Raw genomic sequence first — 288,358 nt, 5'->3', positions numbered from 1 at the left:
AGGTTGTTGCACTTTCAACCACTGAAGCTGAGTATGTTGCTGCTACAGAAGCCAACAAGGAGATGATTTGGTTACAATGTTTTCTGGAGGAATTGGGTCAGACACAGGAGGGTCACCCATTGTATACTGATAGCCAAAGTGTCATTCATCTTGCAAAGAACTCTACTTTTCATTCAAGGACAAAGCACTTTCAGCTTAGGTACCACTTCATCCGGACTGTTTTGAAGGAGGGTCAGTTATGGCTTGAGAAGATTTGCACAAGTGAGAATCCTACCGATATGTTCATGAAGGTAGTTCCATAGGAGAAGTTGATTTCTTCATCAATTTCTGTTAGTCTTCTTGATTGATAATTGTGGAATTTATACCAGTCGAGTCCTAGTGTTTTTATCTAGCGGATGTTGCATGTACAGTGGTGTTGTGTAGTATCAGTCTCCAAGTGGGAGATTGTTCGGTGTGGACCCTGATCAGTCTCCAAGTGGGAGATTGTTGAAATGTGGTGACTGATCAGCAAAGTATTGTACACTCAACACGTATCCTTGTCGGGGTTCGGGGCCGGGCCAACAGCCCCCAAGAAAAGCGAGGGTTCGGGGGCGGGAGCCCTCGAGAAAAAAAAAATTGGGTTTTTTTTTTTTTTTTTGTTGATGAAAACCAACATTGTAATAAAACCCTAAAAAGGCCGACTTTGTTTTTGTGCTAAAAACGCATGTTATAAGCGGCTGGGATGCTTAAGGCATTGTAAGGTTGATGTACTGTTTTTGCTGGATAATAAGAAAGATTGGACGACTGTGTATGGTGGACGTAACCCATTCTGGGTGAACCACATTAAATCTTTGTGTTATCTGTGTCCTGTTTTATTTCTTTATCTTTTGTATTTAAATCTGCATATAATTGTTAGTTCATATTTGCTTTGGATCTGCTTGAAACCCTAACAAGTTTTAACAGTGACAGTGACATTTTCAGTTGTTTGCCAAGTGTTTGGCATTATGTTTGCAGGGCAGTAGCAGGGGAAGGTTTCATTTTGGTGTGGCAAAAGTTCTAAGCCAGTTTGGAGGCTTGATGAGTGGAGTTGGAAATACTTTTCAATGTTCTTTGGTTTAAAACCTTACCAAATCCTACAAAAGTGCCTTAAATGGTGGGCAGTCCTCACTTTACACTAACAGTGGCCTAGACCATGAAAATACACTAGCATATACCTCAAAAATACCATCCAAATCAAGTTTGAGGGAGGAAATACCCATCGTAGAGTAGGATAAGCAAAAAAGTGCCAATTAGGCCTCCACGGGCTAGTAGCCCTTTTGACTGCATAACACACATTTGACTGTTTTTGTCAAAATACATAAACCCAATTATAAGGAGGAGTTTTGGGGATTATGAAACCTTAGGAGAACAATCCAAAATAGTGAGATAAGTTTCAGATGGAACCTTGGACAATGCATAGTCTCAGTTGGAGATTTTGACCTTTTGGTTGGTGCATTGAGCAAGCCAAAGGCTATGGGCCTTAAACTAAGTTTGATTACCAAAACCTTGAGAAAATCTTGTTACCCCACATGTCCATGTTGAAGACTCCTAATGCACTCTAAAACAGAGGGTTGAATGCCAAAATAACAAGGTTTGATAATGTGTCTATGGGTGGAGTGAGCAATTGGAGTAGGTTTGAACATGGGTGTGAGTTATCACCAAAAAGGGAGGTTGTTGGTGAAGACTTGTAGAGAGACCTATCAAGTGTAACTAAACTTATTATTGCAAATATCAGGAGCCACACAAACAATATCTCTTGTTTCCTTTTATGACCTTTTGACTCGAATTGGCCTTTTGAGCATATACCTAGCAACCTCCCTATCATAGCAAGAAAAGTCAAAAAATGACAACTTTTACAAGCCCAATGACAACATTTCTTGCTCCAAAAGACATTTTTGACAATATAACATTAGAAACTTGTCTAAACACCTTAGACATGCTTAAAAACACTTATCAAACATGTTTCAATGCTTTGGAAAGCATTAGAAGACCTTTTTGGCAATTTTGCACATTTTTGCCAAAAATTGTCAACTCAAAGCCTGAAAGGCAAAACTTGACCTCTTGAGCCTAAAATAAGATCAAGACCACTAAACAAGACACACAACAACCTAAAACAGCATTATAAACTTGACACAAGACATTACAAACATGAAATCACAAATTACTCAAAAAGGAGAGTTTTGCTCAACTAGGTGCTCCTGCACCATACAGGTTTTATATCTTTCAATGGTAAGCATAATACTGATTATGTCTTGTATATTGAAGGTTTGAAGCATAATCTATTGAGTGTTGGACAAATGGTTGACAAGGGATATGATTTGCAATTCAAGAATGGTAAATGTAAGATCCTAAATGCCTCTAGTATAAAGATTGCATCTGGAACTAAGACTAAAGGTAATATCTTTCACTTAAATGTTGGTGAGAAAAGTTGTTTGATTGCTCAGATTGATGAAAGTTGGTTGCAGCATAGGATAATGTGTCATGTTAATTTTGATTGCATGTTAAGGATAAGTTCTACTCAAGTTGTTAGATATTTGCCTAAAATTGTGAAGCTTGCTAATCTGGTATGTAAGGAGTTTCATATGGGAAAGCAAACAAGAACTCCATTTAAGAGTAAGTTGTATTCATCTAATGGATTGCTAGATCTTGTTCATGCTGAATTATGTGGTCCCACTAGAGTAAGAAGCATGCAGGGTGATAGATATTTCATGTTGCTTATTGATGACTATTCAAGGATGATGTGGGTTACTTTTCTAAGGGAGAAATCAGAAGCATTGGAGAAATTCAAGATATTCAAAGCTAGAGTGGAGACCAAGACAAGATTGAACTTGAAGTGCCTGAGATCTGACAGAGGAGGAGAATTTAAATTAGGAGAATTTGATACATTTTGTGAGAGGAATGGAATTAGAAGATAGTTATCTGCTCCTAGAACCCCTCAGCGGAATGGAGTTGTTGAAAGGAAGAACATAACTATCTTGGATGCTATGAGGACTATCCTGATAGAAGGAAATGTTGCACAGACCTTTTGGAGAGAAGTTGTTAGCACTGTTGTTTACACATTCAAATGGGTGCATATTAAAGGTGACTCTGGTTAGACTCCTTATGAGCTATGGTTTGGTCATGTTCCTACAATTAGATATTTCAGAGTTTTTGGAAGTAAATGTTATATCAAGAGAGATGAGGATATAGGAAAGTTTGATGCAAGATGTGATGGAGGAATCTTTTTGGGATATTCTACTAAGAGAAAGGCCTATCGGTGCTATAATAAGAGATTGAAGAAGATAGTTGAGAGTGCAAATGTGAAGGTGGATGAATGTCTTGGAAAACATATCACAACATGCAGATATGATTTTCATGATGAAGATGTTGTTCCTAAGCTTGTGCAGACAAAGATCCTAAAGTAGAATAATCTGGTGGAGACAGTCAATCTGGATATTGTTGTTGTCGGTGAAGAAGTGCAAGAGCCTGAAAATTATAATAATCAGAAGACTTTGAGGTATGTAAGATTGAATCATTCAAAAAATAAGATTATTGGTGACAAGAATAAAGGTGTGATGATTAGGAGAAAAATTGTTGTTGAAGAGATGTTTGATTTCAAAGATTGAACCTAAAGATGTGGCATAAGCATGTAAGGATTAAAATTGAACAAAAGCAATAGAAGAAGAGTTGAATCAGATTGAAAAGAATAACACTTGGAAGCTTGTTCTGAGACCTAAAGACAAGAATGTGATTGGTACTAAATGGGTGTTCCAGAATAAATAGAATGAAGTCGGTGAAGTTGTCAGAAACAACGCAAGATTGGTATGCAAAGGGTGTTCTCAAATGGAAGGTGTTGACTATAAGGAGACTTTTGCCCCTATAACTAGAATTAAATCTATTAGATTATTACTTGCATATGCTGCTTACAAGAATTTCAAGGTATATCATATGGATTTCAAGTCAGCCTTTTTGAATGATGATCTTGAAGAGTAAGCCTACATTGAGAAACCAAATGGATTTTCTTTATCAGGTGAAGGAGATATGGTATGTAAATTAAAGAAAGCTATGTATGGACTAAAACAAGCCCCTAGAGCCTGATATGCAAGACCAGATAAGTATTTGTTGAAGCTGAGATTTTGTAAAGATACTACTAATAGTAATTTATATTTCAAAGTTGAGAATGATAACATTTTAATTGTTGAAGTCTTTGTTGATGATATCATCTTTGGTGGTGATGATGATTTGATTATGAAGTTTCCTAATTATGTGCAAAAGTAATTTTAGATGTCTATGATAGGTGAGATGAAATTCTTCTTAGGATTGCAGATTACTCAGACTAGTGAAGGTATTTTCATTTCTCAATCTAAGTATGTGAAGGAATTGTTGAAAAAGTTTGGATTAATTGATTCTAAACCTATTGGAACCCTTATGGTGACTGGATACAAGTTGTCTAAGAATGATGAATCCCAAAAAGTTAATCAGACCTTGTATAGATATATGGTTGGTGGATTGTTGTACCTAACTTAGACTAGACTGGATATTATGCATGTTGTTTGTCTTTGTGCAAGATTTCAAGCAGATTCTAAAGAGACTCATGTTACCGCTATAAAAAGGATTTTCAGATAGTTGAAAGGGATTGTTGGCTATGGCTTATGGTATTCAAAGAATGATGATTTCTTGCTATGTAACTATACTGATGTTGATTGGGCTGGTGATGTTGACGACTGGAAGAGCACTATCGGTGGATCATTATTTTTGGGAAAGAAGTTGATTTCATGGTCCAGTAAAAAACAAGATGTCGTATCTTTATCTACTACTGAAGTTCAATACATTGTGTTGCTAGTAACTGTACTCAGGTAGTTTGGATGAAATAGATGTTGAAGGGCATTAGGGTGATTTATGATGAACCTATTATTATATATTGTGATAATTCAAGTGTTATCAATATTTCAAAGAATCCAGTGTTGCATTCTAAACAAAGCATGTATCAATAAAATATCATTTCTTGAGGGAGAAAGTCAGTGATGAGGAGGTCATATTGGAATATGTATCTACTAAGAATTAGATTGCAGATAATTTCACTAAGCCTTTGCCTGTAGATACATTTGTCTATTTGAGAGACAAGCTAGGGGTCTTTGGCCCTCCTGCTAAGAACTAGATGCATGGAGTTGCATCAATCCAGTGGATTTCAGAGCCTTATCCTTTTTGTCTGGGTTGATGAGTTGGTGTTGCTACTCAAATGAAGTAGTCAGTTGATCAGTGGATTCAATTGTGACTTTATCCTAAGGAGGAGCATTTTTTCTTCTTTGAGGATGAGTTATTGGGGGAGAGAACATAATCTATATTATGTCTTTGGCATTGTTGTCAAAGGGGGAGAGAGGTATGCGAAAAACTGCTTTATCTTTGGATCTTTGTGTGCATAATCTTAAGGGGAGTTTATTGCAAGATTGTTGGTGTTGATCTATTTCGTTTTCATTGATTGTTTTTCACATTCATATGTTGCCATGAATTCCAAAGGGGGAGATTGTTGGATATTGTTGTTGATAGGATATGTTGTTGTCATTGATGTCAACATATTCTTGTGTTTTGGTGTTGCATAGAGTTGCTTGGTGTTATGGTGATTGAATTGAGTTGATATGGTTGGTTTATCTATTTGGGATATTGGAATACTTCATTCCTTATTGGTTTCAGTGATCCAAAAGTTTACTTGATCGTATTATTCGATCCAGTTTGTAGTTCACTCTTTATGCTTAGTGGTTGGTAGAGTTTGGTATTTGATCTGGTGAGCTCCGGTATGATCATATCTTTGGTTGCGGATTTGGGAGAATGTTTTGGATATTCATGTGTATCTTCATTTCAGATGGTTTGTGATATGGTGCCCCGCAAGTTATCTTTCTAGTCCGAATTGTTGTTGTTTGGTGTTCCTGAGAGTTAGTGTGTTGATCGATGAAGATTTGAATAAGTGGTGTTGGTGCCGCTATTGTGGGTGGTTCTAATGTTCTTGTTGGTGTTTCCTGATCGTGTCCCATTTGTTTTGGTTGTCCACATTGATCCTTGTGCGCGTTCTTAGTGATTCTACTGATCCTGTGATATTCTTCGTGTTATGCAGTATTCGTGGTGGGGTAGCGTGTTGTAGTTGATCTTGGCAAGATTTCCGGTGGTGATGCATGTTTGCAGATTTGATTTACGTCCATGATATGTCATCTATGACCTTATATTGGTCCAGTGGTTTATTTATGTATTGTGAGATGTAATTTTATAATTGAGGGTTGAGGGTTTGGCTGACCTTGTAGTCAAGGTTGATGATTTGTATAAATAGGTGGTATAGTCATGTAATTTGGATGTCAATGGTGTGTATGCATTATCAGAGAATGGTGTATGTGTGCATAAGAGAATTTATCCTTCAGTGTGGTGTATTGAGAAGACATTGTTGTAGGGCAGACAAATGTGCTTAACCAAAACTGTCATCGGGCATTATCAGATGCTATATTTGTAGTTCATGTAATCTAGATTGTAGTTTGACCATTATTGTAAGGTAGTGATACTTCTCTGAGGGTTGGAGCCTTCTAGGTCATCCTATTTTTAGCAATGAGCTCTAAGCAGTGTGCCTGAATGCATGTTCTGTCCCCATTGTAACATTTACACATACTAATGCAGAGTATCATCTTATTGTGGGTAGGTTCCTACCATGGATTTTCCCTTAACAGAGTTTTCCACATCAAAAATATTGGTGTTATGTGTTGTTTTGTTATTTTCTTTATCTTTACTCTTGCTACAATTGTTTAGATCTGAGATTGTGCTTAAATTGTTTTATCTGGTGAAAACTAATTCACCCCCCTCTCAGTTTTCCTTATTTGTTTCTGCTAACAGAAAGTGGTCCTATCCAAGAGATAGAGAGGACCTAAAATATCTTAGAGCATCATCCAATGTAGTTCCAATCATCTCACACATTGGCACACATCCTCCAAGGTCAACCAAAGGGCAATATGTAGGCAAAACGTGTAACCCATAACCAGTCAACCTCAAAACACTTCCTCCAATTGAATTCTCAAAAAAAGGATCATCACAATCCATAGTAGGACCAATTCACAATTCAACATACCTTCCAATGTAGGTGAGGACCCCCAAATATACTCCTCAAGAAAGAGAGAAACCCCTATCAACCAAATAACTTCAAATCACATTGAATACTAACATCAAACCAAATTATGCAGCACCAAAAAGATCATCCAACATCATATGGATCACATAGAGGCATTCCATGAACCCTCAACAAAATCCTCATATACATCTTCCATTTTGTTAATCCAAAATAAACTGGCAAAGCCAAATTGACATAGAATTCTTCAATACCATAATGTCAGGAAGCACAATCGAAAGATAGGACATCAACAAACACAATTCCAGATAAATTCATCACTAGAAATTTGAACTGAGACATTGCGCAAGCATTATAAGCATACCCTCCAAGATGTAGCAATATAAACCTAATGCAAAGCATTCTCTAGACCAGTCCTAACTAGTCAACACATCATTAACATACAACCATCACAAGAGACATTAGTTGGAGCACAAGGGACTTGAAAAAGATAGGAGTGCAATATCAACAGGTAATAGACATTATATCCAAAACTGCAAGATTATATCTACAAATGCAGAATAATTCATAGCATTCTTCCAGACTACAATCAACACACCTTCCTACAAATCTCAATTTTCATTAACTTCTAGATATTAATTGTATATGGTGAAAATGGATAACAATAATAACGATATTGAAAGGTTAAATGAATTCAACCACAAAACCCTAGCCTAACAATCAACAAAGATCCACCATAACATATGAAGATTACCTAAGACAATGCAAATCACATGAAATCACAAAGATTATACCATCACATGTCCAATAGGGTTTTGATCTCCATTCTTCCTATCTCCATTGATCTTGCTTGGTATATTTGCTCTCAGATTTTATATGCACAAGAGCTCAACAAAGAACGGAATGTGGCTGCAAGTAGGATCGTAGTGTAGTCAATTGATCAAGTAGTTAGCTCATTAGGGTTTGATAATGAAGGAAGCATCTCCTTATATAGAAGACACTATATGAAATGGAGGGATAAGATTGAGAGGTGTAAAAGGAGGTCGGCAATGATTAGAGGGTAGGTAAAAGAAATAATAAAATAATGAGAGGGGTAGGTAGTGTATGAATTAAGAGATGAATGACATGTGTCATAGGTAGAAAAGGCTAATGAATTAATTAAATAAATAAAGATTTATTTAATTAATAGAGGAAGTGGGATAATTAAATAAATAAGAATATTTATTTAATTTAGGAAAAGGATAATTTAAATAAATAAATGTATTTATTTAAATGAGAAATAAGGCTAGAAGAGGATAAATGAATTAATTAAATAAATAAGGATTTATTTAATTAATAGAAGAATTAGGCTTAGATAATTAAATAAATAAAATATTTATTTAATTAGACTGGACAATTTTAGGTGTCTACATTTTGCCCCTCTTTGAGACAATGCAACTTGTCGCGTTGTTTCAAAGAAGATAAGATGAACTGATACAGAGTTGCCCCAGAATGGGAATGATATGCCCCCTCGAGAGATTGGATGAAAATGTTTGAAAAGATTGCAGACAATCTCTCGATAAGAAAGAAAGGCTAGAATGGATTGATCGGATAAAGTGACAGAGTCACGGGATAATGAAGACTGACTCGGAAAATGAAGGCGAGGGCTAGGGGTAGTCTATAAGATAGACCACGGGGGAAAATATATCCTCATTATCATCTACACATCCACGAGAGCATATTGCAGAGTGAAAATAGAGTAGGAGCAGTCAGCAGCGATGGCTTTCACTCACAAATTCGACCGCGTTCGCTGATTTCAGAGGCCAGCAGAGGCAGGAGAGCCCGTAAGTACCACCAAACCTCCTCGTACTTTGATGCATTTATTGTTGTCATTAATGCATGCTAGGTAAAGTAATAAATGCGCGTTTATGTCAGGAAAGTGCGTTTGCATTTGAAAAGTATGAATTTGCATCTTCTAGGTCAAATCGGCAATTCTGTGATGAACATACGTTGTCGATTGGATAAGCTGCTGAGAGGATACACTCAAGCAGGTCCTCTAGGAAGACTAGGATAGATCAAGGCACTTTGTGATGAACAGTGAGTACCAAGATAGAGTACTTTGTGATGAACAGGGAGTACTGAAATATGAGCAGCACTTTGTGATGAACAGGGAGTGCAAATGTGAGTAACACTTTGTGATGAACAGGGAGTGTCACACACGTAGTACTTTGTGATGAACAGTGAGTACCACTAGGATAAATAGAAACACTTTGTGATGAACAGTGAGTGTCACTAGGGTAAATAGCAACACTTTGTGATGAACAGTGAGTGTCACTAGGGTAGATAGCCATATGCATTTAGATAGCGAGTAGCATTTTGTGATAAACAGTGAATTCCACTATAACTGACATGATTGAGTTGTTTGACTGCAGGAGTATTTGCCGATGCTGGAGTCACGGGAGAGATTCCCGTCTACTCAGAGGTTGCGACCTGAGTTGACAGCCGAGGACAGAGCCGCTATCGAGGAGATGGGTTTGAGACATGTGTTGTATGTGCCTGAGTTTCGGGCAAACATGGGTTTGCTGACTGCGCTAGCTGAGAGATGGCACTCTGAGACGTGCACATTCCATTTGCCTATGGGTGAGATGACAGTCACCCTGGAGGATGTATACAGGATTCTGCGAGTGCCGGTCGATGGGGAGCTAATCCCATACGATCGAGATGGAGATAGGGAGGCATTGAGACGGGTATTTCAGGACCTTGGATTGGAGATGAGGGCAGGACACGTGGCATGGGACACCATGACAGCCACAGGGTTAGCATTGTCGGCAGTGATCGGAGGAGCTATCAGTGGGTTCCTATGTCCGGATAGGGCGACACAGGGGTTGGCTGTGGGCTGGGGGGAGCACTGGAGATGCTGGTGACACAGCATACTAGATATGCCTGGGGACCATGTGTGTTGGCCCACCTGTATTATGAGCTTCATCAGTTTGTTTATCATGGGTCAGTGGGATTGGGCTGTGGAGTTACCTTGCTGCAGGTATGGGCTTACGAGCATCTGCCGGTTACCCGATCGATACGCTTCAGGGGCAGAGGTTATGGACGCAGCTTTGTGCATTTATATGATATGATCACATCGCAGCCACAGATTGGCAGACTAGAGCATTGGCGACGGGTGATTGATGACATTGATGAGGTCATATGGCGACCATATCTGGGTTGTGAGCAGTGGGAGGATGACACAGTTGAGCTTCCCTACACCTTTCAGAGCAGGTATTTGATTGGGCGGACGCCCTATGTGCTGGAGAGGCAGCTGGTAGACAGGATTGGCCGACAGTTTGGCCGGATTCAGAGGATGCCCCGGGGATCAGGCATGTATGCCCGCACAGTCAGAGATAAGGCACAGTTTGGGTCGTTGCTGTCGTATGATCAGGCAGTGACACAGTTGGTGGAGATGATACCTCTACCCTAGGACATGTGGCCAGAGATCGAGGACGTCGGCATGGATGCCGAGTATACAGCTTATTGGGCAAAGCATCCGTTCCCACGGTTGACAGATCCAGGAGAGGCACTAGAGGGAGATGGGGGGGGAGATGATGATGATGGTGGAGGTGATGGGGGTCGAGGCCGATGGAGGAGGAGGGGAGTAGTTGGAGAGAGGAGGGTGGCAGCTCGGAGGGAGGGTGGTGAGGAGAGGCAGGCTCGGGTGGTGAGGGGTCGCGGTGGATTGCCGCTACAGGTACCAGCAGCACAGGGTCCTGGACAGGTACAGGCACAGGGACAGAGACAGAGACAGGTACCAGTACAGGCACCAGTACAAGTATAGGTACAGGCACAGGGGCAAGCACCTGGACAGGGGGAGCCACAGGCAGAGGCAGAGGGGGATGACCCGGTGGAGGCCGAGCTGCTAGATCTGAGAGAGATCTGCCAGGGCCAGGCAGATGAGATCCAGGAGCTGGAGAGGGAGAGGGATCAGCTCAGGATGAGGCTCAGGGATACTGAGCGAGAGGGAGATCAGGCTATTCGACGCTACACAGAGGCCGAGACAGCACTGAGGGCAAGGAGACAGGCAGCTGAGGATACAGGGGCAGGATATGCTTATGTCCTGTGGGCAGGAGAGGAGATAGCCTACTGGAGAGACCTCTACTACAGTGCAGTGCTAGCAGATCAGCAGGCGAGGAGCTTCCATAGACCGTCGCGTACAGCGACAGCTACGGGAGGGAGCCGGAGGAGACAGGCATCGAGTGGTGGGGTTATGGGTCCTCCACCACCACCAGATAGAGGAGACGGGAGGGATGATCCTGGGGTGGGTCATTCAAGGGCTCAGATTCCACCGAGGCCAGGCAGCTCCGAGGGAGGGAGTTCATCATAGCCTTAGAGGGCTCCCTATGTATCAGTTTTGTACCATTTTTGTATTATAGACACCTGCGGGTGCTTTTGTAGCCATATGATTTTGACATCATTGTATCATGATACTTTTGATTATATATATGAGATGATTCATCTTTGCGGCAGCTATATGCATGTGTACCTATGTGATGAGATGTTCTTATGTGATGTTTGTTTATGAGATGGATGCAAATATGTATGTAATGCAATATTTTTGTTCTTTTATGTTTTATATGTTATGCATTATGCAAATGTGAATGTATGAAATGTGGATGAATATAATAATGCAGATGCGAAATGTAATTTATGCTAACAGGTGTTGTGTGTAGGATGTGATGTAGTTGTGATATCTATATGTATGTATGAAATGCTTATATGTGGTAATGTAGGTGCAGCTACATGAAATGCAAATGTTTTTGGTGTGTCATTATACTCAGTCATGTGATAGCAGGCTACGCGGACTCGAGAAGGACGATTGAAGTCAATCAAGAAAGGGGGGATGAAAGACAGAAGATATGAAAGTGAAAGAGCTTCTTGTGTGTTATCATCATTGAGCTTTATTATGGCAAGTAGGTTATGACAATCGAGGCATATGTTCAACCCAGAAAGTCATTGTACCTGTTTGCATGGAGATAAGACAGTCACAAACAAGGAATGCCCCAATTCATACTAGACTCACAGTGTCCTCATATACTTGGACAAGTCATAGCATTACTAAGAGACAATCCACAGACAGAAAATACAAATAGGTGACGATACCCCATCCTCGCCTTTCTAGTCAAAGACATCCTGGAGATAGAATCTCTAGTCAAAGACATCCTGGAAAAGCTAAAAGACATGTCACCAGAAAGATAAAATCAAAAGAAAACCAAGACTCGACACCAACACCCACTGTAGTCCTCAATTTTAGTGTCTCTTGTCACTTGTATAAGTCTTATTTGATTGTGGTCACAATGTTTACTTTCACAGAAAGGATAGATAGCACTGAACCATAATGTCGTCGGAGTCTGTTGAAAGATTTGATTTGTTGAAGCCCATTGTTGCTGCTGTGTCTCATCTAAAACTGACTGAATCCATGAAACTGATACTTTATTGTGGAGAAGATGAAACTTTATTGTGGATTTGTGATGCAAATGCTGCTTTATTGCAGATTGTGCACGGATAAACTGAAGAAAGATGGAAGAAACTGTACTCCTCGAAACATGTGATGTTCTCAGTTCCACACCCATTACTAGATGTAGGATTTGCCTTAGCCACAGATAGGATCTGATTTATTATGGATGGAAAGGGAGGTGAAAAGGGAGGTTTATTATGAATGGCTAACCAATCTTGGGTAGATCAATAACAAGCCATGATGGGAATGGGTAAGTTTATTATGAATGGATAGGTTGTGAGTGTGTGCAAAGTGAAGGATGAAAGAGAATCCTGAAGGAGGGAGGAGCAATGTCTCTACGCATGGCGCTGGTGACCCAGTTTTCACCATGGTACTTACCCAGAGCGCCACCGAAGTGATTTTCATCGTTGGACGAAATTATTTCTCTTTACTTTTTTCGATTTTTCAATGTTTTTTGTGTCACAAGGCGCCTGTTTGCCAAGTTTTCATAACGATTTTTTTTTTTGTTTTATAAATTTTTTTTTGTATTTTTGAATTAGGATATTCTGAAGAGCTATGTGTAGAACCTACGAAGGTGCATGCTATTGATAGGATCCTCCAAAGGTTCACCTTCTGTAGTTGAGAGCTGATATGCCCCAGATCCATATGTTGTTGTAATGATGTAAGGACCAAGCCAATTTGGTTTGAACTTGCCCTTCTTCTCTCTGTCTTGCTAATTTTTAGGATTTTCTCTGAGAACTAAGTCACCCACCTCAAATGTATGAGGCTTAACCTTGTGATTGTAACTGCATTGTTCCTTGATTGAATGATGTGTAGCTTGAGTGTCTGTCTTCCTTGATGAAGGAACTGAGATAGAATTACTAGTGTATGGACTACACAAGCTCGTATGCGTGTCACCTAAAGAAGCTTGGGCATCCCTGATAACAAAGTCCTTCGAGGAAGCTCCATTAAAGGTCCATGATGTATCGCCAGAAGGGAAATGATGTGTGGAACAAGTGGATGAGTTATGAAGGCTTATGACTGTGAAAAGAAGTGAAAGTAGGATAGCATGATGGAGACTTAGGATCAACAAGTATGCTTTTTGACTTAAAATTGTAGAACTTTTGCCCCCAGTTATTTTGGTGTTAGGGGAGATCATCTCTTGCTCTTTTTGCTTCATAGGAGTTTTATCCTTGACTTTGATTTTTGTAGAGTCCAATAGCTTTTGATTTTGATTTGGACTAAAGCACTTTTCTTTATTTTTGACTTTTAGATTTTTCTTTTCAAAGCTTGATTTTTCATCCCCAATGAGTAAGGGATTTTTTTATTCTTGTTGATCCAAGTCTAGGAGAGGAGTGGAAATGGAATGAGTGGATGAAATGGTAAGGCTATGTGAGTTATCAAGAGGGTTGGCGATATGCTCAATAGATTCTTCGCAGGAACCACTCTTAGGACTATTGATATCAAGAGATGCTTGCACCACTAGAGGAGATTTGCATTCGGACTTAGTAGCCACAACACTAGGTGGTTCACACCCAATTCCTTGGTCTTGCATATTGCTTGTAGATTGTTCTTGTCGACTGAATGGCTTAGGAGACAGTGGGAGTTGATCAACATGAAAGATATACTCACCACATCCCATGTCTTTAATCTTGAACTTGTCTTTTAGCTCTGCTTGTTTTGATGTAAAAGCTTTCAAGGATTCTGAATCCACATATGTTGATGAAGGAACAACTTCTCGATTGACTGGTATTGTTATTTCTGATCTAGGTTGCAGATTGTTGCAATATATGAATGATTTGGGTCAGCTTTGACGGTCACTTCAACTCCATTGTGAGGGAACTTGATACATCGATGATATGTAGATGGGACTGCTCCCATCTCATGAATCCATGGACGTCCTAACAATATGTTGTATGTGAGATCGAGGTCTAGGACTTGACAAACCACATCTTTTGTAACTGGCCCAACTCTGAGATGCAAGGTGACTGTACCCTTGGATGAACGCTCTTCATCATCATATGCTTTGATAGTAATTTTGTTTGTAGAATTCACAGCTTTGTCAGAATATCCCAATTGTTTAATAGTGCTCAATGTACAAATGTTTAGACCTGCTCCTCCATCTATTAGGACTCATTTTATTTGATGTTTGTGTATGAAGGCTTCAATGTGTAATGGCGCATTATGTGGCTGACTTACAAAGGCGTCATCGGCTTCTGTGAAAGTAAGTGAATGTGGAATGGAAAGGTATCCCACCATGGCTTGAAACTGATCCACATTTAGATCAGTAGGAACAACAGTATCTCTCAAGATTTTATCAAGAATGGCTTTATGTGCGGGGGATATGCGTAAAAGCTCAAGGATGGAGATGAGCGCGGGTGTCTTCCCTAACTGTTCTACAAGGTCATATTCAGGTTTGGTTGATAAAGAAGTGGTGTTTTTAGTTGGAGCACCTTGCAAAGTTATTTTACCTCGGCGGGTTGTAACATGACATTCAGAGGTAGGTTCAGAAGAAGATCCAACACCTTTTAGGACAATCTTGGGTCTCTAGGTAGAATTCTCAAACGCTTTGTCCTTGATGATAATAGTAGAGACGTAATTGTCCATCGATATGTGATTGATAGTTGAATCATAGTTATAGGATGCTCTGGTATAGTTGGTTTGATCCTCTGTGGCTTTAGCTTTTCCCTTGTCATGTTTTGGGAATGGTTCCTTAAACATCTCATGTTCTTGATTGGAGGAATGTCCCTCAATCTCAATGTCACCTCTATCAATGAGATCTTGTATGATGTTCTTCAATCGATGACAATTTCCTATCTTATGACCCTTGCTCTTATGAAATTCACAATACTCATCATCATTCCACCAATTTGGTTTGACCTTTGGTTCATATGGTGGGAAATCTGGAATTGTGATCACCTTGTTTGCCACTAACTTCTTGAAAACTGACTCAAGTGGTTCTCCCAACAGAGTGTACTTCCTTCATGATCTGGAAGTTGTTTGAGTATTCACTTGATTTTTTGTAGAACTTGATCCAGAAAAAATGAATTTGGGTCGCACTGTATTGGCATCAACAACACCATCATTGACTGTGTTCTTGTTTTTATTCCAAAATCTTGGCTTGTCTTTTCCTTTAAAGTCATCTTTGTTTTCCTTGAATATTTTAATGACTCCTTGTTCAATTAGGACCTTTTCTGTCGCTAAGCCTTTTTCAATGACGTCCTTGAAGGTGGACAAACAAGCTTTTCTTAAGTCATAACCAATGTCTTTGTTGACATTCTGGGTGAACATTTCTACCATTTATTTTTGTGGAATTTCACAAGAGCATCTGCTGGCTAGATTTCTCCATCTTTGTAAAAATGATGCAAAAGATTCTCCCTCTTTTTACTTAGTATTGCACAAAGTAGTGACTGATATGTCTGTCTCTATGTTGTAGGAGAAATGTTGAATAAATGCCTCTGCTAAGTCACCCCATGACTTAATTCTAGGTGGAAGTTGGGAGAACCATTCCATAGCTTGATCACCTAAGCTTTGTGGGAATAATCTCATCAAATATGTCTCTTCTGCTGCTACCTCAATGCAAGCTGTGAAAAATTGTCTTATGTGTGCCTTAGGATCCCCTTTTCCTCTATACTTATCAAATTTAGGCATCACAAAGTGTGTAGGAAAAGAAGGCATTGGAATGCTCTTGTCAAATGGATAGGGACATATGTCTCTCATTGTTTATGTTGGCTTTGGTGTATTTATGTCCTCCATTTTCTTTTGTAAGTCCCTGATTTGTTGCTCCAAATTGCTCTTAGGTGGAGATCGACTTCTTGGACCATATCCTATGTTTGAGGTACCAATTGGAGGAGGAGCATGTTGCATATATGGATGATATTGATCATACACATGTTCATATGGAGGAGGTCTGTAATGATGTTGCGTATATGGACCACTTGGTATAGCTTCATGTTGAGGAACCCCATATCTATTTTGCGCATGTATACCATATTCTACAGGCATGTCATGTTCCATTGTGTTGCCCCCAAATTTGACATGAGGTTTCCTTGTGTCCAAATTTTGAGCATGCCTTTGAACATCCAATTGTTTTGGTGGTTGATCCTTAGCATTAGTATGTGATTGAGCATATTTGTCTACATAAGACTTCCATAATGGTCTACGAAGGTAAGTATCATATGTTTGACCATGTGTATGTGGACCTCTAGTTTTTGAAGCAAAGCTGATGGTGATTCCGGTACCATGTGTGGTCCTCTATTTCCTCCACTATTAGGTCTCCTTTGATCCATATTGGAGTGAGGTTGTTGCAAAGGTCTATGTTCCATTATTTGAGACATGTCAAAATCATGAGGTATCTTGGCTCCACTTTGTGCCATCATTTGTAAGAAGTATTGTCTATCCCTCCTCATTATTTCCTCAACCAATCGATTGAAATGGGGATTCATAATGGATTCTTCCACATCTGCTGAATGTACTGAAAAGTTGTCCACATTGTCATTGTGTGTAGCATTGTTGTTTATAGTGTCCATGTTCTCAACATTTGGAATGTTTCTATAGACATCCATGTCAGGTAATGTAGTATGATCAGAATTGAAAAAGATATCATTGTCATACTCATAAGAACTCATGTTTGCGGACTCTTGAGCCTCTTTAGTTTCTCTCCTAGATTTTTGAAGACGGGTTTCAACCATGAACTAGGTATTGACCAAGATGTGAGAGACTAGATGAAAAATGGAAAGAGTATGGAAGACTAAGAGTTGAATGGAATGTAAATGAGTCTGAAGTGTACTTGCAATGTCCAAAGTGTAAGACCAAGTATGTATGTAGTAGAGTAGGTGTGACTTCCAAAGAGAGGATAGTTTCTCTTGATGAGGTAAGTTGACCTTGACTCTAAGTAAAACCAAATGAGACCTAAAGGTAAGAAACCTTGATGAGGGACCACTTAGCAAAGTGTTGTTGTATGTAGTGTGTTGACAAAGTATGATGAGGACAAGCAAGTGACCCTTTGACTCAAGTTTAGACAAATGTGAATGTAAAGTGAGATGTGAAGCAATGATGGACTTTGTGAGACCCAAGGACAGGTTGACTGCTAAATGAAACCCTGGAGAAATGACCTAGGAAGCTCAAGAATTTTGAAACTGACTGTGTTGTTTGCTGGACTGTAACAATTTTTCAATTCTGGACACAGACGCGCCTGTATACTTCACAAACGCGGTTTACCGACACAGGCGCTGCTCTGCTTAACACAGACGTGCTTCTGACATTTTTTGTTTGCCAAATGCAATGTTGACTGTTGGAACACAGACGCGATTCTGTTCTTCACAGACGCGGCTAGACAACACAGACGCTATTATGCCCGACACAGACACGTTTCTGCAAATTTTGTGCAATTTTTCCAAGCTGTGAAGTTGTTTTGTTGTGACCCAATCTGACTGTTTGACTGTTTTTCATGATAAGAGGACACAGTGTTGATGAAGACCTAATGTTTGCAAGTGTCTAGACTCAAAATGACTCCAAGAAAAGTGTGTTGTTTGATGTAAAAATGTTTTGCATACACTTGAAGACACAAAAGACACAATGTTTTTGTTGTTTGGTCTTGAATGTTTTGAATGTTTAAAATAAGTCAAGCACAATTCTTATGGCTGGCCAAGACAATAGTTGTTGATCCCACATGGGGTTTTACCCCCGAGGCTACGCTATTCAGAGCAGATACTTAGATGCTTGACCTCACTAGCTCCACCCTCGGCACTCACTTCTCGGGTCAGCCAAGCATCAGTCCCCACGAAAACTCCCCGTGGTGAACTTTGTATCTCTACTAAGAACCGTATATGTGTGGGCCGCTACCAGAGGTCCGACCTCCTGCCCCAACAACTAGAAGGATTTGGGCTTCTAAAACAAAAAGGTGCTAGTAAGGGCATCCGCTCATGTGGCCATACATGCGGCACTTTCAGCTCTGTAAATACAGAAGGCTCCCAACCGGTAGGGGTTACGCCCTACAAATCATCAAATAAATTTGATCAAACGGGTTTATGGGGAGACATAGTGTCGGTATGAACTAATCAGCACACGTTATTCATAGTTTTCACCATGAATACAGTTATTTATAGTGGTTTGGAAGAAGATGGCTTTTCTTTTGCTACCACTTGGTTCATTCTCTTCTCACTAGTAGTCCTAATGACCACACAAGAAGACAGACCCTCTAAAGATTAAACAAAAAGAGCCTATTGCTCAAGACACAAAAGACAATGATTCAATTTTAGTGCACCAATTGAAGTGTTTGCTAGTCTATGAAAACAAGGCACACAATAAAAATCCAAAAAAAACCCTTGCCAAGGACCTGCACCAAAGATTTGTTAGTAGTTTGGGTTGTTTCAAATGATCACCCCTTCCTGCAAGCACACAAGTTAGGTAAATTTTAAAACCCAAAAGACTTTGTGAAAATAGGGGCCTTCAACCAAATGATTTTGCTTTCAAGACAACCTGCACCAATTTTGTTAGCTAGATCTGAAAATGTTAGTCCAAAAATAAACCAGATCTGAAACCTTAAATGCAAAATCCAAAAACTAAATCAATAAAACTTCAAAATTTTGAAACAGGTGATACACAGACGCGATTACCCTCGACACAGACATGACTCTGCGACACAAACGCGGTTCTGTGAGACACAGACGCGGATAAAAACCACAGACGTGCTTCCCATACACAGACGTAGATAAAAATGACACAGACGCGTTTCCGTAACACAAACGCGCATTTCAGAAACCTGCAAAACAAAATTTTGTCAAAAACACGGACGTGATTCTAGATGTCGCAGACGCGCCAGAAAATCAAAAACGCGATCCAAAAGTATGCAGACGCGAAAATGTCGAAAATGTTGTTGGAAATGCCAGATCTGCAACTTCAAACACAAAATCTGCAACAAAAGGTTAAATGCAAAAGGGACAAGAGTCCCACCGGGCGTGCCAAAATATATATGGTGAAAATGGATAACAATAATAACGATATTGAAAGGCTAAATGAATTCAACCACAAAACCCTAGCCTAACAATCAACAAAGATCCACCATAACATATGAAGATTACCTAAGACAATGCAAATCACATGAAATCACAAAGATTATACCATCACATGTCCAATAGGGTTTTGATCTCCATTCTTCCTATCTCCATTGATCTTGCTTGGTATATTTGCTCTCAGATTTTATATGCACAAGAGCTCAACAAAGAACGGAATGTGGCTGCAAGTAGGATCGTAGTGTAGTCAATTGATCAAGTAGTTAGCTCATTAGGGTTTGATAATGAAGGAAGCATCTCCTTATATAGAAGACACTATATGAAATGGAGGGATAAGATTGAGAGGTGTAAAAGGAGGTCGGCAATGATTAAAGGGTAGGTAAAAGAAATAATAAAATAATGAGAGGGGTAGGTAGTGTATGAATTAAGAGATGAATGACATGTGTCATAGGTAGAAAAGGCTAATGAATTAATTAAATAAATAAAGATTTATTTAATTAATAGAGGAAGTAGGATAATTAAATAAATAAGAATATTTATTTAATTTAGGAAAAGGATAATTTAAATAAATAAATGTATTTATTTAAATGAGAAATAAGGCTAGAAGAGGATAAATGAATTAATTAAATAAATAAGGATTTATTTAATTAATAGAAGAATTAGGCTTAGATAATTAAATAAATAAAATATTTATTCAATTAGACTGGACAATTTTAGGTGTCTACACTAATACACCATTGGCTCTCTTAAGAGAAATAGAGAAGATACTACAACAACCTGTATTATGCTCATGACCATCCAAAAATTATTACTTAATCACCATGCTTCTAATCCTCATCTTAATACTTCAAATCCTCATCCCAATGCTTAAAATCCTCATCTTAATATTCCATAATCATGATATTATTTCCAAGGGCATCAACTTCATCACTATTTAGCAAAATCGCCACAACATTTTGAATGTAGACATCAACACCAAGAAGGTGGACATCCACAACAAAGAACCTTTATGCTTACTCAATTGAACTTCCAACAACTTTTTGTGTATTCATCTTCAACAATAAATCTCCAATAATCATGATGCATTGCACTAGCAACATTAGCAACATACACTTCATCAACAACAACCTCATCATAAAATATAGACATCAGCTAGGAAGATGAACTCTAATCAGGAGCATCTTCAAGATCATTAATGACAATACATAATTATCCTTCATCATCCAACTTCATAGTATATGTATCAACACTAAGAGGGTGGTTATAAATCATGAATCATATTTAGATCAATACTTGAGAGCAACATCATATCTTTAATAACAACACTTAGTCATCTCCAGCATAGCTCTGCACACAACTACACCATGTGACAACACTACCAATATTCTCCAATGGACACAACAATATATGCTCATGTCATCAAAAGATTGACACCAATGGAAAACAACAACCACATCTCAATACTATCTTCAACACAATCTAACAATCACATCTCAATATTGATTATCATCAACACACAAGTTGAGGGTTGACATCAATGACAACACCAAATTGTTAATGATAACATTTGTCAACACCTTGCAAGTCATGAGTTGAGTAATGAATGTAAAAAGATTGTAGTTGTGAAAAAACCTCTTTTCCTTCCAAAACTATAAAAGAATCCAACCTTCTCATGAAATATTGGTGCATAAACATGTGAATACTATGAGTTGTGCAGCCAAACACCTGAATTCTTGAAAACCTTATATGTCAAACAACAAGCATAAGTCTGAACACTTTTATGGTGCATCACCTCTTAGTTTAGGTTCTATTTTAGGCACTCTTTTCTCTTGTCCTAGCAAGCTATAGAAGTTAGGTAAAGAACCAAGAGGAATGAACCTCTTTGGAGATTCACTCCAACTTATGAGCAACCCATAGGCCCTGAAGTGTTTCCATGTCCCACTAGATAATTGAGTAGACAACTTAGTAAGGCTGCATATCCGTGAGATAACAATTTTTTGACACGCCCGGTGTGACAATTTGGACTGTTACAGTCCACAACTTTTTCATACATTATTGATATTTTGTGTGTGTATAAGTGATTTATTCCTTTGGAGGCAAATTTTGCACATACCTGGTGACTCTAGAAGGCTAGTCAACTCGTTTCAAGCGGACAAAGTGCTAGTATGTTAAAATCAAACTTGTTTTTTTTTCTAGTTTTGATAATATTTAATTAGTTTCCAACTTATATGAATGTCAAAACATATCAAAATTTCATGGAGAGATGGTTTTTTACCCCTCATATCATGAAAATGTTGTTCATATGCCTTCTTAATGCGATATAAAACTTAGCAAGCTATTGCCTCAATCTAAAACTGCCCATTAATATCAATCCATCAACATTCCCACTATGTTTGCCACCCACCTAAATCTACTCAAGCTTTGTGGCAGCATGCTTATGCTCATCAATAACCCCAAGAAGGCTATTTTATTCCCAACCAACAAAGTTACTCTTCTAATCAACCTCTGAATATTGACACATGGGCATAAAGTATATGGCATTATAGTTTAAGAGAAGTTGAAGGGTAGTGAGAAAGATTATGAGTATGGCTTACAGTAGGAGGAACTGGCTTACCAAGTGTTGGTTAAAAATTTTGCAAACTAGGGAAGTTCACAACATTGTGGTTTCAGCCATAGTGTGTGAGATTGAATCTTTCCTAATTTCTAAGTGAAAGCTTCCCCTTTAACTTACTACTCTATCTTCCTAAAACAAAATACAACTTTTGATTTCTAATCTAAACTTGGATGGTGCACCATCCTATCCTCTTTTTCAGAATAGATGTTATTCTCTCCTCTTTCTTCAAGAAAGAATTTACAATATAGAGCAGTGATAATTCTTACACTTTCAATGTTACAAATTAACCCAAAATGTAGGAATAATCAAATACAAATTAATTAAAGAAGCAAAGTCTCCATGAAGACACAAAGTCCCCCATTGCTTCTTTGAGATGGGAAAATAGTGCTCAAGCTCAAAGTCTTGTAGTCACTATAATCCTATCAACCTTTTACAAATAACTTTTTTAGCCCATAGTTGTGTACCAAGATAACAAACTAAACCACAAAGTCTTTATCTTGATATCCTATTACAACTTTTGATAATATTTTCTTGAAATAACAATATGAAGCTCAAAGTCTTCAAGTTATTATCTCTTTCTATTAATCCTAATAAACAAAAGCTAAAATATGACACAAAGTCCACAAACCAACAATTGTTTCTACTCGTTAACAATATTTCCTCAACAACACCTTTACTTAAGAAAAATAAGAATTTACAACAAGAATAGCATAAAAACACTCTCACCATAAACCACAAATGAATCCAACACAAAGTCTGGATGCCAAAGTTTTCTTCTTATTTGATCAAGTTTGTATAATAACAATAGGAACACAAAGGTTCAATTTTGCTCTTCACTTCAGCAGAGTTTTGACATATAGATTAAAGATTCTAGATCCAAAAAGATTAAGAAGATCATTAAATCCCTATTAAAATGAGAATCCTCATACATATAGAGGGGAGGTGCAAAATGAAACTAGGAAAGTTAGAACTAATTTGTGACGAAGTCAAAGATAGAGTTCGATTTGACTTAGGACACGTGCAAGTTCTAGATGCAAAAACATTAATACAAAATGACACTTGAAATGTCAATTGAGATTACAAAATGACACTAGGCTAGAGATGCATAAAAATGACTAAGTGTTTGGAGCCTCGTCTTGTTTCCAACATTATTCACCAATGGAGTCTTCATGTCCTCGCTTGGTAGCCTGTATTTCATAACCATTTGATCCCAATGTGCTGAATCTGGCATCTGGAGTGGAGTTATAGAAATGGATTTGAATAATTCCCGAAGTTGGAAAAAAATGACCAAAAGGGGTTTATAAGTCCGATTTGCACTTATGCAAAAACAAAGTAAAGAAAAATTGACTTTGGTGCGAATCAGGGTTATAACCCCGATTTACACCTAAGAAAGAATTGTGGTGTAGGTCATGGTTATAACCCCGATTTGCACCAAACCTTAGCCTTAGAAAAAATGCAAAATGGAAACGGTGTGGGTCGGGGTTATAACCCCAACATGCACCGTGATGGTGAGACTCAATGTAGATGAGGATTATACCCCCGATTTACACCATTAGGTGAGACCTCGATGTAGGTTGGGGTTATAGCCCTAACCAACACCATTTCAAGGGGACTCGGTGTAGGTCAGGATTACAGCCCTGATCTACACCAGGATTGGCGGACTTGGTGCAGGTGGAGGTTTTAACCTTGCCTTGCACTTGAAAGTAGGAACTTGGTGTAAGTCAAGGTTGTAACTCCCAACTTGCACAAAAATGAGAGGACTTGGTGTAGGTCGAGGCTATAACCCCAACTTACACTAGAAACAAGACTTTGTGATGAAATGGTGTAAATCGGGGTTACAAACCCAATTTGCACCAGACTAATTTCTTTGAAGAGAAGTGTAATTCGAGGTTGTAACCCCGATTTACACCAAAACACAAAACTAATATAAAAAGGCCTAAAAGGGGACCAGAACCTTCGAATCAAGAATTGAGGATCCTAAATCACATGTGAGGGGGAAAATGACTACCTCAAAAAGCATTCTTAGAGCACGTGGACTACAAATTGGACAAAATTTGTAGGGGTTGTCCTGTTTTTGTGACAACAAAAAATGATGACAACACCAAGCTCATCTTCATGAGAAGGAGTTGGAGAGATAAAGGAGGAAATATGAGGAGGGTCTTGCAAGGAACACAAAGAGGCATGTGGAAAAGGAGTTAATAGAAGGAGTTTGAGACAACAAGATGGGAAACAAGAAGAGGCATGTGAAAAAGAAGATTTTATAGAGACAAGAAGATGAGAAACAAGAAGAGGCATGTGAAAAAGAAGATGTTATAGAGACAACAAGATGAGAAACAAGAAGAGGCATGTGAAAAAGAAGATGTTATAGTTTGGTTCAACAAGTTATCTTCTTTTGTTGAATGTGATGGTAGTGATCACGCTAATAGCGGGTTTAGAGCAATAAGAAGATGTTAAATATTGTGATGAGTTGCTGGTTTATGAAAATCAAAGTGAGGATGAAGATTTGACTCATGAAGAAGACCTCTATGAAGTAAAAACAGTCCTTTTATGCAAAAAATCAAAGAAGAATTTGAAGAGGACACATTTTCAAATGATTTAGAGGCTTTTTGTTCAAATTTGGATGTTGTTTAGCAACACCTTTTGAAGAGGTAAATCATGAGCAACAAAAATAAAGTGTGGAAATATCTTTGCTTCTGAACGATCCACTAGAAATAAAGCAGTACAACCAACAAGATGATAAGATATTAGTCAACAAAAATGAGACCATCAAGAAACATTCTAAGCTTGCCCTTTCAAAGGGATGCCCTATAAGACATTCGGTTGGGATGGATGCTAGCAAGGCATCACAAATCATGTGTGCACCCAACCAAGAAATTACAGTTGAAGATGGAGTTGAGCATGACTTGAAACTAAAGAGAAATGCATTCAGCTTACATACCCACTTCAAAACAACAGTATGCATGGTCAACATGAGTGGGTCGGCACATTTTATTTCTTTTTTCAAGAAAAATTGCAACTATTCAATGAATTTCTACTCGTTCTTCATATCCTCTTGACTACTCAAAAAAATGTAAAGCATTAAAATTTGAGAAAAAAAAAGGCAATTATTTCAAGGTAACAGTTAATGGTTTTGTTTAGTTGGTTTTGTCACTTGATTAGTGTAGGCTAGGGTAGGTTTTAAGAGTTCAATATTTGCTTTTTCATAATATTGTATGTATCCTTTTCTCCAAGTATTGAAGCACATTAGCTCATTGTTGGTTTAGATGTATAGGTAATTGTTTAGAAGGTGCACACAGCCAGTCATCAAGTCTAATTTTCAGTCAGTTTTAAATATTTTGACTCTTTTTTCCCAATGGATAGGCTAAGGCTACTATTCTTAGACACTTAGAAAGAAAGCATCCGACAAAGATCGCCAATGATGCTAACATATTTTTCATTCTTGTCAAATATATCTTTTAGCCGATTTAAAAGTATAAAGTTTTAAAGTTTTATTCAATATTAATTCTTGGGCACCAAAAGTTTAAGGCAAAAAATAGGAGAAAGAAACTTCTACTTTTCTAAGTCTTCCCTATTGAACTTCCACATTTTATTTCCATGTTTTATTTTTCTTCTGGGATTTTAGGGTTGTATCATTGAGGAGTTGAGGATTCTATTTTGTTGCCTATGAATATGCATCCATTTTTGGGTGAGGAAATAATACTTGTTGCTATAACCTAATACATTGAAGCAGTATAGAGATGCCAAACACCATGTTGCTTAATCAAATAAGGCTTTAGGAGTTTGTTTGTGGTTTGATCCATGTTTCAAATTCTTGTATTTGCTACCATAATCTGTCAAGTATGTTATAAAATAGGCTAAACCTTTGTTGAATGCTCCTCATGAATTACAAGCCAAACTTATAACTATAAATTATTTCCATGTGTTGCCCAAACAATTTCATAACTCAAGTAAGTGGGAGTTGTATATACTTGAATCTGAACAAGTGCGTGAAAGTGAAGGTAAGAGCAAATTTGTAAAATGACAACAAACAATATGTTGCTAGATATGTCATGAAGGGTTTGACCAAGAAATCAAGGTTCAGGGGGAATATATTTGAATTCTTTGTTTGATGAGAATAAGATAGTGGTAGCCTTTCAAGGATGCAATCAATAAATGAATCCCTAAAGCCTAAGATGGATGGTAAGTAACAACATGGACTAAGTTTCATGACTGTAAAATAAAAGATAAATTTGTGCCAAAAAGAACAAATTAGTTGAAATGTCATATTTGTGGACAATGTAGTCTATAAGGAGATGATTTCCATTGGCATGATGAAAATTGTAGGTTCATTTACATCTTGATACATCATAATGGGTGCCTTTTCAAGGTTAGTTGTGAAATACAATGCTAGTTGCAAAAAATGGTATCAAATATTGTGATGGTCATTGTAGTGATGATAACTCTTTTGTTCTTTACTTCTTTTACTTCATTACATTCTCTTAGTAGTATTGTCATCCATTGTAATTTAGACCACACTAGCTCTAATCGACATCCCATTAACTTATCACATGAGACCCAACTAAGATGTTTTAGCTGAAGACAAACCAAAATAATAGACCCATGAATTACCTTAGGCATAGTTTGCATGCAGTAATGCATTCATGGTTTAAGTCATTTCATGTGGCATACAATAAACAATTTCAAACCTAGGGATTTTTTGTCAATAGTGAACAAGTTTAATAAAAATTGCAAGGTACCATATGGAGATGCATGACAATGACTTAGGCACAAGGAAGATGAATGATAATACACATTCAGAAGGACAAATAAAGAGACAATGTGAAGTTCATTTATAACAATTTAATAAAAAAGGATATATATGAAGTGGATAACGTATCTTCAAGACATATTGTATACTTCATAAAGGATAGTGCTTCAAGACAAAAGTGCATCAAGCAATGTTAATAGTGGTAGTATAGTACAAAGATACTACATAAAGGAAGACAAACATAATGCTAAAGAGAAGCAATGTATCATTCATAAAGAAAGATGACCATGAATAAAATAAACAAGATCATGTCATTTTTGTTCTCACAAAGATGCTAGTGTTTGAACAAGATAGGGGCTTGATTCTCATGCAAAAAAGCAAAGAAGCTTATGGTCATACCAAGAAGATATTCATGGAGGAAAACCCTCTTGTTCAAATAAGAAATGACAATAAAAAATAAAATAAAAAGTGCTTCGCTATTATGAATTCAAATATAAGAAAGATGTAGTCATTGGTTATTTTTGAGTGTTACATGGTAGTGGTAGAACCTAGAAGAGATGGCAAAGGAAACTTATGAAGAATCAAGAGTGGTAAAAAGAGCATTAAAATATGGTGACAAGGCTATAACAAGATTTTTCTCCTAAGTTGCAACTTACAAATAAAGACAACAATCTTGGTTGTAAAAGATAGTCATGTAAAAAAAGAAAGAGATAAAGTAAGTGTGGTGATTAAAGAGAAGACAGCCATACAAGGAAGAATTTGAGTAAGCAAAGAAGGCAAGGACAATACTTAAATGGATTGTGATGACAACAAGGAAAAATTTAGTGTAAGGTGCTCCATGATAATGGTTAAAGAAGACAATCTTCATAAAGAAAGGTGCAAAGGATACTAGGAATAACAACAATGTAGTGTCTTGACAACAGCACAATCATAGGGCATAGATGGAAATGAGAGAGTTGAAAAAAAAGTGCATAACAATCCTATGGAAAATAACAAGTAAGATTCCTTAAAGCATGTTAATAGTGAAACATATTAATAAGAAATCATGAAATAAGAGAAAATTGATGACAACCAACATACCTCTCAAAATAACAAGAAATGATAAGAGGACAAACATCAAAGAAGAAAAGATCAGTCTTTGTAAAATAGGAAATAGATGTGATAATATGATAATCTATGGAAGTAGAGGTCTATCATAGAGACAAGTCAAGAGAGTGAAACATTTAATAAGAAAGACTTGATAGAAAAGGCATAAGAAAGAAACAAAGTGACTCCATAAAAGGAAGGCAAGCTTATGATTATCATCATGTCCCAAAGAATGGCATATTACTATTTTTGTTAAGGATACTATACAAAGTGTGAGATTTTGCCAAGATCAAGAGCTCAATGAAATGTACAAAATAGAGACATAATATGGGACAAGAATAAACTGTATTCTCATCAATAGAAAATGATCAATAACATGATTCAATGGTTACATACAATGTAGATGAGCTTGCTTATATAGGCAAGACTAGGGATATGTGAGCACACAAACATGACATGTGGCTCAATAAGAAACAAGGGTAGGTAGGAAATAGGTGTGGGTAGGTAGGAGAAATAATATAATAGTCCACATGAGGTGGATCACCCACTGAATGTGGAGTGTAACATCAAGATCAACACCATAAAAGGTGGAATTTCTCCTACACACACTATCCCAATGTGGCACAAACACCCAAGTGTCTCATACCCAAACTACTATGAAATGCATTATCCTAAGTAAACTAAAGTAAGTGTAATAATATCCATGATGAATAATTATTTGCACCAACACCCCCCCTTAAATGCAACTTCGGGGAATGCACTTAAGTCTACAATGCAAATAAGCAATGCAAGATGAGTCCCGGCTACTAGGCCATGTTAGGTACCCATGTACAAATGCAAATGAATGCAAACCAATGCAATGAAATCTCTCACAAGTGGGGAAAGACAGAAAAACCCAATGGGAAAAAACCCTCCCCCAAAAGAGAGATGAAAACATACAAGAGAACTCTCATAGAAGAATGTGAAGAACAAAACCCCATGTGAGGAAAAGGTCCCCCCCATATGAGAGAAGAAGAGAAGCTAGGAAGCCCCCCCTCAATGTGGAATCTACACCAATGATAGAAGCTCGATGTATGAAGAAACTGCTCCACGAACGTAGAACAACATTCCTCCCCTTAGGAAGAAACAAAACCAAAGGTGTATCCATGAAGTCTCCCCAATCATGAAGGGAAGATGTATGAAGAAAACTCATGATGAAAGGAATCTCTGAAAACTGTTCAAGTGTCCCCATGTCGATGCTAAAAGATACCCCCTCCAAAGGTGGTAAATTGTGCCACACTGCTAAAAAAGGCACTCCAAGATCTAGTGGAGATGGATGTAGAACATGTCCCAAAGACTCACATGTCTCCTCAAAAAATAAAGAGACCTCCTCCAACTGTTGTACATAAGTATCCACAATCATGTCAACCTCAAAAGAATGATCATGTAGAGAATGAACAAGAGGGTCAGAGTGTGCCCTCGCAACAATCGAAGAAGGATCACCTTCATCAAAGAGAAGATGAATGTCATCAATGATGTCTCCCAAATCTGCAATGTAGGATTCCACAAATAAACCTGTAATATCTGTCAAGTAATCATCCCATGAATCTGAAGTTGGAAGACAAATGAATATCCTATTGCACCGAATCACATGAAGGCAAAACTGTCGCACTATCCACATCATCAGGTGCAATAGGTGATGTGATATCAATATGAGGAGATGAAATACAAGACTCAAGAATGGGGTCACATGTGAGAATCCCCATGTTCAAGTGTCCAAAGTTCTCCTCAAAATCTGAACCATCACAAGAAATGTGATCATCATGTGTAGAATCATCAAATGTGAAATCATCATCATCAACAAAATCTGAAAAGGAGTATAACCGTGATGCATGATCAACCACCCCAGTTGCAATGATAGCTCTAGTCTCCAATTCTCTAATGAAAACTGAGTCAGGTGTGAACTCCACAACTCTCTTAGTTGCGCCATGTGTGATTTGATAGATAGAAAGGAGATTGTTTGTCAAGTGGGGTACACACAACACATCATTGAAGGAGTTATCCCCAATGTCAATAGATCCTTTCCCAATCACATCCATGTATGTATGATTGCCCATCAAAATCTGTGGCATGGTGCAAGGCTCAAATGTAGAGAACATAGACTGCGAAGATGCCATATGATGAGAAGCCCCTGAATCTAGAAGCCATCTCTCTGAATCATGACTGATAGTAGCACATAGAGTTTTTCCTTTTCTTGTTCCAAAAGAGTGAGGCTTTCCACTTGTAGAAGCCATGAATGCTTGCCCTTTTCCTTTTGAATGTGAGAAAGTGGAAGTTGATGAATCATCCTTCTTGTAGACTTTAGGTAAATCAATGTTATGCTTTTTGATGATATGTGTGAGCTCATCAATCTTCTTAGAATGGCAATGATGCTCCTCATGACCAATCTTTTTACAATAAGCACAAGTAGGTCTCTCCCTCTTTGGTGAATTATCTCTCTTGGAAGAGGATGAATCTTCTTGTTGTGGAGAAGATGGTGCTTTGTCTTTAGGCTTTGATTGCCATTTCTTCTTGTTTGAGTTGTTCTTTCCTTGATTTCCTTTGTTCCCTTGATTTGCCACTAATGCTTGAGACTTAGAAGCCTTAAGAATGCCCATGCTTATCAACTTAGTTTGTTCCATCATCAACATTTCATTGAAAGCATCAAATGTAGGCATTTTGTAGCTTGAACCCATTGTCATCCTATGGGTTTGGAAACTAGAAACAAATGTTGCATATTCTTGTGGAAGCTTGCCTATCAAGTTGAATATCAATTGAGTATCCTTTTTATCAATGCCACAATCTTTGAGTTGTGCCCTCAACTCATTTGCCTTAGTGACATAATCTTGTATAGTATCAAAGTTCTTAGGATCTAACATGGTGAGATCACTATCAATTTGATATCCCCTAATCTCATCAACTTGACCAGACAAGTCTTGAAACTTTTGCCAAGCATCCTTGATTAGAGTACATTTCTCAATATGAAAAATGAGATCCTTTTATACATACTTTCTTAAGGTACCAATTGCCATGATATTTTTAGTGAGCCAATCCAAGTGACCAACTAGAGCAACCTTAGGATCAGCTGGAGCAACAATAGTTCCATCAATGTAATGAGTGAGTCCTTTTTCCATAAGTTTACTCCATGCATCAATTTTCCAAGTAGCATAGTTATGTGGAGTTAAGAGAGGAAACTTAGAAGAACCCATAGCAGCAAAAAGGAAGGAACACAAGAGCACAAAAGAACAAGAGACACCCCCCCAAATTCACTCAATCAAAGTACCCCCCCCCCAAAAAAATAATGATTTTGGCACTTTATATGTAGTGCGTGTACAATAGGCCACTTGCAAACAATGGCAAGGTGGACTTATGATGCAAATTTTACAACTTCCCAAATGAGATACAAGAGAGTTCAATCAATAGTGCAATGAATCTAACTGAGATTCAAGCAAATATACAAGTACCAAGAGAGCCAAAAATGGCCAAAATCTGAAAGTACAATTTCTACTTACAATGGCATCAATTTGATAGCATCATGTGAAAGTAGACGAAAAAATACGCACTTTAAAAAAAAACGGTACCTGAAAAGGAGGTCGTATGACCCCAAACGAAGCCTCTGAAGTTGCAAAAACTGGGATTACTCAGGTACAGTCACCAAAAACTGCATTTTATTAAAAATTAGTGCATCAAAATCAAAAAAATTCTTCACCGCTGCGGAGAGCACGAAATTCTAGCCCATTTCAAAAAAAATTGCACCCAAAAAGGAGCAAAAATGAGCAAGTTATGGCCATTTGAAGTTGAACTGCAAAATCAAAAATGCAAATGAGAGGGGCCTGCCAAATTTTTTTAAAATGCTGACGTGGCGCTCACGTCAGCAAGTCACTGGGTTAAATTTGATGGCCATATGACCGTCGCAAAAACTTCGCCTATATGCTGACTGGGTGTCCGTACTGTACGGACTGATGACGTGGCAGATGACGTGGCAGTTTGTACCGTACTGATTTGCTGACTGGGTGAGCCACGTGGCATCTGCATGGCGGCCATATGGATGATGTGGCACTATGTACTGAGGTGACGTGTCGGGTGACACGGTTGCCGTACTGATGGTTTTACCCGCGGGCCAGTGGCCGCCTGCCACGTGGTGGGCGCAGGTCCTCCGGTCTGGTGGTCGCCAGCGGAGGGAGCGGTCGGAGCTGAGGGCCGGCGGCAGAGGACTTGGGCACCGGCGGGGACCTGCGGGCTTCGACGACGGCGGGTCTCGGTAGCAACGACCGGCGGGGACCTGTGGCGGGAAGTAAGCTGTCGGGTACGGGCGCGGGCGGCGTGGCGAGGACGGGACGTGGCGGCGGCGTCAGTGGCGTACACAACGCGTAGACTTGCAACCTGCAACACGCAGGTACGGGGGGGGGTCTACGGACCCCCCAAAAACTTTTTTTTTTTTTTTTTAATTTTTTCAAAATTTTTCAATTTTTTTGATTTTTTAATTTTTTTTTCGAAAAATAACTTTCAGAAAATGAATTTTTTTTTTTTTTCGAAAAATATCTAAAAAAATTTCGAAATCCATACGATATTAGTAAAATTGGCGAAAAAAATTTTCTCACCAAAATAGGCCGACTTTATAACCAAAAGTCATGGAAATGGCCTTCTGGATGCAATGGCGGGGTCGGATCTGGTCTAGGACGCCTCCAAAAGATGTTGCTCCTCAGATCTGCCTCTTGACATCGCAATAATGCCTCTTCAAGACGAATCAATGAAGCCCCAATGGCTCTGATACCATGTGAGATTTTGCCAAGATCAAGAGCTCAATGAAATGTACAAAATAGAGACATAATATGGGACAAGAATAAACTGTATTCTCATCAATAGAAAATGATCAATAACATGATTCAATGGTTACATACAATGTAGATGAGCTTGCTTATATAGGCAAGACTAGGGATATGTGAGCACACAAACATGACATGTGGCTCAATAAGAAACAAGGGCAGGTAGGAAATAGGTGTGGGTAGGTAGGAGAAATAATATAATAGTCCACATGAGGTGGATCACCCACTGAATGTGGAGTGTAACAACAAGAGTGGAGTGTAACAACAAGATCAACACCATAAAAGGTGGAATTTCTCCTACACACACTATCCCAATGTGGCACAAACACCCAAGTGTCTCATACCCAAACTACTATGAAATGCATTATCCTAAGTAAACTTAAGTAAATGTAATAATATCCATGATGAATAATTATTTGCACCAACACAAAGTAATAGTGGAATTAGAAGATGGTATTGAAATTCTTATTAAAATAAAATATTATAAAAAAAATTTCTTTATGTCATTAAGATAATTGTCACTTCACAGTCTAAATTTCAAAGCCAAATGAACAAAGTAGCAACAAAAGATCATACTCAAGGAAAAATAATTGAGTAGGATTGTTTTGTGATAGTCCAAAGAGACCAAAGGGATATGCAAATATTGTTGTAAGGCGCAAAATATAATGACAGTTTTGAAGGAAAGCAGATTACAGTCCATTAAAGACAGTCATAGAGGACAATCGTTTGTAGGTTATAAGAAGACAAATAATAGTGCTAGAAGATCTATTAGTGTCAATACTAATGAAAATATAAAAGGGCATTGAAATGATAGTTTTGAGAGCCCATCTATCATAATAATGATTGCATTGTGTACCTAAATCTATTCAAATGAAGAAGGGAAGCATAGAAAATAGTCATAATATTGAAAGTATGAGAGGGACTGGCATCAGGGGAAAATCATGAATTAGTTTGAGGATAGTCATCAAATGATAATTCCAAAGGATTTAAAGATGTTATAATCTACAAATGTGGCAAACCCTACAAAGGCAATTTCCATTCCTTCTTGACTATCCTCTATGAACATTCAAATGTTAAGGTAATAGAGATAAATGTAGGAAGAATGTGACTATCTAACAAGACAATAAAGGGCAGTTAAGTAGAAAAAAGCATTTAAAAGGTCAAAGACACCTCTAGCTAGTAGTTGAAAACAATTTACAAACATTTAGGAGTAGAACAAGAATATTGTAGCTTTTGTAGCGGCCAAAAAAGAAAAAAGAGTTGGAAAAACTCCAAACCATCCTTCTCCAATGCCACTTTAGTGTTTTTCAATAGTCAAATAAGGAGGAGGCCTTTGCAATGAAAAGATGGATTCAAATCACTCGACATAGAACAAGGAAAAATAATTAATTTCTTTTAAAAGTCTTATTTTCTCTCCCACGTGAGGGAAAGTAAGGGACTTTAAGGCTCAATTAGAAGGTAGTTCTTAGTATTTTTGGTCGAGTAGTGTAGTTGTTTTGAAGCTCTTTCTCAGTAGAATACTGTTTTGTAACTCTCAACCAGTCATTTTGGGACTAAAATAGCATGTATTTTTGTATTATCAAAGTATTTTCAGATATGTATTGTTGATTATAGAATAATTTGATGAATACAATCTTATGATAGATATATATTCTTGTGATTTTTATTTAAATTATCTAATGTATGTCTCAATTTAACACATTTAGATAGAAAATTGCTTGATCCTTGTAGGTCATGAGTTGAGTAATGAATGTAAAAAGCTTGTAGTTGTAAAAAAGCTTCTTTTTCTTTCAAAATTGTTAAATCATTCAAGATTCTCATGAAATAATAATGCATAAACATGTGAAACCTATGAGTTATGTAACCAAACACCTAAATTCTTGAAAACCTTATGTGTTAAACAACAAGCATAAGTTTGAACACTTTTATGTTGCATCACCTCTTAGTTTTAGGTTCTATTTTAGGCACTCTTTTCTCTTTTTTCTAGAAAACTATAGAAGTTAGGTGAAGTACCAAGAAGAACTAGCATTTTTTGGAGATTCACTCCAATTTATGGGCAATTCATAGGCAATGGAGTGTTTCCATGTTTCACTAGATATTTGAGTAGAGAACTCAGTAACTATGCATATATGTGCGATAACAATTACCATATTTGTAGGGGGTTTTGATTGAATGTGATACACTTATATAACTGCCTCATGAATACAATCTTTGGAATCCACCTAACAATTATCCATTGCAAATTATTCTCCATCTTGCATATATTTGATATAAGTTGATTTCAAATCCAAATAAGCTTTCTAGGTGTCATCAATTGTACCCATTATTTTGGATACCATATAATATCAAATATGTGTCTTGTTTGCTAATTATCTTCATCTTATGCTCTTTGGCCCCTTTCATTTTTTCTTTCAATTTATTGATCTCTATAAGAAAGGATTTCCTATGTGATCCAAATATTTTTGTAGATCTAAAAGGTTTAGAAATGCTTGATACTAACATGCTTAGAGATGCAAGTGTTGGAATCCAAGAACACTGAGAGGGGGGGGGGGGTGAATCAGTGTTCTACCGGAGTAATCAATTTTAACCTTATTAAAACATGCATTCACCAACCGGTATATTGGTACATATAAGATTGAAAGAAGTAAAGAAACCAATAAGCCAATCACACAAATGAATACCATAACACATAAAAATTTATGTGGAAAACCTCAAAGAGGAAAAACCACGGTGGGATTTGTGACCCACAATATTAATCCACTGGCCATATGAAAAGATATTATAAAATATAGGGGCCTGCACTTGCAGGAAGGCTTACAACCTAGAGCACACTTCTCAATCACAAAAGGAGCCTCACTGACTACATACAAATCCAGACTACAATCCTGAGAAATAAGTGAACTACAAAGATAACATCTTTTATGCATGAATATAGTTCCGGTTAAGCTCTGTTTGTTCCGGTCTAAAACCCTAAACCCTTACTGGAATAACCTCTTACATAAACTTCACATTACAAAACATTATCACATTCTCTTATATCTCCACACTCTTACATACTACAAAATGATCTAATCAACTGACCTATATACCCTTACAATCCTTTATGCCTTATGTTGACTTACAAAGATAATTACAAAATGAATATACAAGTCAGCTCAATTACATGGATATCAAAATCAATTGCCAATGTTGGATCTCCCAAAAATGATGTCGGCCTTCAATACTGATAACCTAATGAAGTCATGTCAGGCTGCAATACCGGTACCCAAATAATTCCTTCCAACCAGTGAAGATACCTGTCGGTGCTGGTGCTAGTGTCGGCGAAGTGTCTATCGGTAAACAACCAAACCAAAATGTGAAAGTTGGAACATGTTGCCATCAATGACAACATATTGAAACCAATCAATTGAGTGTCAATTGCCAACAATCTCCCCCTTTTGCATTGATGACAACACTCATGTGAAAAATGATAATGGTTTCCATCTGCCGGTTCCAGTCTGAGACTGCTTCCCCTAAGCTGAATATCCATCTATGATCATGATCAATACAAAAATACTCCATACCTCCATATCTTCTGATGCCAAGGATATATTTTTCACCTATACTCCCCCTTTGACATCAATGCCAAAAATAACAAAAACCAGGACGAAGAATGAAAGTCTGTACAAAGAATGTCCCAAAATACCTTACCTGAGCTGAATATATTTAAATTTTTTTGGATAGGCTTTCTCCAAAAGCTCTAGATAGGTATCCAGAGGACTATTGTCCTCAACATTAGTAACCTATACATTCTCTGATTCTGCCAGTATCTCAACATTTGCCTGTACATTATTTTCTACCGAGGGCTCTATATCCAATATCTTAATATTTTTCAAAATTGTAGATGTGGTACCCATTATACCTTTACCTTTCCCTTCAACCGGGATGTCTGTAGTGTCAGTTTTAGCCTTTGGTGAAGTATAAAAACCAGGGTTTGCTGCAAATAATTGAACCCATGCCTTGTGGGTCTCCTACCTAACATAAAACTTACTATCCTGTGCTTGCTGTGAAAGATTTTCCTATCTGCAACCTCAAGAGTCATGTCCAACTCCTCTGGAGTAATAGTTGCACAAGTAGACAACAACTATTGAATCTTTATATGCTTGTCCTCCTTCATTGGTGATAATTTTCTCGCATCTAATTTGTCATATAACTATGCCGGTATTTGATTTTTAATTTCTAACAAGGCTTTCTTATATATATCCAAATATAACAAAGTTGCTTCCTCGACTTCTATTTGTTCATCTTTATCTAAATGCTCATAATAAAATTGTACATTCTTCAACATACCATCCTTAGTTATTTCATCAACCAATTTTGCACAAGTCTTGGGTGGAATAATAGTTACATTACCAGATACAAGTGCAAGATCGATGTCATCCATCTTCTTTCTTCTTCCAGTACCGAATGGGGCAGAAGGTGTTTCCTTTGGAGCTCATTTTTGTGTCGATACCCTGATTGTAACTTTCCTAACCGGTTTCTTCCTAGCTTCTACCTTTATCTCTTCAGTTTTCTTCCTCAATACCCTCTTAAATGCTAAGGGTGTGTCATCATCAAATCCAAATTCTAATGGAATAGGATCAATAAATATTTTAGGCTCTTTCCTCTTCCTTCCTTTTTTGGAACAACATCAATTAATGCCTTGATATCCTGTAAAACCTGTTCAACAAATTTACTTGCCTTGCCCTGCTGCTTCTCCCTCTTCTTCTGGTTAAACCCAGTTTCAGCCTCTTGCTTTTTCTGCTTAGCAGTACCGAAGGTTTTCTCAACTTCATCAATAGGTGCATCAATTAGCAACTGTGCATAAGCATCTAGAATCTGTGCATCAACTTCATAACCCATCTCTTCAATCCAAATCTTTCGGGGCTTGACAACTTGCATCAAAGTTTCATCTTTCTTAACCATGAAGCATATCTTAGTTGAGTATTTCTCAACAATTTTCTTTGGAACCCTCTCCCTAGAATTCATAGCCTTCCTGGAATGCCTTAAAGTAACCCCAAACTTTGTCATCTCGCTAACTACCCAAACTCACAATAGATTGTTTTAGTTATCTTCCTACCGGGATATCAAATGCCCATTGTCTCTTCCCAAAACTGAGAGTTTCATTGATGAAAAATAACATCAAACAGACAATAAGATTTCCATACCAAAATGTTCCTTCCTTCTCTCCTTTTATCTTTCCTAGGTTAATTAACAATTCATCTAACATCCATCCACAAAGATCTAACTTCTCATTTTCCCTCATCATCTTATGTGCTGCATAAATGCAGGAACTGGAAACAGAATTCAGACAGTTTGACTAAGTTACCTTGTAACCAATAATTGTGCTTCTGAATTTGATATCTCTGTTGGTGATAGTGCTAACCCTCATTGATCAGTTGTCTGATGTTGTGTCGATGATTTTGTTGACCTGATCATTAGAAACCTTATTCTCTAGACACTACCCAATATGCAACAAACCGGTGATTGCCCTGATGGCCTCCTTTGAGATATTATAAGGTTTTTACAACCAGATGAATTCTCCATGCACTCTTGTGAGAACATATCTAACAATCTCATCTTCAAATTTGAGAATATCCAGAATGTCGGTAAACCCTAGATCCTCAATATGCTGATACCCGGGCTTAATCTTTCCAGAATCTCACATTAACTCACTCATATGCATGCTCTTAATATCACTGGTTCCCAAATCCTTAATATGACAGTGAATGTAAGCTCTGACATCTTCAACATATACGACTCCTTCCGGGACACGAGAAAAAGTGCCAACTGAATCATCCAAGGTGGCTATATGCGAACATTGTTTGAAAATCGACCTAGGACGGTCCTTGGCCTCAACAACAGTATGATTTGCAATAAAAGTAGGTATAGAGGATGATCCTGCTTCCATGATGAAAGATAAATATCTGTGAATAGTTGTTGGTGAAAACCCAAAGATCTCTTCTGATCGCAAGTGAAATCACTCAAGAAGATATCGATCGCACTAAATTGCCTTGGACTCGCTCTGAATGCAAAGTGACCAAAAATGAAGTGGATTAAACCTTTATCCTCTAAGAAACCCTAATCTATCACTGATATGAATGACTTCTGGTGAAAGATACTGGATCTCGATCTAACATCTCCATGTCGGATAAGCATCTCCAATGTCTAGAACATCTTCCAGAACCTCTTCCCAGGGCATAAGTAGTATCTTCATGAATTTTGCCTACCCCTAAGGCATCTGCCTTAGTTACTGGATGAGCAACCTGTCGGTGTAGGAGCAACCTCCTCTGTCGGTTGAGTAACCAGAGCATTTCCATTTGCTGATTGATCTTTTGACTTCCTCGCCCATTTCTTGATATGATCTTGCCGGATTTCATTAACCTTCTATTTTCCTTTCTCATTTGATCCTTCATTGTTAACCGGTGGATTTTTGCTTCTACATAACTTAGCTATGTATCCAACCTCATTGTTGCATAACATGTAACATTGTTCTTTTGAATTCCTTTGCTAAAACTGATATAATTGGTTGACCTACACTGATTAGCCATATGTCCAAATTTTCCACATGCATAACATTTAACATTCATTCCTGTAATCTTCTATATTAAGACCATACTTATTGCATTTAGAACATTGACCGAGAGCATAATTCTAGTTTCGATTTGCTCGATTTCTAGATTGCCTAGCCATGTGACCAAATTTATTACAAACAAAGCATCTACCATTAAATTTATAAGCATTAAGCTGCCTTACCGGTGCCTTCTGGTTTTGATCCTCATTTGTAGTACCGGAGCTCTGAACTTGTTCAAATCCAAGTCCACTGCAATCTCCATTCTATCTTTGACTTTTCAATAACTCATCAAGTTGTGTTGAACTAACCTTGAATTTTTCTTTATACTCACTTGCAGTAGTCAAATCATCTCTCAGAATTATCATTTGTCTTTCAAGTTCTTGTTCATTACTCAGGGATTGTACTAAATCAGTTTTTAACATCTCATTCTCATGAACCAATCGGGTGCATTCTTCAAATTTGTCTTTCAGAGATATAACAAGATTTTCTTCCTTCTTCTTCCGGTCCTCAATCTCCTTTGACATCCTCATAGCTAAGACTTGCATTTCATTCCTCATGACCATGTTCTCCTAACTCAGTTTCTGACATTTCTTATTAAGGGCATCTTTCTCTTCATTATCCTTATTTTTGCAAAAGTTCCTTCCTCCTAGCTTGAACATATGATAGCCTCTCCTGTAGGATAAGAATGAATTCCTGAGTAGAACTTAATTTTTTTTTGTAACTTCAAGTTCTTCATCCTTTCAACATCATAATCTTTAAGTGCTACCTAAAGTTGCTTCTCCAAACTCATATCCATGGATTCCAGATACAGGATCTTCCTCAAGTTGTTAAACTTCCTCCAAGGCACAAGGCTATGATACCAATTGTTGGAATCCAAGGGGGGGGGTGGGTGGGTGAATCAGTGTTCTACCAAAATAATCAATTTTAACCTTATTAAAACATGTATTCACCAACCAGTATATCGATACATATAAGATTAAAAGAAGTAAAGCAACCAATAAGCCAATCACACAAATGAATACAATAACACAGAGAATTATACATGGAAAACCTCAAAAGAGGAAAAACCACAGTGGGATTTGTAACCCACAATATCAATCCACTGGCCATATGAAAAGATATTACAAAATATAGGGGCCTGCACTTGCAGGAAGGCTTCCAACCTAGAGAACATTTCTCAATCACAAAAGGAGCCTCACTGACTACATACAAATCCAAACTACAATCCGGAGAAATGAGTGAACTGCAAAGATAGCATCTTCTATGCCTGAATACAGTTTCAGTTAAGCTTTGTCTGTTCCAGTCTGAAACCCTAAACCCTTACTGGAATAACCTCTTACATAAACTTCGCATTACAAAACATTATCACATTCTCCTATATCTCCACACTCTTACATACTACAAAATTATCTAATCAACTGACCTATATACCCTTACAATCCTTTATGCCTTATGTCGGCTTACAAAGATAATTATAAAATGAATATACAAGCCGACTCAATTACATAAATACATGAATATCAAAATCAATTGCCAATGCCAGATCTCCCAAAAATTATGTCAACCTTCAATACCAATAACCTAATGAAGTCATATCGATACCCAAAGAATTCCTTCCAACTGTTGAAGATATCTATTAGTGCTGGTACCGTTGTCCGTGCCAGTGTTGGTGAAGTGTCTATCGGTAAACAACCAAACCAAAATGTGAAAGCCAGAACATGTTACCATCAATGACAACATATTGAAACCAATCAATTGAGTGTCAATTGCCAACAACAAGTTGAAGAGACATCAACTAATTTAATTCAACCACTACCTTCATCTACTATTCATGTAACTTATCAAAATTTGATTGCAACTATTTAACTAGCATCTCACTAAAAAGAGCTATATTTATTGCTAAGGATGCTTCTTGGGGGACAAGAGTATTAGATAATCTCTAAATAATTAAATTCTTTTTTAAATTAAATGAATGCTATTCACCACATTTGTCTTATTTTTGTTTGGGGTCATTGCCCATATTGTCAAGGTCTTAAATTTAAGACTAAAACCTGACCCAAATAAGGATTGATCTTCTCGATCATTTGTTGCAAAAACTTCATCATGCTTCTCTATTTTATCTAGAGAAAGTGTGGAGGATATATCGCAATCTAGAAGCAATAATAAACCACTATTTTGCACTAATTGCCTTCCTTCTTCTAGGGTAATCTTGTTGATAAAAACAAACCTCTTGCAACACCTTTTGAGAAACCTCATCATATTATGAAGGGTTTGCATATTATTCGTAGCTTTGTCAACCTTCTTTTGAGATTTGTTCTTTTTTAATCTCAATACAAAATAGGTGAACTCTTGTGTCTTGATAAATTCATCTGCAATCATGTATTGTGCACAAGCCAAGGCTCTTATGTCATTAGTATCATCGCTGGTGTATTTGAGATTTAACTCTGCTTTTTAGATTATAGTGGTCACCATGACCCTTGGGGGTGGACATAAGCTTATTTAGTTCTTGTTCTTCCCCAACATATAATGTTTTATGTCTCAACTACTTCCCCTTCACCTACTAGATCAATGATTTTACTCTTCTTTATAAGTTGCTCTTAAGGGAAAACAACAAATTGAGATTTCTTCTATTCAGTTGACTCACTTATTATAGGAATATAAAGTGAAATATGAGCATTGGGATACCTTTGATATGTTGGTCTTTCCTCTAACATGAGCTTTTCCGATTAATGTTTTTGTATTTTTCAACATTTGGGTGTTTTGCATAGGCATCACGTAATCTACGTGCAACTTTATCCCTTACTATTCTCCCTTCATGATGTCAATCCATTTTTCTTTAATCGATACCCAGGATAATATATTGCTTAAAAAAAAAAAGATTACATCCATAAAGTTGTCCAACAGCCTACCACTACATGGGGTCTCGCCCCTACAAAACCATCAGAACCCAAGAAAGACACTGGTCCTACAAGTCCTACCACTTCAAAAAACCACCATACAAACATACTTCCCCATCCAAAACCCGAAAAACCCAAGGGACCTACCTAACGAAACCAACCCAAGGTCTCTTCCCTTGAGAAATTCGGAATGCCCTGGATGGGGCCTGCCACATGAGTCTCCCTCCCACCACCTAGAAAGGTTCCCGACTTGCCATCTCGAAGCGAGCTGTGCTCCACAAGCTTCTGAGGAATCTGATGATGGATCAGTGGCCTCCCATCTTCATCCAATGGAGCCTCCGACCTGATTGGGGTCTTCTTACCATGTATTTTTGCTCTTTCTATCGGTCCCAATTCTCGCACAAAATTCACAACATCCCTCCACCCCTTTCTTGCGTCCTCTAGCTGGATTTTCACAGGTCGAGAAGCCAACCAGATCACGAATGGTTGCATGCCCCCCATCTCCACACCAATCCTCTGCCATGGTTCTTGCAACATCTTCAAACCTTTACCAATTTCTGCACGAGCCACCACATCTTCCAACCCACCCGACCATTTAGGTCGCAGCACCAAGGACGTTACTCGCTGCACCTCCTCCGTCGACCCACCCACCGTCAAGGCCAACGCGACGAACAATGATGAGATGTCCAGATTAGTTAGAGGGCGATAATCAGACACTAGAAATTCCTCCCCAACCATCCAACGCACTGCCCTCCAAAACACATCCCCATCAACCCTGAAAACATTCAACAACCTATTGCACAAAATTGGGCCACGGAATGCTGGCATCTGACCGTTAGTCGACAGAGAGAAATTAGCCTCCATCCTACCTCCCACCCTCGTCCAAAACCTACACACACTAACAAAGCCAATACCAAAAATTGTGAAGTGCCAGGAAACCAAGAGCCAAGTCCCTAAAATAGGTAGCGCCACCACAAGAAATAATAAATCCACGTGTAGTACCTCAAACCAAGCATCATCACCTGATCAGCCCACCAATAGCCTCCATCATCACTTCTACGCCGCCAATGCAACTTGCTACAATATCGTAGATCGTAATTCACGAGGGACATCACTTCCCACATATCCAGTGTCAAAATCAAACCACCCCAGGTTCAAAAACACAACTTGGGTTCTCTTCCTACATTTTAAGCAAATCAACCAAAATCATGAGGACATACATTTCGTAGGTCCTCAAATAAATTAAAGTTGTTATCCAAAGAACCATTTGCTCCCACATTCAAAAGCTTGTCAGCCTCTACATTTTCTTCCCTGAGAACATGTGACACCTTGAAATATTCAAACCCACAAAGAAGAAGATTCATTCTTCTAATGTGTTTGTCCAGTTGCCATGCCTCCATGCAACCCCTAGCTATCCCATTCACCACAATTTGAGAGTCCCTCTCCAGGTGAAGTTTCTTCACTCCCAACTTCTTAGCTAGAAGAATGGCTTCTATAGCTGCTTGACACTCCACTTCATTGTTCAAACCATCCACCAACCTTTTAACCCCAATGGCTAGAGTGTTTCCACAATCGTCCCGGGCTATGATCCCAACTCCTAAGACCCCAGGATTCCCCCTTGAAGCGCCATCAAAATTGATCTTAGTCCAACCCTTATCTAGCGGATCCCACTCTTGTCTTATTTCACCCTTCCTATGAGGATTAGCCCTCAAAAGCCCATTAGCGGGCTTGATGTCAATCCATTTTATTTGCATATCATTCACTTATTTAGTTGTCAAATAATTTCTTATAACATCTTCCTCATATAAAACTTCATCGATGAATGTAGGCCTCTTGATGCTCATCTTGACATGATAAATAAATCATTCAAGATCAAATATCCCTGTATGCTCCATGCTTATCTTATATTATTGTAGAATTGGATAGTTTTGATCCAACCCATATATGTTAGTAGCCACGAAATCATAAAAATTGGTAGAAGTAGGGAAGACAGATCCCTTCTTCTATCCCATCAAGTGAGCCTTAGTTGATTTTTTTAACTACCAAATTACCTCACAAAGGGGAGGTTTCCCTCTTATTTCTAACTATTTTTAGCTAGTATCTAAACTAAACTATACACACTAATCTATATTTGGGGTGTTACGCTCATCATATCCTCTTCTTTTAGTATTTTTTTTTCTGACAATAATGTTTACAACACAAACTTAAGATGATTACAGAGTATATGATTACAAGAGACATTAGCTAAATAAATAATAGTTGATATTAATTTAGGTTATACAAAATAAAAAATAAAAATGTACCAACAATTCTTAAGTAACAATGATGCAAGAGCATCCCTAGTTCTTGGCAATCTTGCATCAACCAAAAACATTTTCTTTTGTTTTACTTTTTGTTTCTAGTTTCAACATTTCTTTTCATTTGCACATCGAACCTTGCGAAGCTAGATTTTTCTTGTGGACATGTTCATCTACCTTACCCTAGGCTCACGGGATGTTTGGATCTTTTTCCGGCAAGTTATCACTTCCAGAATTTGAGATAGTTTTCTAGCCTAGAGCACTGGAACTGCTTGGACCTATTTGCTAATGGAGAATCTTACACATCTTTCCTATAGCTTGCAAAGCCTAAATTTATTTCTTCCAACATTCCTTGGCATGTGGCCAGCCTTCCCTTTGGGTCCACACATCATTCTATGTTGTTTCCAGAGGGATTCCTTTGGTAGAGGCCGACCTAGTTATTTTACACGTTTCATCTTCTTCATCGGCATTTGTTCCATCTTGGACCGATGTGAATCTTCCTTGAGCTATGAATGCCATATAAATCAATGTAATCAAGCATATATACATAAGTTTTAGGCAAGAAGATAGAGATAGGATTTCTGGAGTTGGCTCGCATTCTTGCTTGAGCCAAGATACTGAATTTGAGCATGTTTGTAATCAAGCCTGTGTGCCGAATCTTGTAAGCCCACATGTTGTCGGCTAGTTATAACTGAATTCGTGATAAATATAATTTAGATTCTACATTGCCTCCATCACATTGAGTTTTTTGTGTTGTGTTTTATTTGTTGCACGATCTGGACTGTTCTATTTGAGGACTTACTCCTATCGTGACGACACCAAACAAGGAGACTCACGTAAGAACAAAGTCTTGTGTAGCTTATCCAAATTGATCACAAGAATAAAGGTGTAATACATAAACAACTCAAAGTCTTTCGCATGTACCATAATTTAGCTACTCTAAAGTATAACATATCACAACACAAAAAGTCCAACCTATTATTGATTTACAGATATTAGGAACTTCAAATTCAGTGTTGCGGCACAAAGTCTACAAAATCATATTTGAATATCATTAAATAGATACTTTCTCCACAACGCACAATTCAATCAATATAACATAATGAAATGGGAAAGACATAATAACAAGCTCACTTCGTCCACACACTAGATCCAAAACAAAGGTTGGATGCCAATTTGCTTTCTATATTGACTAAAATCTTGATTTACAGCTTAAGCTCAAAGTCTCAAACTACTCTTCAAATCGACAATTTCCATGCATAAATTAAAGATAATTATTTACAATGAGGCTCTCTCCTTTATATAGAGAAGAGCCTTGAGCAAACATAGGAATTCTACAACTATTTTGATTTGTTCACCAGTACAATTTGATTTGATTTAGGACTTGTAATATCTTTACATGTAATTTCATATATACAAAAAGAAATGCAAAATGTCGATAACAAAATGCAAACTACAATCTAGGGAGCATAAAAATGACTAAATGTTCGAAGACGCGTCTTTTTCATCAGTGTTCTTCTTCAAGAACTCATTGAACTTTTGGATGGCAGTATATATCTTAGATTCACTGGGCCCCAGAGTATGACTTGAGATAGAAAGAACCTGTGATATTATATCCTCTATGCTAATATTTTTTTTTTATTCTTCTTTAGGATTGTTTCCAAATTATCTAACCTCACCTATAAATTCACTAACCTATCAATAAAAGATAATGTAAAAACACCTTCTCCAACCTCCTTTTGGATTAGTGCACTGAAATCTTGAACAATAGTGTCTATAGGAATAATCTTGTGATCCTCATCCAATAGCTTACAAAAGAGTTTTGAAGCCTTGTTGTTAAACTCAAGTGATTTGTCTTTACATTCTTCATGTGACTCATGTAGATCCTTTATCAATTGTTTAAGAATGTCTATGCGATGTATCATCTCCTGTATTTGTTGAATGTACATTTTTTTGGTGGGGATTACTTTGTTATCCATCGGGATTTTCAACTTAAAATCCTCAAGATTTGTACAAGCCTCAAGGTCTTTTACTTGTATTTGTTGCATGAGAAGATCAAGTGTTTGGCCCAATTCAGACTTCAGACTTTCCAATTTTTCTAGCAACTTGACTGAAGAGCTCAAGAGATGCATTCCTTGGGACATCAGCTTGTCAATCCATGCGTTGATAGCCCTCCCCTATCAACAAATCCATTCAACTTGTCTAATGACTTCCTCGTCAATTGACAACCCCACTAGTTCAATCACTTAAAAAGTTTGAGTGATTTCTATCAACGCAACAGTGATCTATTCCACCTAAAGCTTAAATTTATCTTTGATAGCCTTGTATATATTATACCTTTCAATCAATGCTTCAATTGCGGCTTGGGAATCCTCCTTAATGCTCTTATGGGTATTTTTGCATAGTTCAATCTTGCTCAATACATAATCAAAATCCTTGACTTCCTTGATTGTTTTGGTAGGTAGAGGTATGGGCACTTCTGCATACTTATTTCTTGCTTGGTCCACTTTAACCCTTGAGATAATTTTCACCCTTTTTTGTAGCTTTTGGCTTTGTAGGAATAAGTTGACAAAATCAAAGTCATCTAGGGAGATGGCTTGTTTCTTTCTTTTGGGTGTTGTGGACTATAGCCAAGGAGGAATAGTAGGATCTACTTCTACACTTACAATTGTTGTCTGAATATATGTTATTTGTTGTTATGCAATAGTTTTTACAATGGGTGTAGTGTGGGTCATAATTGCAGATGGAATTTCCATAATTGATGTACTAGGCAAAGCATTAGACATGAACTTGTCAAAATGAATGAAAGCAACATCAAGTATGGTGGTAGACACCTCTAACAAACTAGGAAATGAAGAAAGTGAACCAAAAACATTTCCTACATTATCTTGAGGGGTATCAAGGATTGATTCACTTGAAGCAAAAGAATGAACAAAGATTGTTGGAATGGCAATAGGGACTGTAGATACAATGAGTGTAGATGTAAAAATAGAAATAGTAGGTAAATATTGTATAGTAGATACAACAAAGACATAAGAGAGAGATTATTCACTAGTGACACGAGAAGTGACTATGGTAGAAATCGAGGTGGAGACCTTTAGAGGCACTTCTAGGTTAGAATCTGATTCTATTGTTGTTGGAGGGTCCAAAAGGTCCTCCTCTTAACATTCCTCTTCTTGTCCTTCTTACTCATCAACTTGTTCTAGAACCTTATCATCAACTTGTTTTTGAGCATGAGCATATGTTTCCCCTTTATCTTTCATCTTACCCTTCCCCACTATAAATTTATATTTAGTTTCTTTCTTTGGGGTAGAGGAATCCTCCTTATTATTTGTCCTCGGCTCTAGTTTATTTCTAGGGGGGCCTACAATGTCTCTTTTGATCTTGTTTTGAAGGAATTCAACTTGATCCCTTTTTTCCAGCAACCAAACATTGGTATTTGCACGAATAAACTAAAATGTTCCCCTTATGGAGGTTGAATCCTTTTAGGATCATCTAATAATTGGGAGAGGAGTGTCAACAATCTTGTTCTACACATACATAGGAACCGCAATGTATTCATTGTCTTCTGTGGTATTGGGAATATATGCAAGCTCAAGATTCTCAATCTACTCCAATGTGAGCCAACTATAATCTAGTCTTCTTACATCTTCATCAGTCCTACATTAAGCCCATATGTCCTCAATCCAATGCGCATATGTATAGCTCTTTTTGAGTTTACCTTTCATCCCTCTATAGTCAAAATATTCTCTTCTTTTGAACCTTTTCATGGTGACCTAATGCATTTCAGTTTCCATTTTTTTGGATTTATAAGATGTGGCAACTCAGTACCTACCAATAGATAAAGAAAATTTAAATTTGACTTTTTGTGCTTCTGATTGTTGACTATGCACAATCACTATTTGTTGGCTCAACTCCATAAGAACAATTTTATCACTCAATATCTTGGGAGCATGAAGGGAGATCCCTCATAACAACCAATCCTAATGTATTAGAATATGGGAAACTATAGGAACATACATGCATACTTCTTGACAATATTCTATGCATCTTCCGATACTCTTCTTTTCTCTAACCCTTTGTCAAGAGAACACATGAGTGTGCCAAAGAAAGAATCATTGACACTCCTAAAATGATTTATGCTTTTCTTCAAAGTCAATTGAGGATAGTATTTATAAATGGGAACAATCTTCCTGTCTCCTAATGTGAGATCTGGGAAACATATCATTGAGGTTGCAGCATATACCAAGTAAGAGGTCATACAGAACTTCAAGGTGGTTGTTACTAGAGACAATTGTTCACATATTGCATCACTAATAATATCTCCCCAATAAATCATGTTTCTGCCTTTCCTGATCACCTCGATGAACTAATACATCCATTCTTGAAAAATATTAAAAACTGGAAAACCTTTGACCTTACTAAGGAGAGTTATCATATCTCTGATTTATTCCTTGAAATTAGTTCTATAAAGAAACTCTGGCCACATTTTGATTTTTGGCCTAGATGTCTCAAGAAAATTATAACTTGTGCTCCACTTACATTTATTGATAGCTTTGTCATGGTGATATTGGGCTATATCTATGGTAATGTCTACATATTCCTTCAGCTCAGGACACTTACAGATTTTGTCAAAGAATTCTGCATCAAGCTTGACTATAACTTTCCCTATTGTGTCCTTGATACTCATTGTCTCTTTATCAAAGTGTGTAGCTACCACCAAGACAATTTTGGGATCTTAATCTCTAAGAAGGGTGCAACTAGATGGAAGCTATATTTACGATTGCTTGCATGTTGAAGCTCTGTGGTTGATTTTCTATCCTCTCAAGGAATTCAAACATATCAACATGTCTAATTTTTGTCTTATATTGATTACATTAGAAGACATCAAGCTCTCTGGAAACACATTCTGATACTTGTATTGCATTTTCTTACTTAGGGATGGTTCTGACAATTCAGAGGAAAACTGCAAGTTTACCTAACAAAACATCATAGAGTTAGAAAAATCAAGGGTTTTGACAAAAGTTGTAAATCGAGTTTTAAAACCTAATTTTCACAAAAGGTGATTCGAAACTTGCAAATCAGGTTTTAAAACCCAATTTGCAACTAGGAAAGGTACAAAGGAAAAATCATGCAAATTGGGTTTCAAAACTTGATTTGCACCTTGATTGGTCAATACTTGAAAGTCGGGTTTTGAAACCCAATTTGTGTGTTGGAAAAGGTGCAAAAGAAAATGTGTCAATTGGGTTTCAAAACCTGATTGATGTTTACGGAAGATCTTAAACATGTCAATTAAGTTTTGAAACTTGATTGACACACTATCAAAACAAAAGTGTACGCCAAGGTTTGTATCCCAACCTACACCCAAGGAAAAGCACCTTAAGTATGGTTTGGTATACAAAACCTAACCTACACTCAAGAGAGAGAGGGTAGGATAGGTGTTGGTCAAGGTTTAGAATTTGGCCAACACATAGAATCTGTTGATTGGATTCCATACCCCAACCAACACACAAATGTAGGTCGTGCCAAACAAGTGTTGGTCAAGTCATGAAACCCGACCAACACTCAAAGTGTTGTGCCTAAATTGAGTTTGACAACTGTGCAATGCAAAAAAAAATTATGGATGAGATCTGGGCTTAGAATCCCAAACTGCATCCTTACAAGGTGTAGTTTGGGATTCTTAACTTGAACCTCGCCCATGGTGGGTTTGATTAAAACGAAAAGGGAAGAGTTTGAATGGAAAATTTTACCCCACTCAAAAGAAACAAAATAAAAATTAACCAAACACAAAAATCTAAATAACAAAGTGATATGTGAAGAGAAAAGTGACATAGAAAACCCCCAAAAATTACCTACGAGAATGGTGGAGGAAGAAGATGAAAAAATATCTTTCATAGTCGATCCAAAAAAATACCAAATGCAAGCGAAAAGAGTAGAGGGAGACAAAAATTACTAAAATGAACAAAAGATGGGAGAAAAGAGAAATAAAAGAGTTTAAATCAACTCAAAAAACCTAACTCAAAGTTCATTTATTTCTATATGTGTGACGCTAGGAATGCATTTTGGGTTTTGAAACTCGAAATGCAATCAATTGCATTTCAGGTTTTAAAACCTAAAATGCACAAAAAGTGCTTGAGACTTGTATTTCAATTTTTGAAACCTAAAATACACGTGTATTTCGGGTTTCAAAACCTAAAATAAATGTGATTCAAACAAACAAGTTGCAAAATCAGGTTTTAACCTCAAATATATACAAAAGGAGAAAAATGACTAACTCCTAGAACTAAAGACTGACAAAAATGAAAAATTGATGTCTAATTCGATTGAGATGATTTTTGAGAGGATCAAACCACGTGTGAGAGAGACTAAAATCACCTCATAAAGTGTGCTTAGAGTTCATGGGCTACAAAATAGATAAGTTTTGTAGGCGTTATCCCACAATTTTAGTCAACTGCAAATCAAGGATAATAGCTCACTCTGACTGGGGAACTTGCTTCGATCATTCTTTGAACGTTCAATCAAAGGGAGTAGAACCCCAGAACTCTAAGTGCCTTCATATGTCCATTGCATACGGAGTCAGGCAACCAAAGATGCCAAAAGACTAAAATAAAAAGAGACAAAACTATACAAGTATGTATAAAATTGTTATGAAACTTCACCGAGTGAACAAATTTAGGTGTTGCTTGTTGTGAGGCAATGAAAAAGGAGTATCATCTTGGTATGCTAGGAGATAGTTGTTTTCACCACAAATTTGATGAATGGTGATGGACCTTTCCATAAGGAATCAAACTTTCATGCATTCCTTAGGTTCTCTTCTCTTGTCCCATAGTAGAACGAGATCCCCCACTTGAAAATCTCAAGATCGATCTTTTTTATCAAAGAGCCTCTTGACTTGGTTTTGGTGCTCCATAATGTGATCCACCACCTGCATATGTTTTTCCTTCAATTTTGAAAGGAACATATTGTGCTTACTAATGTAATCATTGAAAGTCTCATGTTCTATGGCCTCAGTCAATTTCAATGTGGGAAACTCCAAAGTGATTGGAATTTATATATTTAGACCATACGGAGATGGAATGGAGACATGCCAATTGCTCTTTTTTGGGTAATATGGTTTGCCTATAATACATCATACAATGCTTTATACCAAGACTATTGATTCTGATCCACCAACTTCTTGATTATAGTCACCAAGTTCTTATTGTTGGACTCAGTTGGACAATTCCCCTATGGGTAGTAGCTAGATGAGTGATCAAGGATGATCCTATACTAAAAAAAGAACAATATTATCTCATAGGATAAAAAATAAGTATATTTTTTTGCTAAGTATATATTGCCAAACTTGCAAATGATATTTTCCTTGATAAAATTTCACACCTCCTCTGAAGTGGCATACTTCACTAGTATGACATCCACCAACTTGGTGAAATAATTTGTTACAGTGAGGACATAATTATGCCCTGCACTAGATGATGGATTAATTGGACCAATAAAATCAAGACCCCACTACTAAAAGGGTTCCTCGATCAACACTAGCTTGAGGGGTAATGCTACTAGGCTGGGTTTTCCTACAAACTATTGACACAACTGGCACTTGTGTACCCAGTCATATTCATCTTGGAAAAGTGTGGGTCAATAGTATTTTGCTCACAATATCTGTGAGTAGTCACCGACGTTGAGAAATGTCCACCACAAGCTAAGTTGTGAATAGATTCCAACAACTTAGTTTGTTGAGATTTATCTACACACCTCAAAAAGGTATCGCCAATTCCCTGCTTGTACAAACCATTGTCCCATAGAGGACATAATTCATAGCTTTGAGCTTGAGCATTCTTTTCTCCTTATACGAAAGATGATTAGGGCATTCACCACATTTGAGGAAGTATGCAATATTAGAGTACCGCTCATTTGTTGTACTAACGAACAATACTGTAGGCACACTTTGGGAAACTTCTTCCTCACCTTTGGATGCACACTCACCTTAGCAATCTAGTTACCTTCTTGGTCCCAAAATCTTGCTATGTCAAGATGGATTTGAGTATTGTATCTGACAACAATGCAGTAACATGTGAGTTAAGAATGTAAAATCTAAAATTACTACTTTAACAATATCGTAAGCTTATTTCTCCATTAGAGAATACTTGAGCTCATGATCTTTTAGAGTATAGCTCATGAACGCTATAGGGGATTTAATCCCCTCATTGTTTTTCTGTACTATAATTATAGATACAGTTTGCTCTAAAGAATAACTATACATTATGAAATCCTTGATGTTATTTAGACAAACCAAGACCGAAGCGTGTGAAATGGCCCCCTTTGTTTCATTGAAGGAAGCTTTTCCTTTTATGCTCCAACAAAAAGTGGATTTACCTTTCATCATATCTACAATATGACGAGTTTTCTCAACAAAATTTGCGACAAATTTTCTCAAGAAGTTAACTTTACGAAAGAAAGAGTGAATCATTGTCTTTCTCAAGGGAAATGTAAGACTCTATATATATTTGACCCATTCTAGAATAATATTGATGCCCTCCTTAGATACCATATTCCCAAGAAGTTTACTTCATTCACCCCAAAAATTGACTTTTTTGGATTGAGAGAAATTTCATGTTGTCTACATCTTTCAAGCACTTGTTGGAGATGATGAAAATGATTTTGATGTTCCTTGGAGAAAACAATCAAATCATCAAGATACATTACAATTAACTTACAGAAAAAATCTTGAAAGGCTAAGTCCATTGCTCTTTGGAAGGTAGCACCAGCACTGATCAATCCAAAAGGTATCGTGTAGTATACAAGCATGCCCCAACGAGTAGTGAAGGTGGTCTTATACTGATCTTCCTCACACACCTCCACTTGGTTGTAACCAAAAAAACATCTAACATAGATAGCATCTAGGAACCTGTCACTATCTGTAAGACGATCCATTATTGAAAAAAGGATGATTATCTTTCAGTGACACCTGCTTCAGATTTTAGAAACCCACACAAATATGGATCTCCCCATTCTTCTTATGAACATAAATAATATTTGTTATACAAGTTGAATGATGAATGGGAAAAATTATTCTTACATTCAACATCTACTAGATTTCTGAAAGGATAGTACCTAAATTTTTTGGATTGTATTGCCTTTGCTTTTTCTTGTGAGGCACATACCCCATGTTGAGACAAATGTCATGGTGAACCTCCTTTTTACGAAAAAGACTTCAAATCATTGTAGGAGTAGGAAATACATCAATATTTTGTTGCAAAATCTTGACAAAGCTTTCCTTCTCTTCAGTTGAGTAACACTTTCTAATATTCACCACTTTTGGGTTAACTTCAGTTCCTAGGTTTACCTGCTCAATTTTCAAACTTGAGTTAGGCCTTGATTGTTGATGTTTCTTGACATATTGATCATTCTCATCAAAAATCCTTTCAAGGGAAATTAATCCTTTGGGAATTTATTCCCTTCCAATTGTAATATTTCTTCACCAATAACTAGATCCATTTCAGCAATTGACTCTCAAGGATGAGTATTTCTTAAGGTTATGTTCTAAGCATTATTGTAAGGAAAAGAAAATCTATCTTGAAAGAAGAGGATACAATGAACATAACACCCCAAATATATATTAGTGTATATAGTTTAGCTTAGAATTTAGTTGAAAATAGTTAACAATAAGAAGGTACACTCCCCTTTGTGAGAAGATATATAATCTCACTACAACTATGGTTGAATCTATCATTTTTTGATCAATAACATTGATTAAAAAATATTCACCCAACAGTTTTTTGGCAACTCTGCTAGGGATACGAGAACACAACCAAGAGCTCCTCACTTCGGTTGAAGTTTTCTTAGTTCTTTATTTATTGTTAATAATTTTTCGTTGTTCATCCATATTCCCTATGAAGTTTCTAACCTAGCAGAAAGAAGTTATACTCATGGACATAGAAGTCAGGGGATTATAGATCCTACATTCAAGTTGCTACATAAGCATAACTTTGATCATCTTCCTACAAGAGTCAGATCAACACTTCAACATACAAGGAGTTTCCCACTTATAAATACAAGATCTCATGTGCCTAGTGAAACTTTCAGTGTTATTAGACCTTTGGTTGTACCACAAGCACAAAGGTTTGTAATCCCACCTTTCAATCTAGTAAGAATGATCGATCAAGGTCCTTGGGGATAAAATTTTGGTCCCTTGAATTTGACTCTACCCCTTTTTCCACAAGGCTCGCAAAAGACTATTATGAATTTCTATGGAGATGGAAAGCAACACCCAGATGATCACATCACCCTTTTTTGTTAAGGAATCTGATCATAAATAGAGAAGATAACAGTCTTATTATATTTAATAAGAATGGAATTTAAATGAGATTTGATTTATATCTAAATATAAATCTGCAATAGTATTTTATAGTAATGTCAACGATTTTATTAGACTTGTGATTGCCACTGTAATTGATCGCATTGTTGAAGGTGATGATATTGTATATATATGGGAATGAAGAGTCATGCCCACGTAGGGGCATGACTTCTATGTGGCTTTATGCCACGTAGAGTCATGACCCTGCGGGGACATGACTATCTGTCTCCCCTCCATTGCATTTAACAATGACATCTTTAATTAATGCAACCGATAGTTATCAGAGTTGTTAGACTATGTCGATTTAATAAATATTATATTTGCATATATATTCGTCTTAACCACACTGCCTCATGAGCTCCCATGGAGGCAGCCATATATTCGAGTGGAGCTCTAAGCACCTGCTGACTGTTTTCTGCTGAACTAGGATATCATGGCTGATCCAGGACTAAAACAACACCTTGTTGTACTTTTATGATCAATGGAACTGCCTATCTAGTCAGAATCAGAATACCCTTGGAGTTGTATCTCAATATTTTATACTTCAGACCAAGTCCAAAAGTGCCACGCAAGTATCTTAGAATATGCTTATCCGCCATTAGGTGAATCTTCTTAGGTTCACACATGAAATGGCTTAACACATTAGTAGCATAACAAATATCAGGGCAAGTGTTTACTAGGTACATAAGAGATCCAATGATTTGTCTATAGTATGTAGGATCTGTAGGTTCTGAGTCTGCTACTTCACTTTTGAGCTTATGAAGATTTATTTCCATTAGAATGGAGAGAGGTTTACAATCTATCATACCAAATCTGGTTAGGATATCAGTGATGTATTTTCCTTGATTTAGGAAAATATAGTTCTCTTTTTGCCATACTTCTAGGCCCATAAAATAGTGTAGTAGACCTAGATCTTTCATATCGAATTCAGCCACAAGATCTTGTTTGCATTTTGCAATGAGGTGATCTTCTCCTATTATCAACAAGTCATCAACATAGAGAACAAGTATTAACATGTTACCATCCAATATTTTGAAATATATGTTAGAATATTCTTCATTTTTGAAATATCCTAGTTTGGAGAGATAACTGTCTATCCTTCTATACCATGCCCTGGGAGCTTGTTTAAGGCCATAGAGAGATTTTTTAAGTCTACACACATAGAGGTTTCTATCCAATGTAGCAAAGCCTTCAGGTTGTTCTATGTATACTTCTTCTTCAATAATACCATTCAAAAATGCGGTCTTTACGTCCATTTGGTGTATTTTCCCCTTTTTGGAAGCTGCAATGGTAATTATTGTTCTCATAGAAGTATATCGAGCAACTAGAGCAAATGTCTCTTCGTAATCGATTCCAGCCTTTTGAGAGAAACCTCTGGCAATGAATCTGGCTTTATGTTTTTCAATACTACCATCTGGTGCATATTTCATTTTGAATAACCACTTTGATGAGACAACTGATTTGTCTTTTGGTCTAGATACAATATTCCAAACATCATTCTTTAATATAGATTGGTATTCCTCAATCATTGTTTCTTTCCAAGCTTGACATGTTAAGGCTTCTTCAACATTTGATGGTTCAGATTTTGTAAGTTCGGTCATGAGTGCAACATAGCATGATTGACTTCTTGTTTTCTTATTCTCTTTGAAGATTTCATCAGGTTCCACATTATTTTCTTCAATCATCTTTCTTGCCCATAGTGGTCTTTTCTTATTTTTAGGATTTTCAGCAATCTCAAAATTAAGTGATTGAAGTTCCTGATTTTCTATGCTATTCTCCCTATGATTCTCAACTGTAAGATTTTCATCTGATTCTATGATTTGATCATCTTCTGTACTTGGGGAGAGTTTATAAGAAACATCTTCTTCAAATTTGACATCTCTACTGATTTCAATAGATCTTCGTCTTGGAATATAGACTCTATATCTTTTAGTGGTTTCACTGTAGCCAACAAATATACCTTTCTTCTCGGAGGGTTCTAGCTTGGTTCTCTTTTCTTTAGGAACGTGAATATACACATGGCAACCAAATATTCTTAGATGGCTTAAATCTGGTTTATTTCCTGTAAAGGCTTCTTTAGGTGTTATATTCTCTAGGATTGAATCAGGGCATCTGTTTTGAATATACACAGTTGTATTTGAGGCTTCAACCCAAAATGAGATATGTAGATTTTGATCATGCATCATGGCTTTAGCGGCTTCGATGATGGTTCTATTTTTTTTTTTCTGCGACTCCATTCTGTTGAGGATTATAAGGTACAATACACTCCCTCTTAATCCCAACAAAAATGCAGAATTCTTTAAAATTTTCGGAGATGTATTCACCCCCATTATCTGATCTTAGAGTCTTTAGTTTCTTTCCTGTTTGATTTTCTACTAAGGCTTTAAATTCTTTAGATTTTGATAATACTTCATTTGATTCCTTGAGTTTTATAAAATAGATCCAAGTTTTCCTAGAGTAGTCATCAACAAATATCACGTAATACAAGAAACCCCCTAGTGATGGTAATGGCATTGGACCACACAAATCAGTGTGGACAAGTTCTAGTACAACCTTTGATTTGTGTTCACTTGAGGGAAAGGGCCTCTTTGAGTTCTTCCCTAGAGCACATCCCTTACAAGTTCCAACATGATTAGTTTTTAGGTTTGGTAATCATGTGGTAATCTTTACTATAGAAGGTAGGGCACTAAATTGAAGATGTCCTAACCTTCTATGCCAGATTTCATTAGAGTTTGATACTTCATGGTTTAGTGCTTGTTTTTGAATATTACATAATTTGTATAAACTACCATCTCTAGATCCTATATGAATAACATTCTTTATATTAGAATTTTTAGGCCAGAATAGAACTTTATCTTCATGGAAGGTGACATGATATCCTTGATCAACTAGTCCTAAAATAGAGACTAAGTTTCTTTTGATACCTGGTATAAAAAGGACATCTTTTAACTGTAGTGTAACCCCTGTTCTTAATTGAATTGAGAAGGTCCCAACTCCTTTCACTGGATAGGTAGAATTGTCTCCTATTGTAACTTCTTCAGTTGAGTGGCCTTCAAATGTTTCGAATTGATCTCTAAATCCGGTTATGTGATGAGAAGCTCCACTGTCAATTATCCACATGTTTGTTTGAGTTTAGTTCACTTCATAAAGCTAAGAAAAATAGAGGATTCTCTATTTCCTTAACTTCAGCTATGGTTGCTTGAGCTTTCTTCCTTTCTGGATAGAATCTATGAGTGTGTCCAAATTTATCACACTTGTAGCATTGAATCTTGGAGAAGTCTCTGCTTGTGTGGTTATTTCCTCTTTTCCATTTGAGCTTCCTTTTATTCCCTTTGTTTCTTGTGTTAGCATGTAGTGCTTGAATTTCTCCCTCTTTGTTTGGACCCAATCCTCTTGTGATTAGTTGAGATTCTTCTTGAGTACAATCATTCTTGAGTTGATCAAACTTTGGTAGTGTCGAACGAGCATTGATGCCTTGAATGAAGGATTCCCAACTGGATGGTAGTCCCTTAAGTGCTATTAGAGATAGCTCCAAGTCATCTACATTATTTCCAATAGTTGATAATTGGTCTTTCAACTTTGAAATCCTCGTGAAATAAGATGTAATTGATTCTCCTTTGTTCATGTAGATATGCATTAATTGTTGTTTTAAGGTGAGCAATTTGCTTGCATTATTTATTTCATATGAATTTGAGATGGTTTTGAACATATCATAAGTTGTAGTAAGTTTTGATATGGTTGGAAGAATGTGGTCTTTAACAACGTCAATTATGATTTTCTTAGCCTTGTTGTTGTGTCTTTTCCAGGTTGTTTTCTCTGGCTCATCTTCAGGCATCTTAGTGTCTTCTTCAATGTATGCATCTAATTCGAGTTCTTGAAGAATTGTTGTTATTCGAATTCTCCATGAGACAAAGTTGGATGCACCTTCAAGTCTATCCTCCACTCTAACACTGTTCACCATGATTTCTTTCCTTCGCTTCTAACTGCAAGTCTGAAAAAAATAAAATTGTCTCTCTTTTTTTTTATTATTTCTCTTCCAGCTTGGCTCTGATACCATGTTAAGGAATCCGATCAGAAATAGAGAAGATAATAGTCTTATTATATTTAATAAGAATGGAATTTAAGTGAGATTTGATTTATATCTAAATATAAATCTGCAATAGTATTTTATAGTAATGTCGACGGTTTTATCAGACTTGCGATTGCCCCTATAATTGATCGCATTACCGAAGGTGACGATGCTGTATATATATGGGAACGAAGAGTCATGCCAACATAGGGGCATGACTTCTATGTGGCTTTATGCCACGTAGAGTCATGACCCTATGGGGACATGACTCTCTATCTCCCCTCCATTGCATTTAACAACAACGTCTTTAATTAATGCAACTGATAGTATCAGAGTTGTTAGACTATGTCGATTTAATATATATTATATTTGCATACGATTTTATATATATATATATATATATAGAGAGAGAGAGAGAGAGAGAGAGAGGAGAGAGAGAGAGAGAGGAGAGAGAGAGAGAGAGAGAGAGAGAAGAGAGAGAGAGAGAGAGAGAGAGGAAGAGAGAGAGAGAGTGAGAGAGAGAGAGAGAGAGAGAGAGAGAGAGAGAGAGAGAGGAGAGAGAGAGAGAGAGAGAGAGAGAGAGAGAGAGAGAGAGAGAGAGAGAGAGAGAGAGAGAGAGAGAGAGAGAGAGAGAGAGAAGTGTTCAATCCGAAGGAAGCTACACACTTAACATTTTTTACATTACTTGTGGTGTTCTTGGTGTAGAACACAAAGATGTTTTAGTATGGTTATTTATTAAAACATTACAAGACGTTGCAGCAAATTGGTTCTATCATTTAGCACCTCGATCTATCACTGATTGACAAGAACTCAAAGTGCAATTTGAAGCAAGATTCAAGCTAGCTGAAGATGCACATGCTCTATTGACTGAACTCACTCAGATGAGAAAGGAGCCAAATAAGCCTATGTAAGATTTTATTGCAAAGTTTAACAAATTGAAGAATCAGATTCCAACTATGGCTCAACCCACTCTTGAAAAATCTCAAGTGTTTCTTCATTAATTCTCAATTGCCAGAAGTGAGTCTCTTATTGAGAAGGGCAGTTCTGAGAGATCTTGCAGCTGATCAGACCCTAGAAGTTAAGGTCGAAGATGACTTGATCCTTACTGGAAAGGTAAGAAAAGACCCTAACAAGTCTAAGGAGAGTACATATTTGGAATCTACTTTGTCAAATACAATTGATCCTATGGTGTAGAGACTAGCTAATGAAGCGTTAGCTCTTAAGAAACAAATATCATAAGGGTTGTTTTCCACTCCTTACAAGGATATTTTGTGGAGGACTTATCTAAAAAATGCTTCCAATTATGCTGCAAGGAATCAAACAAGTTGCCTCCCCCTTCGGAGAGCCTCACTCTTGAAGCACACCTAATTAATGCAATAGTGGGCTATTATGAAGCTGAGAAAAGTGATCCACAATAATTGGAACATCATTGACAAGATGGTGCCAATCTCTTCCAAGAGGAAGATGTTGAGTTAGCTGGCAATTCTAATATATGGTCCATACAGTATGAAGAAGATGAAGGCCAAGAGGAAGACCCTTAAAAGGTGAAGCCTATGTGATGTTTACTTGTTCTCAAACACAAAATCAATCGAATCAACAAGCTATAAACAAATCCAAGGCCAAAGATGGCTCTCAATTGCTAGTTACTATTTCCAAGAGAGTGGCTCCTTTACCTACTCTACCAAAGGATTTGGTGGGAAACAAATAAGTAAGCAAACTAGATCCTCTCGTTTTTTTAGCTACACCTAGACCTAGTGTCCACATCTCTAAGCCCCAAATTGATAACACCTCATCTTCCTTGGAAACGCCATATCAACCTTTATTAACCATGCCAAGAAGACAAAAATCCAAATGTCAGAGGTTGAATACCTCTAAGCCAACCTTGATCAATTTGATAGAATGGCTAAATTTTTCAAAGAAAAAGAGGTTCTCCTGGTTCAAAAATCCTCTGAGAATGATCTTGTTGATGTTCCATCATTCATTCCTAGGAGGATAGATCCCTTTTATATTTCTTTATTGATTGATGGTTTCAAACTTAGCAATTGTGTTGTTGGCTTAGGAGCTTCTAACAATGTTATATCATCCAAAGTGGCTAATGCCTTAGGTCTAACGTTGACCAAGACCTTTGGTAAGTGTTTGTCATAGAGAATAATAAAGTACCTCTCATTGGCCAAATTAAGGATGCTCAATTTACCTTTGTTTCTTTTCCAGACAAGAGAATCAAAATGACAGTCCTTGTAGTGAATGTTCTAGCTTCTTATGGAATGTTGTTGGGATGCAATTTCTGTAAGGATGTGGGCGACGAGATCAAAATGGATTGGATGAAGGCTATAAAACCCATTGAGGGTGTTATACAAAAACTACTTCTTGAGAGGGAAGCCAAGTTTCCAGTCACTAAGTTTGATGAACAAAAGGCACTAATTCTTTTTGAGTCCTCTAGAATAGGTATGTATTTTTTACACACTGATGAAGCTTCTAGCTCTACTAATGATGAGGATAGTGAAGAATAGGTGAATGATGTTGCTGAATTTCTTTCTTAGGAAGTTTCAAGTTTTGATAATGCCAGCACAAGGAATTCTAATGATGTCTGGACTCTAGATTTCAACAACCGTTGTTCCATTGTTGGTTCAGGAGTAGGGATTGTTCTCATATATACTGAGGGAAATATTTTCCCTTTCCCTTTTCAATTGCAATTCAGCAATACTAAAAATACAACTGAGTATGAGTCATTATTGCTAGGTATGGATGTTGCCTTTAAGAAGGGAATCAAAGAATCTCCATGCCCAGGGTGATGCTAAGCTTGTCGTTTGTTAGGTAGGAAATTTTACTAGGCAAAGAACTAGAGGTTGAACCATTACCACAATCTCATTTGGGATTGCATTGAGGATTTCAATGCATTTAATATTTTTGTGGTTCCAAGAGAATATAATGACAGGGGTGATTCTCCAGTGGTATTAGCTACTCTCCTAGTGCCTCACAAGGATTTCCACGAAGATAAGTATACCATTGAATTGTTGTTTTGACCTAGTGTCCTCGACAATTCTGATAATTGGTAGGTTTTCAATGATGACCAACTAATTATTAATTTCTCGGAGACTTTATGTTGTGATTTATTATACTTTAGAGTAGTTAAATTGTGGTACATGTGAAAGACTTTGAGTTGTCTGTATTATTACACCTTTATTCTTGTGATCAATTTGGAGAAGCTATGCAAGACTTTGTGCTTACATGATTTTCCTTGTTACTTAGGAATCAATGGTACATTTTTGGTTACTCTTTTGTATAACCTAATTTTATATCAGCTATTATTGCTTTAGTTAGTGTCTCTTGTAATCATATACTCTGTAATCATCTTAAGGTTGTGTTGTAATCTTTATTGTAAGGAAAAGAAAATCTATCTTGAAAGAAGAGGATATGATGAACATAACACCCCAGATATATAGATTAGTGTATATAGTTTGGTTTAGATACTAGCTGAAAATAGTTAGCAATAAGAAGGCAACCTCCCCTTTGTGAGGAGAGATATATTCTCAATACAATTGTGGTTGAATCTACGATTTTGTAATCAATAACATTGATTATAAAATATTCACCCAATAATTTTTTGGCAACGCTGTTGGGGATATGAGCACACAACCAAGTTCTCCATGTTTTGGTTAAATTTTTCTCAGTTCCTTATTTGTTGGTAAGAGTTTTTGGTTGTTCATCCATATTTCTTGTGAAGTTTCTAGCTTGACAAAAAAAAGTTATACTCGTGGACAAAGAAAGGGTATTATAGATCCTACATTCGAGTTGCTATGAAATCATAACTTTGATCATCTTCCTACGAGAGCCAGATCACCACTTAAGCGTATAAGGAGTTTCCCACATACAAATACAAGATCTCTTGTGCCTAGTGAAGCTTCCAGTGTTATTAGACCTTTGGTTGTATCACAAGTACAAAGGTTTATAATTCCACCTTTCAAACTAGTAACAATGGTTGCCCAAGGTCCTTGGGGACAAAATTTTGATCCCTTGAATTTGACTTCACCCCTTCATCTGCTTCCAGAAGGCTCACAAAATAATATTTTTAAGTTCTATGGAGATGGAAAGCAACACCCAGATGAGCACATCATTTCTTTTTACATTTCTTGTGGTGTTCATAGTGTGAAACACAAATAAGTTTTAGTAAGGTTGTTTATTGAAACACTACAAGGCGTTGTTGCAGATTGGTTCTATCATTTAGCACCAAAACTATAAATTACAATGACGTAAATGCACTTTTTATTTACTTTAAATGGCATATAATTGAATTGGCAACAATCAATTTTACCATTACTACTTGCATGCTCAAAAAAAGTGTCTACAACTAACAATTGTAGAGTTTGAATGTGTACCATTGATTTTGGCTTAGCATGACAAGATTTATGGCTTTGAACTAACTTGATTTGAAAGATCCATTGTGTACATTGAAAATTATTGACCAATCACAAGTTTCCATGTGAGAAACCACTTTTCTATTTCACCATATAAAAAATCTTTTAGCACCAAAACTAGACATTACAATGACCTAAATGCACTATTTATTTACTTTAAATAGCCTATAATTGGATTTCTAACAATCAATTTTACCATTACTACTTGCATGCTAAAAAAAAGTGTCTACAACTAACAATTTTAGAGTTTGAATGTGTACCATTGATTTTGGCTTGGCATGACAAGATTTATGGCTTTGAACTAACTTGATTTGAAAGATAAATTGTGTACATTAAAAATTATTGACCAATCTCAAGTTTCCATGCAAGAAATCACTTTTGTATTTCACCATATAGACCACATAGATTAGCTCTGCCTTTTGACACATGTCATCAAACTACGCACTCACACTCGCTATTAGGTCCCTCGTTTTTGACACCAAGAGCTTACACATGATCATCAAGTGGATCACACTATCTCCTTACCTTTGTGAATATCAGTGGGGACATGACATTTGGCACCAAATCACAATAGTGTAGCACCCACTAGGATCTAGCAATTGATCCTTCATGCTAGCACATGACCAATTAGGGACTACTTGGCTAGAAAAATCTTCAATCAACTTTGATGAAGATTGGGGCCCACTAGATAGTGGTAATATAGTGTGGCAATGCAACTTTGGCTGAGTACAGATCTTTGGAGCCTATGAGCACACACTAAGTTTCCAAGTGTCATCATGATGCAACATCACATATAACTTGTCAACTTAGAAAAATACATGAAAAATTAAAAGGAAATAATGCATGCTTATCACTAGGTTGATGGGGCTAATAACAAATGTCAATTTAATTTTTGAGTTCATAACTCAATGACTAACAATGGATGATTGCAAGTCACTGATAAATTAGAAGTAAAAGGGTAATTAGAGATTAAGTGACTGCTAGGGTTTTTTGACACTTAGCCACAATGCAAGACCATACAAGGCTTAAAAGACCTAGAAAAATATAGGATGCTGCTAAGTCCCTTAGTGTAAACTTAAGTAATGTGATTAAGACTCTCTCCAGGTAGGCTAAAAGCTAAATAGTTTGATAAAGTCACTATTTACACCAACATATTTATATGGCTAGTCATGGGTAAAATGGTATGACTAGCAAGATGAATAACCTCCAAAATTTAGAAAGCAAAAAATATAGAATTTGTGACTCAAACATCTCATGCTTTGCAATATCAAAACACTTCAAATATCTTCATTCTTATAATGCAATGGTGGCCTTTGAATGAAACCACACTAATCTAGTGAGGGATTATCTTTCAAATCCAAAATTAGAAATCTTGAGAAGTTTTTCATCCTTAGAAGATTGTAGAAGAACTCGACAACACAACAATACCATTCAATAACATGTCTCCAAAATGAGCCCCAACACCTTTTTATATAACTTTTACGAGATAATTATACAATTTAAATAAATAATAATTCACTTTATTACCCTCACAAAGGCCTTTTTTGAAATAATAATTTTTTTGTGTGTGCAAGATCCCCTTTATCTATGAATCCAACTTTTAAAACACTTAATCACCTTTCCAATGAGCTATTGCACTAAGTTGGCCTTTTATTATTTCTCAACATTAGACAACACTAGTGAAATACTAATTAATAACTCAATATCTCACCCAAATTGTGAAAAACACTCAAATTGTACTGGATTCAAACTTTGATCATACCATCATGAATCTAAAGACTTGGGATAATGACTAGAGTCAACTAGATGATTTATTAAAAATAGAATACTCATCCAAGAAGTTTGGAGAACACATAAAAGTCAAAAATTGATTTTGAAAGCTATCACTAGATTCATTGGGCTTACTGAGCTCATTGTCATAAACCAAAGTCACTATTGACCAACCTTGAGATTCCAAGAAGCTTGGAGTTCTTCCCAACCCACCAAGAAGCCTTTAGAAGAACTTCAATTGCTAAAATTCAAAACATTACATAACTTAAATACCCTATCATAAGATTAAAATATTATTTACTAATGCATAGATAATATTTAAAGTCTAGGCATTTTTTTTTGCCAAAATAATGTTGAGGTGTGTTTGAAGGTCTAGCTTATGTGATTGTTATGGTATTGTAAGATTTTATCTTTCCCCACTATAATTCTTTAGATATTGTTAAAACAAAATTGTTAGATCATTAGAATTTGGTATCTCTATAGTATCATAGGCTAATAAGGTGTTTGTAACATTTTGAATACAAATTAATTGCAATCAAAATATCCAATATGTAGTTGAATTCTTTGTGTTAATTGATGTATAGAAATATTTTGTTCGTTACAGAAAATTAATTACCTAGTTTTCTATATGCTATTTTTTATAGGAAAATCTTGATGAAGGATTTGCTCCTATAATCCAAATTTTATATTCTAATAATATAGTGAATCTTAAATGTGTGTAATGAATTTATTCAAGCTATTAATCTAGATATATTTTCAAGTGTATTAATGTTTTGTAATTTCTAGTCATATCATTACGATTTATGAAGGAAAATATTTTATGATATTTCTACCCGCTTGTTCATATATCACCTTAGCAATAGCTTTAAGAATACCATTTTGAAGAGTAATGCATGAAGTAGATAATACTTTATTTTTTCCTTCACATAGCTTGTATATAATAATTCTTTATTCCTTTGTAATTTTTTTTCATGTGTTGCATAAGTGATACCTAGAAGAGTAGTAATTTTTACATTTTTTTCTTAATAATTTATTATAGTTGTAAAGATAACTCAAATGGTATCATGATAGGTATTTTGTGATCATAACTCAAACAACAACACATTAAGTATTGTGATGAGGATACATATAACAAAAATAGTTATTATTGTGGTGATACCTTATTAATAATATGATAGGTAATGTTTTGACAATATCTCAAATAGTAAAAAGAAAGGTATCATTGAAACAACACCTCAAATAAAAATTGACCAACTCTTTCTTACTAAGGTTCTGCCAAACACACATTTTGTGCAATTTGATGCCATGCCCTTGTATTCAAAGAAATTTATTTATATACGTTTATCATCCCTTCATATTCAAGTATCTTATTCAAATACCATTTACATTATAAGGAACAACACTTCAATTTGGTGCACTAAAATGGATCTAGATCTGTACATTCATTCTACAACATTTGCATGATTGCGATATGTTATCTTCAATCATTCGAGTGAGATTTTTTGAGTCTTGAACTAGAAAAACATGTCCTCTTACAACATATTGACAAACCTCCAAAGGCACTTTTAATTATCTCTAGCCTCAAATAGTAGAAATATAGAGACAAATCAAGCACAATAAGATGAAGATTATAGATTGGTCTGAAACATTTCCATGGATACATAACACTTTCATATAGGCACATAAAAAGTGGAAGCAAACCAAACACAACAAGAATCACGATTAAACAACACTCCAATTTATTTTTGTGGGAACATGACACTTCCATGACATAGATCTGACCATGATCTACTAATTCAACCTCTTATAGAGAATACATATTATTTAGATCCTAAAGCAAGACAAAAATAATGATCACACTTTTTTAAATTTAAAACATTCAAAACTTAAAATCATAGCAAATTTTATTTATCCTCAAACCTAACATTAATTATATTTATTTTTATCCATTCTTTTTATATTTTAACATTTATTATTTTTGAATACATATACCCTTAAATTATTCATTAATTAATTTAAATTTGTCGTGAGTGTGAAGTAGGATACCTGCAACTGCAACACAAACACTCAATATATCATTATAAGCATGGTTAGCAAATTGAAATCAAGTGAAAGATAAACCATGGCAAAGCGACCTATCACCTCCTAATAGATGCGAGTGTGAATTTGCTCTCAGATCTAGATGAGAAATCCCAATGACTTGACTACACTAAGACAAAGGATTTAAAATGATATGATGTGCAAGCTAGATGAATGCATGATTAAACTAGATTGATCCAAGAAGCTAATTATGCTAATGATATGCATGATTATGCTAAATGATAGATGCAATTAAGCTAGATGAGAGATTGATTATGCTATATGATTAAGAAATTATACTAGAAGATGATCAAATTAAACTAGATCTAAGATGAAATAAATGATAACAATGCTAAACTAGAATTCTAGAAATGATATACCTATAATAACAATGCTTGCGATGGGATCTTTTGTGCTCCAAAATGGGGGATATTTATAGGATTTCCAAGGCCAGGGGTGAGGTGACAGGAATCAACGGTCAAGATTAAGTTTGAAGATATCAAGGGTCAAATTGGAGGAGGTTGGAGAAGAGGTTGGAGGGAGGGACACTTGTCATCTTTGTGGTGACAAGTGTCAAGGAATCTTGCTCACAAGAGGGCAAGTGTCCAAGGGAGGAGACATGTGGCATAAGTGCCATGTGTCTCAAGGGGAGAATATCCAACCCATAAGAGGTTAGGATGTGCAAGATAGGATATGGTTAGTTAAACTCAGGATTAGGTGGAATGGGTTAGGTTAGGTGGTTAGAAGTTAGGAGGCATGTGGGAAATTTGAATTTAAAATTTCAAATAATAGGAAAAAGGCTAATTAACTTTCAACAACTCATAAATTGATTTGTTTTAATTAATTAGGGGATTAAAATAAATGAATTTAATGGGGGGAGGATTAATCAATTTAGATTAATTAATCAAAGGGAACTATTGAAATGAACTTATTAAATAAATCCTTAGATTTATTAATTAGCAGATGAATGGGGAATTTAATCAAATTGCTAATGAATTCAATTAAATTGGGAAAGGGGATTAATTAAATAATTGCTTATTTAATTAATTATCTTCAGACCATTTTTAGGTGCATACACAATTATTTTAGGGTTATGACATCTTATTAAATTAGTCTACAGTAAGCTAGGGAAAATGTATTTTCCTTTTCAATTGATTAAGCTAAATTCCACATAAAAGTCATAAAATGCATAGTCCAATTACAAATTCTCATATTTTGACTTTAAAAAATGATCTAATGAGAAAAAATTTACCATATGATCTTGCATCCAACTACCTTGTAAATTAATTAGTCAAAGCAAACCGAAAAAAACTAGACTTCAAAATATATGCATTCACCTATTAGACAATCCCGAAATTTAGAATAAAATAAAAAATAAAATAGAATAAAATATATATTTTTAAAATTCCATGAAGCCAAAGATGGTACATATGATAGTAGACCATGTCTCTCTAGAACTATTACTAAAAAAATTGATCATAAATTCCTCAATTTTCCTGATCATATTTTCTTAGATATAATTTTTTTAGTGTGGGGCTTTAAATGAATGAATGAATGAATGCTTTTAATAACTTCCACGAGATCAAACGACCTATGGAATTGACGACTAGTCAACAGTACAAATAAGTTCGAAAGTTCAAAAATAAAAAAGATCGATAACACCATGCCTATTTAAGCTCCTTTTCCTTATGTATCTTAATTCTTCTACTATGTATCTTGATCAAATTATCTACAATTTTCATCATCCTTTCTTCTTCAAACAAGTTATTCAAAAAATCTACATTTTGAATCTGAATTTAATTGATCTGGATATCATTTTAAGCTGAACACTCCATGATGTAATTCCATTCTGTCTGCACCATTTCTAAAATACAATAGCAACATCTTTTATCTGCCTACTTTTTTAGGGATCACCCACCTTTCAATGTGACACTTAATTTGGTCATATATGACATTGAAGTGTTAGATATAATGTTCTTTTCCTTCCAAATTACCCATTTTAATTTTTCCATTGATAATGACACTCACTCTTTTATGTTAATATTCTATTTATTCATTCACTTGTCATTTCATTTCATTTTTCATCCATATAACTCTAGTGGTGAGATTTTGTAACTCTCTAAATTCTCTTCTCTTGAAATTTTGAACCAACAAGACAGCTCCATATTGTCTAGCCTTCTTAGATAACTTAGCAGCAGGATCATAGCCAAAATATTACATATTTGATGGAAATACAAAATAAGCTTCTATTTTAACAATAAATTGCTTCTCTGATCAACTGCCACTGCTGTACAAAAGCATACACAGTGGAAAGGCTCAAATATTCCCCCCCAGCAAGATAGGCATCGCAATTTATTTGGCACTTGCTTCCTTGTTTGAATGCGAGCAGAAATGGAAGAAGAAGAAGGAATGATAGGGCCGGGGCCTCCTCTTCCTCCTCCTGCCCGGCCCAAGCGTCCTCTCCAGTTCGAGCAGGCTTATCTCGACTCTCTCCCTTCTGCACAGATGTCAGTTATTTTTGCCCTGGTTTTGCTTATTTAAGTGGCTTTGATATAATCAAACCCGCTCCTTCGGTTCTGCTATAATGGGGCCTTAATTCTTTTGTTTTCTTAACAATTTTCTAAAAATAATTATAATTTTTCTTTGCCTTCTGAGGTTAGCTAGGACGAAACCTTTTGAATAAAAACTTGTCTTAAATTTGACCTGGCAGTAAATTTGATTGAACTACATTCTTAAGAGTTTAAACTTAAGTCACATGTCACTTGTTTTCTAAACTTTTTTCTGTCTTTTAAAACTACATTCCGAAGCTTTTAAACTTAGGTAACAGTCTTGATGCTTTTTTGATTGGCAAGTTCCCAGTGCGTAGTGTTTGATTCCATGACCAAGGGGTATCTCTTGCATCCGATTCATCCTTGACGTGCATCCGATATCGATGTATTCGAGTCTCTTATGGTTAGAGTGAAAGGAATTTAGTGATGTGTTATGTCTAGAGATTAGTAGTTATAAATAAACTGTGCACAACCTTTAGTTTGGGGATGCCAAGTGTAAATGGTTCTATTGGCTTGACTTATTTTGGAAAACGATTGAGCTTTTGTGTGCACAGGTTATGGCGATATAGTCTATTAAATCGACTCCTGGCATAAACCTTACACTGTAACCTATAGAGTTAGTAGCACGACCTTACTTTAGGTTTCAGTTGACAAAGAACTCAATCGACTTGGATGCAACAACCCCAAAGTCTAAATTTCTGTTTAGCCTGGGTACATGTGTAGGTTTTGCATGTGGTTGGAGATAAAATTACTACTACCAAAATCGCAGATTTATTTTGAGGAAGAACGGAGATTACATTGCAGATAAATTTGGCTTTCTTTTTGAAAAAATTGTAAATTCTGATATTTTTTCTTTTAGAAAGTAATTTATAAACAACTCAAAAAAATGCATAGGATGCATAAAAAAAGAAGATTTTTCAGTAAAGAAATTAGATCAGGGCAGGGGAGTTTGTTGGCTAGAGTTAAGTAGAAGTGTAAGGGGCCACTTTGGCCTGGCTTTGAGTTTTTGTAATCAAGTTTATTTTTATTTTTAAATTGGAGAGTGCGACTACTGTTTAAGTCAGAAGACTGCATAGGACAGGGGGTACAAAGTCTCCTGGTATTTGGAGCATCTTCATACCTGTCGATGGTACTTGAGCAGTGTCGCTCAGTTTCATTGGTTGGTGAGCTTGGGCTTTCTATCTTGCTAGTCACCACGTCAGGGAACGATATTTCTCTCACCAAAATCCATTCTCATGTTTGTTTGGATTGGCCATCCATCTTATTTGTCTGTTTTGTAGCATTGGTTTCCTCCTCCAGTGGAACCACTGAATACACGTTCTTGTTTGACTTCTCTTGTTATCCTTCAGAACTCCTTTTCCCTTTCAATCTTATACAGAGCTCTGAGCAACCTCTGCAATTTCTCCACGCAGTCTTCCACTTTCTCAAACCATAGTCTTACGATTGTCAGGTGGCAGACTTAACTCATCACTTTGACAACCGAGCGACAAAAGGATCTTTGCGACTATGAAGTAAATGATGGAGACACCCTTGTTGGACTGATCGTTCTGTATGTCTTCATAGCTAGAGCTTTTTAGAAGCATGAGAAGCGCGTTCAGGAGGTAATCTACCTTACGCCTGTTTTCTTTTTAACGCGAACCTTTTTTGTAACTTAAAAAGCGCTAAAATCTGAAATTTGAATTTTGAGCTAGAAATTGGAAACAAAACTGAAATTTTCAGTTCTAATTCCTAACAGGAAGCTCTATTTTGGCTGGTAAAACTTTGACCAAAAATCTGAAAACTGCAGCTCTGCTACCTACAAGGTTATCAACTATAGGGTAGAAACTAGAAACGTAAAGCCCGAAAGAGTAAAATCAAAATTTTAACTCCAAACTGCAGAAGTAGAGAAACTGAAAGTTTGAATGCTCAAACAAATCTGAAAATTCTGAAATCACTGTTGAAATTTATATCTGAACACAAAATCTGAAATTCAGAATATGTAGTAAGCCTAAAATGTCGAAAATGGTATATACTTTGTGTCAGTATTTTAATTTATTGCTTTAGGATAACACAAAGCGTAATGTCATGTAAGGATAAAACTTTATTCATTAGAAGGGGAAGCTCCCTTGCAAAAAAAACAAAACTAAACCCTAGAACCTAAGGAAATGAAGTTTTTTTGGATTTTGAGCCTGCATTGCAAACAAGCTAAAGACTTATCCTTTTAGTTCTTGGGCAGGAGCAGAAGGCTTATCAGCACTTATACGGAGTATGAGAGATAATTATGTCTTTTCTTTAAACTATACAAACACTCACATTGTATAGCTAAAAGCAGAGACTAGAAAACGCGAGTGCAACATAGCAACATAAAAGATAGAATTGGATTACACACAAAAAGGCTAAGCAAATTGAATGGAAGGAATCACATACAATGCTACAATCACCAAAATGGATGGTTCTATGCCTATTATCAACTCTTCCTCCTGACCTGAGGCCAATGTTTCGATTAAATGAAGGTTTAGTGATTACTTGGGATCTCAGTGAACTTTATCAAACAGTTATACATTGAACAAATATTCTTTCACAATTTATAGATGAAATTCACAATACAAAGCTTTAATTTTTCAATAAAAGCAAATTGATTTACTTAAACAACACATACACAAGATCTCACAAAAGTTTGAACAATAATCTCAGCAGAAAACAGACGTAAAATTACCATTTGAAAATGTAAGTGCTGAACAGTTATTCATAAGTGTTTATGATGTTTTGCACGCACTTATTCAAGATTAAAAGAAAAGAAGCATCCTGAAGTTTCTACGTCATCAATAGTTTGCTTGCACACAAAGCAAGCCTTAAATACAATATTCTATTAAACTACATTGTTTAAAATAGATCACCTTTGAATAGATCTTTTAGAAGAGCATCTTGAAATAGCTGTCTCCAAAAAATAGCCTTAGCCAAAAATAGCTAGTTTGATTTTGGTAAGTTCATCGGAGCGATTCTGATGCAGCTTCCCCATTTTGAGCATGGTAGATCCTCTAAAGAAACATGATACAGAGCATCACTCATAATTATCCTTACTCACGTTCCAACTGGGGAGTTAAGGATTAGCTATGTTTGGCTTTTAATTTTTGTCTGCTGTTTCGGTTTTGTTCAGCTGCCTTTTACTTTTGTGACCACTGTTTTTGGCTTGGTCTTTTTTTAGGTTTTGTGTAGTGGTCTGGGCAGGAAGATGCCGTGCTGGCTGGCAAGCTATTTTTGGGGGAAGTTTCTGTTTTAAGTAGTGGTCTGAGAATAGATGGAGGTGGGGATGAAAATGGAGGCATCAAGCAGAGGTCCACTCTGATGGCTCTCGAGATTGTTATTTTCTGTGCTGTATTTTCTAGCAGTGGTTCAATGAAATAAGAATAACATATATTCTTATATTTGAGGATTCCTGTAGCTGAATTTGCTCGTCATTTTTGTTCTCAGTTTTTGTTGTGTTTTCTGCAGACTAATCTACGGTTTCTTGATTTGAGCTGCATCAAGACTTGAAACTGACAACTCACCAAGCAATCATGGTGACTTTTCTCTGCTAGCTTACAAACTTGGTGGTTTGAAACCCTAAATTTTGTCACCAATAACCCCTGACAGTCTATCCTTGGCACAACCATTGGATGATAATCTCGAGACACCTTGAATGAAGAGTGCATGAAATGCTTGGAAGAATGAAAACAAGTGCTAATCTGCAAAAAAATGCAATGAAACTGGAAGGATCTGCTGCTAATGATCAACAAGATGCTGGAAAAGTTGCTTCAATGGTGTTTGTTTGTGTTTTGAAGGCAAAACTTGTCTTTCTCCATACAAAAGCATGTTCCTTGAGCAAGTCTTCTTGTTTTTAAGTCTTTTATCCTTCACAAGGCTTGCTTTTAGACCTTAATGAACATTTTTGACATGTTTTCACTTTGAAACTTTCTTTCAACACCCCAAGTGTGCACTTTATCCCTTAAAACACTTTTTACGTTTCGACATTTGCTTTTTATCATCCAACCCTCTAGGTGTGTGCATGGGCACTTATTAGCAACTTTTTGAATGTTTTGAACTTGCTTTTTGGCATTTGAGTCATGTGGTGCACACAAAAGGCCTTTAATACACTTTTTGATGTTCAAACTTGATGTTAAGTGGCTTGGGTGTGCTTATAATGGTTTCATTGCACGTTTTGTTCTAATTGATCACTTACAAAGTAAATCACACAAAAATGAGAATACTATAAGCTATATCTGATTAAATAATGACAACACAACAAAAAAAAAAACAAATAAACTGTTTCTTGTTATATTTACATTTCTTTAGGGCTTAGTGTTTAGCTACTTTTAGGACCAAGGGTCTTTTTACCTCATTACCTCTCTGCCAAATAAGTGTATTTTAAGCTGCATTGACTTATTTTTGGTCATTTGTGGACATTAGTATTTGTTTTTTCTCTTTTTTCTTTGTGCTTTGAAATGTGCCATATCATATTGTTGATAGCAACCCCACAACGTTGCAAAGGCCTCAATGTGATAAGGGAGCACTTATGCCATTTCTTTATGTCTAATGATTAACACATTAATAATGTCAATTAGATAGAATTGTGTTGGACTAGTTTTTCAAAATTTTGGGACATTCATCATTTTAGATTCAAAGTGTCATTATTGTGTCTGTTGACAGGTATGAGAAAAGTTACATGCATCGTGATGTGGTCACTCATGTTGCAGTCTCCAGTGCAGATTTCTTTATGACAGGCAGCTGTGATGGTATGTATTATGTAACACTGATTACTGATTCTTTCCTATGTTTCATGCTCTTGTGATGTTTGGTAGACAAAGTGCCTAACAACTTTATCTTAAAATATCAATCTTATAATATTGGACTGCAATTGTTGTTTTCTGTTTACCTTTTTGAAAACATACATATTCAAATCTGGGATGCTGCCAGGTTTTATGAGTTGAGCTGTCAAACTTGATTGAATATTAGTGGATTTCCATGCTCATGTTAGCATTCTTAAGCTGCATCATGACATACAGTGTTCTGATTGTTTTGAGGATGATGTATAATTAGTGGGTTTTGTGAAGGTCCTATGATATTTTTGTAAAATAAATTATGCAAAATTTGGAGTTGCTGGATACTTCCCCTCCATTATAGATACACATATCTGTGTATTGGATGCCAGGTACGAATATTGTACTTTCTGTTATGGCACGGATGTATCCATATAAAAGCCCATATTTGGGTTGTATCTGATCTCTGGATACAGTACCACACCATCCGTTGCCTTATCCATTTAGCAGTTGTGAAACTACATTAAAAAATTGCAGGAATAAACACTAAAAGAATGGTTCTCTCACACACTCACATATTTAAATCAGCATCTGAGTACTATAACAAAATAAATATAAAAACCAAAATACATGTAAATAATTATTAGGAGTTACAAAGAACTATGAGAAAGTTCTGCTGTAAAATAAAACTGTTACAAAGAACTTTCTACCAGTCACCAAGCCACTATGTGTTACAAACAGACATGTACCATTACTGTGAAAACAGTATAGAGAAAAAACAGCTGCCTGAGAAGACAAAGTCTGAGAAAAAGTTCGATGCCATCAAGGAATGTGTAATTTACACAGAAGATGGTTACACTGAAACAATGCTTTCTATTATTGCCAATTGTAATAGATGTCAGAAAAGTTATCATCGTGCCAACATGCATGTTTCCAGAACCTTCCAACGTAGCAAGGTAGATGTTATTAAAATGCCACATACTTATAAAAAGTCAAAAGATGACGTGTCAAACAATTTCAGCCAAATAAACCAGCAAGAACATTACATGGCAAGTATTCTGACAAGTAGACAGGCAAACAGCTGATGCAGACATACAACGAGCTCAAGCTCATCAAGCAGCTCAAGCAAACTCTCTGACATTTAAACGATCTTGATATCAATGACAACATGCTCAACAAAGGCGCACTATTGGCATCATCATGAGGCATATGAGGACACCGATAATGCTCTTGTTGTTTGGCATATGCTCACTTGCCTACGCTCTGCACATATGCAAGATTAAGCCCAGAAAAGAACAATCAAAACACAAATCAATGCTTGTTTGAGAAATAACCTTTTCAACAAGTTTTGGTGTCTCAAAATGTTCAGATTCACAAGTTGGTTCTCTGTCATGCAACTTGTTTTGTTGTAGATGTCAAACTTTATTCTAATGTAAATTGCATCGACATTCCCAAAAATACCATAATTACATTGGCATGCCCTAAGGTAGGCTAAGTCATTATTCATTTCTGTTTTAAAGTTTTTGTATTTGATAATAGTCCTTTAGAGCCCTCATAACTGAAAGTAACAATTTTAAAAGGCAACTTAGATCCTTGTGAACTGTGAAAATTCTGTGAATACTTTCCCAACGAATGCAACCATTGGACTCCCAAAACAACATTTGTCTTTTTAATGCCTACCCTATAGAAGTCATCTGTCACATTAGAATTGCCCAAGGCATTACTCAATAGGGTACCTTTCGTAGTGTAAGTCATGGCAAATCCATCTGCAACCATCAAACTGAAACCTTTGAAATCCTTTACCTGTAGGCCTCTCTTTGCCACCAAGGCCTCATCTATAAAAGTGTGGGTTGCCCCACTATCTATCAAAACTGTAACTCACTGACCTTGCACGACTCCTCTCACCTTGAAAGGATTATATTTGGGTGTATTTGAAAGTGTAGCAGTGGTACCTCTTTTAACTCCCCTTGAAGTGTGCTCTTCTGAATCAACATGCTCTTCTCAAGAGTCACTTTGTTCACTGCTTGTAATTGTGGAACCTGCAATTGGTGACAATATCTCTGTTTCTTTGTTTAAATGCAATTGTGAATCCTATTTGAATCCACCTCCGATTTGACTAGGAAGAAATCTTTCATCTTTGAAGCTAAATTATGTCAAACCCAAGGTAGGACTGAGAGGGGGATGAATCAGTTCGGAACTTCAAAACAGATTAATTATAAATAACATTCAACCATACAAAACACTACTGAAAAACTTACTGGCCATCAAGACATGAACACTAGATTTTACGTGGAAAACCCAAACTTGGAAAAATCACGGTAAGAATCTAACTCACAATATGAATAACAATGATTACAAAGTTTTAGGCTCACTGCCAAGGAGCAACAGCACTTGATGGACTTGCAGAACCAAGGCGCACAATCTTAGGTAAGATACAAAATAAGGACTTGCTCTGCTGAGGCTCGTTGCTTCAGGGCAAGATGCGAAAATGCTGCTAGAAGACTCACTGTCACACAACAACAAAAGAAATAGTAGAACTGATATGAGAAGGATCTCCTAAACATGAAATTGTCCTTGAACAACTTAATCAAACGACCAATATTATGGCAAACATCTTTGAACGCAGTCTTTTGTCTCTGCACACTGTCTTCTTGAATATATCACCTTCAAAGTTCTTCACAATCTGACTTTCACACATGCACAAACTCAAATCTGCTTGCATATCATTCACAGACACTTCTCATCAATTCACACACATTCCACACACAACTCATCCATCCGCACTCCTTAAATATGAGATAGAACATCAAAAACCTAATTGAGGGTCGACCAAAATAGAATGAACATTATTGCACAAAATAAGCCACCTAGACTAAAAATACTCAAGGTGGTCCACTCCAGGAGAAAGAGGGGACCCAAATACATCATAAAACATCCTTCCAAGACATATTCAATGATCCGCACACGCTAACACATCCTCCAAGGTTGACACCAAATGTAACATGTAGATAGGCATTAAAGATATCTTCCGATGCAAAATACTCCATGCGGATCTCCACACACCAAGGTGAGACTTATAACAATATCCCAGCTTATCATCCAAAGCATATCCGGACCAAAAACATGATCCAAATAAGATAAACCATTAATATGTCACACTCAAATCAACATAACTCACTTGCGAAGCACCAACACCACAAGAGAATCATATTGAGAATACTGTAAGAACCATAGATGAAAAAGTTTGCAAAAAATTCTTTAACTCCCGATTTATCGCGAGTCATTTATGGCCACGATCTAATCTGCAAAAAAATCTTGGGTGATTTTTTGAAAAAATCGGGGTGATTTATTTGCAAAAATCGCAAAAAATTGGGAGCAAAACTCAAATAACTCTGCATATGAGATGAGCTGAAAATCAATTTATTCGTTCATCAATGTGTATGAGATGAGATGAAAAATTGAAAGGCTTTGTGTGCATATGCCAATGCCAGCTTTTGAACAAAGTATTTATTTTATCAAAGGTGTCAAGTAGAGAACTTTAACTCTACAAAAAGGAGATTCAAGAAATGCAGATCCTCTGTATTGAACTCAAATTCATTCAGAGGTTGCACTTATTTTTTGGTATATGATCTGTATTTAACTCAAAAATTGATTTATATATGATGGAGATCAGTAATATGATCTACAAATTAAGTGTATGTGTGTTTTTCTGGAATATTTTAAGAATTATATATTTTCAAATGTTCGATAAATTTGTCAAGTTTTTGTCGATTTTTCCCCGATTTTGGGCCAAAAGAGTTATTGCTGAGTAAGAGTTTTTCATCTTTGGTAAGAATCAATAATCACGTCCTCTGAACTGCAACATGAACTTCAACATATCCAGAGGCCACTGAAGACTTTCCGGACTAGTCTGACAGACACTCTTTCTGTCAAAAAATAGTAACAACTGATTTCTGCAAACCACGAACTAGAAAACCAAACCAAACTGTCAATGAGACATTAAAAACTCTTTCCTGCATATAGCCACAACCAATATCCAAAGATTTCCATCAACTGGAACACCAACACAAGATACATCCGGACCAAAATCCATCCAGACAACCAAGTTTGACATCAATGACAACCACACAAACTCATATTTCCAACAAATTACCCTTAGGGTTTTTGTCTTAGGTGTTAAGTTGAACACAGATTCCGAACTTCACAATAAGAGAAATAAAATGACCAAGACGTTCAAATGACCTCCATTCTCTTTTTATAATCTTCGAAGGAACTTTCTAGAAGTTATATTCTAAATTCACCTTTTATTAAAATAATAATCCTTTAGGCCCACATAAAGTGACAGTATATTCTTTTTGCTTTTTGAACTTGACTTAAGTCACAATAAAAAATAATTAAATACAAGTCGTTTGCAACATTAATTTAAGGCAACTGAATTTAATTAATTAAATTATTCCCTTTCTAATTTTTTGGATTAGCCTACGAGAATAAAATAGGTTAATGGAACTTCCCTGAACGTCTAGGTCGAAGAAGGGAACATCATAGTGTGTGAGAAACACTTGAGTGGGATGCTCAACACTTGCTATTGGGATTGTATTTTTTTTGGAAAATATTATTTGGGGATTGTATCCCTTTCCCAAAATTCTAATGATATACAAAATTGGCAAAAAGGGACAAAGGCTGAACCAACTAGATAGGGAAATAACAAAAGCTATAGGATCATAGAACAAAAACTTACAAAGTAAAAAAGGAATACTGCTATCAAAAAAGGAAACAAAAAGGAATGCACCACCTGCCATTAACCAATTGAAAGAGTCATCCCAACCACCTACACCACTTGAAGAAGAGCCACCACCACCAAGAAAATAAGTCACTCAAAACCCCTTAGAATGAACTACCAAATCTTCCATATGCGCATCCAATTGAGGGAAGTTGTCATGATAAATTACCTTTGCTTGCGAGAAGACTAGACAAATGCTCACAATCTTCAAATATAGATGTCTCAAAAAGATTGTCTTTGGTACTTAACCCGACTAGTGGTTGCAGGTAAAGACCATATTAAGTTTGATGAATATGATAGAGAATCAATCATGTTGTTCAAATTATCAGTGACAGGATGCCATGCTTCCTGAAGTCCAAACAAGGGTGACTACAACTACAATTTGGAAGCATTTGCAAGAACTTCATGAGACTTTGGATAAGGGTAGGGCCTTCTTTCTGAAGAATTTGCTTTTTTCGATCACTATGGATGAGAAAACTTCCTTATAGGAGCATTTACTCAAGATCAAGGACATCAAAGATCAGTGGTCAACCATAGGTTTGAAGATGGAAGAAGAGGACATGATCATAATCATGCTGAAAAGCTTACCATGGTCTTATGAGCATTTCATTGAGACACTCAATACCACCTCTACGGGTGTTGACTTGAAGTTTTGAAGAGCTGTGCAATAAGTTTGTACAGTAGGACATATGGAACAAACAGTTCGGTAGCAACAATGAGACGAGTGTGTAACAGGCATTTGCAACCGAATACAAATGTACGAGCAAATGGTCACACAAGAAAGGGCAAGGTCACAATGAGGATACAACAAATAGTTTGAAAAACATCACATCATTATTGTGGTAAGTTGGGTCATATGAAGAGGCATTGCAAAAAAAGGTGGCTGAATAAAAATTCAACTAGGGAGGGTCTCAATAGAAGGCTCATGTCATAGAGCATTTAGAGAAGGCATCAACTTTCTATGCAATCATGGCCAGAAGACTAGTAGATCAATCAAAGTCATCTACACGGTACACTGATTCAAGAGCATTATGTCACTTCACCAATAGGCAAGACAGGTTCACAAAATACATTGTTTGCTTTGATTCCATGATCTTTGGTCATGGTGAGAAGTACATGGTTGTAGGTAGAGGGATTGTTCAAATAATCTTTGGAGGGAAAAAGATACTTTTCCTCAATGTGTGCTATGTACTGGGAATGAAGCTCAATCTACCTTCTATAAGTCATATTATGCGACACAGTCTTAATCTAGATGTCCTTTTCAGCAAACACAAATGCTTGTATCATTGACAAGGAGGCTATTACTTATGGTATAGAAGATCATGGATTGTATAGATTGGTTTACACTAGACAGGAAGAGGAATATGTATTGGTAGCCAAGAGTGCATCAACCATTACTACACTTTTGTGTCAATGGTATGCATGGACACCTAAATTTGTCCTACCTCTCTCAGCTGGCTCAAGAGAACTTGGTAGATGGAATACCTAATATCCAACAATAGATACAAGGTGTGTGCGAGGCTTGCTAGAAAGAGAGGCAACATAGAACACCATTTGATGACAGACAAGATTCAAGAGCTAAGAGAGTCCCGCAGCTGGTTCATGTAGATATTTGTGGACTGATGAACATAACATGAGTCATTGGGTGCAGGTATTTCTTTCGTTTGTGGATGATTTTAGTAGGAAAATGTGGGTTTATTTTCTGAAATTAAAATTCGAGGTGTTCAATGAATTTCAAAAGTTCAAAGGATGTAATGTCCCACTTTTTTTGCACTTTTATCACCCACTCAGCTATATTGGTTTTTTGTCAAACAGTTGTCATGCATTCACTGGTGAAGACATTAAACTGTTGCTGCTCTTTAAATTTAGTTTGCTGATGGTTTTGTTGATTGTTTGTATTTGTAAGGTTTAACTTGTATGAAGATATAGTGTGCAAGGATTAAAACCACTAGCATACCTATATTTTTAAAAATCTATGTAAAATATGCTGATAGATATCAAATTTTAAAAATAAAATTAAAGCAGAGAAAGTAATCTTTATCTAGCGCAGCCATTTGCTCTTTTTCTTAAAATGTCAAGATAAAGATCATGTGCACAACAAATCCCATAAAAATAAATAAAAAATCTTCCTTCTAAATAACTAGCAAAATAATAATTAAATTTTTTTTTAACCATCTAAACAGCAGTCTACAGTGAAAGGAAAGTTACCGTTTCTGATTGGATAAGGAAGAAAACAGTAGTCTTATCCTTTTTGTTTTTCTTTTACGGATAAGAACGGTGGTGCCATTGTAGAGTTATGCCTATTGATGTGATAACAATGCATAGGAAACTATCACCATGAAAGAAAACATCATAAATGACAAAGGAAGTGGAGATTTCAAATACATTTTTTCTGAGCTTTATTTGATGAAAAGGACCATGCACAGGTCTGATAAATAAACTGAAATGGCCTCTAAACTGTTGCAGCAAAGGCTTGTTGTTCTCAGAATTTCTTAACAGCAGATTACAATGTGGATAATGAAGTATATACCAAAGCAATGAAATCAACCTCCACACTGTTGTGACGTCTTCACACATCGCCCCATTGCAAATGGGGACCCCCACTTTTTCGCTTTCTAGGGTAGTTGTCTTAGCTTAGCCTTTGGTAATTGTCGAGTCTTTGCTATTAGCCTTTCATTTGTAAGACATGCAGTTGCTCAAAAGTTGGTCAGATGGTTAAAACAAGTTGCAATGCTCACTCAATAGGTCACCTAAGAGCAAATCTTGCAATGCTACTCCAATTTGCCGCTCAAGAGGTGTAATGCAAAGATGAGGTATAAATTTGACTAAGTGTTGGAGTTGCAAAGGGGAGTCAAAATTCCGATTTGATAACAATTGCAATGACCCCCTTGATTTCCAAAACTTGCAATGACCCCCTTGATTTCTGAAATGATGCAAAGATCCCCCTCATTTCCGAATCATGCAAAGACCCCCCTCATTTCCGGATCATGCAAAGACCCCCCTCATTTTCGAAACATGCAATGACCCCCTTGATTTCCGAAACCTTGCAATGACCCCCCTGATTTCCGATTTGGTGAAAAGTTGCAACGATATCCCTAGAAGTTGCTAATGTTGAAGGATCATAGGAAAATTGAATTTGTTTTTACAAAGTCGGCCTCCAAAGTGCAATTAAAAGTTTCTTTTTTTATAATGAGATAGGTCAGCTTAGGGAGTCTAAAATGAAAAGGCACAACCTTTCAAATTCTAACGCCTATATAAGAGGAGTAGCTATCTCCATTCTAAAAGCATTAATCAAAACAAACAACTACGATCTGCTCTGCAAATTGAAGATAGCGAACTGCAAGAGGCAACATACAAGGGTGGATTTTCTCTTCATTGGCAAGGGGAACTCCCTCTACATCAGCAATAAAGAAGAAGACATCGATTTGAAGATCAACATTCAGGTTTTCAAGGCGAATTTGAATCATAACACATAAGTGAGGGAAGCAAATTCACCTACAGCAGTGACTGTGATTGCAAAGTTGATCATTTCAGTGATCACACATCTTTGTGAGGAAGAAGAAAATCGATTACAAGAACAACATTCAAATCTTTATCCCTGAGATCAATATTTTGAAAAGCAAATTCATTCACAATCTGCGATTTTGACAGCAAGTGTCAAGGGCGGATTCACCTATATTGGCGATTTTGGATAGCAATCATTTCATTGATCAAACACATCTACAAGGAAAGTGGAATCAAGTTGAAGATCATTATTCTGGTTTTAAAAACATTTTCAGATCAAAGTCTGTGTATAATCAACCCTACATCTGCATATACAAGGTGGAATGAGATCTCCAAACACATGACTCAAACCTCGGAACGCTTAAAAAATCAGATATGGAAATAAAAGATAGAATCACCATCTCATCATCGTTTGGAGGATATACCAAATTATAGGTTTGGGAAATCTATCCATGTAGGTTTAATACCATCCTTGTTCATTTTGCAGGTAACAAAGGATGAAGATACAAACTGCAAACAACAAGAACAATTCAAGAGCATGGAGGAAGATTCATGACATTGCAAAGATGAAGGACGTGGATTCAATAAGAAGAAAATATCAAAACAAGGTTCGCGCTATAAAGAGGTGATTAAGTAAGGAATCAAAGATAGTTCAACATCAAGACCAAGTTCGAGATTTGCAATGCAAAGATCAGAGTCAAAGTTTTGGAGTATGAAAACGATAACTTACATGATGAAAGAAAGTTTTACAATCTTGAATTCCCTTCGGAAATCCAAGAATCAAAGGCAATACATTAAGGAGCTAAACTCAACCAGGTGCACCATACATCAAGTGTATCATGAACAAGGGAGGATCAATCATGGGCATCACGCAATCTACATCAAACAAGATCAAGGAAACATATAGTTTTAGAAGAGTTAATCAAAGTTTGCTAGATCATAACGATGCTTCTCATCATCATCACATTGAGCAAACTGGATAACGTTGAGTATCAAGAGATATTGCTCAACACTCTTTCATAATGATGAATCAAGTCTACGAGCAAGTTGAGATGGCATCCTAGTCATCATCCCACCAATCAGAGGAGTTCCACCTTAGCATGTCCAGATTCAATGCACCAAGCTCATCCATGAGGGCATAAACTCCGATGTACCTACCACCACTATTTATTGGTCGAATATTCTAAAGAGGACACTTGTCAAAGCATTTTAATTATTTCATTGGCCAAAATAAGGTTTGTTGTAACAAACCCTAATTAGGGTTCCATTGTAAAATCTCGGCCATTGATCTCAAATCAATCGGATCATCGAATTGTATTGAGAGCACCATAAAAGGCTCAAATCTCTCATTTGTAAAGGATAATAGTAATAACAATAGTGAATAGTTAATAGAAGGCTAATAGCAAAATAGTAGATAGCAGTTAGAGTAGAATAGGAGGAGGAGGCAGAAATTGTTGCCAAAGCTGTAAATAAACTTCCTTTTCATTGAAGTTATTATGGTGGAATGTGTTGTTTCTTTACAAGTGCATGGTTTCTTGTTGGATCTTCATGTTAGATGATAAGTAATTAGATGAATGAAAGGAATTGTGTATGATTAATGGTGAAACTCCTAATCCATACTACTAGCAGTTTGTTGATTGCAAATTCGCCTTGTGTGGTCAACTGGAATACTTGAATGAGCCTAAGTTCAATTGTTATTCAATCATTGATATGCATTCAATTAATGGTGTCTATGCTTGATAATGATTTGAAAATCATCTAATTTCCTTAGAAGATTGCACTAAACTTTGTGGAGTTGTTGCTTTGCATGTCAAAGCAAGGCTTAATGGAGTTCCCAAAAGATCATTCATTGTTTCTTGCATTCTTAGGCGTAGCGTAGTCTCCCTAAACCCATGTCTTTTGCCTTTTTTTTTATTCTCCAAGTAAGTAGTTAGAGTCTAAGCTCCAGCAGTTCAAGCATTCAACAATTCAACGTAAGTCCCTTTGTGATTCCAACATAATCGCATCAAACCAACGAGCTTATCCACATGTCGTAACTCGACATACAAGGACCTTGGAGTTGTCTCAAGTGATCCTTAAGCTAATCTTCAGCATTTGAGTAACTTTGTTCAAGAGAGGATAAGATACTTTTGGGTATTTTATTCTGTGTTTGCATGTGCATGAAAAACACATCAACACACATCAATGTTTGCCCTCTCGGGTAAACGGTTAAATGCAGAAAGTAAATGCACAGAACATGACGGAAATATATTAAATAACCAGCCTCCGTATTAATTCCACAGTCCATGTACAATAAGTGCTTATAACATTACATCTGACATGACTAACATGATCCTACTTCGAAGAAAAGGTACACAATATATAATACCCGAAGGGGTGCGACACAACCGTCGCGACTCCAACTACCTACCCGTCGGCCAACTAACTGACCGCCGTAACTCATTATTACCAACGACAACATAAACATAATATAACAACATAACATAATGATTATTCCCGGCAACATCATCCCCCCCAAGAAAAGAAGTCGACTCCGACGACTTAATACAAAATAGAGATGAACGGCAGGAACTACTGACGCCAGTCAGGCCCGGATCTTATACACTTGCTGCGTCCTCGCCTGAAAACCCTTTTCTGCTACCATCCGATGCTCAAGTGCGGATTTCACCAATATTGCTTCCTTTGCCATCACAGTCCTCCTGTGCCTAACCCAACTTGTCTGCAAAACACGTTTTCCAGTCTCAGCTTCCACCAACTGCTACTCAAATGATACTGTCTCCCTAGCCAATTTGTCCTCGATAGCCACCCGTGCTCCTCTCCCGGCATCCAACTCCTGGGTATGCTGAACTAAGTCTCACGCGACTATTGCCCCCAACCTGGTGGTCAGCTCCTCCCGAGCTCTCTGTGCATCCACCAAGGCAACCTCACGTCCAGCCGAGACATACTCCGAATTCCTCAAAGCGTACCTATCCTGCCTGGAGGTGGCCACAATCCGCTGGCACAAATGCTAGGAGACACCTCAGATCCTCCATCACACTCCCCAAAGGCTAAAAACTGAACTGAATAACTCCCTGGTGTCATACAACTGCGCGGACCTGCAATGCCTTCCCTCGAACTCTGTTTGTTCCCAACCTCCAAATCCGCCTCCCTCTACGGCTTATGGCTTCCCTGCCAATGCTTAGCTGCGGGCTTCTTGCTCACAATACGGACAACCACAACACTTCCCGTGGTCTTCTGTGGCTCAAAATAAACTGGGTTCTGGGGGCAGCGCCCCCAGCGGGGTCGAGGGGCAGCGCCCCTCGCGGGGTCCTGGGGCAGCGCCCTAGGTGCGCTCTCTGTCGCAGTACAGGGCGGGGTCGAGGGGCAGCGCCCCAGGTGCGCTCTCTGTCGCAGTACAGGGTGGGGTCGAGGGGCAGCGCCCCAGGTGCGCTCTCTGTCGCAGTACAGGGCGGGGTCGAGGGGTAGCGCCCCCGCCGCCAACACCAATTTACAACCTTCAGAACCCCACGAAAGTCCATGGCGCGCATCATTTCAGTGATATTTTAAGATGCCAAAAAACCCTTCTTTTCCAGTGTCCTGGCTTCAAACTCCAGCGAATCATTTTAAATCTGGCCGTCTGTCGTTTTTTTTTTTTTTAATTTTTTATTATGACACTGTAATTTCCCCAATGGCATCCCGGCCATACAACCTTCCTGTACAGTCAACACGGCACTGGCACCTCCGATCGTGCGGTCAACACCCTCCACCGTACGACTGTGTTTGTTTGTGCGGGGGCTGCATTTATGTCTTTGTGCTCCGCGACAGCAGTGGTTTCCACCGCACTGTGGTCCCACCGTACGGTGGTTCCACCGTCGGTGGTGCCACCGTACGGTGGCCCCATCGTCGGTGTTGCCACCGCACGGTGGTGCTACCGTACGGTGGTTCCACCGTGGCTTTCTTCTCCCCTTTTTCTCTTTTTCTTTTTTTATTTTTTTTATTTTTTTTATTTTTTTATTTGCTGCTAGAGAGTCTTCTGCTGAGGTCGCTTGTCTCTAAGATCGCCCTTCATCCTTCTCAGTTTTCCTTGCCCAAGGGTTTCCTGTTGTGGTCCTGTGCCTCTTGAGTCGCTTGCCTCGCCTCTCAAGTCCACTTCCATCCGCTCAGGTCCCCCTTTGGGCTCTCGGGTGTCCGTTCGGCCTCTCGGGTCCCCTGCGCGCTTCGCGTGGTAGGGTTTCAATTTGTACCCGTTGGTGGCAAGTCTATTTTCCATGGCCATCCGAAGACCTGGAACCACAAATTCTACAGGGACCACGACCTCCTTCCCGTACATAAGAAGAAGAAGAATAATAAAGATTTTGAAGACTGCGGTCTTCCACACAGGGTTCCAATCATTGCCAACACTCTTCGGATTCTCTACGTCGCCAGGGTTTGGGGCGTCTCCCTTCCAATATTCTTTGTATTCCGGCAGGTACACCTCTGTTGGTTGCTCTGGTTCCTCTACTTCAAGCCTGTAGCTTTGGAACATTTCATAATCCTCCATTTGCAAGTGGAAGAGCCCATTAAGTGAGCATACCTCATCTTCAGAACATCCCTCCAATTCGAGCACCCCTTCACTGTTCGGCTCCATCGCGTTCTTGCCCTTGCTTTCATCGGGACCCCCTTCCCGTTTATTAAAGTCCTCTGAGTCTGAGTCGGAAGAGGCGAGCTCTTCGCCAACATCTTGGGTGTGTAGGTCAATGGTATATTTCCGCCCTCCCTTCTCCATGGAAAGTGTATTTTTCTTCCAGTTGTGGTTTACCCTCGCGTTGATCAACCACGCTCTCCCCAGGATGGCGTCATAGCCTTTCTTCTTCGAGGGAATAACCACGAAATCTAACAAGAATGGTTGCGTACCAATCGTCACTTGCTGGGCCATCAACAAGCCGAGTGGCTTAATGCCGTGTTGGTCCGCTCCCACCAGGTTGAATGTGGGTGGCCATAGGGTGGGCTTCCCCAGCCGCTTCCATGTTTCTTCTGGTAGTACATTCACCCCAGATCCACCATCCACAATGGTGTCCTTTAGAATGGTCCCACGGATACCTATTTCTACCACAGCTGGGTGTCTACCACTGCTCAAGGCTAGTAACATCGGGTCAGTCGAAGGGCTGATGGAAACCTCCACCTGTGGTGTACTCTTCAAAGCGGTGGTGGGAACCCCTACTTGTGGTGCACTCGACGATGCGGTGGCGGGAACCCGTACCTGTGGTGCACTCGACGCTGCGGTGCTTTGCACATTGGTGAGGATGGCAGTCCTCAATTGTGGCATAGAGTCTAGAAGGTCTTTTACCTTTATCGGCACCTCCATCTGCAATATTTGCCCAATAATGTTATTTTCCGCTTCCGTACGGAATGATGTACTCGCCACCTTGTTGTCCCGTCGTTCGATCATCATCTCACGTTCAATATTGGCCTTTGCCTCCCGTAATCTGTCCTTCTCCGTATGGGGGTCGGGATAAGTGGCTTTTTTCGTCTGGGCGCGGGTGATCGCTAGTACTTCTTTCTCACCAGTCTTCTCAGTCTTCTCAATGTTGAGGAGATTAACCCTTGCCTGCGGGCAATTTGCATCCTCATGGTCGCCTGGCCCACACCAACGGCAGAGGTGCTGAGGGGTGGCTTCCTTCGTGCAATCACGGGCGAAGTGCCCCCACTGATTACAGGCCCTACATTGGATAATTGGCCGACCCTTGGCGTCATACTGGATACGGCTTCCATTATTGCCGCCGCTGCGTCTGTTGTCCCGGTATCCTCCAGATGATGCCGTTGTGTTAGTCTGCTGGCCCGTACCCGCTGGTGCGGATGTTGTGGCTTGCTCCGTGAACAACACCTGGTTCGTGCTTCGGGTTTTCATATTGTATGGGCACTCCTTGGTGGAGTGTCCCATCACTTGGCAAATCTCACCGAATGCCTTCTTCGGGCAAGTACCCTTTGTGTGCCCTTCCTCTTTGCACTCAGTGCACCATATGTCCCCTTCGTTCCGACCCGTGCTTCTCATTATTTTGAATTCTTTTCTCATTCGCTCCATGTCTTTCGGGAGCGCTTGCCAGCCTCGTCGTCGCTGCTGCTTTCTTGTGAAGAGTCATCATCCTCGGATGAGGATTTATTACTTTTCTTCTTCTTTGATGTTTTGTGTTCGCTCTCCAGGTCCATCGCCCTATTATAAGCGTCGTCATATGACGTCGGGGGTACAATTTTCATCTTCCTCCGTAGGGAGGATTTTAACCCTTCAACGAACCATCGTTTCTTCAATCCATCTGCGGGTTGGCTTTCCATTTTACCCAAGAGTTCTTTCAGCCTCCGACTGTATGCCCGTACTGTCTCCTTAGTACCTTGCTTGGTATTGTATATCTCTGTCGCAATTTCGTTGTCATCACGAAGCAATCGGAACTCCTCCGTGAATTCCTTCTGTAGGGTAGCCCATGTGGCCACTTTTTGCTTATCTACATCGGAGTACCAATCTATGGCGACTCCTCGTAACGTGGTTGGAAACTGCTGTACCCAGTCGTCGTGGTCTGTTACTCCGTTGGCGGACCAAATGGTCTCACATGTACGGCAGTGCCGTAAGGGGTCTTCCTTGCCGTCCCCTGTAAACTTTGGTAACTTTTGTTTGCTCGCCATCCCTTGTCGTCTTCCTGGAGGCAGTTGTGTCTGTGTCTGTGGTTGTGTCCCTGCGTTGCTACCTCCGGTAGTGTTGGTGGTGTGTCCTGGAGGTACGGTGTTTTGCTTGTCGCCTGTGGCACCTACACCCGTACTGTTGCCCTCCCCTTCGTTTTGACACACTCCTACTCCTGCTTCCCGTTGGTGATCTTCACTCCGTGGCGTGAGGGATAAGTTCCTAAACTGATACCGAGTCTCCTCGACTAGATTTCACCGTAACCTCGTTTCTTCTAAAAATTCCTCGTGGCTCCGCATCCTACGATGATCTGGCAATGCGTAGAAATTTTCGTCGGCCTCTGCACCTTCCGTGACACCTCCTTGGTTCCCCTCGGGCCCCCCTTCGGCAGGTCGTCCTTCGGCAAGTTGCCTCAGCCTCTGTCTTCGTTCTACTTGCTGCTCCAGAATCAAAGCCCTCTGCGCGGCCTCCCACTCGTTCGTTTCCGGTTTTCTATTCCTATCTTTATTCAATAGGTTTGGCATTAATTGTCACACATCTCCATAACTCTCAATTCTTAAATCAAAACATATCTTTATTAATTCATTTGCTCAAGTACAACTCGTGTCAATGACACTTTTATTTGAAAATAAGAAGTTCACAGTTCAATTCCCTCCTGGCCTGGCGCCATCTCTCTCCGTGTCCCGTCGACTGTTCTCCTCGTAGCGTTGCAGGATTTGTTGTCGTCGTTCCTCCTGGGCAATCTCCTCCAGGTGGGCCTGCTGTGCCAGTGATGCCTGTGCAAGCAGCCGGGGGAGGTGGTTCATTAACCGGTTTACTGCCGGGCTAACCTCCAGCGCTGTCCACACGGCACTTGGTGGGATTTTTGCCTCCGCTGTTTCTCGTCGAACGTATGTCTGAATGGCTACCTGGAGCAAAATCGAGAATTCTCGCGTTGCCGTGTCTTCTCTCGTGTACAGTTCTGTCCGCGCGTTGTCGGCCTCCGGGTTTACCTCACCAACGGGTAGGCCCATTGTGTCTGTGCGCCATCCGTGTCTTCCCTTCCCGAGTTCGTCTAGGCAACGGCGCCAAATGTTTGCCCTCTCGGGTAAACGGTTAAATGCAGAAAGTAAATGCACAGAACATAACGGAAATATATTAAATAACCAGCCTCCGTATTAATTCCACAGTCCACGTACAATAAGTGCTTATAACATTACATCTGACATGACTAACATGATCCTACTTCAAAGAAAAGGTACACAATATATAATACCCGAAGGGGTGCGACACAACCGTCGTGACTCCAACTACCTACCCGTCGGCCAACTAACTGACCGCCGTAACTCATTATTACCAACGACAACATAAACATAATATAACAACATAACATAATGATTATTCCCGGCAACAACCAAGGCACATAGAAATCTCATGACATGAAAAAGTACCAAACCATGCCAAGAACAAGGTTTTTCGAGGATGTTGCCAAGTTCTTCAAGTAATCATCAATACACTTCAACTGCCAAAGATCCATGTCAAACACAAATAGAAGCTAGGAAATGCATCAAGTAAACACCAAAATCCCTTAAATCCCACACCAAGGGATATGTAATTAAATCCATGCCAAAATAAGGGTTCGATCCCATTCCAAGCAAGAAGTAATTACCAATGCCCAAATTTGAGATATGAATTGTTGACGAGTGTTTTGTGACCACACCAGCACAAAATAAAGTTTCCAATGGTCACTCTATCCTCTCTTTATCAAAGAGCCCTCGTATGCTAAGATTGCGAAAATCATAAGGGCGATTCCAAGGTTCCTATTGCGTACTTGCGACTTTACGTTGGTTATGAGCTCGTTTGGCTTGATGTTTTGCTTGTAATTCAAGGGGGACTTCTGTGCAATGAAAAGGACTTTGAACAAATCTAGATTTCAAGGAGATTTTGCGAATAGTTTGGCAACTGATAGCTCTTTTGGAACTTTTCTCACTAAGATGTGTGGAAAGTAAATAGGTTAGAGTTTTAGAGACATTCTAATCTAATCTAAGGAACTCAAAAGATAACAAGGTTCAAGTGAAATCAACCACACTTTGTTTTGCCAACATTAGACAACTACACAAAGAGAGGTGCAATCTTCAAAGGTTGTGCATAAGATTTTCATATCGCCAATGAATACCATCAAGATGAACAATATTCATTTGATGATTGAAGTTAAACATACACATTCAAAAGGCTTCCTCCAACCTTGCACTGCAAGTAGAAATCATCTACTTACAAAAGGCATGAGCGTATGATTTCACCATAAAACAATGCTATCTATCTCATTCATCTAAGTGCTTGGAAACAAATCTAATCTAAGTGAGGAAGAGAAACCATGCAACTTCAAAACAACTCAAGTAATCACCAAAATAAATGAATCACTCTTATTATCTTGACAGCTTGAGCAACAATTTCTTAAAAATTCTCCCTCTTTGAATGGACGCATCAAACATTGTACATACTCACATAAGGCTTTGTTTTTACTCTTCAACTTCTTGTTTTTCTCTTCCATTTTCTTCATCTGCTCCTTCAATGCTAAGGAAGACTCATCAAATTCTTCTATCACTTGTGCCTTGTAGGCATGTCCTAGGTCAACTGCCATAACATCATACTCATCCAGAGTAATCTGACTTCTGTTCTTGTCAACTCTGGCTACAACTATATGCAAAGTCCTGGATCTTGATTCATCTCTCGTAACTTTAGAGAATTTCTTCGCTACCTTCTTTTCTGTTGGCTTACTTATCTTGTTCAGAAATTCTTCAATCTCAAGTGCAGGATCCATCTCTTCCTCTGGCTCTTTCCTCATTCTCTCTTTGAGCCAACCTGGAGTGGTTGCTTGCTGATCCTGCATCCCCAACTGTTCTTGTTCTTGTGAAACTTCCTCAAAAGGTCCTAAGTCTCCCATATTTGTTTCCCTGAAACAATCCTGGACATGCTGGTTTGGATTTGGAGGAAGTTCCTATCTTTCATTCCTTTGCTGAACAGGTCTTCGGGAGGCACTAACACTGAGAATATCTTGTGCTTGTGAAATATCTTGGTCCTCACCTTGTGGTTGATTTCCCATTACTTCTTCTGTGAAGATGTCGACTTCCTGCACACTTGAAGAACTACTGGGGACTATGCTTTTTCCAACCTTGGCATGTTTTGTTGTGGTTCCTCTCTTTGAACCTCCTTCCTTTTCCTTCCTTGTGAATTTTTCAATAACACTTTTCTCTTTTCCGCGTTATGTCCTTTCCTATGGAATTGCTTCTTCTTGGGCCTGAACTCTTGATGATCCTTTAGTGGCCTCATCTTGGGATTCCAAGTCTCCCATTAGATTGTAAGTTAGGCTGACAGTCTTACCTTTCAACTAAGTGATGTGCTGTTCAACCCAATGCTTGGTGAACTTTATAACTGCCCTGCTTAAAACATCTAAATCATCAACTTTTGGTTTTGACCAGTTAGGTGCTTGAATTGGCTTATCCTTCTCCTTTTCATAATCTGGCTGAACGGTATTCACATCTTCTTCTATCTCATCTGACACTTGGATGATTTCAAAGATTCTTATCAATTTAAGAGGCAATCTAGAGAACATTCTCTTTTTGATTTCATAGTCATCTTTGGCGTTAGCCTAGTAATCCTCTAGTTGAATCTTGTGCCTATGCTTTACGCCAACTACCATCCTTATCTTATCATACGGATGAAAAAATATCCTTGCAGTATGAGGTTCTGGGTGGTAGAATATCAATTCATCTGTTGACTTTTTTGCGGCTACCAATGATGGACACATTTCATCATAATCTTCTATGACAATTGGAAATTCGAGCCCAATCTTCTTCTTCTTCTGAATCTTGTCATATGCAGTCAGTTGTCTAGTTACTTCCAATAGCACCATCTTGTTTGTTGGATATCTTGGGAGTTTATATGGCTGGGCAGAGAATCCTTGGACCCAGATGTAAGTAAATTTTGGAAATTGACTATACCAGGCTTCATACTTCTTTACCAACTTCCTTGCCTCTTGCAACAACCTTGTGTGAATTCCTCCTTGCAAAGATCTAGCAATATGCATAGTGAAGGTGTCGCTTGCTTTCTTGAAAGCAGAAGGGTCGTATAAGTGCAATTGTGGATAACACTCATTGACCTTCAACTGCCCTAGACCGCATCCCATGGGTCCTTTGCTTGGTAGTCCGCTGAATTTGCCTATTCTAGCCAACATGTAGACAACAAATGAGCTCATGTAAAAAGATTGGGACCGCTTTAAATTCCTCAACTGCTTGTCCAGGTTGTTGCTGATTATTCTTGCCTAGCCTACCACCTTTATACCATCCATTACTTCTCCAATGAAGTAAAACATCCAAGATTCAAAGATGTAAGACTGTGGACATCCCATAACCCGGATCATCATCAGCACAAGATTGCCATATTCTTGCTTGAAGTCCATGCTGGTGAGCTGCTTGGGCATCTTTGAAATGTGAGGCTTCGGCTTTTGCATCCATGTTCTATTGATGAATCTAACGCATCTCTCAAAGCTAGAGTCATAAATCAAAGTCACTCTTTCCTTAGTCTTAGACGTCATGGACTAGGATGCGGGGATTCCAAAAGCTTCACCAATTGATTCAGCAGTGAGATTTGCCAAGAGCTTGCCATCAAGTGCCAAAATCACTCTTTTTTCAGTGTCATAATGCTTTGCATATTCCATGATCAGCTTCGGGTACTGGATGGCAGGAGGGAAGCCGACAATTGCTACAATTACACTTCTGACTATCTTGTTGGTGGTAGCTGACGGAGGGTGTCTGTCTTGACCAAATACTCTCTTTCTGAATTCTCCCAACTTGAAAGTTCCCAAGTTGGTATTGCTGACTTCTCTCCCTTTTGAAATAATTTGTCTCCGGGAGGAATCCTCTCTGTTCATTCTTGATTTGTGCTTGCTGGGAAGTGTTCTCCACCTTGTTGGATTTTGGCATTCTTGCTAAATAAAATAATTAACATTAAATCTCTTGACAAGAGAATTTAAGAAATCTACTGAGGGAAGAATTCCATGTTGTCAATTCCAGACCCGGAATAAATAAAAACCTCCAAAATAAGAACTTCTAGATAATAATAAAAATCTCCCCTTAGCTTTTCTTCACTCTTGCTCTTGCTTCAATTTCTCGAAAACGTGTTGTGAAGAATGAATTCCAAAACCTTGTCTAAATAGAAAACATCCACCAAGTTGCTAAGTTGGCGATGAGATAATTTTAGTAGTTGCATTAATTCATTCCAATGATGCTTCATGTTTCCTTAATGAGAACGATACAACTTGCCATTTCGATGGACGTCGCTTGTCATTCTTGAGTTCAAAAATAGGAATTTCCATAATCTCTTAAGTTACGCTTCATTAATGTGGAATATTCCATTTTGCATGTTGCCAACTTGTTTTCACAAGATTCTTTCTATCCTAGGCATAAGGATATCTTGGAGGATTTTCTTGCCTTGGAGGAAATTTTATGATTTTTTCCATTTCTAAAGAATTCTTGAACACCTATCAATATTGGAGAAGGAAAATTCCTTCCCTTGTGAAATTCTGCCATTTCATGTTCTGCAAATACTTGGATGTGTTCTGTCCTGAAGGAAGAATTTTTTGACACTCAACCACTTTTTCCATTTTCCAAGAATTCTATGTAGTTTGGAGTCTGGAGGATAGTAATTTTCAACACAGCCAATTTTTCATTTTCCTGGAATTCTGCAAACTTGGGCGCATTTTGGCCTGGAAGGAGGAATTTGGAGGCTTTGGAAAATTCCTCCACTGTAGTGGATTTGTGCCCTCCTGCCAATCCTGGGCGCATTTTTGAGGTGGAGGAATTTTTCTAAGGAGGAAAAATCCTCCTTGACTAAGGAAATGCACTCCCCACCTAGTCCTGAGCACTTTTGAGGGGTAGTGGAGGAATTTCTTCCTCAAGGAAGAATCCTCCTTGACATGGATTTTGCGTCTTGTCTTCTATCTTGAGCGCATTTTGCTGATGGAGGAATTTTGGGTGGAGGATGAATTCCTCCATGACTAGGGAATTGTGTCCAAGAACAGACACTTCATGCCCAAATTTTGATCATTTGCTGCTTTTCAACTTTTCCAGATTTAGAATTGGATATTCAAGATCGTTCTGCCATCAGTTCCCTCCCAACTGCCAGAGATAGACTTTTCAAAAATAAACTTACTAAACAATAGTAAGTTCTTCCAAACAACAAATTAGGGCAAATCGGGACACAATGACACTTACTAAAAATAGACATTGCTAAAATTAGTAAGTTTGTTTAAATGCAAAATTAGGCCAATTCGGGCCGTAGTGAAACTTAATAAAAATAATAAGTCCTCAGAATTTGCTCAAATTTCATTGATAACTTCCTTGAAGGGTTCTCATTTCAATGCTTCGCTCAAATTTCACAAAACCCTAGGCTACTGACTCCATTTCTAAGTCTGAAGGGTAAAAACCTGAAAATAGACAATACAAGCTTCCAGACAGCCAAATGTCTCCAAAACTCTTGCAGACTTAGCCAAAATTTGCCAAAACACTTGGGGATTTGAGGAGATCGAAGAAACTGCTGCCAAACTGCTCAAAAGATCACAACCAAAAGACCAAGTGGACAAAAAATGTAGGGGTCCCCATTTGGAATGGGGTGATGTGTGATTAGGTCACAACATGAACCACGCTAGGAAAGAGTAGAGAATGTAGTCTCTGAAAACCTCCAAACTCTCCTGCAACTCTATTTGAAAGAAACCACACAAGAAATCTTCAATTTGAAATGCATAGTGAAATACCTATAAGAAATCTCCAACAACACCAACCAAAGTAGATCTTTCACTACCGTTGCTAGTCTTCTTCAAGAGGTATTTCATCCTAATGAAGGCTGCGTTGAAGAGTTGAACCAAATGCAAAAATTACGTAGGGTTTACTTCTAATAGGAGAAAATATTAGAAATAATTATCCTCAACATATTTTCAAATGAGAGCCGCAATCCTCCTTTTATAACTTTTGAGAGCTATTTTAAAAAAAAAGCATTTTTTGCTTTTTGATTGCTTTTTCCAAAAACTTTTTTTTGCTTTTCCTTTGTTTTTTGGAAAAAAAGCATTTTTTGCTTTTTCGCTACTTTTCAGAAATGTGCTCTTTTGGTACTTTTTTTTTCTTTTTATATACTTTCTAGAAATGTGCTTTTTGCATTTTCCTCTACTTTTTGAGAAATGTGCTTTTTTTCTCTTTAAAATATCATCTAAATCTTTTAATTTCTTTTCACTTTAGGAGGCCACATAAAATGATATGAAAATATTATTTTACCTCCTTAACTTTATCCACTTTATTTCACTTAAGTGATAAAGTCACTTCATTAAATTATTTAAGTGAAATAACAAAATAATATTTCCTAGCCTTAGGAAATTCACCAAGTCCTGAAACTGAAGACTTTACACTTCAAAGTTGAGGAAAGGTTGGAACTGAGACTAGTCACCCAAAATAGCATTTACTATAAATAGTAATATGCTAAAAATAGCCAAAACTATCCAAAACCTGAAATTGAAGTTACTGGTTGCTAAAACTGAGAGGAGACCGAAGTAAGACCAGCAGCCAAAAAATAGTCTTTACTATAAATAGTAACTACTAAAAATAGTAAGTTAGCCAACACTCCCAATTGACCAATTGATGTTTTAAATTGACACTTACTAAAAATAGTAAGTTTTGAACAAGTTGTCCGAAATCACTCCAAAAAGTGTCATTCATCTCCATTAATCCATTGAACACACTGGTGACGTCAATATACTCCTCTGATCCTGGTGACACCAACCCAAAAAGCCAACACTCACTACGGTATAACAAAAACTCACTTGATCCTTTGATCCTTTGATCTTGTTGCCCCCTCGAAGTGGCATATTATTATCCAAGTATTTTCAGCATATTTGTTATTATATTCTTCTATTGTGTAATTTGTTTCATTACAAGTTGTATTAGAGCACGATCTGGGCACTATAAAGGCAACACATTTTTTTTTTCAATTGTAAGTCATTTTGGGAAGTAGATTTCACTTCTATTTTGGTATTTTTTTCAATATTTTTGGAGAGTTTTTCAAGGACATATTGGGGCAGCTACAATCCAAATTTAAGAGCAGAATTAATGGGGTAGTTACAAAATTAGGGTTTCCACCATTTTCACACCTAGGGGTGAATTTTTTGATTTTTTTTCCAAATTTTTTAACAGGTTTTTTAAAGTCACATTGAAGGTGTTATAAGAAAAAGTTCATGGAAATTGGAGGAGAATTAAAGGTTTTATTGCAGAATTAGGGTTTCCACCTAATTCGTTCACACAACTGCAAATCAACAATTTTTTTGCTGATTTGTAGTTTGTTTATTAAGAGCATATTTCTAATACTACAGTCCAAATTTGGGTTCATTTGGAACAAAATTAAAGGATTTATTGTGAAATTAGGGTTTCCACAAAATTCACTACCAACACTGTAAGTGGTAAATTATAGAATTTCTAGAATTTATTTTTGGGAAGTGAGATGCAAGATCTATTAAGCTATAGCATGATTTCAGATTGATTGGATTTATTTTGTGTTATTTATTGTAAAATTAGGGTTTGCACCAAATTCACTTCCAAGGCCACAAATCAGTGAAATTTTTGGATATTTCTTTTGGGAGATTAGCTCTTGACAACAAGAGTAGCTAAAAAAGAAGAAGAAAAAGTTGATAAAAGGAATACGAATAAGAAGAAGAAGAAGAACAAGAAGAATAAAAACAAAAGAGAAAGAACAAGAAGCAATAGTAGAAAAATGAGATGAAGGAGAAGCAAAAGAAAAGGAAAATGATGACGATGAAGATTTTATATAGAAGCACCCATAATTACTTAACATTGAGGACAATGCTTGTGTAAAGTGGGGTGGGGGGAATGCTATGCCCTTAACCCTATAGTGTGTATTGGGTTATGAGTAATCGATTTGTGGCTACCTTAACTCTTAAATAAGTTACATAATCATTATTATAATCTTATATAGGTATTTCGGTTGCCCTAGGGGTTATAATCAAGTATCTAAGTTAGCTTGGGTGGTAGCAAAGGCATAATTAGGTGTATATTGGAGTTAGTGGCTAGCTATTATCATCATGTTGAGTATCGAGTTCTTATTGAAGACTACTGGAGGTATCCCCCTCAAAGTGGTATATTATTATCAAGTATTTTTAGAATATTTATTACTATATTCTACTATTGTGCAATTTGTTTCATTACAATATCTTGGCTAAGGATTCTAGAAGAGTGGCACTTCCTATTCATATCGTCCCAAGAAAGCCTTGTAGATCTCCTTGCTATTTTAGACCATTGTTGGTGGACAGTTGCACATCTATGCCCTTGATTTCCTATTGTAGAAGATGTCTCCTGAGTGGCGAATTAGGTGGCTTATGGCTTGGAGTGATGCATGATTCCACTCCTAACTTGATGAATGGCAATCAACACTTGATATTGAGTCCCACACTATTGTATCTTGATGAAAATGTTGCAAGTTTAAGAGGAAATTAATAGAGGAGGCTAGGTTTTTTGTCCCAACCTTAGAATACGCCTAGGTTTTGCATTCTTGTAGGTATGATGTTTGTAAAAAAACTGTTTTATTAGTGGCTTTGAGGGTTAAGTTTGGTTAGGAAAAGGGGACATGACAATTCTCCCTTCCCCAAATTGCTTGCCTTCAAGCAATTTTAAATTTGGTAGATTGAAAATCTCCACTCCTTCCCATCTAGCATCCTTGAGCAGTAGATTCTTCTATTTCACAAAGCATTTTGTAATGACCTTGTTTATTAGTCTCTTCTCGTTAATGTTGGTGTTAGCCTTGGGAATCAAAATCAAGTTCCCTTTGTCATCAAGTGGTGGCTGGTCTAAATTGTTAATTTTAGCAATCAGATTAAACAATAAACAGCAGAAATCAGAATGCAATGAAGAATAAACACAAATCACACAGATACCCTGGGAAAACCTCCCTCTCTTGGAGGCGGAAAACCCAGCCACTAATCTCAGATCTTTATTATGTAACACCAATATAACTTACACTGAGCTTCACTGTTTAACAACAACCTAATCACAGTAGTATTTCTAACCTAGGGCATGCTGAAGTGATGAACTTATCTGTAATACAAATGCTGCTGTCACAGGGATGAAATTCGCTGATCCTAGAATGGTGTTAACAGCCTTCAAGGATAGTTCGCTGATCTTCAAAGATGACTGCTGCCACTTGAAACCAGTTTGCAGCCACTCAGTGATGTTCGCTGTCTTTAAGAAGGATGTTTGCTGTCTTCAAGAAGGATTCGCTGAATACTTAGATGAATTTCTGATTAGAGAAGTAATTCGCTTGAATGTGTTATAGCAAGGCATCACCATCTTGTATTTATACATGATTATATTGCCTTATAGGCTAGGTCGGCTTAAGTACACTTGCCGCCAAAAATACAAATTTATTACACGTTATATAATGTTTGCTTAACCACCCAATTTGGGTCCTGCCCTAGAACACATTACACATTGCTTATACGCCAAAATAGGGCCAGCCTTATATGAGTTTAAGTGTATGAATAATAATCAAACTTCAATTGCTTTTAGCAACATTAAAGTTTGATGATTTGGGCTAGCATAATCCAAGCTAGCTACTAATTTCAACACTCCCTCTTAGCTAGGGAGGATGACACCAAGTAACCATAACACGTCATGGACCGTCCATGACATCCATTTTGCATTGCCCGCAGAGGATGGATCCATTGCATTGCCTGCAGAGGGTGGAAGAGGTCTTACACCTCTGCCTTCTCCCAGAGAAGGGCACAATGTCACCTTGCATTGCCCGTAGAGGGTGGAAGATGCAACTTGATTGCATCACTGAGATTGAGACTCCCTCTCAATCAAGGCTGCGTTCTCCACAACTCCAAGCCTCTCTCTCTGAAGTATTCAAACTTCACTCGAGCTAGAGGTTTGGTGAGAACATCTGCAATTTGCTCATCAGTGCTGACATGTTTCAGCTGAATGGCACCTCTTTGTACCATATCATGAACATAGTGATAATGAGTTTCCACATGTTTTGACCTGTCATGAAACACTGGATTAACAGACATTTTAATACAACTCTGATTGTCACAATAAATGACTGAGGGTTCCCAAGGTTGTCCAAACAACCCAGCAAGAAGCTTGCGAAGCCATACTGCTTCTCTTGTCGCCACACTTGATGCAATGTACTCAGCTTCTGCAGTACTCAAAGCCACTGAGGATTGTTTCCTGCTAGCCTAGGAAATCATGGCATAACCCAAACTGAAACAGATTCTTGAAGTGCTCTTTCTATCAGTTACACTTCCTGCCCAATCAGAATCAGAGTAGCCCTCCAAGGTGATTATAGTGTTGATTGGATACTTCAACCCACAGTGAACTGTGCCTCGCAAACATCTCAGGATATGCTTGACTGCAACAAGATGAACATGCTTTGGCTTGTTCATGAACTGGTTGAGGGCACTCACTGCATAACAAATATCCGGTCTAGTGTTAACTAAATACATCAAGGATCCAATCAACTGCCTGTACTCCAATGGATTTGCAAAATCAGAGTTAGCTGCAGATAAACTCAATTTCTTCAATTTCCCTTTGTCATCAAGTGGTGGCTGGTCTAAATAAGGTGTGACTCTTCTATTGAAGAGACCTATTAAGGCATCACACATGAAAAACATTGCGAGTTTTGTTATTTTTTCTAAGTTCCAACTAATATGCAACCTAACCTATCCTTAGTATTGTTTTGTAAGGTCTATAAAATTGCCATTTTAAGCTTTCTTTCACCACTCCCCTTGAGAGAACATTGCTTGTAGGACTGTAATCTCAAAAAAACGATGTCTCCTACCTCAAAAGTCCTCTTCAAACAGCGATCAACATACATCTATTGCTGATTTTGGGCATTCAAATGTGTAGACTTTGCTGTACCGAATCTCTAGTTCCCAAAACTTTGCTATGCGAAAGGAGCTAATCCACATTTGATAATGGATCATAATCATTTAATGCATTGAAAGGAGTCATACCTATAGGCATGTGATGAGTGGAATTACAGCAATGCTCCCCAAGATGGACTGACTTAATCATGTTGTTTTCTGTCTTGTAGCATAATTTCTCGGATGCCCTTCTATCCATTTGTTCATAATCTCAGTTTTCCAATTTGTTTGAGGGTAGCAACTTGTGCTTGGAGTTAACTTTGTACTTGTAAACTGAAAAAGTTCTTGCCAAAAAACCTAATGAACTTCTTTGTCACTCATAGTATTCCATGGTAGCTCACTTAGTTAAAATATCTTTCTAAAAAACAAGTCAACTATTTGTGGAGCCTTGTATTTTGAAGATATTATATAAAAATGAGCATACTTAGTGAGTCTATCCACTAGTACAAATTGGCAATCCTTACCTTGCACTTTCGGAAGACCTGTGATAAAATCTATGGAGATGCTTTCCCATTTTTGATTCGGAATGGTTAGGGACTACAATAAACCAGCTGGAAATACATGTTCTACTTTGTTTTGTTGACAAGCCAAACACTCCCTCACATGCTTCAAAACATCGCCTTTGAGTCCTTTCCATGAGAAGTTCCCTCTTACTTTCTTGTATGTTTTGTAGTATCTTGGGTGACCAGCAAAAGGTGTGTCATGGCATGCCCTTAAAATCTTCTCCTTAATCTTTTTGTTTGGAATAACATACATCTAGTCGTTATATATGATGAGCTCATTAACTACCTTGTACCTATCATCTTGTGATTTGCAATCCAAATATCAACTGTAAATGGGTTCTTGTAATACCCAACTATTATAGAAAGCTTGCAATCAGCAGCAGATATATCAGTCATGGAACACAAATAAGGGTTCCTAGATAAAGCATCAGTTACAACATTATTCTCCCCTTTAACTTAATGTCAAAATCATAGGCATATAGCTTACTTACCCATTTTTGCTTTCTATCATTCAACTCATTTTGATTGACAATGAACTTCAAACTATTATGATCTATTTTCACCACAATTTTCCCACAAATCCAATATTGTCTAAACTTGGCTAGTGCATGCATGATGGCTATCATTTCTTTGTTGTAGAAAGAAAAAAATCTCTTTGGCTCCTTGAGTTTCCTACTCTCAAAGGCCATGGGGTGTTTGTTTTGCGTCAAAATTTCTCCAATCCTCTCTCTTGAAGCATCACACTCTAAAACAAAACGAAGTGAAAAATATGGAATAGCCAAAACAAGACTTGAACTCATTACCTCCTTGAGCATATCAAAGCTCTTTGTGCTGATTCAATCCAAGAGAAAGCTCCCTTCTTCTTCAAATTTGTCAATGGGGCTGCTATCTGTGAAGAACTTTTGATGAACCTCTTGTAATATCTGCAAAGACCAAAAAATCCTCTCAAGTGTGTTACATTCTTGGGTGGAGACCAATGCCTAATTGCCTTAATCTTCTCATCATCCATGCTAACCCCTTAGGTACTAATTTTGTGCCCTAGACATAATATCTCTCACAACCTAGACTGACATTTTGATGCCTTGGAAAAGAATAGATGCTACTTTAGAATACCGAACAAGATGTCTATGTGCCTCAAATGATCCTCTCATGCCTTACTATAAATGAAGATGCCATCAAAGAAAACCAGTAAAAATTTCCTCAATTGCTTAATAAATGCTTGATTCATGCAAGACTGAAATGTAGTAGATGCATTATTTAACCCAAATGGCATGACCAAGAACTCATAATGCCCATAATGACACCTAAAAGCTTTATATGCATATCCTGTTCTCTTACCCTTATTTGGTGATACCCTGACCATAGATCAATATTAGAGAATTACAATACATCATGAAGCTCATTGATCTAGTGAATGGGATAGCGGTTGTTGATTGTCTTCTTGTTGAGGGCTTTATAATCGGTGCACATCCTTATAATACTGTCCTTAATTGCCTTCATAATCTCTTCTTGGTGCCTTCTAGAATGATGATAAGGTGTAGTAATGATTGGTTTCTCTCCTTCCTTCAACTTAATCACTTGTTGAAAACCTCTGTCGGTGGCAACTTTGAAGAAATATCATCGAACACCTTGCTATGCTTATCTAAGATGGATTTGATTCCAACGTGATAAGATCTCCCATCCTTGGATGAACCTGTGTTTGTAATCAAACACTTTGCTTCCCAAACTACTTGGTCTCTACGAAGATCTCCTACCATCTTTTTTGCCATAGCAATCTTGGGAGCCCCATTAGATAGGCATCAAAGAACTACCTCCTTTCCTTTGGATTTGAATCTGAACTCCATTTTTTTGATAGTCTTGTGTAAACTCACCAAATGAATGCAACCATTGTAGAACCATTGCACACCCAAAACCAAACTTGTCTCCCCAATGCCAACCACATAAAAATCATCCCACACTATATAAGGGTTGCCTCAAGATATTGAATCCTTTTGTTGGATGGAATAGTTAACCCATCAACCACTATAACATTGATGCCCTCGAAATCATCTGTACTCAATCTCATCTTAGTTATTGAACCCTCAATAATGAAGTTGTGGGTAGCCTCATTACTAGCGAAGATTGTCTCTCTGTGTCCTTGTAAAACTCTTGTAACTGGAAAAGGATGATACCTGGGACTTCTTGAAAGTGTGCCTCTTTGACTCTTCTCCTTGCTCTCTTGTCTCACCTCATTAACTACAACCTTAGATTCGGGTTCTTCCACCTTTGAATCCTCACTAGAAACCACCTCTATGTAGTGTACCTATCCATTTCTCAAATACATGTGTCCTGGCTTGCATGGCTCTCTACAAGAGAAGAATAATTTTTTTCTTAGAAGTTCGTTCTTGGACTCTTTAACCTCACTTGGTTTCAGAGGTAATGCTTTAGGTTGAAGGGAACTCTTATGAAAAGGTTTCTTATGCTAACCTGATGGTACATTCTTGGAATAGAACTTGTTCTTAGTCAATGAATCCTCCAAATTCAAAGCTCTCTCAATATCCTCTTAGAAGGAACCTGAATCAAATACCCTTACCAAACCCTTGAATGATTTGGTTAGACTCTCTACAAATAACACTATGAGCCTCCTCTCTATCACATCTGGAACCATCATTGGTAGCCTTTGAACTTTGCCATATATGCTCAATTGTATCCTCTTGCCTCATTGTGTTGACTTTTTGAAATAAATATCTAGGTCCTAACAAACCTCTCCATCAATTCTTGGCTGAACTCTTCTAGAGTAGTAATTGGACCATGTCCTTGAGTCACCATACGGTGGTACTGCCATTCATGAGCCACACCCTCTAGGTGAAGGGTGGCGAACTTGGTTTCTTCCTTCTCATACATGGGGTTAATGAGAAGTAGGTATCCAACTTTTGCAACCATACCCTAGTTGTACAACTACTTGACCCATCATAAGTAGGTGTAATGATCTTTCCCAACTGCCATTGTATATCTCTTTGAGGCTGATCGTGATGATATCTCCCTCTTCTATGCCCATTCCTTGTTTTCATCTCAGAGTACTCCATGAAGGACATTTTAGGTTGGATTGTTGGACTTAGAGCACTATGCTTTGCATGATACCTTGCCATCTCATCCTTGTATCTTGGTGGTGAATGCTACTCTTCTTTAAATTGATCCTCTTCCTCTCTTTGCAAAAAAATGACTTGAAATGCCTTTGTTAGAGGATTAACTGGGACTCGATCATTAGTTGAGTGACTTCTTCCGCAAAGTTTTGATTAGGTCTACTAGCATTCCGTTGTTGATTCATTTGTCTTGAAGTTTGAACCCCAGTTTACAAACTTGGACACAGACTTGACTCGGTAGCACAAAATTTTGACTCGGACTTCGGAAAAAACTCGGCAAAAAAAACCCTCATAATTACACAAAAAAAGAAATCAATTTTCAGAGAACATAAAAGCTATGTTACCCCAAGCTTCCAGGACTGGGGGATAGGGGGATGAGTTTTCAGGATGGATTTTTTTCCTGGCTGTTTTTGGGGACAATAGGGGACGGCTATAAAAAAGTAGGGAAAATTTAAAATATATAGAGAAATCCCAAATATTCATATGATAACATTGATAAATTATTCATCATATACATTAGTCATAGAAATTGATTTGAATTGAGAGTTGAAATTCATAAATTTTTATAGATGATGTAAATTAATAGTTAATACATGAGGGGACATCCCCTACCGCCCCCCCATTCCTGAGATGTTTCCGTTTTCGGGATGCTTGGTTTTACCTAGGAAATGCGTCCCTAGGTAACTCTAATTTGATTATCAATTTGACATAATGCAAACATTACACCTGTCATACCTCAAACACTCAAAATTTGAAAATTTTGAGCCACTATGTTATGTTTAGGTGCCAAAAGAGTCCAAGCTCAAGACTCGGAAGTCCAAGCCTAAGATTTTGGTGTCTTGGAGCAGGACACAATTGAGCATTCGACCAGACTCAGCTTGGGAGTCCTTGTCAACTCGCCTTGGCTGCCTTGAGGATGTGCGAGTTGGGAGAGTCCTATCGAGTACTTGGTGAGTCCTGAAACTATGGTCTGAACTATTTTTCCCATGGACTCTCCCGTTGTAGACCGAGATTCCTTGGGCAACTCCTTGTTTTCATTTCTAATAATTTCTTGAATGTTTACTTCTTTACTTTGGTCAACCATGGCTCCTTTTTAATTCTTTTCCCTTTGTTGGTAGCTAATTTCCTTTTCACTGCCTTGATAAATTTGCATTACAACTGTCCTATAGGCTAGTATTGGTAGGAAAGATTTGCTTTGATACCACTGTGGTGATCTATATATATCAGAGTAGAATGTTCAGATCTGACGAGTTTAGGAGCTGCGCAGCAGCTCAGTGTCTTACATTTCAATTTTACTAGATGAAGGAAATACAAAGTATACAATTTCTTTCAAGATGTAGCTGAAACTTCATACCTTTTACACCTTTTGCTAGTTGGTCACCTATTGTAAGCACTGTTTATGTATTGCTCAATTGTGAATGAGGTCTGAATAATGCACTTTCTATGTGTCGCCCAGAAGTGATTGAGACTTGAGTAAAGGTATGCTAAGACTAAGCAATTTCAGGTGGGTGTTGAGTGGACACTGATGTAGTGGTGACAGTGCTGAGTGTATTGCTTCAGTGGTTGCAGGTTTATTTTTGAGATATCTTGGCTAAGGATTCTAGAAGAGTGGAGCTTTCCAGGCAATATTGTCTTAAAAAAACCCTGTAGATCTCCCTTGTGCTATATAAAAAAGTATCTTGTGTTGATGATTTATAGCTTCGGTCGGAGTAATCTCATCAAATCATATGTATAAGTAATGCTGATTATATCATCAGCATGATTAATGATTTGTTAATGTGCACATATACATATTAATATATGTAATAATAATAAGTGTTCTTATTATTATTATATATATGAATATTTATATATACATAATTTATGATTGAAATATTAAATCATTAATCATGCTGTTGATAAGTCATTGAGATTAAATTCATGTTGAATCGATAAGTAATATCGATTATATTATTAATCACATTGTTTATACCAAATTGAATATGAACACCGAATTACTTATCGTTTGCTAAATGATCACAAGTATCGATTATATTGATCAAATGGAATGATCAATATAAATCGATCATCCACATTAAACAGTTCGATATTATTAATCGCTGTTTGAATCGACTATGGTCGATCTTCATATCAAAACGATTATGTGAATCGTTACCTGCTGATAATAATAATAACCAACAATTATGAGAATCGTTACCTGCTGTTAATAAATAACAAACGATTATGTGAATCGTTATCTTGCTAAACGGTTATAAGAATCGGTATGCAGAGAGGCATCTCAATGAAGAGACGTGTCTCCACGTATGTGGAGGCATGTCTATTCATCGACATGTCTCCACGTACGTAGAGGCATGTCTATTCATTGACATGCCTATACTGTGATATATATAGCATGATAGAGTTCGATTCTAAAAGGTAAGTACATAAATCGAAAGTGCAAGCCAATAAGACATCGATCTCCTTCATTTGCAGTCCAGCAAATACTTTATGAATTAAGTTGTGTTCTCTTCATACATGCAGCAAACTGCACATAGAGTTCATAGTCATATAGCTTAGTTGTGAACCAAGTAATAGAAATAAATTTAAAACTACTCACATATCAAATCTGATCCAAAATTTAACATCTTGATCAGAATTTTGCAAGTTGGTGAGGAAATTGACAAGAGTAGGCTAGGGTTTTCATCCCAAGCTTAGAGTACTTCCAGGGTTTGTGTCCTTGTAGGTATGATGTTTTGGACAACAACTGAAATTACCAGAAAATCTGAATCATCCCAACCCAAAACCCATAAGAGTAAAAAATATGTATCTCAGATAGAGCACATAGGCCCAATCCTTAGTGCCAATATTTCAAAATTTCAAAATTGATTCTATATTATATTTTATATTTTATATTTTAATATACATGTACTTTTAATGTAAAAAAAACACACTTTCATTAGTAGCGCTGGGGGTTAAGATCAGCCAGGAAAAGGGGACATGACAAGCATTCTAGAAAATTTATAAATAGTCATAAATACAAACATACGTGACACAATATCAGAGAAATCAAAATAGTATCTTTGATAGTCACTATAATTTACATGATTCCAATGTGTTCATGCCTGACTCCCATAGCAAAATTGAATAGAAATTTGGTTGGTATGTTTGTTGATCCCAACTATTTGTATGCAGCTGTACTATAACCAACTCTAAATGAAAGGTCTTATGCTAAATGCTTTATTCTTATCACCTCTGTAATCAAGCATGTAGCACAAATTCTACTATATATAATTTTCTTCGTCAAATTATTGATTCTTTACATAAGAGCTCCATTGTTCTTCTATGTGCATTGATGATTGGTTTCCTTTGGATTTCTTTCTTGGATATTGACAATTGGTGTCTTATAGATAAGTTTGTTCTTATAGGTGAAAGTCTGGCATGTAATTGTTTGGATATGCTCAATGTTCTAATTCCTATGATTCTGTGTTTGGTATGTTGGCAACTTCTAATAACTTGATTCCAAACTACAGTTGTATACATTCTTACCTTCAATATTTAAAAATTAAAATTTCTTTGGTTTGAGCTAATGAATGTTACACAATAAGCTTTTGTTATGCAGTTGATGGCAATGCTATCAGAATTCCTCAGACCCGTTGATATTCATAGTGTCTTGTCTCAATAAGAATGCTGATTCATGCAACTCTTAGTGGTGTGTTTAGAAAGTAAAATATTATGCTTTTGGTATTGCAGGTCACATAAAATTTTGGAAAAAGAAGCCATCAGGCATAGAATTTGTCAAGCATTTTCGATCTCATCTTGGTCCTATTGAAGGCTTAGCTGTAAGTTTTGGTTAACCTCTGAAATGTGTTGTTATAATTACTGCAGTAACTATATATGCATTCCATCTTTGTTATTATAGGATTGTGATTTTGATGGCAGTAACTATAGATGCATATGTATATCATTATTTGGTTTTATTTACATTTTGAATGGATTATGGTTGTTTAAACTTTACCATTTAAAGATGCCTCAGGATTGAAGTGACATAAGCTTCAAATCTATGCAAAAATGAGAGAATTTGGAAAGCTCATAGGTAATGCACTTTGTGTATACACACACACACAAATAACATAACCATTACAGCAAAAACAAAGTGGTAGCATTTACAAAAATCTATAACTGTGTGTTGTTAGCAGTTAAAGGATGGCGAAGCATACCAAATACATAACAGGAATTTATCCAAGCACCAAAAAGATCTTGGCAGCCTTACAAAGGGATTGCAAAACTATATAATTTAGTTGATAGCTACAAAATTCAAATACTATAACGTGTATTTGTTAGTACTAAGAAAAGAAAGATGAGTAAATATATATCCTTGACCTGCTGAGTTGAGTTAATTTATTCTGCCATAGCTCCCCTCCATCATTTCATTTGGCTCACTATTTCTTTGAGTTGACCTACATCCTGAAGTGGATGCCCTTGCAGTTGGTTTGAGGAGGTTGTTTGCAGAGTGGCGAGGCAATCTGTTTGGCTTTGTAGTGTTGCTGGTGATGGCTTGCATCTTGGCAATTATCTGATGTATTGCCTTGTTCAATTGCCTCTTTTGTTTTTCAGAGTTTAAAATTGTCTCAATAGCCTCAGTTCAGTTGACCAAATTGTGGTGTCTGAAAGAAAGGTTGTCTACATTGTCCACAATATTTCCGTCACTTTTCTGAAGTTGGTGTATGCATTTAGACCATTGGTGCATTATGTTGACTATTTCTTCCACGAAACTTTCAAAGTTATCTCTATCAGTGGCTTGGGATCCAAGAACCTTGATGAGATGCAGGAAGCAGAATTAATGTTGGAGACTGAGGTGCAGCTGTTCCTGTAATGCCCCCTTCTTTGATCTATGTGTCCGGAGACGACTCTTTAGCCTATTTTATTCTTGTAGGCTAATTTGGAGGTTTGAAGAGGAAATAATTTAATTAATTAAATTTAAGTTGTCTTACATTCTTATTTTACGGGCAACTTGGTTTTATTAATTATTTTAATCAAAAGTGACCATTGTATGTCAAAGTAATTTTTCAGGGGCCTAAAAAGTGAATTAATATTAAAACGGGTCACTTAATAAAAGATAAAGTAAAAAGTTTCATGAAAATTTGAGAGGGATATAAAAGGAGTCGCACTTGGAAATTTCATATCCTTTGGTCATTTTCATTTCTCATTGTGAAGATTGGACATTTCTGTTCATTTTTGTGTGGAAATGCTTTACTTTAACTATTAAGGAAATCATTTACAAATGATAATATAGATATCATGCTATATGCCGAGAAATAATTTTAACGAAATTGGAATTCTGTTAAAATCTCAAGGTAGTGAAGAATTTGCTATATTTTTGGCAATCTCTTGGGGATGCTTGCTTACAAGCATTGAATCTGAAAGACTGGGTGCTAAAATTTGTTAGGGCTAGGGTAGAAAAAGTAGCACTCTTGATTGATGTAACCACCTAGGTATTTGTTGTCTTTCAATGTGTTGGAGTAGGGGGCCTGATGTACTCCTCAAGCGGGGTCAAGGAGCAAAGGCCCTCAGCACCAAGCACAAATTTGCTATCCGAAGCATGTTGGAAACCACTTAGATTGAAGATTTTGAGACTCTTGGCTACATATGAAAAGGGAGCAAAAATGTCTTGAAAGTGCTGAAAAAGAATGTTGTTGAATGAGGAATACATTGATGATGTTGAATGTTGCTCAAAAATCTCCAGCAACAAAGAAATGGACCAAGCAAACTGAATCGAAGTGTTGGAACTTAGAAATCATGGAAGGCTTGTCATTGAAGGAACCCAAAAAAGCCATTCTGGATTGTCAGATTTGAGAGAGATGAATGGCTTGTGAGCGTGCAACTTTTACCAAAGGGAAAACAAGGTGGCCCGTTGTTGATGTCACTTCCAAAAGAGACTATTCAATGCCATTAGATTTGCATGAGAACAACTTCTTGTGCACATTTTTATGTGCGGACTAATCAGGGGCTTTGAAAAGTTGTGTAAAGAAATAAATGCCAAAGCTTTCAAAAAATATGGTGGGGCTAGTGTTGATGTTATCCAAAGAAGGAGAAAATCCACATATGCATGAGATCAATGACCTGCACACATTTTGCAGTGCTAGCTAGGATGAGGTTCCAAAGCATTGTGATAAGAAACAGTGGAACTTATGAGAATCTACATTGTTAGATCTAGAAGAGATCAATGATGTGTGGAATAACAACGTTTACTAAGGGAGCATGTGGGAGAAATTCATGCTTTTGGATTTAGAAGAGATCCATGGTCTATGGGTGAGAACTTAATTCAATCAGAAAATGAGGTGAGCACCTTGTTGATGTCACCTCCCAAAACAGACCATTCCATCTCATTCCATTAGCATGCAATCAATGGGCCACATACGCATTTATGTGTTGATGAGGCAGAGGCACCAAAAAGTTGCCGAAAACAACAAATACCAAAGCCACTCAGAATATGGTGGGCCTAATGTTGACCTCATCTTCAGATGTGAAAAATTTGCATTGTTGCGTCAAGAAGAGATCAATGGTCTATGAGATAGCAATTTTCTCCAAAGGATAGTGTAAAAAAGGAAACCTTGCAGTTACCAAAGAAGAGTGCAAAAAAAGTTGTAGTTAGCAAAGAAGAGTTTGAGAAAGCTTGCATCTATCAAAGGAGAGTGCTAACAATCTTGGAACTAAATAAATCTTCCAAAGAAGAAAAGCATGCCCATAGAGAGAAGGAGCTCCACTAGTAGCAATGAAAAGCATGCCCATAGAGAGAAGGAGCTCCACCAGTAGCAATTTTACCTCAACAAGAAATACTTTATGGATCAAAAGTAAAGCTCACATGGACTAAAGGAATTCGTGGAAGCCTCAAAGATGCTTGCCATAAAACTAGGTGTCTAAATACTTGCTATGCATGCAAAGATATAGAATAAAATAATAGAACAATGCATAAACAAAGCTACACTTCAGTTAGAGCAAAGAGAATGTTGACTAAACCATAAGAGAACAACAAAACTCTCTTGCCAACACCCTATTGATGCCATGGATGTGCTCAAAATATGTTGATGTAGAGGATGAATGTAGTTGCTGAAGAACTCCAGCAGCATGACCTTGCTCTGCATCCAATTCCCACACTTAGAAATGGCTTGAGGAATGGAAGATTTATAGATTTGATGAGGATAAATGGAGGGTTTAGATTAAGTTAGAATGAATGGCTAGGATTGAATGAGAAAAATTTTGAATTTGAATTTGTGAGGGAGGTGAAATTAAATGCTAGTAGTTGGTGTGTGGATTGACTAGATTAAGTGGCTGGATTAGGATAGAAGATGGTTGGAAATGAATGGCTAGGATATGCTTGATTGATTTGATAATTAGGATTTAGGATTTGATGTTTTGGATTTATAATTGATTCTTAATTAGTTTGTAGATTGGAAGACTAGGATTGATTTGAGAAGACTAGGATTGATTTGATGATTTGGATGGCTAGGATTGATTTGATTGTTTGGATGGCTAGGATTAAATATTGATTTCATTTGGGATTTTGGGAATTTCAAATTAGGCAAGTAGATTTTGGATAAATACTTTTTTTTTTTTAAATGAAGAGGAGATAGGGGGATATTATCTATCTTAATTAAATAAATTGATTTATTTAATTAACTAGTGTTAGTATGGTTTAATTAAATAAATAGAATTTATTTAATTAGCTGATGATAGAAACCTAATTAATTAAAGAATTTTAATTATTTAATCAGTGGTATAAGATTAATGACAGGAATTGGTTAAGGATGAATTTTAGGTTTCTACACTTGCAAAGCATGAAAAGGGTTGGATTAGCTTAGAGCAAGTGCACCAGTAAGGATACAAAGCTCACAGTGTCAAAACTAAGGTCCATGTGCAAGAGAGGAATTGGTAAAGCACGAAAGAGGATCCAGCTTGGAGATGAAGACCTGCAAGGATGCTTATACCTCTGACATAACAAAAATCAACCCATTTGACCAACAAAGGAAGGTGTCACCCAAAGGTAGACAATGTGGGAATCTTAGAATTATTTATAATGAGGACAAAGCCATCCAAGACTCACACAAGAGTCAAAAAAATATCCTTTAAAAAATGTAATGCACAGTTAGCAGATAGAGTCCACCAGTCAGCACATAGATATACTTGCAGCCACACACGTAAGAGAGACCTACCATTTATGACTAAAGTTTCCTTTTGCAATAAAGTCAAGTCATCCTGCACACAGCAAAGGAAAGCCCATTATACCCAGAAAACAAGAGGAGGGTCTGTGGTGTGCTATGATGAATATAGAATTCATATTATCCACCCGCAAATAGGAAATGAAAGCCAGATTCTGCCAACTAGCAAAAAGTAATCTGCTTGGAAAAGGCTAATGGATCAAAGTACAAAAGGCAAAATGCATAGCAAAGCTATACAGATGATGTTCAACATCTTATTTTGTAAAGGGAAAAGCTAGCAATCAACATTTCAAACAAACGCATTTAAGGAAGGAAAAGTACTTATGCTTTCTAGTTAGTGGATGATGCATAATGAGCCTGGAAGCTTCTATAAATAATTTGAGTGGGTGCATGAAGAAAAACAATAGGTACTTGAATTTCTTTCTTCCCTATGACCTGTCTATATGAACTACCCAAATTTGTTAATACCATGGACTGATCTTCATCAACCTTGAGTGGGTAGGCTTCTGGAAGGCTGGAAAATAGATGGGGGTCACAAAATATGGCATTCATTAGCTTTCATTCACAGGGCAGAACACAGGAATGAGCCAAAATTGGCTTGAATTGCAAGCGGGTCCCCAATACTGTAGGAAATTGCCCAAGTGGGAGGATGAAACCCTTGCTTTATTGTCACAATTCAAGGAGAAAACTGAAGCACCAGTTACAAAAATGGTTCCATAGGGATGCATTCTTCATTTATAGCAATCACTTTTGTGGATGTCTCTTTAAAAATGTCAGGCTAGAAAAATTCCTTGGGAGGAGGTTTCAACCTACAATTATCACTTATTGAATTCAATAAAGAAGAATTTTCTTGAGCACTAACAAATGATTTGGTCACAAGTTCACCATAGATCTCTCTTTTAAAATTGGATTCTTCTTCATACATGGTTGGGGAAGCATATAATGAGCAGCTGCGAAACCTTCTATGTGAAGTGCAAATGATTGAGAGTGCAATTCTCAAATGTAGAACAACATTTTTACCATTGCTTCTTTGTGTCTTTGCTGCCAGAGGTGCATCTCATATGATGCTATCTTTTTGTCTCATCCAAGGCTTGTTTAAGCCTTTGTGTTTTGGCAAGCACGTTCTCATTTCTCTTCTGTGAGACATTCTCTTTCCATAAGCATAGCCTCGTTTTTCCACTCCACAACATTTCTTAGCTCATATACTTCTTCAAGTAGAGCCTCATATTCTTGATCTCTTTTTATCTCATTCATCCTTTCACTTAGGTTTTGCATTTCTGCAACGATTTTGAACTGGGTTTTTCTAATGCATTTCACTTTCTTAGATTTTTTAATGTTGCATTCTTCTTTTGCATGCCATTTGTTACATTGCTTGCAAAATGCATGTGGGCAAGATACAATTGGATGCTCTATTTGACAAACATGGTACCATACTTGGGGAAATGATATTGTGTATGCGACCACAACAACAGGGTAATGCATATGGAAACTAATTATTGTTGCAATGCACAAGTTCGCAAAAAAAAAGAAAAAGGCAACAATACTTTTAAAATTCTAGGTTCAACAACAGAGTCACTAGGTGAACAAAAAATACTCTAGCATAGGAAAGAACTCTGATTCCTTCATCAAAAACCATATTATGAATAAGTATTTGCTTCAACAGTCGATCAGTTTATCAAACATGAAAATGCAAAAATTACGGACGGAGCTAGCTCAACCTGTTTTTGTTGGAGGACCATGAGCAGACAACCATTAATGGATATGACTGAGGTTGGTTCTACTAGCTCCTGCTTTTGATGGCCATATGTTGGAAAAAAGCATACATGAAATCAAAACCAAAGGACATTATTTGGGTCGAAATATGAGGAATAAATTTAAAACAACACTTCCATTCATTTAAGAGCCAAAAAGATATTTACAGATGAGGAAAATCCTCTACTTATAGATCATCAAAAAGAGAAAGCAATCTTAAGCATTGATTAAATAGGGTAATCCAAAGAACTGAAATAACTAACATGTTAACCTAAAAATAGATTCCCTTTGGAGATAGCTTGTCTCGCATTCTTCATATTGAGGGGGACGTGGGGAAGTCTGACATTAAATATTAAGAATATCATTTACAAATTACAATACAAATGATATACTTATAGCGTTGTGAATTGCACTTCTTTAATTATGGAGTCCAATGTCACACTCTCCTAGCACTTATTTTAATTTACCCATTCCTCTATGCATTATAGGACCTTTTATTGCATCAAATTAATATTTAATTCATTATTATGAGTCCTATTTTATTTTAACACATCAACACTTTTTTATTTGGGTCCTTATTTTAAGTGTGCCCTTTATCTTATTTCATTTTATACTTATATGGGTCCTCTGTCATTTTAAAGTTCAATGCACTTTTTCTTCCTCTTGAATGTTGTCATTTTTCATATAAATTATAGTTTTGGTAATAGGGCCCTATTATCTTGCGACCCTTAAAATTTAGGCCTATTTTGTCGGGACAATGTTGCCTAGCCCCATTGTTTGATGCTATTTGGCTAAAATTTTGGGAGGATAATATGACAGCCTTGTCGTTTCCAAATCTATCCTTGATATGTGAAAATGATTATTTTGAGTTGGCCAAAAGATGATTTTACTTTGAGATCCCTATATAAGACATCACCCTAATTCATTCCATCATTTCATTCTTTTTTTTCAAGAGCAATTATTATTCTTCAAGAGCAAATTTGAGTCTAAGGAGCAACAATTTACAGCAAGGCACCTTCTATTATGTTTTCATGATGACTTTATGGATTTTATGATGATATATCATATTATTGCCTCAACACTTGGAGGACTTATCCTAAGAGCATTGCATCACCAATTGAAGGTATAATCATTTCAATTAAGCATTTCCATTCTGGTATTTCAATTCAGATTTCTATTTCCTATTCATCTTTGTTGCAGGGTTGAGTTGCAACACGAGGTTTGACAAAGGCAAACCCCTATATAGCCCCAAACACCATTTTTCTCCTCTTGTGTGCAAATCTAGACTTAGAAGCATGTTACAGGCATAGATAGAGTATATAGGAGCACAATGTAGATAGAGATAGACTCAGTGGGACCCAGCTCACTAGAAAACAGGAGGGCTAGGGTGCCTTGCGCCTCTATCCACGTGGACTAGGGTGCCTAGCGCCATAGTCCTAGTATTTGAGCCTGAAAGTTGACCATATAGAAGGATAGGGACTCCTGAGATCATTTTGGCACCTGTTCCGCATTCGAGCACCTGTCTGGACAAGGGCGCCTAGCACCAATGTCCACCCAATTTCAGCTCATATTTTTGTGACAGGTTCCTCTACATCCCCTTTCCAGATTTGGGTTTGTTCTTTGATTATCAGTTCTGCATTTGCTTGTTTATGTTGTTTATTGTCAATTTTGCACCTTTTAGCCTAGTTTTTTGCATCACTTTTTATCTAACCAATCAAATCACTCTAGAAGAATAAACAACCATTGTGCCTAGCTCTCTTGAGGGTTTGTAGTTGGGCCTTTTGATTCATTCTTGAATGTAGTGTTGATGTAAGTGGCTTTGATTCCTAGTTTACATAATTAGATTTGCGAATCCCATTTACTACATTACAATGCTATGCTCCAAAAGTCCAAAAGGATATTTATTAAAATTGGATCTCTAGTAAATTCTCAAGGTAGTGAGGAATTCACAACAACATATTTCAACAACAATTTTAGCATCAATTAGGCATAAAATTCCTAGTGAAAATCTTAGTGCAAATTGGCTTCGTAATAGGGTTTACAAAACATTGCACAAAAAAATAATAAAAATCTATCTAACCTTTCTACGCTAATAATAGTTTTCTTGCACACAAAGAAAGTTTAATATACAATTTTGTCCACAAAAACTAAACCCTAAATTAGGAAATCTTTAAATAAATTTTTGATAAGGATAGATCTTGTAGAAGTCCATCTAAAAAAACAGATCCCTAAATACCCATTCTAAAACTGTACTTTGAATATGATTCTCATCAAAGACATTGACAGTTAAATACATCATGGGCTAAGAGTAGCCAATCTTGACAGTTGGCTCCCGGTGATGATTCTAATGAAGTTCTTCTGTTTTGAACATGTCAGATCCCCTGTAGAAATTTTGAAATTGACAATTCAATCTTGTTGTCGCTGAATCTGTAACACCCTCCTTCTGCTGATCTTTACATTGAACCCTTACTGGAAACCACAACTTTGGATACTCTGAAACCCTAATATCTATCCCTTGTCATCTCTGCAAATTTTGCAAAGCCAAACCTCCACAATGATCTTTCTTTGATGAAAGTCAGACCACTGACCTTGAAACCAAATAATGCTATCATTGTATGTTCTTGCAATAACTGAAACTTGCTGAAGACTGTGATATGTGTTTGTAAACTTACTGAAATGATGACTGAAGCAATAATCAAAGCCCTAGACAGCTTTGGATAGATGAACAATCGAATGTATGGATGAAGATAAGGACTGAAGACCTCCTTAAAATCCTAGGCATTGCAACTTGTCATGAAAATCTCTTAAAACCCTAGACGTTTCAGCAGCTATACCTGAGAAATATGAGTTGTTTCTTTGGAGGTGGTAAACTCTGCTGAAATGATGAGACTGCTAATATTGTCATGGTGAAACCTTTGAGCTGAAACTCACTGCCAACTTTCAACACAGCCATCCTTTGAAAGAATAAAATAACTCCTAGATCAAAATCTGCTTTTCTCTTAGGTAAGTTGTGCTTGATCATAGATCAAAAACTTACCACTCCTCCTATCAGCATACACTTGTCTGTATCAGCATTTGCACTTTTGAAACTCAAAATTATTATCCCTCATAGTGGAATATGCTAGTAAATGGTTGTGCAAATTTTTTGCAAAATATTTATGCCTTGAATACAGTGTTCTTCTATATTGCCCTGCATTTTTTTTTTAGTATAGAAAATCTGCTTCTTTTGACAAAGGCATATGCCTTTGTGTATAATGGCACTTTTGTTCACCAAAAATATGTCACTCTTCATTAATGTGCACTCCCTTGTGAAGACCTGCAATTTTGGTTTTGAAACTTTGAGCTCCCTGTAATGTCCCCATTTTTGCGCCTTCCTAAGCTTTAGTTATTTTCAGAGGTTAGCCTATTATAAATGGTCCTTGTAGGCTAATGGACTATTAAGGGGACCCTTTGTGGGTGATTTAGGGCTTTTCGTTTGACCCTTGGGATGTTTATTTCAATACTCTCCATCTCAGAGATTTAGTTTTTTGGTGGTTTGCCTTCTAGAGGTCTTTCAGGCTACGTTTGTACATACTATTTTTAGTAAGTCTCTTTTGCATTTGGTCTCATACTATTTATATAAATCATTTGGACGGTTGGAGGGTACCATGGCTATTACTGGTTAGTTGGCAGAATTAATTAAATGTTCCATTATTGGCATTTATTGGAGTTAATGATTAATATTAATTTATTAAAGTTTCAACTTCAATAATATTAATTGAATTAATGACTTTATATTAAAGGGATATAAGTAGTATTAATTGCATGTTATTTTTAATATTAATTTATTAAAGTTTCAACTTCAATAATATTAATTGAATTAATGACTTTATATTAATGGGATATAAGGAGTATTAATTTTTTAAGTTATTTTAATGATTATCTAAAGTCATTTCATAAAGTGACGATATAAGGGGGTCAAAATGATTATTAAAAGTCTTTTCATTAAATTATTTTTTAATAAGCCAAAATTGGACACCAACTATGGGAATTTTAAAAACATTAAAAGCCAACTAAATTAAATGATTAATTTAGATGAAATGAAATTATAAAAGTGCATTTCATTTCCTCCAAGTCATGGGTGTAATGTCCCTTTTTAGGATAACTAGGAATATTGGGACAATTACTTCAATTTCTAACTTACAATATCTGATTTTTACGATAAACTTATGTAATTGAAATATGAATGGAATTATATAAGATATGACAATACTCAATGCCACTTGCTCTCTCTGATTTGTATAATTGAGCCTGAAGGTATGCTTAAGTGAATTGATGAATATTTGCACTAAGTGCAATAATCATTTGCTATATCAATTATGTCAAAGTAAACATGCAATGAGATATAAGTTGATATTGCCTATGGCAATATGGATCGCTGTTTCTGATATAGTCACTTGAATCATGCAATGTTTGATCCGTATTATCGCTTGAAGCGATATAACTGCTGTATCTGATATGAATATAATAACTTGCAATAAGTATATGATATGTTGTGAAGCTATGTCTGATTTGGCAATGGAATTATGCTGATAATGATCCTCAATCAGTAACAGTGATGAGAGATGATTGCTATCTCTGATTATTAATTGAACTCCATGCAATGAGGGTGCTGTTTCTGATATATATTGCTGACTGAAGTATGCACAGGATATTGGGCCTTCAGCCTTGCTCACTTTGAGCTCTTCCAAACTGGAATAAAGAAGCAAGATAAAATATAGACGACATCCTTTGGAGAATGAAATGATTGTGAATATATATCCACACAATCAATCAGTTGTGTCCCTTTGGAGAATAGAGACATTCCCCTTGTTATCCCATCCTTTTGTTATTAACTTTAACCGATTCTTAAATAATCTTAATTGGATCAATTGGGCATAAATTAGGTTACCGGGTTCAGCCCCCTAGACCCCTGGTAGTGGTCCAGTCCGCCTGTGGTCTGGACAGGGTCTGTGATTCACAGACCTGGTTTGGACCAGGTCGAACCCAAGAGGACCCAGGTCGAACCCGAGGGTTTGATGGCCCAAAAATGGTGTTTTTTTTGCGAAATTTAATTTTTTTTTGAAATCCACTACATAAAAAAATTAAAATATAACCCTAAAAGTGAGTTTTAAAACATTAACTTGGCTCATTTCACACAAGCAACATGACTACAAGAAAGGGGAAACGGAGATGTGGGATATAGAGCCAAAACATACTGATTTGGATGCTTTCACTTCTCAGCTTGTTGCATTTGATGACTTGGATAGCGAGCAAACTTATAGTGCAAGTGTAAGTGGCATTGGCATTTTGGTTCATCTAATGTCAATGTCAATGATAAGGAGGAGAATGAGGATGATGAATTAGAGAATCCATTTGATGATTAAACTTTAAATTGTTGAAAGTTGAAACAATGATACTTGAATATTTTGTCATCTTGATATTAAACTTGATGTAAATGAGGCTATTATGGTATGATCATGATGCTATGATTACAAGTTTATGTTGGTTTTGTTGTTTATATGATGCTATGTGACATGCTAATCTTAGTTCATGCTTTTATATATATATATATATATAATTTACATGTTTTTGTACTAATGAACCCAAACAAACCCAAACCCTTTTTCAAAATTTTGCCATACCGGCGTACCGGTTCTTCGAACCCGAACTGGCAACTTAGGGCATAATGAATATTAATTAGTGATCAATGCTTATGTTTAATGGAACCCGATGGCAACATTGTCTCCTTGCATAATGATTATCGATTTCATTATTGCTGTTCATCTTTCTTCCCATGCTACTAATACTATGCATATCTTGTACTGAACTAATCACAAACAGTAATCTGTATTGTCTTTCACGGATTCATATATTATTTTATATTGGCTCTCCCATATATAGCTGTTATTCCATGATGAGGATTATCTGATCCAGTACTCTCATCTCACCATGATGATACTTGATTTGATGATCAATCTACTGTTGTTTGTAAATCAATACTGTGTCTCCTATCAGACCTGATATGCAATCATAAAGATAACTTGGATGCTTGCAAGTCTTAATTATTTAAGGTGAATGGACAATGTATCACTGCTTACTTATCTTATTCAAAGTAATCACATCTTGAGATCAGTATCTTATTTTTCTTGATGTTACTAGGAAACTGTTTTATTTATAAGACTTCACAGTTTCCTTATTCCTTAATCTCTTGCTAATATCTAACTATTTAAAGATTGTTATCAAGGCTGCCACCCTTGATCATATACTTATTAAAGTAAGCATAAAAGTAAGATGGGGACATCACAGTGGGTTTTTGAGAAGGTTATAAAAGAGCTCTTGAGTGTTCATTAATTCATTTATGGTTTGGAAATCAATAAAGTTTTTGGAGAGCAAGGGTTTGCTGGAGAAGTTTCAAGCTTTTTGGAACGAAAACTCTCAAGAGGGATCGGCATCTGTAGGTGTGGAAGATTACCCAATGTCACTCTTTGATAATCTCACTCAGAGATTATATTTGTGCATCATTGAAATCAGTTTGCAAAGTTGATAGGGCATCTGGAAGTAGACTGTTTGCAGATTGGAAGAGATTGAAGGTCATTTTGGAGGGCCTTACCTTTCACTAGCCCAACTGTACCTTTCTCAAGGCTGGCTGTACTATTTTATGGTCCCAACATAGGGTTTTGTGAGTTTTTTCAGATCTGATTTTGAAGGGTTTGTCAGTTGTTGAAGGGTGATTATAATCGGTGGATTTTTCATTGCAGATTAATCTCTTGTTTGTAGTCCCAGCTTGGACACACCATACCAACTAGCTGTTGAACCTTCATTCTGGCTTGGCTGTACTGTGTAATTTGCTTATATGTTATCTGGATGACATTTGATTAGTACTGTTCTTTATTTAATCAGCAATAAACTTGAGTTTTTGGAAAGTGAATTTAATTATTAGTGTTTAGAAGGGTTTTTTGGCATTTGTGGTTAAATTCCTACAATTTATTTCATTATATCTTAAAAACACAAAAAATTAGAAATTAGAAAAAACAAAAAAAAGAGACAAAAATCAGAAAATTAAATATCCATAGAGGAATGGGATGTTATAGTTGTTGGTTGAAAATTTTGTACACTTGGGGAAATATACAAAATTGTGGTTTCAACCACAGCATGTGAGTAAAACTCTCCTAATTAAGGGAAGGCTCCCCCTATCCAACTACAACTTTGAAAATAAAATAGGATGGGACAATAATCTTTCTTCTTCTTTCAAGAAAGGCAATATCCTTTTCTCTTCACAAAAAAATGATAGCGATTTGATATAAAACAACAGTAGCAACTTTCGAAATTAAATGAGAGAAAGGAAATGAAGTTTCTCGAAAGCTCAAAGACTTCCGACACTTCCTTCGGGACAGCTGAACAATATCAAGCTCAAAGACTTGATTATTTGAAGTCCTATCTACCCTTTTCTATACTGATTCTATCAAGAACAAATTATAACAACTCAAAGACTGGAATATCTTATTCTTTTCTACTTAAAACAATGGGAGGTAGTATAAGCTCAAAGACTCACAGCTATTTCTCACAAAATCTGCTCCTAAATTCTCTTAAGAACAAGAGAAAGCACAAAGACTTACAACTTCTCTTAACAAAATATTTATTTTAATCTATATTAACTTCAAATACTTGCAACACAAAGATTGCACATCAAATGTGATTAAGCTCTTTAAGAAACACTTGCAAGAAAGATAATATAGAACACAAACTCAAGTATGTAGCACAAAGACTCAAAGCTTGAGCAATTTCCTTCTATTCCTTTCAATTCTAGAATTTACACATGAAAGCTCAAAGACTTCTTTGCTGTAAATTTGGCAGCGTTTTTGCTTGCTTTCCAAGAGATAAAGATTACAATAGACCCCTCAAGTATTTATAGAAGAGGAGCCTTGAGAAAAAGGTGGGAGGATCCTAACTAACTTGAGAGATTCTCTCAACCACCAAGACTTATTCAATAACTAACTAAGACTTCAATAACTAACTAATACTTATTCCAACTATAGTCCTAATTGAACACAACTTGTAGTTGCCTTACATGTAATTACAAAAGTGCAAGTAATGAGTTAACTTGCATTTTACAAAAATACTTTTACATGTAACTTGTCGAAAGGAAAACTACAACTAAAGATTACAAAAGTGGGAAAATACAACTAAGTGTTGAAAAACACTTAAGTTGCAGCATGTGAAGACACGAGTCCTTTAAACTTCTGGATGATCATTTGTAGTTCCTCAGGATCCGGTTCATGGGTGTTCTTGGCAACAACCATGGTCTTCACAATAGTATCATGACATCGAAGGAGTGCAGAGCTGTTTTTATCTAGGGTGGACTGGATTTCATGCAAAAAGGATTGGTGTTTCATCAATATTTGAATTGAAGCGGCCGAGAATTGTTCGCTCCTCCACTCATTATGAATCCTCATCTGTAAATCAGCAAGAACTTCTTCTTCTCGAATCATCTCTCCATCCTGACTTAATATGTTGTAAGAGGCCCTTTCACAATGTGAGACAATATCTCGGAAAACTTCACCCCAGAATCTCTTTGCATCACCGATCTCCTCAATGAGGGATTTAAGAACAAGGGCCTTGTTTTCCAGAAGCTTTTCAAATTCCAAGTACATGACCCTGGAAGAGATGATGGCATGCTCTTGTAAAACACTCAGCTGTTGTTGGGGCATGGTATGCCAGATTGTCAAACTTTCTTCAACACTTTCCAGATTCTTTTTGAAGGTATCAGAAGTCTGATCCAATTTCTCCTCAATGATTTCCAACTTAGACATCATCTAAAAAATGTCTTTCGTTACCTGTGCACATAGATCATGAAGCTGATCAACCCAGGAATCCAGTGCTTGTACCTTCTGAGCAGCCCTTTCCACTCCACAAATTGATTTTGGGGAACCAGAAGAACCTATGAAGTTACTCCCTTCAGCAGCAGTTTTTGTGATTTTATGAACGGTTGCCATAAGTTGTCGGTTTTCCTCTTCTAGCTTGTCTTTCTTTGCTAGAAGTTCATCACGCCTTTTTACTAGCGAAGCTATGGAAAACTGAGCATCATGTTTAATGACCTCATGCATTTGATTGCCCAACTCTATCTTTGTAACCTTATAATCAGCAGCTGACATTTCTTCGAGTGGCTTATTTGCAATGGGTTCTACAATTTCAGCTACCTTCATCTTGTTGCTATCAACAGTTACTCTGGAGATAGTCTTGGCCTTCTTAGCAACTTTGGATTTGGACTATTTCAGTTGCTGATAATCAAAGGCATCAGGTGAGATTTCTTGCTTCTTCTTTTTTGGAGTAAAAGAGCTAAGCCATGGGGGTAAAGTCATCAACTCCCCTTTAGTAGCAGCTGTAGGCAAAGGAGAAGCAGTTTCTGTTTGAATCACCGTGGTCATCTTGGGAGGAATATTTGTTTGGACAGTGACCACGGTTTTCTCAGTTACCAATGGGCATGTAGATTGCCTCATAAACTCTTCGAAATCAGAAGTGGAAGTATCAATTTCTGACAACTGGATGCAAGTAGGAATATCCTCAGCAACTTCCAACACACTCTTTTGTTGATGGTCAGGAGGTGGCTCGTATGCTGAAATGGGAATAGCATTTTGAGGAGATTCATCCACAAGCAAATCAGGAGGAGAAAGAGGTTTCTCAATGGAAACTGGGGGAATGATCTCATGAGGCGAGTTTGAAACTCGAGACTTAGGAGCATCATTAGATTGCTGCCCTTTTTCTAGATTATCTAGATCAACCACCTGAACATGAAATCGTGATTTTTCCTTCCCACAAACTGTTGTTTCCTCAGGAGGAAGCACTACTGCCCGACTAACTCGCAACTTGATCCTTGTGCCTGAAGACGATGCACCTTCCTTATTGTCAACCTGAATCTCAGACTTACGTTCAAGAGGCCCCGTAGAATCATCTTCTTTTCCAAGCTTGATTTTTCTAAGTCTAACAACATTACTTTTCAGCCAGGCGTTGGTGTTAGCCAAGATAGGCTGAAATCTCTCAAGGATGGATACACACTCTTTGTGTGACCATTGAATCAAAGGAAGTGGAGCTTCCTCAACCCTTCGTGAAATTTATTCAGGATCAAGTACGTGTCCATCGTCAATCATCCCTTGTGGGATATCTACCAAGTTCAAATCAACAATTTGCTCAACAGTGAGCCTGCAGTAATCCATCTTTAGAACCTCGACCTCCGTGCGGAGATCTATCCAGATATCCTCAATGCGATGCACGTGCACAAAGGATTTTTTGATCTTCTCCTTCATACCCCTGTAATCAAAATCAACTCTAGGTTTAAACCTTTTGAGCTTAATTTCTTGCATTTCAGTCTCCATGGCCTTAGCTTTCATAGATGTGACAAGGGAATACCAGCCAATTTTCAATGGGTTTGTGGTAGAGATCCCCATTCCAACCTTGTGTTTAGCAGACTGAAAAGTGTGGACAACCATGATTTGTCTTCCCAACTCCATAAGAGTGATCCTGTCAGTCGGGTATCTAGGAAGCGTATATGGCTGACCACCATAGCATCCAATTCTCATATAGGTGAAAGTGGGGAACTGTAGAAACAAACATCCATATTCGCACACCCTTTCCCATGACTCATTTGATACTCTTTTGTTCCTCAGAGTTCTGTCAAACTGACACATGAAATATCCAAAGAATGCATCTTGGACTCTTCTGAAATGCAGTTTGCTGGGTCTCAAAGGCAATTGATCGTAATATTTGCAAACTGGTATAAGTGAGCGATCACCCTTGGTAGAAAGACCTGGAAAGTGTCTAAGTGATGCTGCCAAGTATACCAAATATGAGCTCATGTAGAAAGTCATGGTGGAAGGGACTGCTGCAAGTTGTTTGCACAAGGCATCGCTGATGACTTCTTCCCATGATATTTGATGTGATTGTCTTATGAACATGATGAACTGGTACATCCAGGGCTCAAAAACATTAGAATGTTCAAGGCCTATCATCCTGCTAAGAAGGGTTATGGTGTCTCCTATCTCCCATTTGAAATCACAGTGGTACAACTTAGCCCACCTTGAGAAGGAGGCTCGTGGCTCTTGGATCCACCTGTTGATATGTCGTTTACAATCTTTTTCCCTTTTCACATAGTAATCAGCTGCACTTTCTTTGGAGATTTCCATGTAAATAGGTGTGGGAGGTATTCTTTAAACCTTCTTGATCGTATCTGCATCAAGACGAATTATTGCTTCACCATCATCATTTTTTATGACTATTGTCTCTTTGTGAAAATGATGGGCGCAGGCGAGAACAAATTCAGGTTCTAGGGCAGCCACTGGGAAGGAAGATGCATGATGGATATGGCTGTCCAACAACCGTTGCATGTTGTTATCTTGTGGATCTTCCACCCTCTTGACAAACTCTGTCATATCGACGTGCCCTATTTCCATGTCTCTGATACGATCCAAAGGGGAAGAAACTTGGGAAGGTGCAACCTCGTTCTGATACTTGTCATATTTGTACTTCATCTTTTTTGAAACTGGAGATGACGACAAATCTGAGATTGATTGAAAACCTGGAATACTGTGATGAAGACTTAAAAGTGTTAAGGCAACATCATAGTCAGCTGCAAATAACATTCTTCCTTCTTCAAAATGGGAAAAACTTCGATTCTTGAATTTAACGATTTTGTGAGAGGAAGAGGGGAAATATATGGAAATGGGAAAATCTTGACTTTGACCAATTTCGGATCTTGGGGAAATTTTTGCAAGTATACAAGTTGGAAAGAAAATACATGCAATCGGATTTTTAAAACCTGAATGCAAGTACACTTGTAAATTTGCAAATGGAGAAATGGATGGAAAATGAGAATTTGACTTGCAGAAAATGACGGAAATGGAAAGTACGGATATGGGAAACATGAATGGATAGAAATGGGAAAATCCGGGGATGTCATTTTCATGAAAATGGGAAGAACTTTTCAACATGTAATCCGGTTTTTAAAACCCGATTTTGAAAGGGGGGGATTTCACATCTTTTCAACTTGGAATTTTAACAAAAAATGGTTAAATTCTTTAACTGTAAGGGAAGAACAAAGATTTCCAGCCAACTTGTAATCGGGATCTAAAATCCCGAATACAAGTAAAGAGGGAAAATGGGGAAGAACATTGCAATTCAAAAATTGCATATCGAGGGGAAAATCTCTCTCACAAAAACCGATTTTTGGGGGAAGAACAACATATTTACAAAATTACAAATAGAAAGGAAAACTAAGAAAACAAGAAAAGAAGAAAATGAAAGAAAGAAAGAAAGAAAGAAAGGAAAACATACCTTGAGTAAAACTGAAAATGCTTCTCTGTAATGTTCCCTTTTCTAGGTGACATGAGATGAGCAGGGGTTGACCTACCATTCGAGTTCCCATAGGTCAACGACATGGTTAGGGGACTCATTCTGAGGGTCATGGAGCTTTGCAGAGGCTCTGTGAGCCGTTTCGGACCTTCGGACGAGGTCTCCTATTTTTTAGGGAGAATTGGCAGTTGACTGAATGACCACTTGGGGGACCAAGGAGCAGAGCAGGATCCTTTTGAGCAGTTACAGGTGTTTGAAGAGAGGTTCCTACTTTTTAGGGAGATTCCCTACCTTTTAGGAGGTTGTGGCAGTTTCCATATTTGAGGTTCCACGGGACCATACTATGGTTTCAGTTTCAGGAAGATTGGGTGTGTTTCTTAGTTTCTAGGAGCATCCCTAGATTTTAGGGATGGGACTGCCAGTTAGCTCAGCTTTTCCGGCATCGGTCACAGATAGGTGACAAAGTTATATTCATGATTGTTTGGTTATTTTGGGCTGTTATTGGATACAGAGATATTTTAATATATTTAAATATTTCCTAAGTTAGCGACTAAATAAATTAAAATAAGGCTATGTATTTAGTCATTTCAGAGTAATAAGGGGTTTTTGGCTTCATGTGGGTTGATATGCCTATGTGTTATAGCTTGTTTGAAAGGTCTTGAACTTTGCTACATGATTCTCACCTTCCGGAGTCTTTTTGGATGCCTGACGCTATTTATCTGCAATTTAGTGTTATTTTCTTATAGTTGACGCCATAATTAGAAAATAACACTCTTTTCATAATGCGCCAACTTTACTCCCTTTTAGGGTTTGGCTTGGAAAGGAAAGGACATATAAGGAGATGAAGACTTAATTGTTCATTATGTTTTTACACAATCAAACTTATTTTGTGAATTTGCTCTGAGTGAGTGATTCTTCATCTGGGAGGCAAACCCCAAGATCTGGACTGGCTGGGACGTAGCCCTCAGCAGTTATTGGCATTGGATTCTTCAGGCAGAGTGCATAGTTGACAGAGATTGAGTACGCCATTCTTCATTGTGGATTCAGGCTACAGAGTAAGGGTTTCAACATGGCAGATTGATTCTTTAGCTTAGGCGTGATCCTTGCAGCCTTAGGGCCACCATTTGCAGCAGGTACATCCCACATGGAATGTAAGGAATGCATGTATTCAGCCTTAGAGGTATTCTTGATTCATGATATATTATTTTGTGAAGAACTTGGAAGTTGCAGGTCTGCAATTTACAACAGCAAGCAAGTTTGAGACGGAAACCTCAGATTTGGTCTTTAGGAGGACGGAATCCCTTCTACAGGAGGCATGTGGAACACATCAGAAGCTTGTTTCAGGGATATTGAGGGTCATTTCAACAAGCAAACTCAGTAATCATTAGCAGCAAGGTCATTACATCAAATTTGAGCAAGAATACATTCAATTTCAGTGCATTACTTATTTCTTTTGGCAGCTGTACTGTTTCCCAAGGGGGCCGTACCATTACAGATGGCTGTGGAGTGATAATAAATAAAATGGAGGGTTTTAACTCCATTTCTTGTTCTTAACTTCATTGTTAGGATCAGCAAGGACTGTGTAGAAGAAATCACATTCATTGGGCTTGAATTGAGATCAGGGTGAGCAAAACAGTGAGGATTTAAGGCTAAAATTGTATAATTTTGCCTAGTTTAGAATTTGGATTTCCAGTTGGTAATTGGATTTTTGGCCCAATCTATTATTGGTAATTCATTTGGAGGTAGTAAAAGTGTATTGGTACATCTGGACTGCCCTTGTACCTTCAACTCATGCCTGTATCCATTTCTGGATAGCAAATCAACAACAAACCCCAACGCTGGATCCGTGGCATGTTTCTAATTGTTTTGGTGAATGTATCTTCACTCCTAGTTGAATGTAATCTGCTGTCATAAATAAAATCAAAAGCTGATATCTTATTTTGAGTTGAATTCTATGTTATTATTGGTTAATGGTTGCAATCCCCATCACCAAAAAATAAACAACACTTTCTGCATCTTCTGTCTAGTCTCTAAGAACACCAAAAGGCTCTGAAAGATAGTTTATTAATTAAAACTTATCTAGGGCAGCAAAGAACCCATTTAGGGATCTTTCATTCTCCAAAAATGCAATCAATCTTGGAATGAAGAAGACAAACCAATAAATAGAGAGAATCCACAATGCCAAACCCTAGCCACGTTTTTCAAAAACGCTTTATGTGGAAAAACGTGGCAGCAAATGCAAGGGAAATGGCATGAAAGATGTTTGAATCTCCTTCAACCCTCAACGCCTTATCATTCCAAGAAAAAACGATTCATAACATTGCTGATTCGTGGCATTCCAAATGGTAAAAAACGTGGTTGCTGTTATAAAGTTAAAAACCAGCAATCACAATCTCCATGTGGCGGGAAAGGTGTCCAATCATGCATGAAAATAGGAAGGAATCATAAACGCCTTCCTCCTCCAACAAATTCTCCACAAAAATCGCTTTGAAATGTTCAACAAAAACGTTTTTCTTGCAAATCGGGTTTTTGGAGACAAATAGCAAGTTCGAATTTGCATGAACTTGTGAAAATCGGGTTTTTTAGAAGATATAACAAGTTCTAATTTTCACTTTTTCCTCAACAAAGCCAAAATCGAGTTTTTTGGAACAAATTGCAAGTTTAAAATGTCAAAAATGCACTTTATAAGCAAAATTGGGTTTTTGGAGACAAAGTGCAAGTTTTAAATTGTCACTTTTTCATTTACAAGGCAAAATCGGGATTTTTTGAGAGAGATGCAAGTTTAAAATCACTTGCAAAGGGGAAATAAAATCCCCACAACAAGTTATAATTTACTTGCACACATGTAATAGGGGTTTAAAATCTCTATAACATGTAAAAACCATTAAAGTAGGGGTTTTTGGAAAGAACTACAAGTTTACTTGTAACTTAACCCAAAAAACCCTATTTTAACTGAGAAAGCCAAAAAACAATAAAAGCAATAAAGTGGAAATTTAAAACAAATTACAAGTTTTCATTTTTTAATAAAGTGCACATGTAATAAGCTAAAAATTTCCCTACAAAGACCAAAACAATGGAAATCATTAAAACTTGCAGTTCAAGGAAAATTCTCCACCTGCAGTTAGGGAGAAAAAACCCAAAATTGAAGGAAAGACATAGCAAATGAATCCAAAATGCGACGAAATTCGAAACGTAGTTCGAGGATGGACTGAGGATTAAGCCAGTCCAAGGATTAGTCGAAATTCTGCATCGGGAAGCGTGCCTTAGAGTAATTTTTTTCATTTTTTCACAAAAGAAATATGTAATGGTCCTTCATTTTTGGAAACAAAAATGAGGATAACAACTAGCTCTGACTGGGGAATTCTTTCATTTATCCTTCAAGATAGTGAAAGAAAAGAATCCAGAACTCTAAGTGCCTTCCTCTTATCCATTGGGTCACAGAGTCAAACAAAGCAAGAACAAACAAACAAAAGACGAAAAACAAACAAGAAAAAGACATTATTTACAAGAAGTTACCTCGAATCTTCATTCAAAATAATGCTTCAAATGCTGACCATTATAAGGCAACACAAATGGTGTACCATCATGATAGGCCAAGATAAAACTATCTTCTCCAGCAACATGGTGGATAGTGAAGGGTCCTCGCCAAAGAGAATCAAATTTGCCATGTAAACCTTTCGGTTCTCTTCACTTATCCCAAAGCAAAACACGATCACCAGCTTGGAATCCTCTTTGCTTTGCTTTCTTATCAAAAAGAACTTTGACTTGTTGCTGATGCTGAGCAATTCGGTCCACTACTTGTGATCTTTGTTCTTCCAATTGAGAAAGATACATGATCCTTTTGTCTAAAGCATTCTCATAAGTTTGATCTTCAATTGCTTTAGCCAACTTAAGAGAAGGAAGTTCCAAAGTGATGGGTATTTCTGCATTGATCCCATAAAGAAGCTGAAATGGTGACATACCAATAGCCCTTTTGGGTGTAATTCTGTCCGCCCATAAAGCATCAAAAAGAGCCTTATGCCAGGACCTTTGATTTTCCTCCACAAGCTTGCGAATAATAGTAATCGAATTTTTGTTACTTGATTCCTCCTGACCATTACCTTGGGGATAATAATTAGATGATTGAGTTAACAAAATACTATATTCAAAGCAAAATTGTGAAATTTCAAAGGAAGAAAAGGTGGCCGCATTATCAGTCACGATTTTGAATGGAACACCAAATCTGGAAATAATATTCTCCTTGAGGAATCTACACACTATCTCAAAAGTAGTGTTCTTTACTGGTATTGCTTCCACCCACTGGGTGAAATAATCCGTAGCAGTAAGAACATACGAATGACCTGCACTTGAAGAAGGATTGATCACACCAATGAAGTCAATGCCCCATTGCCGGAAAGGCTCTTCAACAATAACCGACTTTAATGGAAACGTTGCAAGCTTCTGTTTGCCCACAAACTGCTGACAATGTACACTTTTACGCACCCATCGAAAAACATCTTGAAAGAGCGTAGGCCAATAATACTTAGCTCTCAAAATTTTGTGAGCAGTCACTGGTGCAGAAAAATGTCCATCACAAGCCTTGTCATGGAAAGATTCCAGCAATTTGGTTTGTTGTGCTTTGTCAACACAACGGAGGAAGTACCATCAATTGCTCTTTTGTACAAACTAGTATCCCATAATACAAAGTTCGCAACTTTCAACTTGATACTTCTTTTTTCCTTGAATGACAAATGTTGTGGACATTCACCATAAGTCAAGAAAAATGCTATATTAGAGTACCATTCATCAGTAGTACTGACAAACAACACCTTGGGAAGATCTTCAGAATCATCCAATTCTCGCTCCTCTGGAATCCCTTTTGCTATCAATTGACAGAGTCCTCTTCCTCGAACAAGCTTTGTAGGTTTAATCTCCAAATCATACTCTTGGATTTTAGCAATCCAATTCCCTCTTTTTGTGTCAAACTCCTGTTGTGTTAAGATAGACTTGACTGATGTATCAGGAACTAACACAACGGTATGAGAATTCAAGATGTAAAAACGAAAGTTCTTGACTGCTTTAACAACCGCATAGGCATTCTTCTCAATAGAGGAATACTTGAGTTCATGAGACTTTAAAGGACAACTCATGAAAGCAATAGGAGATTCAATCTCTTCTGAGTTCTTTTGCATCAGAATAGCCGACATAGTATGCTCGGAAGCGTAACTATACATGATGAACTCCTTGATGTAGTTGGGACATACCAACACGGGTGCATGATCAATTGCATCTTTGATATCATTGAATGGAGCTTTGCCTTCTGAATTCCAATGGAAAGCAGTCTTTCCTTTCATCATATCCACAATATGACGAGTCTTTTTTGCAAAGTCAGGAATGAATCTCCGCAGAAAATTTACCTTACCAAAGAAGGAATGAACAGTATTCTTATTGGACGGCAAAGGAAGAGTTTGAATGGATTTTACCCTTTCTAGATCAACTTTTATTCCTTCGTTGGAAACAATATGACCAAGGAGTTTTCCCTGTGTCACCCCAAAAACTGACTTCTTGGGATTAAGGGAGATGCCGTGCTTGCGACATCTTTCAAGAACATCTTGTAAGTGAAAAAGATGATTCTCACGATCTTTAGAAAAAACAGTAAGATCATCAAGATACACTACAATATACCTTCCCACAGTACCGCGGAAAGCCAAGTCCATAGCTCGTTGGAAAGTAGCCCCTGCATTGATCAACCCAAAAGGCATTTTGCGGTAGGCAAATGTACCCCATGGAGTAGTAAATGTAGTCTTATGTTGATCAGGTTCACTAACCTCAATCTGATTGTATCCTGAAAATCCATCTAACATAGATAACATCTCGGAACCTGTCACCGTTTGTAAAACTTGATCTATGATTGGCAATGGATAATTGTCCTTGAGGGACATTTGATTAAGATTTCTAAAATCAACACAGATACGTATTTCTCCATTCTTCTTACGCACCGACACTATATTTGCCAACCATGTTGAATGATGGATGGGAAAGATAATCCGGGCATCAAGCATCTTTTGAATTTTAGAAAGAATGGTACCTGAAATTTTTGGATTGTATTGGCACTGCTTCTATCTGAAAGGTTCTACACCAAGTTTGAGGGGAATGTCATGTTGCACTTCCTTGGGTTGAAAGGATTTTAGATCATCATATGAATATGCCAAGACATCACGGTATTGGCGCAAAAGCTGGATGAACTGATCTCTTTCATCTGAAGTGCAATTATTGCCAATGTTGACAAACTTTGGATTTTCATCTGAACCAATATTATATTTCTCATAACCCATTGAAGATATAGAATTTTCTTGTTGTCACCTCTTAATATAACGGTCATGTTTATCAAAAAGCTTCTCAAGAGAAACCAAACCCTTAGGAATCTTATTTCCTTTCAGCTGAAGAATCTCTTCATCCGGGTCGGATGATGTTTCAGACATCGAATCTGATGACGAAGAAGCAGGAGAATTACTTCCTTCGAAATACAGGTTGTTGAAACCATCCTCAACTTGCAAGAAATTGTTAATCTGCTTGTCATCATTAAAGATCTACCAATGATCCGAATTGTCAGGCACAATAGGTCTACATATTTACTCAATGATATATTTATCCTGACCAAAGTCAAGATGAGGAACCAACAAAGTGGCTGAAACAGTAAGGGAATCGGCCCTGTCATTATACTCACGAGGAACAACTGAGATGCTAAAAGCATCAAAATCTTCAATATTTTCCCATACCAAATTACGGTAATGCCCAAGTCTGTCATTTCTAGTCTGATATATACTCCTTACTTGGCAAACTACTAATTCTGCATCACCCTGGGCATGAAGATTTTTGATTCCTCTTTTCAATGCAACGCTTATTCCTAACAAAAGCGACTCATATTCAGCCGTATTGTTAGTATTAGCAAATTGCAATTTGAAGGAATAAGGGAAGATCTCTCCCTTAGGAGATATGAGAACTACGTCGACTCCGGATCCATTTGTAGCGTAGCTACCATCAAACTCAAGAGTCCACACATCATTTGAACTGTCGTTTTCATTGGAATGATTAGTGCTGCCTTCATCCAAAACGGATGCATTATCAAAAGAAAAATTGTCATCTTCTTCCATAGGAGAAGATGAACTCTCCTCTTGTGTAGGTGAAGACTGAAACTCTTCTTGTTGAGAAGGTAATGGAATACTTTCATCAGCAATGAGAGATGAGATTCTTCAACCATAACATATGAACTGGAAGACCCATCTTTCGATGCTTGATCTTGATCAGTATCAAAAATTTTTTCATTCGCTGAAAGTAGTGAAATGTCGGAGCTGGTAGAAGGACAATCTTCAGCAAATTCTGAGATTTCATCTATATGGAGATAATTATTCCCGAAACTTGAAGATTCAAAAAGAATCTGAGCATGGGGATCATCAGACTTGACAACCGTGTACTTGGTTTCTCTTTCAGGAATTAACTTCTGCACAACACCTTTGACAGGTATTCTTGCTTCCGTCATATCCATGTTGAGTTTGCCCCCAACATCCTTGCAAAAATTACGGCCGAGTAACATTCCATATGACGCAGGAACGTCAGCTACCAAAACAGTCATCTTTATTTTATTATCCGGAAAAGCTGAAAATGCAAATTGGGCATCTTTGATTTGCCCAATAAGAGGCACTTGTTTGTTTTCCATAGAATAACAATGACCAAAAGTTTTGGTCAAGGTCAGCCCCAAAGCTTGAACAACTTTTGCGGACATGACGTTATCAGAAGCACCAGAATCCAAGACACAATTGCTCAATTGAAAACCATTGATCAATAGGGAAATGTAAAAAGGTTCTATCTTTCCTTGGGTGGTAGATGGAATGGTCACCAAATGATTGGGCAAATTCTTGGGTTCTTGTGGGGCAGTATTTTCAAGTATAGGACGAGTTTCCTTACTTTTAACAAAGTCAGTTAACCTATCAAATTGATCAGGATTAGCTTGTAAATATTCGACTCCGGACATTTGAATCTTAGTCTTCCTAGCATGGTCAATAATATCGAAAGCTTGAAATGAACCAGCTACAGAGGGATTAACATTGTCCAATTGTGGTTTGGGGTTAGGCATATTGGGCTTGGAATCAATAGAAGAAGCTAAAGGAGGATTTTTGTTACTTACTTGAATTTTTGCTGCATCCTTTGGAATGTAGGGCAGTGGTGTTCCCCTTTTAGCAACAGTAACAGGTGTTTGTAAATCACTTGCAACTTTTGCAGCTTCATCTTGTTGAGCCAACCGAGTCTGAGATCTTGTCATTACAACAAATGCTTGACTATGAGTCCTTTCGGCAGCAATAGAGTCATCATAGTGCATATAGCGTATAGTAGAGTCGCCAATTACATCTTCTTCTTGATGAAGAGCAACTTTATCAGACTGATAATCAAAATAAGAAGACTCATTTTGATTCGTCTCATAATAGCCAACTGCTGCCTTTGAAGGAGGTGGTTCAAGCGCAAGCCTCTCAGGAGGCGGTGGTAACTTGGGTTGATTCTTAGCAGCATAACTGGCAGTAGCATTAGGATACGTCCGTCTTGGGATATCCTTGTATGGTGTGGGGTAGGAATTCTGAGATGCTTCTTTAAAGCAAGAAGTTCATTTGCTAATTTCTGCACCATTGGATCGGTAGAACCAGAAAACGAACCCTCCATATGTGAACCTCCTTGGGACTGATTAGAATCCTTTTTGATTTTACCAGCTAGGATCAAATCGTCCTCAATTTCAGTAGCCATTGATTGAGCAACTTCCAAATCAGCAGGAGATGCTCGCCTTAAGAAGAAACTGACCTCGGGCAATTGAGAATTAATGAAAAAGCACTTGAGATTCTCAGGAGTAGGTTTAGAATTGATAGGAATTCTATTTGCTAATTTATTGAACTTAGCAATGAATTCACGCATGCCTTCATGGGTATCCTTCTTCATTTGGGTCAACTGGGCCAACAAGGCGTGTTCATCTTCCGCCGGCTTGAAACGTTCCTCAAACTTGTCTCTCAATGAGTTCCAAGAAACAATCGAACCAGTAGTAAGATTGAAAAACCAATTGGCTGCAATACCTTGAAGAGTCTCTATGAACAAACGAACAACAACATCTTGATGTTCTACTCCAAGAACACCACATGCCATATAGAAAGATTTGACATGTTCATCGGGATGTTGCTTTCCATCTCCATAGAACTTGGGAAGATTTTTACGAGAATCTTGTGGAAGTGGATGAAGAGGTGGGGTTAAAGCCAAAGGACCAAAAGCTACTCCCCACGGACTGGGAGGAGGAAGCAGAAGTGGATTAGCCATACTAGATAATGAAGATATCAATGGTTTGAAAAAGAAAGAGGAATTTTCACTCGGGATAGACTTCTTTCTCCTTGAAGGAGGATAACTTGTGGTTCATGAAAGGGAGGATGTACTAGTAAGCAAATGGAATCTAGCTTGTTTAGCAGGAGATATCTCTTCAATATGTTCACCTCTCCTTCGATGAACGTAAACACGCAAGCCTTCCAGCTTAGAGAAATTAAAATATATCCAAGCTCTTATCAACAGGAAACCCCAAGAAAAGTTATTTCTTTAAAATCAGCAAGACAGTAGTCTTCAAACGAAAGCGTGAGGCTTTTGAATGCGTCCGTGTCCCCAGCAGAGTCGCCAAAAAACTGTTGGTGGCTCGGATGGGCCAAACAAATTTATACTAGAGATTCTAAGATAGAATTAACAAAGTACTTACCTTGCCTTGAGTTGCATCATTCTTGCATGAGGATTGGCCTTGAATTTAGGAGTTGGCTAACAAGTGGGACATTTCATACCTTATAAGAGTCGACGAGTAGCATTGCACACCCTTCAATTATAGTAGGTGATGTATTTTCCTCATAGGATGTATTGATTCTTGGAGATTTTAACATTTTAGATTTTGAAAGGTTTGCAATCAATGTTTTAGAGCTTGCTGGAATTTTCAAAACAGCAGTAAAGAAACACAGTTTCCAGTTTGTTTCTTATGGAGCTTTGAGAAAGAAGGACAAAAATATGACATCTACATACTTGACAATGCATCCTTTGGATTTAGTGACGTTGTATATCATGCTAATCATTCTTTGGGGTTAGTTTTGAAGTCAACAATTGCTCCTTGCACCTTAGTCATTGATGCTTTCATGGATGGCTTACATTAGGTTACCCAAGAAGTTACAAAATTCCATGATATGTATTTTGATTTGGATGGCACTTGGAGTTACGATATCTACCTTTCTAGCTATGTTGGAGATCATTCTTGGTTGGGTATCCATTCTTGGGATCTTCAACAAGAATTTATGTAATGTCCCCTACTAGATTTAAGCCTGTTTTAACCATAATTAACCTATTCCAATGTACTTATGACTTAAAATAAATTGATTAGGAGACGATTCTATCTTAACATGAATCAAATCAGTGATATTCCATTAATTTATTAATTAGTAACTTGCTCATCTATCATACATCCATAATCCTTAATGCAAGTGTCAAATTTTGTTACTATTTCAGTTTTAAGGAAGAAGAGGATGTGAATGTTACCCAAGTGCTTAGATACCAAATACAATAGGTTCCCTCAAAGTTTACAGATCCAAGCCCTTACCCTATCTTGGGACCCTGTCCCTCAAGGTTCTCGGGACGCTGATCCCCACCCTCTCTTGGGAATCACCCTATTGTCTGGATTTAGACTGCCCCTCTTGGAAACAACTCGATCCCATCTCCTTAAATACTAATAGTAATAGCATGATTTAGACTATAAGTATGAAATTAAGTATGACCGTCATACATATGAAATTAAGTATGACCGTCATACATATTGCAGTCCATATTAATATTACTATTAATTCTGCATAAGAACATTATCAGGCTTTATATATTAAGCATACTAATTAAACACATCCCCATGCATACCATCAAGAACAAGGATGTTACTGCCTGTAACTTAATAACAGTTCTGATCTGATCTGATCGATAATATATATCGGTCTTTTGTAGTTTTAAACCTATCTTTTGTGATGGATATCTCCCATAATCCTAAATGAGTATGCGATTCTTATTAAATATATATTCGAATGGTTGAATGGTTGCACCCTTTTGTTTGGTGATGGATACAACCTTTCCTTGATCGCACCTTTCCCTTTAGACAAATCGCGCCTCTTCATTAATGTGTTGACTAACAACTAATATTTTCAACATTCACATCGCTGCATAAATTAGTGATCTATTTAATTGTTGCAAAGGCAGACAGATCTGGCATGCGTCAGATCTGGTCTGCCACTACTAATACCTGTTTATTATTTTATGAGAATTAATCCAATTAATCTTTCAAACGGTTGATTTAAAAGAAATATTATATACTACTGTTGTCAGGTTTGCATATACATTATCACCTTAGGATGTGTATAGTTTTGTTTATTAATCTAATTTGTCAATGCAAAATCGGGGCATGACAATTTATGGAGTTTATTGGTACTCATGGGAATGACCTTTAGAGTGACAAGGATCAAAATTTCAGACTTAAGGGAGCATTTCCTGTTCTTCCCAGCCACTATGTGATTTTATTGGTTCATCTAGGGGTGGATTGGAGAGAGATTCTAAGTAAGGAATGGAGCATTGATCAAATAGATACTCTTGGGAGTGTTCCTTGGCGAAGAATGATTCAGATTTTCAGTTGTGAGCTTGCTGATTGTTTGCAGGTCAGTCACTTTACATCATGGTTTTCTCTCATTTAGGGCTAAGATGCCGGGTTCTTTTGTTTTAACCTGGGTGTAATGTCCCCACTTTGAAATATAATTTAATAATGAATAATAATAGCAAAATTAAAATACAAAAGAATAAAAATAAAAATTAAATTAAAATATAAAAGAATATTATTAAAATTTGATTAAAGTTAATGAATGGTTAAAAGGCATGAAATGATTAGTTGTGACTCCCCAAATATGAGGTATAAAAGGGAGAGGAGAACTCATTTGAAAGGGGGATAATTTGGGAATCAGAAGTGCAGATCTGATTTAAATAAGAAGTGCAGATTTGATTGTGAAAGGTTGTGTCCCTTTCAAAGGGCAGAAATAATGAAGAGTTGCACTCTTTCAAAGGGTGCTAATGGTTAAAGGGTGTGTCTCTTGCCGAAGGGCATACATGATGAAGAGGTGCGACCTCTCCTTCACATTGAGAGATATAAAGGAAAGGAATTAAAAACATCCATTGACATCACTATTGATCAGATCAGATCAGAACTGTTATTAAGTTACAGGCATTAACATCTTTGTTCCTTGTGGTACGCATGGGGATGTGCTTAATATGTATGCTTAATATATAAAGCTTGATAATGTTTTTGTGCAGAATTTAATAGTAATATTAATAGAGACTGCAATGTGTATGACAATCATACTTAATTTCATATACATTCATAGTACAACAAGATATTGACATATTTACAGTCCCGAGCTCTTAACCAGTTCTAATTCCTTTTTCCCGAGTGGTGTGATGCTGTTAGGGAGACATGGAGTAAAACCATTTCATGATAGATGAGCCCCAAGGGTGAAAGAACTCATGATCCTGAAATTTGGGTGCAGGCCCCAAAGGTGAATGAACTGAGGTTTTGGTAATCTAGGCTGCATTAGGGAGATGGTATCATCGTGCCCTAGACAATCAAGTTTCCCATCCAAGATTAGAAATTAGTAGGGGATTAAGATTAGGCCTCAATAAGGACAATGCCTAACTGTACTATGAGCAACCTTAGTTATTAATTCGTAATTATTGTAACATGGTAGATAGTAATGTATGTTTCCCTTTGGGAACTGAGCTTATAAATAGGGGACATTACACTAGGTCCTAGTGCAGGTATTGTTCGGGTACAGGTATGGTTTGGGTACGGCTTGGGTATGACCCTGGGGTTTCCGTGGGTGTCTGGGTTCTCTGTGGGTGTTTGGGTCTTTTGTGGACCCACAGAGAACCCAGGCACCCAGGAAGAACCTAGGGTGTATCCAAGTATAGTTTCATAAATTAAAAGTAAAACCTTAGTTTCACTCTCACAACTTTGTGACATCATTTTTAATCAGAATATGCTAACAATCAAGCAATTAAATATCATTTCAGTTGCCTTTGTGAGCTATACATATGAAAATGGAATTAGTAAACTTTATATCAGCATTACTGAGATTGACTTTAGTTGATTTACATTATGCATATGTAGCAGCTGTTTGCTTATGTTTTGTGAAATCACTTTCCTTGTGTTGTGTAGCAGCTAGTGGTAGTGGCAACCCAATTGATTGTGGTTCAAATGAAATTGAACCAAATATTGATATTGACATTGATACTTTGATGAAGAATATGAATATTAAAATCGACTATAATTTTCATTTTCATTGTATAATGACATTTTGAGACTTGAGTATTTTCATTTTTGCAACTTATGAATGAGGTATTAAAATATTCTATCTTTTGATATTTATAGGCAATTATGGATTTATGAGTATCATTCCTCTTATAGTTATAGAGGGATATAGTTTATATTTTATAATTTTGATGTTTGAATATACACACACACACACACGCACATGCATGTATGTATGTATGTACGTATGTATGGGTGTACCTATATCTGTACCCAAGGAATTTTTTTGCCGTATCCACGAATCCGTACCCGTACCCCTACCCGAATCAGTAGCTTAGATTTAGGGGAGTTGGCACACTATTCTTTGTCAAGGAAGTGAAGACTATCTATTGGAGATTACTTGGGAGTGTTTCTTAGTCAGTTCTAACTTGTTTGGGTGCAACACAATGCTTACCTTACATGCTCATACTTTGGATTTCCATGGATACTACTGTAGTTCTCTATGTAGAGCTCTCAAATCAGATTGTGCTTTGTTGATTTTAGTCATGAATTGTTATTGTTTATTTCAGACCTTCCAGACTAGGGGAATTCATCTTATGAAGGTTTGTATTGTAAGCTTAACAGTTTTCTCTCGGAATTGGTTTGGGACAACGAATTTCTGTATGCTGTGGTTATCTTTCAAAGGCCCTTGGAGTTGTTATTGTGATTGTTAGCACCACTATCCACTTACCAATTAGCCTCCACAGGACTTTGGTTCTTGACACGGAAATGAGTTGGTATACCTTTTTGGTCTAGCAATGGAATATTTGGTGGTTGGAGTTGGTTACTGGAGGTAATCTGATCATAGGAGAAGTCTTATCTGTGATTTTCATGCTCTCGTCTATGTTTTCAAAGGTCTTTCATATCATTAGCTGCTGCCTTTGCATTTCTGCATTGATTATGGTGTCATCAGTCTATGAGCAGAAGGTTTTTGAGCCCTTGTAGGCTTTATGGAAGCGGGTTGTGGGAGATTCTTCAGTTGGTTGGGTTGATTGGTGTGCTTAGGATCATCCTTTGGACACTTTGAGATTAAGTGTTGATGACATGTTTTCAGTTGGCAACCACAAAGGCATTCCATGGTTAGCAAATTGTAGAGTTGGTTATGCTAACATTTTCTATACTAGTCCCTTGGTAGTGATTGATTAGTTTCATTTTAGGGACAACTCGAAGGGATATGTTGGGATTTATACTTTATGGTTGAGTAGTTTTTCTTTTCCATTGCCCTGGATTGAGTTTGGCAGTGGGATTGCTGAGTGGACTTCACTAAGGAGAGGAGATTGTGGTTGGTGCATGGTGGGTTGGCAATTTTGATTAGAGCAGTATAGCATTAGCATGGTGGCTCCTTCTTGAGATTGATTTGGAACCCTAGAATCACATGGGTTTGCAGTTCAGTTGTTGAGGTTGAGGGAGCAAGTGTTGGCTTATTGGACTTTACCCCTATGGTGTATTGAGATGATTCTTTTGAAGAACTATTCTTTGAGGAGTTGTTTGAGCTTACACCATTTTTGATTGCTCTTCTTACATGAGGTTTTTAGGAGGTCTCTCATGTTAGTACCTTACAGACAGTGCCTTGTGCAGATGGTGCTACAATCTCCTATGTTGACTTGGGATCCAGGGATCATTCTTGGTTTCCTTTTGGATCAATTGATGATTGTGGGGTTGTATTTGCATTGCTTGAGGACAAGCAATCTTTGGGAAGGGCGAACTATAATGTCCCCATTTTTGCGCTTTCCTGAGCATTAGTTATTTTTAGAGGTTTGCCTGTTATCATTGGTCCTTTTAGGCTAATGGAATGTTTAGGGGACCCTTTGTTATTCAGGGCTTTTCGGCGATTCTTGTATTGTTTATTTCAGTACTCTCCATCTCAGAGATCTAGTTTTTTGGTGGTCTGTTTGTACATATTTATTATTTTTAGTAATTCTCTTGAGCATTTTGTCCAATACTTACCATTTACAGTAAGTCATTTGGACGGTTGGAGGGTACCACAACTATTATTGGGTAGCTGGCAAAATTAATTCAATGTTCTGATATTGGCGTTTATTGGAGTTAATGATTAATATTCATTTATTAAAGTTTTGACTTTAATAATATTAATTAAATTAATGACTTTATATTAAGGGGATATAATGAGTATTAATTGCATAAGTTATTTTAATGATTATTTAAAGTCATTTCATAAAGTGACGATATAAGTGGGTCAAAATGATTATTAAAAGTCTTTTGATTATATGACTTTTTAATAAGCCAAAAGTGGATGCGAACTATGGGGATTTTAAAAACATTAAAAGCCAACTACATTAAATGATTAATTGAGATGAAATGAAATTATAACAGTGCATTTCATTTTCTCCAAGTTGTGGGTTTTGGAGAAGGTTATAATAGGGGCTCTTGAAAGCTCAATAATTCATTCATGTTTTGGAAATCAAGGAAGTTTTTGGAGATCAAGGGTTTGCTGGTGAAGTTTCAGGTTTTCTGAGAACAAAAATTCTTAGAGGGATTAGTATCTGCAGGTGTGGAAGATCACCCAAGGTCACTCCTTGATAATCTCACTTAGAGATTATTTGTGGATCATTGAAATTAGTTTGCAAACTTGATAGGGCATCTGGAAGTCGATTGTTTGCAGATTGGAAGAGACTGAAGGTCATTTTGCAGGGTCGTACCATTCACGAGCCCAGTTGTACCTTTCTCAAGGCTGGCCATACTATTTTATTGTCCCAGTACAGGGTTTCGCAAGTTTTTTCAGATCTGATTTTGAAGGGTTTATCAGCTGTTGAAGGGTGATTATAATCATTGGAATTTTCAGAGCAGATTAATCTCTTGTTTGCAGTCTCAGCCTTTCCATACCATGCCAACTAGCTGTTGTACCTTTATTCCAGCCTGGCTGTACTGTCTCATCTGCTTATATGTAATCTTGATGGTGTTAGATTAGGGTATGTACTTTTCTGTATTTAATCAGCAATAAAGATGTTGAGTTTTTGGAAAGTGAATTTAATTATTAGTGTTTAGAAAGGTTTTCTAGCATTCCTCTTTAAATCCTGCAATTTATTTTATTATATCTCAAAAACACAAAAAAAATCAGAAATCAGAAAAAACAAAAAAAAAGAGACAAAAATCAGAAAATTAAATATCCATGGAGGGCTCTTATATTTTATTCACCTTCAAATGGCGTGCACTCCTTTGTAGGCTTGTAATTTTCTTTTCTTGAAAAGTCCTTTTATTGTTTATGTGGCAAGTGCCATTATAAATGATTGCCAGTTTTTGATTTTAACAAGATTTGTTTTCGTGCTCTATGCTGTTGTGCTTGTACATATTGCATTTTAACTTACATGAAAACTTGTTTCTACCTTAAATGGTACAAAGCCATGCATGCTGACTAGAAATTCTTCATTGTGAACAATAGTGCATGCCAATGTATGGTCTTGAAAAATTTCTGACTTAACTTTTGATCATCTTCATTCTGGCACACTTTAGCTAACTTGCCTGAAGTTTTTACTTGAACATCTGATTGGCATGCTCCACTCAATTAGAGAACATATTTTCATGTGTTGGTTATTTATTTTCCTTCACTTCTTCATTGATTGAAAACTGTTCTCTACCTTGGTGAATGCATTTGAAATCTCTTTTTGTTGGTCCTGTAAAGATATAGACGAGAGACACAAAAAACATGGACGACCATGATGAAGCTTGAAACATGACCTATAACTTGAAGAAATGACAAGATTAAGCTTGAAATGTGGCATGATACAAAACTTTTTCCTATAAGTACAATAGGTTATATGGGCAAATATGTCTACACTTATTTTATTTTATGTCTGAGATTTTTTGGCATTTGATTTTGTAGAAAAAGTCTTTTTAACTTTTTCAAAAATATAATTTCATACTTTCTAAGGCATAGTTTGCCCGATGATTTTGTTTTGGTTTTGAAAATACCATATGTTGTGGACTTTATAGAATTTTAAGCAACTGTCAGCAGGAAAGTGATTCCTTTATGCAGGTTAGTGCAGATGGCTTACTCTGCTGTACAATCTCCGATGATCATTCTGTAAAGATTTATGATGTGGTCAACTATGATATGATGGTCATGATCAGTTTGCCATTTGTTCCTGGCACTGTTGAGTGGGTTTTCAAGCAAGGAGATGCTAAAGCAAAACTTGCAATCACTGACAGAAACTCACCCGATGTTCAGATATATGATGCACGTGCTGGTAGCACTGAACCTATCATTTCAAATAAGGTTTCTCAATCCGACATTCTAAGTAAATTAATTTTTTGTGTTTGGTTTGCTTTTACTTGGGTCTTGAATTACAGCTATTTAAAAACTAAGGTATCTTTTATCCATGATTTTTTGGTTTATACATTTTCTCAAGCATATGTTTAACTTGTAGATCCATAGTGGACCAGTAAAAGTTATGAAGTACAACCATGCTTTTGACATGGTGATATCTGCAGATAGTAAAGGGCTTATTGAGTACTGGTCTCCTGAAACACTGAAGTTTCCAAATAAAGGGTATGTTTTCCATTTCACTGATTTTCATATGATATATGTTATAAATTAAGTCATACTCCTATTATTGATCTTATGATGGTGAATAGAAACTTATTTTTTTTGATATATAAAAGGGGTAAATGCTGTTGACTGGGATCTATGAAGCGGTGAGGTCACAAACGGGGGACCTCATCCCCAATTTAAATATTCAACAATAACACCCCGGCAGGGTTTGAAGCTTGATGGAAAGAACAACAACACCATAACTTGACCATCACACTATGCCAGTGCCAGCTGTTGAATAGTAACTTATAACCATTGTGTATGATAGGGTATTTATTGTTAATCAATGTAATGGGGATAAACATTTATTTGAAGTATTTAATGGATTGCTTTTATAAATTTTAGGACTTGATGTGGATCAAACACATAGTGCATATAAGTGTTGGTAAGTGACCATATTGAATATATTGATGCATGGAGATATTTTCTTTAATATAAGAATCCGTTATAGCCTTTTTAAAATGGGAAGATAATTTTCATTTATACAAAAATAAATATTATGAAACAGTTGAGTCTCAGGGAACTGTGCCAGAAAGAGGAATGAGGTCCTTAAAACCAATCAAACTTTAGTTAACAACTATACCAGACAGAAAGTTCAATGTGACTGTAGTAACATGATTGTAAGGCTGGCTATCGCAAACACCAAAATCTTTGACCAAGGTTAACCCCATAGCCATACTTATAGGAACGCTAAAAATCAATGATACAAAAGTTTTAGTTGTCATAGAGTGGAGTGTAAGGGTGTCACATGGACATGTTGTGCAAGCGTTTTTTGATTATATTAACTCAAATGTGTAGTGCAAATAATTTGATTCCTTTGTTAGAGAAAAATGTTTTTGGGATTTTTTCAAGATCGAATAGTTTGTTGCTTAGAGACAAATATTAGGTTGTTCATCATGAAAAAAGAGGGTATTATTTCACTTAAATCTCCTTGCAGACCTGGAGTCTTTAATTGGTTTTTTAGACACTTAAATCAGGTATTGTTTTTATTTCATTGATATGTTCATTTCTAATTTCTTTGTGATTTTAATTGAATTGCGTAGTTCTTGCTCTACCTTCATGTCTGCATAACCTGGCAACCCATTCTGAAACTGATGTAAAGATTTATGGATAATGTGATGTTTAATGCAGTTAACATCATTGTGATCTTCATGCGATGGTTAGATCTTTTATCATGCCCCAAATCCTCCTTAAAGGCCATTGCTGTCATTTGAGAAAGTAGACTTGACTTAACACCAACCCTATTAATTGTTTTTTTTGATACTTGGCTTTGTGTAAGGAATGAGCAAGATGTAGTTAAGACTCTAACCTTACTATTGCTCTCATATATGCAATCTACGATGTGCTGCTATCGCACAAGCACCTGCACAAAAGGAATGTCACTGACAATTTTGATCTTATCTAGAGGTTACTCAGGTGGCAAGTGAGATTTGTTCTGTGCAATAAATATAACAGCTTTAAAAGCATGCTTAAATTTTTTTGTCCTGTATTGGAAATCTAGGATGAATTACATTCTGGGGTAAAGAAGAAACATACAGGTTCTTGAAAGCATGGCTAATAAACATGGACTGTGTTGGATTATTTACATTGATGTCAAAGGAGAAATTCAAGGACATCATGTTGTTTCTTAAGGAGGCTCAATTCAGAAGTTTTATGCACAGCAGAATTAAATAAAAATGAGAAATATTTATTGTTCTTTCAAGTCAGAATTTTATCCTCAAATAGGGTCGACCCAACCTGCCCTATATTGGCCCCCCATATTGAAATTGTTTCTACTTTGTGTGGGCTGACCTTACATAGTGTGTCACCCCCATTTGATGGAGTAAAAAATAATTAAATTTATTTAATTTAACACAGGCCAACCCTTGGCTTTTGGCACTCCTTTTTGGTAAAAATAAAATAAATTTATTGTTTCTACTTTTGGCTGACCTCCCTTGATGGGTCGCCCCTGTTGGGTGAAGAGGTGCATGCGTGGGGTATAAAATAAGGTTGTTTTGAGGATTAGAAGGCAAGCTATTAACGAACATCTTTCATATTTACAGCAGACATAAGAGTAGAATTAAATCAAATTTCAAGAGCATATTTTAAGGATGTTTATGAGCAAATTTTAAAGAATTTGATGAGTAGATCTAAAGGTGATTTGCAGCAGAACTAGAGCAGACATATAAGCTGTTTTGGAGCAGATCTTGAATGCAGACTTATAGCAGATTCTAAAAGTGATTGAAGGGAGATTTTGTGAAGGAGTTTTAACAGATCTAAGAGGACAATTATAGCAGATTTGAGCAGACAATTTTGAGGTGGTTTGTTGCAGATTTAATGCAGATCTTAAGGAGATTTATTCTTCAAAAAGTTTGTTGTTCAAGAGGTTGGTGCCGCTTAATAGTAGAGATTGGTGTCTCTTGCAGGGTTGGTGCTTAGTTGTGGGGATTGGTCTCTCTAGTGGGTTGGTGCCTACAAATATAAGTGGGGATTGGTTTTTTTAGTAGGTTGGTGCCTACAAATATATGTTTCTCTAGTAGGCTGCTGCCTACAAAGTTGTAAGAGAAGTTTTTAATATATAAGGAAGTCTTTTTGCCGTGGTTTTTTTCCGAAAGGGTTTTTTACGTAAGTTGGTATTTGGAAGTTGTTATTATTGTGTTTGTTGATTTGAAAAAAGTTAAAAGAACTGTCTTGTAATGATTCACTCCCCCCCTCTCAGTATAAGATTGTGCTCATCAATTGGTATAAGAGCCAGTTCCTTCGAAGTATAACCTAATCTCTAGAAGGTAGATCTTAAGAGCACACATGGCCTACCAAGAAGGATTTTTCTCCAAAGAGGCTCCTTTGTTTGATGGAACAAACCATTTGTTTTGGAGCATAAGGATGTGCACCTACTTAATGGCTCTTGGATTTGATATTTAACAATCGGTGGTAAGTGGATATGTTGCTCCAGATTCTCCACCGATGGATCAAGCTAGAAAGAGGGCTAGCAAAAATAATGCCAAAGCTATGAATGCAATTTTGTGTGGACTCTCAGAATCAGAATTTGGAAAGTGATGCATTGTGTGCTAGTTGTGGGACAAACTTCAAAAGACTTATGAAGGAGATGACAAGGTAAAGAAAACCAAGCTTCAAACACATAGAAGACAATGTGAAAGATTAAAAATGAAGGATGATGAAAACATTGGAGCCTATCTATTTCGTGTAGATGAAATTGTTAATAGTATCAGAGGCCTTGGAGAAAAAGGTTGAGGATGAAATAATTGTGCAAAAAGTATTAAGATCTCTTCCCTTGATGTTTGATGCGAAACTCTTCGCTATCAAAGAAATGAAAGATCTTAATACACTCAAAACGCATGAATTTCATGGGATTCTCACAACTTACGAAATGAGGACCGAAAAGGAGAAACCATCTAAGAAAGAGGCAGCCTTCAAAGACCAAAAGTAAATGAAGGAACCCAAGTTGATAGTTCCAATGATGAATCAAACAAAGAGGAAGCTAATTTCATGAGGAAGCTAGAGAAAGGATTTGGCAAGTATAAAGGTAAGTTACTTTTCAAGTTCTTTAATTGTGGAAAAGTAGGACACTTTGCAGCCAAATGCCCATATGCAAAAACAAAAAATAGTGAAGAAGAAGAGCAGCATAATGTAAACAGAGGTGGCAAACATTATAGAAAAGGCCACAAACATTGGCAAATTTGAGAAACAAAAGACCTCTTACAAGAACAAGAAAAGGTTACATTCTAAGGAAGAAAGTAGTTTTTTTGAACAAAATTGCTTGGATAGAGAAGAGATCCTTTTCATGGCAATACAAACAAAAGATGATGTCGTCAAAAGTAAGAAAAGGTAGAGAAGGAGATACAAGGGGAAGAGAATGATAAAATGGATGGAGAAGTAGATATGGAAGAGGAACTTATTTGTGCTTCAAATGAAATAGAGAAACTTAAGAAGAAGAAATTGTAGCAAAAATTACAGATTCATGAGTACTGTGAATCCAAGGCGAAAATGTCATTAAGTCCTGAGGAGTTGGAGAAAATGATTGTCAATATAAATATTCAACTTGAAGTGGCAAATCGAATCCATGAAGAAGTGACAATACAATTAAAGGCAAAAGAAGAAAGTTGTAAGAGGCTTGAATTCAAAATTGTCTCCTTAAGGGAAGAATTAGAGAAAACAACGTCTAACTTAAAAAAAGCCTCAAGTTTGAAGAGTCTTGAAATCTTGAATGATATTATAAATGAGCAAAGGTCACCTTTTATTCTCAGTTATTGGTTCTTCCCTAAAATGCCCAGGTCTTGGTCCTGATTCATGCTCGACCCTGGTTCAACCTGGGTCCCACCCGGGTCCTGCCTAGGCGGCTGGGTTCCTTGTGGGTCTTGCGTGGGCCGCCTGGGCAGGACTCAGGTCGGACCAAGGAGGACCCGAGTGTAACGTCCTAGGATTATTGTGACACTATCCAAACTTCACCGACCTTTCAACACAACAAACTACAACCGACATATATTATTCCCCCTAGATTCACATATCTAGATTGCAACTTAAATTAATTATAAAGGAACAGATAAATAAATGAGGACAACTTAACCATTTTACTATTATCTCTGGAATAACAGCATTACAACTATCTGTTGCTCTGCATGTCCAAAGTTAGATCAAGTATGGAAACCTTTACAGTACTCTAAAAAATTGTAATGAGATGTATGAACAGTCTCCTAGCTGAGCTGGATGATACCTTGTATGGATTCCTTGATTTGAAATATTTTCTACTGTCCTCAGTTGCCTAGCTGAGTGTAAACAAGGGGTTATTGAATGTGCTTGCCTCAGGTATGAGGGTCATGATTTTTCTTTGGGTGTGGTGCTGGATAGATTTGATAGACCAACCTTATGAAACTGGTTTTTCTCATTTAAAACTAGTCTAAAGTTGGCTAGATTGTTGATGGACTGGGAACTGTGAACATATATAATTTTGATGTTTGAAGTTTGAACATATATATATATTAAAAAAAAATTTATATATATATATATATATGTACGGACGAACCCGTACCCGTACCCAAGATTTTTTTTTTTGCTGAATCCGTGAGTCCGTACCCGAATCCGAACCTGAATCCGAACTGGAACCGGTAACTTAGTATTTATTAGAACATGCGTTGGCTATGAAGAAGAATCTTCAAATTCTAAAGCCACTAAGTCACCAATGGAAGCAAATGAAGAAACATCAAAAAGCTATGGTGATGTCCTCCAAAGTTCCATAAAAAATGGAAGCAACAAGAAGAAAGAGAGTCACAAACTTCAGAAAGATCAGACACTCCTTAAAAAGTTGACAAGGACAATTTTAGAAAATCTTTTCCTCTGAGGCAAGCATACATGACCAAGTTCCGACCCTCTATCTTTGGTTATTGCTTCGTGTAATCAATTTGGTCATAAAGCAATAGATTGTAGGACTCATGCAAGAAATTTTGGTTGAAATAAGAATAAAAGTCATTATGGCTTCACAAATAGGAACTACAACTCTTTTGCCCCTTTAGTAGACTTCAATTGTTATATGCTATAAGTTCAACAATTTTGGGCACACTGCATGATTTTGTAGAACCTTCCAAACAAAACTAGGAGGATACTATGGCTAAGCAAAAGGAGCAAAGTATAAAGTATGGAAAGAAAAGGAGAGATCCATGTTTGTACAAACAACCCTATGCTCAAAACGAGAGATACCAATGGTATATTGATAGTGGTTGCTCAAGCCACATGATTGGTAACAAGAGTGAATTCCTCACCTTGAAGAAAGTGAATGAAGGGACAGCAAAATTTGGGGACAATACTACAACAAATTAAAAGGAAGAAATGTCATGTCCCCGCCTATCAACTACATATCCGCCTGTTGTGATCATTTCACACATCGCCCCATTAGAATGGGGACCCCCTCTTTTTCGCTCGGTTTTGCCTGCTCTTCTCTCTGCCTTTTAGGATTTTGAGTGAGGTTTGTCTGGACTAGGTCTAAACCCCTGGGGTTTCTTTTGAATGTGTTTTTTAAAGGCAAATCCAGTCAAATTTTGAAAGTTATTACGCATCCTCCTGAAGATTGATTACTGAAGTTAGGGTTGTCTTAGGTTAAGTCAGGGTTCTTTTGGGGTAAATTCAAATTTTTCTAAGTGCCAGCATTTTGAGGATGAAATTATATATTTTGTCTAGGTAAATTTTGACCAAATTTTTGGAAGCAAGATGACTGACCCTGGCCTTGAAGATGACCTAACCCTGCAGGATGAAGTGATTTGAAGATTTAAACTGTGGATATTTTAGCTTGAAAAGGAGAAATCGCCCCTGTCCCTCTCCCAGGGACCAAGGCGAAAATGTTATTTAATGCATATTTGTCTCTAATTTCCTTTAATTGTTTTGTGCAGGGTTGCCAGGGGAGTCAATTGGACGTGAATTGAAGATTTTAAGGATTTTGGAGGGTTGCCAGGGGAGTCAATTGAACGTGAATTGAAGATTTTAAGGATTTTGGATGTTTGAAGATGATGATTTTGAATGATTAAGACAAAATCGCTCCTGTCCTTCACTGAAGGACCAAGGTGAAATGGCTTATCAGGGTCATTCTTGGCCTTGATTCGTCAAATTTGAGCATCGAAGGCACAGGAAGGATGAAGTGAGCGTAATTGAATATCCAGACTTAGTCAAAAAGCAGTGAAAGGTTGAACTCTTTGTCTAAAAGACAAGTTCGCTCCTCTCCCTCTCCAAGGGACCAGAGCGATTTTCTCCACACACACCTTTTGGGACCTTTCCTAGACTTGGGCTCTCGTTCGTGGCTTGTAAAAAGATGATATCTCCCCCAGCAAAGAGATTTCGATGTAAAAAGTGAAAAGATTTGGCCTTGAGGACAAAAGGCGCTCCTGTCCCTCACTGAACGACCGGAGCTTGAATTCCAAATTTGCATTATCCTTGCAAGATTTAAGTGACTTTACGATTTGAAGAGGTCAAGGAGAATGTGTTATGTCCGTTGAATATAACTTGAGTGGCCTACAAAGGAGAAAATCAACCCAAGTTGCAGTAGGCGCTCCTGTCCCTCTCCAAGGGACTAGAGCGATTTTCTCACAAGACAAATTTTTGGCAAAGGTAAAGCGAGTTTCAAGTTTGAGATGAAGGAAGGAAGGCGTAATCGATCCATTGAAGATAATTTTGAAAGTTTGCAAAACACAAGTGAGCCCATAATGGCCAAGGTGCTCCTGTCCCTCACCAAGGGACCAGGGCAAAAAACACATTATCTAGCCTCCCCCTCTAAATTTGGACGAATCTAGGTCAAGGCACAAGATTGGAATGATATTTAAAGTGCTACAAGGAAGAACGAAGTTGCAAAGACCACAAGACTTGATGAAAATTGGCTAGGGCGCTCCTGTCCCTCACCAAGGGACCAGAGCGAAATCTTCAAATTTGCCTAAAAGCCTAACATTTTGGAATGCTACTTTCATTTCCAAGACTCAAGATGGAATAAGGGATGATTGTTTTATGCCTTGAAGGTGATTAGATATTGATATGGTGCTATGGACTAAAAAGCGCTCCTGTCCTTCACTGGAGGACTAGGGCGATTTCTATAAAATCAACATTTTTCCTCCAAAGCCACGCCAAGACAAGGTGATACAAGATGGGAAATGTCTTTCGAAGGACGATGAACAAGGAATCAACCCCAAAAATCAACAATCCTAGGCTCAAAAACAAAAATCGCTCCTGTCCTTCACTGGAGGACCAGGGCGAAAATCCTTGGAAGAGCTCATTTTGTCTTGAGAAAGCGAGTGAAACATGCATTGAAGGGACGAATGAAGATCATTGTTTACCCCCAAACACGAATTGGCAATTTGGAAGACAAGGACCAAGGACAAAAGGTAAGATCGCTCCTGTCCCTCACCAAGGGACCAGGGCGAAAATGTTTTAAAGCAAACTCCTTCCAAAGGTCACATGAATTAAACTCAAAATTCCAAGCAAGAGTGCCATTTTGAACGTCAAGGATGGGATTTTGAACGTAAAAAACTAGAAATGCGAGGTCTAAAATGTATGGGTGCTCTTGTCCCTCTCCAAGGAACCAGAGCGATGTTATTCATGTCTACTATTTTCCCATGCTTGAGCACGTACTTCGAAAAACTCGTATTAAATGCCAAATTCGTTAAAACCTTGAAATATTCTAATTAAGTTGGCATTTAATAAAGGTGCGTTGATATTTAATAATTAATTTAAGCCTTTGAAAAATCAAAATTTTTAATTATAAAGGCATTTAAAATTAATTATTATTAAATTAAATTTAAAAATAGAGCGCTTGGGTATTATTTTAATATTTTTTATAAAAGTTGGCCTCTTCTTTTTAAATTTTGTTTATTTTTTTGGCCTATTTTCACCAAGTCGGCCTATGAGGAATGAGGTAATGAGCACCTATATAGTTGTGGTGTTTTGAAGCATTTTAATCCATCATTTAATCATCCATTCAAGTGCGATTTGAAGAAGCAATAAAGGTGCGAAATCTGGTCTAAGAAGGAGCGAATTTGGTTGAAGGCTAGAGGTGGTAAAGTTAATGCTTGCGAAGTCTAGAGGAAGACCATTTTGTTGAGGGGAGAGCCTCGATCCACATTTTGCCTAGCGAACTTGCCTAATTTTGCATTATTTCTTAGAATTAGTTCTCAAGTGGAGGTATGGCGAGATCTTCCTAGTTTAATGTTGAAATTTTGAATTTTGAATTTCCAATTGCATAGTTATATTTAGGAAATGATAATTCAAAGATTTATCATGAAGTTTCCTAAATTTAAAACTTAAATCTAGTCTATATTTCTACGTTGCAAAGTATATTGCTCATTATGAAATGTTGTGTAGGTGTCAAGATGGCGACCCCGAAGGCGGGAGCATCCACCAGTCGTCCAGCTCTCATGAAGGAAGATCAAAGGAATGAAGAATTGGAGACCAAGATCGTGTCAAAATGGAGCAACATTGGAGATACCAACTTGGGAAACTTCAATGTGAAGAAGTTTTGAGAGGTCCCTTACATTGGAAAGCCATCACCTGTCGCAAGGAGAATAATTGAAAGTGGCATTATCAAGGCGGCCGGCTTCCCTCCAACAGTCCAGTGTCATGAGTTGATGATCGAGTGTGCCCGCCATTATGACCCACAATCAAGATCAATCGTGTCCAAGGAAGGAAACACTTTGGCTTACCTTTCAGAAGAGGCTATCAGTGAAGCTCTCCATCTACTGGAACATAAAGATATGATTTACAAAAGCTTGGAAGGAGCTAGATCCATGTACGAAGATGATCCAGACACTTGCTTGAGCATCATCAATAAGAATTGGTTACTCAAAAGTCGTCCTCGCCTGAGCAAGATTCCCAACACACCACATAGGATCGACTTCCAGGAGGAGTACAGAGATTTGATAACTTTACTCAATCGAGTTACAGGGGCTCCTCAAGCCTTCTATTTTGAGAAGTGGATGTTCTACTTCATCCAAGTGATAGTTCAAGGGAAAGGAACAATTCATTGGGCTAGAATTATTAGCCATTGCTTGGACGTGCAGTTGAGAAGACTGAAGGCTACCAAGTCATTCCACATGAGCTCGTACATCATATATGCCTTGATCAGGAGTTTTGAATATGCAGGACTACCTCATAGAGGAGTGATCGGAAGAGGGCCCGGGGAAGTCAGAGTTTGTGAATCTTATGTTCATTTGCATCACCCACCTGGAAGTAACTACAAGTTAGTTAATGATACCTTCACGATGAACATCACCAGGGCATTGCAAGGCGGGATTCACAATCGGATATCTCAAGATGCACAAGAGCTTGTAAAGAGGTATGGTGCTTGGTTTATCCAATTCCAGAAGTTTACATATATTAGAGTTCATGGGTGTCCTTCACCTCCATATATGTTGCCAAGATATCCTACAGACAGGATAGTGTTACTTGAGGTGACTAGGCAGTTGGCAGCTTATGCAAAGGCATTCAGACACAGGAATGGAAATGGAATTCTTGTGCCTATCATACTAGGGAATTCGGTTGAGGTATGTCCTAATGCTCTAGCCATGGATGATGCAGAGAAAGAATTGGCCTTATATTCATTTTCGTTCTTTGCCTTGAGAGAGAGCTTTGATCGTTATGGGTATATAGAAGAAACAGTTGGTAGAAAGTACAAGCACGAATTTCAGATAGAGGACTTTTTGATGAATCTCTCAGATGATTTAGAAGTGAAAAGAAAGATGCATTCCAGGTTACCTTTGGATTTCATCAGGAAATGCAAAGTTTACAGAGTAGCTGATCAAGCTTAGGACAGTGGCAGACATCTCCAATCATCTTATGACCGAGAAGACAAAGCAGTAAAGATAGATTGGAATGAACCTGAGGTTTTTGACTTAAAGGCTTTGATGGCTCCAGTTTTGTCTTGTACTCGCAGATGGGTTGATGTGCAACATCAAAAGTTGAGAGAACAGAACATACCTATGACTTTTACTTTGGAGGAAAGGCCAAGGGAAGGAGGAGCAAGCACAAGCGAAGGCAATCCTCATCCTAGGAGCACAAATGAAGACAATCCTCACCCTAGATGCGTAAGTGAAGGCAATCCTCATCCTAGAAGCGCGAAGAGGAAAGAAAGACCTGAGAAAAGGGAACCCTCCAAGAAGAAGCAAGAGGCCCATCGAGATCACTCATCTGGCACATCTTCCCGACATGAAAAAAGGACAAGTCAAGGACAAGAGAAGAGGGTACTTGAAGTTGAGGAATCTATGGAATCAATGGTCCAGAATGATAAACATGAAGAAAGGCAGGCACCTCAACGTTCATCAAGTCAATCTCCCCAAGTCAATGAGCTACATGAAGACAAAAATGATGATGAAGTGACATCTCCTCTCCGAGAAGAGGGATTAGTGCCTAAAGAGATACAAGTTAGAGAGACACGGTCCGCCATTCTAGATTGGTTAAAGGAGAGGCTAACAAGGGTGATTGTGATCGAAGAGAAAGATAATGTGATTGATTTAGAAAGCCTTGTTGGAAATTCTCAGGGAGCAACAGAAAGGAAGAAGGCCACCAAAATGTCCAAGATGATCAGAGATGAGACAGGGTCCAGGAAATTGCAGATAGCTACACCAGCAGTGGACAAATATGAAGGTGAGATCCGGGCAGAGGAGTATGATGTAGAGACCTTTGAACTTGGTCCACTCATAGCCGAGCAGACACTGGATGAGGCAACTGATTCATTTGAGGCACTTAAAGACAAGCTTAGAGAAGAAATGGAAAAGAATAGAAAGCTTGAGCGAGAGGTCGGTGCTTGGAGAGGCTACTTTAGCCATCTCAATCAGCCTTTGGGACGTCAGGATCCAGCAATATCTCCTGTGCAAGCACTTCCCCTTGAATCAGTTGGTGAGGCAGAAAGAGTTAAGAGCTTGGTCCAGCTTATGAGCTCTTGGATTGACAAATCCCATACCGTTGCCATTGAGTTCACAACAAGAATGATGCAGACTACCCATCGAGCTATCCAGGTCCTTGAGATCATTCACAACCTAATGATAACAGTAGCCGCCTTTGCCCACACTAGAGATGTTATCATTCCTGTTCTGCAAGTAATCAGACAAACACCAAGGAAGATCTTAGCACAAGAAAAGATAATGGATGGAGGAGCTCATAATTTACTCCAGTGGTCAACTCTACTTCAGATGAAGGAAGTTCTTTTCGAAGACATTAGTACGAAATGCAATCAAGTTGAGGAGGTCATCCATCCAATTCAGGACAAGGTGTTTGAGGTGTTATGTTCTATTCTTGGCAGAAGGATTGAAGATGAGACAGATGTGAATCTTCAAGAGTTGGAGGAGAAGGTCAAGGTCATCTTTTGCAAAGATGAGAATGTTATCACAGATGAGCAAAGAGATCAAATGTTCGCTACTATGCTCTTGATTGAGAAAATCAAAGAACTCGAGCTTGGATGGGACGTAGCTCTTCTCAAGGCTTTTGATCAGGTCATCCACTTGGAGGAACGAATGAGGAATCTTCCAGAGATTCCTATTGCTGAGATTGAAGGAATTGTGTCTAGATTCACTGCATATGCTAAGAAGGAGCATTGGAAAGGGAACAAGGTTCTAGAAGAGAGGTTGTTATAGATGATGTGGCACCTTAATTATCATTGGTTTATGTTTCCTAGATTTTTGTGCCAATTAAATATTTGGCTATGCATTTAATATTGTTCAATAAAAGGGGAACTTTTTGTAATAAAACCCTAATTAGGGTTTAGGTGTCAAAATCTCAACCGTTGATCTTCTTTTGATCTGGGTCGTTCATTGTAATTGAGGATGCTATATATACCCTCATTCATTTTCATTTTGAGAAGAGAAATTAGAATATAGATAGAGAATAGTAGAATAGAATTAGAGCTTTTGGAGAGAAGAAAGTTATTTTGTAGCAAGATTGAGTTTTGAAGAGAGAATTTCAAGCAATTGTTGTCTATTTTTGGCTTTGAGATCAATAAAATATTGAAGTTATGGTGTTTTATTGCAATTCTTGTGGCTATTTTCATGGTTGCTTACTTTCTTGAATCATTCTTGGTCGAAGTAGTATTTAAATTTGAAGGACTAAGTGTTGAGCTTGATCTTTGGTGAGATTCATGTTCCAAACCACTAGCTTCTTACTGATTGTAAGAACGCCTTGTGTGGTCAACTGGAGATATTTTGGATTACTTAAGCCTTCAATCATCATTGAACCATTGATATGTACCTTCATGGTAGTGTCTACGATCCTTGATGAATTGGAAAATCATTAGTCACCTTAGAAGATCGCATCAATTTCAGTTGAGTTGTTATGTTTTGGCAATATTGAAATTGGTAGAGTCTTGCCAAGTCTAGCCTACATTGAGTCATTCTTAGGATTAGATTAGAATTCATCTCTTGCAAACCCTACCTTTTGATTTTTTGAGAACTTGTTAGTTTTAGGAAACTCTGTTCCTGTACGGAAACGTAAGGCCCCTTGATGAAACAGCATTCACAACGACCACTGGTGCTTATCCACACGTAGAGACCCTAAATCAAAGAACCTTGGAGTCATCCTGATTGATCCTTTTTTTGCGACATCTTGAGCAATCAGAGGCTTTATTCAAGAGAGGATAAGGTACCCTTGGGTATTTTATTCTGTGTTTGATTGTGTACAAAATACACGTCAACACCGCCTTCCACTCCTTCTGCTCCACCTGCAGAGTCAAGTTAGCCACCTTCGCTGCAAGTGCCTTCGACTCCGCCTTCGTGCTTGTTGCAACGGGCGTCATAAGTGGCCACCTCCTTCAACTCAACCCTCAAGTTCTTCTCCACTGTGGCCAACTGCGCACGCTGTTCCACTTTCTCCAATCTCTCGACGTACAACTGTTGTCCCTGTTGCTCATTCTTACTTCGTCTCATCTGCAAGTAGACATCTCAGAACAACCCCTCCATATTGCGCAAGGTGGCTCCCAAGGTGCCAACTCCCTCCACTAGTCGCATGTGCTTCCACTCCTGCGCCATCTCCAACGTACCATTGTCGGGCCACCCCTGCTGCTCGAAGTGGTGTGCAAAATCCTCCTCACACCCCGAAGCCATGAAGTGCAAGAGTTTCTCAACGTCAGCTGAGTTGCTGACATCCACCTGTCCAGGCAACTGTGCCATACCTTGGCTATGTCCGATACCCCTTGTAACTCCCCAAGGAACCGCTGGAGGGAGCTTGCTGGATCTCTAGGGTCTGGCGGTGTGATGTGTAGACCTGCAAGTGGTCCTCTAGACCCACAATCCTCTACATCAATGATTTTCTGGTCATGTCTACTTCCCCTAGTCTCCATGTCCTGCTCCTCTACGGACATCATCTTATTCTGAACCTGATATATGATAGGAGCGGCCTTGTGCTGTGTCTCGCCTTGGCCAACTGCCATGTCGTGTGGTGAAGGCGAAGTGGGAAGGTGAGGTGCAAGTGCAAATTGCTCGAGCCACTCGTCTAAGGATGCATCTATATCATTGTCAACTAGTGCACCCAACACCGTCAACTCCTCCTGGTCATCCCCTCTTTCCATGTCTGCCATCAGTACGTCCACAAACTCATTCCCTTCGGGGGGTGCCGTACGACCCTCAACTGCTACGGTCACCTCCTCCGTACTAGTACCTGCCTCCTGTATGACTACCTTCCGTATGCCTACCTCCTGGCTCTCATCATTCCGCACGGTGTTAGCTTCCCTGGCATGCTGCACGTCTATCCCTGCCACTGTACGGTCCACCACTACTGTGCCGCCTAAGTCTCCACTCGTATGGTCTGTTGTTGGTACGACTTGTGGTTCTAGTACGGCCAGGCCTTTCTATGGCAGCGACACCCGTCTTTGTGTTGGAGGCGCCCCTTTGTGAACTTTCCTGAACAACACTTCTACTGGTCTCACGTTGCCTACCGGGCTAGCCACTGTGAGTGCTTCCTTGGGTACCAGGTGCGCGAAAGGAGGCAATTTGGGGGGTGTAAATTTCACCCGAGTGCTTCTCCACCGTACTCACAACCCTCCATGCTCCGGCTTCTCTCCTTCCTCCTCCCCTTCCTGTTGTTGTGACTCCGCTTCTTCTTCTTCCTCTCCTCCGACATTGTGCGGTGCCATGCGGAATCCCTCATCCCCACTCTCCTGTGCCTCTGTTTCCTCTACTTCCTCATCTGAGTCTTCCATGCCGCTATCTTCTTCCACCTCTACTGCTACGTCCAACTTCCTCCTCTTCGCTGGTTGCATGGCATCTCCAAGGGTGTCTAGGTGAACATAATAGTACATGGAGGGTTTGTTTGGTTCCACCCTACCGCGTGGATCAAAAGTACCCCACATTTCTGAGGGTACCTGTGTACATACTGCATCCAGAAACAAACTAATGGCATGGTGGCACATATAGGATATTTTATGCTCTAGGTTGAGGAAATCATGAATCCTCTCCGATAAGAGCTGTGCCCAATTATAGACCTTACCACACTTGATGCCATTCATCAGTCCTATCATCCAGATGGCTATGTCAGATGCTCGGCTGGCCCCTGTGAGTCTGCTTTTCACCAAATCCATCAACATCCTCCACTCCCCGGGTGTAGTGAAAGCACACTTCAGTCCTCTACTAGTATTTGTAGACCAAACACTCTTCCACTGTTCTTCCGTCAAATCATCCCTGCACACCAACTCCAACAACCATTTCTTTTTCTCCCTGGTGAGCTTCTTGGCCGGTTTCGCTGCAGATGCTCCCTTATCGGGTATACCAAATACCCTCTTGAAGTCCTCAACTTTGAAAGAAATCCTTATTGTGCAGTCCTGGAACTGAATAATGGAGGCTCTCTCGTGGTGGTTGTATCCAGACACCATAGTACGAAGCACAGGTTCAAAATCCTTAATATTAAACGTCGACATCTGGATGGCGTGGTCCACCTGTGCTTTCCAGAGAGAATCTTTTATCACATGGTTTGAAGGGTTTTCCTCCCACCAAGTATGACATTCACTGCCGATCACACTCTCAAAAGCCACACTTTCTGTAGTGATTCCTTCCAGGTCCTTTTGTATTTTTGGCCTGATCTTCACCTTCTTGCTGCTACTGCCAGGTTCCGTAGCTGTCATGGTGGCGCTATGGTTGCCTCGCCCTCCACGCTGATTTTTCCCTTTGTCACTTTCTGTTCCCTGGCCGTTATTATAACTATCCGAATTTGTTGCACGCCTGGGGTCCCCATAGCTAGTACGGACCATCGTACCAAATTCCCTGCCAAGCCTGCTGTTATGCTTGCACGTGATACTTCCAGACCGTACAACTTCTTCAACTTGTACGAAATCTGCCCACAGCTCCGTATGGATGGCTCTAATTCCTGCACAGATGCCTTTGATTCTTTTCTGCAACTGCTCCTTGCGTGTATCGATGCCAATGCTGAATTGATTGTATGGCTGTTGATCGTATGAGGTACCCGCCCCCTTCTCCTGGCCGTACGGTCTTTCTTGTTCTCCTGCTAGTATCCATATGCTATCGTACGGATCGCTTTGCTCCCTGTCGTGTTTGACAAATGTTTTTTCGTACGGTACGACCCCCATGAGTTTGTACGTGTGCGTTGTACGAACTCCCTGGTTTATTGGCTGTACACCGTACGGATTAAATTGATGCACTTCGCGTACCACTTCTCCTACCTTGTCCGTACGAGCTCTGAATTGGTTCATACGGATGAGTCTGCCGACCGTACAATCTTTGCTCGGGTTGCTTTACAATGTACGGATCCATACGATTCTGTACTTCGACTTCTCCCTTCACTTGATTTTCTTCGTTTGCAAATTCTGCTTCTACAAATTCAATTCCTCTTGTGTAATGTGTAAAAATGGGCTGTTTGGGGATTTTTATAATCATTTGCACTTTCCAAGGTTAGGGTTAGGCATAGATACTTTATTAATTTTTTATAAAATAATCTCCTTTTTATTAAATGTATCTTTCCTTTATTTACTTCCATCATTTTTGCCTTATCTTTCAATTTTCTAATATTTGCTAACCCGGTCCCTTTTATTTTTTCCATATGCTTTTCTTTTTCAATTTTTAATACCCCCTCGACAATGTTTTTTGAATTCAATTTCTTGTACCTTCAACTTACTATGGTATCCAAGGGCCTGTTTTTGTCATTCTGCTCTCCCTTTTTGATCTTCAGAATAGCTTATCTCCTCTGCTGACACTTGTACATAACATATTTGCTCCCTTGGCTTCCTCTTCGACGTACAGATACTTGAGTTTTTCTTTGCTTTTCCCTTGTCATTCATTCTGATTTCCTTCCATCTTTTATTTGGTCCTTTGTTGGCATCCTCGTCCTCTTTGTTCCTTTTCACTCCTGAAGGATCATCTTGAGACCTTAACTTAATCTCCGAATCATGCAGCCACATACATACGTGCGACAACCTCCTGTAGCATTCTTTTGCACAACACGTCCCCACATACTCCAGATCCCATATCTTATCCACCAACGGAGCGGGTTCCACTCCCTTGTATCGCCCATCGACGTATTGGCCTCCGTACTGCTGGTACCACGTTACCCTTTCCCTGTTCACCTCCGGGGGTCCTACAGGGTTAGGTATCGCCCGGTACAATGAATTTGGTCTGGCCTCCAGTTCTCCTGGCTAGGAGGCTATGATGAACAAGTCTTCGGTTTTCAACACCATCTTCAAACAGGGACCTAGTGTTGCCCCCTATTCCTCTAGGTCAATTTCTTCCTCCAGGTCTGCAGGTTCCCCTTCCTCATTTGCATTATCGACTTTTCTCTTGGCTTTGACTTCTTCATCGATATCATATGCTACATACCCCTCTCGAAGGCCTTCATATAGAGCCCTCTTCCTCCAATGACTTGAAATCCGTACCCACACAGCCGGGTCCCCAAAGTACGCATTTGTCAGGTGTTTATGGATCCTTGGAACTGCAACACCTTCCACCCGCTTGGGCACAAGTCGTTCTTCCATGAATGTGAGCGGTTTGGCCCAATCTTCATCCCGACGATAGGGCTCTGCTTTCACCACCGGGTCTTCTTCCACTTCCCTACTGTGCCTAATGGTCCAAACTCTGCTTGTAGCATATCCCAACATGTTGATCGCTATCACAGGTTTGTTTTGTTTTTTGTAAACTTTCAGTTTCAAAGCATTCACCGGGTCTCTGATTGGGTTGTCGTCCAAGGGAGATAGCTTTTTTCGTTCTTCTCGACCTCCCTGATCTTATAGGGTCCGAGCCAACGAACTTTGAACTTCCCTGGTTGCAGCTCGTTACGGCCAGTATACTTCAAAACCAATTGCCCAAGTCGGAAGTTCACCCGCCGTAGGTGCTTGTCATGCCAAAACTTCCGCCGTCATTGCCCATTGTGCCATTATCCTCCGTTTGTCCAATTTCACCAAGCTTTCAAGCCTTGCATTCAGACTCTCTTCATCACCAAGTCTATTGTCCACCGCCACTTGCAAGCTTGGTACGGTGCACTTGGCAGGTACCACAGCCTCCTGCCCGTACATGAGCTGGAACGGAGTATGCCTCGTAGTGACTTTGTAGGTTGTGCGGTAAGCCCACAGTACCGTCGACAACCTTTCTTCCCAATCCTCCTGCTCCACCTCGCACGACTTATAGATTATTGACACCAACACCTTGTTGGTCGCCTCTGCTTGTCTGTTTGCTCTGGGGTGGTAGGGCTAGAGAGACTGTGCAAAATTTTAAACTCATCGGTCATGGTATAGATTAGTTGGTTGACGAAATGCACTCCCCGATCACTTGTGATTTGAAGGGGTATTCCGTACCTGGTGACAATCTGTTTGTACACGAACCATTTTGTACTAGGAGCAGTGTTATCTGTTAGGGCTCTTGCTTTTGCCCACTTGGTTAGGTACTCTGTAGCCACCACAATATATTTGCACCTATGCATACTGCTTGGCTTCAAGGGTCCCACAAAATCCAGACCCCACCTTTCAAATAGCTCTTGCGGCTGGGAGGGGAAGAGGGGCATGAAGTCTCGCTTGAGTGGTTTCCCTGCACGTTTGGCAAGTGTCACACCCGACCACCCACTCTCGAGCATCAGTGTGTAGAGTTGGTTACCACAAACCGACCAGAAGTACTTTCCGTGCGGTTGCATCTGGTCCCATGTGTCCCCCTGCTAATTCGTCATGTGCTTCCTTCAAGACACTGGGGATTTCCTCCTCCATGACACATCTCCTCAAGATTTGATCAGGGCCCATTTTATACAAAAGACCATTGATCAGTTGGAAGGTCTTCCTCTTCAATGCCAGTTTCTGCCGTTCCCCCTACGACATCTCTTGCGGAAATGTGGACGTAGAGAGGTACTGGCCAATCTTCTCGTACCACGATGGTAGTACTGCAATTTGGAACAAGTGTGCATCCGGAAAGTCCTTGTTCACCCCTTCGGCCGACTCCCCTAACCTGATCCGTGACAGTTGATCAGCTATCACATGAGACTTCCCTGGCCGCACAATAATGGTGAAGGTGAATTCTTGCAAGAGCAGCAACCATCTACATACCCGACCCTGGATGATCGGTTTATTTACCAAGTACATCAGTGCCTGATGGTCCATGTGGAACGTGAACGGGGTAGCCGACAGGTAGTGGCGAAACTTCTGTACGACGTACATCAGTCCCAGTGCCTCCCTCTCCATTGTACTGTAAAGTCGGTTGGCGAAGAAGATGGGATGATCTAGTCCTTGTGTCCCCACCTTTGCGAGGGTGGCACCAATGGCGAAGTTGGAGGCATCCACGTGTACGTGAAACTCTTTATTCCAATCCGAGTACACCAGGATCGGTGCACTCACCAACCGATCCTTCAGTTCCATGAAGGCTCCTTCCTGCTCTGTACCCCATACGAATGGCTCCCCCTTTCTTGTCAGCTTGTCCAAGGGAAAAGAAACTTGTGCAAAGCCCTTGATGAATCTCCGGTAGTAGCCAACATGGCCTAGGATTGACTTCACCCCCGTTACATCCATCAGACTCTCCATGTTGATAATCACCCCTACCTTGTCTGGGTTTGTCTTTAGTCCTTCCTTGCAAACAATGTGGCCGAGGAGCTTTCCTTGCGGCACCATGAACCTGCACTTCTTCGGGTTGAGAGCTAGCCTGGCTCTTCGACACCTCTCCATACACTCTCTGAGTGCCTTCAGATGAGCATCCTGGTCACTGCATATAGACCAGTCATCCAAGAACGCCTTGAAATTCTCTACTGACATTTTGTCAAAGGTGTAAAATTATTCTCTGGAAGGTTGCCGGTGCATTACATAGCCCGAAGGCCATGCGATTGTAGGCGTACATCCCGTCTTCCACCACAAAGGTGGTCTTTAGCTTATCTTCTTCAACAATACTTATCTGGTTGTACCTAGAGAACCCATCCAGAAACGTGTATATCTCGTGCCCAGCTACTTCTTCCAAGATGCTGTCCGTGAACGGGATTGGGAAGGGATCTTTGATTGGTTTAGACACCTGAAATCCACACATATCCTTATCTGGTTGGCCTCCTTCTTGAAGGAAATAACGATTGGGGAGACCCAGTCACTTGTCTCCACCTTGAATATGATCCCAGCCTCTAGCATTTTGTTGATTTCCTCATTCACTTTGGCAACGTAGTTCTTGTTCATCCTGTACGACCTCCTCCATACGGGTTGGTCTCCTGGTATGAGGGGTATGCGGTGTATGCACAATTCTAGAGGTATCCCTTTCAAGTCCTTGTATGTCCAGGCAAAGACGTCCTTGTACTCAAGGAATATCCTAGAGGCCGCCGCCTTCAGTACGGGATTCCAATCATCCCCTACGAGTATCACCTTTGGGTCCTCGTCCTTGCCGAGATTGACTTTTTTCACATTGGTTTCCTCGTACTTGATAGTTTTATCCTGTTCAAATTGGTGGGCCGGTGTGTCCTCCACCCGTGCCACCCCTTCCTGGTACCTACCGTACTCCGGAGGGAATGACAGCTCTTCTGTACTGCCGTTTGATTCCCCAATCTCGTATATTTGCAACATGTGCCACTTCGGATGAAATACCTCGTAGTCCTCCATCTACCAATGGAAGAGTCCGGCCAATGAACTAGTTTCATCTTTAGAGCATCCGTTCAATTCCAACACTCCTTCCTCATTGGGTTCCATCCCTCCTCTACCTCCTTCAGAACCCCACTCCCTTTTGATTGAGTCATCCGAGTCAGAGTCGGACGATGAAAGCTCTTCACTGATGACCTGGTTCCTCAAGTCAATCACATACTTTAGTTCTTTCATTTTTCTCATCATATCCCTTCGGAGTGCTTGTACGGTCTTAGACTCCCCGTCGCTATCTTCATCCTTACTATCACCATTACTCATCCGGTGCTTCCCTTGGGATGTCTTACTTTCACTTTCAATATCCATCGCATGGTTGTACGCTTCGTCATATGACGGCGGAGGGACCACCTTCATCTTCCGTCTGAGGGATGGTACCAACCCTTCGACAAACCATCTCTTCTTCAGCCCATCAACCAGCTGGTTCTCCATTTTGTTCAGTAGTTGTTTTCAGCCTTCGGTTGTAAGCCCGCACACTTTCACTTTTTCCGTGCTTGGTATCGTAAATCTCCGCCACAATTTCATTATCATCACATAGGAGTTTGAATTCCTCCTTGAAGGCCTTCTTCATATTGTTCCATGATGTTTTATGCTCGGCATCAAGGTCCGTATACCAGTCAATTGCTATTCCTCGAAGGGTGGCTGGAAATGCCTTCAACCAGTAATCCTGGTTATCTTGGTCGTTTGCCTCCCAGATGGTTACGCATGTCTTGCAATGTCGTACGAGGTCCTCTGACCCGTCTCCCATAAACTTTGGAAGCTTTAGTTTCTTTGGGGTGTGTGCCATTGTCTTCGTCTGGAGGGTTTTATGTAGCGCTAGGAAGTTATTATATGCTTGGAAGGTACCGTATGGGTTTGACCGGATCGAACCGTAATGCTCTGTCCACGAGCCTTCTACGCGTCCACCCCCGTCCTCCAAGCTTTGGTCACCCTCACTCCTATAGTCCCTCCTTCCGAGGGTTTCTGGTTCTGACCCTCCTATTTTTAAGTCTTCTCCGAGCGACAAGTTTCTAATTCGGTACAGGTTATTCTCAAAGAGTTTGGCGACCTCACCCTGCAGGCCTTGTGCAACCCTTTCGTCGCGGTCAGAGTGCTTTGACAGATTGCTCTCAGATTGAGTTCCGGATTCTTCACTCGATGTCGAGTGAGTGGCCTGGTTAGCGAGATCGTCCTCCGATACGTTCGACAGTGGCAGGGTCCTAGCAACCCCTACCAACTCGTTCCACGTACACGGTTTCTGTCTCTTCCGACTATGTCTTCGACTCACACTTCAACTCTTGCTTTGCCTTTCCGGACTCTCCCGCCCTTCGGCAATCTCTCGCAGCCGACGTCTTTGTTCGTTTTGTTCTTTGATCCGTAGGGATCTACGTACGGACCTATCACCTACTTCTCCATTGACACTAGTACGCTGTCGGTCCTTGTTGGGACGTAGGGGCATTAATTGTGGGGGGTACGACGTCTGCTCGTATCCCTCTCTTCTTTTTCCCTACGGCTCCTTTCTTCGTACTATTGCTGGATTTGCTGCCGACGATGTTCCTGACTAGTTTCTTCTCTTTGCTCCTGCCGTTCAATGAGGTTCCGTGCCAACAGTCTAGGAAGGCTCCCCAGAAGATCAAACACGACAAAATTTACCTTGAGTTCCTCACGTATCGTGCCGTCAGGAACCGCTCTCTCCCGAGCTTCCCTCTGCACGTACTGGGTGACGAAAACGTCCCACAATGCCACCAAATCCCCTGTCAATTGATCCTCTTTGGCTTCTGCCTGCATGGGCTCCTCGTGTGTATCACCTTCAGTGGTTACTACCTGCCGTCATATTGATCTCCGAAATTCGATCCCCGACAACGACGCCAAAATGTTTAGTCCCTACAATGAGCTTGGTAAACTCACAGATAAACATAAGTATTCAACATGTACCAACAACATATGTGACAATTACAGGAAACACAGATATGGCAGAATTATGCTATCTTTATTTCATTCCAAATATGCCAGTACAATGCTAGCTTGCCGAGGTTCCATCCATACACTATATAGACCCGATGGCTGGCCAGGCTGCCAACCGTCACAACCTATCAACTACCAACTACCCCACGGGAACCTCTCGGCAACCCATACATAACAAAACATAAACACCCCAACCAACTATAATTAACAAGTGTTATTAGCCCCTAACAATGTTGAGCAATATTGTCATAATATTAATATCTCTTTCTGAGAATATTCTGCTGTAATTTATAAATCCAGCCAATAGGATGATTCCCAAGATAGGGTAAGGATCAGCGTCCCGTAAACTTTGAGGGCATAGTCCCAAGATAGGGTAAGGGCTTGGATCTGTAAACTTTGAGGGAGCCTATTGAGTTTGGTTTCTAAGCGCTTGGCAACATAGTCACCTCCTTCCTTAAAACTGGAGTAGTAACAAGGATTGAACTTTGCATTAAAAATTATGGATGATAAAATTAATTATCTAGTATGGTAGATGAACAATTTACTTATTAATAATTGATAAATTAATTGAACTATGGAATATAACATATTTGATTCATGTTAAGATAGATTTGTCTCTTAATCAATTTAGTTTAAGTCATAAGTATATTGAAATAGATTAATTATGGTTAAAACAGGCCTAAACCTAGTAGGGGACATTACAAAAAATGTACTCTTAGTTTGTATAATGGAAAACGAAATACCGAAAATATTCTATATGTTGAAGGGTTGAAGCATAATCTCCTAAGTGCGAGTCAAATGTGTGACCAGTGACACACTCTCACATTTCATTCTAAGGGATGTGAAATCAAAGGAAGGGAAATTGATTGCAGATGCAAACAAAACAGCCAATAACCTTTACATTCTTAGTGAAATTAAAAGTGACAAGTGTTATATGGGGCAAGAAGATAAGAGGTGGTTATGGCTCAAAAGGATGGGGCTCATAAACTTTGACAATCTTGTAAAAATCAGCAATAAGGAGGCTGTGAGAGACATGCTAGGGGTCATTTGTGAGCAATGTCAATATGGGAGGCAAACAAGGGTCAGTTTCATGACAAAGGAATATTCAACATCTAAACCCTTGGAATTTATTCATACTGACCTATGTGGGCCAACCAGAACAAAAACATATGCAAGATGAGAGTTACTTTATCTTATTAATTGATGACTATTTCAAGATGGTGGGTTACATTTTTGAAAGAAAAATCTGAAGCTTTTGAGAAGTTTAAGGCATTCAATGACTTAGTTGAGAATGAAGTTGGACTAAAAATCAAATGCCTAAGATAAGATAGAGTAGTTGAGTTAACTTCCACTGAATTTGAAGAATCTTGTGAACAACATGGTATAAGAAGACATCTTTCTGCTGCAAGTACTCCACAACAAAATGGTGTTTTGGAAAGAAAAAATAGAATTGTCTTAGAAATTGCAAGAACCATGTTAAATTAGTTCAAGCTATCCAGCACATTCTAGAGAGAAGCGGTTAATACGAGAGTCTACTTTATGAACCAAGCACAAATCAGAGTCAATCATAATAAAACACCATATGAACTATGGAAAGGAAGGCTTGCAACCGTGAAATACTTCAAATTGTCTGGATGCAAATGTTACATAGAAATAGATGAGGAAGATTTGGGAAAATTTGACTGTAGGTCTGATGAAGGTATTTTTGCTGGTTACTCTTTAACGAGAAAAGCTTGTAGGTGTTACAATAAGAGATTGCACAAAATTATTGAAAGTGCAAATGTCTGAATTGATGAGGAAAGGCTTCACAAAAACAAGGCACAAGATGTTGATTGTCAAGAGGAAGGAAGTTGCAAAGAAAAGGAAGTAGAAGAAGAAATTGAAAATTAGTTTATCTGAGAAAAGAAATAAAAAGATACCATCAAAGGCATCATCTAAGACACCATATTCAAAGAACTATCCAAAAGATCCAATTCTCGTTGACAAAGACACAAAAATTCAGAAAGGTGGAGATTAGCATGTGCATCACAAGATGCAAATCTGTGCTTGCTTTATAAAGTAGAACCCAAAAATTTTACAGTAGCTGGAGAAGACAAGTACTGGTTAAAAGATATGGAAGAGGAGTTGGATCAATCGAAAAAGAATTAAACTTGGGAACTTGTCCGAAGACCTTGTTGACGTGCCTGAAATCGCATCGCTGCAAACTCCATACGGCCAACGCAGATTAGAATAGCCAACCGATTATCCTACTCTCTCTTGAGATAAGGAAGTCTCTAATGCTGTTTTCTAAGTTTGATCAAAGGAGACAACCTCAAGGTTTCTTTTGTCAGGTCTTGACTGCGGGATCTCTCAGTGGCTTGATGTGTTTTGCTGGAAACACAAGGGGGACTTACGTTTAACTGGCAATTTATGGATAAGTTCCCTGGAACTTTTACGATCTTTCTATCGGATGATATCGGTTAGTTTGATACTATTTTGATAAGACTGGAGATTTTTTGAATAAAAAGGGGAAAAAGAAGGGAAGGATAGAGAGGGAGAGAGAGACATGAACTGTAAATCCTAACTAAGATAGCAAATTCAGTCAAGCAGACAGACACCTCCAAGAAACTAGATTTAACATCATCACCTATTTGGGCACAATGTTTGCATAAATCCAGTGCAATCTTCAAAGGGGAAACTAGATTTTCATATTATCAAGTACGATATTAGAATTTCTACATTCATAGTATGTATTTGATAACTGAACTGAGCATGAAATGGTCCAGATTAACCATGCGGAAAGAAAAGCAATCAGCTGTTCTCTAATGGTATGGACTGTAAAGATTCTATCAGATGCTTGATTAAAAAAATGCTATGTAAAAAAAATTGGCATAACCGAAAGCTTTCTAAATTAAGTGAAGAAGGAGACTATGCACTCACAGGGAAACTTGAAAACAGTGTTAATTCATTGCATTAATTCTTGTAAATTTCTCCAAAGCTTTCGCAACAATCCAAGAACTTCTTCCAAAAAAGAGGGAAAACCAGTCCCTTAAATAGGCCTCAAAAAGGATGAATGGCCTAGATTTAATCTAAACAAGTGGCCCAGATTCATCCATAAAGCATGGCTGCCCATACCCATAAATGGGAGGCAAATATCAACAACTACCCCAAAATGGGCAATAACTACCCAAAAAGGGATAATTACAACAATTTGGAACAATCCAAAAAGGTGTATAAAAAAGTTTTACATTTGTTGACCAAAAGTCAACTGTCACCTTTTTGGGCAAAAGTGTATTTTTAAGATTTGGAGGGAAAAAAGCACTTTTGAGAGACTACTTTCTCTATTTCGGTCTCACACTATTTCTCTAGAAACTGATCCTCGCCATGCAGGTATTCCCGCCATAAATCACGACTTGCTGCTCGTTCCTCGCGAACGTATTCCTGGATTTTGATACACAATTGGAAGAGTAGACTGAATGGAGGCATGGGAGGGTGGCGAATTTTGTATTGCATGCCCTTGAGATACTGGTCCACGTGCTTTAAACCGTCCTTCTAGCTGGAGCGATTACGCTCAAAGGATAATATCTCTGAATGGAACTGACCAGCAAAACTCAAGTCCTTAGTGGAATAGGAAATCTTATCCGTCCCCAACTTTTCTTCCCAGTCTGGCTGGATTGCACTGTCGGATAGGTCATTTATCCATCTTGAAACCATTGATCGGAGGATGGTCTTACCTAGTTCTTGCATGTTCCCTAGAATTACCTCACATGCTTCACTTTCTTTGTCAATAATTTCTTTGGTGTCGTTCTTCATGGTGATGGTCCAGTACCACTCCTTGAGAACACTGATGCTATGAGGATCTAGGATGGTAGACAATGTGGAAATTTGGGCATGTGTCCAGAAAAGAGCTCTCATGAGGGGAAGGGTAGACGCTGCCACTTCGTGCATGTGAAGGGATTCCTTCTTTACCTCTAACAACTTGACTAGAGTGAGCTCTCGATGAAGGGCCATTTCTTTCACCTCCTTAAGGATCTGTTCTCCCCTTTTCTTGACGTCTTGCATCCACTCCTTGACAGCCTTTGCGGTATCCTGAATTCCTTCAAATTCAGTCGTGGTCCTTTGCGCCAACGCTGTCGAGGGAATATGGGATTCGGAGGGGTTGTGTAATGGCCTTAGGAGCCGACCGATGTATTCCTCAGCTTGCTCGGCACGAGCCCGATACATATCCTTTTCCGCTGTGATCTCTTCGAGCTGTCTGAGTATGTTCTGCACTGAATCCTTAAATTCTTCTTTTTCTTGCTCTTTGGTAGCTCGTCCGATGGGGACAGTTGTGATGCTATAATCTGCCAGTGTTATCTGATTTGCTGGCTTGTCTACGGGCGGGTGGCAATATGAAGAGTGCGGTTCCTTTGTTCGTCCTTGGTCACTCTAGAATATGCCCTTGGTTTCTTCTTCCTTTTGGCTTTTGCTTGATCCATACGCGAGAAGATATCCTCTAGATCGATGGGTACTTTGGTGGTGGCCCTGTGCTGAGCTCTGGCAATCAACCACTCTTGAGGCACTGTTTGGGTTGATGATAGGGTTAAGTCAACATTTTGTTCTCCTACGTTCTCAACCGACCGACCACAGATTCGCAGCTGCCCTGCCACCAGAGGAGTGAAAGAGGTGTGAAGCTCTTTGCTTGCAGCTGAATTCTCCCCTATTTCGCTGAACAATTGCCCGACATCTTCATGTGAAGGTTGCTCTTCAGTTCTCTCAAGCTCATGAGTTTCGTCTATCCTTGGTTCTCCCTCGACGGTGGAGTCATCTTTGGTTGCATTGAGGAGCAGCAACTCGTGATGGCTTTGTTGGGTAGGTTCATGCACTTTGACCCCCTGGGTGGATGGGATTTCTCCTTCTTCTATTTAGTTACCTAGTTCGGTCAACTTGAGGGCTCGTAGCTCAGTGTTCATTACATCAGGCGCAGGAGGATCATTGGCCTCAAATGCATCAATGTCGCTCTGGGAGGGCGGAGTAGGTACGCAATCCAATTCTATGGCATCGTCGGACGAACTGGGATCTTTTGAAGATGAAGTGACCTCCGGTCTCTTTATAGGAATCTTCTCCCTTCTTGTTCTTTTGGACGTCCGAGTTCCTCTGCAAGCCTTAGCCTTCTTTCTTTTCTCTGGTTTCTCAGTTCTTTCTTGGGGTGCACTAGATGTTCCTTCGTCTTCTGAAGACTGAGAATCGAGACTGCCCATCAAATGGTAAGTGAACTGGACTCCCTCATGGACTAGCCTCTCGATTTGCTGATGTAGCCACTGATCTGTGTACCTTGTTGGGGCTGCCATAACTGCCTTGAAATTTGTGATTGGGTCCTGGGACCAATCAACGCCTGGCAGGAGGTGCCTTACTGCTTCAAATTCTCGGGCTTGGAGGCAATTTCCTGAGTCTGTGAGCTGGTCTGGGACCCGACGGTATTCAAAGAGTCGCATCTGCTGCACACTCAACCTAGAATATTCTTGTCGCCTGACCTCGTAGTCATCGGAGCAATTCTTCCAATAATCTTCAACTAACTCCTTTGCTCTGTACCTTCGACCATAGGCTCTTTTAGCCAGATTATCGTGATCAAAATATTTTCTTGGGAAATGGTCCTGTAGGCCATAAGATCATAGGACATCATGGCTGCCTATGATCATAGGAAATGTGAATCTAGCTTGCTTTCTCTCTCGGAGTAAGATGCCGGTCGGGCGTGACTGCCTTGCAACCTCCATAAGAATTACTTTGTCGGTTGGATATCGTGGAAGTCGGAGGGGGGCAACATCGAAACCAGTTATTCGGATGTAGGAAAACCTGGGGAACAGAATGAACCAGGCTCCATACCTCTGCACTAAAGTAGTAGCTTGCTCTGAGAGCCTTATGTGTAACCCTCCCTGCATTAGCCTAACCAGGCGCATTGTGAAGGCGTCATTGACGCGTTCATACTGACCAACCGCGTAAGCCGGGCTGTTCTTTTCCCTCTGAGCTATATCCTGGTAGTGCAGTTGTGGGTAACAATCATAGACTTTCACCTGACCGGGCCCATTCCCGATTTCACCTTTCATTATCAATCCTGGCAGTGGTTGGTTCTTGGCGAACATATAGACCAAATAAGAGGTCATGGTGAAGTATTTCTTCGTTTCGAGCTCAATCAGCTGAGTGTGGATGTTATCGGTTATGATCTGGGCCCAGTCAAACTTAGACTTTCCGGCGAAGACCTGCTCTGTAAAATAGAACATCCATTCTTCAAAGTAGCTGGACTTAGGAAGTCCCATGACTCGGCTGAGTAAGGTGACCATATCCCCATGTTCATTATGAAAATCACTCCTGGGGGTCTTTTTCACAATCCTGGTGCTCGAAGGCCTTTTCTCCTTGAACCATTCTTCGTTGATCAGTGCTTTGCATCGGGCCGGATTCATATCATATGCCCCTTGTGCTTCGTCTATGGTTGTAGCTGTGGGATTATTTGGAAAGGGGATGTCAAATGCATCACCAATAGCCTCAGGGGAGAAGTCGGCAATAGTCATATTCTCCAGAAGCACTAGTCTGGACTTTGGTTCATAATGCCGAGCAACCTCCACTACTAATTCATAGTTCTGTATCGTTGGAGGAAAACCTGCTGCTTGGGCGATGCCACTTTCCACCATCTGCCTAGGCCTGCCATATGCGTTGGGTGAGAAGACCCGATTCCTGAAGTCTTGAATATCGATATGGCCAAGGTCAGTATCACCAATGTTGTCCCAGACGCTCTGAACTTTCGACTCCCGCAATCCTCCCCTTTGATACTGATACTTCATCTTTTCAACCTTACGCGGGATATCTGATTTGGATGCTCGTGAGGTCTCAGCTGCTGCGGGAGTTTTTGATGATTTCACCGCTGATTTAGGCATTTATCCTGCATAGTCGGATGTGGATTACGAGGTGATACAAGAAAGGTAATGCGGGTTAGATAAGAAAATGCTCCAGCACGCCGGGATTAATTTAAAGTTTTAGTTTGGACATGGAGCAATATTTCTAGCTAATAGCTTGATCAATTTTAACCACAGCATATTCATGAAGATTTTTGATTGGACACTTATACTAATCATTTCTGGATTTTGGATTAATTCTCAGTAGAGGCAAAGCACAAAAATTTTCCTAAGTTTGAAAAGAGATGCAGTTTCTGGTGAAGCTTTAGGAGTGAATTCTAAATTTTCGAGTGCTTTGAACAACGTTTATGAGCAAAAGAGATGCAAATTTCAAGAATTCAAGCAGTGCGATCAAATTTTACACATTCGTCCATTCGATTTAAGCATTTTTCAAATGATCATATGCAACAAAGCGTACTTACCTAATGGGAGCGGATGGCGAGAGATTACCCAACCTTGTTGCGTGAAATGAATGAACAATCCTTCCTATTTTCAGACCTTGGAGAGTTTTCAAATTTTGAACTGCGTTTTCCTCCTTGCAAGTTTTGCAAATTTCGCGTTTTCTACTTTGCGATTTGCACACCTCTGGTGAATTTCGGAGCTTGGAGCCTGAAAAAAAAAAACTCGGTCCTAACACTTCCTCTTTGCAAACTTGGAGGATTCAACACCCTGGCGAAAACTTTGGACCTGACATTTCTTCTTTTGCAATTTAGAAGGTTTGCGATTTTCACCTGCTGGGGTTTTGGGCGCTTGAAGGTTTTCGGAGCACTAGCACCGTTTGTGAGCAAAACTTTCGGACTTAGAAGACGATCCTACAAATTTCGGAGCTGGGAGGCTCTTGCTACCTCGGAGATATTTTCGAACTTCAAATGGTTTCGCCAAAACTTCGGATTTAGACGCTATACCCGCAGCTTATTGTTAGATGTTTGTTGATATCCAAAGGAAGAGGCTTTGGCGATTTTGAAAAAAAACTTCGGAGGACCTGGAGAGTTTGCCAATAGAACTTCAGAGGATTCAAATGAGTTCGCAAGTTGCGCGAACCCTTTATACTATACCATCGTTTGCGATTTTTGCGACTTCAAGAGTCATGACACCTCTATTCGTAAATAAAACCTCGGAGCTGGAGGCGTTCTCGCGATTTTTTGGACCAAACGCGCCCCTTTCAAATATTTCGTGTTTTATCATGTGCTTTCTAGGGTCCGAATTTGGGTGTTTAGAGATTTTCGGAGCTGGGAGGGTGCTTTGGTGAATTTCGGACCAAGTGCGTCCCTTTTGAATATTTCGCACATTCTTCATTTGCCCTCCAGGGTCCGAAAAAGAAACTTAAGTGATTTCGGACTACTTCGCGTCTTTGGAAACATTTCGCACCTTTTGTCTATTTTAAAAAAAATTCGCTCTAAGGTTCGAATTTGAGGACTTTAAGTAATTTCGGACCAATTGCGTCCCTTTTGAATATTTCGCACATTCTTCATTTGCCCTCCAGGGTCCAAAAAAGGAAACTTAAGTGATTTCGGACAACTTAGTGCTTTATCTCCTTCTCAAAATTCGCTCCAAGGTCCGAAAAAGTAACAAGTTTAAAGGTTTCGAACTTAGAAGATGACCCCTTGCTACATTTCGCACCTACACATTCACCCTGGGGTCCGAAAATGTAACGCCCAAGTGCTTTCGGAGTTGGAAACACATCTGGCGAACTTCGGACCTGAACGCTCGTATGCGTGTGCTCTTTACGTTAGCCATTTCTTAAATTTCGGAGCTGGGGTCCGAAAATAGGGGCGATTTGAGGCGTTTTCGTGGTTTTGCATTTTACGCCCTTCATCTTTCGTCCCAGGGTCCGAACTTGGACATTTTTCACGATTATCGGACCTGGAACCATCTTTGCAATGCTTAAAGGCTTTCGCATTATTTTCGGACCAAATGGAAAGCATCAGATTTTGAAATTTTCGCCCTAGGGTCTGAAATTCGATCCCCTGGGCGATTTTGGCAAGATTATCTTAGTGAAATTGTTCGGACCTCAGACTAGCCTTTTGCCAGATTTCACAAATTTGGTTTTAGGAGGCTTCAGAATTCTAAGGCATTTGGCCAAGCAATTCGATTGTTCATTAGCATGCGAAAAACATCTCCCGTTTAAATCTCATAAACATCGCGGTGACAATCCTTATGCAGTTTGCTTCACAACTATTGTGCGAAAAATGTCGACTTCGGTCTTCGTGCGACCTTTAGGCGCACTGTCCTTGCTTGGCGGGCTCTGTCAATTCCTGCTACCTTACGCCTACCTAAGGCGATTCTCAAAACTTCGAACAAAACTCTTGGCGTTCACGCCCGAGAGCTAGACCAGTCGGGAAGATTCATTGGCTCATTACTTCAACATCAATCACTTTACGGATCAATCGCGGACTCACTCGAAGAGACATGAGAAACTCTGCGCGAAACTCAACAGGCAACGACGAAAAGCTCAAAACAGGAAGGGGGACCCTGTCGGCGACAGGGAGCATGTGCAACGCACAACAGACCTAAGGATAATAATGTAATTGGCACTAAGTTGGTGTTTAGGAACAAACTAAATGAGGATGTCAAAGTTGTAAAGAACAAACAAGATTAGTATGCAAGGGATATGGTCAAGTTGAAGGTGTTGATTTCATAGAAACATTTGCCCATGTTGCTCATCTAGAGGCTATGCATATGTTTTTAGCATTTGCAAGTTTTAAGAATTTCAAAGTCTACTAGATGGATGTCAAATCAGCCTTCCTAAATGGTAGTAACTTAGAAGAGGTGTATATTGAACAGCCTGAAGGGTATGCAGGTTAAAGAAAGCACTTGATGGATTGAAAGAATCCCTTGGGCTTGGTACTCAAGATTGGATAAGTATCTACAACAACAAGGTTTTAAAAGAGGTATTGTTGACAACAATCTATATATTAAAATTGAAGGTGATCATTAGTTGATTGTTGTAGTCTATGTGGATGATATTATTTTTGGAGGAAGCAGTAATAACATGTTTCAAGAGTTTCCCATGAACATGTAGGAGTTTGAAATGTCTATGCTTGGTGAGTTGTCTTTCTTCCTTGGATTGAAAATTTCTCAATTAGATAAAGAAATATTTATTTCCTAGACCAAGTATATTAAGGAGATGTTGAAGAAATTCAAGATGGAGGATCACAATCTTGTGAGTTTGTTATATGTGACAACTTCAAGATCTAATATCATTTAAGCAATAGGTATGGTGGCAAGGTTTCAGGCTGCACCAAAGGGAACCCATTTGCAGGCAGTTAATCGAACCTTCAAATATCTAAAGGGCACTTTGGATTTTTTCTCATGGTATCGAAGAGGTGAAGATTTCACCTTAGTATCTTACATTGATGCAGATTGTGCCAACAGAGTTGATGATAAAAAAAGCACAAGTGGAGTTGCATTCTTTCTAGACAGCAGTCTCGTATCATGGTTAAGTAAGAAACAAGCTTCAGTTTCATTATCCACAACAAAAACAGAGTATTTTGTAGCAGCCTCTTGTTGCACTGAGGCCCTTTGGATGAAGCAATCTTTGAGGGACATCGAAGTAGAATATGATCATCCTATATTTTGTGATAACACAAGTGCAATCAATAGATCGAAGAATCCTATGATGCACTTCCAAAGAAAACACATTCCAATCAAATATCATTTGCTAAGGGAGCAGGTGTTAGACCAACAAGTGAAGTGGGAGTATATTGCTACACAAGAACAAACTGTGGACACCTTGATAAAGCCTCTTCCAAAAGGGACTTTTGAGTACCTTCAACAAAAGTTGGGGGTGATTTCCTCTTCATCCAATCATTAATGAGATGGATTATTCAAGGAGAGCTCATTAGTGCATTATCTGACAGCTTGGAGGATTCCTTTGCCATTGATGTTAAAGGGGAAGTAGAGAAAGGGGGAGCATTATACATCCACAAATTATTTTATGTAGGGTTGTTGTCAATGACAAAGGGGGATATTGTCGGATTATTGTCATTGATGTCAAAGAGGACATCATGATGCTGCTTAAGGAGGATCAATTCAAAAGTTCTATGCACAATAGAATTAAATAAAAATGGGAAATATGAATTGTTCTTTCAGGTCAGAATTTATTCTCGAATAGGGCTGACCCAACTTCCCCTATATTGGCGCTCCATATCTGTGTGGGCTGACCTTATATAGTGTGTTGCTCCCATTTGGTGGAGTTAAAATTAAATAAATATATTCAATTTATCATTGGCCGACCCCTCGCTTTTGGTGCCTCTTTTAGGAAAAACTAAAATAAATTATTTGTTTCTAAATCTGGCCGACCTCCCTTGATAGGTCACACCCCTCTTGGGTGAAAAGGTGCATGTGTAGAGTATAAAAGAAGGTTGTTTTGATGATTGGATTGCAAGCTATTATGAATATCTTTCCTATTTGTAGCAGACTTAGCAGAATCAAATTAGACTTCAAGAGCAGATTTTAAGGAAGTTTATGAGCAGATTTTAAAGAAGCTCGTGAGGAGATCTTAAGGTGATTTGCAGCAGAATTAGAGAAGACATATAAGCTGTTTTGGAGCAGACCTTGAAGGCAGATTTATAACAGATTCTGAAAGCGATTGAAGGAAGATTTTGTGAAGGAGTATTAACAGATCTAACAGGAGAATTATTGCAGATTTGAGCAGACCTTTTTTAGGCGATTTTGTTGCAGATTTGATGCAGATCTTAAGGAGATTTATTCTTCAAAAAGTTTAAGATTTTGTTGTTCAATAGGCTGGTGCCTTTCCGTAGAAGAGATTGGTGTCTCTTGCTGGGTTAGCGCTCAGTTGTGGGGTTGGTGTTTCTAGTGGGTTGGTGCCTTTAAATTTAAGTGGAGATTGGCTACTAGTGAGTTGGTGCCTGCAAATATAAGCAGGGATTGCTGTGTCCAGTAGGTTGTTGCTTACAAAGTTGTAAGAGAAGTATTTTATACATCAGAAAAACTTGTCACGCTGGTTTTTTTCTGTAAAATGTTTCCACGAAAATTGCGTGTTCTTATGTTCCTAGTTGTTGATGTTTTGATGTTGATTTGCAAAAAGTTAAAGGATTGTTTTATACTGATTCACCCCCCCAATCTCAGTATAAGCTCGTGCTAATGCGTTTTGTAGAAAAACTTGGCAGCTGAGATTTTGATAACTCTCCAAACACTTTTGGCTCGCTATTCTGTGAGTACTTGCAGGTTTTTTAAACTATGCTTGAAGGAATTATAAACGGTTCTATCCCTTATGGAATTGTAAATGCAATTCTGCAAATAACATGCTGCTGCAAACTTCCTTTGTATCAAGAATATAGGAGGATGATGTCCCACAATGCAAACTTCCTTCCTAGGATTCTGAGACTAGCACAGAAATTTCAAACAGGAAGACTAAGCTCAATGTTCATTCTTCTTTTACACTAATTTCTAACAGGCTTTGCTTAATTATGGGTCAGCCTTTGAAAATGTCTGATATTGTATTGTAAATCTTGACTCCAAGTCTATCTTTTTTTCTTCTCATCTCTTCCTAGATTCATTGCTCCCCTACATAGTCCCCCAAATGTTTAGCCAACTGCAACTACATATAATCCACTTTCCCAGAAGGTGGGCTCTCATTTCAGGCTCTATTACAAGTCCTCTAATTCTGATACCCTATCTTCCACCACTTGGAAAGGCTCATCCATTCAAAATCCCTGAAAACCAGTGAACTATACAGCCATTCCTCTCTGAAACAACCATTCAACCTGCCCTGGCCTATATCAATGATACACTGGATGGACTCATGGAATTTGTTGAGATGCAACTGAAAACAGTACTATCTAAAAGAAGAAACTCCAAAATGCTGCTGCAATATTTGTGAAGTATCAGAGCGACAAGCCACCATCCCTTGTCTCAACAAAGAAGAGTTGGGCCTTGCTATACTGAGACACTGTTATCAAAGTGCCATAAACACAACTGAGACCACTGAAAGGTTTCCTGACTCAGAGAGGATCTGAAGAGAGAACACAATAGTCAACTGGCAACTGAATTCACAAATGCAAAAGACAACCCATATTTAGGAATTAACCTTGTAATGAGGTTGTTGGCCTGCAAATCAGTTCAATTCACCATTGAACAGCTAGGGTGAAGTTTAGATTGGTTTGGTTTGGAAATCCAAAGAACACCTATCTCTTGGTCCCAACAATGCAAAAATGGATCTGTACTCCCATTAGTATAACAAGTAGGTTGAAGCTGCTTCTCTTCTTTTTACTATAAAAAGCTATAGTAAACAGCTTTGTTTGCAGTTCATGTTTGTAATTGTTGTTGATAGGCTAAGTTTGAAACTCTAGGCTTTTTGTTTCACCCCTTGTTCGCATTTGTAATCATTTGCTACAGTCTTGGCGAGTTACTCACCAATTTGTGAGTTAGTAGGGTCTCGTGAGTGACTTGCCAGAAAACTTGCTGTTGAGTTTCAGGCAATTACTTGTAATATAACTCACTTGAAAACTACTGAGTTCTAGAAAGTCTGAAAGAAATGCACCTGCCAGTGAAAAAGAACACCATTGCAGAAAGCACTCAAGATCAAGCTTTTTTGGTTATTTTCTCCTTTATGCTTTTGTGCCTTCAACTCTTGGACAACATTGTATCAGTTTTTTAGTGATTTCAGTTCATTCCAAGTGATCATGGACTGATTAAACTGATTTTTATTTATCGATTGGATTTGAAAGGTATGTAACTCTTTATTTTTCATTTCTAAGGTCTTAATATCTCCCGCTTTTATTTATTTCTGAACTAATGTTTATTATATTCAAAAGCTTTCTTTTCCTGTTTTCTAGGGTTTCAATTTTCTGACTTTGCAGATAGAGATATGAGTAGTGGCAAGGCTAGGTCTCTGCTCAGAGGCATTGCATTCCAGATAGAGAGATAGGAATGGTGGTGTGCAATTGTTGTCTATTGATTATAAGAAGAGGCATCAATTGTCTCAAAATCACCTTGCACGATTTGCTAGCTGAAATGTGCAATTGTATGATTTAGCGAAAAATTGAGATCACATGAGAGGTGATGGCTCTCTTTGTTTCATATATAAGACAAGCACTACGAAGAATTCTGTACATTGTGATCATCTTAATAATTTTAATAAATATGGTCATGAAGAATCCTCATGTTAAAAATTGTAGCTTGAAAGGAACCCTCGAAAATAAAGTAAGAATGGTAAAAAAATTGCTAATCTATTGCTTGAAAAGGATAGAATAATTGATTGTATTTCAAAATCGGAGTCCAAGCTTTCTTGCACTACTAATAAAATCGGTTTTGTCAAAGGAAACATTCTTTAATATTAATGTTCATTGTTAAGGTTGATGCACCTTTTGATTCTTGTTCTCAAATTAACTTGATTTGCCAAAATTTAGTTGAAAAAATTGGTCTTGTAACTTATCAAAACCAAGTCATATGGGTTGGTTGGATCAAAGAAGGTTCTCATGTGTTAGTCAATGAGCACTATAGAATGAAGTTTTTTGTTGGCTCCAAGTTTGTTGGTGAAGTGGTTGTAGATGTTTCTCCTTCAGATGTATGTGGTGTTGTTCTTGGTAGACCCTACATTTGTGACTAGAAGGCAATATTCTATAGGAGAGCAAACAAAAACTACTTTATCACATCAAGGGTGTAAAGAGCTTCATTTTGCATGCTTATAGAGGCAAAGAAAGAGTAGTCTAAAGAGGTCCCAAATCTTCTTGCGAAAATGTTGAGGGGAAACATGAAGATAATCCCCTTGTAAAGAAACAATGTCGACCAAGTTCTCCATGTTTAACAATTTTGTCATCACATTACACAGATAGTTGAAGATAAAGATTTTCCAAGTTCTGGTTAATATTTTTGTTGTGGTGCAAGGCAAGGTGGTAGTTGAGGGGCTCATTCCCGCTCTCTTGTGGAGTCTCTATGATCCATAAAGGATCTTGGTTTTCTATACGAGGAAGTGAGGACTTTTGTTGAAAGTCCAAAAATAGGTCTTCAATGGCATCAATTTCTAAATATTAATGCATATTTGGATTCCTTTTTAAAAAGTATGCAATTTAATAAAAAGATGCCTTGTTCTGACCTCATATGCAGAAGTTATTGGTTTTGAAAGTTGGAGGATTTTTAGAAAAGACTATTAAGAATTCTTTGAGGCTTTTATGAATTTGTTGGTTGCAAATTTGTTGGGGCCATCGCAAAATCGCTGAGGCTATTACAAAGTTGTTAGTTTGTTGTAATAGGTATTTTCATCATGCTTTAGTTTAGTGTCTTGTGAGGTTTTAGTTTTGATGTATATCCATTTTTCTTGGTCTTTTCAACTTCCTCTTGTATGTAAGGCTCTATCTAAGCCAATTATAGCTTTAATTAAGTACCATTTTGCAAGATTTCTATGTTTGAAAGTGACAAGAAGAGCTATAGGAGGGGGGTGGGTTGTTGTAATGTCCCCACTTTGAAATAGAATTTAATAATAAATAATAATAAAATTAAAATATTAAAAATTAAAATAAAAATATAAAAGAATATAATTAAAATTTAATTGAGTTAATGAATGATCAAAAGACATAAAATGAAAAGTTCTAACTCCCTCAAACATGAGATATAAAAGGGAGAAGAGAATCAGAAATGCAGATTTGATTTAAATAAGAAGTGTAGATCTGATAGTGAAAGGTTGTGTGTCGCTTTCAAAGGGCAGAAATGATGAAGAGTTGCACTCTTTCAAAGGGTGCTAATGGTGAAAGGGTGTGTCTCTTGCCAAAGGAAATACATTATGAAGAGGTGTGACCTCTCCCTCAAATTGAGAGATATAAAGGAAAGGAATCAAAAGCCTCCAATGATGGCACCATCGATCAGATCAGATCATAACTGTTATTAAGTTACAGGAAATAACATCCTTGTTCTTGGTGGTATGCATGGGGATTATAGAAAAGAAAGGAAGAAGCATACACAGCAGCGATTATCGAATAACAGGAGAAATGTAAATAACAACCTTCAGATTGAGGCACACTCTGCATGTTTTATTTTATTTTTTCATATCTAGCCATTTCTTGATGTTGGATTTTGATCTTTATCTTCCGACAGAAATTCTGTTTGTTTCTAAAACATTTGAAATAATGGCACATAAAAATAGTTTGGTTTTATTTCTTTTGCTCTTCTAGAATCTGCTGTACCTTATTGCACGTACTTTAGATTTTTTTACAGCTATATATCAATAGCATGTAGTATCTGGGAGCTGATCGAGCTATCTACTTGTAGCTTGTTTAATACTGGGGATGGTTTTATTGCATGTATGTAAATTCTTTTTTTAGTGGAATATCAATTCTACAATCTGATGTCATATGCCAAAAATTAATTGTAATAGCACATGGTAAATTGTATAATAATCAAAAGTTATTGGTTCACTTTAAATAGCTTTCTCTTGACATGCTTGTAGAGCCCATAAATTCTGATGTAAATAAATGCTAACTGTCACCTATTGTCATTATGATTTTTTACAGACTTGAATTCAAGTTCAAGACAGATACGAACCTTTATGATTTGGCAAAAGCTAAGACAACTGTTTCTGCATTGGAGGTTTGTCGAATGTCTGCAGTGCTTAATTCTTCCTACCATGCTTTTTCTTGTTTGATTATAACCTTTTATTTACTTCTGGCAGTTTTGATGTGACTTTAAAACTGGGACCTATAAGCCATGCCTGTTAAGAATGAAATAGAACAGAAGGAAATATCAGAAATACAAAACATTCAAGATTATCTTGCTTCTATGTATATGGCCTGGGTAAAATGGCTTTTCGTAGAGATTAAAAAGATTTTTATATTTGGGGAGGACTCATTCTTTCCTATACTTTTTGCATGAGTGATTCAATTGTTCATTTTACATTTGTGGCCTTTATGCTTATAAATTGTTACTGTGCTAAACTATGTTACTTGTGTGTAACTACCCCTTGGTCTCCTATCCCAAACCCCATGCCATGTTTATACTCACTTTATGTGTTTTTGTTTTGAGTTTTAAGTGTTTTTTTTTTGGTTTCTCATTTAGCTGCCGCAGCTGAGTCTTGCCAGCAGGACTCATCGGGTTTGGCAAGTTTGGACGACTTGGCAAGCCTCTAGGACTTGTGTGAGACTCAGGTCTCAAGTACCCAAGATTCTTTTCACTTGGCTCAGTGTTAGGGGTAAATAACGTATGTTAGTAAGAATAATATCTATAAGTGTGTTATGTTGTGTTATGTTTATGTTTGTCGCCGAGAGGTTCCCGTCGGGTAGTTGGGAGTTGGTAACGGTTGGCAACTTGACCAATCGTTGGGTCTTTATATTGTTTGGTTGGAACCTCGGCAGGGGAGATTAGGTAAGGACAATTCTGGACATTGGAATAAAGATATAACTTTCTGGTCTAATTATTATCATTTGTCATTTATGTTATGATGTACAATTGTTCTGTTCCATGAATACTTGGTACGTGCAGGAGATACTGTGTTATCTGATTATTCACCAACTATACATTTAGGACTAAACATTTTGGCATCATTGCCTGAACGAACCTAGAGATAACTATGGCGGCAGGCGGAAGCAATTAATGGGCCGACCATTTAACCAACAATTAATTGTCGTGGACAGCGACACGCATGAAGAGAGTACCGCGGAAGAGGAACGAGAGGATCAGTTGACGATAGACTTGGTGGAGTTGTGGGACGTGTCACTCACGCAGTACGTGCAGCGAGAGGCTCGGGAGAGATCCGTCTCGGAAGGCACGGTACGTGGTGAACTCACCGTCAGCACCCCCGTCTTTGACCTACTCAGGAGTATTCCAAGGTTACTCGCCATAAATTTGATTGCACTCCAAGACCAAAGGGAGGAAACGGCAAAGGAAATTCGGCGGCAATAAGTTCTCTGACGGTACGAGGAATGGAGTCGTAGGGAGGAAGAGGAGAGGGAGGCAAGTCGGCGCCGTACCTTTGGCACTTGATGCCCCTACGGCTGAACAAAGACAAACGTACCACTGCTACCGAAGGAGTAGACGAGGGAACTATACGAAGATCTCTCCGCATAAAAGAACAGGCTGACAGGAGATGGTGACTAAGGGAGGTTGCCGACTCAAGGAGTTCGGAGAAACACAACAGAAGTCGGAGTGTGAGTCGGAGTCATAGTCGGGAGAGGCAAAAACCATGTACGTGGAAGGAGTTGGCCGAGGTCGCTAGGAACCTGCCACTTTCAGACGTAGTGGAAGAAGATCTCATCGACCAAGCCCCACACTCGACGTCAAGTGAAGAAGACTCCAAAGCCGAATCACAAAGCACCCAATCGGAATTTTCCAAACAAGGAGAGGAGGCGGTACGAGACCTGCACGAGGAAATCGCCACTATTTTTGAAGCAACGTTGTCTGGCATTAAAAATTTGTCCTTGTCAGAGGGCATCAAATTAGGAAGGTCAGATCTGGAAACCCTGGGAAGGAGGGACTATAGAAGCGAAGGTGACCAAAGCTCGGTTGACAGTATGGTACCTTCCCGACATATAGCCAATTCTAGGCACTGCATAAAACCATACAGAAAATGGCACACACTCCGGAGAAGCAGAAACTCCCAAAATTCATGGGCGACGGGTCAAAGGACCTCGTACGGCATTGCAAGACATGCGTCACCATCTGGGAAGCAAATGGCCAGGACGATTGGGACTACTGGGTGAAAGCATTTCCGGCCACTCTGTGAGGAATAGCTATTGACTAGTACACAGACCTCGATGCTCAACATAAAACGTCCTGGAGCAATCTGAAGAAGGCCTTCGAGGAAGAATTTAGACTCCTACGGGATGACAACGAAATTGTGGCAGAAATTTACAACACCAAACAAGGAAAAAACGAAAGTGTGCGCGCATATAATAGAAGGCTGAGGGAACTACTTAACAAAATGGAGAACCATCCGGTGGATGGCCTCAAGAAGCGGTGGTTCGTGGAAGGATTGGTACCATCCCTAAGAAGGACGATGAAAGTGGTCCCTCCGCCATCGTACGACGAAGCATACAACCGCGCCATGGATATTGAAAGTGAAAACAAGACATCCCGGGGGAAGCGACGGGCTAGCGATGGTGACAGCATGAACGAAGATAGCGATGGGGGATCCAAAACCATGCAAGCACTCCAGAAGGATATGATGAGGATGATGGAGTTAAAAGGTGACAAGGAAAGTGGTAGGGAAGGAAAAGAACCATGGTGTACTGACTGCAAGACTGAAGGACACACTAAAGGAAGTTGTCCCTACAAAGTTTTTTGTGACATCTGCCAAGTAATGGGACATTCCACTAAGGAATGCCCGTACAACTTGAAAGCACGGAGCACATAAGTGCTCTACGCCCAACCCGACCAAGCCACACCGCCGACGACACTGCCGAAGCCAACAACAAACTTTGATGCCTCACTTGGAGGGTACGGAAACAATTGGCGGGGAAACAATAGATCCAATAATAACACACCAAGGAGCAGAATTCAATACCACGGGAAGGGGCGACCCATGATTCAATGCAAAAAGTGCAACGAATGGGGTCACTTTGCCCGAGAATGCCAAAATGGAGGTGATGCAGGAAGTTTGCTGTGCAGATGGTGCGGTCCAGGAAATCGCAAGGACATAGATTGTCCAAAGCAAAAAGGGGTGAACATGCTCAACGTGGAGGGATCAGGAGAAGACGTACTGGCAATCACAAGGTTGCAAAACAAGAAAGCCATGTACCCTGACCCTCGCACAGAAAAAGAAAGGCTCCGGGTTGCTAGGGCGGGTATCTAGCGGGCAATGGCTGGAGAGCGGAGGGCCTCGCACTTGGCTACCGATGCACCAGTCCGGTCGGAACCGGAGAAAACTATCATCAAGCAGATGTTACAAACCACAATACCCGTACGGGTGTCTGACCTTCTGCAAACCATGCCACAGTTAAGGATGGCTCTGACAAATATAACCCGGGACACTACCCTTAGTCAGGAACACCAAACAATGGCGGAACCATGTAGTACGAATTTGGTGAAGGAATCTGGTACAGATGCCACGAATCCTATGCTACTCATGGTGGGCGTCAGACGGAAACCAGCAGTAGTAGAGATGGATATAATGAGACAAAAGCTTACAAACACCATTGTTGATGGTGGGTCTGGAGTCAACGTACTACCGAAGGAAACTTGGCGAAGCCTCGGCAAGCCTACACTCTGGCCACCAACCTTCCACGTAGTTGGTGCGGATCAACACGATATCAAACCCCTCAGTACCCTCATGGCACAAAAGGTGGTAATTGGGACCAATTCCTTCTGGATTTTGTAGTCATTCCGTTGGAAAGGAAAGCGTACGACGCTCTTCTAGGAAGGGGGTGGCTGATCATGGCCAAAGCTAATCATAACTGGAAAAGGAATATGCTCTCAATCGATAGTGACTGTCATAAGTATGTTATTGATCTAAGGAACCAGTCTGTTAGCAAAGAGCTCGCATCATTGGACTCCGACTTAGAAGATTCAAATAGATGGGAGTGGGGTTCTAAGGGAGACAGAGGAGGGAAAGAACCCGACGAGCAAGGAGTGTTGGAACTGGACGGATGTTCCGAGGATGGAACCAGTTCACTGGCGGGACTTCTTCATTGGCAAATGGAGGACTATGAGGTCTTCCACCTGGAGTGTCACATGCTTCAAATATGTGAGATAGGAGAATCAAGCGGCGGGATGGAAGAACAATCCTTTCCCTCGGAGTACGGTAGATACCAAGAGGCAATGGCACGGATGGACGACACACCAGCCCACCAGTTTGAACAGGATAAACCCATCAAGTACAAGGAACAGGGTGTGGAGAAGGTTAATCTGGGCAATGAGGCAGAACCATAGGTGATACTTGTAGGAGATGATTGGAACCCCGTGATAAAGGCATCAGCCTTCAAGATATTTCTGGAATATAAAGATGTCTTTGCCTGGACCTACAAGGACTTGAAGGGGGTACCGCCGGAGCTACGTGTGCATCGCATAACCCTCGTACCAAGAGCCCAACCGATACGAAGGAGGCCGTACAGGATGAACAAAAATTACGCAGCCAAAGTAAATGAGGAGATCAATAAAATGTTAGAAGCAGAAATACCGTACATTGTACGATCAACAAGTACGATCGAAACACAGGCGTGGACCACCATTCCATACGACAAGGCGAGGAGTTCGTACGGCGTATGACAAAGCACCATTCCGTACGACACACGACAGAGCATCACCCTGTAAGGTGTACCTCACCCGTACGTCGTACCTCATCCAACCATTCCGTATGGTTTAGTCCGTTCATTTGATCCATACATTGTACGTCATAAACTACATAGAGAAAAGGGTATGGTGTACGATGAAATCGTACGACAGATATGGCACAAGAGACATCGTACGACATGCATGAAAGTCGTACGGACATCGTACATGAGGCATCATACGGTATATAGGGATGCAATCATGGAGAGGTCGTTCGACCACGCTACAGGTACGACAACCAAAGGCGGAGGCCGTACGACAACCAAGAGAAATCCGTATGGACCACATGAGAAATACCGTACTGTCAAGGAAGCAATATATCAAAAACTTGAAGGCATCAGCTTTGAGTTGGATGAAGGGAGTCTCAAGCCACACACCTATGCATTGTACAACCAAGAGAGAAGCAAGTCTATACGAAAGAACAAGTCAAAAAACACAATTCCCGTACAGGAGAATGCACCTTGATCAGAATTTTGACTTCTTTGGCCTTGTTCTTGACGTCTTAGAAAAGCAGAAAATTGATGCACGCCATGGAGTTTCATGTGGGTTTGAAGGTTGTAATTTGGTGTTGGGAGCGTGCCCCTTGACCCCGTTGGGGGCGTTGCCCCCAAACCCCCGCAAGGGGTGCTGCCCCCAAACCCCGTTGGGGGTGTTGCCCCAAACCCCCATTTGATTTGGCAGGTACACTACACAGTGCAACCGACAAGAAAAAGGAGGAAACTGGACACATCCATGGAGATTGAAGAGTTTAGCAGCGCAGAGGATTCAGAGGAGGTGGAAGAGACGGAAGAGCAGGAAAGTGGTGATGAGGGGTTCCATCTGTTAGGACACACAGCTGTGGAGGAGGAAGAAGAAACAGAGTCGTGGCAGCAGGCAGAAGAGGAAGAGGAGGAGCAACAGGGAGGATTGTGGGCTCAATGGAAAAGTACGATGGTAAAATTCACACCCTCGAAATTATCTTCAGCACACTTGGTACTACAGGAAGGACTTATGGTGGTCAACCCTGTAGAGGACGTACGACCAGTAGGGGTGTTGTTCCGGAAAATCAATGAAGGGGAACCACCAGCGCAGCGGCGGGTATCATTACCACAGAAACCAGTACTTGCGTCAGAAACCACGGAGGGTACCAGTACGGTAGACCAGACAGTGGCAGGGGAGGTCGTACCAAGAAAAGACATAATGGCCGAGCAAGGAATTGGTACGACATATCCAGGTTTTGGTACGGAAGACATTGGTACGGTACCAGTAAGTACTGGGACAACATCAACATGTACTGGTACGACATAAACTGGTACGGTGCCAACAAGAACTGGTACGGTGCCAACAAGAACTGGTACAGTGCCAGCAGGAACTAGTACTGTGCTAGCAGAAACCGGTATGGTACCAGTAGAAACCGGTACGGTACCAGCAAAAACCGGTACGGGACCAACTGAAACTGGTACGGATGACTTGGAGGCATTAGCAGCCCAAGTGGCAAAGCTCACCTTACAGCTGGAACAAAAAGATAAAAAGCTATTGGAAGTTGCTCACATGGTAAAGAAATTATGGGAACGGTAGCTGCTGGCAGGAAAGAACCTGAAACTTCAGGCCGGACAGCAACCTCCTCCTGTGGCCACTATAGGGACGCCTCCTCCCTCTTCTCGGTCTTAGCTATGTTTTATATAATTTAGTTTCTCTTGTCCGAGTCGTCTGGAAGACGACTACGTTTTTGGGGGGGCTAATGTTAGGGGTAAATAACGTAGTTAGTAAGAATAATATTTATAAGTGTGTTATGTTGTGTTAAATGTTTATGTTTGTTGCCGAGAGGTTCCCGTCGGGTAGTTGGGAGTTGGTAATGGTTGGCAACTTGACCAACCGTCGGGTCTTTATATTGTTTGGTTGGAACCTCGATAGGGGAGATTAGGTAGGGACAATTCTGGACATTGGAATAAAGATATAACTTTCTGGTCTAATTATTATCATTTGTCATTTATGTTATGATGTACAATTATTCTGTTCCATGAATACTTGGTACGTGTAGGAGATACTGTGTTATCTGATTATTCACTAACTATACATTTAGAATTAAACACTCACCTTAGGACTCGCCAAGTCTGGGTGAGTCCTATAACTTTCAAACCAGCCACTCTTGCATAAGAGTATATAGAAAATGTATATCTACTCACCTTGATGATGATCAAAAGATACCTCAAGATAAATTATCAAAGAGTGCTGAATATGTTTGAAATTAGAACAAGTTTTCCAAGTTTTGAGCACAAAATTCAATATTTATTGTATTTCCAAATGTCAAAAACCATCATGCAAAAGGTTGGGATCAATGCATATGCCATATTGGGTTTTGACTAGAAAATAACCATTGAGTGATGGACAAATTTGAGTCCATTAAACTATCAGATTGATTTTCATTCCATCTTTGCCCGTGCACCTAAAGATTGAGCTCTGCTATCCCTTGATCCATACAATTATTCCACGATGATAACTAAAAGTGTTTGTTCCCTAACATAAAGTGGCTCTATCTTCTCCGCCTTTCTTTGGGAAAGGTGGTTGAGTGGCCTTGACCATAAGGATTGCGGGTGAGCTAAAGGGAGGATTTGTAGAATTGCCTATCAATTTTTTTGGGAAAATGATTTTATTCATTATTTTGGGTTATTGACATTTAGTCCATAGATATGTTGTATCATTACACTGAGGTGAACCTGTACTAGTTGGAAGTTTGTTAACATATACAATGTATGCTCACCGAAAGATTCATATTGTCATGACTCTATAATGCTTTTGAATGAATACTTCTTGGTTTTCTTTAATTCTTATTTTTTGGTATTTGTTTGTTTTAAATTTTCTTTCATAAATAAGGTAAGCTGTCCTATTAAGTATATATTTCATTTCAATCTTGCTTTTTTTGTGCAATTCACTCCCTAAATATTTGAAAGGTCATTTCTGTCATGATGATGTGTTATTTTCTAAATCTTTATTTGTTGTGTTATAAAGGTTAGCTCTGATGGTAAACAATTTGTAACCACCTCACCTGATCGAAGGGTGAGAGTGTTTTGGTTTTTGAGTGGAAAATTACGCCGAACGTATGATGAGTCCCTTGAGGTATTGACCTTGTTTTGAGCATTTGATCTCATGTAACATGAGATGTGTCTGCTGTTTTTGAAGAGAGGTTTTAATTGGTTTTATTTAATTTTTTTCCAGGTTGCTCAAGATTTACAAAGAAGTGATGCACCATTGTATCGCTTGGATGCAATAGATTTTGGACGACGAATGGCCGTAGAAAAGGAGATAGAAAAAACAGAAAATGTACCACAACCAAATGCAGTTTTCGATGAAAGTTGCAATTTTCTGCTTTATGCAACCCTTTTAGGTATAAAGGTAAACCAATGTGACTATCTTTTTCTTCTTTGCTTTCTATGTAGTTCAAGTATGATTTAATTTTTTCCCTATGAGATTTATGAACTTTCAAACAATGAGCAAAGACAACATTATAAGGAAGCATTTTGAGTCTCAGATAATGTTACTCAACAGCATAGTTACTAGTTTTGGAAAACTGATGTATAGATATGCAGAAATGATTAAGAGAGTTTTGAAATTCAATAATATCAATATATAGAGTAATATGCATCTGGTCCAAAAAATCTGGACTGAACTGGACAGCTTGCATGTCCCAAAACATCTGGATGAAACTGGATTTGTTAATTATGCTCAATAGTTGTGCTCTTTTCTTTTATACATTTGTAGTTTGGCATTGTTACATCATAGCTTTCTGCTTTGCAGTTTGTATATATATAATCGTCATAGGTTTTAAAAAGACTACATTTGGCATAAAAATTATAGTTTTATACTTTCCAGGTGCTGGATACTCTGTACATTGGGTGTCTGAAAAATAAAATGAGGCATGAGGGATGGGTAAAATGATTGGGCAAGAAAAAATAAGATTATGTTACCTAACAATTTTGGTTTGGTAAATTTTTTACTTAGTCCGTAGTCCATAGACCATGAATATTTCCAAAATGGAATTGTCAATTCACCAATTGATGTGACAACTATTTTTTTGGTAGATAAAAGAAGTATTGGAGCTATGCTTGTCTGTTATTGAGGTAGCTGAAAGAAGTATTGGAGCTATGTCTGTCTGTTATTGAGGTGGCTGAAAGAAGTATTATAGCTGTCTAATGTAGTATACCACAACCATTTTCTTAAATTGCCATTGTCATCAATCTCACAATTGTGGAATCATGCCAAGCTAGCAAGCTTGATGACATGCCTCTTTAATGGTGCTATGACGTTTCCCTTGTTTATACCAATTTTGATATGGAATTCATGATCTCTTCCTTTAGGCCACCATAGGACATCCTAACCCACCATATTGAAAAATTGATTGCTGAAAATTATTGGATCAATTATTCAACGATATACAACCATATATAAAGAGTTTACAAGACGACGTTCTAAATTAAGAACTAGTCCTTTTAAGTGAAAACTAAAAAGCTAAAAGCTTAAAAAACTAACTAATAAAAAGCTAACTATGCATCTTTAATAAAGAATTAATAGTTACACTTACAAGACTAAACAAACTAAATAAGTCGACTATAAAGCTAAATAGCTAAATAAGTCGACAACTAAGATGACCACTAAGAATTGAAGATGACCATTATAAAATTAGATATTAATATTATTTTAATACCCTCCCTAATGGTCATCTTACTCAATACCCTACAGAAGACACTACAGGGGTTTTGATCACAAATGCAAAGAACAGTCCACTCTCTTGCTACAGAGACCCTCCCAGGATCTATAGAATGTAAATGACGAAGAGTACCAAAAGCCATCCAAGTTGATGTAGCCCTCACACGCGAATTAGAGATTTGGCACACACGAATTACCGAAGCCTGAAACCATGATTTTGAGGAAAAATCGACAAACCCTTTTGTAGAAGAGTACTGAGTACTATTTGCTCCAGCAACTCCAAAACAAACTGCAAGATACCACAGTTGCAAATGTTTGCCTTGACAACTCCAGGTGCGACCCAAACTTGACTGTAACAAAAAGCACAATTTTTGTGGAAATAACTGTCAAACTTTGAAACAAGAACCCTCCAAAAGAGAATTCATGATTTTTGAGGAGAAAATCGAAAAACCAAGAAATATGAGGTTACCAAACATCGCTTTTGTGGAAAAAATGGTAAAAGCTAGATAACCAAAATCCTACGCAAACTTTGTGGATTACAAATGATAATTTTTAAAGAAAAATTATAAACCTTGCAAACAATTTTTGAGGAAAAAATGGTGAAAACCCTGAAATGTTGCATGGCAAAACACCAAACATCGTGCGGCAAAAGACTGATTTCCGAGGAAAAAATCAAGCAAAACCCTCCCATGATTTTTTGTGGAGAAAATCAGAAAACCGACAAACAATTTTTCAGGAAAAAATCGTGAAAACCCTAGGACTTGTAGGATGAGAGGCCTTGCCCAGAAAAAAAAAAATTGTGGAAAAAATTAATAAAATCCAGAAATAATTTTTATGGAAAAAATTATTAAAACCCAGATCAGAAAACCTGAAAATAATATTATAAAAACCGCAAAATCTCATGTGAACTTCACAAATTACAAAATCCCACGATTCTGAAAAATCTAGTCGCAGGAAATGCCCAAAAAATATAAGCGCGCTACTGAAAAATCTGCAGAAATTGCAAAAAAAGTCTAACAAAAACCCTTGCGAAATCAGATGCCCACTATCAAACCCATCACCAAAAAGAAACCATGATTACTGCTGCAGAAAAAAAACACAAAGGTCACGAAACATCTGCAACCGAAAATCCTTTGGCGCAGAGAACACAGAGACCGCATGGGTTAGAAGAGCCAGCGGAAAAAACGAAAAATCCTAGAAATCGCAAAAAATTCGTGCCAAAATGAAACCACGTGTTGGTGTTGGAAATAAGCCACACCTGGACCAACGATGGATTGGTCCAAGAGGGGCCAATAGCTCAGTGGTAGAGCACTCCAACAAAATATGGAAGGTCCTAGGTTCAAGTCCTAGCTGGTCCATGTCTCAACATGGTATCAGAGCCAAGTTCAGGCTAGGAGCCCCAAGCACACGAGAGGTGTGGCTTAAGGGGGGGTGTTGGTGTTGGAAATAAACCACACCCGGACCAACAATGGACTGGTCCAAGAGGGGCCAGTAGCTCAGTGGTAGAGCACTCCAGCAGCATATGCAAGGTCCTAGGTTCGAGTCCTAGCTGGTCCATGTCTCAACACCACGGGCCGTCATGAAATACGTCATAGAAAGGAGCAAAAAATTGCGCAACTTTAACCTTGCAGAGCGTAGAAAAAAAAAAAACCCCAACTCTTTTTTGGAAAATTTAGTTTGATAGTATTTGAGGCCTCTTGGAAATGGACAGACCCTCCTGGTGTAGTTGCCCCTCTTAGTGAATTAAAATAAATTTATTATCCTCAAATGTGGCCAACTCCTTTTAAAGGATTGCCTCTCTTGGGTGAAGAGACATGAGGGGGATATAAAAAGAAGATGAGTGGGGGAAAAAATAGCAAGGAAAAAATGTAATATCATTCCTATTCAAGCAGATTTTTGAAGAGAATATATGTGAAGAAGTTGAAAGAAGATTTTATTAAGGAGACTCAAATGATCGTTATGCATTGAAGAAGCCATATTCAAGAAGGTGAAAATTTTGTTCATTTGGAGGTTGGTACCTCTCAATAGAAGAGATTGGTGTCTTCAGTGGGTTGGTGCTTACAAAGATTTGAAAGAGAATATTATTTATGTGGCTGGATTTGGACAGTAAATCCAATTAGTCCTTCCTTGTGATTTTCTCCAGAAAGGGTTTCCACATAAATCTTGTGTTTACTAGTTGTTTGATCTTATGTGATTGTTTTATTATGGTTGTTGAATTTTAACAAGTTAAAGATTGTCTTATACTAATTCATCCCTGGACTGTTTAACCATTTGGGGGTTTGTCTAATAGTTTGTGTCTAAATCAGTGGTTTTGTTTGATGGGTTTTGTTCTCTCAGAGATTGGGTGGGTATAGAAAGAAAGGGCAATGCAATAAAAGATCGATAGCTTTTATTTCTTTTCAAGCTAGCATAATTTAAAGGATGGTTATCATTGTATGTACATCAATTGCATAAAACTTCTATACTAATCCAGGAAAATTAGAAAATTAGTTAACAGTTTTAGGAAAGTTGAATGATCAAATTTATGTTACAGATCAAACCTCGAACATCTTTGATTTGAATTTTATTCGTAGTGTCTTCTCTAGCTATTTAACTTTATTTTCTCATGTCTTCTAAGTGTCATTGATTTTATATCAACTCTTAAATGTTATTTTCTTACAATAATATCTCAAGTAGATATGTATTCTGAATGTCTTCGATTTTATATCAAGTTATCAAGTATTATGTGCTATTTCCTTACAAGAATATGTCGAATAGATATATCACAGATAACAGCAACAATGCATAGATAGGTGAAATGCTTTTCGATTGGTTCAAACAGTAGGTTAACAGGACTCCATACGACAGTTCTAGGCTCTGGAAATTCAATTCTCAAATCTGGCATATGTCAAGTCTAACTTTGTTGTTTCAGGTCCTAAACAACAAAATATTTAAAAATAGAATATCTTATAATGTGATGCTTCTTAGCATGAGATTGAACTGATGTCGGTTTGGGAGAGCAATTAAGCTTGCAGGCATGCTTTTCTCATGAATGATAATAATATTGATATTGACTGAATCCTTTCTTGTATTTTTTTTCTATTCTTGTATGTCTAGTTTAGATTATTATTTCATGAAATTTTCGGGCATCTTAATAGGTACATTTAAATTACAAGAAGGTGGTTGATTTTTTTACACTTACACAGAACACTAATTTAAGATAAAGTTCAGCTTTAGAGAAATGGTTTTGTCCAGCTAGTTTAGGCTAATTTAGACACTGAAGGACTTGGAATATTGGCTTACAGTCACTTCTAATTGGATCTTTTCAAGTTACGATAAGTCAGCCTCCTTGATTCTGTGTTTTGCAGTGACCATTGAATATAATGGTATTTTCAATTTATCATGGACTTCTGATGTGCCTTTGGTGATTGTGATAGCTGTATTGCATGCAAGTACAGTTCTACAATATTTCACTGGAATACAATACTCCCCTTATGGTAGATTTGATGCTTCCACTTTAAAGTTGATTTGCATATCCAATGTATCATATTCTAAATGAAACATTCTTTCCATCTGGATATTTATGTATATCAGGAACAGACACTTGAGCTAGCTTGCTGGTTGTGACTGCATACTACTTGTCAAGCGCTTTAATGAAATTTAGAGTGGCTATTGTGCCTTTGACATTAGCATAATACTGAACGACCTTCTGTATGTTTCATTGTAGTATGAATGCAATTTCAAAATCAGCATTTTTCATTTGAGCCACTTGTAAGAATTGAAATTGTTGTGGGCAGCACTTCTATGCTCTGAATTTTTTCTAGGAATTATAGAAAACAAGATTAAATAAGAATAAATGTTGTATGTTTGGCTCAACACACAAGGAAGGTAGAAATGAGAATCAAGTGATTAAGATAAGTTTTCGATAAGTAAGAGTCACGGAGAAATTTCACAGATATTCCAATAAGATGAACAATTACCCACTTGTCAATTTATCTGTGTTTGTTGTTCTGCAGCATATGTCTTACTATTGTTGCTAGCAGCACTTTACTAAACAAATCTCTCTTATGGGAATGTCTAATGCAATGGGCATCTTATATAGCCTGGCATCCATTTATTTATGAAGTTGATAAACATAGTCTCAACTTGCTTTCTCTGTTGGTATACTACCATCAATTTACGGTCAAACTGATAAATGCTTGTCTTAACTTGCTTTGTTTGTTAGCATATTAAATGAAGGTGTCCCTCATTGTCATGCTGTGTTCAGGAATGATTTTCTTTCATGAATCAAAAGAATGCTATTAAACAGTATTTGTGCTGCTATTTTGTGTTTAAAAGTGTGCATAAGGTTATTGATACTCTACTGAACATTGGCTTTAGTTTTAAATATTTTTTCATATGTTATGATTGCATGATTATGTTTTTAGATCAATATATTAAAATTATACCTTACCTCCTTTTCCTTCCAACTTTTGCAGGTTGTAAATCTACATACAAATAAAGTGGCAAGAATTCTTGGTAAGGTAGAAAATAATGAGAGATTCTTGCGAGTAGCCTTATACCAAGGTGGAAGTGGCAGCAAAAGAGTGAAAAGAATGCCAGCTGCTGCTGCAAATGTCATGGAAAATCGGGAACCGTTTGTAGATCCCACTATATTGTGTTGTGCATTCAAAAAGCATCGAATTTATTTATTCAGGTGTGCACTTGTTCTAAACAAGATCAAAATTAACAATTCATAAGGTGTGGTGGTAAATATAAGCATTTATATGCAGTCACTGTTTTTCTCAGTCGGAGGGAGCCAGAGGAACCTGAAGATGCTACAAAAGGAAGGGATGTGTTCAATGAAAAACCACCCCCTGAGGAACTCATGGCAGTGTCAGATATTGGCAAGGCTGTTACAACATCTCTACCTGACAACGTGGTAACATTTCTTTTAAGATCTAAAACGTTTTGCTACTCTAGTACTCGATCTTTTTGTTTGGACAGTTAAAATATTATATTGATGTGAATCTGATTATTATGGTATGATATTTTGTGCTGGATTAATTAGTGATAAAAGTTAAATAGTGTCATATTGTTCTGTATCCATTGATGGTGTTTCCGTTATGTGTTTCATAACTATCTTAAGTAGGGGAAGTTTGTGGGAAGTTATTCTTTACCATTAGGAGTACACAAGAACCTCCAAGGAATATGAGTAGGCTCCCCATGGGCCTATTCAAATTGTGGTGATAAAAAAAGTATGGACATTGTACCTCTCTCACTTGTCTGATTGCTTTCAAGGTCTTGTATATTGGCATATTGCTACTTCAGCAATAGTTCATTACATTCATTCACATAATTGTAGGTTCCGACTTCCATGTGATCATTTGTTCTCTTTGTGAGCACTTATAGATTAACTTAATGTGAGGAAAATTCATTGCAACTCCTTTAGGATCATGTGAGTTTATAGCATAGAAAAAATCATTCTCGGGAATAAATTGAAAAACCAAAGGACAATTTCTTTTTTTTGAAAAATTGTGATATATTGAGGAAAAGGTTGGAATTTGGGTTAGACTTTTCAAAGAACATAGAAAAGATAGTGTTAGGGTTAGGAATTTCAAAAAGAAAAAAAATACCATCATCAAAAGCTGACATAATATTGGATAAAATTGCAATTAAATTGGTATATGCGATTTTCAGCTACTAAATCGGTCAAAAACTTGTGACAAACTGGGAATAAATTGGCAAAAATATGGAATGAGCAATTTTATTTGAAAACGGCAAGTTTAGGCTATGAAAATGGTGAGGAGGGATAAACATTGTAGAAGACAAAATGTTGGCACGAGTTATCTAGATAAAGGCACATATGATACTGGTCAATACCCCCTTCCTCTTGTGAAGTCAAGATTTGAAAAAGTCGAATGCAAGAAATTTTTGTGTCACCTTAAGCAAGAACAGCAGCAAATTCTCGCAAATATTAGTTTGCGAGAGGTCCAAATTGCTGCTCTCAAGAATCCAAGTACTCTCTCAGTGAATGAAGATGAAGATCTTCCTTATGAGGAAGATTGTTCTCAGTATTACGAAGGAGATGATCAGTATGCTGCATCGAGATGTTACTTTGTGGGCGGAGAAGGTGAATACAATGAGTATGATGCAACTGATTTGGATTCTCAAGTTATGAATAGTGCTGATGAAGAACAGTATGAGTTGCATGCTCATAACATGGAATGCTCTAAGGAACTCACCCAATCATCCCTGTTTCAATGATATCACGTGAAGGTGGAATCTAGGTAGTACAATCCACTGTCGCTTTTGCTGTTATAGAAGATAAAATTACTCTATCCCTTATCATTCCCTTGTGTTGATTTGTTTTTTATGACACCTCGAACACATAATAAAATACTAAGTATTCTATCCTCTCTTGAACAAGGAAACCTCAAATGCTAAACAATGTGACTAAATAAGGCAATCCCAAGGTTTCTTTAGTCAGGTATTGACATGCGATTGGATAGTCTCAGTGAAATGATGCGATATTGCTGGTATCACTAAGGTACTTACACTTAGCTAGAACTAGAATACTAAACCTATTTGAAAATAAAAGACAAACGGATAAAGGTTTAGAGAAATCGAAGCTAACACCTAACAATGCAAGAAATGATTGCTGAATTAGTGAAACTAAACCAAGCTTTGATTTGCCATGAGGAAACAACTACACAAAGATGGTGCACTCTCCAAAGGGTACGCAAATGAAATTTCAAATCACGTATGGACCATGAACAATGAGCATAGAGAAATTGAAGTAAAGCTTTCAATATGAGTTCAGACTAACCATGCACTGCAATTTGCAATCAACAAATGCAAAATGGTATGAACATATAGGTTTCACCATTAATCAACAATAAGTTCTAAGTTCTTTCATTCAACTAATCAACTCCATGTAAACAAATCTAAAACTTGAGAAGTAGAAACCATGCAACATGTGGAAACTCATACAAAAATCCCCCATATCTTCATTGAAAATCATGTATTTATTTCGGCATAGTCTTGGCAACAATTTCTGATTTCCTACTACTACTTCTAACTCCTACTCTCTATTATTAACCCTTACAAATGAGAAGGCAAAGCTTTAAATAGAGCTTGAATTACAAATGAGGGGCTCAAATTGATTTGAAATCAATGGCCAAGATAATTCTATGAAACCCTATTTGGGGTAGTTACAACAACCACCTCACATTTAATGCCATCCGATGAGAAAATTACAAGTTTTGAATGCGCATCCTTTTAGGAAAAGGACCAATGAGAAAATTGATTGTTACATTGAATTTACTGCCTTCTAGCTATCCACTTGTTCTTCTTGGGATGAGTCAAGTTCAATGCACTTGGACATGTTGACTTGTCATAACTTGATTGGTGGAGGATGATTAGGCTCCAGATCAACATGTGCATCTTGCAATGTTTTCCTTTGTTCACTTAGCTTTTTCTTTCAATTTGGATCATAAGGAAATCTTTGCATCTCCAACAATATCTCTTGATACTCAACATTTCTAACCTTGATTAACTCTTCTGAAACTCTTTTTGTTCTGTTATCATTGATGGACCACAAGCAGAGGCAAGGTGAACAACTTCATGGAGCCAAAAAACAAGGAGAACATAGACACAAAAAAATTTGAGATGTCAACAATCCCCACATGTGAAGTAGGATGTTTAAATAGGACACCAAACAGGCATTACAGGATGACATTTATATTTCATCTTTCCTTGAGCTCATTAAGAGTAGAAGAGAAAGATATAAGAATTATTATTACATTTCATGTGACCATCATAGTCAATAATTAAGTCATAGTCATATCCTTGATAATGTGGTTACTTAAGAATTTTATTTTGTAATCATAGCCAATCCATGACTCCACATGTGAGCTGGTTGTTTGGAAACAAGTCAGCAAACAGTTACAACAGGCTGAAACATTTAGTCCAAAAATGTGATATAATATATCATCTTTACTTGGGTGCATTAATAGCAGATGAAGAGCAAGATATGATATTTATTATAATGACATTTCCATATTCAATTTAGTCAATAAATGTCAGAGTCATATACTTATTGGCTTCAGAGTTAGGTTTAGTAATCGGAACTTCTGCTAATAATTGAATTTAGATAGAATTTCCATTTTAATCTTTGCAGGGAAAAAGTATTAAGCATATCTTTTATTGGCAAGAATCTGGGAACTTTGAGTAACCAATTACTAAATGCCCAGAAATGTTATTAACTTTCATTGGCAGAATATAATCTTATCTTCAAACAAGGAAATCATGTATCATTGTTCTAGTTGTGGAATCTTTATGTAAATAGTGTTACACACATCCCAGAATAATGGAAATCAAAATTTTCAGTTCTCATTTCTCCGTGATTTCGTCTGGATAGGTCTGTATGATATATTTATCATTGGTCATGTTACTGGTTAAATTTGATTTTATCGATTTATTCTGATGTTTTTGATAGTGTTGTGCTAATGAGGAGCCTATAAATGCTGTGTTAAAAGGTACAATTTTAGACCCAAATGTGGGAAAATACAAACAGAATAAAGATCTCACTTCTTTTGACAATCATTCCTAGAACCGAGTCAATTGGAGTATTGTCTTTCTTAGTGCTGCTAGGAGACAGCTTTGTATCAATTAAAAGACCACATAGCCTCAGTGTCGCTGATTCTGTGAGTTGGATTCAGTGTCTCCTAGAACAAGAAACGTTGGAAAAATTAGTTGAAATCTTGTGTGAATAGTCAAGTATATGATTTGAACATTCCAGAGCATCTTTGCACCACTGCTATCTCAGTTACTGTGGTGAATTCCATACTGAATTTTAATTAAGTTTCTGACAACATTACAAAACAAGAAATAGAAGATGTAAATTGGTAAATCATATAATCAAGGATGTTGAAGAGCAATGGTAATGAATTGAAGAAGATGAGAGATTATGATGCATCTTTCACATTTTCTTGCCAAAAGATCCATTCAATTAGAGGACCAATCTTGTGTCTAAAATAGATGTTTCAAGGATGGAAAGCCCTAGAAAAGCAAGATCATGTTTATCTAGACAACCTGTTTTCTGAAGGAGAGATGAAGGAGAGTCGAGCCCACTAACCAAGAGAGTCTGATGAATATCTGAGTCCACCTATTGCTAGATGGGAAGTTAGATGATGGAACTTGGTATTATCTGATGACTATGTTGCATGAAAACAAATGTGTGAACTGATGAGTGTATACTACACACTATGAATATTACAGATTTTAAGAATATCATAGATATGTCACCCCACATAAAATATACATGCCATTAATACAATTTGAGAAGTGACTGAAAAGACAGATTTTTACCTTAACTATAATCTAATTAAGCATTTTCGAAGCTCTCTTTAAAAGTCCAAAGAGAACCAGCTTATTCACCGCTTCTTAGGCTATAACACAGTCACTTTTAAACTGCAAAATATCAGCATGGAGATGCAGTCATTTATTCTAAATTTGAAATGCAAGAACAGAAACACATTCATGTCAACTAATTCTTCTTGATGCTTTGAAGGCTATCTGAACGGAGTAATCAAATTTCCTCCTTTAATTCTTCTGTATCTATTAATATAAGAAATAAAAAACATTGATGGAGATCCACTTTCGAATCCCCAAAGTGACATCTTATGTAGAAATTCCAAATGGTGGCTCTTGGATTTGCATTGTGGCTTATTGGTTGAATAAAGTTGATTAAGTGGTCCTAAATAGATTATGTTGAAGGGGAGATCTCCCTTGTGACCTCCACTGGTGTTGGGCCAGTCTAAATAATATTGTAATCCCTCCTTACCCATCAAAAATAAAAATATAGAAAACATCTGATCATGTCATTCATTCTGACATGCATATCAACCACTATAAAGTTTTTGGGATTTATCTTTGAAATTTTCAAGAATTCCATTTCTTTTTGCACTTTACTGACTCTACTATGTAAAGGCAGATTTAGAAAGTAGTAGAGAGAACTCAATTCAATTTTGATATGATTAAAGCTTTAAATTATATAAATTAGTTATCATATTGGATGTATAGCTTTTCATGCTGAGCAGCCTCTGTAGAGCTTTTCATGCTGGAAAATTTCTTTTATTTTGATGTGTTTCTTATGCAGATTTTATAGTTGATGAATATTCTTTTTACTTGAATAAAATATCTGACGCCTTCGATTATATTGATACAATGATAGATAATGCATTCCACTCTGGGAGATATACACCTGCGGCTGTATCCAGAAGAGTGCCCTAAGACGGTTGAGAACTTCACCACACATTGCAGAAATGGGTATTATGACAATCTGATTTTCCATCGAGTTATCAAAGGCTTTATGATCCAAACAGGTGATCCTCTTGGAGATGGTACAGGTGGTCAGTCCATCTGGGGAAGTGAGTTTGAGGATGAATTTCACAAAAGGTAATGACAACGTGTTTCATTTCTATTCAAGGATATTTGCATGGAATTTGGCTCCTCTAAAATTGTTGAAACTTCCTTTGAAGAAAACAGTTGATTTTTTTAACTATAATTTGACCACTGATTCTAAACTATAATTATTGTTGCATAGGAATACTGGATATCCTAATGCAAAGCAGAAACCTGTACCGTTCCTGCTTATATACAGGAGTATCAATCCAACCATTATAGCTTAGGAACCACACATAAGAGCTTAAGTGTCACATCATGCATTCTTAAGGCCTGCAATAAACATTCTCTATCTGACACCATAGAGATCTGAGCCTCAATACAACTTCACTAAAGATTATAAGGTCCATTCTCTTTTTGAAAATAAACACAAACTTTTACAGTAACTATTTTGGTATCTTTTAAAGTTTGAAGGCTGAATTTCCTTGGAACTGCAAATATGTCTTTTGTCAACCTGTTAGATATATGCAATACTGTAAAACAGTATAACTGATGTAGGCAAAAGCATTTCATGGAAAGAAATTGAAAAATAATCTTTTTGGTTATAGTGAATGCAACGACTTGCTACTGCTTCTGAGTTCTTACTATTTAAATTATCTAGATCATGAGTAAAAATTATGTACGAATGAAGTAATGGCAAATCCAGAATCTAATTAGGGAAACATGATCACTCTCAGGTTGACCCACTTTTCTAAATGTGTTGATTTACATCACATGCTTATTACATTATTACATGAACCTGTCTGTGACTGGCTAGTTTTAATCCTTGATCAGTTGTGTTATGATGTGCATGACTTAAGGTTTATTTTATTTTCACCTTTGCCATATTGTCAATTGCCTGGGGAGTTGTGCGGTATGTTCTGGAAATTTTGACGTTTTCCTAATAAAAGTGTGCACACATCCTTACAAGGCCTCGTCCTATTCTCCCCTACTTCTTGTCAATCTCTCTGCAGTAATATAATTGCTGAAGATGGCTACAAACTACAATCATATTTCAACAAAGTGATTTTTTTCAGTACAAAGAGGTGTTCTTATTAGCCTTGTTTATGTTGCTGAGAGAGAAATTATTGGGCGAAATAAAATCTGTTTATTTTCTTTTTATCCAAAGGAAGGATTTTTTCTATTATAAGTTTAAAATTTCTTTTCTCATCCATGAACACCCCTCATAAGATCTTAGAGTTAATTGATTTTAATGTCAGAATTGTTTTTACTTTGGTCAGTTCAGAGTATGGCTTTCTTCACTTCTATTTAACTAAGTTGTGGACCATTATGAAAGACATTCCTAATTTGGTTCTTTGCTCATTAGTCTGCGACATGACCGACCCTTTACTTTATCAATGGCAAATGCTGGTCCAAATACAAATGGCTCTCAATTTTTCATCACAACCGTTGCGACTCCATGGCTAGACAATAAGCATACAGTGTTTGGACGAGTCGTGAAAGGAATGGATGTTGTGCAGGTGAGACTTTGTTCATTTGAGAATTAATTTTTGGCTTGTTAATGCAGATAATTTAAAATATTTGAAAGCACATTTTTTTGTGCCACCATGCTTTTTAATAAATAGGATTCTGTTTTATGAGTAATATTATTCTTGTTACAGGCAATAGAAAAAGTGAAGACTGACAGGAACGACAAACCATATCAAGATATAAAGATTTTGAATGTGACAGTTCCCAAGTCATAATGAGAGCAGTGCCGGTGCTATGCTTATTGTCATTTTATATGTATTTGACAGCTGATTTAATGAGAGTATGGATGGGGAAAGGAGGGAAACCAATGAGAATAACATGAAGTTTGGCGAAACAAATAAGTTGATTTCTGCACTACAAAAGAATTTACTTTGACCTTTTTTCATATTTGATTTTTCATTATATTGTGTTCTATTATGGCTACTGTTTATTTTCCAAAGCATCAGAAACCTCTGGAATTGAGAGCTTTGATTAGAAGCTAGTATTTTGCTCCACGATTCGCATCATGTTCATGTTCCACACAAATTTTTCATTGGATATGCATTATCTCTGAATGGCCTCTGAGCATGTTGTGAGCAATGTTCAGTTTCACCATTGAAATCGCTAGTCCCTTTGACATCACAATAGACATGAGAAGTCTTCTTTTTCTCCAGTTAAAGATGGCTGGGGAATTCATGTAAAAGATAAAATTTCATCCAGATTCTATTATCTATTACAGCCATGTTATTGAAATATTAGTTCTTTTAAGGTCTGGTGAATAAAATGGCCTCTATAAGCATTTTGTTAAAAAAGGTTCCTAAAAATATAAGGAATTTCAGGACTTCACGCAACCTCGATTTTTATGATATTTTGGGAAGTGAAAGTGAAGTTCTTCTCTTTGCATTATGTGTAAATTTACTATATATATGTGTGTGCACGCATGCATGAATTTCTTCTCAACGCTATATGCTTAATTCTTATATAGCAGTCATCGATTTGACTCCTCAATGTCTCTTTTATTTTGTTTATAGTTTTGGCACTTAAAGATACAAATGAAAACAAGTTAGCAGGAACTGCAAGGGGATGCCCAAAAAACTCAATTCACTTAAATATGTTTAATATCTCTTAGAACTACTATTTTTGGGGTTTGTCTCTCCAGAGAATATTGGAAAAATGGGGAGGGTTTTCCTAAACAAGTTTATTATTATAAGGGGAGGCATCAACTTTGAAAATCTCTAAGTTAGGTGTATTATTTAAAGATTAAACTGGAACATCCTGCAAATGTGAAAAGTAAAGAGTCATCTCTCCGAGTTGTAAAAGATTTGGTGACAAAGGATCTCATATATCTTGTCATGCCCAAAATTTTAAGACAAGAAAACTTTTTTTTTTTTTTTGAAAACACGTAAACATCATTCATTATACTAACCTACCCATCTATGTATAATAGTATACACATAAGAGAAAGATGCACAAGCATAGCTATAATTGTCACGTCACACTATATCGAGGAGAGAACAAGTTAAAGTATGGAGCCAATTATGTACACCTTAATTGAAGGGAGTATGAGCTTACAAAGTAGGCTAAGTGATTTATGTACATGGATATGTAGAATTTATATCTAGTTAAATAAAATCTAAGAACAACGAACCATGGTGGCACACAATTTTATGAAGGATCTCCTTACTTGTGAGAAAATTGTTGAGTAGTGCTACAAATCTTATTCAAGGTTGTTGCTACTAGGGGTGATGAATCCCTTTCATAATCAATACATCTAATTCCTTAGAAACATTAACACAACCTTGGTAGGTGCTTTTATTATGTCTAAATTCATCATTATTATTTTTTAAACTATTAGTTACCAATATAATCATTATGTTGAATTGATGATGTTAACTTCGCTTTTGGTGTCTAGTTTAATATATATAATTATTGACTTGTGTGATGATAAATAAGCAATAGTACAAGTCACAATATAAGAATCATTAATAATAATAACAACATTAATAATGATTTTATCCTTGACAATTATATCATTATTAATTTTAATGACAAAAATATTTGAGTAAAATTAACAATACCATTAATTTTGATTATTATCTTGTGAGCCATAATATTCCAAATTTATATACATACATTTTCTAATAATACTAATACCCTCTTTAGTTTTATTATCAATGTTAGTAAACTATTATTAACACTTACTAAATAATAAGATCTTTAATGAAATCAATATTGTTATTATAAAATTATTTACAAGATATCACTTATGGTTTCTAAACAATTATAAAGGTGAAATATATCATAACTATTATTATAAATTTTATCAAGTGTGTGTTATATTATAAAATAATTTATCTATTTATTTCTTTTCTTTAAAATATTTTGCCAATTGTATTGGATGTCTTTTGATAAAAAGAAACTTCTAAAAATAAAATCTAAAGGAAGAAATAACCGTTATATGAACTTTCTAAAATGCTTGACTAACAATAACAATTTTATCAAAGGTTGGAAATCTTAATCAAAGAAACTTTCTAAAATTTATACATAATAATGATAAATATCTTCTAGAATAATATTTATTTTAAATTTAAACAATTAACTTTCAAGACAACTACCTAAAATAGTATTGAAAGAAAATAACTTTCTAAGTTATAATTAATAAAGCATACATAAGCTGAAATAGCTAGGGGAAGAGCACCAATAGCCGTCATAGCTAACCTTGTGCACCCATAGATCTTAATTGGTACATCGAATTTTGAAATTTTTTTTTGGTTGTCTTTGTATGCGACTTAACTGCTTAAACCTATCGATCTAGCTTCTGGGTAGTAATGATCTGATCTCTACGGGTCGTTATGCATCGAAAGGTCAAAAAGTGGTAATTTCAAAGTGTCACTCGATAGTTGACCTCTTTTGCGCCAATACCTGTACACCAAAAGGCCAATATCCATTTATAAAATACCTAAAAAGTAATATATTTTTCTCCTTTTTATAAAAAAATAATTAACCTAAAAAATTTATGCTATGCATATAATTAAAAATATGAGGAATATAAAAATGTTTAAAATGGGTGGTCAAAAAACATGCTGACCACCCATAACCCCCTTCCCGCGTATGTATTATGGCCCCACGTGTCATGAACTCTGACTATCTTTTTTGCCCTAAAAACTTAGGGAAATGAAGTTTATTTAGTCATTTTCTTCAGTCGTCATTGTTTCTTCGTCGTCAGCCTCCTTTGCAACCATGTTGTTGACGTCCTCTGCAACCATGTTGTTGGCGTCCTCTGCAACCATGTCGTCGGCTTGCTCCCAAGTAACGGTCACACTCTTCCTCCTTGCATATTAGATGTCCAATGATGGTTTTGCTCCTTCGCAGCTGCATTATGCTTTGTCTATTGATGATTTCTTCGTATGCGATTTAGGGTTTCATTTCAATGCTATGTTATAGTTTAATAATGTTGAAATCCTGACAGAGAATGGCAAAACAATTGAATATGTCTTCGTTTACTTCGATACCCCTTCATTATTTTTCATTTCATTTTTTGGTTGCGCTGTTAAATAGTGTTTCTCTGTTTATAATGTTGAAATCCTCACAGAGAATGGCAACACAATTGATTATCTCTTCATTTTCTTCGAAACCCCTTCATTATTTATCATTTCATTTAATGAGTGCGCTGCTAAATGGTCTCTCTGTTTATAATGTCGAAATCATTACAGTGAATGCAGAAAAAAATGATTATTGTTCATAATTGTTCGAAACCCCTTCATTATTTATCATTTCTTTTTATGGGTGCGCTGTGAAATGGTGTCTCTGTTTATAATGTCGAAATCATTACAGTGAATGCGAAAAAAAATGATTATTGTTCATAATTGTTCGAAACCCTTTCATTATATATCATTTCTTTTTATGGGTGCACTGTTAAATGGTCTCTCTGTTTATAATGTTGAAATCATTACAATGAATGCAAAATTTTTTGATTATTGTTCATAATTGTTTGAAACCCCTTCATTATTTACCATTTCATTTTATGGGTGCGTTGTTAAATAGTCTCTCTGTTTATAATGCCGAAATCATTACAGTGAATGCAAAAAAAATTGATTATTGTTCATAATTGTTCGAAACCCCTTCATTATTTATCATTTCATTTTATGGGTGTGCTGTTAAATCGAGTCTCTCTGTTTATAATGCCAAAATCATTACAGTGAATGCGAAAATAATTGATTATTGTTCATAATTGTTCGGAACCCCTTCATTATTTATCATTTCATTTTATGGGTGCGTTGTTAAATGGTGTCTCTGTTTATAATGCCGAAATCCTTACAGTGAATGCAAAAATAATTGATTATTGTTCATAATTCTTCGAAACCCCTTCACTATTTATCATTTCATTTTATGGGTATGCTGTTAAATGGTGTCTCTCTGTTTATAATACCAAAATCATTACAGTGAATGCATTTCATATTGATTATTGTTCATAATTGTTCAAAACCCCTTCACTATTTATCATTTCATTTTATGGGTGCGTTGTTAAATGGCGTCTCTTTGTTTATAATGACGAAATCATTACAATGAATGAAAAAAATATTGATTATTGTTCATAATTGTTCGAAACCCCTTCATTATTTATCATTTCATTTTATGGGTGCGCTGTTAAATGGTGTCTCTCTGTTTATAATACCAAAATCATTACAGAGAATGCAAAAAAGATTGATTATTGTTCATAATTATTCGAAACCCTTCATTATTTATCATTACACACACACACACACACACACACACACACACACACACACACACGTGTGTGTGTGTGTGTGTGTGTGTGTGTGTGTGTGTGTGTGTGTGTGTGTGTGTGATTGTCGACATATAACAACCTGCGGTTTATGGGTGCGTTGTTAAATGGTGTCTCTTTGTTTATAATACTGAAATCATTACAGTGAATGCAAAAAAAATTGATTATTGTTCATAATTGTTCGAAATCCCTTCATTATTTATCATTTCATTTTATGGGTGTGTTGTTAAATGTTGTCTCTCTCTGTTTATAATGCCAAAATCATTACAGAGAATGCAAAAAAGTGATTATTGTTCATAATTATTGGAAACCCCTTCATAATTTATCATTACACACACACACACACACACACACACACACACACACACACACACACACACACACACACACACACACACACACACAGTGTGTGTGTGTGTGTGTGTGTTATTGTCGACATATAACAACCTTCTCACATACATGTGGCACGAACTCCCGCTATCCTTTTTGCCCTAAAAACTTAGAGAAATGAAGATTTTTTGTGGCATTTTCATTGTTTGCTTTGCCTTCAATTTGTTAATATACTCACTGTAAATATTATTATCAGGCATACACTATATTACTTCCAATAAATTTCATATTTGAAATACAACATCATTCAATCGTTAGTCATTTGACAAATGAATCTGCATTTGTTTTTTCATCAATTATCTCAATGGCATTTAGGGTTTCATATCAATGATCTGTCTTTGTATATATATTTATACAAGCACACACGATAGCATTTTTGTTTTGTTGAAAGATGTTCAATGATGAAATTGTTCACTGTCTAATAGAATATCAACAATATCCAGTTTTCAATCACATCATAGTTACATATTTTACTTCTGCATCTCATGCTTTTAGTTTGTCTCCTTGTTATATACAATTTCAAGTTCTATGCACACACACACACACACACACACATACACATATGTACATGTATGTACATATACATGTATATGTATACATGAAGAAACACACACAATAGCATAATATGTTCTATAATGATGGCTGTTTCGAGTTCTGTAGCTATGTGGTTATTGTCTATATATATTTTTATATGTAAATGGACAATGGCCATATAGCCACAGAACTTGTTGTAATCAACAACAGTTTCCTTTTTCAAAGGCGCTCATTCAGATTGGTACACACTGAATAACTAAATTCCTTCTACAGTCAATGTTAAATGTTATAAATCTTTCAGCTTAAATTATACTGTTTTCAGGAAACCAACATTTCTTTCAATATAGTCACTGTAAATAATATTAACACCCACATTGGATGTCCAATGATGGTTTATGCTCTTTCGTAGCTACATTATGCTTTGTGACGATTTCTTTGTATGCGGTTTGCAGTTTCATTTCAATGCTCTCTTACAGTTTAATGTGCCTATATGGTTATTGTCCACACACACACACACACATACATATATGGTTATCATCCACACACACACACACACACTCACACTCACACATGTGTTTATGCTCTTTCGTAGGTACATTATGCTTTGTGACGATTTCTTTGTATGCGGTTTGCAGTTTCATTTCAATGCTCTCTTACAGTTTAATGTGCCTATATGGTTATTGTCCACACACACACACACATACATATATGGTTATCATCCACACACACACACACACTCACACACTCACACATATACGTGTGTGTGTGTGTGTGTGTGTGTGTGGAAGAAAACTGAACAATTCGAAGCAATGGAGGACTGCATATTCAATATGACATGAACGACTGTTTCCCACAAAAATTCAAATTTGAAAATAGCTAGCTACCACAATTGAATGCATTGCACATTCAAATTATATTATAAGACAAAATTTTCCATGTCACTTTCATTACAATCCAATTCATTGCATATTTATGAGTTCTGCAAATTTCCTTTGCACATTCCTTATGTAACTATTTGTTTGCAATATGTATGTATGTTATACATATGCATATGCATATGTATGTATATGTGCATATGTGCAATTCTAAGTATATATATATATATATATATATATATATATATATATATATATATATATATATATATATATATATATATATATATATATATATATATATATATATATATATATATATATATGCATTTGAATATGTATGTATGAATTTGTAAGGACTGTATGCATGAATTTGTAAGGACTGTATGCATGTTGTCAAATGTTAAAGACGGTCAAAATTTAGTTCTGCATTCAATAATGTATGGATGATTTGTTGTTACAACGTTATGCTACCCTCGATTATTACTATTTTTTGCAGGCGTGCTAGAGCATCGAGGGAAGAACCATAATTGTGGAAGATCATCATATCAATGTAAATGTGTTTATTAACACACTTCAATTCTTTGGATATTATGCCTTTAATGCTTACATTTTATATTAATTTGTGTAGATATCTTAGGTAGTTATGCATTTCTTATTAAATGTGTTTCTTAACACACTTTAGTTTGTTTTGCATTTTGTTGTGATTGTTATGGCAGACAATGATCTAGGAGTCACTATGTCGAAGACAACAAGCATTCCTCTCAGGTAAAGTCAATATGACTTTACTTTGACATTGATCTAATAGACAATGCAATTTGTGATTTGTATACGTTTCAATTTGTGAATTGTTTATGTTTAAATTTCTAAATTGTTTATGTTTCAATTTGTTTAAATTTCTCACTTAATTCATATGTTTCAATCTTCTCTTTGTTGGACCTGTACTTTCATAATGATCTAGTAGACAATGCAATTTTTGATTTGTTTATGTTTCAATTTGTTTAAATTCCTCACTTAGTTCATATGTTTCAATCTTCTCTTTGTTGGATTTTACTTTCGCAATGATCTAGTAGACAATATAATTTCTGATTTGTTTATGTTTCAATTTGTGAATTGTTTATTTTTCAATTTCTGAATTGTTTATGTTTCAATTTGTTTAAATTCCTCACTTAGTTCATATTAATGCAAGAAACACACTTAGTTCATATTGAACAAAAGGAAGTGCCCTATTTGAGAAAAAAAATTAGACAAAGAATTTTTTTATAGTACCTTAAAAGATAGTTTGTTAGATACTGCCAACAAGGAAAACTTGGTAGCTAACAAGATATCTTGTAAGGCAGTATAAAATAGTTCTTTGTCTGGTGCCTTTTTACAAATAGGACACTTCCTTTTATCATTTCAATGCAATGACCTAGTAGACATATTAGACACTGCAATTTATATATGATGATTGCAATTTGAAAACTTACAAGTGTTCAAATTTATCACTATCAAAAGAGGACATATTAGTGGCATCTGAATAATCAGATGCCATTGATATGGCCTTTTTGATAGTGAGCAATTTGAACACTTATGTGGCCTCTTTTGATAGTGAGAAATATATGAGATCAATTCAACTAATATATGAGAAATATCACGTCACAAAAAACAAACATATGATATTTACAACAACACCATCAAGTCATTGGAATATCCATCTGAGATATCTGAAAACATTACAAAATATGGCAGTATGTCATTCTATAATCACATCACAGTTATATCGAAACTCAAAATATGTTCTTCGAAGGGCTCAAAAAATATAATTCATCACAAACTCGGTCAATTCTTCATATGGGTATTAAATGGAGGAGGTGTCACAAATCCAACCCCAACGGACTATGGCCTACTAGGGTTTGGCCCAACAACAATGTTTTCTTGGCTGGGAGGGGTTTGTAAGCAACTTGCTATTTGAGCAAGGAATGTCTGGTTTACACCTGAAGTAAGTTGCATGGTGTCTGAGGATCCAGGTGCAGTTCCAACTTGCATAGTATTAATAGTAGCAAAGGCTGGGGACAATAGGTTCATCATTTCCATGAGAATTGGGTGTCGGATGGGTAGAGGTTCTGCGACTGTGGCCACATCTTTCGTCCTCTTTGCATGCTTGGCTGCCTTTTCAACTTTCATACTCTCCTTCTCAATCTTTGCTTCTGCATCTTTCTTTGCCTTGTCTTGTCTTTGAATGAACGTGTCTTGGGAATCCTACAATTTTTTGGCCTATTTTTCCACCCTCATAGCCCCCTTTTCTATCACTTCTGCTTCACGTTGTGCCTTCCTCTGCCTCATCTATTCTTTCTTTCATTCTGCTAATTCCTCATCTCTTTTCCTTTCAGCCTCTTTATCTTTTTCCCTTAGAATGTACTCATCAGATTTCAAGATTTGTGACTGGCTACTAAGACGTAGCACCCCTTTCCTACCTCCACATGAAGATTGATTCATTCTTTGCACTGGAAGTCTTAAGAAACTGCTGATTTGCCTTGGCACTTGCTGCCCATCCTCTTGTGTGCATGGCACAAACTCAGGTGCGTCTTCACTTATGTGAACTTCGTCTTCACAATCAGCACCATCTTGTTGCTCCCAGTTGACTGCATTGGTGAAGTAATGTATCACATTTGTTGGATCAATTTCTGGTAGACTTGGCATGGAAAGGATTACATCATCACAATTGGCTGCTTCTTGGGTCCACTCTAGTATGTCAGCTTGTGTTGACAAAGACATGCCTGCTGATGTACTTTCAAAACCCTCATTTGACTGGCTGGTTTGTGGGGACAAACCTACTTCAGTAGTTTGTGGTGTCAAGCTTGTACCCTCAACCGTTGCTTGTGTTTTGCTATGACGCTCTATAAAATCTTGAATGTCTTCCTTGTTAAAACTAGCCAACCACAAGCAAGCTTTCGCTGCCATATACTCTGGTTCTTCATCCCTTGAAGTGGCATCATGTTCTGTTCCAAGAACTAGTTGTATATCAACTGCAACCTCAAATGCCTCACTTGGTCTCATATCATTCTGTAATGAGTATCGGTTAAGTGGCCAAATCCATTTCCTACGAAAGCTATTGATTATATTAGCTGGTGTCAATGCTTGGGGAAAGGCCTTGCTCGCAAGAGTTGCCAACTCTTCCCTTCCAATTTCAATTTATGGGAACTTTGATATCCATATACTCCTCTGCTATTTGAAATAATTATTGAAAGGTGAGAATACAGAGACATGAAGTGGCTGCAGTTTGTGGCTTGTATGCGATGGAAGGGTTATCAAATCTATACCTATTCGGCTTGCTTCTTCAATTGTCTTGAAGGCTACATGGCTTCCATGACCGTTGAAGATCAGTAGGGCCCTACGTGAGGATGAAACTTTGCCAGGGATTGAACATGCAAAATGTTCCAATCAATTTAAGAACAACTCCTTTGTCATCCATGCATGTTCTTGGACTACCATGCATGCTCCTGGCTCGTTGTTTGCAATGTAGTTTTAGATATGCCTCTTAGATTTGAACAAATAAAATCCAGGAATGTTGAAACCACATGCACTAACACATGCCAAAACAATGATCCACTCTCTACTCTTCGAAAGTAGGTGCGGTACACACTTGTGGCCCAATTTGGCTATCACTCTCATTCCACAATTCCTCCCAACTTGCACACCAGTCTCATCACAATTCCAAATCTGACTGCTACCATAGTGATTGAGGTTGTACATTACCTCCAAGTTGTCATAGAAAGAGGCAACAATAGAAGGTCAAAGCATAATAGCCCTATCGAAGTCCACTCCTTCTGCTGTTCTCATCGCCAGATTAGGGTACCTTTGTCTAAAACCTACCCACCATGACCTCCTTGGCATCCCATTTTTGAATGGATTGGGCCCATTCTCGGTAATTTGGACAACAATTGATTGAAGTTGACTGATTTGGAGACTGTGACCAATTTCAGCCATGTCTTTGCACCATTGGACAACTTCATCCTCCTCCTTTGCTGATAAAATGGTGCGTGGACCCTCACAGTCGTGGTTGTGGTTCCCATCAACCATGCCCTCAAAGAGGCAATGGGGATACCATACTTGTTTGATGTGCCTCTAAGAGACATGTGCTTGTCTTCTATGCATGATATTGCTTCTTTCATGTCAAATATACTCTATTTTGGTTTGGGAACCTTTGAGACCACCTGTACTTGTGGTGTTTATGGAATAAGATTACAATCTGCAGTAGGATGGTCATGTACAACAGTAGTTTCCACAACAGTTTCATTGTTAGGCGAATGGTCATGTACATCAAAAGTCACTGGGTCTTCATTTTAGACAAAACTATCTTCATCAGGGAAGTGCACCCCACAAGTGACTCTAACTGTTGGACATCTAACACACCTGTTTCCCTTTCTACCTCATGCCATTATGTTCAGTGAACCTGAAACGATAAGGTACCAACGATAAAATGTAACTGTGTGTGCCTATATAAATATATATACAGAGACAAATCATTGAAATGAAACCCTCAATGCCATTGAGATAAATGATGAAAAGCAAATCTATTTCTGTAACTCATCATTGAACATCTTTGAACAAAATAAAATGGCATTGTGTATGCATGATAATATAGACAATAACCATATAGCTAGAGAACTCGAAAAATCCATGTAGGAGTTCATTATGTAATTGTGATGTGATTGAAAATTGGATATTGCTGAAATTCTATTAGATAGTGAACAATTACATCATTGAACATGTTTCAACAAAAAAATGGTGTTGTGTGTGTGTGTACACACACACACACACACACACACAGAGGTACAAAACTTGAAACATTATATAACAAGGAGATAAACTAGAGGCACGAGATGCATGAGTGGAAGATGTAACTGTGATGTGATTAAAAAGTGGATATTCTTGATATAGTATTAAGATGCAGATTCATTTCTCAAATGAGTAAATGGTTGAATGATGTTGTTGTATTTGTCATATGAAATTTATTGGAATTAATATATTCTATGCCTGATAATATTATTTACAGTGGGTATATTAACAAATTGAAGGCAGAGCAAACAATGAAAATGCCACAAAAAATCTTCATTTCCCTAAGTTTTTAGGGCAAAAGTGGGTCCATAAAGTGTCCGCAGGAAGGGTATTATGGGTGTTCAACATATTTTTTGATCACCCATTTTAAATTTTATAATAAAAGTTATCTGGCCTGGTGTATGTGTGTGTGTGTGTGTGTGTGTGTAACCATATATAGTCACTGTAAGTAATAGTATCATGCATACACATTATTGTAATGATAAATAATGAAGGGGTTTCGAATAATTATGAACAATAATCAATTTTTTTTGCATTCTCTGTAATGATTTTGGCATTATAAATAGAGAGACACCATTTAACAATGCACCCATAAAATAAAATGATAAATAATGAAGGGGGTTCGAAAAAAACGAAGAGATATTCAATTGTTTTGCCATTCTCTGTGAGGATTTCGGCATTATTAAACTGTAAGAGAGCATTGAAATGAAACTGTAAACCACATACAATGAAATCATCAAAAGACAAAGTATAATGTAGCTACGAAGGAGGTAAATCATCATTGGACATGCAATATGGTTGTTAATATTATTTACAGTGACTATATTGAAAAAAATCCTGGTTTATTGAAAACAATATAATTTCAATTGAAAGATTTATAGCATTTAACGTTGATTGCAGAGGAAATTTAGTTATTTTGTGTGTACCAACTTGAATGTGTGCCATTGAGTAAGGAATGTGCAGAGGGTATTTGTAGAGCTCAGGAATATGCAATGAATTGGATTGTAGTGAAAGTGACACGAAAAATTCTGTCTTATAATATAATTCGAATGTGCAATGCATTCGATTGTGGTAGCTAGCTATTTTCAAATTTGAATTTTTATGGGAAACAGTTGGTCATGTCATATTAAATATGCAGTCCTCCATTGCTTCGAATTGTTTAATTTTCTTCCATGCGTTGAATGAAACTTGATTTTTTTAATTTGATTTTATGCAAATTCTTGGATATTGGGGAGCCTTACACCAGTTGTTGCAAATGCAGGTACCAACTGCAGATCCATTTAATGCATGAAGTTGTGAAGTGATATTTGGAAGAATGTACACTTCAGTGTCTAAGAAGTCTAAAATTGATTGTTTTTATGTCATGCAATGCACCAATAGTTGTGCATATGTAATTGTAATTGGAGTACATTTATACTTTTAAGCCACTTGCATAAAGTGACAAATGTAAACATTAAGTTTTTAAAAAAATATAAATATAAATAATTTTTCAAGTTGGTTGACTATGGTCAACCAACAATATAAGTAATCTGGAACATAGTCAACCAACAACAAATGTAAACATTAAGTTTTGTATTAAAATAGGAAATGTCCTAGTAGTTGTTTTTTTTTTTACTTTTTTGTTTTCAACTACTAATTCATTTGTGAACATGTATTGGTGTTAAAATAAATATTTACTGGTATTTTTTATTTATGTACTAACAATTTTTTTTTATGTTTTGGGGGTCAACATGATATTAAGGTGATGGTTATTGGAACTATTTAAGCTATTGGTACTCTTCCCCTATATTACTTAAAACTCTATTCATTTGATTTTTATAAGGAATACACGATGTAACTATTAAGTTTGAATTCACATCACATAGGTAAAATAATAAGATGAGAGTTTTATTTTCATACTTTCAGAGCATTTATTATTAATATGAACGTTTCCTGCAACAACAACTTTCCAAAAGATGACATATAATATTTAAGGCATTGTCATGAATATCTGACTTGATAATTGGAAGCTGTCACTAATTAAATCATTTCCAGGTTTCTTCTCACAACCAACCATCTACTATGAAAGCTGAATTATTTACAGAGATTAGAGGAGTAGCTACTCTAGTTGTCAGAGACATTAACCTTGAAATGTACAATGCCATACTCACATTGACTTCTTTCACCAATACAACAACTACTAGCTATGTTACAGGTTGTAGATATAAATGACATGTCTAGTGATGGAGTTTGGATGGAATAGGCAGATGGGCACTAAATGTTGTTGGTTGACTATGTTCCAGATTTAATAATAAATACATAAATAATTTTTCCCTTTTTATTATTTCTACCTCTTTAAATTATTTGGCACTTTCAAAAGTTTGTTGTTCTCTAATGTGATAGAATATTAAATTCATACAAACCAACAACAACCAATTAAAAAGCTATAGTAGTGAGCATATTGTTCTTGGTGAGTAGGTAAGTATAGCCTGAGGGGGGTATTAACGGACAAGACTGCAGTCTAAGCATTCACATCATCATTAATGGTGGATGCATGATCTGGATTCAAATCCACTAAATACCCAACTAACAATATTAAATATGCCTGAAATTTCAGCAGTCTACAAACATTATGATCAAAACTATTGAGCTTTTCTATTTCTATTTTGCTGTCATTCACCACTTTCTCCATGATAACATAAGAGCTGTGTTGACGTTGCTAAAATCACATAACTGTGACTCTCTCCGGCCAACACAAAATAGAATGCTAAGTATCCTATCCTCTCTTGAGATAAGAAAATCCCTAATGTTGTTTCAATTGATCAATAGGGATGACCTCAAGGTTTCGATTGCCAGGTCTTGAACTCAGTGATTGATGTGATTTGCTGGGAGCACAAGGGGACTTACAATTTGCAACAAGCTAGTCTGTTGCGATATTTGGACTACGAAATAAAATCAAAAGGGAAGGGTTCATGAAGCCTAAGGAAAAGGATGATAACAGTTGATGCAACGGGTAGACAAATTTCGATAAACCAGTTCTTGTTTTTCCAGACACCCTCACAACTAGACAAGAACGGTGCAAACTCCATGGGATGAAGGATTTTCAGACCGGAGACACTCGTTTTAGGCACCCAATTCTGGCACAGCCTAAGACGAACACCTGTAGTTGAACTAAGCATAGTTTGGGTTCAGACTAACCATGCATGGTGACCTACAATCAGCAGACCCCCAATGGTATAAACCAAAAATGCATCAAATACGCCTCCACACTTCACCATTAAAATCCCTGCACTCTAAAATTAACTAGCTGAAAGAAACCATGCAAACAAAATGAAAAAACAAGATGATAAACACCAAATCAATGTCTATATATTGATTTTAGCTGCCTATGACAACAATTTCTGTAGCATCTCTATGTTATTCCTAAAATTTAACCTTCTAAAATCTAAACTCTAACTACAAAATTCTAAACTCTACAAAAGAAAGACCTCTGCCTTATATAGATTTACAATTTAAACCATTGGCCAGGATGGACTACATCCAAGGGTCCTGATCTGCCTTCCAGAAGTTGGCAACTTTAACCCATGCCCACTAAACTCTCAGTCATCCATCCAACAACTCCCCTCAACTGCCTATAACTATTTGGATTCAATTTGGGTCTATTCGGTGGTTGGACATAACTGACCACAACTGACCTGTTTCCCCTTTGTTTTAAAATATCTTAAGTGGGGCCCATAGGCAGTTTTACAATTAAACAATTTTAGTTCTTAAAACTGAATTCCTAGAATTAAATCTAGCTGTATATTTTTCTTGAGAATGCATGATTTCCGCATTCAGAGTGTTCTTCGGTCTTTGGTCTCAGTGATGGACTTCAACTTTGTGGTCTGGTGGCACATCGACATGCTTCCCAATGCTTGGTTTCGATCTTGTTCTCCTGCAACGCGTTCCTGCATCTTCTTCTTCAGCTTTCAACTCTTGGCTCCTTAACATTTCAAGCCTTCTCCTGGTTCTTCGGGACGATGCCTTCGACCTGTAAACAACCAATCTCACTTTAATAAATCAATTTAACAAACATTAAATTTTATGTGATGTTTGGCTATGTCTCGGTGGATTTCGGGCCTGAGAAGCTCTTTGTGAGATGTATCTTTTAAAATGCTTCTCTTCAAACATGAAATCCGAACCTTCGTCTTGATGATGCTTGGGTGATTTGAGTCTACTGAAGCTTTTTGGCTTACTGACTTACTTTCAAGATGACCGAACTTGGTTGCTTAGGATAAAATGTGTGATTTGGCTCCTTTGATGATTCTCGGATAGAAGGTCTCTTTTGTGAGCTTGTTATCATTTTCACCTTTTCTTATTTTTGAGCTCACTAGCTGATTTTGGCCTAGAACCACATTTTGCAAGCCTTTGTCATTTTCAGCTTAGTTGACACTTTTGTGAACTTAGTAATTTTCGGCCCAGGGAGCCCTTTCAGTGATATTGTGCGACATGAATCTTTTATTCATTTTCGCGATTTTCACTTGTTTTGTTACTTTCGGCTAAAAAGCCATTTTCATGAACTTAGGAGTTCCTTGATATTTTTCAGCCAAATGAGTCATTTTGAGAGCTGTTGTTATTTTCCAGCCTTCACAGACCTTTTGCGCGAATTTGATCTTTTGGGCGAATTTCAGGTTAAGAGGCGATTTTGTGAGATTTCGCGCCTCTAAGGTTTTCAGCCTAAATGGTCTTTTCGCGAGATTTTGAACTTAATGGAATTCGCGTTTTGTTATTACTTCCACCCTTTTCGGCTCATGAAAGGTTTTCACATAGAAGGCCATTTTGTGAACTTAGACTTGGCGATAGGTTTTCGGCCTTTTGAGTCGAAACGTGAGAGTTGGATGTCTTTTCATTTTCAGGCCTTAGAGCCCCCTTTCAAACTTAAGTCATTTCGAGCCTTTCGGCCTGCTGAAGGTTATCACGATTTTTACACTGTTGGTTTTAGGCCAAATGAAGATTTTCGGGCAAAAAGAATGTTTTAGTTAAAGATCATTTCGCAAGTTGAAGTTTACTTTTTTTTTATTTTTGATTTACCGGCCGAGCTTGCAGGTTTGGAGATTGGTCTCCTCTCGGCTAAATGGAGGAAACAAGAAAAGAAAATCGTGACTCTCCTATTTTGGCCGGAAAAGAACTTTTGCACGATATGAACACTTTAATGCTTTTTGGCCTATTTCACGATGATTTTTTGAGCTATTTGCCATTTTCGCTAACTTGTAACTCATTTATGGCATTTTGGCTAAGTCATTCAATTTCAGCCCAAAAGCTTGAAATGCGTGATTTTTTATTTAATGCTTTTCGGCTTACAAGCCTTCTTTGCAAGTTTTAAACTCTTTGAAGTTTTCTTTCACATTTTCGGCTTATGGACCGACTTTGTGAGTTTCTTATGCCTTTTCCTTGTTTTCATTTTTCAATTTCTGGGCTGAATTCATGATTTGAACTCATTACTCTCGGTGTTTAGCAAATATCCTCCTTTGTGCGACTTTATCACTTGCCCTCTTTGTCCACCAAACTCGGGGATATGAGAAGAAAATTGCGATTTTGTTCCTTTATTGCATTTCGGCCTACTTAGCCGATTTTAGAGCCTTTCTTCATATTTCGGGTTGAATGCCTAAAATGAGATATTATCTCCTATTTTTGCCTTGGATGGAAGTTTGTGAACTTTAATGATTTTCAGGCTAGAGAACAAGAATGCACAATTTAGTCTTAGACCCCTCCCTCATCAACTTTTCGGCAAATTGCAAAAACTCGGGGGTCCCTTGTCCAAGACGAGGTGTGTGTGCAATATGCACAACAAATGGCGACTCGACTAGGAAATGTTCCTGAACATTTCAAGGACGACTATCCGGATTGAACCCTAGAATCTCTGGTATATACCCTACAAATCAACCAAATGACAAAAGACAGATTCAAAGTAAAAATAAGGTCACACATTGAATTAAGTCACCAACCTTGAAAATCAAGTGTGTGTAGTGAAATTCTTTCAAGCTTAGAGAAAGTTGAAATATCATTGTTCGATCAAGGCAAGCTACCCCGCAGACTCATACTCCAAAAGCAACCTGGATAGAGCCTCGTTGCCAACAAGCGTCTATAGCCCCGATGAAATTATTGCCTGTAAGCTCATAGAGATTGCTCTGTTTCCGATAAATTTTCTTTTGAATATCGGCAGAGGTGTCTGCATTCCCAAAGCCAAGCAATTTGATATTTCTTTGCTTTTCAATTTCTTTTCTTTTGATTTTTCTCTTTTTCACATTGGCTGGTAGGTAGCGAAGCCTACGTGGGATTGAGCGTTATAGTGGTCGCTGAAGTAGATCTTCAGGTTTTCACTTGCATTGACTTCCCTTTGATAAAATGATAGACTTAAATGATTTTACCGGTTTAAAAGTGCAGTGATCACAATTTCGTTGACAAAACATAGTAAGCAACTAAATTTTTAGAATGACTAAGCTTTAACCCAAAATAGACTAGGTACGGGGGCAACCGTCAATTGGGCACTCTATCAAAGTCGGCATCCAAGAAACAGACTGGAGAAAAAAACTTCCTGACTTCGCAAACCAATGTTGGGAAAAGAAACATACCCCTACAAAAACTGACAGGGAGACAACCCCTTCCGAAAGGACACCTATGCTACGGAAGCAAACTAACTAAAGCAGAAAATAGGGAAACTATGCTAAGGATAGAAAAGAAAACTACTCTAAAACAAAAATAAAAACCTAAACTAACTATGTACAAGAAGAAACCAGCTGTACAAAATGCAGACTATATGCAAGCATTCCCAACCCGTGGTGATTTCTCAGTATGTGCAGTAGTAACAGGGCAGTGGGAACATTTCTCAGCTTGGCTTGTTTTTCTTTGTACTCTGAAAAGAAAATTTTTCAGTTGGTTACTCTTAGGTTTAACCAATGCATCGGGCAAAATTATTAGTTGTGGAAGTTCATTGGGTTCGTGGTTAATCCATTTACAGGTTGTTTTCCTAGAATATGCAAAATCAAATTGTAAATTTTTAGAATTAACAGTAGGAGGGAAAGAAACAACCTGGCAAGCTTCTGAGTCATGTGGGTTGTTGTGCGGCGGAAGATCTTTAGCAGTTGTATCACGAGGTCACCATTGGTGGTGCAACATCTTGATAACGTTTGGTGCATGCAAGTCAGCATCAAATTCTATGTCAAGTTGCATAAGCTGAAAATCGATCTCAAAACCGAACTCAAACTCAAGAAAGAGGGATGCATCATCTGTTGGTGCATCTTCGGGTTGTATGAACAATGGGCCTTATGCACTTCTATCAACACATCTTCAAACAACAGGAACTCTTCGATTGATTGGTCCTCAAAAACATCCTCGACGGACCCCTGGACTACATCATCCATTGGTGAGGCTACCACGGACCGCTCTTCAACTCATGGCCGATCCACAAAGTTCACTTGATCATCATCTTGAACATTGTCCTCCTCAAGTGCAGTGACAACAAAACCATTTGTTGCCACAGTCTGATTGACTGGTTCACCTTGTTCAACACTTGGCAACTCCATCCTAACATCATCGGGGAGTGCGATGCTGCATTGGTTTTGCATTCATCTATACTCGTCTACAACAAGATAGGCACTCCACACTTTGTTGGTGATGGGCTCTTTTGGCTCTTCTGACAGTCCAAACTGGGCTTTGACTTGACTGATTGCCTCGATGCATAGCAAGCAAGTGAATTCTAAATGTGGGGTGTGGTGAATTCTGCACCACCATGGTGACAACATGCTCTCCAAGCATAACTCCTCTTCGAGACCAAACTAGTTCTCAATCTAGTCTTTAAATCGTGTAAACTCCTCAATGCTTGACGAAGGACTGAGGATATCTGGCTCTATGAATTCCTTTGGTTTGGGAATATCCTAGAAAAATATCTGCCCTTGCAATGCCAACTCAACTCTTGATAGAAATGTCAAGCAGTTCAGCTCTTCGTGCTTTGTTGTGTCATGGATTCTACATTGACTCGCAAATGCAAATTTGGACAGTTGCTTGGGATATAGCTGCAAACTCAGCCTCTATTAGAATTGGAAAATATCGGACTGCGGACAATCTTGATGAAGCGGCCGACTCGACATACTGACTCATAAATATTTTTGGTATTTTCAGATTTTTTGGCTTTTTTGGTTTAACAGGGATCTTTGCATATCCCGAATATAGCATTGGAAAGGTCTATTAGACTCAACTTTTTGCAAGGAACCTGACTGGGAGGACCTCATTCTGTTGAGCGCAGAGAAGGGTAAAAAGCTATAAAATTAGTCCTTGAAAATATAGACTGATATGATCTGGATTTAGCTGTTTAGACATTCATCATACCAACCCTCTTTCTAGCGCCAATTCTGTTGACGTTGCTAAAATCGCGGAACTACGTCTCTCTCCGGCCAACGCAGAATAGAATGCTAAGAATCCTATCCTCTCTTGAGATAAGGAAATCCCTAATATGGTTTCAATTGATCAATGGGGATGACCTCAAGGTTTTGATTGTCAGGTCTTGACTGCAGGATAACTCAGTGATTGATGTGATTTGCTGGGAGCACAAGGGGACTTATGATTTGCAACAAGCTAGTCTGTTGCAATTTTTGGAATGTGAAATAAAATCAAAAGGGAAGGATTCAGGAAGCCCAAGGACAAGGATGATAACAGTTGATGCAGGATGTAGACAAATTTCAATAAACCAGTTCTTGTTTTGCCAGACACCGTCACAACTAGACAAGAATGGTGCAATCTCCAAGGGATGAAGGATTTTCAGACCGGAGACACTCGTTTTAGGCACCCAATTCTGGTGCAGCCTAAGACAAACACCTACAGTTGAATTAAGCATAGTTTGGGTTCAGACTAACCATGCACGGTGACCTACAATCAATAGACCCTCAATGGTATGAACCAGAAATGCATCAAATACCCCTCCACACTTCACCATTAAAATCCCCACACTCTAAAATTAACTAGCTGAAAGAAACCATGAAAACAAAATGAAAAAACAAGATGATAAACACCAAATCAATGTCTATATATTGATTTTAGCTTCCTATTACAACAAATTTTGTACCATCTCTATGTTATTCCTAAAATTTAACCTTCTAACTTCTAAACTCTAATTACAAAACTCTAACCTCTACAAAATAAAGGCCTCTGCCTTTTATAAATTTACAATTTAAACTGTTGGCCAAGATGGATTGCATCCAAGGGTCTTGATCTGCCTTCCAGAAGCTGGCAACTTTAACCCATGCCCACTAAACTCTCAGTCATCCATCCAACAACTCCCCTCAACTGTCTACAATTGTTTAGATTCAATTTGGGTCTATTCAGTGGTTGACATAACTGACCACAATTGACCTGTTTCCCCTTTGTTTCAAAATATCTTAAGTGGGGCCCATAGGCAGTTTTGCAATAAAACAATTTTAGTTCTTAAAATTGAATTCTTGGAATTAAATCTAGTTGTATATTTTTCATGAGAATGCATGATTGCTGCATTCAAAGTGTTCTTCGGTCTTTGGTCTCAGTGATGGACTTCAACTTTGTGGTCTGGTGGCACAACGACATTCTTCCCAATGCTTGGTTTCGATCTCGTGCTCTTGCAACACGATCCTGCATCTTCTTCTTCAGCTTTCAGCGCATGGCTCCTTAACATTTCAGGCCTTCTCCCCGTTCTTCAGGACGATGCCTTCAACTTGCGAACAACCAATCTCACTTTAATAAATCAATTTGAAAAATTAATTTAACAAACATTAAATTTTATGCGATGTCTGGCTATGTCTCAGTGGAGTTCAAACCTGAGAAGCTCTTTGTGAGATGTATCTTTTAAAATGCTTCTCTTCAAACATGAAATCCGAACCTTCGTCTTGATGACGCTTGGGTGATTTGAAACTACTGAAGCTTCTTGGCTTACTGACTTACTTTCAGGATGACCAAACTCGGTTGCTTAGGATAAAATGTGCGATTTGGCTCCTTTGATGATTCTCGGATAGAAGGCCTATTTTGTGATTTTGTTATCATTTTCACCTTTTTTTATTTTTGAGCTCACTAGCTGATTTCAACCTAGAACCACGTTTTGCATGCCTTTATCATTTTCGGCTTAGTTGACACTTTTGTGAACTTAGTGATTTTCGGCCCAGGGAGCCCTTTCGGTGATATCGTGCGACATGAATCTTTTATTCATTTTCGCAATTTTTACTTGTTTTGTTACTTTCGGCTAAAAAGCCATTTTCGCGAACTTAGGGATTCCTTGATATTTTTCGGCCAAATGAGTCATTTTGAGGGCTGTTGTTATTTTCCGGCCTTCGCAGACCTTTTGCGTGAATTTGATCTTTTGGGCGAATTTCAGGTTAAAAGGTGATTATGTGAGATTTCGCGCCTCTAAGGTTTTCGGCCTAAATGGTCTTTTCCCAAGATTTTGAACTTAATGGAATTCATGTTTTGTTATTACTTCCACCCTTTTCGGCTCACGAAAGGTTTTCAGCATAGAAGGCCATTTTGTGAACTTAGACCTGGCGATAGGTTTTCGGTCTACTGAATCGAAACGTGAGAGTTGGACGTCTTTTGATTTTCGGGCCTTAGAGCCCTTTTTCAAACTTAAGTCATTTCGACCCTTTCGGCCTGCTGAAGTTTATCACGATTTTTACACTGTTGGTTTTAGGCCAAATGAAGATTTTCGGGCAAAAAGAGTATTTCAGTTAAAGATCATTTCACAAGTTGAAGTTTCCTTTTTCATTTATTTTCAGTTTACCGACCGAGTTTGTAGGTTTGGAGATTGGTCTCCTCTCGGCTAAATGGAGGAAACAAGAAAAGAAAATCGCGACTCTCCTATTTCGGCCGAAAAAGAACTTTTGCATAATATGAACACTTTAATGTTTTCCAACTTAGTTCATGATGATTTTCGGGCTATTTGTCATTTTCACGAACTTGTACTTCCTTTCCGACATTTTGGCTAAGTCTTTCAATTTTGGCCCAGAATCTTGAAATGCGTGATTTTTTCTTTGATGATTTTTGGCTTACAAGCCTTCTTTGCAAGTTTTAAACTCTTTGAAGTTTTCTTTCACTTTTTCGGCTTATGGGTTGACTTCGTGAGTTTCTTACTCATTTTCCTTGTTTTCATTTTTGGTTTCTGGGCCGAATTTGTGATTTGAACTCATTACTCTCTGTGTTTAGCAGATATCCTCCTTTGCGCGACTTTATCACTTGCTCTCTTTGTCCACCAAACTTGGGGCCATGAGAAGAAAATTGCGATTTTGCTCTTTTATTGCATTTCGGCCTACTTAGCCGATTTTAGAGCCTTTCTTCATATTTCGGGTTGAATGCCTGAAATGAGAGATTATCTCCTATTTCGGCCTTGGAGGGAAGTTTGTGAACTTTAAAGATTTTCGGGCTAGAAAACTAGAATGCACGATTTAGTTTCAGATCCCTCCCTCATCAACTTTTCGGCAAATTGCAAAAACTCGGGGTCCCCTGTCCAAGACGGGGTGTGTGTGCAATACGCACAACAAGCTGCAATAGGGTAAACAAATTGGCAACATACTCAAGAACGAATAGATTTATACATACTATTGGAAGGAAAATATATAGGAATGATTATTAACCTTAACCAGAAGAGCTTGAAACCACTATTTATTTATTTAATTTTTTTTCTTATTGTTGTATGCCCAGGGTAATTCCATTTTATTTTATTTGCAAGTATTCTGTCAACTTGTTATTGTTTCAGATGTGAGAGAGCAAGTCTGACCTAATACTGTAAGACATCTACATGGTGGTCACTGCCCAGTTGTAACCAACATCCCCTCAGCCTGAAGACATATTTTGAATAGAATTTGACTATTATTATTTTTAATAGTTGAAGCATTAAGCAACAATCATGGGGAATTTGTTTTTGGCTTATCTCCATTATAGAAGTATGCAAACTATAGAATATGGGCTTCCAATGGAACTATTTGGACATATGCCAAGTAGGAATTTTGTTTCATCAAGTAGTGCAGTTATTAATGAATAGGTATAGCACAGATGCTACACGCATGCTCTACAAGTGTTTGATGAGTGTTCTCTTGGCTTGAACTTACTTTAGGCTTATGCAAGGTAGCAGGATGACGCATGAAAGAGAAATGGAAAGTGGGTATGAAGTAGCTATCTTTGTGGATAGTGCACTAGCAGATCTGTACTACAAATATTAGTGTTTGGTTATAAGTATCTGGATACTGCTACTTTTTAAAGGTCAGAAATACAGTAAAGAATTCTTATATCAATTGCATTTAGAGTAAGTTGATTATCATGCAAGCACCCATGACTCACAAGATATTGGAACCTATTGGATTTAGCAATAGATGCTCTTCAGAAATAAAATGCAATATTATGTTGGGAAACAAAGTCTCAAGGGCATCATAGATACTTCTATTTCTAACCAAACGTGGAGTCACATACTTTTCTTTCATGAATGAAACGATGAGCTACAACTTTGTTGACCAATTATTCTGCAGATAACAACTTCCTCTCTCTTGTTATGAATTCCATTGAATTAAAATTATAAACTACTACCCTAATATTAACGTAGGGAGACTCCAATATTATAGACTAAGGATTTTTTTTTTTCTTAAAAAGAAGCTTTTATCATGCTACAATAGTAGACTGTTTTATCATATACAGACAAAAAAAAACAACTTAATACAATTCTCCTTTTTTCAAGAAAACGACATGTTTTCAAACCACCAAACTATTTTCATCATATGCTAATAATGTTCAACATATTACAACCTTAATGAAATAAGAATCAACAACCATCTTAAGAAGGATTACATGGAAACCCAATGTCATGCTAATGGATCAATAATTATTCTTCTACTACAAATTGAAATCTCAACTAAAACAAAATGAGATATCTCTCATCTTCAATTTACAGAATAATCATATGATCCTGAATGAGGGTTAATAGTGGGAATGGTATACCAATAGGACTTGCTCTTCTATTAATTAATAAATTTCTCAACTAGAATATCATAAAGTATCTATGTAATTGTCATTTTTAAAACACATAAATTCATCATTAAATATATTGCAATGGGAAAGAACTAACAAAAAGTTTTCTCTTACATTACACAATAATTTTCTTTCACTAAACACTCTAAAAGATCTCACAATCATACATGACAATGGGAAAACACAAAAACAAGGCTTTGTCTCCTCCCAACCATAATGGCATCATGGAGCCTCGTAGGCTCTAGCCATACCCCCGAGCAAGAAGATTGATTTAGAACCAAGATAGTGGGGTCTCACACACTCCACAAATTTACTCTCATCAACTAAAACTCTTACCTAATTCCAATCTTTTTCTCCACATAAACACTACATACTAGATTTCGCAACTACATCTCAAACTTGTAACAATAAACAAAATAGATTAGAGGAAATGGAGAACTTATCTCTCTAAACCTATGCATTTTCTCCTCCATCTATCCAAGGATGGACTCCTTCCTTCCCTCCAATCTATCTTCTTTCTCAAAATCCTGCAAGAGTTTTTCAAAATGGAGAAGTGGGTAACAACCCATTCTCCCTTCACAAACTCAATATAAGAGAGATTAACTTGGAAGACTTGGATGGGAAGGTGACACATGTCACATTCCCATCCTCTCCTCCATGAAGTCTTTTCTTCATTTAAGAGGGGACAAATATTAGGACACCCCATTCCCTCAAGTCTTCCCTCATAAATGAGGTATGGGGGGTGGATTGGTACCCTTAACTCATCTATCCTTCAAATTCCTCACTCATCTTAATGAGGACTTTTGGAGAGTAAAATAAAGTCATAGGGCCTTTATTGCATGACTGATAGGCCCCCAACCCAAGGGTATAGACCCTAGGGGTCTATTTTTTGGTAAAAATACAAAGCTGTGTCACACTTTTATAAAGGAAATGGTCAATGTTGATTCAACTTTTTAAATTAAATCAATAGAAAGTGAAAAATATGTTTTGAATTTTGAAATTATGTAAACTAATAAAATTTATATTCTTTTGTTTATTTTATGTTTGTAATTTTAACAAAAAAAAATAAAATTATTTGAATGTAGTTTTTTATAAAGTAAACACTATAATTTAGTTGCTGATAAAATGTTGAAATTGAAGTTACACAAGCCACCACACTTTATTTAGTAAATTTTACATGTTTTTCTTCAATTTTTTTGTGTATATTGATAACTTGAAGCTTTAGTGCATGAATATATTTTTTACTATTTTTTATAAATATATATTTTTCAATAAATTTGAAAAGTTATCTATGCTAAAATAAATCTTCCCAATTCCCACCACCTTTTTTCTTAATTATTTATCCAAATTAGAAAAGAATTATATCATCTTGACATAGATTCTTTTCTCTACTACATCATATTTTTTTCAAAAAAATTAAATAAATTTTAGTATTTTTCCTTGACAAGATATTCAACCTTATATTTTGGTGTTGATGACCTACTTTCAATAAAAATAAAATATAAAGTGTAAAAACTAATTAAAATATTAAAAGATATATATTTTGAAAAATTCACTTATAGATCTATAAAAGGGTATTTTTACATTTCAAAAAAAATATTATTAATAAGAGTAGGAGTTGTTGAAACATCGAGGTTTTTAAATTTTGGTAATTAGATCCAAAGTGGTATAAAATATACATTTAGTTGACACTTCCAATTGGGAAAGTTGTGGCCCATATATAACTTAGCTATAATTAATCTATATAGAGCATATGTTTGAGTAAAATTAATTTTTAGGTAGAATTACTTAAATTCACTTGTGCCAATAAGTTGGTATGAAACGTGACACAATTTTGTTGCTTTACCCTTTTGTAATTTAAACATGGTAATTGACTCAAAAACTCACATGAATGACCCACAATGACAAACCTCACAAACACATCCATATAGAAAATAAAATATCATTTTATTTTATGTTTTAAGATGGCTAAACTTAGACTTCTTATAAAGGAAATATATTTACAATAAGTATCACTCTCTTCTCCCATAGCCCTCATTGCCTTCTTACACACAACCAACATATTCATTAGCATAGTTAGACCACAATAATAAGTCATAGTATTTTCTATCACTTTTCATCAAATTTACTAAGTAATACCAAACATATTTCCATAAAATCATCTCATTTACAACCTCCCAATCTATCTAACCATCTATTAAAGAAAATCATGTAACAATTTAGGGTTGTATTATCTATGTGTGAGGTGGGGTGTTACATATCTGTTCGTGAAAAAAAAAAAGAATCTTTTAGGGTCAAACATGAAAAGAGGATGATGGGAATGATTAGAGCACCAAAACAAGAAAATGGTAAATTCTGTTTATATGTAGGATCAATTGTGAGGTAAATATTAGAAACTTTTTAAGTAATGAATATGAAGTGTTATTTTTCTATTTACATTTAAACAAAAGCACCTATGACATACACTATTGTGGGAGTAGAGAATTATGAGATAAATATTATATACTTTACAAGTAATCAATAGGAAGTGTTATTGTTCTATTTACACTCAAAACAAAGGCACCTACGACATATACTATTTTGGGAGTAGACAATTGTGAGGTAAATATTACATACTTTACAAGTAAAGAATATGAAGTGTTATGATTAAGTAAAAATGGGTTTTTAAAAGGAACCTGAACCTTATTACATATCAGGAGATAGAAAAATCATTAAAGTAGGAAAAAACCGTGCCTGATCACCCAAACAAAAAACAGTTCTCAAACAAAACAAAAAGGGAACTCAAAATACAAAGAGCTGCTCAAAGATAGCAAAAGGATAGCAAAAGGACAACACAAAGACAAAGACAAAGACCAAGACAACTACATATTTTTCATAATATCTTTTGCATAAACCGCCATCTGCCTCATGTTGTCCGCATAGTTCTTCCATTCATCCAGATCTCGTCCCTTGATATCACCCCGATTCCTGGTGTTGGCCCTAGTTCTCTTCACATGAACTTTTTTCTCCATTTGGTCCTTGTCACCCTCCTTGTCTTTGATGTTATCAAATCTGTTAATCAGAATATTCATATTATCCACAGAGGCCTTAAGAATCTGGAAATTTTGTTTAGCAATCCTCTTCACAGTTAATTCCATCTTGTCGACTCTATTGACCAAGTTGTTCATGGTAGTTTCCAGTCCGTTCGCCTCTCTATTCCCTTCCATTTCCTTAACCTTCTTTTTTGCTTCAATAATTTTACCGATCATGGCTTGAATAGCTTCAGCATTGTTGATAGCAACCACTAATTCTTTAAAATTTTCAGAAAGAGGCTTCTCGCCTATCGTAGCATTTTTTATAACATTAATATCATTCTTTAGGTTGCTGATATCTTTCACAATTTTGTTGATAGTTTCACAAAATCCCTTAATACTATCATTATCCCCATGACAGTCACTAGGATTTCCCATTTTATTCTCTTGGCCCTCATTCTGCAATCCTTGAGTACTCATGTCCTCACCACGACCCACATCTGGAATCTCATCCTCCTCCTTACCTTTCATATTGTCATTTTTTTCCTCCTCTACATCCTCATCAGAAGCTATCAATATTTGTTTTTTGCCTTGTTAGCTCCCCTACTGGTATTCTTGTTCCTCTGGGTTTGTTTTCCCATTCCCTTTCCTTTCTTGCTTTTGATAAATTTCTCCTCAAAGGACTCATCCTCAGAGTCCAAGAGATCATAATCAACAACTATCCTCTTTCTTTTCCCCTTATTCCTCCCCTTTTTGCTGAGGTCCTCCAACTCACCTTCAGTTTCAGAGTCGAAGTTGAAACCACTATACTCACTTTCCGTGTCATCATCCCTGATATTTTTACCTCTAATTGGTTTCTCAATGGATTTCCCTTTCAACAATTTGTAAACTAAAACCATAAGACCCTGATGAAGAGCATGGTCCCCCTGAGGGTCTTTCTGCATTTCTTTAATGGTATGATCCATGGAACAAGATAAATAATAGGGTAGGCTTACCTTTTCACCATGGTGAAAATGGTTGAGTAGCACGAAATGGTGCCCGTAAGACCTCATGAATCTTCCATCCAGAGTAATGTAGGTTATGGTAGCAAACAACACGAACCTCCAAGGCCTACAGATATGCTTGGGTGAGTGGTAGGAGTTATCCACCTTCGCCATTTTCTTCTTTTTGCCATCCGTGATAGGAAATATGTCCGCTAATTTATCAGAAACACTGTGATCTCTATAGAACTTAATACCATCTTTCACCATCCTCGTAGCTTCTGCGATGATATCTTTATCCACCATCATCATCTGGGTGCCCACCAGAACTTTGCCATTCTTCCAATTCTTTATGAAATGCTTGGTAACTATTTGGTCTTTACCGCAGAGCCTCTCCATGAAAACACTTTAACCCCCTTCTTGTAGAATCTCCCAAACCTCTTTGTTCTTCTTCCAATCTGAACATGAATTTGGTTCAAACCTCTTTTTGTTCCCTCCCATTTTTCCCTCAAATTCACTGGAATTCCTAATCTCGACTCTGATATTTCTTCTCTGGTTTCTATTATTGCTTTGAAAAACAACCCAGAATCCGTGCCCTGTTAATATGATATGACTATTAAATAAATACTCAACACCACCGCTGTAAACCTTCATTGAAAAAAGGGGGAAATGCATTAGGAATTATGATTAATGATGCCACGTTGCTTCATTTGTATACAGTCTTGTTCGAACAAGGATTTTGCCTCACACGCAAGTTTACTCTCACCATTAATGGTAATGATTTTCTCAAATCAGCAGGCCAAGTTGGCTACCCAATCAGCACACGAGTTAGCTTCCTTGTAAACATGTGTGAAAACACACATATCGAAGGTCTCACTTATTTCCTTTGCTACTTTAATAGAATTGTTTATAGACCAAGATGGCAGGAACACCTTATTCAAGCATTTTATAATATTCAAAGAGTCACCTTCACACCATACTTTGGTACAATTGGATTCCTTTGCTAAAACCATCCCATGATAAGCAGCCATGGCCTCAACAACATGATTAGTTTGATTGCCAATAGGAATACATTTAATGGTTTTGCATTTTCCCCATTCATCCCTTAAAACCACACCACACCCCACATTACCAGGGTTACGCTTTAAAGCGCCATCGAAGTTGATTTTCATCCAGCCATGAGGAGGGCTTTCTTATTTCACACCTTCTCTAGGATCAGCTTGAAAGAAGTCACTTCCCTTTAATCTCAATTCTTGAAAATAATATGATCATCCTAATCTTTGGGGTTGGCTATTCCACCCATGATGTTGATATTCTCCACCATATTTCGTTTGATTTTCTCATAAATTATTTGAGCCTTAGATGCCTTATCTCTGAACACTCTTTCATTTCTCTCTTTCCGTATTCCCCAACAAATATGAGGTAATGCCAATCTCCATAATAGAATTATAGACTTATTCCTTGAGGGGTGATGCCATGAATTAAAAATCTCTTGGATAGATTCTGAAAAGACCCAACTAATATTGAAGTAATCCAGACATCTAGCCTAGATGTCAGCAGAGAAGGGACAATGGAAGAACAAGTGATTAATGGTTTCCTCATTCTACATACAAAGAAAACAAACACTAGGCATACAAAATCCTCTAATTTTGAGGTTATCAATAGTCCAAATTTTATTTTGAAGGACAGTCCAGAAAAAAAATATTGATCTTGGGAATTAGGCCTTTCATCCAAGCCTTAGCCTAGCTAGGACTCTCCAAATTAGAAAACTGTTGATTATAGAGAGAGGCAACATAAAATTTACCATTTGCAGTAAGTTTCCAGATTAGTTGGTCATCATCATCCACCACCACCATGGAATTCATTATTTTGTTCAGATTACCAATGGAGGGATCAACTGGGGATAATTCCTTTTGTTGTCCATCATTCCAGTAGTCACCCACCATAGTGCCATATTTTTCCTTACATTGAACCTGAAATTTGCCCCAATCAAGGCTATCACTCAACAGGGAATCAAACAACCAAGAATCTTCCCATAATTTAATGAGATTACCTTTCCCCACCTTCCATTTCACACCTTTAGCAATTAGATCTCTAATTCTTGTAACATTTTTCTAGATGTTAGAACCAATCGAGATATCTTCAACATTGAGGAAACTTTGAAGGGTAGGGAATTGTCTTTTATACTTTTTGTCCCATATCAATTTCCATTCTCCCTCAGTGTTATAACCTCTCCATATCTGCTTAGCCATGAGAAACTCATTCATGTCTCTGATTCTTCTAAGGCCTAAACCTCCCTTTCTTATAGGTTTACAAACCTTATCCCACGCAATCAGATTCATTCTCTTATTTACCTCAATCCCTGTCCATAGAAAATTTCTTTGAATTTTTTCAATAGCCTCTGCAAACTTGGCTGGAATTCTAAAAAGGTTGATGACATAAAGTGGAATACTCTGAAGAGTAGATTTCAAAAGTTGGACCTTACCTGCTTGGCTAAGCAGAGAGCCTTTCCATCCAACTAACTTCCTATGAAATTTATCCACAAGAGCACCCCAAAAAATATCAGGTGGGACTTGACATAAAGGGAGCCCAATATAGGAAGTAGGAAGATTCCCCAATTGGCATCCCAAAATGTTACTAATCTTTATCTGTCTTCTTTCCAAAGTGTTTATGAAATAGACAAAACTTTTAGACCAATTTATCAACTGACCAGTAGCTGTCCCATAACTATCCAAAACTTTCTTTAAGCTCCTAGAATTTTTCACTATAGACTTCCCCATAATAATAGAGTCATCCACAAATTGCTGATGGGTGCATACTTGGTCCGCCGATAAAGGTTTCAGCCCACAAAACTTTCCTTTCTCAACAAGTTTACCAATAAATCTTCTCAAATGTTCTACCATGATAATGAAAAGAACTGAGGATAGAGGATCCCCCTGTCTAAGACCCCTCAAGGATTTGAAAAAGGGGGAAGGAGACCCATTGATTAAAATAGAAAAAGAAGTTAAAGATACCAATTGCATAATAAGACAGATACTTCTAGAGAAGAAACCAAAAGCAGAGAGAACATCCATCATAAATCCCCATTCAACTCTATCATAGGCTTTAGATAGGTCAAGCTTCAAAAGAAAGCCTTCTTTTTTAGCACTAGAGAGTGAGTGAATATTTTCATGGACTGTGATTATCAAATCCAAAATTTGTCTCCCAGGGACAAAGCCACTTTGCTGGGGAGAAATGATAGAGGGAGAAAAGTCAAGATTCTAGAGGCCAAAACCTTAGAGATGACCTTGTACAAAGAGTTGCATAGGTTGATAGGTCTAAAAAGATCCATGGAATCAACACCCATCTTTTTAGGAATAAGAGCAATGAAAGTACCATTTAGTTCTTTCAAAATTCTTCTCGCACCAAAGAATTCTTTCACAGCACTGGAAACATCACCTCCAATAATATGCCAATACATTTTAAAAAAGAACATAGGGAAACCATCCAGGCCCGGGGCCTTGTTACCTTCAAAGGAGTTGACAGCTTTCAGAATCTCATCATTGGATGGTATAGCAGTGAGATAGGAGTTCTGATCCGCATCCAAGATAGAGGGGATACAGTCCGTAAGGTCCTTTTGAGCCTGCAGGTCCAAGTTTTGTTCCTTATTCAAGAGGTTGGAGAAGAACTCCAAGGTTGTCTTCCTCATAGAATCTTCATCTTCAATAGTTCTACCATTGACTTTAAGCTGAGATATCCTATTGATGGCTTTGTGTTTCAAAGTGGACATATGAAAGTATTTGGTATTTCTATCCCCTTCCTTCAACCAAATATTTCTCGACCTCTATTTCCATAAAATTTCTTCTTTTTCTATTATGTCATGATATTTCGTGAGAATCTCGTCTTCAACCTCTCTAGAGACCTTGGTATAGCCATTATTTTGAATCTCGTCTTGGATATCTTTACTTTGGGAGTAGACAATTGTGAGTTAAATATTATATACTTCACAAGTAATGAATATGCAGTATTATTTTGCTATTTAGACTTAAAACAAAGGCACCTATGACATCCATTATTCTAGGAGTAGACAATTTGTGAGGTAAATATTATATACTCTACAAGTATTGAATATGAAGTGTTATTTTGATACTTACACTTAAAACAGAGGCACCTATGACATACACTATATTGGGATTACAAAAAAATTGAGCCTGTTCCTCCATTAAAGTACAAGTAACACATTGTTTAAGGAGCTACAAAAAAGATTAAAAACTTGTAAATAGTACCTAGTGTTGTGCGCTCACAAAGAAAATTAAAGTTCCCTTCCTAAAATTCATTTCCCTCTGAAATTGATGTTTTATATAGAAGTTTGATTATAGCAAATTTGTCCTTTTAAAATTGTTTATAACGACGTGGTAAATAATAAATATTTGTTTATTTATTTTTATTTGTGTGTTTTTTAGTTTATAATATTTGTTTTTTATTATTTTAGCAAGAGAAGGGCCTTAAAACCTCACAAAACAACAAAAATAGAGAGCAACAAAACAACTTTTGGTGTCACACACCCAAGCACCCATAACTAAACACATAAGCTAGTCTTAAGAAGTAATTAAAAACATACTAACTTAAACAACATCCCATAATAATCTTATCGAAAAGACTAATATATAAAATTTATAATATTTTTTAAGAACGTGGAAATAAAAAATATATATTTTTGTAGCATAATATTATTTTAATATGTTAATAAAATTGGATTATTTATAAAAATTTATGCACTTACAAAAAATATAGTATTAGTCAAGAAAAAAATGGTCATTTTGGGTTATTGTTGTTAGAATTAATTGTCTATGTTGTCATTGAGGTCAATCTGGTGGTCCAGATTGATCTGTATTGATGTGGAAGATAGGTATGTGTGTTGTGTTGCTGACTATGGGAGATAGGTATGTATGATGCAGATAATATAGATTGTTGTATTAACAAAATAAGAGATTTGGTGCTTCAGAAGTCCGTGCAGTAACCAGAATATTCAAGATTTGCAGAGGTTCGAATTGCTTTGCATTTCATATTTTCTTGTTTAGTGTTAGGGATTATAATGTTCTTACATGTGTCTATGTTATTTTGTCTTGACGTGTGTTGTTGTGCTCTGGAAATGTGTTATTGATCATGATGTTTCTCGGTTCAAATTATCCTCGGATGTTCTATCTCTTGGTTTGGTGATTGCGACATTTGGTAACATGTTGTTGCATTGTGGTGCGATCCACTTTCATTCCTTTCCACCATGGGAATTCTTAGTGGAAACTTATTCTTTTGAATTATGGATTATTGTCTCCTTGGTTGACTTGAATGATATATTTTGGAGATCGGTATATATAAAGATCACTTGTAATAGAAAATTAGGAAGATGGTTTTCATAGAAGGAAGTTGATTGTAAAAAAGAAGATCTATCTCTAGCAATGTGAAGTGGTTGATCAGTGTGGTTGTTTGCTGATGTTGTTTGGTACCGGTGGTAGTGAGCCTAAGGTTTCTTCTGACATTGCAGAAGAGTGGTGGTTGTGCCTCTTGTGGTGGATTCTTTCTTTCTTCCTCTAAGCAGCGAGCCCTCCTTTTTTTTCAGGCGGTTTTAGCCAAGCAGTGAACCCACCTATAATAAGCAATTTTGACAGTGAGCCATCTTTTAAAAATCACCTTAACCGGTGTCACCTTGAAAGGTGTTTTTATATTGAGAACCGACATTCTCCATGGTTTTTTCCTTCTTGACTTTTCCACATCATATCTGGTGTCTCTTGTGTGTGTTCTTTTCATAATATCATTTGTTCATGGTTTTGCATCTGAAATCTTTATTTGTCAGATTTGTTGCTATGAAAATTTTGGTGTCACCATGAAAGGTGTTTTTATAATGAGAACTAACATTCTCCATGGTTTTTTCCTTCTTGAGTTTTCCATGTCATATCTGGTGTCTTTTGTGTGTGTTCTTTTCATAATATCATTTTGTTGGCAATATAGCATTATAACAGACAATGGGAGACTGTTGATGATTATGGATATAACTGATTAAGGATGTTTACTATCTTGATATTATTATTTTGTCATTGATGTCAAGAAATTGATTTTCTAACTCAGTATGATGTTGCCATATCTTGAGAAGTATGATTTGAAGAATATAAAGATGTCGGTAAAAGACACAGGAAAGAATATGATGAATAAGGGGATGAATAAGATATTCAATGGGCAACTATTACCGAGTCAGACAATGATGAGATCATGATGTTTAGATTGTTTTACATCATACATATGTTGTAAATTGTAAGGTTAATACTATACTATGTTATCAAGCGAAGAACCTAGTCAGTAAACCCTAAGGAACCTAGTCGGTAAACCCTAGGGTTATCGCTATCGGTTAATGAAGGCGGAATGTCTACCGAGTAAAGTTTAGTATTTACCAAGTTGTAACCGAGCTATAACAGAATGCATTAAATGTTTACATGCATTATTTAATGAAGGAAGCTGATGAGCTGGAACTGATTAAATGATTGGTATGCCATAAATATAGTTTGTTAATGAATCTATGGCAAAGGAAAGTCGGCATGAAGATCTACAACACATATTGAACCGCAATACCCTGGCACAAGTTCCAAGAAATATATGCAAGTTCCTAGGCGAGGTAAAGCATTTTCAGATCAAAAGATGTATTGAACTTGGACAAGATTGAAGATCTGATGGCTATGATTGATCATGGGAAATGTGATCAAGGAGATTAAGTGGTTAGCTAATTGTTTATAAATAGGAAACTGTTGATAAACAATGTATGCGGACAAGTGTATGCACAGGGATGCTACATAGTGATTACCGAGCACAAAAGCTTGAAGACCTGTTTGAATAATAGAGTATAGAAGCCCAACAGATGGACAAGATTAGTTCTATGTCTAGATTGTATTGAACAAATAAGAATCTGCAATAGTATTTTAGATGTGAAGTTGCAGATAGATTTTTATTACTGTTATTTTGTGAAAGTGACAGAAAATCTCTTAACCGAGTGGACTTAACAGTCTTATTTGTAAAACCCTCTAGCAAGGTGACATTCTGATTAAGTGTTTGAAATCCTTTAACAAGGTCACTTCTAACAAGGTGAAGATCCTAACAGATCTAAGGGAAATCCCTTAACCGGGTCACATCTAGCAATGTGTTTGTAATCTTTAACAGGATTTTCTTTTAACCGAGCATACTCTAGAAGAGTATATTTCTTAGTGGGTCCAAAATCCCACAATGGTTTTTCCCTATTTGGGTTTCCACGTTAAATCTGGTGTTATGAGGTTTATGATGTTTATATGCTTTTGAGTTTGCATGTTTGACAGTTTTGGGTTATATTACTAAAGTATATGTTACCAAGGTTGAATCTGATGTTTTATGGAAGATTAAGTTTGTATGATTCACCCCCCCTCTCATCTTGTTGGCTATTGGATTTGTACTTACATTTAGTATCAGAACTATCAATTGGTATCAAAGCTTTGGACTCTAGAAGAAAAGTTTAAAGGCACTTGAGTTAAAGATCCAAAGATGTATAAGAGGGATGCACCGAAGTTGAACAGGTCAAGTTTCTCTACATGGCATAAAAGGATGAAGCTGCATCTATCAGGAGTTGGAGAATATGTTGTATACTATCTGGAGAATGATTTTGTTACACCGAGCACCTATCCATTGACAATGGAAGAGATAAAGGCAAAGCAAGAACATATTCAAGCAATGATTAAAATAACATCTACATTGACCGATTCAGAGTTTAATGATCTAGAAGGCTACAATGATGCAAAGGCAATGTGGGATAAGCTCATATCAGTGTATGGAGGAGATGAACATGTTCAAAGAGAAAAAGTAGATAGTCTAAGAGGACAACTTGAATCTATGAGGATGAATGAAGGTGGGAACATAACTCAGTATAGTACAAGACTAAAGGAGATTGTCAATCAAATCAAAGGAGCAGGGGGAACTATTGAAGAAAAGGATATAACAAGTAAGTTGTTGAGAACCCTTATACCGTCTTATGCAATTTGAGTCTCTGCAATCAATGAATTGAGGTCTATACCTAATATGCCAGTTTCTTTAGATGTTACTATTGGTAAGCTACATGCATTCAAGTTAACTTTGATAACAGTGGATCTTCGGTAAATAAAGTTGAATCTGCATTTAGTTCTTTTCATCTTGATGAATCTAATGATTACAATGAAAGAAAGTATAAGTACTTTGAAGGAGATCACAGTGGAGCAAGTGAAAGATTTCGTAAGAATATGGAAGAAGTACACAAACTGTATGAGGAAATCAGAAAGCAAGAAGAGTTTGAAGCACTATTAGCCAAAAGGTTACTGAGAGGCAAAGGTAAGTATAAAGGAAAACTACCTTTGAAATGTTTCAATTGTGATAAGATAGGACATATAGCTTCTAACTGTCCTGACAAAGATTCTACTGAAAAGAAAGATTACCGAGATGACAGATAGAAAGATAATCATTACAGAGGACACCGAGACTTTAGAAGAAGAGATAGAAAGACATGTTTAATAGCTGATGAGGAATCTAACGATGATAAATCAAATGAAACTGATACAGAGGAAGTAGTTTATGTGGCTATCAAAGATGGATCAAATGAAGAAAGCTATGAATAAAAATCCCTAATATCACACATAAACACTAATGATTCTTGGATCATAGATAGTGGATGCTCACTTCATATGACAGGAGATAAACACAAGTTTGTTATATTAGAAGATTAAAATGGAGGCTATGTTAGATTTGGTAATGATGCACCATGTTCGGTGAAAGGTAAAGGATCTATAACACTTCTTGACAATGCTAGATGCAATGATGTTTATTGGATTGAAGGTTTGAAATACAATTTGTTGAGTGTAGCACAACTAAACAACACAGGTTACCGAATAGAATTTCAGAAAGGAATTGTCAAAGTTCATGACAAGAATGGAAAGTTAACTGCTACCGGGACACAAGCAAAAGGTAACACATTTCACCTTGACTCAACTCATAACAAGTGTTTGTATGCAAAGATAGATGATACCTGGTTATGGCATAAAAGGTTTTGTCATGTAAATTTTGATAATCTGATCAAAATAAGCAAGAAGCACCGAGTAAGAGGTCTACCAAGTCTTGAAAAACCTGAGAATGCTATGTGCCGAGGATGTCAGATGGGTAAGATGACAAGATCAAGCTTTACAAGTAAGTCTTACACTTCTAAGGGAATTTTAGATCTAGTGCACATTGATCTTTGTGGTCCTATGAAAGTTCAAAGTTATTATGGTGATAAATATTTCATATTATTTGTGGATGACTATTCAAGGAAGATGTCAGTAATGTTTTTAAAAGATAAATCAAAAGCTTTTCAAATGTTTAAATGGTACAAGGAAAGAGTTGAAAATGAAACAGGAAGACAACTGAAATGTCTTAGATCAGATAGAGGAGGAGAATTCACATCTGATGAATTCAACTTATTCTGCAATGATCATGGTATTAAAAGACAAGTCTTTGCATCGAGAACTCCACAATAGAATGGAATAGCTGAGAGAAGAAATAGATCTATTGTAGATTGTGCTAGAACACTGATGATTGAAAAGAAAGTGCCACAAACATTTTGGAGAGAAGCAATAAGCACAACAGTTTATACCCTGAACCGAGTACAATTGAAGAAAGGTACTTTGAAGACACCATATGAAATCTGGTATGATAAGAAACCTAATGTAAGCTAATTTTAAAATCTTTGGAAGTAAATGCTATGTACACAAAGATGATAGAAATGGCAAGTTTGATCAGAAAAGTGAAGAAGGAACATTTCTAGGTTATTCTTCTAGAAGCAGAGCATTTAAATGTCTGATCAAATCATCTAACAAAATAGTAGAAAGTGCAAATGTGAAAATTGATGAATTTGCAAAAAGAAATGATGAAGGAAATTCCAAGGAACCAGAAGACTATGATGAATTTGTCTATGTTCAACCGAGAAGACTGTTGAAGAAAATGAAGAGAATATCCAGTTACCAAGTGATGAAGAAGATCATATAGAGCCTACCGAGCCTATATTAGCCAAGTATGTCAGAAGACATCATGCACCAAGTCAGATTATAGGAGATGACAAGGAACAAACTGAGACAAAACACATGTTTGATATCTGAATTTGAACTAAGAATAGTGAAAGAGGCATTTAACAGTGAAGATTGGATAAATGCTATGACAGAAGAGATTGATCAAATCAAGAAGAATGACACATGGACACTAATCCCAAGACCGAAGGACAAAAATGTAATCGATACAAAGTGGATTTTCAAAAACAAGCTAAATGAAAAAGGAGAGGTCATTCGAAACAAAGCAAGACTAGTTTGCAAAGGTTATTCTCAAGAAGAAGGAATTGATTATGGCGAAACTTTTGCAACTGTTGCTAGACTTGAAGGAGTAAGAACATTATTGGCATATGCTGCTTTCAAAAATTTCAAGGTATATCAAATGGATGTCAAATCTACTTTTCTGAATGGAATATTAGAAGAAGAAGTTTTTATTGAACAACCTAAAGGATTTGTTGAAGACAAGAATAAAGATCAGGTATGTAAATTGAACAAAGCTTTATATGGTTTGAAACAAGCACCTAGAGCATGGTATGAAATATTGCACTCTTATTTGATTAAGATTGGTTTTATAAGGACAAGTGAGAACAACAATATGTACATGAAGAATGATGAAAATGGAATACTGATCTCAGCCATATTTGTTGATGATATTATATTTTGTGGAAATGACTCTTTATGCAAGAACTTTGGAAATGAAATGAGCAAAGAATTTGAGATGTCATTAATCGGTGAGATAAAGTATTTTATAGGTCTACAGATACTGCAATTGAAAAATGAGATTTTCATTACTCAATCCAAGTACATAAAGGAAATCTTGAAGAAATTTGGAATGGAGGATTCAAAACCAGTAAGTACTCCTATGATACCAATTGTAAATTATCAAAGAATGATGAATCTGCATCTGTTGATGAGACACTTTACCGATCCATGATTGGAAAACTTCAATATGTTGTTCACAACAAACCAGACATAGCACATGCAGTAGGTATAGTTGCAAGATTCTCTGCAGATCCTAAGGAAACACACATGACAACAATCAAAAGAATTTTTAGATACTTGAAAGGCACTGAGGATTATGGCTTAGTATATCAGAAAGGAAATGATTTTGATTTAAAAGTTTATACTGATGCTGATTGGGCAGACAACATTGATGACAGAAAAAACACAAGTGGAGGAGCTTTCTTTTTAGGAGAAAGACTAGTGAGTTGGCTTAGCAAGAAACAAGGATGTGTTTCACAATCAACAGTAGAAGCTGAATATGTAGCTGCAGCATTGAATTGTACTAACATTGCATGGATCAAACAACTGTTGGAAGGTATAAATGAGAAAGTTACCGAGCCAGTAACTATATTCTATGACAATACTAGTGCCATTAATATTTCAAAGAATCCTGTTATGCACTCTAAGACAAAGCACATCTCTATCAAATATCATTATCTTAGAGAAGAAGCTCAAGAGAAGAAAGTGGTGTTGGAGTATGTTAGCACAAAGGAACAAATAGCAGATATCTTCACCAAGCCACTGCCAAGGGACACTTTTGAATATCTCAGAATTAAGTTAGGGGTCCTACTCCTATCTTCTACTCACTGACCGAGTTCGGTGAAAGCATCAATCCGATGACTCTATCGAATATCTTATAGGAGTTGATGCTGCATTATACACTTTAGGATGTTTTCTAAAGGTGTACAGGAAATATTACAGGAAACAATACAGGGAATAGGAATTGAAGACAAAATGCTCTAACCGAGACTGCATTGATACACAACAGCAGGAAATCACTTCATACAGGAAGAAAATATGTTTTAGTTCTTTACTTTCTGGCATTGTTGTCAAAGGGGGAGAAGACTAATAAAAAGGGGAGAAGACTGAAGTTTGGAAAGAAGACTGAGAAAATAGGAGAAGTCTAATGAATGGGGGAGAAAGTCTGATGATAGCAAGAGAGCATTTCAGCATTTTAGAATCACAACAATCCGAATCTTTTAAGGTCAAATCAATTGGTTTTGCCATCAATGCCAAAGGGGGAGATTGTTGGCAATATAGCATTATAACAAACAATGGGAGATTGTTGATGATTATGGATATAACTGATTAAGGATGTTTACTGTCTTGATATTATTATTTTGTCATTGATGTCAAGAAATTGATTTTCTAACTCAGTATGATGTTGCCATATCTTGAGAAGTATGATTTGAAGAATATAAAGATGTCGGTAAAAGACACAGGAAAGAATATGATGAATAAGGGGATGAATAAGATATTCAATGGGCAACTATTACCGAGTCAGACAATGATGAGATCATGATGTTTAGATTGTTTTTACATCATACATATGTTGTAAATTGTAAGGTTAATACTATACTATGTTATCAAGCAAAGAACCTAGTTGGTAAACCCTAAGGTTATCGCTATCGGTTAATGAAGGCAGAATGTCTACCAAGTAAAGTTTAGTATTTACCGAGTTGTAACCAAGCTATAACAGAATGCATTAAATGTTTACATGCGTTATTTAATGAAGGAAGCTGATGAGTTGGAACTGATTAAATGATTCGTATGCCATAAATATAGTTTGTTAATGAATCTATGGCAAAGGAAAGTCGGCATGAAGATCTACAATGCAGATTGAACCGCAATACCCTGGCACAAGTTCCAAGAAATATATGCAAGTTCCTAGGCGGGGTAAAACATTTTCAGATCGAAAGATGCATTGAACCTGGACAAGATTGAAGATCTGATGGCTATGATTGATCATGGGAAATGTGATCAAGGAGATTAAGCGGTTAGCTAATTGTTTATAAATAGGAAACTGTTGATAAACAATGTATGCGGGCAAGTGTATGCACAGGGATGCTACATAGTGATTACCGAGCACAGAAGCTTGAAGACCTGTTTGAATAATAGAGTATAGAAGCCCAGCAGATGGACAAGATTAGTTCTATGTCTAGATTGTATTGAACAAATAAGAATCTACTTTAGCATTTTAGATGTGAAGTTGCAGATAGATTTTTATTACTGTTATTTTGTGAAAGTGACAGAAAATGTCTTAACCGAGTGGACTTAATAGTCTTATTTGTAAAACCCTCTAGCAAGGTGACATTCTGATTGAGTGTTTGAAATCCTTTAACAAGGTCACTTCTAACAAGGTGAAGATCCTAACAGATCTAAGGGAAATCCCTTAACCGGGTCACATCTAGCAATGTGTTTGTAATCTTTAGTAGGATTTGCTTTTAACTGAGCATACTCTAGAAGAGTATATTTCTTAGTGGGTCCAAAATCCCACAGTGGTTTTTCCCTATTTGGGTTTCCACGTTAAATCTGGTGTTATGAGGTTTATGATTTTTATATGCTTTTGAGTTTGCATGTTTGACAGTTTTGGGTTATATTACTAAAGTATATGTTGCCGAGGTTGAATTTGATGTTTTATGGAAGATTAAGTTTGTATGATTCACCCCCCCACCCCCCCCCCTCTCATCTTGTTGGCTATTGGATCTGTACTTACATTTAGTATCAGAACTATCACATTTGTTCATGGTTTGCATCTGAAATCTTTATTTGTTGGATTTGTTGGTATGAAAAATTTAATGTTTTAATTGATAATTGGTTCACCCCCCCTCTCATTTATCAGGAACATTCAACAATTCATATCAAAGCTTTGGTTCCTAAAAATTGAATCTAACCGCTCAAGGAGATCTGATGGCACATAAATTGATTATCCCTACCTTTGAAGGATGCGACTTTTGTTTCTGGAAAGTAAAGAAGCGAGGATATTTGATCTCTCTAAGTAACAAGACCTAGAAGGCTGTGGAGACTAAGTATTCAATACCAGTGAATGGTCCTACTACACTAGATGAGATTGAAGCTTATGAAGAAAATTAGTGAGGAAGGTATGTTATCTTTCGTGCTTTATCTAAAACTGATTTGGGGAAAGTTTTTTTTTAGACAATACTTATGAAGTTTGGGAAAGGTTGAAAAATATTTATGAAGGGAATGAAAGGGTCAAGCTATCCAAGATGCAGACTGCTATCCAAGATGCACTTATCAGAGTTTGAGAATGGAAGGGTCAAGCTATCCAAGATGCACTTATCAGAGTTTGAGAATGGAAGGGTCAAGCTATCCAAGATGCACTTATCAGAGTTTGAGAATGGAAGAAGGTGAAGGTGTTGCAAGCTACTTTTAGAAGGTTGATGGTGCTATGAATGAGATCAAAGATCTTGGTGGTGTTCTAGATGAGAAGGATGTGATACAAAAGATCATAAGAGCCTTACCAAAAAGTTACAGTGACAAGATATCAGTTATTGAGGAAACCTATGATCCAACAATTTACTAGAGAGCAGTTATTCGACACCTTGATTGCATTTGAAATGAGAAAGTTTGGTAGAGACAAAGCAAAATCAGAAACAAATTTTATAGTATCAAAATTTGTAGATGAAGATCTAGATGATGAGAGCCTAGATGAAATGGAAGCAAGTTTTGTAAGAAAACTGAAAAGAGGAACCAACAAGTATATAGGTATGCTACCCCTTAAATGTTTTAAATGTGGAAGGATTGGTCACTATGCATTTAGATGTCCGGAAAGAGGATCAAAACAAAAATTTAAGGAAAGTAAAGGAAACTTCAATAAGAAAGCTTACTATATTAGAGATGATGGTATTTTTTATGATGAGTCAGATTATGAGGATGGTGACTGTTTGTTCATGGTAGAGAAAGATAGACCAAAATGTAATAACTCCAAGATTTTTGAGACTGTTGCTTCAACATTGCATGTTAGGAGAGATAGAAATGAGTGGTTGATTGATAGTGGATGTTTAAATCATATGACTGGTGACAAAAATAAGTTTGTAAAGCTTGAAATATATGATGGTGGTTTTGTTAGATTTGGAGATGATCGGTCTGCTCAAATTGTTGGAATTGGTTCTATCACTTTTGATGGAAAGCATAACATTGATAATATTTAGTATGTAAAAGGATTACATCATAATATTTTTGAGTGTTGGATAGTTGTGCAGAAATCGTTACAATGTTGTCTTTTGGGATGGTGGTTGTGAGATTCAGAAGAGATTCAAAACTGTCATTGCTATGAAGAAAAAGACTGGTGGAAACATGTAGCGATTGGAAGCTGCTACAGGACATTGCTTGTTATCACAAATCAATGAGAGTTGGTTTTGGCATCGGAGAATGTGTCATCAATTTTTACAATCTAGTGAAGATTAGTTTGACAAGTTGTCATAGATTTACCAAGACTGATTAAACCTAATAATAGTATTTGCAAAGAATGTCAAGTGGGAAAGAAAACAAAAGGAACATTTAGAGGAAAGGAACAATCGTATGTCAAATTGTTGGATCTGATACACACAAACATGTGTCATCTGACTAGAACAAGGAGTCTACAAGGTGAGAGATGTTTCATTCTCTTAATTGATGATCATTCTAGAATGACGGGTTGCATTTCTAAGAGAAAAATCAAAAGCATTAGAAAAGTTCAAGATATTTAAAGCTAGAGTTGATAATGAAGCAGATAGAAGAATTAAGTGTCTGAGATCTGATAGAGGAGGGGAATTTATTTATATAAATTTGATACTTTCTATGAAAAATATGGAATTAGAAGGCAATTATCAGCTCCTAGGACACCTCAGAAAATGGTGTAGTTGAACGCATGAACAAGACTATTCAAGAGGTGGTATGAATTATGATCAAGTAAGCAAACCTATCGTTAATATACTGGAGAGAAGCTATACACACTGTTGTGTATACTATTAACAAAGTCTTGTTCAGAAAGAAATTTGGGAAGAAATTATATGAACTATGGTATGTACTTGCTATATCTGGAGAGATGAAGGAAACCTTGGCAGAGTATATGAAGGATATTTCTTGGTTATTATACAAAGAGCGAAGCGTACAGATATTACAGCAAGAGATTGAACAAAATTGTTGAAAGTGCAAATGTGAAGGTTGATGAGAACATTTCAAAAGAAGTTGTTATTCAAGAAGGGCATGAATTTGATGGAGAAGAGAAGAACAAAGATGAAGAGAAGAAGAAAGAAAAACAAGTTTCTTTGACAACTATATAAAAAACCCCTAGGTATGTCCAGAAGAATCATTCTGAGAATCAAATCATAGGAGATAAAAATAGAGGAGTCGTTACAAGAAGCAAAGCTACCAAAGAACAAGTTCTTTTGTGCTTACTTTCTGAGACCGAACCTAAGGTTGTTGAAGAATCCTGCAAGGATCAGAATTGGATGAAAACCATGAAAGAAGAACTGGATCAAATTGAAAAAAATCACACTTGGGAACTGGTACCTAGACCAACAGATAAGAATGTTATTGGAACAAAGTGGGTATTTCAGAACAATTTGGATGAAGATAGTCAAATTGTAAGAAACAAAGAAAGGTTGCCATTGATTTTGATGAAACCTTTGTTCCTATTGCTAGAATGGAGGCTATTAGGATGTTTTTGGCTTTTGCAGCATATAAGGATTTTAAAGTCTATCAAATGGATGTAAAGTCAACATTTCTAAATGGAGAATTAAAGGAAGAGGTCTACATTAAACAACCAAAAGGATTCAAGTTATCAGATGATCTCAATGTTGTTTGCAAACTGAAGAAGGCATTGTATGGAAGATTAGATAAGTATCTACTAAATCAAGTATTTCTAAAAGGGTCAGTTGATAGCAATCTCTACTTGAAAGTTGAATCAAGTAACATCTTAATTGTTGGTGTTTATGTGGATGACATAATCTTTGGTGGTAATGATGATATGTGCAAGGAATTTGCTAGTGAAATGCAGAAAGAATTTTAAATGTCTATGATTGGTGAGTTGAATTTCTTCCTTGGATTGAAAGTAAATCAGAACAGTAAAGGCATTTTCATGTCTTAGTCAAAATATGTTAGAGATTTGTTGAAGAAGTTTGGATTGGAGAATTTCAAATTGGTATGTACTCTGATGACTACCAGATGCAAGTTGACTAATGATGACAAATCATCTAAAACTGAAGCAAGCAAATACAGGTCAATGATTGGAGGATTGTTATATTTGACTGCTACTAGACTAGATATCATGTATGTTGTTTGTCTTGCAACAAGATTTCAGTAAGAACCAAAAGAGGCACATGTTGTTGTAGTAAAAAGGATATTCAGATACTTGAAAGGAACAAAAGACTATGGATTGTGGTACCCCAAAGGATCAAATTTCATTTTGAAAGCTTATATTGATGTAGATTGGGTAGGGAGTGTTGTTGACAAAAAAAGAACAAGTGGTGGAGCATTTTTCCTCGGCTCTCAGTTAGTAGCATGGCTAAGTAAGAAACAAGATTCGATATCATTGTCAACAACAAAATCTAAGTATATATCAGTTGTTTCGTGTTGTACTCAAGTGCTTTGGATGAAACAAAATTAGAAGGATATTGGCATGTTATTTGATGAACCCATCTTGATCATGTGTGATAATACAAGTGTAATCAATATCTCTAAGAACCTGGTTTTGCATTCCAGAACAAAGCATATCTCTATTAAGTATCATTTCTTGAGAAAGAAAGTATTGGACAATGAAGTGAAACTTGAATATGTTCCTACCAAAGAGTAAGTTGCAGATATTTTTACAAAGGCATTGTGCAAGGATACTTTTGAGTATCTTCGATAGTTTTTAGGGGTTATTCTCCTTCCCAGTTTGAACTAAGTAAATTTGACAGTGCAGTAGTCCAGGATAATTCATTTACATTTCTGTTTGGGCTAATGGTTGGGGCTTTCTCTCAAGGGTAGCAAAGTAGTTTCTAAGTTTTGTTGCTCTCTACCTTTGTCCTTGATATAAAAGGGAGAGAAGTTTGAGGAGAAATTTGTGCTAGAGAAGGCTGGAAGTATATACTTTTTCTTCCCAAGGGGGAGAAATATTTGAGAAGTGTTTTGAACATGTTGTTGGAGAAATTGTTTGTCATTGATGAATGTTGCCATCAATGATTTTGGGGAGATTGTTAGAATTACTTGTCTGTGTTGTCATTGATGTCAATTTGGTGGTCCAGATTGGTCTGTATTGATGTGGAAGATAGGTATGTATGTTGTGTTGCAGATATGGAAGATAGGTATGTATGATGCAGATTATACAAATTGTTGTATTAGTAGTATGAGAGTTTTGGTTCTCTGAAAGTCTATGCAATAATCAGAGTATTTGAGATTTGCAGAGGTCCAGATTGCTTTGCATTTCATATTTTCTTGTTGAGTGTTTGAGATTATAATGTTCTTGCATGTGTCTATGTTATTTTGTCTTGATGCGTGTTGTTGTACTCTAGAAATGTGTTATTGATCATGATGTTTCTCAGTTTGAATTGTCCTTGGATGTTCTATCTTTTGGTCTAGTGATTGCAGTGTTTGGTAACATGTTTTTGCATTGTGGTGTGGTCCACTTGTCATTCCATTCCACTGCAGGAATGTTTAGTGGAGACCTATTCTTTTGAATTATTGATTATTATCTTGTTGGCAAAATTGAATGATATATTTTGGAGATCAGTGTATATAAAGATCACTTGTAATGGAAAATTAAAGAAGTTTTTCATAGAAAGAAGTTGATTTTAAAATAAAAAATCTATCTCTAGCAATGTGAAGTGGTCAAGACCAGTGTGGTTGTTTATTGATGTTGTTTGGTACCGGTGGTAGTGAGCCTAAGGTTTCTTCCAACATTGTAGTAGAGTGGCAGTTGTGCCACTTGTGGTGGATTCTTTCTTTCTTCCTTTGGGTAGTGAGCCCTCATTTTTTAGGTGATTTTAGTCGGGCAGTGAGCCCACTTGTAGTGAGCAATTCTAGCAATGAGCCATCTTGTAAAAATCACCTTAACCGGTGTCACCTTAATAGGTGTTTTTTATATTGAGAACTACAATTCTTCGTGGTTTTTCCTTTCTTGGGTTTTCCACATCATATCTGGTGTCTCTTGTGTATGTTCTTTTCATGATATCATTTGTTCATGGTTTTTCATTTGAAATATTTATTTGTTGGACCTGTTGCTATGAAATATTTAATAACTTTTAATTGATAACTGATTCACCCCCCTCTCAGTTATCCGGAAAATTCAACAATTGTGTAGCAATTTATTTATTTTTTATACTTTAAACTATAAAAAAATTGTAGAGGGCATGACTTATTGGAAAATTGAATCCCCACATCAATGTTCAACAAAGTAAGCAAATGGAAGAATGCTTAAACAATTTTATTAGAATTTAGGCAATATGGATGACATGAATATTTTTTGGAGTGTTAAACACTCTTAAGGTTTCAGTGGGATTGATGAGATAAGGTTGGTGGGGGAAAAGTAGTGTGATTCCCTTTTTAGGTCTGTGTGCTCTAAAAGTGTTGGTGGGAATGCTTGAGCCTCAAAAATAATGATCAAAATGGTCACCAATCCCCAAGTGACTGGTTGGCATGGTTATTTTGTCTTGTAGAGTGGGTCAAAGTCAATAGGTCACCATCACTAATCCCCAAATGTTGGTGTGCCTCATTATTGATAATTGACCTTGTAAAATGGAACTAATTTAACTTAAATAAGAGTTAATTTTTACTTTCCCAATCTCTTTTTTCCTTTTTCCAAAAATATGAAGATCGTGTATATTTTTTTGCTTAAAGGGGACTAGCGGAATAGGAAAAACTATTGAAACTTAAGATTCACTATTAGTCTCAATTATTTTGATTTATAATTTAAAATTGCTATATTCCAAAAGTGGATTTTTTCAAATGGAAATGGAAAGGGCTCCTTTTTTTCCTCCAACTAGATCTTTTTAACTTCAATTCATTTCATTCTTGCATTTTACATCTCTCTCCTACATATCACTCTCATTTTGACCTTGCATACTCCACTATGCACCATTTCCTTGCTACATTGATATCTTGCAATCTCAATTTTCTTATACAAAGAAGTCACTGCCACTTTGGAGATTGTTGTTGCTTCTAGTTGCACTTGCAGGTTGCTGAGCTTCTATGGTTGAGGGGTGGTAACTCTCTAAGGTTCTTGAGCATCTTTTCTATTTATTTTGATAGCATCTTGTTCATTTTGTCATTTCATGTCTATTTTTCATATTTTTATCTTGGCTATCCATGAAGATATAATCATTGAAATAGGGGTTTGATTGAGGAAAAGCCTTATACAATCACCCCAAATATTTATTCGATCTTGTGTGTGTAGGTGTTGGTGAAGGAGATTCGTAAAAGTGGTCCACAAGTTTGTTTGATATCTCTAGTGATCTGTATCCTTTTCCTTGTCATTTAATTAATCACTTTCATTTCAGTCATTTCAATTTATTGTTTAGTCGTATTCTACAATTCCTCAAATTTTAAAATGTTGTATAGACCATTCGACATTTTTGGTGGTATTCTCTATTTTTTGTCGATACGAGACACTAGCACACCGCACTATCAACCACACACTGCACAAACATCCTAGATAGAGAGCTAGTCAAATCATCTAGAAAAAATATTTGTGGTTCGCACTTTTATTTTTTGAAGTCTCAAGAACTTAGATAAATCATGTGCATAGTTAAATTACATTTTTAGCTAATGAGTAGATAAACCTGAAGGTTGCAGTTATTTTTGGGCTTATCTAAGTGGAGGATTGGAACTTGAACTCTTAAAATTATTGGATTATCCTTCATAGTGGTTCACTTTTCATACTCTACATTTTTGTGAACCCGACATGAACTTGTCTTTAGGTTAAAACTTTGCAAAATAGACGTTCATTTTGAAACAGAAACATAAATATTTTTTCTCAAATCATCTTCTCTCTCTTTGAGGTTTGCAATATTGTGAGCTACAACAACCTTCCATGAGCTTGACAACTTTCTTTGCAACTTTTGGGAATGTAATTACAAGAAGCTTGAGGAACTTAAACACATCTCAAACTAGATACAGTTTGTCCAGACCTTGACCAATATTTTTTAGAGATCCCAAATCTCCTCATTTCCATCTTCACTTTGCAAATTATTTAGATTCAAATTCTCAACAAAATTGTTAGAAAATTTTTCCTCTTGGGTCTCCTCCTATGGACCACGGGTCTGCTCTTAGGGTCAACTTTGAGTGGGTGTAGTCCTTGGAAGAGAACTTGAGGGACTTCAAAAAAAATCTTAATTGGGATAACCTTTTCACTCAAGCTACTCTATTGCAATAAATCTAAGAGATTTTGTTCTCTCATATCACAAGGACCTTGTATTACTTTGTGCATTGTCCAATATAGTTGAAACACGTGTACATTTGTATACATTTATTTTGTCTCAACCTCATGATACTCATTCGAACATCACTAGTACCATGTCCCAATGTCTAAGGTGTTGGTGCATATTGTTGAATCTAATCATATCACAACTCCTATATCTTCTCTTGATAATACAAACATTGTGTTTGTGAATCTTATTATCCTTGGAATTAATGTTTCTTAGAATCTATTGGGGTATAACATTCCTCCTCTGGCTAGTTCAACAAATCCAACTTCCACAATTAATGTTTCCATGTTGTACACCTCTATCTCAATGGCTAATCAACCTCTCCCTCTCCCACCATCTAATCATATTCTAAACACCCTGTTACAAAACATGGGTCAAATGTAATCTTAGCTTGCCAACTTGAGCAATACTGCTAAACAATCCACATTATCGGGTAAGTGCAAGAAGATTAGTACCAATTTGTGGAAATTTTTCTCGTGAGGAAAAATGTTGCTAGAAATGAGGACCAATTTTTTAGAAAATGGGCATCTATTATGCTTAATTTGGGACCTTGAGCCAAAAAATCACAAAAATGGGACTCATTTTTGCACTTTATATAATGGGCACCCGTTACATTTAAATAACAGGGACCCATTCTAGAATGGGGCCCTGTTATTTAAAATTTAAAAACCAACCCCGTCATGTGCCTCGGGATTCTGGTCAAGTAAGGCCTGGAATGCCCAAACTTGAGCCTTGGACCTACAAGTACAAGGTTGGACTATGTGAGTAACAAAATCTTAACTTCTAGCATATGTTTGATGCCCCTTTTTGCACAATTATTAAATGAAATTAAAACACATTAGAGATTGCATTGTGTAGAGTATATATATATTTGTACAGGATCTGGTCCATAAACTTGAAATATCAAGTTTTCTTGTTTATTTAATAACTTTTTTTACTTCTTTTGAAAAAAAATTTATATGGCATCAATCTACACAAAATTCCTTTCTAAATTAAAATAAAATAGAAAATGGTAGGTTTCCAATTATGGTGGCCATACACGAGGGGTTTTTAAAATAGCAACTAGGGGCAATAGAAAATTAATAAAAAATATTTTTTTAAATTACAAAAAAATATTCTCATCAATCTTTAGTGTCTTATAGATCTTTTCCTAAAAGGGTTCAAAAAATAAATTATTTATGTCAAAAAGTGGTGGTTGTACATGTGCATGGTATGGTCCTGAAACACACATTTTTAAATAGTGGTTTTCAGAAATCCAATTTGAAAGTTAATTTTTTTTTATCTAGGTATTAAAATAAATTACATATTTTGAAACTAGACTCCAAGTGCTACTACTGACTTTTTCCAAGATCCAATCTCTAAGTTCTTCAGATTTTTATGTCAAATGTGGCAAAATTTGAAAATCAAGGAAAACACTTCCACATTTTAGCCAAAAAGTGGACTCAACTTCTTGCACACACCCCACCTTATTATCATTACAAACCTCTTTCTTTGACTATCCTAAATGAGCTTGTGCCCCAAGGGTTCAAGATTCCAAAATTTGATAAGTACAGTGGTAAGGGAGATTCTTAGATGCATGCTAATTATTTAGCTAACTTTGTAGTGATTTGTCACATCAGGATCATTTGTTAGAAAAGTTGTTCCCATGGTCCCTTACCGAGACCATGTTGGAATGGTTCTTCGTGTTTCTTGATAACTCTATATGCTCTTTTGTATAGCTTATATATCAATTTTTAGAATTTTTTTAGGTGAACATTTGATCTAAGATCACTATTTTTCATCTTGTTTGTTGTAAGCAACAACCTAATGAAAATATACTTGATTTCATATCTCTTTATTAATTTATATCTTCACAAATTCCTTATGTCCTTCTTGATAATAAAATCCAGAGGATGTTCATTGGAAGTTCACAACGAACATTAAAGGAACAAATTTCTTTGATGATGTATCCTTATTTTTCTCATCTATGTACTACATTGTGGGATTATTATCAAACATTGACATAGTATAGGGCTTCTTTTTCATTCTCATGTTCTGATAATTATGGAGCTCCATCTTCTTTTGGAAAATCAAAGAAGAATAAAATAGTGGAAAATATGGTTACAATTCTTGGGGAAATTGAGAAAGGAACAAATGGAACTTAACAAAATCAGATCTTTATAAAAATATTCAATTCTTACTTAAGTGTGCTCCAAAAGTATTAAAGAACAATTTGATTACCCTGCCAAAAACTAGACAAATTCTCGATAACAATCCATACCCTAGTTGGTATGGTGCTTGAAAATACTATCAATACCATCAAATTCATGGGCATGACACCAAATTTTGTGTGCTTCTAAGAGATAAATCCAAGACCACATAGATAGCAGTACCATCTAGCTTAGTGATAAGAAACATAATTCAAATAAATTTGCTACTAAACCCAATAGTCGACTACAAACCTATACAAATCATTTTTTGCATCATTCTTCTAATTTCATTATTGCTTACTCTACATCTCCATCTAGTGGTTTTAAGTATTTGAAAATGGTGCCTATGACTTTGATCTCCCTTCCAAGTTAGAAGGTTAAGATGTTTGATGTATATTTTACACCTAATGACTTATCATATCATGGAGAGTACTCCTTTCTTTTCCTTGATTGAGAATTATAATATCATCACCAACATTATGATTGACCCTGCTAGGAGGGCCAATGTTATAATAGAGAAAATGTTCTCTATTAATGGTCTACATAGGGTGAGATATGATGATTATAATGCCAACATTCATAATCATGGTGTCTTTTCTCTTTCTCCTTTGGGACTTGTTTCTTTGTCAGTCCTTGTGGGACTTAACATTGTGTCTACAATATTTATTGTGATTCCATAAGTTGACTTGTTCATAATGAAACTAGGCATACCCTAGCTATTTTTCATGGATGTTATCAAATCTATAATCATCAAGTGTTTAAAGTTCCCTCATGATGGCATTTAATAAACTATCTAGGATATTGGATACAAACCACTAGTGGCGGATGCATGATTTTCTCTTGATCATTTCTGACCTACTTTGGTGGAGCCATGTTTCCTTGTGGTGATTTGTTTTATAAAGAATATTACAAGTATAAGACTAGGGAATTAACCCTTGATTTGGTCGTACCACCTTTCAAAGCTCCTCCTTCATGGTTTTCTCCTGCACACCAATGTACTTAATCCTCTACTCCTTCATCTAAGGATAAGGACATGTTAGCTCCCTTGAAAAAACCTCCTCATTTTTCTAAGACATCATAGCCTCCAGTAGTGCCTGCTCTTTCTTTACCTATTCCTAGAATATGAAAAGGAAAGGTACCCACATTTTTGAAGTTGATGTCCTATATTTTTTAACTTCCCACTCTTCCTAATGTCCCTCACCACACTTTGTATGGAAAAGGTAAGCATTCTTCTTTAGTGGGCCCTTCACATTCAACACTTGTGTCTTGACCTTCAATGGCTCCTCTTGTTCATGCACTTACTCCAAAAGAAATAGAAGGAAAGGTGCTTGTGGTTGTGTCATAGGTCCCTATGTTTGTGGCACCTCCTATTTCATCTATGGATATTCCTCTTCCATTGGTAATAGTCACAGAGATGGATTTACCTATGGTGTAAGATGTTACAAAGTCTTCTCAATCTATGTTCCTAGTTTCCTTTTGTGTCAGAACTATCTTGCACATGAGTGTAAGTGTCATCAATGTATAATGGCTTGAGAACATGATGTCATGTAGGAGATCAAGGATGATTCTTTTGTTTCAACTCCCCATTCTTCTTTTTTTTCTATTCATGTTCTAGGTTCTGCTTTTCCTTTTGTCTCTCTTGCTTATGTCTTTATTTTATCTTCTTTGGGAGATGTTGATGAACATCACCCCAAAAGGGTGCAAGTTTTCATTTTTCCATCCTTAGAGACACCTCTTATCACCTCTTTGTTTGATATTCCTCCATTTGTATAACCCATAGAGATGCTTGATGTGAAATTGATGTCTACTGCATCTCTGTCTACTCCTCCTACTTCTCAATAAACTATTCATTCTATCTTTCTTAGGGTCATTCAACCTACCATCGTCAATGTGAGGATTCCATATTAGTTTCCAAAGTGTAAGTTTGAGCAAGGCCTCTTCCCTGAGTCCCATTGTAAAAAGTATTATCTTTCAATTCCCCTTCCTTCTTATGTCCTTGTAGTTGAGAAGGCTCCTCTTTCTCCAGGATTTAATCACAACTCCTCTTTGAGAGGTTTGCATTGTGACTTTTATTTTCAACCTTCAATCAAGTGACCTCACTCCTCCCCTGAGAAGTGTATATTTGAAATTTTAACATTTTTAACTATCTCTACAAGATCATTGTCATTGGACTCGCAAGTGTTACTAGGTGAAAATATCGAGGTAGATTCATCCTTGGCCCTTTTTTAGGCAAGATCCCTGGTACTACTATTGTCATTATCCCTTTATAGGCTCATCCTTATCCCCCCTATGATGAAAATTGGGAAGAGGTCAATGACTTGTTTCAAGTGATTGACTAGAGAAATGCCTCTTGATGTCTTTAGATTAGAAATTTCTTATTTGTTTGTGTTCCCTTGTATTTATTTGTATTTTCTTGTGCTCTCTCCTAGAGGACCCAAGATACCCTTGTAGGTAATTTGATATAGGGGAAAAAAATGTAATATACTTCTTCTATTTGTATCATCATTCTTATTTTTGTTGTACGTTATTTTTCAACATTTGGGGTTAATGCAAAGAATCGAGGCATTTATGCCTCTTCCATGTTGACCAAATTTTTATTTTGTCTTTATGTTCTCCTTCATGATTTAAAATATTTGGGGATATGCTGACGATTCATGTGTAGTTATATACAAATACTTTTAATATGAATCCTACTAACCCTGAATACTAGGATTCCCCATCTCTTTATGTTTTTGTCGATGTTTCATTGATGTTGCAAGTTTTATGTGGTATCTATTGCAAGGTAGCATTCCGTGGAAACATATCATTATGTTTTCATGTCACAACATCTTTTCTCCTTAGAATAACTTGTGCTCATTTGCATAGCATAGTTCATTCTAAAGGGGGACTATAACACTCCTCATCTCTTACTTCTTATATTCATTTCCAAAATATTTCTACATTCAATTTTCTTATCAATGCCTAGTGTGGGGGCATCCCACTAGACATTGTCTATATACACATATATGTCTCTTTTTTGTTGTTGTATTGCAATGCAGTTTGCAACAATCAAAAGCCAATTGGATTTTAGTATGGTCCTTAGCATAACACGTCTTGCTAGAAAACATATCAATACCATCTTACGTCCAAGCAAATTTTTTATGTTTATTTTTACTTTTTCACCTAATATTTTTGTCTATATCTAACATGTTTATGGTGATCCTGGATTTTAATAGTTTTTTTATATAGGATTGACTTGGTTCTCTTCCCTAGGGGAAACTCCACGTAGATAGAAGACTTTGCATCCTAGGTAAAATGCTCTAAAAAAAAATTCTCTCTACTCTAGCTCGCATCTTTTATAGAACATATATGCTTGCTAAAGTGGGGGCAAAATTTAATATTGTAAATTGCATTCTATGCAATTTCAAATTACATATGCCTTCTCTTTAATTATAATTAATACATCTGTGCTATTTATTCTTAATCTTGATTCAAAAGATCCCTTAATACTCTACATGTCTAAATTATTAAGCATTAAGTCTAATATTTGCTTAGATGAATATGCATTGCACAGATGTTTGTGCAATACGCTAGCATGGCACAAAAATATGTGACTATGTTAGTTGTTGGGATGTTACACTTGCTACATTTTGGTAGTGTAATACCTCTACCAACCTGTGCTTTCATTGGGATACACTTTGCCATGCTATTTTGAATAAAATGTTCCTTCTTTGCCTCCAACTATATCTTTTAAGCTTCAATACATTCCATTCTTGCAGTATATAGCTCTCTCCTACACAATGATATATTGAAATCTTATTGTTATCATATGAAGAAGTCACTATCACTTTCCAGATTCTCGTTGCTTCTTAGTTACACTTGCAAGTTGTTGAGTTTATGTGCTTGAGGAGCGGTAATTCTCTAAGGTTATTGAGCATATTTTTTGGTTATTTTGAGAGCACCTTGTCAATTTCATCATTTTATGTCTATTTCCCATATCTTTTTTTTGGCTATCCATGGAGATGGGAACACCAAAATAAGGGTTTGATAGAGGCAAACCCCTATACAACCACCCAACATATTTCATTGGTCTTGTGTGTGTAAGTTCTAGTGAAGAAGTTGCTTGGAAGTAGTCTACTAGTTCATTTGGTATCTCTAGTGATCTTTAACCATTTACATGTCATTTCAGTTGTTTCGCTTTCACTCTATTAATTTCAATGTACTATTTTGTCATTTTTTTATCGTTCCCAAATGTTAGAATGTTGTACAAACCATTCAATACTTACTATGATAATCTATATTTTTTGTCTGTATGAGACATTAGTGTGTCATGTTGTTATATCTATGTTGCACAAACATCCTAGATAAAATTTTGTCAGATTGTCTAGAATATCTTTGTGGTATGCACTTTTGGTTCTGTTTAGATAAATCTCATGTACAGTAAAATATGTATTTAGTTAACAAGTAGATTAATTTAAAGGTTGTAGTTATCTTTGGGCTTATCTGAGTGGAGGCTTGGAATTTGAGCTCTCAAAGGATTTGATTATCCTTCATAGTAGTTCTCTTTTTATAAACTACAGTTCAAAACTAAGGAAGGCTTATATGTGTGAATAGTGATGTCATATAGGCTAACCAGGATATTAGACATACTTATAAGTCTACCAAACAAAGTTATGAAATAATTTTTGGTAAGTGTGTGATCATTTGTTTAGATGATATTTGGTGATTAGCAAGTATGTGAAGGAACATTTGTTACACCTATAACAAGTCTTTGCATAATTGAGGAAGTAAAATTTGTGCGTTAACCTAAAGAAGTGCATCTTCATGAAGGAATTGACATACTGGCAATTTTTTTTATTTATTTTTGAATAGATTGAAGATAGACCTTGAACATGTTGTACAATGGCTGAGTGGCTAGGACCAAGAAGTGCAATCAAGGTAAGGAGTTTTATGATTTGGTGAGCTTATATACAGATTTCATTGAAAACTTTAGTAGTATTTGTGTCCCTTTGACTCATTATATGTAGAAAGCTAAATTTGAATAGACAACTACTACTTCTGAGAGCTTTGCAATCTTGAAGAAAGTGACCAAGGATCTTGTGTTAGAGCTCAATACTGGAATTTTTTTTCCAAGTGGACTATGATGCCAATGACAACATGATTAGTGTTATGGTAATCTAGAATGGAAAAGCCACCATATATTTTAGTGACAGATTGAATGATTCCATTTAGAAATATTTGATGTATGACCAAGGGTTCTACTTTATTATGTAAGTGGAGACATTATTTGTTTACCAAATTATTTGTTGTACACATGCCATTATATATAAGTACCTGGGTGAATTTGTATTAGAGGTACATGAGAGGGGTGGAATGTATGGATGATTACTCTTTTGTTCAAGAGCTACAGTTGTCATATGAATGATATTGAAAAATTCAATGTTGTCTACTATGACACTAGAACCAAAAAGCATGTAGATGATGGAGGATTTGTAAGTTAAAGATATTAATTTTATATATGCATGAATGGATTTGTGGGAAGGTTACACACATTCAAGGACTATATGCACAATAAAGATACTTGTTTGGAAGACAACATTTGTGTTTCCTAGTAGTTCAATGATGGAGAAACTAGATTAATTTGCATTGAGATATACTTAGAGGTCACGCATGGTGGAATGTACATGCAAATTTGGAGGAGAAATATTATTTACTTGATTCATGCAAAGATGTGCTTATTATTTAGAGAATTACATTTTTTAGGTGGAAAGATGTATGGATAAGAATATAGTGTTGTATAAGCCATTGTGTGTGCTAGATATATCCTAAAAGGAATCTTTCATGTAAATTGAATCCTTGTATTGTTGTACAAAGGTAATGACTCCATTTTATTGTAGTTTATAGGTTTCAAAAAATGATAGTAATTCATTCTTTGTTATAAAATGAATGATGTGTATATGATGGAAAACATGTTTTATTAGAATTGTTCAGTTGTATGGGTTATTATAGAGTATTACTTTGGATAGTGATCCTAAATTTATTAGCCACTTCTAACACACTTTAAATAAGTTGGGTATGACATTCAATTAATGATTTTTATTATCATCCATAGAAAAATAATAGAGCTTATTAATTTGAGTCTTGGCAACTTATGTAGCTGTTTAGTGGAAGAGAAGATTACTAGTGGTATTTTATGTTATGCACATGTAAAGTTTATATAATTAATTTTTGTGCAAACATGGTTATAGATAAGATATTTTTCTAGGTTGTGTATAAAACTTCTCCAACATGTGTCATATATTTGTTGGGAGTAGAAAGTAGAAAATAAACTAATGCAAAGGTTGAAGAATTCACAAAATATACGATGAAAGCATATGCACAAACCAAGAATTAGTTAGAAGCTAGCATTACCACATATAATACAAATGTAGATCAGGATAAAGTATTTTAACATACTTTGATGGCGAGTTAGTCATGTTGCATTTGAGAAAGGATTGGTTCATAAAATGAACTAACAAATTGTAACTAAAGAAGATTGGTCCATGCCACATTTTATGCATTATTTTTAGAAAATGTATATTAGATCAAGTTTCTAGGAGGATTGTACATACCTCCCACATTTAATGTCTTTGAATAGTACTCCTACCATTTATTTAAATTTGACAATTATGTGTGACATGCAGGAAATTTTATACTGGAGGGAAGAAATGCCCCAATAGCAATTTGAAGAGATTGCATAGATTTTTAATTATCACATTGGCAAGAAAACATGTTGGTGTAAATATAAACAATATCTAATTTGTATAAAGGGTAAAGGACTTGACTAATTCTCATGGATTTCATATGTAAAACTAAGTTTATTTGGGTGAACAAATTAATATTTTGTGTAATTTTAATTTTGAGTACCATACTTAAATTTTGTTAGTGTTTGATACAAGAGCATTCTATGAGTGAAGAATTATTGCATCAACTATAATTAATGTGTTGCACACTTTTTTTATTTTGTATTCCATGTTGCTTTTGTTGTGTGCTTGCATACATTAGCTTCTTGTGATATTTTGTATTTGTCTTACATAGGTTTGAGCTTGTGCAACCATGTACATCTTATTCCTTTGGTTCATATATAACCTAGTGAATCTATGCATAATTAAACACATTATTATTTCATGTAGTTTGTGTAATTATTGAACATAACCTTTCAATTACATTTTATGAAAGTCTTGATCATACCTATTACTTGTACATCACCTTTACATTATGTGGAATTATCATGACTTTTTTTCTTTTGTGTCACACTACACCATGATTTTTGTTATACACATAAGTTCCTTGTGATAGATTATCTAGACTACACAATCTAGTTTCTTAGTTATTTGAGAATATAATATAAATGTGGTAGCTCATCCTTGATGGTTGACTGGGATTATCCATTAATTTATATGTAAGTGGTCAATTATTTATAAATAGAAGGTTGTGCTAGAAATTGCACATAGAAAATATCAATTATATGCAGATAAAGATTAAATAGGGGAATGAAAAACATAGAAATAATAACAATGAGGAGACAATTTTTAACGTGGTTCACCCAAACTTGGGCTAAATCCACCAAACAGAGAGTCCAATATTATTATCCGGCAAATCGAATCGATTACAACCAACAATCCCTTGCAACTCAATACCACTACAAAAATGCTACAAAATTCTCTACAAAAAAACCCCAACCCTTAGCCTTTTATCAAGACTTATGTCAGTTAAAAATTAGGGTTACAACATGTTATCCAATAGAAAAATAACACCCAACACCTTTATAAAATAATAAAATTTGTTTGGGGCCCATGCGGCACTACCCCTCGACTCTGCCCTATACAGCGACAGGGAGCATGTTAGGGGCGCTACCCTTGCACCTCGCAAGGGGCACTGCCCCCAGAACCTCATCAAATGATTTGGGGGAAACTGCACTGATAGAAGTGAGGAAAATTTAACCTCAGAGTCTGATTAGGCTCCATATAAAAATAGGTTGATGAAGTTCAATTCATCGAGCCTCTTTGAACATATGTTATCTTTAGTTTGTGAAAACTTGGTAGGTTTATTATTTGGTGATCAATTCATAGTTGTATACCAATGACATCTTCTTTTAGAAAAATGTGTTGACTATTTGAATGTGAGAATCACTTTTGTAGATTGTCATCAAGCTAGTTCCCATTAAGGTTAAACAACATAACAAAGAGACTTTGATTAGGATTGGGTGTTTCTATTTCTTGGTTGATTTGTTGTTAGGTTTTATTGTTAGCCATTTTTTGTCTTTCATATTAATGTGGGCCTATTTTTGTTTTATTTTTCATAGTTTTCATAGTTTTGATATGTTTAAGAGGCTTATTTTAATTTATCCAAGGAAGCTAAAAACACGTGAAAGAAAAGAGGGGGGAAAGGGTTTTGCAAAGAAGAAATCTTTTCACATTGTCTTGGTCAATTTAGAGCTTCTTTCACCTATGGGAAGTCCTACCATTCATTACAGTTGAAGAAAAGCTTTGATGATAGCTAGGGAAAAGGAACACAAAGAAGATAGTTTCAATGTGCATTGAAAGAGTCTCTAAAGAGCTTGTCCTCATTCCTTATCATATTCACATTATATAGAAAAAAAGAGTCATGATAAGGTGATTAATTTCATTTATTTTGGCGTAGATTGGATTTCATAACTACCTTTTAACATATGCAAAGGTTTCCCAATGGGTATATTGTTAGTCAAAGGAAAGATTTGAGCATTCATGAAGCACTTTTGAGTATTTCTAGGGGTCTTAAATGCCCCATTTCAAATCCATCCAACCTAGAACTTTTCCAATCTTCGAGACCTTAAAATCACATGTCCTATGACTAAGGAGGAGTTGCAACAATTGAGGAGGGTATCTAGGAGAAGTTTCTAACTTTTCCAAGTGGATGAGAGTATCTAGGAGGAGGTTGAAGACTTCTTCAAGTAGTTGATGGAATATAGGGGGCAGTTGTTGAATATCCGGGCAACTGAGAGGGGGGGTGAATCAATTGACAATAAATATTTTTTATACTTAATTAACAAATCCAGAACAAATTAACAAAATTAATCAAAATAGATAAATCATGCACATAACAGACCAGACACAAGAAACACCATAATTTACATGGAAAACATAAGAAGGGAGAAACCACAGAGAATGCTAATTCTCAATATGAAAACACCAATTAAGGTGATTTTTACAAAGGATGGCTCACTGCCAAGGTGCTCACTGTAGATGGGCTCATTTCCCATAAAGGCTCACTGCTGGAGGGCTCTTAGCCCAAAAAGGTGCACTTCCCAAAAAGGCTCACTGCCAAAGAAAAAAGAAAGATAAAGAGAATCCACCATTGAAACACAATTTGCACAGCCGAAACTGCTTTTGGTAACAATCCACAACACATCTCTAACGCTTCAATTGGATTCTTTCAATCTCTCATGTATTCAACACAAAAATCCATACATCAACTCATCAAATCATACACCTACATATATTATCTCTGGAAAAAAATAATCCTCAATGTAGGCTGAGAGATCTAAAATAGGTTTCCACTAATCATTATGTTGGTGGAAAGGAATGAGAATCAAACCTCATCACAACATTCCTCATCAAACATATCAACACGCTACACACTTCTCCAAAGCCAAACCTAAAATATCATCCATATGCTACACAATTACCATTGCACAATCTTGACTTCTGAACCAATATCTTGACTTATGGGTTAAACTAGACCCAAAAATAGGACTAAATAATGTTACCAATACATCTTCCAAAAAGACAAGTCACTGAAAATTCCAGGAAACCTCCAAACACACAACACCCTCTCATACATACGTTGTTTCTTAACATACCACATCCAAACCTAATCCGAACCATAGGAGTTGACATCAATGACAACACATAACATAATGCTAACAATCTCCCCCTTTGTCATTGATGAAAACATCCATCAACAACATCAATCGGATCATCATGCAATCTCTCTCTCTCCCCCTTTGACAACAATGACAAAGGTGGACAAAGCTCCCCCTGAAAAAAATATTGTTGCTTACCCTAAGAGGAAGAACACAAGCATCAGTCCAGAAAAGAATATACAGGTTAGTCACTGGACCAATACACATTAGTTAAAATTGGAAAGAGGTAATACCCCTAACTTCTACTTGAGATACTCAAAAGTATCGTTGCACAATGCCTTAGTAAATATATCCGCAATCTGCTCTTTTGTAGATAGATACTCAAGTCTAACCTCATTGTCCAAAACTTTTTCCCTCAAAAAGTGGTACCTAATGGATGTATGCTTTGTTCTGGAATGTTGTACCAGATTCTTTGAAATGTTTGTTGCACTAGTATTATCACACATGATTGAGATAGGGTCATCAAACTTTACACCAATGTCCTTCAAAGTCTACTTCATTCATAGAATCTAAGTGCAACAAGAAGATGTTGCAATGTATTCTGTTTCTTCTATAGACAAAGATACAAAGTCTTGCTTCTTACTCTACCAAGCTACCAACTAGGGCCAAGGAAGAATGCTTCTCCACTTGTACTTTTCTGATCATCAACACTTCCGACCCAGTCTGCAATTGTATAAGTTGTCAAGGTAAAATTTGAGCACCTAGAATACCACAAACCAAACTCTTTTATGCCTTTAAGATATCTGAAAATCCTTTTTACTACCACAATATGAGATTCTTTTGGTTCTTGCTGAAATATGCCTACTAAACATACTGCATACATGATATCTGGTCTGGTAGTAGTTAAAAATTATAGTCCTCCAATCATTGATTTGTACCAACTTGCATCTGTCTTAGATGATTTATCATCCTTGGTTAACTTGCATCTGGTGGTCATAGGTGTACACACCAATCTGGATTTCTCCAACCCAAACGTGTTTAACAACTCTTTGATATACTTAGACTAGGAAATAAAAATTCCTTTGTCACTCTGATTAATTTGTAAATCAAGAAAGAAATTCACATCTCAAACTCTTTTTGCATTTCATCAGCAAATCTTCTACACTTACCTTCATTTCCACCAAATATTATATCATCAACATATACAACTACAGTTAAGGTTTTATCTGAATCAATTTTGAAGTACAAATTATTGTCAGTTGAATTTTTCTAAAATCTTTGATCAATTAGATATTTGTCTAGTCTTCCATATAGGCCCTAGGGGCTTGTTTTAGTTCATACAATGCCTTTTTTAATTTGCAAACAATGTTTGGATCATTTTTGAACCTGAAATCTTCTGGTTTTTCAATGTAAACTTCTTATTTTAGTTCTCCATTCAATATTTCTGATTTTATATTCATTTGATATACCTTCAAGTGCTTGAATGCTGCAAATGCCAAGAACATCCAGATTGCCTCCATCTGTGCAACCGGGGCATAAGTTTCATCAAAATCAATACCTTCAATCTGAGTCTATTCTTTGCAAACTAGCCTTGCCTTATTTCTTACAACCTTTCCATTTTCATTCAACTTGTTCCAAAATACCCATATAGTTCCAATCACATTCTTGTCTTTCGGTCTGTTGACTAATTCCCATGTTTGTTTTTTCTTAATTCGATCTAGTTCTTCTTTCATTGCCTTCATCTAGTTCTAGGCATTACAATCTTCTTCTACTATCTTTGGCTCAGTTTCAAATAGTAAACATAACAAACTTATTCTTATGTTGCCTTGCTTATTGTGATAACACCTTTGCTCTTGTCTCTAATAATCTATTCTCTGAGTGATTCTTCCTTACATACCCTGGATTCTTGGATGTAGATGTCGAAGCATCTTGATCATTCTTTTCTTCACTTCGACTTTATTCTTTCTTTTTCTCTTCTTCAAGCTCATCAGATTCATATCCTACTACAGTTTCTAAATCCTTTGTTGTACTTTCATCAACCTTTACACTTGCACTTTCAACAATATTATTCAACCTTTTATTGTAACATCGGTATGCTTTTATCTTTGTTGAATAGCCCAATAATATGCCTTCATCTTCTCTATTGTCAAACTTTCCAAGATTATCCTCATCTCTCCAGATATAGCACTATTTTGCTATCAGAGTTCTACCATACCAAATTTCATAAGATGTCTTACCATATTTCTTTTGATACAAATTTTTTTTAAGGGTGTATGCTATTGTATGAATTACTTCTCTCCAGTAAACTTCCAGTAACTGTACTCCTTTCATCATAGTTATAGTTGCCTCTACTCCTTTCATCATAGTTATAGTTGCCTCTTGTATAGTTATTGATGCAAATCCCTCCTTGTAACCTTCCAAACACCTCAAAATGTATGGCATTGACCCCCCAAAGCAATATTGGGATCCTCTCAAGGCAAGGCTCTACAACTTTAGTTCAATCCTCTCACCATCTTCAAGACTCATGCCTACTCAATCTTGGGTACCTTGCTCCAACACACTCTATGATACCTCCAAGGGTTATAGATCATTTCTATATTGTTTTTGGGTCATACAAGACTCCCCAAGGTCAGACGAAGCACCAATTGTAAGGATTCATCCCCATTTCTTAAGAAACCTTCACAACTAGGCCTAGTTGCTTATAGCCCTTTTTAGCGGGTAAAGAGACCTTAAGTTCAAACTTTCCCAAACACCCTGGAAAAAAATTATGGATTCAAGTACCCTTTTGGAAGTTACACAAAATGCCAAAAGGAAGGTTTAGGTCTGACAAACAAAGGTATGAGCCGGTAGGATGTTGACTGTCCTAAAGGGCTAATTAGGCCTCCATTTGTGAAGTACCTATATCCAGATGAATGAATCAGCCAACTACAACCCCATGGGAATGTAGGGAACCATAAACAATAATGGATTCTAGGGTTACATGTCTAGAATCATCGCCATTTGCACACAAGGGTAACTTTGTTTGTTCAAGGTCTAGGTAGCCACATAGAGATGTCTACCTAGGGTCGCTTCAAACACACCTCTCCCTTGATCCTCTTGAAAAATACTCTTGGAATCCTATAATACACTGACAATACTTTCCATTCACCAAATCCCATGGGTCTCAGATTGATAAAGTACAAGATATGGCCATGGAGGAGGAAAAACCCAAGGTAAACCCTGGTTTTCTAGGTACCTACAGTAAAATTTGAATATCAGGAGAAAAACACACAACTAGAAATTAAAAACAAATTAAAAAAAATTTAACTCTCCTCTCCAACCAATTCACATAATTGGGAATGGATCCCAATCCGTACAGTACCGTACCACGGACCAAAACTCCAGAATTGTAGGAAAAACTCTGAATTCTATTAGTTTGTTGTCACCAAAACTCTCCTTTATATAATCTCTCCTTGGGAATTGGATCCACAAGGTGTAGAAACCACTCCACAACTTCTCTCAACAAAAACCAAGAGGTTAAAGTCATTGGGGGAGTTTCAAATAAGGAAAAATGTAAAAAGTGCATAAAAGTTGCTCATGACAACTTTTGCAAAAGTTGTCAAAATGTCATCTTTCACCTCCTAATGCCTTGGGTCAAGTCTAACCCCTCCTAAAACATCCTAGAAGCACTAAAACCAACACATTTGATCCCTTATTGTCCAAAAGTCCTAATTGGCTTATAGAAATGCCAAAATAGGAGTTTGGCTCACAAGATGGGGTTCTTTATTACAAGCACACAATGCATGATTGAAAACATATACAAAACATTCTAAAGACATATTTGATGCCTTATCCTCCCTTCTCAATGTCTGACTTATCATCTTGAAGGGTTTTATGGGGTGCTCCTGCACCATACTCCTTGGAAGAAGAAATCTCAAGTCCACTTGAGATGAGAATCTGTAGGTCTGCACCATGGTCTTTGATCTATTGTTCTGTCATACAAACTGCTTCAGAATCAAGTTGTCCTTTCTAAGCCACAAAATGCTCCATGTAAACTTTGTTCCTAGTTCACTTTGCAACCTTAGTGTCTAGAACCTTATGCAACTTTGGTGGTTCATGTTTGGGAATGTCATCATCTGCAATAACTTGAATTGTGTCTTCTCGTGCATCACCACTATATTTATAAAGAGTTAAGTCACAAACATTAAAGATAGGTGACAAACCAAGATCAGATGGGAGTTGAATTTCATAGGCATTTGGGCCATATTTCTTTAAGATTTGGTAGTGTCCAATCTTTCTTTGCATCAGCTTTGTATATCTACCTTTTGGAAGTCTTTCCTTCTTCAACTGAACCCACACCAAGTCTCCTACATCAAACTGAACATCTCTCTTCTTTTTGTCAGCATGAGCTTTATATCTCTCTATAGATTGTTGAAGATGAGTCTTAACTTGGTCATGGATTTCCTTTATGGCGGTAGCAAAGGTTTCTCCATCTGCACTAATGGCTTCTCCTTGAGGTATCTCTCTCAACTCCATCACACCCCTTGGGTGGATGCCATATATAATCTGGAAGGGTGACCTACCAGTACTCCTATTCACTGTATCATTATAGGAGAATTTTTCCTGAGACAATATACTATCCCATCTTTCTCCATGTTGTCTAGTCAAACACCTTAGCAGATTCCCCAGTGACATGTTTACAACTTCAGTTTGGCCATCCGTTTGAGGATGGTAGGCTAAGGAGAAGGATAAATTTGTATCAAGCTTCTTCCAAAGGGTCCTCCAGAAGTGACCAATAAATTTCACGTCCCTATCAGAGACTATAGTCAAAGGCAAACCATGTATCCGGACAATCTCCTTGAAGAACAAGTCTGCAACATAAGAAGCATCACAAGTGGTTTTGCATGGCAAGAAATGTGCCATCTTGCTAAACCTATCCACTACTACAAAAACACTATCATATCCTTTCCTTGTCCTAGGCAATCCTAAAACAAAATCCATACTTATGCTTTCTCATGGTCTTGAAGGTATGGGTAAAGGTTGGTATAGGCCTGCATTGGTGGAATTTCCCTTTGCCTTTTGGTAGATCACACATTTCTCCACAAATCTCCTAACATTTGCCTATAGTTTGGGCCAAAAATAGTGTCTCTTCACAAAATCTAGTGTCTTGAAAATACCAAAATGGCATGCCATTGCTCCACAATCTTTCTCCTTAATTATATTCAGGCTCATAGAGTATTTGGGTATGCATAGTTGTGCACCCTTAAACAACAATCTATTTTGAATAAAAAATTCAGAATACTCAACATGAAACCATTCATCAAATGAAGCACATACCTTATAGACCTCTCCAAAATCTTCATCACCCTCATGCATGGCTTTCAAGGAGTCTATTCCAACACTCTCCAACTGAATCTGATTTGTAGTTAGGACCCAACCTGCTCAATGCATCTGCCACCTTATTCTTGACTCCTTTCTTGTGCTTAAGAATGAAAGTGAAATCTTGTAGGGTCTCTACCCTCTTCATGTGTTGGTGATTCAACTTTTCTTGACTATTTATAAAGCTAAGGGCCTGATTGTCTGTGAAAACTATGAATTATTTTGGTAGCAAGTAGTGTCTCCACTTTTTCAAGGATTGGACTAGAGCATACATCTCTAGGTCATAGGATGAATATCTTCTCTTTGCCTCATTCAACTTCTCATTGAAGAAAGAAATAGGTCATCCCTCTTGACTGAGAACTACCCCAATAGCCATGTGACTAGCATCACACTCCACTTGGAATATCTTGTTAAAATCAAGTAGGGCAAGGACCGACTGCTCATCGACTTTTCTCTTCAATGTTTCAAAATAGTTATCTGCTTCTTCAGTCCAATTAAACCTACACTTTTGTCCTCCCTTTATGGTATCAAGCATAGGAACACAAATATGGCCAAAGCCTCTTATAAAATTCCTATAGAAGGTAGCTAGGCCATGGAAACTTCTAACATCATTCATTATTCTAGGTGTAGGCGAAGACAATATGGCACTCACCTTTTCTTGATCCATTTTCAATTCACCATATGAGATTACAAACCCCAAGTAAATGATCTATTCCTGCATAAAGAAACACTTTTCCAAGTTGATCATTAATTGTTCTTCATACAATCTTCTTAGGACCAAGTCTACATGTTTTAGATGCTCTCCTTTGGTTTGACTGAAAACTAGAATGTCATCTAGGTAGACTATAACAAATTTCCCTATGAAATCCCTCAAGACTTCATTCATTAACCTCATAAAGGTACTAGGTGAATTGGATAAGCCAAAGGGCATGACTTTTCACTCATACAACCCCTCATTTGTTTTAAATGCGGCCTTCCACTCATCTCCTAGCCTAATCCTAATCTGATGATAGCCACTCTTTAAGTCAACCTTTGTAAAATACCTAGCAACCCCCAAACAAACTAACAAATCTTCAATCCTAGGCATTGGAAACCTATACCTGATAGTAATCTTTTTGATGGATCTTGATTTGGTGCAAAGCCTCCAAGTGCCTTCCTTTTTGGGTGCCAAGACTGCAGGGACTGCACATGGGCTCAAACTTTTGCCAATCAATCCAGACTCCAACAATTCTTCAACATGTTTTGCCATCTCAACATTCCGATCTGGTGTGAGCTTGTATGCTTCTTTATTAGGAAAGGTGGATCCAGGTATAAGGTCTATAGAATGGTTTATGTCCCTCATGGGAGGTAGTGACCTTGGCATGCCATCAAAGATGACACCTTGTCTAGTAGTTGTTGCATTGCAAGGTCAATCTGTCCTCTTTCTTGTCTTCAGACGTCTCCACCTTTGTTACTGTTGGACTAGGGATAAGGGCATAATAGACCATGCCTTCATTTGCCATGTTCTTCATGAATTGCTTCCCTCCTAACACCAATACCTTGGCCTGCTTTTGTTTGGTCTCCTCCTCATCCTCCATTAAAGGTAGAAACTCAATCACCTTACCATCTTTGGTGATGGAATATGTATTCCTAGCACCGTCATGTTGTGACTTCAAGTCAAACTTCCATGGTCTCCCAAATAGGAGATGGCAAGCATCCATCTTTGCAATGTCAAACATCAACCTATCTCTATAGGTTCCAATTTGGAATTCTACCCAACCCTTCTCTTCCACAATAGCTTGTTGTCTTTGTGTGAGCCATGAGACCTTGTAGGGGCAAGGGTGAGGCAGCCTCCTCAACTTTAGTTTTTCCACCATCTCTAGAGACACAAAGTTCTTAGTTGAACTGGAATCTATTAGGACCTTGCATACTTTTCCACCCACTTTGCAAGTGGTCTTGAATAGAGACTTCCTTTGTGGGGGTTCTCTATCAGACATCTTCATAGTAGTTACTGCTCTTCTGATCATCAGAGCTTCACCTCTTTTAGGGTAGCCATAGCTATCAGGGGTACTTTGATATGTGTTTGCACTTGCCACACTTTGGCAGTCAGCCTCTAAAATCAAGTTACTTCTCCTTTCTCCCATGAAACTAGTAGGTTTATTCAGGCATCTATTGGCCATGCATCCTTCTTGATTGCAGTTATAACATCTGATTGGACCTCTACCTTGAGATCTCCCTCTAAATGGTGGTATTCTTCCTCTGAAGTTACCTCTCTGATTGTATCCTCCATTGTTATTGGAACTACTCTCTCCTTTAGTGCCTTCTTCACTGGTTTCACTTTGGTTTCCAAAACCATTTCCCTTACTTTTGAAAAAATTTCTTCCATCCCTCTGTTGTCTTCCTCTTCCTTTATTATTATTCTCTTGTCTCCTTTTGGTCTTCTCTTCCACCTTGATAGCAAGTTTATGGCATCTACCAACGGTATTCGGGCTAAGAAGGTTTAATTCTTCTTGAATGTTGTACCTTAATCCATTCAGGTACCGGGAAACTTTCTCAATTTCTTCCTCTTTTGTTTTAGACTTCATGCAGAGCCTTTGGAACTCCTCAGTGTGCGAGTTCACATCCATCTCCTTCTGCTTGAGATTTTGTCTCCTCGTATGGAGTTGTATTTCATAGTATTTGGGTACATAGGCCTCTTTGATTAAGGCAACCATCCTCTTCCAAGAAACAACCTTGGGCTTATTGTCCTTCTCTCTTTCCTCTTGGACAAAGTTCCACCGAGTTAGGGTTGCTCCCTTCAACTTGGACTTAGCAATCTTCACCTTCTGGTGTCCTGGAATGTCTTCACATTCAAAGAAACTAGACAGTGAGTCTATCCAATCTACCACAACATTTGGTTCCATCTTCCCAGTGAAAGTTGGCAAATCAATATTCTGCTCCATGGTTCTCCTCTCCATGGATTTGAGGGCATTAAGGAAGTGCCTCTGGTTAGGAGGAATCGCCTCTTCCTCTGGTATAGGGATCTCATCCTCATCCCCTTCTTCACCACTACCAGTGCCTCCATCTTCCTTCCCATATACTCTGCCTCTCAACCTCTCTAGCTCCCTCTGCATTGCCTTGCAAGTAGTGGCCTTCTCTCTCACAATCTTTGCCAATTCCAGGTTGGTGATTGGTCCTCTAGGGACCTCTTCTTCTTAACCCTTTGACATCTCTCAATTCTCTATCTCCTTACCAAAGCCGTTAATAGCTCTAATACCACTTGATGCAACGCCATCCTTCTAGCCTACCAAACACCTCAAATGTATGACATTGACCCCCCAAAGAAAGATTGGGATCCTATCAAGGCAGGGCTCTACAACTTTAGTTCAATCCTCTCACCATCTTCAAGACTCATGCCTACTCAATCTTGGGTACCTTGCTCCAACACACTATATGATACCTCCAAGGGTTACTGATCATTTGCATACCGGTTTTGGGTCATACAAGACTCCCCAAGGTTAGACCAAGCACCGGTTGTAAGGATTCATCCCCATTTCTTAAGAAACCTTCCCAACTAGGCCTAGTTGCTTGTAGCTCTTTTTAGCGGGTAAAGAGACCTTAAGTTCAAACTTTCCCAAACACCCTGGAAAAAAATTATGGATTCAAGTACCCTTTTGGAAGTTACACAAATCCCCAAAAATAAGGGTCAGGGTCTGACAAACAAAGGTCTAAGCCGGTAGGATGTTGAGTGTCCTAAAGGGCTAATTAGGCCTCCATTTGTGAAGCACCTATATCCAGATGAATGAACCGGCCAATTAAAACCCCATGGGAATGTAGGGAACCATAAACCATAAGGGATTCCAGGGTTACACACCTGGAATCATCACCATTTGCACACAAGGATAACTTTGTTTGTTCAAGGTCTAGGTAGCCACATAGAGATGTCTACCTAGGGTCACTTCAAACACACCTCTCCCTTGATCCTCCTGAAAAACACTCTTGGAATCTATAATAAACTGACCATACTTTCCATTCACCAAATCCCATGGGTCTCAGATTGATAAAGTACAAGATATGGCCACGGAGAAGGAAAAACCCAAGGTAAACCCCGGTTTTCCGGGTACCTACAGTAAAATTTGAATGTCAGAAGAAAAACACACAACTAGAACTTAAAAACAAAGCCAAAATTTTTTTAACTCTCCTCTCCAACCAATTCACATCATTGGGAATGGATCCCAATCCGTACAATACTGTACCACGGACCAAAACTCCAGAATTGTAGGAAAAACTCAAAATTCTATTAGTTTGTTGTCACCAAAACTCTCCTTCATACAATATCTCCTTGGGAATTGGATCCAAAAGGTGTATAAACCACTCCAAAATTTCTCTCAACTGAAACCAAGAGGTTAGAGTCGTTGGGGGAGTTTCAAATAAGCAAAAATGTAAAAAGTGCATAAAAGTTGCTCATGACAACTTTTGAAAACTTTTGCAAAAGTTATCAAAATGTCATATTTCGTCTCCTAATGCCTTGGGTCAATTATCAACCCTCCTAATACATACTAGAAGCACTAAAATCAATACATTTGATCCCCTATTGTCCAAAAGTCCTAATTGTCTTATAGAAATGCAAAAACGGGAGTTTGGCTCACAAGATGGGGTTCTTTATTACAAACACACAATGCGTGATTGAAAACCTATATAAAACATTCTAAAGACACATTTGATGCCTTAGCCTCCCTTCTAAGTGTCTGACTTATCATCTTGAAGGGTTTGATGGGGTGCTCCTGCACTAGTTATGTTCATCCTTTCAACTACACCATTCTGTTGAGGTGTCTTAGGGACAGATAACTGTCTTTTGATGCCATGCTTGTCATAGAAGTCATTGAACTCATTTGAAATGAATTCTCCTCCTCTTTCAGACCTTAAACACTTGATTTTTCTCTCACCTTGTAGGCTCCTTATCCAGGTTGAACAACAAAGATCTATGTGAACCAAATCCAATAATCTTATAGACGAGTACTCCTTTCCTTTGAATGTGCTTCTAGTCTACTTTCCTACTTGACATTCCTAGCAAATGTTCTTATCTAGTTTATTCAATTTGATTAAATCTCTTACTGCACTCAAACTAATTTGTACTAGGTTGTAAAAATCAATATGACACATCCTTCGGTGCCATAGCTAGTTGTCATCAAGTTGTTATATTAAGCAATTTTTAGTAGCTCCTTCCAGTTGATACATATTCCCATTTGTCCTTCCAGCTACAATAACCATTCAGGACTCCTTCTGGATTTCACATCCATTCTCCTAAAAGTTAACATTGTATCCATTTTTGCACATATATCCAACACTCAAGAGATTATGATGAAAACCCTTCACATAATAAATATTGTCAATGTTATATTTTCCCTCAAAAGTAATTGAATCAATCCCAAAAATTTGTGATGTCTGATCATCTCCAAATCTAACAAAATCTCCATCATATTTTCAAGCATTATAAACTTACTCTTATCATGAGTCATATGATTTGAACATCCGGTATCAATCAACCACTTGTTTTTATCTCTTCTAGCGTGAAATGCATTAGCAACAGTCTTAGAAATATCAAAATTGGGAACATCATTTTCTACTAGAAACAAACAATCACCATCCTCATAGTCTAATTCATCGTCTGAAATGTCAGCATCATCCTTAACATGATAGGATTTCTTATTGAATTTTCCCTTGTTCTCCCTAAACTTTTGTCTAGCTCCCTTTTATGGACATCTAGTTGTAATCTGATCAATCTTTCCACATCTAAAATACTTAAAGGGTAACATACCTTTATACTTGCCAATGCCTTTCTTCAATTTTCTTACAATTTTTTCTTCCATTTCATCTGGTCTCTCTTCATCTTTCAAATCATCTTCAAATTATTTGAATGCGGTCTCTAATTTGTCTTTGTCCTTTTCAAACTTTCTTACTTCAAATGTAATCAATGTGCAAAAAAAGATGCTCTCTAGTGAACTTCTTTGGATCATAGGTTTCTACAATAGCTGAGATCTTATCACTACAACTTACCAGTAATGTCATAAGGATTTTTTCAATCACATCTTCATTATTTAAGGTGCCTCTGAGTTCTCTGATTTCATTCACTATATTGTCAACCTTCTCAAAATAACTTACAATGTCTTCTCCTTCCATCTTCAGATTCTCATATCTTCACTTAGTTGTTAGTCTCTTTGTCAGCTTAACTCTCTCATTTCCTTCATAAATGTCTTTCATATTTTTCCAAACCTCATAAGAAGTTTCCAAGAAATAAGTTTTGTTGATTCAGTTTTTGATAATGCACTAAAGATAACATACCTTTCTTTTTCATTTTCTTCATAGGCTTGAATCTCATCTGGAGTGTTAAGACCATTCGTTGGTAGAACATACTTAGTCTCCATAGCCTTCCAAGTGTTGTAACCCAGAGAAAGTAAATAACCCCTCATCTTTACTTTCCAAAAACTATAATGAGATCCTTCAAAGATAGGAATGGATAATTTGTGTGCCATTGGATTAGGATCTACCTCAAGAGGTTAAGCTTTATATTAAGGAACCAAAGCTCTGATACCAATTGTTGAATATCTGGGCAACTGAGAGGGGGGGGCTGAATCGATTGACAATAAAATTTTCTTTTAGACTTAATTAACAGATTCAGAACAATTAACATAATTAATCAAAACAGATAAAACATGCACATAACATATCAGACACAAGAAACACCAGAATTTACGTGGAAAACCCAAGAAGGGAAACCCACAGACAATGTTAATTCTCAATATGAAAACACCAGTTAATGTGATTTTTATAAAGGATGGCTCAATGCAGATGGGCTCATTGTCAAAGGGCTCACTGCCCAAAAAGGCTCACCACTGAAGAAGAAAGAAAGACAAAGAGAATCCACCATTGAAACATAGTCTTCACAACCGGAATTGCTTCTGGTAACAATCTGCAACACAACTCTAACACTTCAACTAGATTCTTTCAATCTCACATCTCTTCAACACAAAAAGCCATACATCAACTCATCAAATCATACACCTACATATACTATTGTATACACTCAAAAATTGGCTATGAATAATTAAATAAATATATTTATTTAATGTTAATTTTTTCTATTAAATAATTAAATTGACAAGTTTAATTATTTAATTCGTTTTAATCTTAATTCTTATACTAAATAATTAATTTGAAAGATTAATTTATTTAATTCGCTTTAGTTCTTATTCGTCTATTAATTAATTAAATTGAAATATTTTATTAATTAAATCATTATCCCTTTCTTCTAAATCAATTTAATTAAATATCTAAATATTTAATCATCCCTATCTAATTCTTCTATAGTCTCATCAATTAAATAATTTTATAATTATTTTAAAAACCCTTTTCCAACTCACCTCATCTCCACATCACTTCCTCTTTTGCCAAATCATCAATCATGTGGCTAAAGATATTAATATTTTTGAAATATTAATAGATCATTTATCTTCAACTTCCAATTCATAAAGCAAAGAATGTGTACATACACACATTTCTCAACTTCCCTATATTTTCTCCAACCTTCCTACATCTTTGGAGGGAGTTGAGTCCACTTGTCCTCATATCCCTAAATCTTCTCCAACCATCTTATATTCTCTCAAGTCTTCATCCTCAATCAAGGTGAGCCTTCTAACACTTGACTTTTCCTTCCACCTTTCCCTCCATCTTGCAGGTGTAGGAAGAACATCTTCCTCTTTTATCTCTCACATCTCAACCAATCCTTTCATAGTCATCCAATCTCAATTGTTGATCTTTGCCACATGGGATTTTGCACATCAAAAATCTATAAAAAAGAGCAATTCTCCAACACTTTGAGACTAATAGCCATCTAATAGTAATCTCACAATAGGCATTTTGCATCCGTGAGTTTTTAGCAATTAAGCATTCTGAGAATTTTAGGAGTCTTTTTATTATCTTGCATCATAGCATAAATCATTTTAGCTTGCATATCCAACTATCAGTTATTTGTCCATTTCACATTTGCCATCTTGGAAGCCACACAATGTATGTCTGAGAGCAATTATTTGCAACCAAGAACAATGGGGATAAGACACAATTAGACATTAGGGTAAAGGTATAATCTTTATATTTTCATACTTAATTCCTTTACTTTGTTTCATTGGTTGATATTTGGAGTTTTCCTGTAGATTTTATTATCAATATTTGTTGAAAAAATAACCAGTTGCAGGCTTATTCTGAAGTGAAATTCCAAGTTGATACATTTTTGGCACCCACCGTGGGGTCTGAGGCCTCAATTTTTTATTTTTTGTCTTATCATTCTCGTAGTTTTAGCGCATTTGCAATACCTTTTAGCGCATATGTGGCTCAATGTAGCGCATTTGTAGTTTTTGGTAGCACATTTGTCTTCTTAGGTAGAGCATTTGTCAATTCTATTCTCGCATTTGTTAGAGTTTAGAGTATATGTAACACAAATTAGTGCTTTTGTATCTTGTGGTTAAGCATTTGTTGAGTCAAATAGTGCATTTGCCATCAATTTTAGCACATTCGTTCTTTTAGAGCATTCGTTCAAATACACTGCAAAAAATTTGAATTTTTCACAGTTAGTTAACTAACACTTTTTTTGCATGTTCAACCGTCAAAGAGAAAATTTCGCAAACTACTAACTGGTGGTTTTGCAGGTGTTTTTCATGCATTTTCACATCTAGAATAATTAGGGGATTTAGTAATTAATCATTTTTTCTTCACATAGCTTAACTAGGTGGTCAATTTATAGCATGCAACTTGCATTTTGTGTCTTCTTTAGATTAGTTGCACTTAGATTAATTTAGGAGGAAAATTAATTTTTTGTTCACTGTGCTTACCAAATTGGTAGGTTACTATGCTCTCACCTTAATCAAATGATCAGAAAACTAGATCGACTTTCTAGAATGTTTAACCTTTAGAGGGCCTGCCTCTCGAGTATCCCTTAAGGCTCGGTGAGAGAGGATGACCCAAGTGGAAATGAGCTAACGCCAAGCTCTGAGAATCCACTATAAATAAATTGTGTTTGTAATGAAAATTAGAATCAATGAGTGTTGATTAGTTCATATCGACACCATGTCTCCCCATAAACCCTATAGAATGCAACCTCTATAGGATAGGAGCCTTCCTTAATGGAGCATAAGGTGCCACATGTATGGCCACTCAACTAGATGCCATGACTAAAAACTCTTTGTGTAAAAAGACCAAATCCTTTTAGTTGTTAGCATATGAGTTCGGACCTCTGAAGCGATTCACATACATACGATTCTTAGTAGAGATAGAAAGTTTGCCATGGGGAGTTTTCATGGGAACTGGTGCTTGGTTTTCCCAAAGAAGTGAGTGATGAGGGTGGAGCTAGTGGGGTCAAGCATCTAAGTATCCACTTTGAATAGCGTAGCCTCCGAGAAACCCATGTGAGATTCAACAACTATTGTCCTGGCCTACCATAAGAATTGTACTTGCCTATGTACATTTTTTATTTCAAAACATTGTGTCTGGTGTGCTTGCATTATGTTCTCAATAAAAAATAGAAAACAATCATCCTAGTGAAAAAAAAACTCTAAAATTGCTAGAAAAACAACAAAATCACGCATTTGAATAACAGTCACACTTTTATAAATTTTGACAGCGCTTTTAACATGCAGTTTAGCGCATATACACTATCTTATAGCCCATTCACATCACAAAACAACGCATTTGAAACATAGAATAAAGCTTTTGAAGCACAGGACAGTGCATTTGCCCAACAGTATAGTGCCTTTGTCACATTTGATGGTGCATTCACACATTTATGTAGCACATTTGTTCTAGTGCCTCCACAACAGAGGGCACTTCCCCTATCAACTCAAATCTTTGAAAATAGTTCTGGATACCCATTTTCGAGAAGAATTTATTTCAATTTTCACAGATTTAGCAACTGGTCCAATAGATAAGTTTCTTGAACAATATATCCAAAACAATAGATCACACCTAAGGTTATCACAAGTATTCACCTTTAGCAAGTTTTAGATCCAATATCTCAAGTGCACAAAACACTTTTTTGTTGATAAATTTGATCTTTCAAACATAGTTTCTCAATAGGATACATCATCCTTCATCACGAAACTTTAAGATCAGATTAACCTTGTTCATTGACTTGGATATATCATTCCACCTTGAACTTTGTATTATCAAAATATCACAAAACTTGCACTCACATTGGGATCAAAAACTTGTCAAGCATTACACGCTTTTATGGCCATTTCATGTCATCTCAAGAAGAGGAAACTTAGTTATAAATCACTCTTGAAAAAGAGAAGGTTTCTATACATAAACCGCAAAATTTTGTTGAAGCATGGCATATTCCTACACCATTTTTGTAACTATCTATATGGTTACGAAATAGAGTTTGACAAAGAAACCTTACAAGCACGTTCTTTTCAACAAAGAGACGCTTTATCTCAACGCACTAATAGGGGCGGTAGAATCAACTTAGCTTATCTCCCTGAACAATTGATCACCTACTGAGTCACATCTATAAAATCAAAACTTGGGAAGTTTCAAATCTATCATATGCCAGTTTGGACTAGATCTCAACACAAGCGTTTGAGAAGACAACAAAAACAAATGGAAGAATAAAATCCAATGTTTCATCAATTTGGATACATGAAGAAGAAGAAGTCAATAATACTATTAGAGACCTTGAGCATGATTCTAGATTTGACAAGTTAATGGAAGAACTCTTAGAAAAAGAGAAGCAAAAATATTTCCTAATGTTGGCAAATTCAAGAGAAAAATTGCCACAAGGTTTTAAAATGAAAAGTTTGAAACAAGTCATAATCAAAACATTGATGACCACAATGATGATGACCTGAAGTGAGTAAACCACAAAGAAATAAGAAGAGATAGGGAAGAAACAAGAAGAGATAGAGAAGAAACAAGAGGAGATAGAACCAGAAGAGACCAAGATGATACAAGGAACCAAGATGAAATAGGAAGGGAGCATAGTGACAGAAGAACTTATGAGGATGCAAGGAGAACCCGTGTTGATAATCCTCTTTTGACTCTCACTCAACAAATACAAACTTTACAACAACAATTTCAAGATATGCAGAATGAAACAAGTTCCAAGAAATATTCATTGGAGGATATCTGTCCATATCTTTTTGACAGAAGTTTGAACATGATACCATTCCCGCAACATTGTGAAATCCCAAAATACAATAAATATGATAGGAAATATGATCCTCGAGATCATATTAGGGAATTTTGCACTATGAGTATGGAGTTTGCACACAATGAAACCTATCTGATGCATTTATTTCCTAGAAGTTTAAGTGGGCAATCAATGGAATGGTTCTCCAAATTTCCATCTAGGATTAAATCTTTTGAAGAACTTGTGAACAGATTTTGTTGGCATTGCATGAAGATTGTATTGATGAAATATAAGTGTTGTCTTTGATGTCAATAGTAACCGGTAATGAAGTTGTATTGCAACTAGTAATGATGCAGTAATGCAACCGGTAGTAAAGCAATAAAGGCAACTGGTATTGGTATTGTTATTCAAGCAGAGTGATCAACCGGTAACCCTAACCAGTTGATAAGCAGAACCCTAACTGATGGAGCTTGGTGAATCGGTTGTGATGATCTATGATCAAATAGTGATCAGAGATGTAGATGCCACATAAGCATGATGCACGTGATGAGTTTCAAAGTGGATTTGGCGCGTGAAGATAACCGTTTATCTTGGGAATGATCAAATGTATAGCATGAAGTGGAAAATGCGTGATGAGCTACAAGATCCAATATGCAGTGATCCAGGAGCAGTTGAAGTTGTCTAGAATAATGTGTAGTTGATTGTTATATAATCCAACGGTTATGATTGAACCGATATGTTTGTAATCTCTATGAGATTTGTAGGTTTTGTGATGTGTTATCGACCTATTATATTTGTATTTAAGATCGATGAGTTGTTTGTAATTGTGTTGGCAATTTGGTTAAGTATGGTAGTGTGATTGTTGTTGAACCAGAAGGAGTGTCTGTAGATTGTTGTGAAGGCGGATAGGAGAAAAAAAGGATCTGACTAAGCATGGAAGTGTTATTTCCAGATCAACAAAGAACCCATTGTTCTCTAACGATTACAACAGTTAAATCCCTTAACCGGGTAAGCTTTAATAGGCTTGGTGTTGTTTAAATCCTCTAACCAGGTGATCCATTAGCTTGGATTTAAAATCCTCTATCAAGGTTACTCCTAACAGGGTATTGCCTTTAACAGGGTATTGTAGTCAATCCCTTAATCGAGTGGTCTTTAACTGGATCTATTCTTAACATGACACTATTGTAAGAGCTTCTAACAAGGCTTGGATCCTAACAGGGTGAACTTTAGAAGAGTTCAAAATACTCGTGTCTATTCATCTGTCATGCCCAAAAATTAGGGCAAAAACGGAATGATTTTTTTTTTTAAAAATGACTAGTTAATTAACAAAGTTCGCTATCACGACATGTGTTAACATGTTGGCCATAACAAAGATCGAACTAACTCTGATACTAACTAAGTATCGAAACTTAATTAAAATTCATTTGTGGAAAACTAAATGTTTTAATTTATTTTCTCATCAAATATAGTTGTTAGTTTAATTTATTAAACTCATTTAAATGGTAGACGTAGATTAAAAAAATTGATCTCCAATAAAGCCATATTGTCTAAATTTCATTTTAAATCATTAATTAACTTAATGGATTAAAGTGTCAAATTAATTTCTCAATGACATTATTCGATGAGGAAAATTATCTTTCCAAGGTCAAATTTAGTTTTCAAGGAATTAATTTCCCTCTCTATTTAATCAAGGCTTCACAAATAGTTAATTCAAGAAAATAATTAATCGGAATTAAAATTCCCACGTCTATCTAAATTGAAAAACCCTATCTAATTTTAAATATAAATTTTTTTTTCCACAACTTTAAAAAATAATTTTCATATAAACCCTAATTTAAATTACATTATAATATAATTTTTTTCTTGACATTTTTTTTTTAAATATCCCTTAAACTTGTCTATTTTCCCCTCTACCCTAGCTCTAACCGAGCTAGGGTTTTCTTTTTAAAAAAATTTATTATTTTTTTTTGAAACCCTACATTTTGCAGGGTGGCCATGGATGGCGGACGGAATAAGCGAACGGCGGATGAGATAAGCGAACGTAGGGAGGAGGCAGGAGGCGGGAGTCGGCGCTGCCGAAGTCTCCACTGTGCAAGGCATAGTGGGCTCGGCCACCGGCCACTGTGTATCACACAGTGAGCACGGCCGCCGGCCACTATGCAGTGCACAGTGAGCTTGGCCCGCCGGCCACTGTGCAATACACAATGGGCTCGGTCGTCGGCCACTGTGCCATGCATAGTGAGCTCGGCCCCCGGCCGAAACCCTCCGCTTAATAATTTTTTTTTTGTTTTTTATTTTTTTTATTTTATTTTTTAAATTTATAAATTTATATATATATATATATATATATATCCCAATGTTAATATTACATGCAAATTTTTTTAATAGAAACAAAATAACAAAGTAACTCATTATGCTAAATTAGTGTATATATATATATATAGATGGTAAATAAACTTAGGCTCACATTTACATTTGATTTGCACGGTATTTATATGGCATGTTTTCTATAAAATATATATATATATATATATATATATATATATATATATATATATATATATATATATATATATAATTATTTATTTATGGCTGATAGTTTTAATTCTTTTTCTTAAAACTAACATCGTAACCATGAAAGATTTTGATATACCATTGTAGGGAAGGAAATATGGATAAAGTCTGTTTTAATGGATATATATATATTTCCAGAACTAAATTGAAATCTATATATTGTAATCTATGGGTATGCAGGAAACAGAATTCTAAGAATTATTATTATTTTTTTTTTAAACTTAAGAAATACTATTTTAGGAAAGCATTATACTTTTCTGAAATAAACACATTCATTGATTTCTTGACTAATAAAACAACTAATTTATTTACATGTTAACAGCAAGTACAAATCATGATTTTCTGCAATTAAAATGGAGATAGATTCTCAGCTAAAAAGAAGAACTCAAATTTAAATAAAACTGATTTTTATATTGCAAAAAAAACAACTATTGCATGCATATCAAAAGCAAATCCCTTTTTTTTTTTTTAAATAGAAAATAGAAGCATATCTAGCTTTTTACAACTCTAATGATATTCTGCAAATTTACATGATGTTTCTTTATTTAACTACAACAACAAATCTCATGTCTATTTTCAAAATTACAACTTGCCTCTCATTTCTATGAATGAGGATGTATTTCTCCTATCAAAATTTAAAACTAATAACTGCAAATCAATTTAAAATTTCTTCAACAATATTCTTCTGCAACCTTTCACTTTTCCTAGTCTTTTCTCCTGGCATTCTTGCATAATAGAAACACAAATATGACCACAGAGTGCTCACCTCCCAGCCTAGGCTAACTGGTAGCCACCCTCGAGCTCAGAGAACCAAGCCCTAGACGGGTAACAAACATGCAAACACATAGAAGACAAAAATACACACACAGATATTCAAACACACTCCCAACTTGGCTTCACAGCACCACACTTTGGTGATGACCTTTTTAAGGGTGGTAGTGGACCAATACCCTGAGGAGAACTGCAAGTATGGAAAAACAAGTAGCCACCTCATGGCACAATAAATACATCAAAAATCTCAACCCCTTATTCCTTATGCCCCCCAAAGGCATTCTAGCCTTATATCCCTCCTTATGACCCCCATTGCACAAACAGGCCATGCAGCAAGGGTCACACAAAGATCCCTTGTGATCACTCTCAAACGAGAGTCTCTCACTCGAGGGTTGTCACTGCTACCACCCACAAGATCCTCCTCTCTCCCAAGAGTAAGAGGTCTTGAGAAAACTCCCAAAACACAACAAAACATAATGCAAAAATTCCAAATGAAATTCTATAAACAAGACATTCAAGAACACAGATTTCTTACACCAATCATACTCTCAAACACATACAAGAAAATAGACATTTTAAAGAATAATCAAACCAACCTTAATCTGCCCAATGGTAGTATAATATTTGAGGAAGAGCCGCCCAATCCACGGATCTTCTTCTTCTACCCTTAGTCAAATTTTCTATTCCAAACTATTTTTTTCTTTTCAAAAATTCTCTTGTCTCCAAAAATGGAGAGTGGGTGATTACCCTCCAAAATTTCCAATTCTTGCTTAAGAAGCTCATTCTCTGAGTTCTCACAAGTTTCTAAAAACCAAAAAGGAAAGTAAAGCAGAATGCAAAAAGACTCTCATTCGAATAGGAAAAATCTCAATTAGATTTAAACTTCTAATTTTCAATTTTCGCACAACTCAAAAAAGCCAATTTTTAAAGCATCAAAAAGGTCACTTAAAAGTAGAAACTTGCCTAAAATTACCCCTAACCCCTAGGTATACCTTATGGGCTTTAGGAAACCCTATTAAACTACCCCTAGGTGTTCATTTAACCCATTTAAAACCCCTTTGAAGTTTATTTTCGGGTCCAACATATGTTGACCTCTCCAAAGATTTTTTTCCCAAGGTATTTATGACAACACGTTATATTATTTGAAAAAGCTATAGTTGAACACTTTCCCACCAAGAGACAAAAATAAAACATTTAAACTTAAATCCACACGTGTCAAGTGACATAAATAAAAC

At 37.2% G+C, this 288,358-nt stretch overlaps 1 protein-coding gene across 2 annotated transcripts; it reads left to right on the top strand.

Annotated features, from left to right (window-relative positions):
- The first annotated feature begins 69,448 nt into the window (after window positions 1-69,448).
- LOC131037180 (peptidyl-prolyl cis-trans isomerase CYP71) lies at window positions 69,449-206,471 on the top strand. 2 transcript variants are annotated; one of them, XM_057969250.2, is made up of 13 exons: window positions 69,449-69,838; window positions 74,546-74,631; window positions 108,878-108,966; window positions 144,858-145,097; window positions 145,249-145,370; window positions 184,262-184,337; window positions 191,997-192,104; window positions 192,204-192,380; window positions 198,149-198,366; window positions 198,459-198,591; window positions 203,887-204,110; window positions 205,423-205,576; window positions 205,718-206,471. In XM_057969250.2, the coding sequence occupies exons 1-13, from the start codon at window positions 69,711-69,713 to the stop codon at window positions 205,799-205,801; spliced, it is 1,839 nt and encodes a 612-aa protein (XP_057825233.1). In that variant the 5' UTR covers window positions 69,449-69,710; the 3' UTR covers window positions 205,802-206,471. The 2 variants fall into 2 exon arrangements, with proteins under 2 accessions (XP_057825233.1, XP_057825234.1); XM_057969251.2 differs by lacking the exon at window positions 69,449-69,838 and adding an exon at window positions 70,847-71,481.
- Window positions 206,472-288,358: the final 81,887 nt, after the last annotated feature.

Source organism: Cryptomeria japonica, chromosome 9 (assembly GCF_030272615.1).
Source record: "Cryptomeria japonica chromosome 9, Sugi_1.0, whole genome shotgun sequence".
Lineage (NCBI taxonomy): Eukaryota > Viridiplantae > Streptophyta > Pinopsida > Cupressales > Cupressaceae > Cryptomeria > Cryptomeria japonica.
This window is presented reverse-complemented; position numbering and strand designations above follow the sequence as displayed.

Coding starts and splice junctions, on each gene's coding strand:
- LOC131037180 (XM_057969250.2), top strand. CDS start 69,711: ATGCGAGCAGAAATGGAAGAAGAAGAAGGAATGATAGGGCCGGGGCCT. Junction 184,338..191,996: donor CAACTGTTTCTGCATTGGAG/GTTTGTCGAATG, acceptor TGTGTTATAAAG/GTTAGCTCTGATGGTAAACA. Junction 205,577..205,717: donor AAGGAATGGATGTTGTGCAG/GTGAGACTTTGT, acceptor TTCTTGTTACAG/GCAATAGAAAAAGTGAAGAC.